Source organism: Amyelois transitella, chromosome 4 (assembly GCF_032362555.1).
Source record: "Amyelois transitella isolate CPQ chromosome 4, ilAmyTran1.1, whole genome shotgun sequence".
Taxonomy (NCBI): Eukaryota; Metazoa; Arthropoda; class Insecta; order Lepidoptera; family Pyralidae; genus Amyelois; species Amyelois transitella.
In genome coordinates, this window is record NC_083507.1 from 2,547,568 (window position 1) to 2,798,186 (window position 250,619).

Consider the following 250,619-nt stretch of genomic DNA (forward strand, 5'->3'; position numbering starts at 1 on the left):
CGAAGGCTCAATCGCTGTTCGACACATTATTTGCCATTTAATATATATTATCTCTTACTTACGAAAAACGTACACACATATAATCACGTCTTTGTCCCTTACGAGATAGACAGAACCAACAGTATTGCCACTTTCAGCTGAATGGCAAAGTTATGGGGTCGGGAGAGAAAATATAGCTTTTTTATTGGCCTTGCCCTTGGTTGACTTTAAAGATCTGGCATCTGGCACACACTATTTTTTTTTTATCTAGTTACCACACTAGAAAAAACTTTACGGCATTTTCACTTACCTACATTTCTACGAAAACACGCAGGTGAAGCCGTGGCTCAAACCTAGTTTATCATCCCAGGCAGACACGGTGACCGTTCGACCGGACGCGGCCGTCGGACGTCGAGCCGTCGATTGCATCCGGTACCGTGTCCGGCTGACATGTGCTGAAGGAAAATTGCATTGATAACATTATCATGAGTTTCAGTTTTTAGAGCAAAATTTGCTCCTACAAACTATTGCCGTGCCGTGTGGTTCCCGGCACCAATACAAAAAAGAATAGGACCACTCCATCTCTTTCCCATGGATGTCGTACAAGGCGACTAAGGGATAGGCTTATAAAATTGCGATCCTTTTTTTAGGCGATGGGCTAGCAACCTATTTGGATCTGAATTCCATCATTAAGCCGAGCAGCTGAATGTGGCCATTCTGTATTTTCGGGACTGTTTGCTCTGTCTACCCCATAAGGGATATAGACGTGACTATATGTATGTATGTATGTAAAAACTATTTGTTCTAACTAATTTCACTAGATTACAACTGAGTCAGTTGTAACTTATATTGTAATATTTTCTTATTGTGAGTTAGTTATACCATTTTTACACACACTTTTTTAACAAAAATATAAATTTATACAAATTATACAAATTGAATTAGCCTCGAAGTAATTCGGAGACTTGTGTTACGAGATACTAACTCAATGATACTATAGTTTATAAACACTTACATAGAGATAAACATCCAAGACCCAGGCCAATCAAAAAAAGTACGTTACACATCATGCCCTGGCCGGGATTCGAACCCGGGACCTACTGAGTCACAGACAAGCACACTACCGCTGCGCCACAGAAACTGCATAAACTTTGTTTCTGATTTCGGTACCTGACCAGATTGGAATTCTTCTTCTTCTTCGTCGTTGCCTTTTCCCACTTTCTACGTGTGGGTCGGCACAGTATGTTAGTATTGGAATTACCAGTAAGTTAATACTTCGTTTTTAAAATACATTTTCATCATGGAAGGTACACACATACACATACATAGGTAAATACATTATTGATACTTACTATAGTCCATTATAAAATTACAATTAAATAAAGAGAAATTAAACGATTTTATGCTTCACGCAAACAAAAGATTTAAAATCAATTTGTAAATCAATTTCTTGCCCATAGACTTTACATTATAACTTAATTCAATTAAACGTAAGTATAAATATTGATGTTATCAATGTCACTGATAACATACATATACAAATAATCACGTTTTTATCCCTTACGGGGTAAGCAGAGCCAACAGTCTCGTTTACGCTAGACAGCAGACACCCTTTTTTTACTGTATTCTATTTCTTTATTACGTTTGTGAGGAATAATCTCAAAAAGTACTGGACCGATTTCGATAATATTTGGCACAGACATAGGCGTAACCTTTAGTATTTCATAGGCTATCTTTGATCTATCGCTTTTAAGTGAGCATGAAAATTGGAACTCCACGAAGCCAAAGTCTCAAAAATTGTAGTCGGAGTATACTCTGGTAAAGTTCAGAAATCTTCTTTATAAAGAATGGTTTTTTTCTAAATTCATTTTGTTATTCATAAAATTCTGTAAAAAATTCCAAGCGATGAAACAAATATCCAATGAAAATTTCAAATCAATTTCATATGCAAAATACCTGCACGTCGATGAATTTGTACGAATTTACCCGAAACTTTGTTATTGGTTCTGTATAATCTCTAAATGCCGAACGATGATTATAACCTAAAAAGAAAACGCTGTTCTGAACTTTAGATTTCATGACGGAGTCAAAGAATAGTGAACGTAGATGGATCACTTCATAGTATAAAGCAAAGTCGCTTCCCGCGTCTGTATGTATGTATGATTAGATCTTTAAAATTATACAACGGATTTTGGATTTTTTTTTAATTGATACAAAGAGTTATTAAAGAGGAAGGTTTATATCTAATTATAAATGTTACCCGCAGTGCCGTGTTGTTCCTGGTACAATGCCGTGTGGTTCCCGGTACCAATAGAAAATAGAACCACTTCATCACTTTCCCATGGATGTCGTAAAAGGCGACTAAGAGATATGCTTACAAACTTGGGATTCTTCTTTTAGGCGACGGGCTAGCAACCTGTCACTTTATATGAATCTCAATTCTATCAGTAAGCCAAACAGCTGAACGTGGCCTATCAGTATTTTCAAGAACGTTGGCTATGTCTACCTCGCAAGGGATATAGAAGTGATTATATGTAAGTATGTATGTAAATGCTACCCGTGTGAAGCCGGGATGCGTCGCTGGTAACACAAAATTCCCTAGTTCTATATTTCACCTCTTTGGAGAGGAGTCAGCATTATAGTTTGTATATACTCGAATTAGGTATTATAAATTTAAAGAGCGTCGTGGTACTCGTGGTGGTCGAATAGGTAAAATTCCCGGCAGAAGATGTATGGGCATAAATGTCACAGGTTCATTTCCACGGCAGTCAGGTTATTTTCGAAAATTCGTTTAGAAGTACATTCGTTTGAATACTACCAAATGCTCGTGAGGAAAAACATCGTAAGGAAACCAGCACATTCAGGCAACTGGATTTGTCACCGTGATCGATCCAATACATTATTAATAATTGCGGAGGTCAAATGGAAGTCGCTTCGTGTAAAAACCTGATTCACCCAATTGAGGATCCATCCATTGACGGCCTCTGTGGCGCAGCGGTAGTGCGCTTGTCTGTGACACCAGGGGTCCCGGGTTCGAATCCCGGCCAGGGCATGATGAGAAACGAACTTTCTCTGATTGGCCTGGGTCTTGGATGTTTATCTATATAAATATTTATTATAAAATATAGTATCGTTGAGTTAGTATCTCGTAACACAAGTCTCGAACTTACTTCGAGGCTAACTCAATCAGAGTAATTTGTCCCGTAGGTATATATCCCGTATATTATGGTCAAAAGCCATACTCCAGGCTCCACTCCAGAGCGGTGAGGATGGAACCGGGAAAGCCATACGAAGAAGATGATATTCTTTTAAAATCATAGTTTATAATAAAAATACTCTCGACTTCCCACCTTGTAGTTATAATCTTTATTTCTATAGTTGCTTGTTATTCTTTGACGTTGCACTCCAGGGGTTGTTGCGGGGTCATTGACCCCCCACCCTCGTCTACGCCCGTCCACGAGACTGTTACACACAATAAAATGAACAAGTTTACGTTGCGAATTGAAATTGTGATTCATTCAATTTGGTACATTGAAACGAAACATACTCAAACGAAAGTTTTGTACAAATATTTAATTATTTCCGTTATTGATTCGATTATTAATTGGATTAGATTTTGCTGAAAATAATAATTTTATCAATATTAGGCAAAGGGTTTCTTTTTAGTATGTACTTCATATTCATACTTCCATATAACAAAGTGCTTTTGACTGACGGTTTGACTGACAGACAACGCTCATCTAAAACTACGAAATAAAGAATCCGTGTATGTGGCCCAAACTAAACTAGAGATTTAAAATTTTGGGTGCAGTTCCCAATATTAAGATAGAATTGAGATTAAGCCAAATAGTTGCACGTGGCCTTCCGGTCTTTCCAAGGCTGTTGGCTCTGTCTACCCTACAAGGGATATAGACGTGATTTTATATATGTATGTAATATCCAATTATTGGTTGGTCTTGGGATCACTTAAAGTTCCCGGAATTCCAGCGGGAAGAAAAATTTGTGGATTTTCTCGCTTTAGGCGGGCGCAGCCGCGGACGTACTTCTAGTAAATTAAAAATCGCAATGAATGTTTGTGTGTCTGGTCTACCCGTTGGACTAATGGAAATTATATATCAGAAATATTAATTTGCCAATTGGCAATTAATATAATTGTTTTAAGTGAATAGAGCCATGAATTGGTGTGATTTTATATAAAGGCAGTTGAATTTCTGGATCACCGTCGTCTACCTGACGTTACTTCTAGTTGTGTCCTGTATGGAGAAGAACCCAGGGTCCGCCTTTGACCCACGATTGTGTAAGCCAGGTTTTTGCTACTAACAAATACAATAACTATAATAATATGTATTAAGCGATGCCCGTCTGACCTCCATTACCTTAGCAACGTACCTAACCTGTATCACATCGTATTTTTAAAGTTGCTAATCTATACTAATATTATTGTAAAGTTGCTAATCTATACTAATATAGTTGAAGAGTTTGTTTGTTTGAACGCGCTAATCTCAGGAACTACTGATTCGAATTGAAGAATCCTTTTTGTATTTAATAGACCATTTATCGAGGAAGGCTATATATGATCATCACGCTGCAACTATTAGGAGCGAAGAAATAATGGAGAATGTGAAAAAAATCGGGGAAAATTAATAATTAATTGAGGGCTTCAATGATGCCCAAAATAACTATTCCACGCGGACGAAGTCGCGGGCACAGCTAGTACATATAATATGACTAGTAAAAGGGCAAAGGTTATTTAGTAACATAGTTTGAACGTGGTGGTTGATTTCATTAAAATAATCTGGCGGCGCACGATGCGTGATATTGCTAAAGGATAATAAAATTACCGCCATCACATATTAAGGCTGTATTAGGAAGGCCTTCGTTAACCAGCTTTGTTAAAAGGAGGTTCTTGGTAGTACATTAACGTTTTAGGAAATTGGAAGGCAAATGTAAATTGTGATAGTTAAGTTGATAATCAATTCTTTTTATTAATGTTTTGGTCTTTTTCTTATTCATTCTAGTTGGTTAGTCTACTAACTAGCTGTTGCACACTACTTCGTTAAAACATTCACACATATACCTTACGTAATAATTAGGTACCAGATTTTTACGAGTAAAATCATACCCATGTTGGTTTCAAACTTGTAATGACCATACTTACCTACATATCCCTTACGGGGTAGACAGGGCCACCAGTTTAGAAAAGGTCACTTTGAGCTCGATGGAATAATGAGGGAATTGAGATCCAGATGGACAGGTTGCTATGCTATAGTTTATAAACCAATCCCTTGACTGACTTTTACAAACTGCCCGCGATCGGGAGAAGCAGCTACCATAGACTGATATTGATGATGAAATACAGAGTATATAAGAAAAAAAACCTCTCATTCAAATGCTTCAATATTTAATTACAATAACAAACAAAAATCAAGCCATAGAGATCCTCTGAAGACACAGTTTGTTTAAGCTTAATTAGTCTAACTAGTATTAAATAACAATAATACTAAAATATAAGTAATGACTGTTGTTTGAACCTAAATAAGTAAGGGTGAGAGTGAGGTCGTGAGTCTTTGACAAACATTTTAATGTAGTTGGGTGTTCGTATACTGCAAAAGTTATTAAACAATGAAAAAATTCATTTTAAAACGCATTAAACGATACCACACAATTACAAACTACGCGTGTTATAAATAATCTAGTGTATATTTGAAAAAAAAAAAAGTTAATTCAATTTCTTTGGTGTGTTCTTTTATTTTCGCAATATATATAGATAACTTTATTTCAAATACTAGTTATTATTGTTGACTTTTATGAATGTAAACCATAAAAGCATTGTATTATATCCATGGACAGTCTGGGGCGTTTATATCTGTCCCACTCTCTATAAAAACGAAGGTCATAGTCAACACAGATACATTTGCGCCTGAATCTATTAAAAAATGAAAGAGCGCATAGACAACTTTGTACAGTCGCCTGCTAAGAAACTTCCTCAATTCATACAAAACAAAACCGTAAGGGGTTTAACTTTTTAAGCAGACTGTAAACATTACAAGCACAGAAAATTGGTCAAGTGTGTTACATTGTCACTAATTATAAAACACATCTAGATTACTTACCCACCGTGGTGTTTGTACAATAACTTCCTAATATTAACAATATAATGAAGATACCAGCAGCCCCTTTAGATTCCAGATGTAATCCAGGATATCTCCCTTGTTATCTAGGAGATAAGGCAGGACATCCCGATCGAGAGCAACCTCCATTAGACGCATGTCGTTGTCCACTAAAACCTTTGCCAAACTGCCGATTGCATTGAGCCTCTGCAAGTAGTAAGTAAGCATACATACATACATACATATGGTCACGTCTATATCCATTGCGGGGTAGACAGAGCCAACAGTCTTGAAACGACTGTATGGCCACGTTCAGCTATTTGGCTTAGTGATAGAATTGAGATTCAAAAAGTGACAGGTTGCTAGCCCATCGCCTAAAAAAGAATCCCAAATTTGTAAGCCTATCCCTTAGTTGCCTTTTACGACATCCATGGGAAAGAGATGGAGTGGTCCTATTCTTTTTTTTTGTATTGGTGCCGGAAACCACACGGCACTTATTTATATTTAAATACGTCACTTACCGGGACAAGTTCCATAAGTTCAGGATCCTGATTCACTGCTCGGTCCACGACTCTGTTGCATTCATAGTCGCCCAAATTATCGCAGACATTATCAACTAGTTCGTTGAGCTGATAACAAAAACAAAAATTGTACGGGTGCAAAATTATAAATGTTATTATACATAAAAACCTTCCTCTTGAATCACTCTACCTGTTACAAAAAACCGCATCAAAATCCGTTGCGTAATTTTAAAGATTTAAGCATACAGACAAACAGACTAAAATAGCGACTTTGTTTTATACTATGTAGTGATGCGAAAGTTTGTGAGCATGTCAGTATGGATGTTTGTTACTCTTTCACGCAAAAACTACTGAACCGATTACGATGAAATTTGGTATGTAGGTAGCTGAAAACTCAGAATTACATTTAGGCTACTTTTTAATTCCGGAGTCCCCGCGGGATTAATTCCACGCGGACGAAGTCGCGGGCAGCCTATTGTTTTAAAATAAACTAACGATCCGCCCCGGCTTCGCGCCGGTATAATTTAAAATAAACCTTACTCAGAAAATCCTTTTCCCAACTCTTTCAAACAGGCACAAACTGAATAATTTTTGGAGGTTAGCGCATACATACAGACAGAGAGAATAGAGGAGCTTTAGGAGATATACAAACACCATGGGACCACTCCATTTCTTACCCATGGATGTCGTAAAAGGCGACTAAGGGATAGGCATATAAACTTGGGATTCTTTTTTAAGCAATCAGCTAGCAACCTGTCACTGTTCGAATCTCAATTACATCATTGGGCCGAATAGCTGAACATGGCTTATCGGTGTTTTCAAGTCTATCGGCTCTGTCTGCCCCGCAAGGGATATAGACGTAACTATATGTATGTATATACTAACAGGAAGCATAACTGCCATGGTAGCATTAGCTACTTGCAGTACTGTTTCGGCCATTGCGTCAGGGTTCTCCAAGATATCCGGCACGAGTGTCTGAAGATACACGTCGTACAAGTTGCTATATAAATTGCTAGAAAAATAAACAAATATGAAATTAAATTTTAGTTTGTAATCAACTTTGTTTTTTTTTTTTCTTTTTTTATAAGTAAGTAGTTTTACTTTTAATTTGGGTTCATTTTTTATTATTATTTATATTAAATCTAAATAAAAATGAAAAGTCAATGCTTTAAAAAAAAAATTAATTTTTAATTATAATTTGTCGTGTGGTTCCCGGCACCAATACAAAAAATAATAGGAGCAGTCCATCTCTTTCCCATGGATGTCGTAAAAGGCGACTAAGGGATAGGCTTACAAACTTTGGATTCTTTTTATGCGACGGGCTAGCAACCTGTCACGTGGCCTGTCAGTTTTTGCAAGACTGTTGGCTCTGTCTACCCCGCAAGGGATATAGACGTGATTTTATGTATGTATGTATGTAATATGAAGTAAGGGAAAGGCTAAAATAATAACTTGGCATAATTTTTTTTTGCCGATGGGCTAGCAACCTTTACTATTTGATTCTCTATTTCATCATAAAGCCATACACCTACAGCTGAGCGTAGCCTTTCAGACTTTTCGAGACTATTGGCTCTGTTTGCCTCGCAAAAGGATATAGACGTAAAAAAAGTGAAGTCGTTCCTTTGATTTAGCTGTTATCTGTAAATCTAGATATAGCCGATCTAAGGTTTTGATATTTGATTTGAAACGAAAACTAAATACAATTAAATCTAATTAAAAAAATATTAAATTATAATTAATACGAGTAGTTAATCTAAAAAAATGTAATATCAACTACTCCGACTCAAAAGTAGAAACCGGCTTTGAGAGATTTTGATTCAAAAGTAATTAACTGAGTGAAAAAAGTGTTTAAAAAAAGAAAAAGACTACTCCGTCTCATTCCCATGGATGTCGTGAAAGGCGACTAGGGAATAGGCTTAACTTGGGATTCTTTTTTTAAGCGATGGGCTAGCAACCTGTCACTATTTTAATCACAATTCTATCATTAAGGCAAACAGCTGAACGTGGCCTTTCAGTCTTTTTCAAGACTGTTGGCTCTGTCTACTCCGCAAGGGATACAGACGTGATTATGTATGTACTAATTAACACTCACTCAGGTAAGCATCGGGCAGTTAAAGCAGTCTGTAAAGTGAATCCGGCCATGAGTAAATAGTGCAAACTCGGGTCCGTAGGCTCAAAACTCTCCTGACAACTAGAACAAGGATATTTCAGTAAATACTTATTGGTGTATGGATATACAGGGTGACATTTAAAACAACTGCATCCTTTTAAACATAGACTATACCCATGTTTCTGAGCTGTTTGAGCCTATTAAGGCATAGGCCGGGGTGATATGACGTATTTAGGATCGTGGATTTTGATACTTTTATTTTTTTTTGTACTTTCTGAAATATGAACCGATATTTTTCTTTTAACGATTTTAAATATCCTTTAGATGAGTACACTTAACAGTTAAATTTATGCAGTTGAATTAAAAGTCACCCTGTATATGGTATGTTAGTATGTGTTTAGGGTTAAGGTGTGAACACATATTCAAACTGACTGACAAGCTTTTATAAAATACAAACAACGCGCCATGGTGCCGGCGGCTGTGGTGCATAGTCTTCTACTAGTATACTAAGTATTATACCAGTATAATGTAGGTACCTTATTAATTGCGAAGAATTCCCATGATCAATAAAGTATCTCCGAAGATATTATTCGTATGTATTTATGCATTTTTTTGTAATGTATGTATGTATTTTTCATTATGCATGTGCAAAGTGCACCACCAACTTAAAGTTTTTCTGTTTGGTCAGCTGGTTGACGGGTAGAGAATACCAAACGGTATTAAGTCCGCCTTTTGTACATTTTTTTTGTGCAATAAAGTTTTAAATAAATTAATAAATGTCTTCCTTATATACAAGGTGTCTAGCAAATTGCGTCAAGTATTGAACGGACGCACTCAATATTTGATTCTAGTTCCAAAGAAAATTAGAAAAAATTGGGGGTTAAAATATTACCTAACTCAGTTCGACTGTTGAGTGGTTATCTAAGAAAAACAAGTAGAGAAGTTTGTGAATCCACGCGGCGGCGCGAATTGTCAAACATCTGGGATTTAAATCACTATTTTGATCATATTTTTCTTTTAAACTAGTGAGTAATTTGTTGATTTACCAGACATCCAGTATATAGATAGATACCATGTACACACACACACACACTTACAGATGCGAATTCAGCAATTCCAACGCATTATTTACAGCTCTCATGTTCTGAGCGTACTCCGTTCTCGGGCGACGGTCATTTCCTATATCCCCAAACACTACAACCAACAGGGCACACAACACAAACGAACGCAACATGTTGCCGCTAACTGAAAAATAAAAACAGACTACAGTATACTATATATACATACACACATGTGCCGTGTGGTTCCCGGCACCAATAAAAAAAAGAATAGGACCACTCCATCTCGTTCCCATGGATGTCGTAAAAGGCGACTAAGGGATAGGCTTATAAACTTGGGATTCTTCTTTTACTGTCACTATTTGAATCTCAATTTTATCATTAAGCCAAGCAGGTGAACGTGGCCTATCAGTCTTTGATTATATGTATATACATACATACATATAGTCACGTCTATAGGTAGAAAGAGCCAACAGTCATGAATAGATTAATAGGCCACGTTCAGCTTTATGGCTTGATGATAGAATTGAGATATAAATAGTGATGGGTTGCCAGCCCATCGCCAAAAGAAGAATCCCAAGTTAACAAGCCTATACCTAAGTCGCCTTGCCGTCGTTTGGTAAAACTGACTACTGGATGTGTGACCATGATTGATTCAATATGGGTTAGGTTCCCCTGTGAATGATGTAGAGGTCAGATTGGAGTCGCTTCGTGTAAAAACCTGATTCACCCAGACCACCCCGGGTTCTTCTCCAGATTGGTGAAAATGCAACCAGGACTAAAGCCAGGAGGAAGAAGAATATAAAATAAATAAATATAAATATATACGGGACAAATTACACAGATTGAGTTAGACTCGAAGTAAGTTCGAGACTTGCGTTACGAGATACTAACTCAACGATACTATATTTTATAATAAATACTTAGATAGATAAACATCCAAGATCCAGACCAATCAGAGAAAGATCGTTTCTCATCATGCCCTGACCGGGATTCGAACCCGGGACACCGGAACTCCGGTGTCACAGACAAGCGTATTACCGCTGCGCCATAAAGATAGACACACACTATATGTATAACTACATTTTAAATGGACTTACCGATCTGATCTGGATAATAAAACAGTCGATAAATGCTTTTATATACTTCTAGCAATCAGATAAATAATTTGTAAATACCAATGGTAAAGTATTTCCATTGTGCATTAATATAACAGAGGCTGAAACTAATGTAATAAAGATGGCGGACTTAATGAATGTATCGAATTGTGTTGGCCTGATAGAGAAAAAGTTCCACTATGTGTTTTTTTGTCAGCTGCTTACCTTCCAATGCAGATTGTACGAAACAATAATAACTTTTGTAAATTGCGAACCGCCTCCAATCGATATCTTCCTTATTTTGCTTTCTATTAAATCTTACATACATACATAAAATCACGCCTCTTTCCCGGAGGGGTAGGCAGAGAGTACCTCTTTCCACTTGATCTCTGCATACTTCTTTCGCTTCATCCACATTCATAACTCTCTTCATGCAAGCTGGGCGGTTTCGGGTACTTTTGACCTGACCCTTCGATTAATCTTAAGTGTTATAAATAATTCTGCATCAAAATTTGTTGAGCGAAACACGAGATAATCGCGGACAAACATACATAGGTACAAATGTTAGTCTATGATTGTTTGTGCTCGATTATCTCGCTTTATGATATGTATGTACATACAATCATACATACAAACATATATACAAACACACATACAAATATTTCTACACTCTCCAGTAAAAAAATATTCATTCCTTTCCAAAAAATATTTTGTCTTCAGAAAGAATTTATTTATCAAGTCCAACTAAGTAACATTTTCCCGAAATTCTCACGGGAAAATTGGAATGGCATGTGAGCATAACCGCTGGCATATGCTAGTTAACTATAATCTGAAATAATCAAAGCCGCATCATCGCATGACCTGTTTTGTCATGCCAAGTTTTCTTTGCCATTGTTAATTGTTGCTAAAGAGATATACCTAATTTTAAGGTGTGACCAATAATGTCCGATATAAATACTATGCGGGTCTCCTCTTTATTTACATTCTGACGAGTAAGTATTACTTATTTAATATTTTTTATACTATTCTTTAACATTGTCATTTCATTGCCGTGTGGTTCCCGGCACCAATACAAAAAAGAATAGGACCACTCCATCTCTTTCTCATGGATGTCGTAAAAGGCGACTAAGGGATAGGCTTACAAACTTGGAGTTCTTTTTTAGGCGATTGGCTAGCAACCTGTCACTATTTGAATCTCAATTCTATTATTAAGCCAAATAACTGAACGTGGCCATTCAGTCTTTTCAAGACTGTTGGCTCTGTCTACCCCGCAGGGGATATAGACGTGACCATATGTATGTATTCTTTAACGTAAACAACATAAGAGACACAAGAGATTTTGTAGGGAGCCAAGGAAGGATCCGCTGTTTGAGACCAGCCCTCCTGTGATTCGGCTCGTATGACGGGTGGTTGGTTAGAGCCTTTTTTTTGTTTTCGAAGGGGAAATCCATTTTACGGACTGCCTAGGGTCTTCACTTAGGAGAGTGTAGAACTCCTTGCATCTAGTGTGTGTGTTTAACGGCCTCTGTGGCGCAGCGGTAGTTCGCTTGTCTGTGTCACCGGAGGTCCCGGGTTCGAATCGGCCAGGGCATGATGAGAAACGAACTTTCTCTGGCTGGCCTGGGTCTTGGATGTTTGTCTATATAAGTATTTATTCTAAAATATAGTATCGTTGTGTTAGTATCTCGTAACACAAGTTTGGAACTTACTTCGAGGCTAACTCAATCAGTGTAATTTGTCCCGTATAAAAAAAAACCTACACACTAAAACCCGTCCGGTTCGCACCGCTTGCCATTTTGAGGATATCATGGGACCACGAATTTCACCACGATGCCCTCTAGGACCCCGGTGTGACATGGTTGGTTAGAGCCTTTGTCACACGAGAATACAACAAAAGCGCCCTTTTCTTGACTTCCTATAAGTTCTTTGTGGTGTTTAGGTATTTATTTATAGTTATGTATTAGGTACTCTCTGTACTAAAAGGGCTGACTATTTTTTTACAACAAGTTACGTTATGCGTGCGTAGCCTAGCTAGTTCTGTCTAAAAGGCTTGTAGGAAGGTAAAAAGGGAAGGAGGATCCAAAAAAAGTCTTTAAATAAGTCCACGAGTCTCTGACTTTGGCGGACTCCAAATTTTGAAAACTTACTTAGATAGAGTGGCAATGATTAATAATGTTTACTTGATAAGGGCATTCCCCGGGTTCCTCTTCAGAGTGGTGAGGATAAAACCGGGACTATAGGCAGCATATATAGAATATACTAGATACGAATCTCTTCTTTACATCTTAACTGATAAGATCTTAATTTATTTTCAGTTGGCAATTAAAATGATGCGTTTTAGTTTGTTGTGCCTTGTGGGGAGTGTGGTGGGAGTCTGGGGGATTGATGATTTGGGGATGCTGAGATCTGTCAACCCGCAAGTGCCTTACAGTATGGCCCTGAGGGTAGTCAGGCAGGCCAACAACAGATTAACTAGTAACCTGTAAGTATTTCTAGTTCAAAGGTACTATATTTAACCAAATTAACATTTGTCCTATACAGATTTTATTGGGTACTTACTATAAAGTAAGTTAAGTCATTATATCGTCACTAGTGGGAAGGCCTAAAAGAACGTACCTTGACCAAATTGAGGACGTCCTGGAGAAAGGTCAGAGGGGTTTGTGCGAGTTGTATTCGATCAAACGCGTCGAGCTAGTAAACGCGAATTTGTATGTGATTTGATCAACGCCATCTAGTGGTTAGCCGATGACACTAATGCAATTCCATACAAATTATGATTGAGTGATTACTTTCTCGACGCTATAGATCGAGTAAAACTCTCACTAATTCCTCAGGTCAAAAGTATAAACCGCCGAGCTTGCATGAAGAGAATTAAATTGAATGAAAACTGATTTAAATTGAAAGTATGCAGGTTTCAGACAATGAAGACAGTGATTTTTTTTAATTCTCTTCCTTTCCTTTTTACGAGTATACGCCGCTTACTTAAAACTCGCAATTATTCCAGTACGCCAATGCCAGTCACCGCTATACATATTGCATTATCTATACTTACTAATATTATAAAGCTGAAGAGTGTGTCTGTTTGAACGCGCTAATCTCAGGAACTACTGGTTCAGGTTCGAATTAAAAAAATATTTTTGTGTTGAATGGACCATTTATCGAGGAAGGCTTTAGGTGCAACATCACACATTAACATCACGCTGCAAGTATTAGGAGCGAAGAAATAATGGAAAATGTGAAAAAAAGGGGGAATATTATTCATCCTTGAGGGCTTCAATGATGCCCAAAAAAACTATTCCACGCGGACGAAGTCGCGGGCACAGCTAGTTAATAAAATATTCACGTTATTTACAGAGTAACCACTCTACCCGCAGTGAGCGACCCTCGGTTCCACTACATGCTGGTTCTTGGAATGGTGGACGCTACAGCACGCCGCCTTCTTGACGCGCAAGAAGACACGTATGTTAAATTTTATATACCTACTGGGTGGCAGCAGTTCTGTGCCGGGTAGCTCTTTACTCCAATCCATACATACATACAATTGCTACACATATACTTACGAAAAAACTGTATGTAACTATATACAAAAATTAGTCTTAAAAATTACAACTTGCAGACTATGACAACAGTTTAGGCATAACCTGAAGTGGATCTATTTCTAAAGTTCCGGTTACCAAAAAAAATACTTCCTATACACCCATCGCCTAAAAAAGAATTCCAAGTTATAAGCAACTTGTCACAATTTGAATCTCAATTCCATCATTGAGCTATAAAACCAGCTGAACGTGAACTTCCACCTATCTTTTCGTGTCTTACTAAATTACTTATAGAATCGTCTACAATATTGTATTTGTACCTATCACCCATCTAAACTTTTCCTATATCTTATGTTCCTTATGATACAACTTATGTACTGATTAATTGATTTTCAGTGATCCCGAGCTTCAATATTTACTTGCTCTTAAAGAAGATTTGCCTGGAGTTTACAGGAACCTGCCTAATGCAAGTGCGGCTTTATCTTCAGAATTGTTAGCAGTTCAGGAAGCCGTGGAACCGGTAAGATATTGTGACAGATTCTTACTAGCTTTTCCGCCCGTGTGAATTATACCTAATATCCTTTCTCCATACTATTTGTATGAAAAAATTTCATGAATTATCTGTCGGTTTGAAATTAAAGTATCTGGTAGTAGGCGAGTAGGTGAGGCGACTTACAAAAGTGATAGTACTTAACCGACAGTGACGTATGGTTCCTGGCACCAATAGGAAAAGAATAGGACCACTGCATCTCTTTCCCATGGATGTCGTAAAAGGCGACTAATGAATAGTCTTATGAACTTGAAATTCTTCTTTTAGGCGACAGGCTAGCAACCTGACACCATTTCTCAATTCTATCATTAAGCCAAACAGTTGAACGTGGCCTATAAGTCTTTTCAAGACTGTTGGCTCTGTCTACCCCGCAAGGGATAAAGACGTGATATGTATGTATGTATGTACTTTACCGAAATGTCGCTTGTCGTTTCAGTTAGTAAACCTTATGGAACCGATCTGCGAAGACTTGGACGAGAAAGACTGCGATATGCTCGTGGAACTACAGGTGGAACGAGCTAATTCTAAGGAATTGGACGTCGCAGTCGATGCCCTGAATGCAGGGCTGGTGTTGTCCAATTTATACCTTAATCTTCACGAGGAACTGACAACTGTCTCCCGCGGACACTCCGGCCTTGGGTACAGTTTGTCAGCAACAGACACACTATCAAATCTTGCGGATAAACTGAGAAATGTTTTGGCTGCCGCAGAACTAAATCCCAATAGTATAATGTACTCGTAACACAATGTAACAATTTTTAATCCTTTGCCATGTATATAGAAAAGATACAATTGCAACGATTGCATGATGATTGAATGATTTTTAATTTGCGTGACCTATTTCAATTCAGGACTCGTTTTAAAACACTGAGTTTTGAACTGAATGGGGTAATTAATGTCAAAAAAATTGTTCGCAGCTATTTATTGACTATTTACCTGGGAATTTAGAGGATACAATATACCTTCCCCAAATAGAGAAGCTCTAACAACAATTTATGCTTTTCTACATGTTTAATCATATCCATTGCTTGGTAAAGGGTTAACTTATCTCAAAATAATATATACTTACCTACCTGAAGATTTGAATAGTTTGTTTTTAGCTTAATGTAGATATTATTGATAAAATGTTTTCAAATAGTTATGTTAAGTTTTGACTGTTGTTGACCTTTATAATTAGCAATTAATTAGAACGGACCTCTTGAAATAAAACTGAGCATCTTTAACTATTATTTTCATCAATGCACCTTTTACTATCCATGTTTACAATAACTTTTGTAATAACAAAAGACAACTGCCTTCAATCAATATCCTCCTTTTTTGAATTCAGTTAATTTCTAAAACCTACTCCTAATTGTAACAAACACTTTCCTAAACCGCATCAAAATCGGTTCAGCGAAACGCGAGATAATTGAAGTGGCCAAACTGAGAACCACCTTTTAGGAGGCGGTAAACATTTACTTTAAAAAAATATATTTATTTATCTTCGCGTTTCACTGTGGATTTATTTAGATAATAATTTAATAAAAATCATTTGAGTATACATACATAAAATCACGCCTCTTTCCCGGAGGGGTAGGCAGAGACTACCTCTTTCCACTTGCCACCAATAGTTTGTCTAACCAATGCAATTTGCCTAGAGTATGTATCAGCCAGTTTCTAGACGGCGCCGGATACAATCGACGGCTCTGCGTCCGGCGGCCGCGTCCGGCGAACGGTAACCGTGTCGGATACCTGGACATTACTGTAAAATTACTTGGAAAACAAGTTATATCAATTTGACGGCCTCTGTGGCGCAGTGGTAGTTCGCTTGTCTATGGCATCAGAGGTCCCGGGTTCGAATCCCGGTCAGGGCATGATGAGAAAATAACTTTTTCTGATTGGCCTGGGTCTTGGATGTTTATCTATATAAGTAATTATTATAAAATACTTATAGTATCGTTGAGTTAGTATCTCGTAACACAAGTCTCGAACTTACTTCGAGGCTAACTCAATCTGTGTAATTTGTCTCGTATATATTTATTTATTTATACTTTTAATTCAACTGCATAAATTTAACTGTTAAGTGTACTCAACTAAAGGATATATAAAAACGTTAATAGAAAAATATCAGATCATATTTCAGAAAGTACCTACGAAAAAAAATAAAAGTATTAAAATCCACGATCCTAAATACGTCATATCACCCCGGCCGGCGGAAAAGCGACGCATAAGATTCAGAGGTCAACGACACAATTCATTCAGCTGAGCGATCTCGATAACTCTGTACTTTACTTGATCTTGATACTAGAAAAATAATTTATTTTTCAGACATTTATTTACATGTTTAGTTTTAATTTCTTTTTGTAGTATTGGTCTTTAATAAAGCGTGTGACGTAGTTTTTGAGGGTTTTTTAAATAAGTCAGGGTACTTAAAAAAATATCGTGCAAAGGGATTTGCACCCGATAGATGTTTTTTTTTGGTGGGTTTTGATTGTATCATGCCAAAATTCTGCACAGCGACTCAATTAAGACTACGAAGTAGTTTATTTTATAGTCTTAGAGGATATTATGAGATATATATGTATCTCTGCTTTATTACTTGCTATCGCTTTGACAAAAGAATGAGAAAAAAATGTAATTCAGTATGTGTGCATGTATAGATAATCAATTTTAAACTTTACTAAATTCACCGCGCATAATTGAAACAAATTGAAATACCTATTTTCTCGAGTCAAGAATTAACGATTTCCAAATCAGATGTTAATCGATTATTAGACGGCAACAAATTATTAGTGTTAGCAATTATTTAGTAAGTACTATATAGCCAAACTTCTTTTAAAAAACGACCATTTCTTAAATACAAATCAATTAGGTATTCTGCTTTTTCCAAAATATTTGGTAAGTTTAAGTATTCATTGAATATCTCTCTTTATATTTACTACGGGCAAAGTTTATAAGGTTGATTTAAAATATCCTTTTTTAAAGGATTTGGCATTTGATCTTGATCGGACAAAAATCACAAAAGAAATTACTTACCTACTTATAATAAAAGCTGTACATGGCATAAGAAACACTTAAAACAGTTGATAAATTGGATTCAATTAGTTCAAAATTTAATTAACTCATCTTATTCAGAATATAATAATTCTTCATTTTAATTTTGAAGATTTTGTTACTAGAGAACGTACTTAGATATCTATATAAAAATTAAAAAGTTAGTAGTTAATAGAAAATAGAAATAAAACAATTGTTTTAAAATTTCCATTCAAAATACAAAAGCAAGTTTCAGGCTCTAAGGCACTTATTTACGTTTGTGATTTTTTACGTTGTTTAAGAGAATGCAGTTTATTACCTACTGCTTCTTCTGCACTGACGATTTGGAAACGGCAGTAAAATTTGTTTAAAAGTGATTTAGTTGACGTCAACCAATGTTGTGAAACTAAAAGATATGACAATTAAGTGATGTTAGAAATGTTACTTGAAAAAAAAAAATTGATTTTGCACCCGAACATTCCAGAAATCATCAGCGACGATGATCAACCTAGTACTAACCCTACTGGTCGCCTGTGCATCATTCACCCTGGCACTTCATCAAATCCACTTCGATACCACCAACGAAGACGCATCCAACCTTAATCTCGATTGGGGTCGCGGATACTTAAAAGGTCATACCCAAGCGAAGCAGTCGTATGTCCAAGACTGGTCAGGAGAAAGGCAAACCGATGATGATAAGGAACTATTGAATGTAGTGCCCTTACCGGGAGCCCCAGCTGCGGCTGATGAGGAACAAGTTGCAAATAGTTTAGATTCGGTTGCGAAGTTAGCAACCGACAAAACACCAACGTTCTTGAATGTTAAACTCAGTTTGTCTTTGTGGGATAACGTTGATAGGATGTTCACAGCTATGCTTCAAAGGTACTTATTTATAATATTTCCATGCTTAACTTGGATACTTGTGTTTCAAATCTTGGATTTTTTTCGAAATATTTTTTATTTTAAAATTTCGTGCTATATATTGTTAATAGTGCCGTGTGGTTCCCGGCACCAATACAAAAAAGAATAGGACCACTCCATCTCTTTCCCATGGATGTCGTAAAAGGCGACTAAGGGATAGGCTTACAAACTTGAGATTCTTTTTTTAGGCGATAGGCTAGCAACTTGTCACTATTCGAATCTCAATTCTATCTTAAAGCCAAATAGCTGAACGTGGCCTATCAGTCCGCTCAGGACTGTTGGCTCTGTCTACCCTGCAAGGGATATAGACGTGATTATATGTATGTATGTATGTATATTGTTAATATCAATAATTTTAATTTGCAGAGCTAGACAAAGCCCGAGGCTTACCCTAAAGGATCGTGGTACGCATTCAGTTGCTGTGATGTCAACCATTGTCAATCTGGCAAACAATCTATTGGAGAGATGCTCGTAAGTTTCCATAAGTTATCACACGCAGGAAACATCCTTACTTCAGTATTTACTTCTTCATGTTTACATACCTATTCGTTCACTGCTGAAATTGCGCCAAGCGCGTAGTGTTAAAAGCAAAGATATGTAGCAGGAGCGATGATTCGGGTTTGACCGCCAGTACAGAAAGATCTTCCGCCAGGCTAGATGTGATGTCCAAGGAACCGCGGCTCCAACGATGTTGTGTCGGAGGTTGTATATATGCTCCAATCCGTGGAAACCGTATTATTGCGATTATCGCCGTCATTGGCTGATAGCATCGCGTGATTGGATGTTGTGACTTGTAACGTAGAAAAGTCGCCATAGATATCAGGAACACTAGATTTTAGTAAGTAGATGAAGAACTATTTTGAAATAATGACATGTCACAATACGCATTGGCAAAAAAACATTTCACTAAATAAACATCCTAGGTGTGTTTTTAGTGGTCCGGCTAAACACTGATTTGACATATACTTATTTATTTACCATCCCACAACATACTTGCGATGATTTTTTGGTATGAATTCTTTGTCGCAGAACCGACCAGCCAGCGTCCGTTGCGCCCATATTGTCGAAGCGTTGCGTTTTCTTTCAATGCGCTAGGTAAGTACGACACCATAATTTTGACCCATATATATGAAAACTTATATGTAAAAACCTTTCTTGCCCAACTTACTACCAGTAGCACCAAACCAAATAAAATTGTACCAAGTACAATTTTATTTGGGAATGCTTCGTGTTTGCCTAACGTAATTCCTAGATTCCTTCTTAGTTCCGTTAGGAAAGGACACTTTTATACCCGTGAACAAAATTATAGATATCTAAGTTTAAACATTGACTGCATACGATATTAAATTCAATGTTTTGTTGCAGGACAAGCCAATACGTCAAGTCATACCGAGATATAGTGTCTTCAAGTCTACTCAGAGCTTATACTGCGCCTTTGGAAGTCGCCAATCGGATAGTGGACTTATTTGACTTACTGAGGAAAAGTACTACGAGCGTAAGTACCTAGATTCTTAACTCTTCTTCCTAATTAGCGTAAAATATAATCCTAATCAAAAAACAAAAGAGTAAATTTGTCAAAAAGTGATTATTCTTGTAGGCAATAGGCCTACTTACCTATCACTCTCTGAATCTTAATCCTATCATTAAGCCAACCAGCTAAATGTGGCTTTAATCTGGTGACTGGGCTCTGACAATACCTACTGAACACGTGACACTTAAATTTTCAAGCGATTTAAAATTTTCTTTTTCAGGTACGCGCATTAGTACGAACCGACCTGCTGCGGTGCAGGTCCACCGATACACGAACACGATCCCCTTGTGGGTCTCTCTGGGGCCGGCTCCAGCAGTCAGTCCACCTCCCTCAACTGGAGAGAGAGAAGAAACTCGTCCAAGCCTTAGGCAGCCTCGCCAGAACCGTTCTTTCCTCTCAATCTTTACAACAGACCATTAGCGATTTCGACGAAGCACACTACTTATTGAACGGACGACAGGACACTAAATTATTCGTGCTTACTGTGAAAACTGCTCGCGTTTTGAGATTGTTGTCAAACAAACGGACTTGCGAGCTGCCGAGTTTGGGGCCGTGGCTACACGAACCCAAGGAGAGTGAGGAACCTCATGATACTGCTGAAGATTCAGGCCATGCGGCATCAAGGAATAGGTACGACACCCTCGCTGGATAAAATGGATTTCACGAGGCTTCCAACGGCGTTATTACTTAGCGGTGTGAACCATCATCTTTCTTAAATTCACTTCCTTATCTCAGTTTAAAACAGTAGTTTCAGTTTGCATTAGTACATAACTCTCTTCCATTTTGCTTTTGTCATTGCCCGTTTGTCATCTCGTGTCAATAAAATGCAAATTATACGTTTTGTTTTTTTGACCTAACACTTTGAATATTACCATAAAAATTCAGTATAAAACTTTACTTACGAGTAAGTAATTAATTTCTACCCTTGCTTAATAGAGATATCAATAAAACACGATAGGTAATTACATCACACAATTTTAATTTAACCTTAAAGTACACCATACATCGTACAAATAACAACTCAGTATTTCCAGTGTTGCCAGATAAAATAAATAAAGCATTTGGATCTTAGTTTTATCTAACTAGATTTTTGTGAGCTATTACTTGAACTAAGTTTGGTTATTCATTATAACATCGATTTTACAGCACACTATCAGTATATTAACAAAAGTGCATTTTAATATATTATATCTCTTTTTATTTTTTAATAAATATTCTATACCTATTAGTTTATGCTATTTAAGGGTCAGTTGCGTTAGTCAATTGTAAATGGAAACAGAAGAATTTAAGCCTAAGAACAGCATTACCCTAGAGAAAAGTATTGTATAAAATTTTGTATTATTATAATTATTTTGCACAATTATAATTTCTAAATGCTTACAACGAAGAATGTTAATTTTATCAATAATTTAATAAAAAATGAATTTCACCAATTCCGATAAGAACTATTTCAAATTACAATGTCCAATAATGCGCCTTAATCGAACAAACTCTGAAATAATTATTAGAATATTTCCAACAAGGCCATACCAAATCTTGGAACATTTTGACATTACACTGAAGCAATTCCCGTAAGAAATTACATGGTTAAATTAAAGAAACCAGTAAAAAGCAAATGACCCTTTTACAATAATGTTTATGCATAATAATTCACGATGCCTCCTATGTTTACATAGATTTTTGTTTCTTAATTTTAAATATACCTAAATATTTTTATGACCCCTTGTCTCAAAGACATTTAATATAGCCTGGATTAAGTTGAAAGACATAGATACACATAAATAGACTGACTAATGAAAAGTATTGTACTGACTTTGTCGAAATTACCAGTTTTTGCTGTAATTGAATAACGGAAACCTTTATTTTTATATGATTGATAATTAATTTGATTGAAGTAGCTTAAGTAAAATAAAAATTTAAAGGGAATTCGAAAATATTATTTAAGACATGACGAGTAGATTATAGACTACCACCAGACAATTTCTAAAATATATGGTGACATTTATGTGTGTGTGTGTGTGTGTGTGTAACTTATTGTATTTCCTAAACGTAAACTAAACTGATTTAACACGGCTTCATTTATGAATATTCGTAGTATCTGACGACAAATTAATTAGGCTAATATACTCGTTGCTTATATACAGCTGGAGAAACAAAACTAACTATTACAAACTATTGCGCTTATATAGTGTGTTTCAGTGAAACGGAATTGCGTAAGCTGATTGGTCGATATCTCTTGACCAATCAAATTACGAGCGCAAAAATGAACGCTGTGACTAGTTTTTCTCAAAACTCTCTATTAAAATGCGCCTTTCCATCATCCACTTTTTCAAATTTAACAATGACAAACTATTTGCTAATAAATTTGCAGTGCGAATAATTGGAAACTTATAGTTATCTGTTATTATTTTACATTTATAAGCATAATTTTATTTATTTAATACTTTAGGAGGTTAGCCGAAACGAATATTGTTAAACAAATCAGTCAAACATAAATTAAAGTAATAACTAAGACTACATTGCACACAGAGTTAATCAACTTTATCAAAATATGTTCAAGATATACCTCATAAATATTTTACTTGTATTAATTAAGATAGTCCTAAAGTAGAGCTGCCATTGTAATAATTGAACTAACACATGAAAATGTACAAGGGAAGCAAGTTATAAATTAAATCATATAACAATCAAATTTAAAGTCCATAGAATATGCCAAATACTCTATCTATACAGACTGAGATGTATCTTTTGCCCAGTAAATAACTAAGTCGTTTGTTTTCGGTCACTTAGTTAATTAGTGTTCAAAATATACCATTTTTTTTTGCAAAGTATTTTATACAAACATATACAATTTATCTTTTGATGTATACTTTAAGAAAAAAAAGTCAAAACTTTGTTTATATGTTACACCTGAGTTATATCTGAGTACAGATGCTTCGCTCTTAAAATATCTGTCAGCAATTTTATATCGCTGTCCCTTACTAAACCTATCACAAGACCGAGACGGAAATACAAAATAACGACAGACATTTCCTTACAATTTTATGCTTAAATATCAATAAATGCAAATCAAATCAACTAAAAGAAATGAAAACTACGTTTTCAATCTTTGGCTTGTCTTCATTTTTATTGTAGTTGAAAAGAGATCAGATCAGATTTTAGATAACGTATTCTCTACTACTGCTCTACTTGCATAATATACATTAATTTATATATTCTAGGATAACAAAACATGATCAAACAACTCCGATTTCCTTGCTTTAAATGATTATTGTACTAAATGACTAATAGACCAAAACCAAGCCAAAACCATTTCACACTCAAAGTATTAGTAAGCAAGCATCATCAAACCGTAATTTTAGAAAACTTATTCTATTCAATAAAAAGCAAGAAAATAGGACAAACAAAAACGTGTATACCTATAAATTACCTATATATTGTATGAATGGTAGAAAAAACTACCAAAATAAATCCGGAACCGCCTTGTGTTACTATAAAACATTTGAGAAAAATAATTTACTTGTTACAAAGAAATAAAACAAATATATTTCTCTCATCTGAGATAATTAACACTAATATTGCTGAAACAGAAAAAAAAGATTAATTAATTGACAAAAAAAAACTAAACTAAACAACATGGTCTGACGGCTGAAAAGTAATTCGTTCAAAATGGAAAATACATCAAAATTAAAGTGCTTTCCAAACGCCAAACAAATTTGTATTAAATATTTTTTATATACATCGTAAACCTATACACAAACATATGTACATGTATTATAAAAATACATACATTGAGTAGGAATAGATTTTACCGAAAATCGCATTCGGTAATAGTGTTTTTTGACCATAGCATTGGTACAGTTTACACTACTAAGTGGCCAATTTCCAATTAAAGAATTGAACCACGGAAATTCAGTCTGCTATGCAAAAAAAAACTCGTATATAAATGAAAATTAAGCCACATGTTAATTTAACGTTATTCATTTTGACAGCTGCTCAGCCAATAACAACACGTACTCTTATTTGATTGGCCGAGGAACTATGGAAAAATAACTATCTTCTCAGAATTACTATGAGACATAAAAATCGATTGCATGATTTATAAATTCAAATCACTTCACAATCTATCAATAATAAATCGCATTCCACTATGAGACCATAAATAAACTTAAATCTTATGGGAGCACGTATAAAGGAACCAATAAATAACTAGAAATAACACCAAGTTATATCATCACCATGGAAATATAACCATCTGGCAAAACCAACTCAAAATATAACTATCAGAATAAAAAATACCGTTTTTCTATCCATCTCAAAACTGGCCAATAAGAAAGAGGCTGAACCTTTTGTTTTCCCTCTATCTTTTTACCCTAGGAAGAGATTGAGGCTAACGGAAGAATTTCAATGTCAATTTTCCCGTCTGAAACGTTTGCGAGTTTTTTTTTCAGCTAGCTATACTTCCATGATTAGCACTGTCTCCACACTAACTTTCACAATTCACTTGTAACGTCTATCTGTACGCCGTTTGCAGGTTTCACGATTCACTTTTAACGTTTATCTGAGCGCCGTGTACAAGTTGAGAACGCTTTTATTCTCTTTGTGCGACGGTGTTTTGGAGAATACGTTCCAAAACCTTAGCGTTTCGTCGCCGGCGCCCGTCACTATCGCCTCGCCATCGGGGGAGAGGGCCAGGTATAGTACTCTGTACGAATGACCTGTTAGTTTTGCCACCTATAACGTAAAAAAAGGTTTCTTAGTAAAATTTGTTTTATCGTTGTTCGACTTACAAGTCGAGTCGAGAAATTTTCTATGCGGATCACAAATAAGTCACCATTCTCTGGAAGTTTATCAAGGTTACTTCTTAGAGGAGTCCAATCATGGTTGATTAACCTTGTTGTCTTACAATAATCACATAGGAGAAGGAAATGTAGTTACAATTTTACAGTGCCGGTTACCACCGAATACATATAGCTCAACATATTAAGATACAAATTAATTAAATAGTAACTATCAATCGCTTTGTTTCATCAGCATTAACATGTAAGTTATTAAATTAGTTATTAGCATTAACATTAGTTTGCTTAACAGCAGTTAGGATTCTGGTACTTACTTGTGTCAGTGAGGGATACTTCCAAACTAAGATCTGATTCTGCGAATATCCGTGCGTGGAAACCAGTTCACTTGAATGTTTAGACCACGCCAAGTTGCACACTTGCGATCCTGAAAAAGAAATAATAATAAATACCATTATTAAAAACAGACAAAAACATAAGAATGCTTGTTTAAGGTTCTACACAGTATATTGGCTCTTGAATACCACACTCCGTGTTGGTGGGGGAGATTACTGACAAGCACAGACAACAACACATCAATGATTTACCACATAAATTTCATTCCTTCCTTAGTTAGTCATACTAATGTTGCTATCGATAAAACAAAGTAGAAATTCTAGCTCTATGTAAATTAAACGCATTCAACTATGTTTAAAATATTTGTAGCAATGCTTGAAGTAAATGTTCATGTGACTCGTTCTTCTCAACATATACCGAGCTTGGTAGGAGGTATATCCTAAGATTTCCTTAAAAAAATTCGGTAAAATCTATCATCGACATACCTGTGTCTACGCATTGCATCGGCTGCGATTCCAGAAGCGAATGCAGCGGTCCGCTGTTACTCCGAGCCTAGCAATCCGTTTGGGTGGGGAAAATACTGATTTGTGTCTTTATGAAAACGAGCCATAGATCCATAATCAATTTTTGCCAATAACCATAGAATCAATCTATCATCTACATACCTGTGTCTACGCATTGCATCAGCTGCGTAGTGAGAATGTTTCAGAAGCGAATGCAGCGGTCCGCTATGCCTCCCCCCGAGGCTAGCAATCCGTGTTGTTGGGGAAAATACTGACTTGTGTCTTTATGAAAACGAGCAATAGATCCACAATCAATATATGACAATAACCAAGGAATCAATCTATCATCTACATACCTGTGTCTACGCATTGCATCTGCTGCGTAGTGAGAATGTTCCAGAAGCGAATGCAGCGGTCCGCTGTGCCTCCCCCCGAGGCTAGCAATCCGTGTTGGTGGGGAGAATTCTGACTAGTGTCTTTATGAAAACTAGCAATAGATCCATCATTAATTTGACAATAACCAAGGAATCAATCTATCATCGACATACCTGTGTCTACGCATTGCATCTGCTGCGTAGTGAGAATGTTCCAGAAGCGAATGCAGCGGTCCGCTGTGCCTCCCCCCGAGGCTAGCAATCCGTGTTGGTGGGGAGAATTCTGACTAGTGTCTTTATGAAAACTAGCAATAGATCCATCATTAATTTGACAATAACCAAGGAATCAATCTATCATCGACATACCTGTGTCTACGCATTGCATCGGCTGCGAAGTGAGAGTGTTCCAGAAGCGAATGCAGCGGTCCGCTGTGCCTCCGCCCGAGGCTAGCAATCCGTGTTGGTGGGGAGACCACGCGATCGCTTTTACTGCGGCAACGTGAGCGGAGTAAGTTTGTACAGGTGACGTCGAGTGCTGGAAACAATTAAGATTATTATATAAAAAACTAGCTTTCGCCAGCGGCACCGCCCGTATAAAAGTTTCCCTGAGTCCTGTACTGTACACTAAATACGTACTTAACATAAAATAAGGAATAAATATGGGAATATATTATTTTATCGCACTAGATAAACTTATCAGTGTGGGGAAACAAATATATATCAAATAATATTATTCCATAAACTCGACATGGGAATGCGGTTTGAATTGGTTGCTTTTTGTGGTTTTTGGTGTAGGGCTTTTCATTATAATTGCAATTTTCGGGAAAAAACGGCATGATTTTGGCAACTAATGGGGCTCGCTTCTTTCAGCGATCCTGATTTCAAATACATACATACATATAATCACGTCTTTATCCCTTACGGGGGCACAGTCTCATAAAGACTGAAAGACCACGTTCTTCTGTATAACTTAATGATGGAATTGAGAAAATAGTGACAGGTTGACCATTTGTCATAAACCAATGCCTACATTTGATGACCAACGAATTTGCGTGCGAAAGTTCATTGGCGCGATGTGTACCCGGCTTAATAGTTTGAGACTTACCATAGACCAGACGAAGAGTTTGTTGTCGTTGCCACCCGAAGCTAGGGATTGGCCATCCGGAGACCACTTAAGACCGCACACCTCTTGTCTATGGCCTTGTAACACGCGGCCCGATTGCTGAGCTGTAAACAATTGATAAATTAATGAAAAAAAAAATAATATCACACATATCACGCCTTACAAGGTAGACAGGGCGTATGGTCACACTTTGAGGACACATTCTATTAGATAGCTTAACGCGGGAACTTCATTTGCTCATATTACGATAGAACATATTATTTTATTAGACTCTAAATAATACATAAGAGATAATTAATTTATAATTATCAAAACAGCCATTCCTAGTAAAGAAGAATAGGTCATTATTCATCAAAAGAGGACAAAATTTGCAAATTGCACATCCGGCCAAGAGGGATGCTACTTCTTTTGATCAACCATCCTATGACCATTTTAAAAGATGCTTAAACTTAACGGTCGCATACCGAGCGTGCTAATTACTACGCTATGGGCTAATCCGATAGCCTCTTCTGAGAACATGAAATTGTAATATTTCTCAAGGAAAACAGGAGTGCCGTGTGGTTCCCGATACCAATCAAAAAAAGAATAGGACCACTCCTTCTCTTTTCCATGGATATCGTAAAAAGCGAGTAAGGGATTGGCATATAGTCTGTATTCTTCTTTTAGGCCATGGGCTAGCAACCTGTCTCTATTCGAATCTAAATTTTATCATCAAGCTAAAAAGCTGAACAGGCCACGTTTAGCTCAGCCTTTCGAATACTACTGGCTTTGTCTACCCCGTAAGGGATATAGACGTGACTTTATGTATGTAGGTATGTCAGACAGAGGATGTGTAATTGGCGGTTTCATTGCCATTAAACATTTCTACATAAGTACTAGCAGAATAAAAAAAAATTACTTACGCGGACATCTCGTATCCCTTTGACGTATGTGTCTGTCCCGCGAGCCGGAACTTAGTATATCGCCGTTCCAGGCCAGAGCGCCCACCCGCGCTATGTGACCTTGGAGCTTCGTCACCTGGTAACAAAATAAAAATTTTACTTAAGGTAACTAGTACTTATGTTATAAATCTAATAAACCAATCTTCTGCGAATTTCGCGTACATAAATTAAGAATGTGGAGAAGGACATAAGGGTGCCTATCAATCATATCGATAAAACTATAGTTGCCGTGAAATTTGCGGATAACCTGTTTTTCTTTTGTAGGATTCAATTCGCGCGGGCGAAGTTGCGCAGGTAAAATCTAGTAATATATAATCCCACTTCAAAATAGATTACGCCGTGGATGGCATAAAATGCATCTAAGGGATAGGCTTATAAATATGGGATGCCTCTTGTAGACGATGGGCTGTTGATCTGTCACTATTTGAATCTCAATTCCATCATAAAAACAAATTTCATATTCTAATGTCCTTAGTTTGTCCAAAGTTCGATTCGTTTTAACAAAGTTCGATTAAAGTCGGTTCAGTTATAATCAAGATGTAACAAACCTTAATTGCGTTATAATTTATTTATATGCGTAATGTATGTTCCTACTTCATATGTAATTTTTATGGGCAATAAAGATTTATTGTATTATAATGTATTAATTAAAATTGGGATAATTGGAATTATTTACACAGATCAAATAACAATTAATTGGAATGACGCACTGGTACCTTTATCATTTATCTTCTAGATGGCAAGTCACTGCATTCGTAATGATAGTGAACATAGGCCTTATAACCTTCGAGCGCAATGTATCTCTGCGGCTGACCTACATTGCACGGCAAACACGTTTAGAATCTAGCAGATACTAAGTTTAACTTGATTTTAGACTTGTATTTTCTTTTTTATATAAATGTATAAAAAAGATATTTTTTTTCAATTTAAACTGGTGAATTGTTATTATTAATTTACGTGGATGATGCGACAGAAGTATGCAGAGAACGTGGCAAGTGACAAGATGTAGTCTCTGCCTACCCATTCGGGAAAAAGAAGTGATTTCATATATGTATGGTATCCAGTTAGTGTGTGTGAGTTTTCACTTGACTATAGGTAACCAAAAACACGTCCAGATAGGTCACTACATACATACATATAATCACGTCTTTATCCCTTGCGGGCCACGATCAGCTTTTTGACTTAATGATAGAATGGAGATTCAAATAGCGACAGGTTGCTAGCCCATCGCATACAAGAAGAATCCCAAGTTTATAAGTCTATCCCTTAAACGCCTTTTACGACATCTATGGGAAAGAGATGGAGTCTGATCCGGTCCTAATCTTTTCCCCTTTTGGTTCCGGGAACCACACGGCATAGGTCACTAGGTTGATAATAAATAAAACCTACCTCTTTGTTGACTGTGACGTCCCACACGCTGATGTGGCCTTTCTGCGTGCCAACAGCCACGTGGTGGCCGCGCTCGCTCCACGCCACAGATGTGACTGTGTTACCTTCCGAAGACAGGTCACAGAGTCGGGTCACCTGAAACGAAACAGGATATGTATGTATGTCATACGTCATAATTCATTAACAATAGATTTTGCAACGACCATGTAAGTTAATACTTCAAGTTTATTACATGTAACAGTACTGCCTTTACGTCGTCAATGTTAAAACATAAGAGAATTAGAGAACCTACTACGATATAAGAGTTTTTTTTAACGGAAAACATTAAGCTATTTATTAATTGGTGTAAACTATAATTACCTGACTAGTACAAGCGCTCCATAAATAAACGCAGCTCCCCAGACCGACACTGAGCACGTTCTGGGCAGACCAGTCCACCAGGTTCAAGTAGAAGTCGTCCTGCAACTCAGGCGCATCCAAAACCTTGAACGGGATGCGGGATATTTTCCTGGTGGCCTTGCGGGGGGAGCGGAGCAGTTTCTGCGATTTGGCGGAGACGGGAGACAGGCTGTATGGCGACGGGTCTATGTTCTCCTGAAACAAAATTGTACATGGTTGAAAAATATAAGTATTGCATAGGAAAAACGGCTAAACTTTCATACATACAATCACGTCTTTATCCCTTACGAGGTAGACAAAGCTAACAGTGTGTCAAAGATTGAAATGCCACGTACAGCAGTATGGTTTAATGATGGAATAGAGATCCAAATAGTGACAGGTTGCTGAAAAGGGTAATCAAAGTTACATATTGAAACGAAGTAATCTTTTTCAAGAGAGAAATTACGGGAGCGAAGTCTGGGCAAAGTGATACATATAAATCAGAACAGAAAGCAATTGATCAACGTATGCCAATCCCATGGAATAAATCATAATTAACACAAACCATATAAGAGCTTGAAAATATGAGTTGTTGTAAAAAAAAGATGCTTAGCACTTAAGCGCGATATGAATGGTGTTAAGAATATAAATGATAATGGAGCCATTATGCTTCCAAATGGTAATAAAACTGAAGAATTCTAAGAGACTAATAAAGAAAATTGCGATGTAGCAAAAACCGCACAAGACAAATTGAATATAATAATTTTAACACCACTCCACTGACCGAACATTCGGCTGATTGCAAATGTTGAGAAAAAACTAAATAAAGCGCATCTCAAAAACTAATCTATGCTAGACAAAGTATTAGTTTGCAAAAAAAGAAGACGCTGCAAAAAGTGGACTTTAATAGAAACACACGTCTAAATAAAGGAACAATAAAGTAAATCACTCACTGAATTGAACATAGAGGTAATTAAAAATTTCAATTTCGCTATTTTATAATGCTACAAAAGACACAGGAAAACATTTGTAACCCCTGAAGCGGAACAGCAAAGTCCTTGGAAGGTTCGAATACCCGAAGCCTTTTGTGCGAAACGTATGTAAAAAAAGTACTGAAAAAACATTACATACATACAGAGTGTACATTTGATCGCGTCTCGATTTGTCAGCGATTTTTTTACTCGAGAGCCTTTCAATTAATCATCAGAACCATTTCTATAGACCGAACTGATTAGTGTTATTGACAACCGATATTAAAACACTTCTAATTGATGGCTGTTGGCTACTGCTAAACAAATTAGACTTATGTCTAAGTATGTATACAGAAGGAATAATGAGAATCGTAAAGGTGTTATAAAAACAACACCGTCTATAATAATCTCTAACAGTTTTATATTTTACAAATCGCGTTCAAAATACGTATCAAAGTAATATTAAAAGATTGCTAAATTATTCAACCGCATTGTGCCACAATATTATCAAAGCAAGCATGCACGAAACGAGTAATAGGCAAACATTTTTGCGAGAATAATTATTTATACAGCATTAAAACGCGCATTTATATTCTTTATCACCGCCTAAAATGACACCATGCTGACAATTTTAATGCGAATTTTCGCACTGAGCAAACACCGGGATGGTTTCTAAGTATGCAAAAAAGAAGTGCACAATTCTCATAAACTTTTGGCAATTTCACGTCCATGAACCCTCTTTTATAGCATTTTTCGAGCAATTTAGACGAAATATATCTTGAGAAGGCAAAGTCAAGGCAAGACAAAGAGTTTCGGGCCCGTCACGTGGGCCGCATTGCCATGTATACAAAATTTTGGTCTGATTGTAATCCTTTTATTGTTAAACGAATGAGATATATTGGTAGTTACTTTTGGGAGGACTAAACCACATTATTGCAGAGGTAAAAAAGTTAATAAAGGATGCATCTTCCGATTCACATACATTTTAAGGCAACTGGGACCAAAATTGGGTTGTAACGCCTACGTCAAAGAAACACATAAGAAACAAGGACATAAACATGAATGTTTAAGTTAAGCGCATTCACAATAAATATCGCTGATAAAGGGAGGATTTACATGTTAAACTACAAGATATCGCATATGGAACCGTTATTTGTACCAATTTGAGCCCGCTGGTAAATTACTATTGTCATCTTAATAATAAAACAATTTCAACATCTGCAAGACCACAAAAAGCTACACATGATTTCTGAGCTAAACAACATGAGACAATATGACAGTACGATAATAAAAAAATCTATCAACAACAAGAACAAAACCTAATCTAGACACAGATCAGACTCTAAAAAAAGATTTATGAATGAAACCGGTAGTACTATACTACCTACTGGCTACTGAAATAAGATCGAGAGTGCACCAGCTTGCATCATGATTAATTCGCAAGTGCCTTTTAAGGATGTATTGACTTAGACCGGCCTCGAAAGCTAAATCATTGTCAGATTCAGTCGTACTAAGTCGTCGTTCATTGTGACTGGTTATGGAGGCAGGTGAACGAACATTGACAGGTGCCAGGTACCAATCCTCAATTGCTTAGGATTTTTTACAGATAAATGATGTCACGCGTCTAGACTTAGGTGCAGTACTAGTATATCACGAAAAGCTACAGAAAGTATTCTTAGTCTAATAAAAGTCATCGGTGATTTCCTAAAGTAACGAAATAAAATAAACATATACTTAATTTAATTTTAAATTAATATGATTTCAGCTTGACAAGAAATAGGTAAGTAACTCTTCTTAGTCAACTAGTTTCAGAGCTTGTAGTAATATAAGTAATATTCATTCACTTTGTTAACACATTTTTAATCTACACTGCATTAAAATCATAAAATATTAAACATATTCTCACAGTAACACACGAAATAAAACTATTACGGAGAACCATAAAACAGTTTTGAGTAATGCATAAATAAAATACATTTGACTTTTGTGCATTACCGATTTTATTTTCATTTTCATCGCGAAGAAATTCCGCTCCTAATGAGGTTCCAAAAAGTCATAAACCATAGAGCGCACAGTTACAACAATTAAAAATCTAATAAACACATTAATTTCTAGTTAATTGCCGTAACATTTGTGAGCACGCGTGGTTTGCTTCAAAAAATTTCATAGTGTGTTAATGCAGTGGTCGTCACATCATAAAGGTGGTACCTTAGTTGACCATCACAATACCGTTAAGCTAACACAAAATAGAGATCATTACGCATATCAATTAAGTGATGCATGACGAAACAACCGGATATTAAGAAGCAATGGACCAAGATTACAAATAAAACATGAACAATTTGGTTTGGCTAATGCCGTTTTGATTACGTGAATTATTATTTTTTTACGCAATAGTAAAATTAGACAATTGTAAGTCACGGCATAACGTAATAAAGAGACGTTTACTTGTTTGCAGACTCATCTACGAGCTAACGACTAGTTTTGATAGAAATAATATTTAACATCCTGTTATTACCATCTTCAAGTGAGAAACATTGAAAATATTCAGCAATCGTTATATTGGACTACACTAAAATACCGTAGCATGACTTCTTCAACACAATGATCATCATAAAAATCATTTTCTTTCTAAACTCCCTTCCGTCATCGAGTTCAGTAATTATCACTTCCGTCGCCGAGTTCAGTACTTAAAATGAATATCGTAATGGACTCTACCGAGACAAGATCCAATTGCCTGCTTCCTCGATGCACAATTGCCTTATTCAATGTGAATAGACAAAAAGCTCAGTACAATAGGTCACAAATTGTATGTAGCAAGTCTAGCTCTAGACTACAAAAGAAGATCTTGAACGCGACTAATAAAAGGCATCCGATAGCGATCCAAGAGAGCTTAATCGAAAAAATAATAAACACGAATCAGACGTAATGCAAGCCATTGAAGAGATTGAAAAGTAAAAGAAAAATTAGTATCTAAATGCAAACCACAATGATGTAAGATGAATAAGCAATCAGAATCCAAGTTTGTTAACCTCGGGAGGCAGACGCATAAAAAGCTAGAATCCAGGCAGTGACTAGATGTAGATAACAGATTGATTGGTACTACGAATGAATGACAGGTCCTATGACCCACGTGGTTTTGAGAAACATGTCACGTTGCGGGCAGTGCAATAAAATTAACGAGTCACTGCAGAAGACCGACTGTAATTCAGTATTACATGCAACGAATATTAAATTTGGCAAACGGAACAGTTGTTATCGGCTGGTAATCCGCATGTAGAAGATGAAAATAAATCAGAAGCAGACGTTGACATGAAATTTACTGCTTTGGCTTCTGAGAACAGAATAGGTACTTGTCGACTAATGGTGTTCGAAGCTAATTCTGTACAATACCTACTATATCTTAAACATAATTGTAAAGTCATGGTCCTTGTAAAGGGTAAATTAAATATTAAAAACTAGGAATGTACTATGCTTTCTAAAACAAGTTTCTTGTGACAAACCATTGTTACATGTACCAGGTTACGATACGAGTTGTAAGTAGAACATTCCCGTAACGGTCATTGATATTAAAGTAGAACACAATTTAATAGTAAACGATATGGCTTATAATAGAGACGCCCTTTCTCCCTTTATTGATAAAGTGTAAGCAATAGGAGAGTCACTATAATCACGTATTGACGAATCTATATTTGTTTCTCTAATCAATTTACTTAACAGTGCAAACAATCGTAAACCTATCGGACCCCGCAAAAAGACTTGCCAAATAGTCTGTGTCAATAAGGTAGAAAAAAATTATGTAGAAGCCTCTTACTAAAGGTAAAGACCGTTTCGTGCCTACGTGTCTGAAAAACACATGTAGTAGTAGCGTACAGAGTTACTAGTTTATTTGTTTTTATTATATTTTGGTCAGGCCTTAAAATCTCATTTTAAATTATTCATATACCTTTCTTATTTCATATTTTTTATACAAATATTTTTACAATTTAAAAAAAAACGCAATTTTTATAAATGTACTGCAAACTCTATAGACCAACACATCAAACGGTGCGAACCTCTTTGCTAACATCCTCGCGCACCGGTAGATGTTGTGTCTGCAAACACGAGTCGGAGTGGACACGAATGGGCACTTGTGACGCTCGGTTCAATGCCTGATGATGGGCAGCCAAGTTTGTGCCCATTAGAATTACTCAACTTATTCATTTACACTTGTTCCTTATTCCAAGAAAATATAACCGGTATTATCCACTGCAACTCACCACTTTTGAGAAATTCCGCTCAAACGGTTTGTTTTGTCTGGATTTTAACATTTATTTTTAAAGGCGACAATACCGAGTGTTAGTCTAACCTAAGAACATACATACATATGTTCACGTCTATATCCCTTGCGGGGTAGACAGAGCCAACAGTCTTGAAAGGACTGAATGGCCACGTTCAGCTATTTGGCTTAATGATAGAATTGAGATTCAAATAGTGACAGGTTGCTAGCTCATCGCCTAAAAAAGAATCCCAAGTTTGTAAGCCTATCCCTTAGTCGCCTTTTACGACATCCATGGGAAAGAGATGGAGTGGTCCTATTCTTTTTTGTATTGGTACCGGGAACCACACGGCTAACTAACCTAAGAATAGTCCATGTATAATGCATAATGACTAAAACTTAAATATCAACACAAAGCAGACACAACTTTGTCATGATACATCGCCCACGTTTGATGAGTCATTGAATTGTAGTTACGATTTACATATTTGGAAATAATTTTGTCCCATATCGGATAACAATTAGAACATCTGCAACGCGATTGCTAATTGTATGTCAATCAACAGACTTTCCATATTGGATAGTGGAAAAAATGTAATTAGATGCCAGACCAGATTGAAGATTAGAATTACCTGACTGATAGATACCGGTAAAAAAAAACGATTTCGTCGGATAATTAACGTGAAATTTATATCTAGATGTCTCAGAAATTAAAAGAGCACCCATACAATGATCCCGAAACGTGACTTTGCAATCCGGGGACAATCTTAGACATGATCTAGATTGTAACACCACGGCAGCTTACCAACGTGTGTCCAAAACAACGACAAAGAAATCGATTTCATGCAGCCAGATAAAAAATAAATGAAAAAAATGCATTCGATCAAAAAAGCCTTAACAAAACTTACGAATCATCCATCCCGGCAATGACCGAAGTCTAGACTAAAATTTATCTATGGTGGTCGAAACATATCTTAAAAAAAAAAAACTAAATAATAACGATTTGATGAGCAAATACAATTCACTAGTAGTATATTTTTTACTACGCATCATCTCGAAGAATTACACTGCAAATGTTTTAGATGCTCTTTTAGTTAGCAACTTAAGATAATTGCGATGTTCAGCAATCTCTATTTGGATGAGGCTAATAGATAATACATTTACTTTTTGCTGAGGAAAAAACAATTAATAAATAACTCAGGTGTTCATCTTAATATAACATTTTAAGACTTTCGTGACCATCTGTAATTCAGATTGATTGCATTGAAGCATAAAACTTTTTCTTGGTATAAAATCATCCAATCCATTACATTTAGCGTGAACTGGGTGTGTAAAGCAATTTTATTTTTTGAAGAAATTTACATAAAAAAACAATTTGGATCACATCTACTTTTTGCATAGTGCAGAATTGCGTCACGGTGAACATATCGTGCGTTCAAAATTTTAATCACGGTCTTGTCTTGAGCGTTTCAGAGATGGAAAAAAGCATAGAGCAGAATCAGGCGTGTAAGACCGATGAACTTTTGAATCGCACGCACCATCCGGATCGCCAGGCGAAAAATTTGTAAATAGCAAGACGTCTAGACTTTTATCTGTTCAAGGACTTAGCGAAAAGGATTAGATGAGTCCGTGACGTTACGATTCGTCGTGCCTGCGCATTGAAAATACGTTTTTTTTTTAAAGTTAGAAACTATATTAAACCAGGCGCGATGGTAGTTACGACAATGACAGATTCAGAGTCTATTATTTAAATCTTAGTCGAAATTAATTTTACTCTATTAAGTAAAAATCAAAACTTACCATACGTATGTATGTCATAAATATATTGAAACAAACGAATAAACATTATATGTGAAAAATTGTTAAAAAAAATGCTTTTAACTTGCCTAAAAAAGAACCAAAAAGCTACCTAAATCGTAAAAAGCAAATTGGATCGACAAAAACAACAGATTTATGTGAAGATACAGTGGAAATGGAATCACATACAAATGCATTTTTTCACAAACGCGGGTAAATTTATTCCATGTATAATGCAAGAAGTTATAAAGTGGGTGCTTACTAGGGTTCTTAATGGAGGAATGGCAATATTGTTGTTTGAAAAATGTTTAATCATCTTATAAAATGTGACATGTTTTATACCGATATATGTTTACATACACAAGGACTGCACCCCCAGCTGCTAAACTTCGAATACCTAGGTTTGCTTTAAGTAAATTTTCCCTCCATCTTCTGTTGTTTTTTGATTCGCAAATCATTACTAGCCAGGTAAACATAAGAACTTTTAAATTCAATTATTGTCGTTCTAATGAACATTGCTTTCGTTAATATATATATATTTAACTACCGTTTACCGGCATATAAAATTTATCTAATGATATCTTTCAATCATTTCTAATCAAACTTCTTTGAAGCGCTACATACTACTCTAACGTCTGGTTTTATTTTTATTTTCTTAAGTTTTTATAGCGCAATGTTTTTTAACAACCTGTTGACGAGGTAAGACGAGCAAATCGGAGCTATCATCACGTCTAATGCACGTAAGAGCTACACTAACATAAAAACATTTATGTAAATTTAAGACTAAAAATATTTTTTGAATTCCAACTTTTTGTCTGTTCATATCTAATGACTATACCCGTAGAGTACAATACACTCTAATTGAATGCTAATATAATGTGAGTTTTAGAAATCCACGTTCAGCAACATGAATTTTTTTATAACGCATTGCAGCTAGTAATTCGTAATTTATATTTACACCATACATATTCAAATTAAGCATCGATATTCAATCGACTGAAAGTGCAAATTTGTAACTAACTCAGTTAAAATGCAAGCAGCAGACAATGCACATACTACCACCATTAACATTCTAACCGTGCACTTAAAAATTCTAACAAAAATAATAATTTTAGGTCGTTGTCACCGTGATGTCAGTCAGACAGACAAATGACTGGCCAAAAGTATCGAGAAAAAAAACAATAGCATTGTAATGTAATGGATCACGAAAAAAATGTTGCAGATGGATAAATATTTAAAATATCTTTACGATTTGCATTTCTAGACGAGATTGTGTACGGGTTAAGAGCGTTTGGTGCATAAATCTTCTTTCTTTTTTCTTCTAATCACTCAAGATTGTTTTACAATCGTAAATATGATCAAATCAGCCTTTCCATGAGTCGCCTTTTACGTTCATTTTCTTTCTGCTTTTTACGTCCATGGGATAAACTTGAACGGTACACACACTTAGTAGTGTACACAACCTCATGCCACTCCCTACGTATACTTAGTTTTAACTTTTCCAATTTTGACACATAAAATAACATCCAATTTTTGGTGTTTTACAAATATTATTTGGTATATAAAATTACTAAACCCTAAGAAATGAATATGTACACTTTAACACCGACTTTACTGATTAACATATCCTCATTGTCGCAGACACACTAACTAAACACGTCGAATGTTAAATTGCTAATTGCCTAACACAACGCCATCATTTCAATTATCCTTAAAGATAAATTTAAATAAATTTGCCAAAAAAAAATTGTTCATTAAAAATCTATCACAAATTCTAAAACCCCTTCCTCATGGCGTTCATCCATCCCCTCTCTGGAAAGCAGTGAGTGCGCCCTTTGACCATGCTACCAGATTGGGTAAGTCAGGTTTTTTATACAAAGCGACTACTCATATCATCTTATCTCGACAACCTTTTTAGGGAAAACCCAACCGAAATTGGAGAATGGTAAAAGCTGCACTAGATGAATGTGCCTATCGCCTTAGTCGCACTGTACGACATCCATGGGAAACAAATGGAGTACTATCACAAAAATCAAATTTCCACGTGTTTCATACACTGGTCTAAACCTTTGAACTGTAATTACAAATGGCAGGAATGACACGAGTGAACGATATTCGATATACATTCGATTCTAATTACAAATCGTGTCAGCATTTCGTGTAACGAGAAACGAGATGCGCAAGCGCATACAAAGGTGTGCCGACAGAGTCGGTGCATTTGTTGATATTTAGTTAGCAATTACCAGAAATCATTTACGTAATTGGTGACAAATTGCGAGATGGGGTTTTGTTTTTTTTTTATATTCAATTCCTACTTAGTGACAGAATAAACTGCAAGAAACTAACATGGCATAACGACCCCACGAAAAAGTGGGGAAAGGTAACGGAGAAGATATTATTACTTTCCAATGGTTTAGGATATGGAACGGATAGAACTTGACACAAAAGAAAGATTTCGGTTAAAATTTGGCACATTTTACAGTCTAAACCTAAAATTTCTTGAAATTCCTATCAGAGCAAAGACACGGGCAAAATATTTATTCATAAATATTGAGAAAAGACAACAGAACAAGGCAAGAGAATTGAAAAGTGTCCATCCCTCTATCGCCTTTGACGAAATCCACGGAAAAGATATACAGTGGTTCTATTCTAAAGTGCCAGAAACCACACGTCGAAGAGAGAAGTTCCTGCAATTAATAAATTAAAAATATTCGATGAACCCTATCACATAAAACATCATCAAAGCAATAAAGACACCACCAAAAACGTTTTGACACGCTCATGCTTGGTGTTAGCGACATAACATACTTGGACATGACTGCCGTTACGCCTCCTCAGCTCGGAATAAAATCAGAAAATAATAAAATTTGCATTTAAAACCCACACTTACATCCCAAGTGCTGTCACAACATTCTTCTGTTCACATTATAACGAAATTTTACTGGGAATGGACCCCAATATTGGCAAATTCAATTTGGGTTCGTAAAAATTATAAGGGTCAAGAAGAGGTCAATGTGCAATTAGGCAAATTTCCGGGTGATTTTTTAAATGCAACTTCACCATTATTTTTTTCATGTTTTTTTTTCTGTGTATATTTGTTTATTTTAATTATATGGTGGATATTTAAGATCGCATTCAAGTTTAAAAATAAAGTAGAAGTACATCCAGTAATCTCCAGAAATAATGTAATCCAACATTAGATCAATTCTCTCAACTACAAACTACTCCATCTATACGAAGTATACGCAATGAAATTGACGGTTTTGATAAAAGTAATGTCATTAAACAACTCCCAAAAAGGCATCACAATAATGATGAGGCCATAAATCCATGGCATCAAAGCCGCACATCACGCTTCCAGAGCCAAATTTATCGACATGTCACAATCCCAACACTGGTACCAATATGGTTTGACGTATTCGTAAATCAAGCCTTTGAATATCGTGCAAAATCCTAATTATCCTTTATTCTCCAATTCTTTTTATTGGCCAGTAAAAAATTGAAAGGAATTAGACACAGGCGAGTCTTCGCCACATTATTGGTAAATCTGACGATATATTCTGCAATTTGTACGAAATGCTAATTAGACATGCATTTTTTATGTGCTGAGAATTGAATCTCGGATAGTCTTTAAGAGTGGTATTTACGCGATATGCAAGGGGTTTATTGGGAGATAATTCGGGGTAAATGAACTGATTTTACTGTCGAATTGAGTCCGTCCATTACGATTGATATGTCGATTGATGGCGTCTTTATTTTTATGAGACATTAATACAGAAGATTTGGAAAAGGTTTCGTGTGTGAACGATATTAATGAAGGGAAATAACCCATTAAGGCTTGAACATGACACAAGATACTGACACCGGTCGGATGACATCGTCTTTATTATACTAGTCTTTGACGTCTCTTACTAAATAATCAGAAATCCTCCTCCTCCTCGGCTGTTCTATGATGAGAAATCGTTTTTGGTTGATGCGGTATGTCCTTATAGTGTGTGTAGTTCTGTTGTGACTTGGTTTTGACTATAGCTTACCTCAGCATTACAATTCGGCGCTCTAAACTTGAAGACCGCAGGCGAATACGCCAGCGCCGCTTTAGCTGCCGAGGCCTGCTGTACTGCCCCAATAGCAGCTCTGTTTCCATCGGCACAATTGGTCGGTGGGGCTCTTAGTTCCTCTATTTGGGCTCCCAAGAGTTCATTCCGGAGAAGGCAAGCGTACGCGAGGTGATCTCGCCCCCCACCTGTCCCGTCTGTACTAGTTCCGTCCCCTCGGGCTTTCTTTGCTGGCTGATTTTCTGTGCCTCGGCGTATTGCTGGAAGAAAAGAGATTTGATTTAGATAAGACACTATTATGGTTCCCATCTTTTTATTGCTCCATCGACTAAGAGAGTAAGCGATTGCATAAAGAGTTAAAACCATGGTCAACGCTGTATAGCTGTAAACTTCACAAGGTTGCGAAAAACTGCGAAAGTACCTATACTTTTAACATTGCTGGACTTGCAAAATCTTAAACCCTGGGCTCCTTCCGAGGAACAGCTCAGGAGAACTGTTAGAAGGTCAATGATTTTGTCTTAGACTTAATTTATTTTCTAGTATTTCAGATCTGAACCTAGTTATAAATATCTAAACTACATTAAATCTCAAATTCTTAAAATCAAATAAAAAAGGGAAAATCAAATCGGAAGAACACAGAAGTCTTGCGCCTACAGAGATATGATTTCCGCTTAATTATATTAATGGGCCGCTACAGCAAATAAGTTCCCTGAATAGCATTTTATGCGCACGCGCCGCTTTATCCAGGCCATGTGTGCGGGCACGTGGCATCGCGGTAGGGTGTCCATCCGAGCTACTTTTATCAAATGAAATGACGAAGCAAATCAGCTGTTTCCTGTCACATTATTTTTAAGCATTTGGAGAATTCATATTTTCTTCAGCTTAAAAATTCATTAAACAATTTATGGACAGCGAAAAATTTTCTAGTTCAGTAAAACATAAGTTACAGATTCAAAATAAATAAAAGAAATACAGAGAAGAATCGAGAAACAAAACACTTGGATCAATAATGTGTTTTATAGTTGGCCAGTAACGTGGAATTACTCATTTTCATTTGTCAAAAAGTACTCACCTTTCACGACACTCAAACAAACCATTACCCGTATCGTACCCACCACGATTGTCATGTAATGTATTAGTGTTCGTCTGTCAACGTATTTTATGTGCATAATTAAATTTATTTTGCACAAAAAGTATCGTATGTATTGTAAAAAATATTTGAATGTCAAAACTTCCCGTAATCGGATATTGGCTCAGCAAATATAACTTCCCTTCAGTCATCGCCTTTAACTGTTATTGTATCTGTTACGTTATGAAGATAAAATGTCTATATGAAAATATAAATATATTTATTTTTAAGTTATGTTCCTCACCAAAAGATATCGTTGTTATTTTCATATCGCAGGAAGAGTGATACTCTAAAGTTCATCTAATCTAATCTGATGCTAATGACCTCACCTTAATGACGTGTAATCGTCACTGTCAAAAAATGAGATCTGTCTGCTACTTGGGAGACATCGCCAAAAATATCCACACCAGAAGGAAAATGATTCAGTGCACAAGAATATTACTGCCGGTGGTAGAGACTAACATCATGTTTTCATTTTTTTTTATTAGTGCATTAATGCCAAGAACTAAAACTGACTATAAAACAACGTGGCTTGAGTGGCATGAAGTGACAGCTCTTATCTCAAAAGTATTACTATTTGAACCGCATCATTTCGAAATTGTATTTACTGCGATTACTAATTATTCTTACTGTGATTGCTATACTTTAGAAAATGGAAAAGAATAATGGGTTCTTATCTTTTATCTAAAGTCTCGAGGACTAGTAATCAGATTACTGATGTACAACAAAAAACATCAGGAGAATACTTATCTATATCCTCCTCGTGTATTTTGTTGTATTTATTATACTTTTCATTGTTTTAAAAGAACTAATTTTGAAGATATTAGAAAAGACGAATTATCCCTCTAGCATTTTTAAACCAGATCAAACTAGCGTGAAATATAAATTTTTGTCTGAGATAATAAATAATTCTGATTTCAAAACAACACCACGATTCATTGCTTATAAATAAAGTCACAGTGAAGGTGGAAACAAAGAAATAAAGGCGTGCATGTAGAATTATTGATTACAGTTTAGACATTAATTGACACGTAGTCTACGATCAACGTAATAGATGAAACGTGAGCATGTGGCCGTTAGTACCTTGTGTTCACTTATTTGCAAATGTTCATATACATAATAATTATGGCGGCTCTTTGAAGAAATAAAAGCTGGTTTTGTTTCTTGTAATAATACTCATATAATTGCACAATCAAAGAGGTCCACAAGGGAAATAGGCCAAAGAAGGTGATCGCACATATAAACTACATCGTACCATTCGCAACCCAAAAGTTTTTACAGAAAACCTTATAAGTGAAAAAGCGACACGCGTACATAAACCATAATTCCAAGCGATATTCTCACAAAATTTAAGAAAAATAATAATAACAATCAAATTCAATAAATTTCAACACACGTGTCTTATCGCACCATTCAGTACAATAGAGTGATTACGTAAACTTCTTATGGGTCGATGCACTTCCGAACCGAACGACCGTAGAATCGGAAATATCCTAATGTGCTCAAAATCACTAAGTGAAGAATTGTACCTTAGTTCACTCACACCATTTCCTTCCTGGGGATCCGTACAAGGCACGACATACACCTCTCTATATTTGGTTGCAGACGTGACAAACCAACGGTCGCAAAGTCGCAATTAATTCAGAACACAGCCGAATTCGTTCTCAGCACGGCAAAAGCGAATACAAGCTGAATTATGAAGAATTAGAGTTCACAATTCAAAATGTAAACGACCTGTTCTAATAGTTAACCGTCTTTTGCAAGGCCTCCACCTACATGGACGCTGCCCACATCCAATACTTCGGCATGAACAGTTGGGAATTAACCTGAATTGATCTCACTATACCCAGCATGAGTAGAGATAATATTAACACACATGACACTAATATGTATAAATATCTAACCACAATAATCCCAAAAGTTAATGACAGAATAAAAACAAGCATATAGGTACAGCAATTACCTACTCTATTTCTTTTAGAAAATGATAAGATAAAAGTAAAATAAACGATAAAGATGATAACTTTTATCAAGGAATTTCACTTAAGGAGTGTCTTGCAATGTTATCTGTGAAAAAGGCATAGCATGCATAAGTCCAAAAACGTTACAAATCAGTCACCATGTTGACTCATAGGGAATGCCATTACAAGAAAAACCGCATTGTTAAGCCTGTTACGTTAAAACAAATCCTCAACAGCTATATTTGGGTTACACAACCTATTGAAAAAATATACCTTAGGTTATTTAACAAACCCCTTGAATAGGGTAAAATTGTTCATGGTCGTACAGATAGTAAAATTTCAGCAGTGGATTGAATAATTTTATTTGTGATTGATACAAGAAAATAAGCCCCCAAGATTAGCATAATAAAGTTTATAAATTTATACATCGTCAGTTTATTATTCCATTTATCCCGGACCAGCAGCAATCAGCATGAAAAGTAGTTAAACCAGTTGGCGATAAAGGGAAAACATCTACTGCCAAGAAACCCTTCACTCGCCTACATTCCAATGCACAGGACGCCTAAATCTGCATTCACAAACCCAAACTATTTATTCAAGGCATTGTTCAAATGCTACCTACTCGTACTTGCAGTGTATAATGTTTAGTACAATATGCAATGGAACAAGTGAACAAATCGATACGCGCAACAGGTGCAGATTAACATCATGTATAAACACGATAAAGTGACCCATATTAGCTTTAGTTACGTGTTCGTGTGGATTTAGAAATCACAATTGCTGAAGAAATTATCCAAGTTAGATAAGCATTTTGATAAAAGTCATTTGCCGATAATTGATTATTTTTTGATTAGACCGTAGGGCCATATTTCTATCAAAAGAACCTAAAAAGAACTGTCTGATAAAGTATATGTGTCGAATGGTCATATCTAAAACACACAACCACAGTGATTCAGTCCTTGTAAAACATTTTAATAGAATCCATAAGGATAACAGTATGTACCTACGGAATAATTCTCAAAAGAGATTTAACGTTTGCGTCATGAAGTCATGATGTGGCATTAGTATGCGTAATTTCAAGTATTTCCACTGAGATATTGTATTTACACAATTGACGATCACAAGTGATTGGTAAATTCCTCTAGCAATGTTATTCTTGCCTAAGGACCCTTGACAAGTGTTAACCTCACAAAGAGCTTAGAGCTAGCTAGCTTAACAAACAATTGCGAAATTTAATTTAAAGGCATATAATATACTAGCTGTTGCCCGCAACTCCGTTTGCGTGTTATTGGAAATACGAATGTTAGGTTATTAAATTTACTCAAATTCACCAAAATAAATTTCAACGAAATTTGGCAATACATTGGATATAATTTGGATTAACAAAAAATACTTTTTATCCAGAAATTCTTACGGCAGCGGAGCCCCAGGGCATTTTCTATATTTCCTATAATTTAGCTGAGCTGTTATGGTTCGATATCAGCTGTTTCAGATTCCAAAATAAATTATAATCTATGTGTTGGCCAGGCATAAGAGCTAAACAACAAAAAAAGTTTAATTCAAATCCGGTCAGCAGTTCCGGAGACTATCATGTACAAAGAAACATACAAACTGACAGAATTTTCAAATTCATGCTCGGTTACTATTACTTCATCGTAATTAAAGATTTTTTGAAAATATACTCAATGTACAGACAATATTTACTGTTGTATTAAACAATATATATTGATTTTAAAAGACTCAATTTTATATTTTGACCAATGTAAAATTATCACATGTACCTAATATTAAAACATGAGATTCACCATTTCAGATTACTGTGTACCATGTTTATGTCTAATAATAAATTGCAATATAAAAATCAAACGCTTAGCTTTTTAATCAAGCAAACTTTTTCATTGTGAGCTTATAAGAGTAGGTACATCAGCTTTAACATCGAACGTCTCATATCTTTGCACCTAGACTTCCTAGACTTTCCAATCCTAAGTCTCTGTCGCAATGGCTGGCCTAACGGTAAACGTGCCATCAAATGCAAAGCCAAACAGAATGCAACAGTAGTGCAACTGCATCGTGCACTCGACGAGTTCTTTAACCTTACACAAGTTATCAACTTCATACACAGAATGGGTACTTTGTTTAATAACTTTCTTTATCATAGTACTAACTTACTGCGTTTCATTCCAGAATGCATTAAAACTTGTACTTGTGTTAATTTTATCTCTCTGACCTGGCAGAGTACAGCTATTGTGTATATTTATAAACGCTTTCATTATTTTATTCTTAAAGTGGAGATCTATATGAAAAATTAAAATTAGTATCACGTAGGCAGTTTAAATGGTGAACATTTATGATTTCTTTCCAAATATTTCATAATCTTTCTATTGGTGAAATAAAATTCTAAACGCCTACGTAAGTAAAATAATTTTGATCATGTTTGGACGTGTTCTCATAATGAGTCAGCATTAAAATAACTTTTGCGTCATGATTTGAGTCTTCTTTTGTCAGGTGCACGCATTCCTATATTTGCATCTATCTATCGCCTTATTAGGTGCAGTTTGTACAAGAAGAAACAAAGTACTTTAAAAATTTATGGTGACACAACAACTTTTTTTTCTGGCCCTTCAAAGATACAACCAATAGAATTAAAATAGCATGATAAGGGCTACAACAAAAAATAATTATCTAAACAGATTTAAAAAAAACTTGCTACTGAGATCACCAATAGGGCTGACCTGAAAACCACAGGCAGAGACCAAAACAATATTAGTTTGTGCAAATATTAAACAACATTAATAGTTGCACAAACTTCCCGGCACCAATACAAAAAAGAATAGGACCACTCCATCTCTTTCCCATGGATGTCGTAAAAGGGGACAAAGGGATAGGCTTACAAACCTGGGATTCATTTTTTAGGCGATGGGCTAGCAACCTGTCACTATTTGAATCTCAATTCTATCATTAAGCCAAATAGCTGAGCGTGGCCTATCAGTCTTTTCAAGACTTGGCTCTGTCTACCCCACAAGGGATATAGACGTGTCGTATGTATTAAACATTAATTACTTTATAACAAAGCAAGATGTTTTAAAACTAATGTACAACGAGTAACATCACGTTCCTATCGCGTAATACCATCAAATTACGTTTCAAACAGTAGCGAGGCCGCGCTTGCGGCGAGTGAAAAACGGAAAATATCTGTGAGAATGAGAACCTCGAAAGGCCGTTGAACCATCATCGCAATTGTTACCTTGCTAATGACGTGATCCACGTCTATTTCGACCACATTTCCACCTACAGTCGTTATTTCTAAAATGCAATTTAGAGATGTTACCAGAATATTTAATTTTATAATTGCCCAAAGAATAATCACGGAGAACATTTAATAATGCAAAATTAATTTGATTTTGAAAGGTGCAAAAGATTTCAATCAGATTTTTTCTGATTCGTTCACGGACATTGTTGTACTCGTATTATAAAATTCCTACATAAACAGTATTTTTCTGGATGAAAAGTATAAGCTTCTCTTGTTCTTTTCAGTACATCTAAAGGCTTTAGGCATGCTTTGGATAACTCGCACGTGAATTCATTCGCACAAATACTCGTTAATACCTACTGCTAAAATTCAATACATAGCGCATACATCAGAGTACAAAGTATTTATTTAATACTAGCGACCCGCCCCGGCTTCGCACGGATGCACAGCCGATACTAAATATATCTCTCTATTAGAACTAACTAAAGGACCGCCCGCAAAGCGGCTAACTAAGTCTTGCTCCCGGCAAAAGTGTCACTTCTGCCTGCAGTCCCGGGCCGTGCAGCAGAAATCGTAATATTTTAATTTCACCACAACTTCAAAACCAAACGTCCAATTTTAATCATTCAAAGACCAAATATTATCTACATAAACTGTACTTATTGATGAAATTATTTATTTTGATAAGGATTAATAGCATGAGTAAAAAAAACGCGTTTAAATGTAGACCAAAAAAAATTCAAGATTTTTAAATAAAAATGTGGTTGTTGTGCCTCACTCGACATAGATAGGTATAGTGCGTCGCGGACTTTTTTGTAGATATTTATAATATCTACAATTAATTAAAACATTTTATGGTTCTATCTTTTGTAGTTTAGGCAGCGTACGCAAAATAAGTAAGTTTTTGGTTGATTTTTTTCAGTTTGTGTCCGAAAAGTCCAAATATATTACGGAACCCTATTTTTTTTTTCAAAATAAAATATAGTCTATGTTACTCGTGGATAATGTAGCTTTCGAATGGTGAAAGAATTTTTAAAATCGGTCCAGTAGTTTTTAAGCCTATTCATTACAACCAAACAAACTTTTCCTCTTTATAATATTAGTGTAGATTATCGAGGGAAATTTTTGCAGAAAAACCAGCGGAGATATTTAATTTCATCACTATATTTTTTACCTTTATGCAATATATTTTATCTATTCAAAATTAAAAATAACTCCCCTCAAAAATCACTGTTATAGCATCTGTTAAAACAAAAATTTATGTCATAATTCAGAAAAAGAGTCATTGGTACATGACCCAAGTCGGATTTGAACCTGTGCCTCCACACACACCGTTCGCAATCAATCCATTCAAACGCTCTAATAAAATAATATGCTTTTGTATAATACAATAATGCTCAAAATGCACATTTTAATGTAAATTATTTTTTTAAATTATAACATACCATTACTTATCCTAAAACCAAATAGTTACAAAGCCATTTGGAAGCGCTTCTTCCCCCTCGTTTACCCTATAAATATTGATTGATCTGTCTGAAAATATTTTTAAAACAAATAAATTATGCCTATGGCATTTTCGGATAATGTAACTTTATTGTGAAAGAATTTTTGAAATCGGTTCAGTAGTTTGACTTTATTCATTACAATCATACAAAAATAGTGTGTATTATCAGTGCATGCTCAGTATTGCAGCCATTACCATTCCCTGAGCTAATCAGTACACGCGAACATCATAAAAACTAAACACTAATACCTTCTAAAATCATATAAATAGCAGAAGTAACGATCGAATAAAAGGAAATCGTGCAGCCACAGCAAATAATGAGCGCAGGTACAAATGAATTCATATCGTCACGGTTTAAGAGATCCAGTAAAATGATGATACCCAGTGCATTGAACCAAAAACGTGGATCATTACTTAACACATAGGTCGTGAGTGAGTCGCTGCTTTTTTCATGCTAAATGCTTTTTGTCCAATTTTTACTTAATACAAATAGATATGGTGTTGACGTTTTTGCCATCCGTTACCAACTGCGACGGTAATGAGTACAAAAATACAACTTTTTTTTTTCAAGTACCTTAATAAGATCCAGTGTGGAAAAAATATTCAAATAAGCTGCATGAGGCCATAATCTAGACACGATCGAGCTCAGACCTGTCAAAGTTCAGCGAGCATTAGCAACATATGATGATGTCAGCCTGGCAATTCCTGTAGACATCTATTGATTACCCAACATTGTATGCCATCGGCCTAAATTCAACACTATGACAACTGATTTATGTTTGGTCTCAGGTGTCAAGAGCGGAGACAATGCAAAAAAAATCTGAAGCACTTAATATAAACTGGAGCTACGAATGTAACTCTTGTGTAGAACATTTATCATTCTACTTCCAATCCTTATTGTATTATCTGCGACAGTATTCTTATTACAGAGAAAATATCAGATCATATTTACATATTCTTGAATGTTATGATCGATGCAGTAGGAACAAAAAAATGTAATGCTGACAATTTTCGAAGAGACAATCATTTGTTTCACGTCATCAAAATCTCAGGAGCTTTATCTAGTTAGAGGACCTTAGGTGATTATTAAGCTGATGTTATAATAGGTTTTTTTCATAGTATGGTAGTTAGGCGAACACTTGACAGGTAGCTACTGCCTGAGGCCTCTCAATGAGGCCACTTTGTTAGCATAAGAGAGTAAACATAACGTTCGCAAGTATTGTTTGCATTAAAAGTAGCACAGCTTCCATATTTCCTAGTGCCAAGTTTCTTGATTTAACCCATAGTCAGTAATAATTATAGAGAGAATTCTTCATTCTTCAAGAAGGTATTTTTAATTTGAAACGAATTGGGTATGATGAAATTTACTGTTTAATATTTTTATCTATTTCTATGTCGCCAGTGTCTTTTTAGTCTCAACTCAACCAATGAGACATGTACTATAATACAGCTACAATGCGCTTTTCCTAAGCACAACGGTTTCTCTGACCTACTTTCATCGAAGTCTATGAAAGTACTTACCTCTTGAAATCTTGAACATGAACAGTTAGGTAGTTTAAGTACGCTAATAAATTGTTTAATATTTTATATTGTGGACACAAAGAAAAATTATAAAGCACATAAAATAATGTAATCCATATCAGAATTATGTGTAGAGCGTCCGAGTACAGATATCTTATAAAAACATCGTCCTAATGCCTAATATAAAATTCCGATTTAAGGTTAGGCAAAACATACAATTTTATAGCTTAAAAATATACAAAATAACAAAAATGATTAATGTTTTACGATATAATAATGTCATATTAGGTAAAATTTTAAGCTGGTTGAAACGTAGAGTGAAGGCTGGTCAAAGTACCATGTCTAGACATGTCAGAAATGCTACAAAAAAAAAAGTTAATGTCCGAATTTGTAAAGGTGCACATAAAACTGATGACATCATACATAGCTTGATTGATGTACAATCGTATGCAGAAAAATTGGCCACTCGATTTGAAAGACATACAATGCGCGATGGAAAAGACATGAGAACAAAAAAATTGACATTAAAAAATATTATACACTCTCAGACATGATTGCAAGTAAAATTATAAAGACCCAACAAGATTGTAAAACATTATTAAGGTTGACACCATATGTGACAAACACATCAAAATTGTTGACTGGGGTCAGTTGGTTTGATATTATAAAATGTGCAAAATAGTGACAAATTTGAATATTTAGCGATTTAATAATTTAATAAAACAGCAGATGACATTATTAATTCGTGTCTTCAAAATTTAATTAACAGAAAGAGGGTAGTTCACAGGTAAAATTCAGATACCAATTATGAAATCAATGTGATTTACCGGATTTAATAGTCCTTCACAGTTGGGTAAAATAATTTTGGTGACATCATTTTCACAGCTGATTTCAAGTTGAAGGCTGGTCAATGTCGTTTGGATACGTAGCTGTACAAACATTTCCAGCACACCCTGGCACGGCCTCTGAGTAGCCAAATAGGTTTGTAAAGGAATGATAATAGGCTATTTGACACTATTGAAAATATGCTACGAATTGTGGTAATCCTGTTAGATAATAATATAACAGAACGTGTTTTACTTTCATTTGTACTAAAATAAGCATATTTTTGGCGATTTATCGTTTAAAAAATACAATAATTTTTAAACACTTTTTGAAAGACCGAAACGCTCTGTGATTGGTTACAACTCCGGTGACGTCACACGCAAGTAAACGTCAACTCCTCCTGTGTAGTTTGTGGGTTATTAATGTTTTATCCCAGATATTGAGCTATTTTTTATTGAAAATGATCTTCACACATAAAAACATTTGAATGCGATAAAATAATCTTTGGATCTCTTCCAGCCAACTGCAACCAATTCTTTCGTCTTATTGGATTCGTTGGAACAAACACAAACACTTTTTGCGGAGTTTTTTATTAAAGTATTTGTACATTGTGGTACTACACACCATTTACAAACAATTTTGTTTGATAAATTGAGAGAAATATAATCAAAAACATCAGTTTGCTTGCGTGTGACGTCACACAGCGTCCGCCATTATTATGAGAGCGTTTTTGGCGCGCTTTTTAAATTTCAACCTTTATAATTCATTTTTTATTATAAATACTGCGTATTTCTCGGAAATATAAATAAAGTGTGTTTATTATGTCATAAAGAATAATTTTTAACCATTTCTAAAAAACAGTCAAATAGCCTATTGACACGTATTTGATTCAACACGTAAAGAATTAACCTAAGAAGAATCTGATGATACTTATAATAGAAAGAGACAAAATGAAAAATTGACCATCAGACTGCAAGAATTTCGTATCGTACTTATTAATTTACCGGAAGATGATAAAGCAGTAAGCCAGAAGACCTGTTCTCTGCAAAATGACGCTTTCCTTTGGATTCATAATCTGTACAAAAGAGTAACACAATAGTTTGTAAGGTCAGAGTACATTCCTTGCGAGACTACAATACAATATAAAATACTACAATATAAAAGATTAATTTACCGCCCAACTAAGTTAAAATACAAATAAATTTCAAAAAAGCAAATATACGTACTCAAAATTTTGCAATAAACATGGAAAAACGGCACTTGCACTTGATGTGACCGAAAGTGTTAATTTGCCAATTGCAAATATGCATTGGCCCACACAATTATTGTTTACACAGCTGCACGTATATATAATCTCGCTTGTGGAAACTGCAATATTGATTTAAAACAAAACCTCCAATTTACACCTGACGATCGCAAAATTTTGATGGTTATCGTAAAAGGCGATTGGTATAATATGGACATTAATATAGTGTGAGCTTCTATGTATGGTAGCGAAGAAAAAAACACGAGTGTCTGCCAGCTGCTCCTATTCGGGTGCAAATTGTAAGAGTCAATCAAAGAAAAATCTAATACAAAAGGTTAGTCGTTTAGGCCATTGGCTAGGAAGTCGTTCTAGTTTCAAATTGCAGGTATAGGTACAGGTTTCTCTTGAGTCGCGAGGGTATTTAATACCTATAAGCTTTTCAATCTTTTCGGTAATCGTTGCACCTATTTATTTATGCATATTGTTTATTTATTGTGATTTTTATGTTTGTTTTTTATAATTATTTTATATCACATTTTGTGTAGGTATAAATATATTTATTTAGTTTGACCCTACTTAAACTTCTCTGTCAGACCAAATGGTTGACTGGTAGATAATACTTATAGCATTAAGTCCCAAAACTAATGCATTGCATATCATAGTAAATATAATTGCAAGTTCTTTATTTCTTGCTTACATAATAATCTTTCGATAACGATAACTTATCAAAAGTCAAGCAATTTGTTCTGGGTGTTAGTAGGACGATCTTATAAAAATATTAATTTACTTTATCATGTTTTGGAATTGCACGGGGTGCAAAGCTATCGCAAATTGCATTCTGGGTTCATGTATGATAAGCTACGGTAGATTTTGCGTCTCAATATTAAAAATTATCAAAAAATAGAGGTCAGACGCCCAATTTAAAAATTATTTTGTAAATAATATTGCAGTCGCCAAGCAATAAAAAAATATTATTACAACTAATTATATCAAATCAAAAACAAGAAGACGAAACGACGCAGCTAACATTTCAAACACCACTTAACTGTGAAAGTTACTCTAAGTTCTGTTCTGGTAAATTATTAATATATATATTTTTTATTTTTATAACGTTCATTAATAAACAATCAACAAAGCGAAATTTTAAGGCTTAGATATGGTTATTATAGTTTCAATGTGGTGAATTATTTTCTTTAGCTAACTGCTTTGTTCAGATAAAAAAAAATAAACGAGTAATTTATCACAAATGGAAGTCCTAATTGCATAATAAAATTAGTAATTCACTCTGATGCCCTATGACCCGACCTGAAACCCATGATTGGCATAATTGAAGGACTATTAACCTAACAGCAGGATATGCTTACGACGTCCGTCTAGAAACTGTCTCTAATGTCTGCACGTAGGAATTGATTTAATAAAAAGTTCGAAATTTTTGAGTTGTATTGGCATTTAATGAATTAAATTAATCAACATATATATACAAATATTTTTTTTAAAAAATAACTATTCATGATTCATCATCTGCATAATTTAAATTTTTAAATTACGTATTACGAATATAAAGATGCTACAATAGCTCGCGATAGCTTCTTTCACCTGGAGCATGACGACCATTGCACTGATTATAATGATCCCAAGTTAAGTAAACATAGTTGGGATAAAGCAGCCACTGAAACTGATTACTAGCAGCACGCGAATCGGCTAGCGATATAAACAATCAGGGTTATATATTCGTCTCGCATGGGTTGACCGCAAGGCACTATACTGGGACCCAAAGAGGGTGATATTTTATTAATGCTCTACACTCGAGGGATTCCGAGCTCTGCTCTGAAAAACTAAAATATGCAATAAATAGGTTAGCAGGAATCCCTAAGTGGAATTGTGTCTAGTGTTGGATTTATATTACAATAAATTACTGAAATTGATTCAAAGTAAGTATCCAGAAAGGGAGTAAACAAAGGTCATGATTGGTTAATTCATAAATTGAATAACAGCCTTTGAGAAATCATGTACATAATACTTAAAATAATAAAAACAATGAACTTTTTTGGATTTTATAAATGCAATTGTTATTTACATATGTACTTACAATCAGCGAAAACATCCTCGTCTTCGTCGTAATAATAAAAATCTTGATCTACAATCTTGCCAAGGGTACCTAAGTATATTGCAAAAATATTAATACTAATATAACGTAAGTACGTAATTAAATTGTAGTAATTAATTCAGTTGTAATTAATCTAAAAGTAGTAAATATTAGATTTTATTTAAAATTAATACCTACTACCTAACTGCTCGAGTCTGTTGCGTGTGACCCGATGCCTATTTCCTATACTACACCTACTTATACTTTATAAATAAGATCCAGGTAACCAACCGTGTCGGAGCCCTTATGAATTGCAAATAGACGCCATTGTTAATACGGACTGTGATTTGGTGCATCAATAATTTTGCTATCAGACCTTAATTACGTGAGAATCTATGAACGCGTGTAGGGCCGTTAACCTTGGAGGCTTGGAAGAAATGATTTCTGTAGCAACCAAAAATTAATTTAATTAGTGTTAATGAGGAGGGACTATGTTCAAAAATTTTATATCTCGACCTAATAGTACCGACAATAATTATTTGAGAGAATGTGTTTCATAATGTTCTAGTAAAGTAACGGGATTTTTATTTCATTAAAAAGTTCGGGTGTTGAAGGCAGACAGAGCAGGGAACGGCTACGGTGTTTTGTGGTTGATGGTCATCACAATAATAGTCAAACAAATTAAAAACATTGTTTTGTTGATTTGTCATTGATTTTACATAAAAGCCATTTTATGTCGCCACCGGGATAACAATGGTCTTCCGATAGTTGAATCAAGAATTAAATTTATCCTTTGCGATAAATAATGAAATTACTTCTATATTTTTTCTGGACAATAAAATAATAAAATGTACATCTAAAATGATTCAATTCGGCAGCACAATACATTATTTAATAGCTAATAAAAATGGCGTAAGGCTTCAAGCCGTAATTACAGCTTCAGAGTAATCACAGAACATCAAGTGTACATAAGTTAAACAGTCTGTTTGTCTTGTGTTCGGTTATTTATATTGTATGCACTAAATTCAAGAACTGTTGGATTTTGATGATACTTTCTTGCTGTGTAGGTACTACTTGGGCATTCAACTGACTAATAGCCTACCTATTATATAATATAATATAAAAGAAAAATGGACTTTTAAAACAACCACTTGACAATTTTCCTGCTGGCCCCATATCTGGATTACAAAACATCAGTGTCTTCTGAACTGCTTGTAATTTATAAAAAAAAAAATATTACTCCCATACATATGGGTTCAATTAAAAAAATCCTTTTGTTGGATTTACCTACTTAAAAAGAAAATTCTACAGGCATCCCTATGGTTTTAATAAATCTGCAGGATGGCCTTAACCTTTTTAAGGATGTGGTTTGAAAGCAGCTAGTACTATGCTTTTTCTCTGTCTATTTAGTGTTTTATAACAGCAATAGGTAGAGCCAAAATTTTCGCCGAATCATTGTCATTACTGTATTATTAGGCAGTAGCAGACAAAAAGATCATATTATTGACTTTTGATTTGTATTGGTACTTATAATAATTTATTTTCGTAGATCCATTTTGTAGAAGCAATTGAGATTTCTTATCTAAAAATGTACTACATGTAAATGTACATAGAGATAATTCAATGTTTTTATCAAAATTAAGAAATAAATATAAATATATACTGGACAAATCACACTGATTGATTTAGCCTCGAAGTAAGTGTGAGACTTATGTTACGAGATACTATTTCAACAATACTTTATTATAAACATCCAAGACCCAGGCCAATCAGAAAAATCTTTTTTCTCATGCCCTGCCCTGGATTCGAACCCAGGACCTCTGATGTCACAGACAAGCATACTACCGCTGCGCCACAGAGGCCGTCAATATTTAGTAGATAATATCATTATTATTGAATAATTACATATAAATTAGGTTTTTAATTTTTTTAAATGTTCTGTATGTAATTATTGGTATCAATTTCCTGGGCTAGTGCTAGGATCTGGTTTTATTTAATAAAACCAGGCTGGCAAATAAATATTCAATTTAAAGAAGTCATTAGATAACAATATGCATGTTATGTATATTGTTAACTGGTATTACTGCATGGCCTAAATGAAGAATTGATAATTTAACCCTTTCCAATGTGCTATGGAGATTATAGACTTTACTGTGTATTATGAACTACATACATACATACATACATACATAAAATCACGCCTCTTTCCCGGAGGGGTAGGCAGAGACTACCTCTTTCCACTTGCCACGATCTCTGCATACTTCTTTCGCTTCGTCCACATTCATAACTCTCTTCATACAAGCTCGGCGGTTTCGGGTACTTTTGACCTGACCCTTTACCAGGACGTCCTTAATTTGATCAAGATACGTTCGTCTAGGTCTTCCCACTCCGACCATTCCCTCCACACTCTCCTTGTATATCTGCTTAGTCAACCTGCTTTCATTCATCCTCTCCACATGACCGAACCATCTTAACATACCCTTTTCTATTCCTGTAACTACATCTTCTTTCACATCACAACATTCCCTTATCACGCTGTTCCTTATCCTGTCACTCAATTTCACACCCATCATACTCCTTAACGCTCTCATTTCCACTGCATTTATTCTGCTTTCATGCTTCTTTTGCCATACCCAACTTTCACTCCCATACATTAATGTCGGGACCAACACGCCCCTGTGCACAGCCAGTCGAGCCTTTTTGGATAGTTTCTGACTGCTCATAAAGGCATGCAAACATTATTATGAACTAACTATGACAAATAATGTCAATATAATTAAGAATACAAATTATGGAAATAATTGAAGAAAATATTATTCTCAGTACTATTACATACTAGGTAAATTAATTTATAATGGTACAATACTTCAAAATAATTTTATCCTTGTACCTACAGCTTGATGTCTAACTGTTGTTATTCTATTATACCTACTAATACAAGCCACGATAATTAGCTAAGTTAATATTACTATAATTTAAAAGTTAACAAATTGAAATTAAATTTTCATGTAAGACAGGTAACTATTATGTATTAATTGAGACTCTATCTTCATCAGTATACCTAAGATTTCATCTTCGGACGATACATAGAATATTAAAATTCTAATTTAAATTATTTTTAAAAATATGTCATTCTTACCCTCATAAGAGAAAACTAATCACTATTTTTATATCAAAAATTAAGAATTAGCTTTTTGAAATGAAAGGAATAAGTAACTCACCTTGATAGCTGGTCTGCCAGTTGTTCCCTAATCTGCAAGGCACAAATCTGTCCATACACTCGGGCTGAACTGACACAGACTGTTTCCTGCTCACAGGACTACAAGTCTGCAGAAGACGATTCCTATACGATTCACTAAACATTTTGAAGGTCTTAGTCCAAACCCTCTCAACACCAAAATCAAGAGGGTATTCAAATAATTATTCTTCAACCCACTAAAGTTCATTTACACATTTCGACTCCTACATACGAAGGTGCACGATATAAGATTTGAAACAATTCCCGAGTGTAGTGCACTCCTCGAAAGCTAATAAGCATTTGGCTGAATTCGTTATAGTTTGTAGACATGGCCCGACGTTATCAGAAGACATGGTTATCTAAGTCCATGTGTTAAAACCTGACACACGGATAAACACATCGACTTAAGAAATAATAAACAACGCAAATACACAAACGGCACAATAATTTTTACAGTACAGTTATTGTAAAACAGAAAAATAAAATTTATAATTGAAATTATTATGTACACAAATTCGTGATGACATTCGACATGACATCAATAAAAATGTTGCCATTATTAAGATAAGTTTGAATTAAAAGCCGTTGGCACTTCCAATTCCAATACAATCTTATTTTCATTTCGAAGATACGACAGCATTGGTCAATTGGTCATACTATTTTCGTCGTAAAAAGGATAAATAGTATTTTGTCTTAACATTGCCGATTATTACGGAAATTAAGAAATCAACGAAAATATTTCGTTTCCATGTGTTGTCACCAAATCTGTTCTAGTATAATTTCGGTTAAAATTTTGGACTGAATATATACATTTATTTCTACTCTTTTAGGGTTTTACTGGAATGGACTGAGCCACTGTTAATGAGTTGTCTGTGCGCTACGCATGTGTATGTCAAGAAAATGGCTTGCTTTGAACATTTATAGGTACCTACATGTACTTATTAATGTTAACGCATACATACATTAATAATCATAGGATGTGAAAGCTTATTAGTATTGAGAATGGCATGCTCTATAAGAAGATAATTTTACGCATAATTGAGAGATGCAATATTTATTATTTATGGCAAAAAAATCATAGACACAAACATACATGAATATAGTCACTTCAATATCCCTTGTGGGGTAGACAGAGCCACCAGTCCTGAAGACTGATAGACCACGTTCAGCTGCACTGAATGGCTTTAAGATAGAATTGAGATTCAAATCTTGACAGGTTGCTAGCCCATCGTCTACAAGAATCCCAAGTTTATTAGCCTATCCCTTAGTCGCCTCTTATGAAATCCGTGCGAAAGAGATGAAGCCACCCTTTTCTAACGTGCTGACATCCACACGGCATATAAATTAAGAAATGAGATTACAGCGGTTTACAGATTTCTTTATACAGGTTATCTTCTTTTTGAATATTGAATAATTGAATAAACATAAGATAAAATCGAGGTTTCTGCAACAGCTCCTTTTCTACTTACTCTAAGAATCTTTAAGAAATTTTGTTCCGTGGGTATATGGCAACATTGAATTGTAAACATGCTTAAATCCTTGTATCAAAAACCAGAAGTTCAAAACCAAACAAAAAAAAAATAAGGAAAAGGTGTTTTTTTTTTTACATAGGTACCTACCTACCCCTCTTTCATGTTTATCGCAATGATTAAAACGCATTTTCCGCGCGCTTTATTTCGCGAATGCGATCTTTGATGAACAAACTAACTAAAGTTAGAGTTCCCGTAACGTGCCTGTCCTACGACACGCGATCAAGATTGTGAATTAAATATTAAAGAGTATCGCATTCACTTTCAAGATATAAATCAATCCAAGTCAAAAATCGATATTTAAGTTTAATCTTCATTTTATGTTGTTTTGGCATTTTATGGCACAAGTGAGATAGTGTGTTGTGGTTGTTGGCTTATACTTCTCAATTTCAACATTGTCTCTTAATTATTTGTGGGGTTTCAAGGTTAAAACTAAGAAATTAGGCATCAGATTGAAATTGATAATATTGATAGTAGCATATTGTAGATAAATAATAAATCATGGAATATCAGCGCAAAAGCAGACACGACGAAACGTCCATAGATGTGCCTATGTATTCAAGATTATTTATTGTTACTGATAAGAGAGCGACAGAAACGCAATTCAGAGAGGCATTCAATAAATTTGGGCACATTGAAGATGTTCATATACCTCGAGATCACAATACTGGAGAATCAAAAGGATTGGTGTATATTAAGTTTTCAAAAGCATCTGAAGCTGCAGCAGCTTTAGAAGAAATGAATTTCAAAAACCTTCCTAACTGTACCCGTCCACTGAAAGTATTGGTTGCTGCTAACCGCTCTGATATTCAAACAAAGGATAATGATGAGAAATATAAAAGAATTTTTATAAATATTCCAAAGGTGATGACTGAAGCTCAGATCAAAGAAGAATTTTCCAAATTTGGTTATGTACAATCTATCCTTATACAAAGAGACAGGGAGAGCGGACAACCGAGAGGTTTTGCATATGTGTCGTTTAATTCCTTCTTGCAAGCAGCAAGAGCTATTGAAGAGTGTGATCCAAGCTATCGGGCAATTTTTGCAACACCAAAAGTGCAAAAACGCGATAGACAAGAAAGTTCCTTTGAATACAAAATGAATTCACTCGCAAATACATCTACAAATTATCATTCATCTGTAATGTCAGCCATGAATGTACAATCTGATGGGTCTACTTGTATAAATTTTATGTGTGCTCCCTTCCTGACAAAGTTTAATCTTGAGAGGTTGTTTGATATTGTTCCTGGGATGGTTGATTTCCAGTACTTTGTAGATTTGATGGGTGATTGTGGTAAAGGTACAGTCACTTACTCTAATCCAATGTCAGCTGCTCATGCTGTTCAAAAATTGAACAAATTTGAGTATCCGCCAGGTGTTAAAATGTTTGTTCGTCGTGACAATTCAAGGTTTGAAGCACATGAGCAAACCTTCAGGAATATTCCTAATGTGGTTAGAGACTTAAAAAAGGCAATCACATCTACTGCCAACTCCGCTGCCCCTGATTTGGCTCAGCTTGCTGAAGCTATTGCAGAAGCTTCTAAATTGATCAAAATGGCTACCAAAGGTGCTTCTGACTTGAATATTCCTGATGGTGACAATCTCAATTATTGCAGTGTTAAGCTCCCTCCCCAAAAACCCTTGGCAGATATTGATAGTCCACTAGCAAAAAGATGTTTCTTGGTTTGCAAGCCGCAGCCACCTCCATTGACAGTGTTGCGAGATGTTTTCTGTCGTTTTGGAGATCTAATCAATGTTTACACACTTCCAAATAAAACTGTGGGATATGCTCGGTATGCTTCAGCACAGGCTGCAGATGAGGCTATAAAGACATTACATGGAGCTGAAATCTGTGGTATTCGTATGAAAGTTTTGGAAGCTGAGGATGAAGCTCCTCCTAAGAGAAGTAGATATAATTAGAAAAAAATATTTGGTCCAACATTACCCCCTAGTTGAAACATACTGACAACATGGTGCATAGAACTATACAAATTCTGAACAGAGTGTAGACAGGACTTAACAGACAATACCAGATGAAACAGTAAAAATGTGTGAAGCAAAAGACTTACTTGTTAGACAAAGATATTATTAATCCCAGGACTAGACTACATATTATATTTCAGAACATAACAAAGAATAAAACTACTGAAGGGCCCTAAAACCAAGACCAACCCGAGAAAGAACACTACAGACACAGACTGATTCTAACAGATGGGATTTTTAATATTGAGTAAAATTACACCACAGAATGGTTCATCCTTAACAATGACAGACAGACAAAAATTTCTTTAGTCCCAATAGTAAATGTTATATGAACTGGACTTCGACGGACTACTGTAAACTACTAAAATACGAAAGTATGTTCTCTTATTTAATTTTAATTGTATATATTGCTTTATTCAAAAGGACATATCTGTCACAATAAAGATGTTTCTTCACCCATGACGTTGTTCTTGCTAGACTAGATCCAACTAAACTTCTCCAATATGTACCTAAGTCTTTGAACATAAAATTATATTGTCATTCTTTAATGTCACCTGTCTTTAAAAACAATCCTAAAGACAAGAAAAATAGTGGTCCTCCTTCAATACAATGCAACCGACACTACATGACGACCTGAGATAATAACAGACAAAAGTTTTCCTAAATAAAACTATCAGAGATTAAGTATAACAAGTAAGTTTTTCGAAATCAAATTTATTGCACACACAGCCTTTTTTCTTATTGATAAATTAATTGACAATATTGTAAAATGGAAACGTATTGACTTTTAACATATGTTACTGCATCAGGTGATTCAAAAATGTATAAAATAGAAATATTTATCTTAAAATGGAAATAAGGCTTCACAATATTGGTGTATTCACTTGGTGTAGGTACTTATCACTTAAGATTACTTAATGAAATCTTTATAAATATTAAGACGATTCTATCATTGCTTGTGAGAGCAATGGCATTAACTGTTCCTTATATAAGGAATGGTTCACACCGTGCGTGATCCTTAATATCTTTTCTGAACATTTGAGCTGCTCCAAAGCTTTCTTCGCATCCATCTTGTATAACAATATTTTTCCATACTTCATATATAATAGTCCTAAAAGAGGATGCCTATCTCCGTAATAAAATCTGTAACAATTAGTAAAGCATGATTAGTGAAAAATAAAAATACATAAATGGTACAATACTGCATTATGGAAAGGGTTGAGAAATGTAGTATGCTAGTTTTACATTCTGTCGCGTAGTAGTGGCCACAAGCGCCCTTGTCAAGAGTTTAAAAACGGGAAGAGAAACATGCTTCTCAGGCATAACAGATATGTGTGTGGAGTGAAAGAGGAAGTGGTGGCCAAAATAAAATGAAATTAACAGGGTATGGTGAGATGGGTTAGACTTGTCGAGAGAATAGATGAAAATAGACTAACAAATAAATTTATAAGGCAGAGCTGAGTGTTAAAGTGGGGCCTCGTCGAATTTTCAAAGACCAAGTTTCGAATGTTTTCAACAAAGCTAGGAGTACCCGTAATTGTCGAATATCCATGAAAATAATAAAGATATTGGAGGTAGCGGGAGAGGTCGATAAGAATTGTAGCAAGTGGATATTCATTATCTCCTTCTCAGGGTTCGTAAATAACCCTATTCCTATTGAAATGATTCTTTTAATTGGGCGTTATTATTCTCCCAATAATTAGATTACCATATTCAAATAGCATGTTTTCTTCTAGTCACCTGAAAACAGGCACGAGTTCCTCTGCGTACACGCACGCCTTCTCCCACAGTTGCACCAGTATGAGCGCGTCGAACGCATGGTCCAGCGTTTGCGCATGCATCACGTTCAAAGGGTGCAGAATGCCGCGTTGGCGCGACAAACAGTATTTGCACACGTCCACGTCTGAACCAGCAAATTAAGGATAATTATTTGAATAAAATAGTAATATCTACAAATGTGATAAAGATGTCTAGTCTACCAAATAGGAAAGGGGTTCCTCCTAGAGTCACTTAGCTCTGGGTTACACCTAGTCTAAAAACTATTATAATAAGGAAGAATTTTAAAAGGATACATGCAACCGACGCTCCTTTCATGCTTTGCAAATGCAGCTCAGTGAATTCCATGGCTTTGACGAACTTTTCTATTTGTTCTTCCGTATACTTCGTTCCACATTCATCACATCGTACACTGTCTATACTGTTCACTCCATTCTCTTTATGATCTTGACCATTTCCGTCACGATCTTCACCGTTTTCGTTACAATCTCGTCCATTCTCATTAAAATCTTGACCATTATCGTAAAGGTCTTTTGCATTTTCATTATGAGTTTGGCCATTGTTTTCGTGATTTCCATTCGCGTGGCCTTTATGTCCATTTTGAATTTCTGTCTTCATAACCAGTTTGCAGTCCTCTTTCCAAGGTATAACTACTGGGTTATCGCACTGTGGATTGAGGCATTTTGCAGCATGCACCATTTTTAGTTGGGTCTCATCTGTGGAATACATTATGAAGATGTTAATTGAAGTCTTTGTAAAATGCATATATGTCTTAGTTGTTTAGTGTATGTATGATCAGTTGTGAAGGTATTTTATGTTTGTGGGTCATTCCTTTAATTTACTTCACATTCATTTGTAAATGGAACTTCTGAGAACATACAAACGATAACTAGACGACTGTATCTATTCAGGCACAGCTTAAAAACCACTGAACAAATAAAGCTGCAAAATGGCATACATTTATGAAATTGCCCAAAGGATATTTTTTGAAATTCTCATGGAACGAAGAAATAAAAACTAGTTTTATTACATAAACGGATCATGCAACAGGATGTGCACAAGATATAAGGCATGCTCAAGTTTATGCATTTGACAATCTACTTAAAGTTTCGTATCAATAACTTGCACATCGAGCATATAAGGCGATGAGGAAAGTAGTGTCAAAGCTTTTTGTCTAACAAAATGCGTTCAAAAATATTTATTTACTTTTGCATCTGAAAAAATTGTTTTGGAGGTTGAGATCGTTATTGAGATGTATTTTCCCCTATTCCTGAACCTAGGACTTCTCCCTGGTGACGAAGGTACAGGGACAAACGGTAGTAGGACGATGTATAGTTTTAAATTTCTTATAATTCAAACTTTCCAAAAATGAGGTTAGATGCATAAATATTCAAAAAAAGAACGCAATGACATTGACAATGGCACATGTGAATCTTGGCATAGAGTTGCGTGTGTTTTAGCACGTCTAAAGCATTTACCCATGCACCTGTCACACTGGCACAGGAAATAATAGTTCTCTAACAGCTCCGTTTGCCGCTCGTACGGTGTCTTCATCAGGTCTATGTATGATATGCGGATCTAGAAAAAAAAAAATACGATTACTCGCAGTTATAAATGAACAATACTAGAATCGAATCTTGAGTCTCCGTGTTTTCATTTATTGAGAGCTGACAAACCATTCGCTAAGCATGTGAAGTTACATACGACATGTAGTTATGTATTTATAATCAGCCACCTTGAAAGTTTTGTGCCAAAATCTGGTAACTGCACAGACTTCTCGTTTTTCATTAAAGAAAACTTGCGTCTACTAAGGATTTATGGAAGTATACTTTTTCTAAATCATAAATAGACATGGCGGTGAATTTTCCGAAAAAAAAAACAGCTAATCGAGATCGCTGTATAATAATATACCTAATGATGGTTAGGAATGAAAAGTTAATTTCTAGTACAATATTCACCTGATTCCAGTCCAAACAAGGCATATCTCTCAGCGCCCTGATGCTGATCGTCTTCCCGTCGAAGGTCGCCACGGCGTTAGGGTCACAGCTGTGGTCCACTATAGAGCACGCCAAGTACACGCCCGTCCCTATCGAGTTCATGTCTATATCCAAGATTGTGAAACTGTTGATCACCATCTGGAATTATAATACTTGATGGATTATTTCTCAATAAGTCAGGCTCAATGAAGTTTTGAATAAAATAAATCAATACGACTGTAGCGGCCGTTTAGCCTCTATGGACAATTTAGATGACCAAAACCGACTGACAGACTTATGAAAAAAAGACAATCGACACCAAGACAAGACGACGATAAGACATCTTGAACAGGCAAAATTCTGTTTTTATTCTGACAAGACCTTAAAGACCCTCGGCCCGTTCAACGACTATCAAACTATTGTGTGAAAGGTCGGCTTCAAAACTCAAAATTAAACTACATTTGGCTGTTTCAAAATTAAAATACATACATATAGCATCATGATAGAATAATGAGATTCAGGTAGGGTGACTGATAATAAGATAAAATTAAAATCAAGGTGAGAACCTTCTTTTTTGAAGTCGCTTAAAAATCACGAGCGTTGAGGTAAACGAAAAAAGCGTCTTCCACAGGGAGGCACAGGTTCAAATTCCTTGCGGCCATACATCAATAACTCTTTCTTAATTATCTACATTAATTAGTTTGAATGATAATGCTCTTACAGCGAGAGAAAACATGAGGAAACCTTTAAATTCAGTAACAAGATGTGTCATCATGGTCCAATATGAGTTAGGTTTAACCGCAAAGGTTGTGGGGAAAGACTGCTATCTTGTCGTGTACAAACCTAACTTATCCATTCCTGAATCACGGTCAAAGGCGCATCCTGGGCTACTCTCGAGCTATTAAGACATTAATAGCTCGAGAGGATATTAAGACAGCTCTTTAGAACGTGTGACGGTGCAAGGAAGAGTGGAAGGTCAACGCTCTAGCTGCCTATCCCCCACAAGATGGACGAACCTCATCAAGTCATCCACGAAGCGTTCCCTTACGGAGTCTACACGTAGTGCCATCAACTGGGAGTAATGAAGAATTATCGCAAAAGCTGCAACCAACCTCACAGATAATCCATGTCCACGACCACTCCGTCAGGAGTGTACGACAACGAAGAAGAAGAGGAAGAGATGAAAACGAGAAGTCGTCTTACCCTTCCGAACAATCCCATCATTTCCACAGTGTTCGGCAATGAGATGTCTTTCAGGAACTCGTGTAGAACGCCACATAGTGACGCGAAATGCTCCATCCTCTTCTTATCAGTCTTCAGATCTGAGTAATCTGTAAAAAATTATTACTCTTGTTTTGAATTAAAAGCGTTCGGATAACCTAAGAACCTAAGAATACTCTCGGCACTTCAGAATAGGACCATTTCTATGGATGTCGTAAAAGGGGACTAAGGGAAAGGCTAATAAACTTGGGATCCTTCTTGTAGGCGATGGGCTAGCATCCTATCACTTTTTGAATCTCAATTCCATTATTTAGCCATACAGCTGAACATGGCCTTTCTGTCTTTCCAAGTCTGCTAGCTTTGTCTACCCCGCAAGGGATATAGATATTCCGGTGTATTATGTAAAAGTATTTCAATGAGAGAAACATACGTGACATGAGGTCTTTCCACATCCTAAACGAGGTTGCAGAGTAGAAGGCCCTGTATGAGTGGCCGTCGCCCCGACTCAGCCTGTTGATAATCTTGGCGAGCATGCGAGCTGCATCAGGTATAACTTTAGGAGACACCCTCTTAAGATTCGCACATTCCCACTGAAAATAAAAGCGAGGACAATTATGAGTTAGTTTATCAAACTATTGAGATTTAAGTTTTGGATATTGAAATAAAATATATACATATAATCACGTGTTTATCCCTTACGCCGTAAGGCTTACGGGGTAGACAGAGCCATAAATATAGGATCAATGATGGAAATGAGATTCGACATGAGTAAGAGATAAATTGGTACTATTCCATAGTGCCGGTAACCACAAGGCACTAAAATTTTAACGTTGAATACAATCGGTATGTAAATAAATGGTTAAGGTTTAGCGTAGTTAGTAAAAGGTAAAGCGTGATGCAGAGGTAAATTAAATCTTCGCAAGGTAACCTGCTCGAGTCAGGTTACCTTGCGAAGATTGCCGTGGTGGTCAGCTGAGTATAGGAGTTGTTTTATGTGAAAACCAGACGAACCCTGGACTCCTCTCAATAAGGGCAAAGGACGTAGACGGGACTGACGCAAGGATGCGGTGATGACAATCTGATGTTTGATACAGCACAGCACAAAAGTTTATTCAACGAACCGTGTTTGTTTGTTTGTGTTTTAAAAACTGAAATGATGTTACTATGTCGTAATTATACGTGTGGCGCCATCTCTACGCCACTCGTCACAACATCAAATCTAACAACTAATGTCAATCATTGCGAAGAAATTGACGCGCTCAGCCAATAGCAGCGAAGAACCCAAATCGCGATTTCAGAGATTTCAAGAATTGGAGCTATATATACAACCTCCGACTCAACATCGTCGGAGCCGCGGTTCCCCAGGCATAACACCTAGCCTGGCGGAAGATCTTCCCTTTGGTGGCGGTCGAGCCGAATCATCGCTCCCGCTACATTGGTGACCCCGACGTGATTGGAAGCAACCTTCTCCATCATCATCAACTCCAATCCTCAGCATCACTCCTCACTCTGCAAGCAGTCTCACAGCAAGCCAGCAACTGGGTATCGCAGCAGGTCCATCGCAGCCAACGCAACGAGCTTCCTGGTCCTGTCTCCACCCGCACTCACTCTCATCGACTTCAGCGACCGACGCATCTACCGCAGCCCACGCCTGGATCTCTTCGACGGCCGCTCTTCTCTCCAGCGTGGCAGCTCTACACGATATCTACCGGCGCCAACAAGTCGATTTCGCTCTCTACTGTCTCGACTCACCGCAGACTACGAGCAACGCAACGGCTCACTCCTGACTCACTAGGACTTCGAGCAACTTCCGACTCACTGGAAGACAACTGGCACTTGCAAGCTACTGAAGCACAGATTGCACAGCAAGATCAAGACTTCAGACCTCCGGTCTTGGGGGGGAGTACTGTGGCGCCATCTCTACGCCACTCGTCACAACATCAAATCTAACAACTAATGTCAATCATTGCGAAGAAATTGACGCGCTCAGCCAATAGCAGCGAAGAACCCAAATCGCGATTCAGAGATTTCAAGAATTGGAGCTATATATACAACCTCCGACTCAACATCGTCGGAGCCGCGGTTCCCCAGGCATAACACCTAGCCTGGCGGAAGATCTTCCCTTTGGTGGCGGTCGAGCCGAATCATCGCTCCCGCTACAATACGTAACAGGTACATTCAACAGCACATCAACCTACCCAAATTTACCGCAAATTCGCCTCTACCACCAGGTCATTGAGTTCCATTTAAAGTAACTCAACATGCCTACTGTACCTACATTATGCTATAGGTAATTTACAGGAAGCCGGGTGTGTAAGCTTATAAAGTAAGATTATCATATGTAAAACGGCAAATATGTATTTATATTTGAAAAATCTAAACGATCGAAGTGCTAAAAGCTGTGTATTCAAAAATAAACTTCAATAAAAATAAAACTAAACAAAAATAAAGAATTAGACCAGTGGAATAGGAAATGGCAGAGAGCCATAGTGTTACGTCTGATAGTAAGTAAAGCTTGGTATACACGTTGCCTTTTAGTAATATTTTATTATTTGTCTTACAGCCGACTTCTTCTATTCATTTTGTATTTATATATTAATTTTATATTAATAAATACCTTTACCAAAAGTCTGTTATCAAATAAAATTCAATCACCTATGATATTTTTTCAAATTATTACTGTCATATTTAATAATTCACTAATCTTGCAGGAATTGCTACGACTTTAATTTTAAGTGTCGTAAGTTTTATTTAAAGTGTCGCAATTAAAGTTTAAGTATTAAGTTAAAATTTTCAATATTATACGTGGGTGCATAATTTAACATTTATGAATGATGACTTCTTCGTAACTCATGTGTACCGACCTTTACAGGTATTTATATACATGCCTGTTTCTCTTCTCGCGCGCACATTGGTTTAGGACTGACAGACAATAAATCTTAAATGCATCTTACAATAAATTTTAAGGCAGGTTGTTAAGGAACTGACATTAAAAACTACCAAATTATTTCACGGTATGTAGGTAAGGCGGCAAGTATGAGGAATATATATATTCTATATATATATATATATATATATATAGAAAGAAGAGTGGCTGCGGGAAATAAAGTAAATGGGGCATTTCATTCCTTTATGAGAAACAGGATGATATCAAAAAATGGCCGATTGGCCGTTCATAATGGAGTGGCCAATCTACACATATGAATGGGAGCGAGAGTTTGTATGGCAGAAACAAAATGTAAGTAGAGTGAACGCAGTTGAAATTAAAGCTTTTAGAAGTATGTGTAGACAAATTAAAGTAGGAATTTTCTATGTAAGATGATGCAGATAGGAAATAAGAGGTATCACATCATCATTCTCAGATTAGTACCAAACCATGGACTATGGCCACAATCCAGCATCCGTAGCATCCTGCGCCCGCGCGTCGCTTTGTTTACCGCGCTAAAAACTATCGATGTTTCGTTTTTTAGTATTACGTGAAATGGGACAGCAATAGTTTTTCATGCATTAAAAACGGCGTCCTGCTCGTGCGTTTCATGCTACAGGGGCTGGATTGGGTAAGTCAGGTTTTTACACAAATCGATTCTACTGGCTTCTGCAATCTTTACAGGGGAAAGATCTAGTATCCACCTTTAAAGAAAGGAAGATCTCAAATTTCAATGAGATTTGCAGTTTATTTTGAGATATTTTTTTCACTTAAAAAAGAGAGTTATATGTTTTGCCAAAAGTACGTCACTGAGATAAACATCAAGTATATTTTAAACTTTGTCAGAGTTAAAGAAAGTAAAATGTGACGTTTTGTTATTTATAGCATAAAACATATTAATAAAATATGGATTTTTCGTTTTTAATCTTGTAATCTTTACAAATCATGGCACACATAAAACCAGATAATTATATTGCAAGTCAATGGATTTAAAAGGAAAATGTTAAAAACTGGACTGAAGTACAGAATTTTAACAGCTAGGGATGCAAATTCTCCAATGGTCATTTACAATAACCTTCATCCTGAAGGTACGGTCTATCATTGTGCCTGATGTCATCAAAATTTAAACAAGAATATAACAATCCCTTCTTTTTGTATGCAAAATAAACTGAAACCTTAATAAAATTTATTTGTTAATTGTTAAATCCTATTGATGTGTACTCAGCATACAAGAGAGGAATCCCAAGACTGTACCTTGTGATCCCCCCAGGCATCCCGTTGGCATGACCTGCCGCAGTAGTGCACGAATTGGCATCCCGAGCACTTGAGCACCTTGCCCCTGAAAGAGGTCACGTTGGCAATGACTTCCATTGTTGTTTTAGTTTCAACATGAAGCTTATGTTGTAAATAATAGTTTTCATATTTTTTTAAACAATTATTTTATATATTTTTATTAAAACATATAAAAAAGTACAAATTTTATTTAATTTTGGAATTATTGAAAATAAATCTTTTCTATTCATAATATAAAAAATAAAGATGACATTTAATATAAAAATTACAAATATGATAAAAAATAACGGCTTTAATATGTAACATGTAAAATAAATCCTCTAATCCTTTTTTCCCCTTTATACGGCCTTTGGCTAAAAAATATTTCTGGATCTGGATTAATCATCTTAGTTTCACTGTTCAAATTTTATGAATAAGGAAATATTAACAAAAATCATATTAAAACACAGGTTAGGTAAGTACTCTGATAAGTTTTGTTTTAGCTACTTTGATAGGATCTTAGATAATATTTTTTCAAATAGTGTTACTAAAATAGAAAATGAAACAATATTTATTTGGAAACAAGAACAAGTACAATTAAATGGCATAGGATAATGATAAAATCTGCAGAAGTTATTTAACTAGGTCACAGATGTTAACGCCTCCACCTCCAGAAGAACATTTACATTAAACTTAGCACCTAAAATGTAATAACAATAAAAAAAAAACAAGATTTAATGTTTACTATATTTTGTGCAAGTATGTTGTGTAGGAGCTTGTATGTGTGAGTGAATAAGAATAAATTAATAAAATACAAATAAGTTTAAAATGACAAAGATTTTTAATGACTTAGATAAGAATCAGAAGTAGAAATTTGATCTCAAATATAAATTTAATGGCAAATTAACAATAACTTAAAAATAGTTACTCACTTTTCTAAACAATTATCACAACGATTTCCTTTTTCCTTGGACGACAAGACAAACGCGAATGGTTGTTCAGTTAATATAAGATCACCAGCTTTTATTGCAGAATCGGTATTCCTATACTTATTCTTCATATTGCTTTTGGTTGAGGTAGAATGTTACTTACAATTATATTATTTGTTCCGTAATCTATTATTGCTTTGTACCGGCGTATTCGAAAGTGAATGTTGAAGGAATGTAATGTTTAATATAGCTCGGTTACTGGCTGAAAATATTATTTGGCTCCGCTACCTGCTGCTCCAAAATTAACTATACTAATATCAGTGGTTACATTATTTTTAGTGAAGGCGTTATTTAATAACTTGGTTGCTAACGCTCTATAGTAAGATTTTTTAATCAAAAGATCTGGGCAAATCCACATTAATTTCAATTTCGGCTACCAATTATGAATGGAAAACAAACAAAATAAATAATATTTCGCTAGAAGAATAATTATGGATTTCTTTCAATTCAAACAATGCAAGAACAAAAATGTCCAAACGATCTATTTAGCCGATGTGACGTAAAGTTGACTTTGATAAATTGTCAGTTTGATAAAAGATTATTTTATTGTGCCATGTAAACACTCTGCATTTGGCAGTTTACATACACATCTAGATAAAGAAGAATTCGACATGTACATACATACATACATAAACTCACGCCTCTTTCCCGGAGGGGTAGGCAGAGACTACCTCTTTCCACTTGCCACGATCCCTGCATACTTCCTTTGCTTCCTCCACATTCATAACTCTCTTCATGCAAGCTCGGCGGTTTCGGGCACTTTTGACCTGACCCTTCACCAGGACGTCCTTAATTTGATCAAGATATGTTCGTCTAGGTCTTCCCACCCCGACCTTTCCCTCCACACTCTCCTTGTATATCTGCTTAGTCAACCTGTTTTCATTCATCCTCTCCACATGACCGAACCATCTCAACATACCCTTTTCTATTCCTGTAACTACATCTTCTTTCACATCACAACATTCCCTTATCACGCTGTTCCTTATCCGGTCACTCAATTTCACACCCAACATACTCCTTAACGCTCTCATTTCCACTGCATTTATTCTGCTTTCGTGCTTCTTTTGCCATACCCAACTTTCACTCCCATACATTAATGTCGGGACCAACACGCCCCTGTGCACAGCCAGTCGAGCCTTTTTGGATAGTTTCTGACTGCTCATAAAGGCATGCAAAGCTCCATTCACCATGTTCCCCGCGGATGTAATAATTCGACATGTCTGTATAAAAAACTTAAAAAAATGTCACTGTCAGTTAAAAAAAAAAGTGTCAAACAGAAAAAAAGAAACATGAATTCGCCGAAGTGTGGTGGTTCTTTCTTCTCAGATAGTTTTTCGAGTTTCGAGTAGTCGTGGGATTTGAGATACATAAGAGTAAACATAAATTACTTGGTAAATTTAAATCGAATTAAAATGTCTATTATAATACCAACTAAAGCTGCCCTTGCCTTGAAAAATGCTCAAAGTAATTTCCAGTTTGTAAAATTCGAATCGCACAAACCAAAAAAGAAAGACTTAGATGCTAAAATAACAGATTCAAAAAATGAGGATAATCAATTCTCGAAAAAGGATGTAGATCTTAAAAAAATTCGCCATGAAGTTGTTAAGTTTGGAATGTCTGGATTTGATGCCACCAAGAAAGAGGAAGCCAAAATTGCATTGGCAGTGAGTCTAGGTTAGTACTTTAGGGCTCTTTTGTTATTTTCCGTTTGTTAATTTTAGGAAACCGAATTCTTCAAGCTGTGCTGTGCTTCTAGAGACATAAGAATTTCCAAGTGTTTTTATCATGTCTATTTCTGAACAATTGTGTTTGTGCTTAGCATTAGTCATTAATTATTACTCCGATCACATTGTTTTTAATTTTAATTCTACCTTTCCAGGTGCCAAACCACCCAAAAGAGAGTATCTCAATTACAAAGATTTGATGAAAAAGAGGAAAGAAGAAAAACAAAAAGCACAGGAGCAGAAGCAGCAGATGATGTCTAAAAGTGTTTTACAGGGTGTGACTAAGAAGAAAAATAAAATAAACAAAAACAATGATGTAGGACACTTCCTCAGTAGCTATGGAAAGGTAAGAATACAATACTTTAAAACCTTACAGGGTGGAGACAGAGCCAACAACCTCAAAAAGAATGAACGGCCATTCAGTTATGGCTTCTTGATGAACCCTTGAGGATTGAGATTCAAATAGTAGGTTGCTAGTCCATCGATAAAAAGAAGGATCTAAGGTTGTTAGCTTTTCCCTTGAAGACTTTTACAATCTTCATTGGAAGGCAAGCTTTTGTTTTGTCATGTTTTTCTTTGCTGCAAGACCATAATGAAAGCTTACACTAGATAAATGTGTTCCTTTTAAAATTAGTTCTACTTACAAAGTTTAAAAGTAATTTGGGAATGTATATCTAACAACTAATACTACTCATGCAAAGTTTGGGCATTCTTTGATTGGTTTTCAGTATGTTCATCTGAGTTATAAGTAAATTTTATTTGTTTCTTATTTCAGGTCCAAAAGAAGGATTTGATGAAGAATGACAACAGCAATCCTAAAAAGAGTAAAAAGAAGAAGAAGTTAATATAAGCGATTCTTTAGTTTTAGGTAATAAATATTTTATTTAATTTTATATATCTTTTATTCATTCTGATTTTATAACTATTTCTGTCTCTAATTAATCATTATGAATGCAAAACTGATTTATATGTAATACTTGTGACCCGCCCTGGCCTCGCATAAGTACTGCTTTCCTCAGGCAACATTTCAAATAGGAATCCGTCCATAACTTCTTGAGATTAGCAAATACATATAAACAGAACATGAAAAAGTTTGAGTGCTATGTCGTGGACATCAGAATCATTGTCCTTGCGCGAAATCGGTTGCGCCATCACTTCTGGGGAAGGGTTTCAGGTTTCAGGGTTTCACCTGTGGTCATGATCCTGGATTAGGTAAGTCAGACTTTTACTTGACTGTCTGACCCCCGTTACCTTCCCAGGGGAACCCATTCCACTCATCCCAGAGGATTCAATATTAATTACACCATGCTTATACAAAATACTCATTGCTAACTAACCTGCTATCTAGAAGAACCAGACAAAGAGATCTTGTCAATTCAGTGTCGTATTTAGATAAACTAAGTTTATTTCCGTTTTTTCAAAGCTATGGATGATAAAGTAGATGAATTAAAAAGAAAAACATTAAAAGGTACCCTTGCTATTGAATTTGTTGGGTCTACTGAAACAATGGATGACTGTACATTAATGGAAATTTTGCACTCTGTAGTAGAAGTAAGAAAGAAAGAAGTGAATAGCATCCTTATGGAATTGAAAAAGTCTGCCATTGCTTTCGTCGAAAAGAATTATAAGAATAAAACCCGTCGTTGAAGGTTGAGAAGAAAAGTCACATAGTTCTATGTTACCTTCTTGTTATTATTTTAGTACAAATGTATTTATAATAAGTAAAAATAAACAATTTATTAATGAACTTACTTCTATGATTTGGAGCCTATTTAAATAAAACAATTGATTATTGTTAAATATTTTATAATTGAAAAATAACTTTACATAGCTCGTTATATTTACACCAGTATAACTATAGTACATTAATATTATGCAGGCAAATTATTTTTTTAAAATAAATTAACATTTTTAAAATATAACATAGTTTACATCATTTATTACAATAAAAACTTAAACATAGGGTTCGAAATATTTAATAGCTGTCAACATCGGCTTTTCGTTGATTTTGTTCGTTGTAACTGGATTTTTTACTCTCATCTTGATATCTTTAGGTTTTAACACATTCTTGTGGTTAGCACTGGGTGGCCTAGGCGGCCTGATACCATTTTTACTTGGCGTAAATATAGACTTAGTACTAAGACCAGATGTCTCAAGGAAGAAGTCGAAAGGGCCTTTAGTCTTATTCACATTATTTTCGGAATTATTATTCAAAATCATTCTGGGCTCGCACTTCACTGTGTTATACGACCCACTGTTGCTTCCAGAGGAGTTGCTGGACTCTATGTCAGAATTTCTCACAGATTCAGTCTCTAAATTCTCTATGTTTGAAAGGAGATCAGGTTTATTTGATAGTTTTAAGTTTTTTGCTGACGCTTTGTTTAAGGCACTTTCTGGTTCAAGAAAATTCTCATTATTTCCATTGTCATTGTTGATAACAGTTTTCTGTTGATCATTTTTATCAGGTACATTGGTGCGTAAGTGTTCTGTTACTACGTCATCAGAACCATCGCTACTTCCGGAGCTGATCCGATACTCCTCAGCAACGATGCTGGTGAGTTCGTCGTCTATTTTGAATTCTTCAAAATTTTGTGACAAATCAAACTTATCCATATCATCGAAATACTCAGCTTTATTCAACTCAGCATTTGGAGTTTGTGTCTTTTCCGACCCATGATTGAACTGATGGTCGAGATCAGTCAAGTTGATTTGCTTATTGCCACTTTTGCCTCCTTTATTTATTTCTGATAGGATGGAAGACACTGTATTTCCCATTTGGATTGAAGCACGAGGGTCCAATTTCGGTTGCAGAGAGTGAATATTGAAGTTTGTCAAGTAACTGTCTGTAGTATGCTGAAATAGTTGTTCTTGATTAGGTTTATCATCTTCATCTGGTATGATGATTTCAGTGACTTGAGGAAGTTTTGGAATGTCCTTGTCACTGATCTTGTTTTGAATTCGTGGCAAGGATACAACCTTAGCCACACTATTCTTTTGACTTACTGCATGGATTGGGTATTGTTCATTATGAATCTCTACCGTTGGCTGTGTGAGTAGCAACTCTCTTTTACCATTACTGACTACTGGAACATTTATCTCTGAAATGGAGCAGTAGTCTGGTTCTACATTATTAACAGTTGCTACTTGTCCCACTTTTCTCAACTTAACATCTGCAACCCGTTGATTAGCCGCAACGGCTTCAGAGTCTAATGATTCTCTCGATGGTTTGACAGTGTTTTCAGCTTTCCATTTTGCTGATAGATTCTTTGGTTTCGGGGGCAGTGCAGGAGGAGTTCGTGGCACTTTTCTTTTGTTGAATATTTTCATAGAGCCGAGATCATTATCAGTTCTCTCTATGCTATTTCGATTCTCTATGTTTGCCGCTAAGTTTTTAACTATAGAGCCTCTGATCTTAGGAATGCTCGGTATATCATTTGGTGATATTTGTCGAGTAGATGGCACAGGTTTCAATTCATCACTTTTTGTAATTATTGGTTCATACTCATTGCTGTAAATACTTTGTATTTCATACTGAAAGCCTTGGGCTGTGTTCGGTACTTCATAGCTATGTTCCGACGCTGTCTCCAAGCTGAATTTGACAATTTTGTTTACTCTCTTTTCAGAACGAGGTAAAGTATGGCTGTTACCATTAGATCTCACTTTATCATCGTACGTGATGCTATTTAGAGTTGAAAACTGGACTCGTTTAGTTGATGTCTTAGGACTTGGCGTTTCGCTAGACTTCGAATTGTCATTACTGCTGTCGTCCAAAGAATTTTGTAATAGTATTTGATTAACACATTCTAGAACTGGATTATTTTTATATATTTCGTTTGAAGGTGTGTCATCAGCATCGCTGGTGCTTGCATACCAGTTTTCATTAATTTCATTTATACTTGGTTTGTGCAATCCTGTCTGATTGTTATTATTTCTGTCATCAAAGTCTGTGTTGAATCTACTACTAGAACTATTTTTCAATATATTATTGCAAAGCACTTCATTTTTTGCCGATACACTGTGTATGTGCCTCTTATTTATGTTGAAGTCTGAGTCCAAAAGATTATCAGTCGATTTAGATTTTGAGGTGTTTAGTATTCCTATGTGGCAGTCCATATCTTGTTCAGGATCACTGACATTACAGTACCAAGGTTTCTCATTGCTTTCTTCGTTTAAAACATTGTTGAGAAACTGTTGCCTATTAGCTTTTATTTCATCTGAAGCTTGTCTTTTGATTCCATGTAATTTTTCGATTTTGGTTGAGTAAGTCTTTTCTGAGTCACTAACAGAATTATGGTCATCAGTTTTGACAGCTTCTCCAATAATTTGATCAATTTTTTCTGACGCTCTTCTTATGTATTGAGCGATTTGATTTGCTGTCATCTCATTATCATCATTGTTCACTTGATAACTCATCCCCACGCATTCTTCAGCGCTGCTGCTATGATTAGCTTGGATTGTGCTTTTCTGTGCACTATTCTTTCTTCCTGAATATTTCCTGGATCTCCGGAAAACATCGCGTCTGCTGAAGGCTTGTTTGTTTTTGACGAAAGTACCTTTGCTGCAGACACTGATATTATTTCCTTCTTCGCTTGAACTAGTATTTCCATAAACGATTTCATGTTTAGGCAACTGGAAACTTTTACTAAGCCTAGTATTTTTTTGGAAAACCGGTGGTGAATTTCTTTCGCGATAACTGTTACTCCTTACAAATGTGTTCTGGAACCTGGAGTCAGTGCTTTCCAAGCTCTGAAATTCCGGGTCAGTCTCAATGTTGGTTTGTTCGCTAGTGAAGCCGAGTAACTGTTGACAATTGCTGCAGTAAGACTTTCTTGCTTTCAGTTTACTTATTTCTTCTTGTTGGGTTTTGATAATTTTTTCTTTTTGCTTTAAAGCAACATGTATCTGCCTCTGCTCACGCGTAAGTCGTGATTCCAGTAGGACTAGTGAGCGTAAAACTAGAGCAAGCTGGTCTTGTCTAAGTCGCCGTTCTTGAACTGCTTGCTTATCTCGTGCTGCGAGGGCCTGCCCTGCTTCCACGAGCTGGTGTCTTTGCTTCAGAACGGATTCAGACTGCTGCTGCAGCGCACTCCTCACAGCGTCAAGTTCCCGTCGTAACTCCATCGCCTCAGAACTGCTATCCATCTGTAAAAAAAGAAAATGAACACATAAATAACACAAGGATTAATGACTTCTATTCCTGGGAGTAATTAATGTCAATAGAGACCATTTGAGACGTCATTAAGTATAAGATGCGAGATAGGGTACTTGAAATGTCAAGTACGATTGATACACGACTTTGAATGCTCCAAGATATTAGATGTCGCGAATAGACAGCCGACGACGATGAATAACTGAACTTGTTTGATGAAGTACAAAGAGTAAACATCAATATCTATTGGCTTCGTGACTCCGTATCATGTAAGGTCATTGGTCAAAAAGTGTATCATTCCAAAGTTATCGACAGCGGAACTGATAATTGTTTGAAGGGTATTGTAATAAATAAATTTGCAAAAAGCTAAAGTAATTATACTGAGACAACATTCTACCACTGCACCAATAGAAATTCAAGAATAATTCGAAGTTTATTAGCCTTCAAATGAAAACATGGTATTTTTTTCAAAAGGCAATATTGACATTACATTATATATATATATAATGTCAATATTGAGGCATCGCTACTTTATACAGCACAGATAAAGAATTATTACATTGTGAAATCTTTGGAATAACGTCTTATCCGAATTCTTCATTACTATTTAAGCAACAATTACTTAGGCACTTATAATTCAAGATCTTATCAAAAATCTTACATCCACGTTTTGTATGACTATCGAGTAATTAATTTTATTGATTAGTTAAAACAAAACAATCGTGTTTATTAAAATAACGTTGTGCAGAACATTAATGCAATATATTTCGTTACGGCTATTTAATAATAACTTTCCACTTGGTAATGCAAGTTATTTTTAGAGCCGATTAAAATCAAAAACTTCTTTAGCCGGACTTAACCCATTGTTCGGTATCACAGAAATGACAGAAATATGAATATCATTTTTCAGTTAATATTCTCCTTGACTCTGTTCGCATAAAGGTCGTGTTTTTTATCATATTAATTTGTTATTAAATTGGTATTTTCTTGATCTTACTAATTTATTTTCCACATTTAGAAAGGCTTACCTAAATTAAAAACAAGTAAGTATTATTGTTTTTCTTAAAAATAAGTAAGCAACTCATTATACCAATTTGAACCTAGGTTTAAGATGAAGCCACACTTAGGGCTAGCTTAATCGGTATGACTCGTGCGCACCTATTTTTATTATCGTTCAACTTAAAAGTTTTAATGTCTTATCAAGTGAAAAATATACATCAAATATAAAATACCTACCAATAAGCCACATGCCAACGGTGACAAGATATAATCCGCCTACACGTTATTTAAAATCGAAAGCAGGCTTTGCACGTGGGCAGCCACCGACATTTTACAAGTGGACTGGACTTTCGCTTTCAGGAATTCGACACTAGAATCACGAAATTTATAATTAGTGGGCCATACGTCTTTATCCCCTACGGGGAAGACAGAGCAAATGGTCTCGAAAAGCGTTCAACAGGATGGCTTTAAGATCGAGAGAATCGAGATTCAGATAGCGACAGGTCAGGTTGCTTTAAAGTCCCTTGTTTGTCTTAATCTGCACAATGTTGACAATGAGTAATAACGACCATAATATACATATAATAACTCTTAATTTATCAAATATATATTAAATATAATTATTTCTTATGTTTGAACCGAATAAAATCAAAAAGTACATGACCTATTTTGGAAATTGAAAAGGAAATACGTTACGAGCCTGAAAAACACTACTGTTTCCGTAAAATTTCCATAAAACAAAAAAGTGCGCGGAAGAAGCCGCGCGCAAATGCTAGTCTAGATTAAGTACCGTTTCTCGTTACCAAGATTAATATCAATCGCAAAAACTTGTGCTAGAGATTTATTCTATAACTTAATTTCTCTATGATTATTTATAGCACCATAGATAAAACCAGGTTTCCACATATCGGAATCAATAATGTCTTTACTAACACTTATAAGATGGCAAGTTTCTAAAAAAGTATCTTTATAGGCCCACTTTTATGACGTACTAGCTTTTACCCGCCGCTTCGCCCGCGCGAATTCAGCACCACTCAGGTACAAAAGTAATAAGAATAATAATAAATATATACGGAACAAATTACACTGATTTAGTTAGCCTCGAAGTAAGTTCGAGACTTGTGTTACGAGATACTAACTCAACGATACTATAGATAAAGATTTTATTATAAAATATATAGATAAAGATATTTTATAATAAATATGTACTTTAAATTTTTATTGAGATGATACCCTATATCCTTCGACTCTTAATTGTATATTCACACGATTTCAAGAAGATTTATTCACGCGTGATGGCATATAAATGAACTTTCACATTTACTTATAACATTAATTGGAATTCTACTTTAGGTAAGTGTACCTAACGTACTACCTGCACCAAACCAACGAGCTAAGGTACATGAAAATGTGGCGGGAGCGAGGATCGCCACCAAAGGGATGTCAAACAAGAACCTCTTAGATGTTTGTCTTCCACCAGGCTAGGTGTTATGCCTGGGGATCCGCGGCTCTTACGATGTAATGTCGGATGTTGTATAAATGCTTCAATCCGTGAAATCATTCCTTGTGCGACTTAGACTTTTCGCTGTTTTGACTGATAGCGTCGCGTGATTTTGTTTTCCCCCCGTTTTTTTTCGCATTTTCCATTACTTCTTCGCTCCTACGAGTAATAGTTGCAGCGTGATGTTATATAGCCTAAAGCCTTCCTCGATAAATTGTCTATTCAACACAAAAATAGTTTTTCAATTCGAACTAGTACTTCCTGAGATTAGCGCGTTCAAACAAACAAATAAACTCTTCAGCTTTATAATATTAGTATAGATATAACAAAGTAAGTACTTTTCATTACGAAATTTCTACGGGCGCGAAGGCATTAGGTAAGTGGTGTTATTTAAAGCTCGATTTGTCGGTAAAATAAAATGCAACCCTGATGTCATAAAAATGCTTTTTTTACGAATTTGTAGAGGAAAAATATTCTTCTCTAAAGTGTGAACGATTACAATGCTAATAGTCACAGTAAATTAATGCTTATATAAGAACTTTTTTATTTGTACCGCCTCGAAGGATCTGAGGGTCCGACAATGGCTGGACAGTGTAAAGGCACTTATAGAAATTTCTCTTTTATTTTTTTTATGGACATGTTATCTGATTTACGGGGTTCTTACATGCATTTCTTATCTTTTGATTGTCGTGGTTGTTCATTACGTTAATAAATTCTTTATTTCTACAGAAATAAGTATGAAAATTATATTAGGTTTGATTTCTTTGTGTTAAATAAGAGGCCCAAAACTCCTAAACCTAAAACGAAAACTTTGCGATAGGTTTCCTTGGTGGGTAATTTCGGCATATCTTCACTTATTTCCCGACTATTCTATTGACTTGTCCCATGGAAGAATAATCGAGACTATTTCGACAGTGTCATGCCATCATGGGACAGTTCAATGGACTAACTACGTGGACCTTATTTAATGGGACTACTAAATTATTTATAAATACCTATATGTAGAACAATTTATGGAACATAGGTATGGGAACCAGCTAAATTTCAGCATACCGTAATATGCGAAGTGTCAACTGTACAGTAAGTAAACATGCATGATAAAAATATATCTCGGGAGCGATGCTTCGGGTTAGACCGTCACAAAGGGAAGATCTTCCGTCAGACTAGGTGTTATGCCGGGGAAACCGCCGCTCCTACAATGTTGATTCGGAAGTTGCTTCAATCCGTGAAGTCTTTGTAATCACGATTTTGCATGTGTTGTGATAGGCTTAGTGGCGCGTGACATTTGACATGTCGCTGTAGACTCTACGCTGCTGGTGATTGAGCCCGCCGTGTTTTGACTGGCTGTTGTGACTTGTGGAGTATAGGTGTCGCCACAAATACATTTCGCATATTCATTTTTTACGGCCATTCTCTAAGATGCTCTAGAGAGTTACATTTGAAAGGACTTCAACTTGTTTAGTTAATAAAAATACAAAAAAAGGACAATGCAAATAAACATGTCCTTTTTGCGATCATAAACTTCATCATTGTGACATGATTTGTAACGTCCGAGAAAAAAAGGTAGGTACTGTTACGTGCGCGTTTAATACCTGTATTATCTATACATATAATTAATATGTAGAAGGGTCAATTCTGTACATTGAAAATATTGAAAAAATAAATAGCAGGGGGTGTTACTGGATCGATACCAAACACAAATTGGATCGATCGATCGATACCAACAGAGTTACTCAAAATGGAGAAATAAACCCTCCACGCGCAGACCGACATCCGCGCGGTCGGAGTCGCGAGGGGAAGCTAGTTTATAAATAATGTCATTAACTTCAATCGGATATTTCTTTTGCATTTATAGGAATTATAAGAACACAATGCAATAAAATTATGGAAATCAGCGTCTGTATTGTTATAAGTCAATATAAATATGAATCCATCCAGTAGGTAAGTTCGCGACCAACTCTATTATTATTGAACGGATTTAGAATCGTTAAACTTTCAGCAATGAATTCCTTGCATACTTATAAGATGTTAATGTATGCTCGTCCAAGCCTAGGCTATAAATGTACTATCGGACAAACTAAAACCTTACTTTAAACTGGCAATTTGTCGTAGATAATTGTAATCTACTACAATGAGCGTCAGGTGCTCGTGATGCACATAAAAGGCACAGGTTCAAATCCCACCTTGGCCATGTAACAATGACTATTTTTTAGGCGTTGGGCTAGCAACCTGTCACTATTTGAATCTCAATTCTATCATTGAGCCAAATAGCTGAATGTGGCCATTCAGTCTTTTCAAGACTGTTGCCTCTGTCTACCGTAAGTACTGTATGTATGTAGGTACCTATGTACCGATGTTGCAACGGCACATTCAGGCTAGGTACTGAATGTGTAACCATGATCCAACCAATACGAGTTAGGTTCCCCTGCAAAGGTTGCGGAGGTCAGATGGGAGTCATCATGTAAAAACCTGACTCTTCCAATCCGGGATCGATGGTCAAAGGCAGAAGCGCCTCCCATCAGACGAGATTTTATAACCAATCTTTGTTTCCAAGACGAATTTGTGAACTTTGAAAACTTTGAAACTTTGTGTATTCGAGGATATATTTAACAGTAGTTCTAGTCAGCTCACGCTAAATAATTATGTCATTGCATCGCTCACCGCCTAGCACGGCGCCTAGTCCCAACATTAATAAACTGCCGGAATGCTACGGATCGGACTCCGCGCTTAATATCTCATACCTAGACAATGAGACTAATGAGACTTCTACAAACGTAACAAAGCGTTTTAAGCGTAAAATTGGTGAACTAGGTCACAAATCTGAAAGCTCAATGACTGAAATCAAGGAGATGTTTATGACAATCCAGCAACAAAATCAAGTTCTCATATTAAAAAATGATGAGCTCCAAAGATCTGTTAATACTTTATCGGACAGACACGATGCAATAATAACCAAGGTCGAGGCTCTTGAAAAAAATAATACGATTCAAGCTAAACGTATTGAACTTTTAGAAAATAAAATTGAGGCTTTGGAAAAGAAGTCTATTTCAACTACAATTGAACTTCGAAATATTCCGAAACAAAACAAGGAGTGTGAAAATAGACAGGCTTATATTCAATATGTTTCTGAAGTGGCCAAAGCCGTTGGAGTAGATACGAGATTAGATAATGCTCAAATCAGAGATGCTTACCGGGCCAGATCGGATGCTATAATAGTGGACTTCGTTACCACCACGACCAAAGACTTACTCATATCGGGGGTCAAGAAATTCCACAAACTTAACAGCCAAAATAAAAAGCCACATCTAAATACTCTGCATGTTGGCCTTCCAGGGCCGGCGCGCCCGATTTATGTTGCTGAAATGCTCTCTAATAAAAACAAAAAGCTGGCTTTCCTTGCCCGATGTCTAGTCAAAGAGCATAAAATTCACTCTACTTGGTCGTCGTATGGCAGAATTTTTGTCAGGAGACATGAAGGTCAAGATCCAATCAAAATCACAGATGAAGAGGACTTCAAACTATTTGGACCATGACTAGTCATGCCATTATCACGTAATTATTTAGTAATTCGGCTTGTCTATCTCTTGTTTCATTATTACTATATTTTCTTTATTAGCGTATTAGCTAGTTGTAAAACCGTAGAAACATTCACCCACACTTATTCACACACAAACAAATCAAATCAACATAAAGCACATAAAGTTTCGTCTGTCGCTTGTTTTCTATCAAAATTCATACATATTCCAGTTACTTTTTACTCCAAAATCACTTCACTGTTTCCCAAATATTCCATACATTGCTATAAAATCAAGATAACCACTGAGAATATACTGACGATGTACTTGTTTGTCACAGTCTATCTACAGAAAACATGGACTGGAACTTGAGTTCCAGTCTCGACTCTCTGTCTGTGGCAGAGAGTTTCACATGTGATATAGAAAATTTAAATTCTAAATTAAATATAAACAAGTACAATCTCAAAGTTATATCTCAGAATATTAGAAGCATCTCGTTCAACTGGAGTAGTTTTATAACCCTATTGACTCGTTCTCAAATAGACTGGGACCTAATTGTCCTAACTGAGTGCTTTTTACCGTCGACAAACATTATTCCTACCTTAGAAAACTACAATTTTATCACGTCTGATCCATTATCTCATCTAACCAAAAATGAAGGTGTAGTTATTTATTACAAAAAATCGCTCAAAATACAAACTGAACAAATAATGATCTTAGAAGCTAATAGTACATTAATACGAATAAATGAAGATACATGTCTAATTGGTATTTACCGTCCTCCCCATCACCTTAATGCTACTAAATTTATCAATTCCCTCGAACTCCAACTTAAAAAACTCTCACGTTACAAAAACATTATTATAATTGGCGACATTAATCTAAGTATTTGTCCGTCTAAATTCGATACCAGAGCAAATGACTACCTAAACATGCTAGCATCTAATTCTATCCTGCCAGGACATTCCCTACCCACGCGAAACAATAAAACTTGCTTAGATCATATAATGATTAAAACAAAATGTCTTCCCCAATGCTGTGTTATCGATTCATCAATTACTGACCATGATTCCATAGTCCTTAATATTAATCTTAAGACAGAAATCCCCCGTGCACCTGTCAGAACCTTTAAGTTTTGTGACTATGAAGGTTTGGACAGAACCATCAGTGATTTTGATTTTTCCCCTATTTATCAGATGACAGATGCTAATGATGCTGCTGATTTTCTCATTAAATCCCTTCAAACAGCTATTAACTCTAATGAAATGATTAAAAAAATACCGGTTAGGAAACGAATCTCCAAACCGTGGATCACCAAAGGATTACTCAAATGTATGAGAAACAGGGACAATTTACATAAAAAGCATAAGAGGGATCCCGAAAATGTAATATTAGAGTGTACCTATAAAAGATACAGAAACTTTTGCAATATAATCTTAAAGAAGGCCAAGAGAGCGTATGATAATAGTCTTATAACGGAAGCAGGCAAATCACATAAAAAATTATGGAATGTAATAACACAGCTAACTCAATCTAAAAACAAAACTGACCATTCACCCAATCTACTAAGCTACCATGCACCCAAAGATAGTATCAATCACATCAACTCTTATTTTGCCAGTGTGGGAAGTGACCTCGCTCGTAAGATTATACCCATAACAACACGTAATACTAAATTTAAGCACAGAGACCCCCCACCTAACTCATTTGTTATACTACCAACTAACGAAGAAGAGATTATATCAGCAATAATGGCTTTAAAAACCGATGCAGCTCCCGGTGTAGATAACATTCCTAGCCTTTTGCTGAAGAGATATGTGAACATTCTCACAACTCCGATCACATTCCTATGCAATCTAATTTTCCAGACGGGTGTCTTTCCCCGTGCTCTAAAGATTGCTCTAGTTAAACCGATTTATAAAAGTGGTGACAAGAACAGTGTTGACAACTTCAGACCTATATCTTTATTACCGGCACTATCCAAAATTGTAGAACGTCTCATTAATAATCGCTTAGTTAATTTTCTTGAAAACAGCAAAATCCTCGCTCCATCCCAGTTTGGTTTTCGAAGAGGTAAATCAACAGATGATGCTGTCTATAGCTTGACTGACACTATTGTACGCAATCTTGACTTAGGTATTAAAAATATCGGCATATTTTTAGATTTTAAAAAAGCTTTCGACACAGTTTCGGTCCCCCTTCTCATTCAAAAATTACAAGCGGTAGGAGTAAGAGGATTGCCGCTGTCACTTCTGACTGACTATCTTCAGGATAGACTCCAACAAGCTAAAATTGGAAACCTGATTAGCGACCAACTTCCCGTAACACATGGTGTGCCACAGGGTAGCATATTGGGTCCCACGCTATTCCTTGTCTATATTAACGACCTCTGCCAGCTACAAGTTCCAAACTGTACAATCTTTGCTTTTGCCGATGACACCGCACTTGTCGTTAATGGTAAAACGTGGGACGAAGCGTATTGCAATGCCCAAACTGCCTTCAATATGGTCACTGGCTGGGTAAGCACAAACATGCTAACATTGAATTTGAGTAAAACGAAACATATGTTCTTCGCTTTAAATAAAACTCAATGGCCTAAAACCGGTTTTATTACTGCCCATACGTGCAATAATATTTCGCCTCAATGCTCATGCCTGAAGTTAGATCGTGTTGATACTATTAAATACTTAGGTGTAGAAATTGACACTGCCCTAACCTTCAAAACTCATATACAATCATTAACGACAAGACTACGCAAGCTCATCTATATTTTCAGATACTTAAGAACTTTAGCTGATCGTAAAATTCTTAAAATGGTTTATCAGGCACTGTGTCAATCTCTAATCGGATATTGCATTACTTCATGGGGCGGGGCTGCAAAAACGCATCTCATTGAGGTGGAACGGGCTCAACGTGCGATACTTAAAGTAGGAGCTTCCCTTCCTTTTCGTCATCCAACATTCGAACTGTATCAACAGTGGGAAGTCCTTACGGTGAGACAGATCTTTGTCTTTTCGACTATTCGTAAAATGCACACTCAGTGTAGATATAATCCGAGTCTTTCTGCTAACAAACGAAGAAAGACTACCGTCTGTAACCTTGAACACTTCAATACTAGATTTGCGCTTAAGTTCTTTTGCTTCCTTGGCGCCTTCCTCTACAATAAAGCCAACAATATTCTTATTATATACCCAATGTCTAGATATCTTTGCAAGAAGGCTCTTTTTAAGTGGTTACTATCTCTTGACTACGATTCTACTGAACGTCTCATACAAATTACTTCATAACCTCCTACCTCATCATTACACACTACAGAACAACATTTTACACAAACAAGAACACTTACATATCACATACAATCACCCACTACGGTTTTACTCATAAGCTTAGATAAGTATTTTTATGTTTTGTCATTATGTATAAAGTTTTTCTCTTTTTCTTTAATTTTTCTACTATCGGCGTCAAATTGATGTACAAGATCATTTAAATCATAGGGAGGAGTGAGCCTGGTGACCTGTAATACAGGAGGTCTTACCTACCTATCTCAGGCACCAGTTCTCTCCACACTTATTGATATTACTACTCGCATTACTTGTACCCCATCGATTAAGTATGAAATGAAACTCTGTAAATTAGTATTAAGTGGAGAGAATAATAAACGATTTATTTATTATATTATTATTATTATCAGACCTCCGTAACCTTTGCCGGTAAACCTAATCCGTATTAGCTCCATGGTTACATATCCAGTTACCGGAATGTGCAGGTTTCCTCGCGATATTTTTCTTAACAGGCATTTCAAAACTGAAATTATTATTTGGCCTTAATAACAAATACGTATAAACTATTGGTACCAATTGATTACCAGAGCGATAAGAAAGCAACCGGTACTAAAGCCAGGAGGAAGAGAATTCTACTACACTGTGTATGTATACAGTTACAAGAGTGATGACTGTCTTTGTCATTGTTTACCTGCCGGCACTACCTGTGCGATGCAGGGACATTTAACTAGCTGTAACGGTCACGAGATGAAGATTAAAACTTCAATTATCATGTTAAAGATCATTGAAAATGATTCACAGCTGATGTAACTGCTTTTTTAACAAAATATGATGTCAGTTACCTGTTTTCATTGTAAATTGGTAACCTTTATTAACAAAAAAATAATATATATGCCGTGTGGTTTCCGGCACTTTTGAATAGGAACCCCTCCATTTATTTCCCATGGAAGTCGTAAAAGGCGATTAAGCGAAAGGCTTTTAGACTTGTGATTATTTTTATAGGCGATGGGCTAGCAACCGGTCCCTACTTATTCGAATCTCAATTCCATCATGAAGCCATACAGTTGAGCGTGTCTTTTCAGTCTTTTCAAAACTGTTGGCTCTGTCCACCTCGCAAGGGATATAGAGGTGATAATATGTATGTATATTTATATGTCAGAGTATTTTAAATTGATAGTTCGCGCGAGCATCCATGATCTATCGAACTGATCTTCCCAGGTTTATAAGCCTTTCCCTTGATTGGTTTTTACGATATTTACATGAAATGAAATATATCTTGACATGAAAGCTTGCACTGATAAATGCGTTTTTTATAATGAACGTAATATTGTATTACCTTTTGATACGTATTTATATTTTTTCAAGGCAGATATTGTTTCCTGATTTTACAGACTTATGACGTATGAACAATAAAAAAAGAAAGTACCATGAAAATAGGAACCTTCCTTGAAATGTGACAATAGTTAATTTCCGTGCGCTAACAAATGTCTGTGTCAAACTTGTTAACAACAAAGGTAAAATTATGTGAAACTGAACGCAATTTGAAGAAACATGCAAGTTTTCCTTTAGAATTACGTTGTTCACTCTAGTTTTGGGGGTATTTTGGGAAACAATGACAGCGAAAGTGTTCCGTTTTACGTGGGAATACCCCGTGCGTACTACAATAGTAATTGTAATGTAATTAACTCATAATTTGGAGGGACCAATACGCCTACTTGATTTACTTATTTTTACGCAATAATTAATTAAAATGGCCAGTTTGAGTGAGTAAGTCAATTAATTATAAATTATAGGTGAATGTGTGTGATTATATTGTTAAAAGTAAGTTATAATTTATCTGTTCCGTATTGAAGCTGAAGCCAACACAAGTACCTACAAGTACAAACAAAATATGTGAAGAGGTTTTATTTTACACTTTGTCATATTGCAAAATATTGAACAAGTATTATTGCATTATTTGTTGTAATTCTAATTGATTACAAATCAAGTAGTACATCACAACCTTTAGATCTAAATAGACAATATTGCAAGAGAAAATTCAATGAAATTTTAATGAAGGTACAAAAATCGTTATGTATTAGGTAGGTCTCAAATATTTAAGACTTAGACTTGAAAGAAAATTCGGTGATACCTAATACTCTCTTCTTAAAATACCTTTATTTAAAAATAATAATTTCGAACCTTTTTAAATTTTGAATATTCAAAACGTTGTTCTTCGTTCGTTAAGCTCGTCGTATATGTCATCCTTCTAAATTTGAATCACATTAACACAACACTCGGAAATAAATCGTTCGATCGTTCGATTAAATCGATCGATTATTCGAATCTGCCAACCGGACATTCGGCTGCCGAATCGGTTGGCCTCGGTTAAGGCCGGCCGCATACTGCCTTGTTTCCATCGTAAGATCAACCACAAGGTGTCGTTAGCATGTTGAGTCATATGTTTGTGTGGTCACGGTCGCATTGTCTGATCGAGCGTACACTTTCGATAATGTGTTCGATTACAGGAAAAAATGTGACAGATACCATAACATCAATTCTTTCATTAATTATTTTACACCAACAAACTATTTTAGAATTTTTTGTGTAAAGATAGAAAATTATTAAATATACGTCTATACATGTTTCCGCCAAAGAACATTTGCTCCAGGGAATTAATCTAGCATGACCAACTTATACTTCTACAGCACGCAATGTGAATCCGATAAGAAGAGGCCAAAGATGTCTCTTCTCACCTTCTGAATTTCATGTCGTGCCCGGCTAACTGCAGTAGAAAAGACCCAAGTGGCCTAGTGTCTATGTCTATATACACTAGGCCAGTTGGGTCTTTTCACACACACAAAAAAAAAAAAAATTTAAATGTCACAATAAAATTTAAATTTGGATCATTGACACGAAGAAGAATTATTAATAGTCCGAATACCGATTAGTAACGTTACTTTAAAATTTTAAATAAGATATAACAAGTAATGTACCAATACATAAGTAGGTCCTACTAAGTACAATTTTTCCCATTGCAAAGCTAATATAGATATTGATCTTGTATAATAAGTTTGATATCACTTTGAGCAAGATAGTTAAGAATCTGGACGTGAGCTTCAAGATAAAAACAGGATCAAGTGCATAAAAACAGTGATTCCCATACAAGATTAAGTGGTATGGCTTTATAAGAAAGCTGGATTCTTGATCAACCAGACTGTCTTGTCATATTTAGTAACTGTATGTGTATTTTAAAGTTACAACTAGAAAAACATTTTTTTTAACAGCGATTAACATTTTTGGAGCTGAAGAGATGTCTTTTAAGTACGGGGGTATAAAGGGCCTTTTATTGGAAGTGAAAAAGCCTATTGATGAGTCACGATTTTCACTACATAAAAAGTGCCTAACACTGGTTTTAATTTGGTTACAAATAACAGCATACTTAGAATCAATTATTTTTTTACCAAGAATTAGAAAAGTAATAATTCTTACATCTAATTAATAACGCGTTTTGATTTTATTAACAGAATATAATAATTAAATTCCGTGCGCGCTTTCCTGAAATTATTCAACAATTTGTCTTGACTGTCAACAGTGCCAACACAGTTCAATACTGGACACGTTATGAAAGAAAATAAGTTCATCATTCAATTTCACAGACTAGTATTGAAAGTGATTGTCAGCGTGTTGTCAAATATGACAAGCAATGGATGCTGTACCATATTTTAGTATGTTTGCTTTCATATAGTGTAGATTTTATCATTCATTCATTCATATAGTCACGTCTATATCCCTTACGGGTTAGACAGAGCCAATAGTCTTGCATTCATTCATATAGTCAAGTCTATATCCCTTGCGGGGTAGACAGAGCCAAAAGTCTTGAAGGGACTGATAGGCCGCGTTCAGCTGTTTGGCTTTATGATAGAATTGACAGGTTGCTAGCCCATCGTCTAGAATAAGAATCCCAAGTTTATAAGATTATCCCTTAGTCGCTTAGTTCATTTTATAAAATTGAATATGTACCCTTAAATACATCACGTCTGCCTCTCGACGGGATATACAGTGCCAAAAGTCACATCACATCACAAGACTCGAAGGTTACGTTTAGGTACTAGTTGAGATATGACCCTATCTAACTGAAATTCAGCGATAGTGGTTTTAAGCCAATATAAAGAAGCATCCCTATTTTATAAGCCTTTGCCTTTGAGCCCTTAAGACTTTAACAATCTGCGCGGGAGGAGATGCCACTGGCACACATTATGTTATTTCCTGCCGAGGAGAAATAATTTTGTGAGACTCATTTTATTCACCATTTTTTGCTTAGCTGTTATTAGTCACGGTCATGGCCTATTATATTGGAATTTTAATAAATTTTCTCAATTACAAAGGTATTTAAACCCTTCCTTAAAGCCATTTATATAGAAAACGTATTTATTAACCACAGAATTTTTTTTTCGTCCATGATTTAGATTTTAAGATATCTATATTCGTAAATTGACGTCCGATTAAAATGCTGCAGTGTAGTTTGTTCAGCCGCTTCTTCTACACATGCGCTTTGGAAGCAGTAGTAGTTATAGATTTAAGTGATGTGACGTCAATAGGTATCCAATTTAGAAAATAAGTCTATTCTATTCTAATTAAATAGATACTACTGAGATAGGTGCTTACAGAGGCATACATTACGTAACTAGTTTCTTTGTCGGTATGATATCTTAAATTGAATTATGAATGGGAGGATTTGCAAATTGTTTTTTTTTACTTCAACCTTTCGTATTAGATTTACCTACTAAAAATAGTAAATTCCAAACTAAACTAAAAAAAAAAAAAAACTCAAACACGGAGTGTAGGTACTGCGACATTATAATGAGATGTGTAAGAAGAGATAGTGACAAGATAAGAAAAGGAAAATGGGAATAGGAGGTTGGTTCATGTAGATTTTTTTCTCTTGATTAGCTTACACGAAGAGTATAATAAAAATGTAGATAAAGCGAAAGAAGTATGCAGGAATCCTTACAAGAGGACAGATGTCTCTGCGTAGGAAAGGAGGCGTGCCTTAATTATTTTATTTTTTATATAATAAGTTGAATTTCGAACGCTTTCCTTACATATAATAAAGAAAGCATGCAACCTTGACGCTGCTTTCGCGGCTCCCACTGACCGGTTTCCCGCTAAGGTATTGCGGCGCGGCGCGTGCTATGGCTACTTTGTGGCGCATTCCTTGCAATTTATTGATTTTATGTTCATATGGGAATTTGATACAGTAAATAGTTGATAATAGTGAAGTTGCCGCTGGACATTTGTATGACAAAGCAAATGAATCCAGTTTTAAAAAAGGGTGAATCGGAATTGTTTAAAAAAAATTATATAGAACTCACAAGACAAAACATAAAAACAAAAAAAAAGCGTTTTATTTTTTCAGCAAGCCTGTTTTGCTCATTCCATTTTGTTGGAGTTGTGGAATTTTTCAATTAGTAGCATACAATTTCAAATTTCAGAACTGTCTGCCAAGCCCGGCTAGCTCAGTCGGTAGAGCATGAGACTCTTAATCTCAGGGTCGTGGGTTCGAGCCCCACGTTGGGCGCAAATTATTTTTTCATTTATTTCTTTTTTTTTACTTAAGATTTCGTCTATGTATATTTAATAGAGCATTTTTGAAAAAGTTCACTCCACATTGCAATTTATTTGCAACTTTTTGTTTTTATAAGTTTTTGCGAGTAAAAAGATATTGTCGCTTACCATACTCCTAGCCTACCCGTCCGGGAAAGAAGCATAATTTTATGTAAATAATGTAGACATACATGTCCAAAATTGGTGCCATAGTGAAAAGTTTTGAAAGCGCATTCACCAACTTGGAAAGACGAAGAAAGGAAAAGTGGTTAATTCATAAATACCAGCAAACCAATAGTTAACTGGCCCAGATCTCGGAAACCAACCACTTTCTCACACGAAATTCGAGCAAAAAAAAAATTAATAATAATGATGAATCACCGCGCGTTAACAAGGAAAGTGCTATGTAAATATAAATGATATTGTCCCAAATTAATATTCGATATTAATGATGACATCTGCAAAACTTTCGTTATTAAAAATCATTATAATTTGTTTTTTTTTTGACATAGATTGTTATATTGAACAATTATTAATCATTTAGATTTCCTAATATAAGACTAACTTTATATACTTCTTAAATGCATACATATCTTATACATATGATCGCGTCTCTCTCTTACGGGGTAAACATATCCAATAAACTAAAAAAGACTGAAAGGCAAAAATAATGCAATTTTCTCAGCAGGACATCAACAAGATGATTTTAATCTGTCCAATTGCTTTACTTTTGTGAAATGGATCCATTTTTACGTCATTCAAACCTTTGTTATCCAATCATAAAAAATGTTCGGTCATTTTTATATGGTCTTTAGTGTTCCATTGCGTAACATTTGGTAACATTTTAATAATTTTGATTATTTTTTTAATCACTCATCCGTGTCATGATTACTTATATCTAACTAAAAAATATGTCACCGCTCACCTGTTTGCAAATTTTAATGTTCGTGGCGACTTCTGTAACTAGATATACTCTGCGCATTTACCTAATGATCTACAAATATGTTGATTCGGTTTTAATTATTTATTTATGTATTTTTTTGTTGATGATTACTTAATCTGTCTTTAATAATATTTAGTTAAGTATTTTTTGATGTGCAGTTATTTTGTTCAAGGTCTAAAAATATGCGTAGGTAGGTACTAAGAATAAGAATAAAAGCTGGTCGTTAATAACCAAGAACAAAAAAAAAAAGAAACGAAAATTCTATATATAAAACACTACGTTACGTTTAAACGTGGAATGTTGATGTTTGCGAACGTTCTTCATCCGTCGCGTGGCAACAATTGATTTTTTTTCTAACCCCTTAGCAAGAAGGTAACCCTTAAATGATTGAGTTCCCACGGATCACTGGCCACGCGTGCTGTGGTGACCTTTTTCTTTTTTTGCTGAGACAGCCTGTTTTAATTAAAATTCCTCAACCAACGGCGCCGGAACACTGGTTTTAACAGAAATAGGATATCCATACATTTAATGGCGTTGTCCGTTGTAAACCCTATACATGTATATTTTTATGATGTTATGTAAGACACGCTAAAACATTTGACTAGATTTTGAAGTTTTAATTTTAAAATTGTATGTTATTTAAGTTTCAGTACGTACAATAACTCAATTTAATCTTCACATTTCGGGACTTCTACCATTAATATACCTTCTAGTGGTATTAATTTTGTTCTATTAATTACCTACTTATCAAAATGCTTTGTGCTCATCTCCGAAACGGCTGAAGTCATACAAAGTACTTAGTTTTTATTTATCCTAGTTTCGCGCGAAATTCACAGGCAACGGTTAGTTATAAAATTGTCTAGAAGGCTTCCAAGCTGTTGACCGCGACAACTTCTAATTAGATAAGACAAATGTTGAATGTGGAACTTGTACCTGTCTCAGCTGCATTCCGGGAAAGTTTTCTTTTTTTCTAGTATTTTTTTTTATATAATTGTAATGATTTTTCATGCCAGTTCCCGGCAAAAGAAAGAATGAATGAAACTTGACTCGAGCCAAGGATATAAAAATATTTAATGCTGGAGTATTATTATAAATACTAATGTTATAATATTATGTATTTAAAAAGAGTTTTTAAGATCTTAAAAGAAACATTTAGTTTTAGTTATCAACAAAAAATAAATGTTTTTTATTAAGATAGTAAGGGACGTCCCAATGAGTAATCCAAAGATACTTATGATGGGAATGAACTGCTTTAGATCATGTATCCATAGCCCTAAATTAACTAAGGTATTCATTGAAATTTCGTGTTTACGAATGAACATGGAAGTGTGTTACCCGTATTAGCCGTACGGTTTTAAGAACAATAGGATAAGACAACTTTATAAAAAAGGACCAACAGCCGTAAATGAAAATGTGGAACAAAGTACATAACCTTATTTTAAATTTTGTTGGAATAATTTTCGCAACTTGGAATGGACACGTGAACGGTACTTATGATGTGAACATAAGAATTATAAATGGTCGTGACTGTACTTACGCAGAGTACAACAGTTTTGCGCAAACGGTAGCACGCAACGCTACTTTCGTTGCAAAACCGCTGACTCCATCTGATGCTATTTTTTCCCTAAATATCTGTCAGAAAAATTCACTTTTCGCATCCATGATCCACGCCTTCGTTCCTGTAATACCCTCCTTTTACAGATTCCTGACTACCATTCTCAAACCTACGGTAAGTCCTTTTCCGTGTTGGCTGCTCGCCTTTGGAATAAACTGCCCCTTCTTATAAAATTGTCCCCTTCTTCTAATTCCTTCAAAAATAAGCTTAATAAATTCTTTCTCGAGTCTTGAATTGGTTTTGAAGTTAATTTAGAATATATACATGTTTATATATTTTCTTTATTTATTTATTTGTATTTTACGTATATAATTGTTGTGTCTTAAGGATAATTCTAGTAAAAGAACTGTTGTTCACCCTTGCCTCAATTTTGTTTATGATCCTCTTACTGTCAGGTTGGCTGGAAGAGATCCCACTTAGGGATAAGCCCGCCTTTGTACTGTACTGTTTTTATTTGTAATGTACTCCTTTAGTGAACAATAAAGCATTTACTTACTTACTTACTTTGATAAGGAATATTGTATCAGAAAGTACTAGACATTTACATAGCCTGATCCGAGATAGGCATATCGTTAGAACATCGTCGGAAACAATATTATCATGTTGTTTAACATAATAGCCGTTGTGATTATAAACTGTGGTATTATTTACGCAGTTTTCTCAAGAACATAAATTTCGCATTATGCACTTTTATTCTTTCTAAATTAGTATCTACTTTTAGGCTCTTTGGTCAAGGAAAAGGCTCGTTCAAGCGTTTCTAATGTAAATAAATTGGTATTTATGCTAAATCGACCTGTTGACAAGAATGAGGTCCCCACTTTCATTGCATCCATCTATCAAGACACAAATGTGCATTCCTTAATGGCGCCGTATATACCTTGCTATTTGTGTTGCTAATCGAATTAACATGTGTTAATTCATACATACATACATATGGTCACGTCTATATCCCTTGCGGGGTAGACAGAGCCAACAGTCTTGAAAAGACTGAATGGCCACCCCAGCCAACACATAAGCCAGATAATAGCGAAAATATACCACAATAAGCAGTGTCAAGCTTTATTAATTATGTATTACAACTGATGTTATGGCTTAATTAAGAGAGTTCTTAAATTAAAATAATGTTGTAAGCTTACTAAATTCTGCATAAAGTTCGCGGTATTTTTTCAAGCTGAATAATAATCAAGAGTAGTATCTGCTAAACAAGCGATATTCAAATAAAAGTAATTGAAACAGCTATTATCTGCACATTAGCTGAAATTTTTGCATTGACCTGTATAACATTTTAAAGAAAAGCAGTTAAACAGCAAAACGCTGAATATTAGACGAAATACTTTCTTTAAGCTGTTTAGTGTACGAAATGGTACTAATTTATTCAGATGCTGAATAATTTAGATATTTTCTTCTTTTTACAGCTAACTTCTGCAAAATTGAAAATAAACTCCTTGTTTTACCAAACTTATAGCGCTATAAGCATACAATTGTCTTTATGTTAAACTTAAAACAATATCAGTTACAAATGTGGGTATCTTAAGCAGCAAATAACTGATTAGTTGAAGATATCGTATGTTATATCCAGATATTTCACCATTTTGTGACAAAATCAACAATATGCCACCTCAGAAAAATAATAACAAAAGAGTAAATGATTCATGGAAAAAAAAAGAGAACGGGAGGAACAAGAAGAAAATGTTCACGAGAGTATGTAAAGATAAAAAATAGTATCTGTACAGTAATAGAAAAGAGTTTAACATCTGATACAAATGGGCCCGGGCCAAGTGCGACCGACACAGTTGAAGAGGGTTCTGTACACGATGATTATGCATCACCATCAGGATTAGTGATTCAAACACATAGACTGGGTCCAACTTTAGGTGCAGATAACGACAATACATACATATGTGTGAAAGATATTAAAAAAGAGATTTAAATGGAAATATAATTAGGTGCTCTTGGGTGTATTTTGTAACAAGCGCGAAACTTTTGGTTGCATCTACCTACAATTTTAGTTGGTAATATAAACAATTGTCTAACTAAATATTACGCAATGCGTCATTCATAGTAGTACTATAAATACTATAAATACCTACATTAGTATAGGTCCCATCACCCTCAAATATTCATGGATTTATTTTCTATAAAAAAGCACCCTAAAAAGCTGAATAAAAGTATACTGTTTTATGTAATTTAAGACCTTTTGCTGATAAATATATAATTATTGTACTTTAAACCAAATAATTTCTGGATATGTAGTAGTATGTGAACTATTATGCAAAAATAAGCAAAATAATCACTGATATAAACACTTTAATTCAAATTGGCCTTCCGCCATTAACTAACGTTCGACATAAACCTATTTTTATAAATCCTCAACATTTATCTTATGAAACACTTTGTTTAGTGAGTAGGAAACATTATCAGTTATACAAAATTTGATTCTCATTACTTGCTGGGACTGAAATTTTATAAAAAGTAAAGATCATTTCATTTAAATATTATTTCACATTTGTTTACCTTTTAAAATATAGCTTTATCTTGAGGCGCTCAAATATGTATAATGATCATGTTGATAATTCACAGTAAAGTGCCATGCGTTTATATAATTCACCTTAAACTTACTTAAAATGTATGAAATCATTTACGCTATTTTATATCGGCGACCATTTACAATATTTTGAACTAAGCGACACAAATTTATCCCGTCACAATAAAAAATACTTTTTACTTGAATAATTTCTTTGTAAAACTACTCCAAAGATCGGAATTTCGTATATCATTTGAATATCTGAACTCACAAATTAACAACTGCATAAAAGATGTATAATTTCTGGACTAAAGAAAAATCAGAATTTATGCAGAAGATATTCAGTGTGTCGTACATTTATTCAGCTGCTATGTGGCTATTAATCAACTGTTAACCAAATTGAAGCAAGATATTTTGTGCCCAAATTGCTTGAATATCACCTGTATAAGCGCTTACACAGAAGTTATACAAATACTTTATCCAGCTTAAAGTTAAAAGATTGCTTTTACGCAAAATTTATACAGCTATACTGTGTTGGCTGGGACGTTCAGCTATTTGACTTAATGATAGAATGGAGATTCGAATAGTGATAGGTTGCTAGCCCATCGCCTAAAAAAGAATCCCAAGTTTGTAAGCCTCTCCCTTAGTCGCATTTTACGACATCCATGGGAAAGAGATGGAGTGGTCCTATTCTTTTTTGTATTGGTGCCGGGAACCACACGGCACGGATCGAATTAACAGTCTATGTATTTATATGAATAGGTACGTCCTTTATTTGTTTATTTAAAATATTTTTTTAAACAGCTATATACATGGATTTGATGCCATATGAAATTTTAAAGTCAATAAAACCAATCAGATATTAGTATTGGGAAGTGCAATCATTTTATGCAATTTATTGCACAAATCAATAGGAGGTCTTAGTCCAGCAGTGGACTTTTCTAGGCTGTTAAGGTAAGTAAGATATCTTACCTTTATTGGGGTATAGTACACATTCAGCTGCCTTAGGTGCAATTTCCTTACGATGTTTACCCTCACAGTAAGATCATTAGTTACACATTAATCTAATTTGAAAGGAAAGTTTGTAAAGTGTAATTTGTTATTCTTTCAGACAAAAACAACTGAACGGATTTTCATGAAACTTTGTTGTATCCAATACCTATGTATATACAGCTAAGATATTTGAATAAAATAATTTATAAAGATATAAGACGGACAAAGGCGCGGGCAGCTATTGGTTCTATTAATACACCTTATGAATGCACAGCTTATAGAAACGGCAACGTAATCCCTTGACATTGTAACGTGGGTGGCCGCAATTAATTCACTGAGTTTATGCTAGCTTATTTTAATAAATTTAAGTCACTATGGTACCTATATTCTCAGAAATAACATTAATATATTTAAAATATCGGAGTATAATTACATGTACTTGAATTAATTGTAGCAATATGTTAACAATTAAGCGGGAAGTTTGAAAGAGACGTAAAATATATGATTCGGTAACTAATTTAGTCAAATGAAATACATAGATAAGTAGAATAAATAGGTATCCCCTAAAGCCATTCCTAAGTCGCCTATTACGACATCCATGTTGAACATATGGAGTGGTCCTATTCTAAAATGCCAGGAACCACACGGCACTTATATACGGCAGATATAAAATTATTGCATAACGTTATAAATTAATATGTATAAGATGGCAGCTCTTATTGATATGAGATTTTTACAACAATATACAATGGTAAATCTGTTAATAAGTACCTAGGTACTAAAACCCCTATACTTACGTCTATTATTAGACACAGACATATTTATAGACTCAAGCGAATGTCGACAAAACCCCCATTCATTTATCATTTAGTTTCTCTAACCTAGTTCTTCCCGATTTTCTATGAACACTGTCTTTATAGTCATAATTCATTGTTAATGTAAGTACTTACTTACTCATGACTTAGTCATTTGCAAGAGAAAATAGAATTAATAGTATGCATAAATAGGTAAGTAATATTAGATGTCTTGGTACGTTTAGTCAAGTCTTTTTAAATCTCTTTTATGCTAACGAATACAAAAAGAACTAAGTAGGTACTTACTAAGTTACCTTTACATGTAAAATTTGTTAAAAAAATCTGGCAAATATTTGCATTTCGCGCTCCAGTGCGGAGCTGCATTATTTTATTTTTTTCTGTTACATTTTTGCGGCCGTGGATACTGTACTTATAGGTACGCATAACGGCCAATGTTTTCCTAAAAACCTCCGTCATAAAACTTTTTTTCTTTGCATATGTTAATATTTGACTAAGTTATTGTAATTCAAATTACGAATGATTTGAAAGTTGTCTCTAAACTATTTTTAGTTTAGGTTATTGTTCCACTGTATTTATTATCTATACCGTTAAGTTGAGGTTAAGTTCGAATTTTCACTTCGGCTAAATAATGAGGTTAATTAGTTGCCGTCTTCGATTTGTGCATACGTTTTCTATTGTACTGTATCTCATGTCCAAATTCTTAGCTTTGTTACCATATGGTCGTATGAACATTCACCTGACACTATTTTAATATGTAGGTATTTTTTACTATTGTAATAATTATACGTATGCAAATGCGTCAACATTTACGTCACATATTCCTAGTTTAGCATTGTTTTGGCGGAAAATATTTGTTTTCTGTTAATAAAATAAATGAGAAACATTACCGAATTTAGTAATTTAATATTACAGATAAAAGTTAAAACGCCAAGGCTTATTTTTACCCGACTGTGTTACTGAGTTGAAGTTTAGTATCCTATACGTTAGGAAAGATACGGATAAGTCATCATGATTATCTTAAGAGACGAAAGAGTCCAATGTTTGACATAGACCTTAAAAATCTCACTCTTGACCTATATGGCGTGGCGCCTTACTTTATGTATTATAATTAGTGTCAATTCTCGTATTGTAAATACTAGTTATATCGACAAAGCATTTTTAAGGACTTCTTCAGTACAAGTAAGACACAAACGGAAATCAGAAAGTTTGTCTTGTCACGCTTATCAACAAGGATTAAGTATTATATAATATCCTGTACTAAGTTAAGTACACTTAATACTTAAACAGTACACTTAAAACTGCTTGATAGATAACAGATTTCAGACACTTAAGAAGATTAACAAAATGAAAGATGTACCTACGCGCCAACTTAGGCATACTTTCTGATTACCAGATAAGCAAAATTGCCTGTTAACTCTAAAAATTGCTCTTTTCTATAAAAAAACTAAGTGCGTGTTTAAATTTCTATAGAGGAGGCAAAATTCGCTCCCATTACCAGTAATTATAATTTCCCTATGAATAAAAAAAAAGAACCGTATCAAGCGAAACCACGTATTACGAACTGTGTAACCTAAAAACCTGTAACCACGACGCATTCGAATTGAAATTCAATTATGGAACATGCGTTCACGACTTGAAAACACGCATGAAAGGGTAACTAATGAATCACATTTCTTACGCCGCTAAAGGTTTAGCCCCACACATCAGGCCGGTTGCCGGATTGTGAGTAGCCCGGAGCAAAAAAATATCGTTGCTACATTTACAGTAAGAAAAGATATTTTTTAACTCCACATGAAATACGTTCCGGACCGGCCCTGACCTTTATTCAGACGACGCGGTGGTAATAAAAAGTATAATACATACATATGTACATAAAATCACGCCTTTTTCTACTACGTCTTCCCATTTGCCACGATCTCTGCATACTTCCTTCGCTTGATCCACATTCATAACTCTCTTCATGCAAGCTCGGCTTCGGGTACTGTTTCGGGTACTGACCAGACCCTTTCCCAGTATAATATAACCTAAAAACCCGTTACCACGCCACGTTCGAATTTAAATTCAAATAAAGAACACACATTCACGACTTGCCAGCACGCATGAGGGATCTAACAGAACAGATAGTACATTTCCTTACACCACCGGATGCATCGGACTATGCAAATGTGACGGTGCAACGTACGCACACGGTAAGCCACGATGAATGCGGGTTAACGCTTGCCGATTCTGCAATTTGTTGTTCTGTAATTGAATACTTTGTAAATGCCGAAAGATTTACTTTGAAAAGGGAAGTACCTACCCTATTTTCAATAAAAAAAAATTCACTTACTTTGTTATTATAATTTTACATTAATAAATATGTAGGTAAATTATAATGGCGTTCGACCCCTTTGCGCCCTATGAAAGAGTGAAGAGCTCAGGTACCTATATATTTTAATTGAAATTCATCAAATAATTTCAATCGATTGCTCTATTAGGCAGAATAGGAACTAAGGAGTTTTGAACTAAGGTTACAATATATTTTTAGAGAACTTCTTATGAAAAGTTATAACAAGCTATGATTTTTCCAAAAAAGTACGGTCTCTTTATTATGTCATTAAAATTTATTGGTCAAATGGACGCCATTGTAGTAAAGCTAACTTTACATACTAAATTTCTCTTGGCCTGGTCTAGACTTACGCCAGTGATGTTAGATAAGAACATGTTAGCTCTTAACAATGTCAGCTGAGGTCGTGTGATGAAAGTAGCGATAAGACTTGACAAACACTGCACAATACCTCTAATTAATTTAATTAGTCATGACAGATGTTAATCTGGTAGAGCAGGTACCTTACCTTGTTTGTATTAGATAATGTATAGTTACTTAAACATAATTTGTCACTTTCTCAAATAGACGAGCGGGAAATCGACGTTGCTTTGCAGATAAAATTGGATCGGTGTGTGATTTAGCAGAAAAGAACCACTTCTATATAATCTATCCCTGGACGTCCAGAGTAAGAGACAGAGAATTTTTTTCTTAGGCTTATAGACATGAAAACCAATAAACTTTGTTTTTGTGTTGTTCTGCCTTTGGGTTGCAGAATTTACATTATCTGTGTAAAAACCAGGGCTTTCAATTAACTTTTAAAATTAGACCCCAGTCCCTGATGCACTAGTTACCATAGTAGGTATATACGGCATAGGTAGTTAGTGAACTCTGGGATTGGAAGAAACACCGCTATGCATTCAACACAATCAAGTGATGATTTAACTCTTTAGCTAAGTCTAAGCTATATCACTATTGATTTTGCTTCTAGCACATCACTACAAGAAAAAAGTAAAAAATAACATTGTACCCCTTACTTTTTTCGTATCGTAAATACCATTTAATACTGCTAATTAAATTTAAGACAAAAACGAACATGCGTAACACGATATGACTATTCAAGAAAATGCTCCATGGGAACGTGATACAATGAGAGAAATCAGAGTTCAGATATTTTTCTGCGAAATTTCGACGTGCCTTATGACTTAGCTACTTGTTTTGACATAACAGATCTGCTAGAAAAGAATCGTGCATTCGCTCACGATCTGAACAAGGACGATCACGCGACGATGATGGTATGTTATTACCGAGCTGAAAAGCTTATTAAAATAATGGCAAGATGCCTGGATGCATTAGATTACAATGGAATGCCAACATTCCAGTTTCGTGAGCAGGTGCGAAGGAATCTTACGACGCTTTGGGGAAATTAGACTCGCATGCTTCGAGATATTGGAAATATTGCGTTATTGGGCGCAGTTAATGAGGTGGTTGAGCAAGAAGTTTTAATATCTTTAATTATAATGTAATTGAATTGATGAAAGAATAAATGAAATCCTCTGTTAAACAAGAGGACTTCAACAAATAAACTAATACGACCGATTCCAGCATCTTAAGTTAATTTTAAATAGTAGTAAATGTACATATACACCATATATTCTTTTTATCTTATGTAAGAAAATAATTTACAGACTAAAATACAGTCAACGGCAGAGAAACCTGACTTCCCTACGGTTTTGGTTTGCATGAATGGGAGTCATGTTTCATTTCTTTTGACCTTAGGTACACCCTTGAATAAACGGTAGTTTATTTTAATAATATTGCTTTCTTTATACAGTCTCCGTATGAATTCAGTCATTATTCTGTTCTGTAATTGTTCTACCTTCCGAGTATTGTAGTTTAACAATCTTAAAATATAGTATTTGCTTATACGGTTAGTTTCATACATCATTCTCTGTGTTTTACCAAATATAACTTTTTCAACGTAGAGTATCATTTTTCTGTTACCTCTTTATCTACAACATTATCGCAATCGATAAGATTAGATATTCAATAACAAATCAATATCAGGCGCTTCTTTGTTCAAGTAGCCGGATATAAAACAATGTGGATAGCCCACAAAGAGGAGGCCTAACCGCAAACGAAATCGTATCAGATTACTATGAAATAAAAGGAGCGTAAATATACACTCCGATAAACAAGCGGAACGAATCTCAGGTCGGTGTGACGAAAGTCATTATATTTAAATTTGATTTAAAACCAAACGAGCATATGTTAGACCCTTCAACATCACAAGTCAAAAAACTAGTTGTTGAAATTGTATAAAATGGTGGAATGAAATGTGACACCTGCAGTAAAAGTGGTTCGACAAATGATTTATTAATTTACGCGTTGTTGAACAAAAATGAGTAAAACTATCAGCGAAATTGATTGATGATGCAACAGTAGCTGCGGAAGGTAGAAATTATTATCTAAATGATCAAAGCGTAGATACGCTATTGACAAACTGAAATTTTCAATAGTGTAGGTAGGTAAATCATTAACTTTCATCTAATATTTGTCTGGTAAAAGTTCATTAGGAGAACAATACATTGTGACATGGTTCGGTTGATGATTGAACGCCTACGTTGAGTGATGGGGAAAGTGATTGTCAGTTGTGAGATAATCGAATTTTGGACACTGTTATGTACTGTAACTTAATCAGGAAATCAGCACAGGGTACGCAATAATACAACATCTAAAACTTACTTGAGTTGAGTAAAAGTATTCAGCTATGTTCGATAAATTTCACTCTATTCTTGTATCCTGTCTGTCAAATATTATCCCTACAAATATCATAAATGCGAAAGTTTGTTAGGAACTATGGGTGTATGTTTGTGTGTATACTCTTTGACGTAAAATCTACTGGAAGAATTTAAATCAAATTCGGTACACGGGTAGAATACAAGCTGTAAAAAATAAAATAATAAGTAGGTACTTTATTCCGAAATTCTCACCCACGGAGCACAGGTAGTTTTGACATTTATATTATATTTTGTATGACTCATTGTAACACAGTAAAAGTGTGTAAAAACGTTAATTATGCTGTTGAAAGAGTGTTTACGATGTTTTCTGCTGCCTCGTTCAACATTGCATGTCCAGTTACGATAAATCTTAACTTTAGTAGGAAATATTAAACCACCACACGCATGGAAAACGCATCGAAAACTGTATTGGCCGGATTTCCTTTATTTTACGATATGGGAAATTTTGCGCTTATCATGGTTAAAACTGTGCCGGCCACGAACAATAAGAATGGCTTAATTTTCTGCATTTCTCAAGTTCTGCATTTGACAAGCGATAAACGGGTTAGACAGATGAGTTAAGACCCTATATCCATTAAGATGAGAGCATGACGCCATCAAGGATGGTTCTCATTACGGCACTGGAGCGATGGCACAACAACACGCAACAACAATAACAATTGACCAATCGAATGAGGACACTCTAACCATTAATCACGGACTTATTATAAGTCTTACTGTCGTTCAACTTAAACTTCTTACAAGCCAGAAGGTCTTGCGCATCCAAGGTTCTAATAAAATAATGATAGTATAATTGTACGAGTTTATTTTGATGTGATTGTTTTATGACGCAATTTAGAGTTACAAAAATAAACCAAAGAATTCGTCGTCAGCACATTTGACTTGTTTATTTGGTAATGTGCTGTGTTGTGAAAAATTGCGAGGCTTAAATTGATAACTCCTTATACATCGGTGGTGAAAAATATAAATATGCAAGATGTTGCAAAATACCGCTGGACCCAGTGTGGAGCCTTGCGGAACCAATGGCAGATGACATGTTACTTTCTCTCAAGCCGAACTCTCCAACCCGGACGTACTACAGCTTTTTGCATTGTTTTTGTTAATGCGATATTATTATTATCATCGAACGAAATTGAAAGTTAAATGTACTATACCTGTAACAGCAGATTGGTCAGTTGTTTGGGTGTGAAGGTTACGTTATCTTACTCGCCGCTTTCGCTTTTTTGTTCCCTATGATTGCACTTCGGGCTTTAGATTAATGATTGCGGGCAGGCATGTCGTTTATTTTTTAGAAATTCAATGCACTTTCAAAATGGTTTGAAATGAACTTTAAACTATATTGTCCAATGCCTATATTATTATCATCCAGTGTCAGCTCCCAATGATGTTTTACTATGTACGTTCAATGACTTCGACGAAAATCCTTTCGAAACTCTAACAATTGTTTACAATTCATACATTCTATTATATAGGAATGTAAGGTAAATAAAGCTTACCCTTTCTACATGTGGCTGCAGTGCCGGAGCGTCCACCACGTCGGTGTAGATACATAAAGTCGACTTTCGCGACAAAGAGTCGCTGGCGAGGCTGCTGGAGCTGGAACCTGACGAAAACTTCATCGTGGTGCCTCATTCAGACATCAAACCCGATCACCTCAGGTAACATCCAAGTGCACTTCCCTGTGGTGTACCCGGCACATCACACAAGTGCAGTCTTCGATTGATAGGCCAAATTTAAGGTGAAACGCTTCGGTCAGTGACAGAGCAAAGTCAGCTGCGAACCCCAAGGTTTTTTCCGTTGATGCAACCGGAATTAACAATCTGGTAAGCCTGAAACAAAACGACGATAAATAAATTGATGTTTTTGATAAGGAAAAGTGATCAGGGTCAATGATAATGAAATGCGATTGCAACAATGGACTTTGCACATATTTTGGAATAATGTATACAGTAGTATTTAAAAGTAATACTTTGCAACTCCCTAGTTGCAATTTCAGTTCACTTATTAACACGAAGATAAGAAAGAAGAAGAGACAGATTCATTTTAATAGATACTATAAAGAGGTTATCGATACTGTGTTATGTTGCCTGAGTCTACTTTAAAAGCAGGAAACGTTCAAATGTTTGATAAAGGCTAAGCATGTAGTTTCAAAACGGTCGCTATTTGCATTGATCTACTTTGATCTTGATTTTTTAACACAAGGACTTCGTAACGTTGATAAAGTGATTGATACAGATGCAGATAAATTTGAATTCATTAGTGGAGATCGTGCGATATCTGAATGTATTGTGTTGGACGATTATGGAGTGTGATTAGGACGTTTGAGAAGCGAAATGAATATAACATTGTGTATTGTTCTTGATATTTTGTGTGCAAGACTTGCTTCTAGTAAGTATGGCTTCTTCATTGCAGAGGTTTTAAATTTCAGCTATCCTTGTGTCGAAATAAGTAAGACTTACTATAAAGTATTTTATTTAATAGTCTATTTTATTATATGACGATAAGAGTATTTAAAATCTTACATTATAAAATTAATGGCATTAATGAAACTCTGCGTCATATAAAATTCATGGCTCATTATTTTTACTTTTTTGAACTTTGTTAATGATTTGTGTAGAGTATCTCTACTACAAAACCAACATGTTTATCATTATTATTATCGCAATGAAAGTTAATTTTGTTCAAATATAGAACCTGACTTAATTATTTTTGGAAGTATATTAACAATTTGAAATTAAAAAGGAAAAGCAATCTACCGAAATACATATGTAGATATCATCACGTTTTTAACCCTAACGGGGTAGCTTACTCTCGCAAATACTGAAAGGCTTCAGCTGCTGTACGGCTTAATGATGGAATTGAGATTCAAATAGGGACAGGAAGAATCCTAAGTTTATTAGCCTATCCCTGCCATAATATTGATAACAGAATAATACAATTATCTAACAAGTTTTCAGCAATAAAAGCTTAGTTGGATTAAATTATACTGAAGTCACGAACACCGACATATATCATACGTTTTGACACTTCCTCTAGGTTTATGGTACGGTAAAAGGTACCTACAATTCACTCACGTGCGCCCTAAATTGCAGCTTAAAATACGGTTGTTTCGTATTATGACTCCAGCAAACACCATGAAACGAATTCGCCAAATGGGACAAGTCACATTAATTGAGCTAGTCCTTAAGTTAGTTTAAGACTTGTGTTAAGGAAATTAGTTCAATGATACCTTATTTCATAATGCATCTCGTAGATTTAGGCTTATCAGAAAACGTTAATTTTTCACCATTCAATGATCGGAGATTGAACTTGGGACCTCTTTCAGATGTAGGGATACCACTGCACCAGCCAGGGTAAAATGAGAGTATATTTCAATCTTCATCACCATCTATGTAAATAGTATCGTTGAGTTAGTATCCCATAACACAAGTCTTGAACTTACTTTATAGCTATCTCAATGTGTGTGATTTTATCCCGTCTGTATTAATTTATTTTATTTCATTAAGTGTGTTCTCCGTTATACCCTTAGGTGTCGCCTTATAACCAGAACTCCACTAACTACAAAGCCTGATTGACTAGGCTGTCTCAATTAACTCACAAGGTTAGAAGCCAAGCCAAGAAAATTTCTTACATTGAAACCCACATACGGTTGTTTCGTATTTAAAAAGTAACTTAAGCAAACACCATGAAATAGATACCAAATAAAAGCTAATTTCAAACTTATTTCATTGTGTTTAAGATTCAATTGTTGTAAAAAAAAAAACAATTTCAGATAAGAGTATTACGTAATAGCTACCGTGCGAAGACCATGTTTAGGGTTGTCATATCGCCATACCTAATAGTCGGACTGATTAGCTAAAACTGCCTAATTTTTAAGTAAAAAGACTGGACTCGGACTTCAGAATTTTACTTTTTACGAAGCTTTTTTTTAATAACCATGGCAGGGGCGAAATATCTTTGGAGCTCGTCGGTTCGTTCGTAATATAAAAAGTTTAACAAAAACTAGACAGGCACCGTAAATATTGGCCGGACTATAGATAAAAAGCTCAACTACGTCCGGTTTTATTCGGACCCCTGGCAACCCTAAATGTTACCTAACACTTCGGCACAAAAACTTCATTGTTATGTATGGATAATACTATCACTTGACAAGTGACGAGTGTTAAATCAGTTAAAACCATCTCTAATCGTGGTTGATACGATTTTGATTGATTACTTTTTAGAAAATAGGTATTAGAAAACTCTTCTTAGCAATGCCATTGACTTATTGTTATCCAACGTGTTTGATACGTTCTCGAATCTTCTGTGCTTATGTCGCGAAAATTTAAAGGGATTGAACTTATACCTGCTTTAAATGGGGTCTTATAGAGGTATTAATACATAATATCGTTGTAATTTTCAAAATAATTGTAAAAAATATGATTGAAAATTTCGTTTACTAAACTCTAATATTATTCAAAGTCGATAATACTAGTAACTGAACACAGTCAAAGCAGTGGTGCAAATGAAAATTAAGTAACTAACTTACAAATTGTATAAGTTAGTTACATACAGCCAGATGTTCCTTAATATGGAAAGTATTTAAGAACCAAGGCTTCTGAAATTAGCTTGCATTTACCTAATGCAGAGACAAAAGGCAACTATTGCTAACATTTAACAACTGCTATTTTAGCCAGAGATAGATAAGTATGCGACATAATTATACTATGTCGTAACCACTAAAATTGCACATTTAAGGTGAATTGTACCTCAGATTTAGTAAACAATCTCTTTGAAGTTTTACATTTACTGAAGGTGCCGTTGAGGTTATTAAAATTTTGCAAATGAGGCTTTTTTGTATTTCAGATTTCTCTTGAGGTTTGTCTAATGTTGTATTTATTATTACTGCACTTACATTAAGAGGGACAATGTTAGCAAATAGAAACTTTTTGCGTTTTTAAATAAATTTAAACTTTGAAGGGCAAAAAGTTACTTAAGTTTAAAATTTATATAGTTCTTAACAAATATTAGTTAAAAAGATATTAAATCGAATATGTGTTTATTTCTTACAATTATGCCTTTGGACAAAGGAAAGCGTGTGCAACATACAACAAAGGAACAACACGGCATGGGAAAACCAACTGCTTTTCGTAACTGGCGATAACAATAAAGTACTTCGCTGTAGGGCTCACAATAGCTAATAAGGTCGACGATTCGACAAATCCATAGTAAAATTATGAACGTGAAAGTATGTCTGTCTATTCCACAGTTAAAGATCTGGACCGAGTTTTGTGCAATTCGAAAAAGAGATAGTTAAATGCCAGTGGTCATGCAAAAGACTATATTTTTCGTGTACGAAGTTGTAACGATAATCAAAGAGTGTTTACTCTTTGATTATACGACAGACATTATACATAAACCTGGTGAATCAGAAAATTATGTGACTTGAGATGAAACAAATTAAATGAAAATTGAAATTTATTCCCAAATGGATATACAACCTCAAAACGTAAAGTTAAATAAAACACATAAGATAGATTAAGATAAAACATATAAAAAACCCACACTCCACATGTTTTATAGCTGTGGTTGCGAAGCCACAAATCAAGATGTAGACGCTAAACCCAATTCACTTCCACACCATTTCACTACACCGAAACCAACCACAATGCTAATACTTCCAACCAGACACGCACTTATATCAGTTGATTATTCTTTAAACACTTGTTAATATTCCTCTTTCTATCAGGAAATCGGTGGCATGCAATCGTTTGACTGTATGATTATAGAAGAAACAGAAAATACAGTATTCGAACGATTGATGATCTTAAATATCTACAAAGTTAATCTTCTTGAAATTTCGCGTATACACAAAAAAGTTTCTAGAGGACATGGGGTCCTTTCATCCCTGTAAAAAACTATAGTTCCAGAAGGATTTACAAAATTCTGTATTCTTTTGTAGGGGCGCTTAATTCGCGCGGGTGAAGCTAAGCGAGTAAGAGTTAGTTTAACAAAAAAGAAAGAGACAATACAGTGTAGGCAATTAAGACGTCAAATAACTACATAACTAAACCTCAATTCGGTCATTGTAGAAACCGACGTATCGGGGTTGCATGTTCTAAATACCGAGTGCACTACCGTAAATAAAACACAATATGCAGATGATGAACACGTGTATTTCCTTAGCACGAAGCCGAAGGACTGCCTAGCTGACCATCTGACCGTTACACGCAATCGGCTGTGACAGCACGCACCTAACTAATAACAATCGACATGCGAAGACATAAAATCAAAAAGTGTTCAATAACGGTCCTTCATGTCATAAATTTGCTAATCTGAACTGGGAAATTGATGATTGTTATATGTGTTGCATGTGTATATAGGTCATCATTGGAAAGGTTTTAGATTAATGTAAGGTACAGTACAGTGCATAGGTATCATGTCTTCATTCCTTACGGACTTGACCGAGATATTAGATTTAGTCTTGTGAAAGGCTTGAAGTTTAGTTGTATGACTTTGTGATAGAATGTAGATTCAGTAAATTGTTGCTGATTGCTGACGCATCGCTCAAAAGAATCCCAAAATAAACCTTAGCCTTGATTGAATTTTATAATTTGTATGAGAAGAGTAGTTAGCACACACTGTACTTCAGATCTAGGTAAGAACTAAGTGATATACAAGTGTGCAGTTTACACTGTAGGCAAACATTAGCTAATGGTAACTAAAAATAAAACCACGTCATCAGCCGATAAGACCTGCATATGACTTAAGAAAAGAAGCCATAAAACGAGCGTTATATAAATGCAAGAATTTCTTATGGAATTTAAAAACATTAAGTGAGAAACCATATAAATCCTGGTAGTTAACATTCCTTCAAAACTGGCGATCTGATGTTTTTTATTGAAGACCCTTACTAACTTTATATTATTACTAGATTTTGTGCGGGGCTTTGCCCCCATGGAAATTTCCAAATTAAAAAGCTTGTGTTATTCCTAAAGGTCTATTCTACAGTACCACATTACATCAAAATCGGTTCACTCCTATTTGAGTTTATTTTTCACAAACATACAAAAATATATTTTTTCATCTTTATTATTTGTGAAATTGCAGTTTAAAATGTTCTTAATTTTTTCATGTTATAGCTGCACGACCTCCATTTGTCATCCTCGGAGGCCTTACCTTAGTTATGTATTTATTGGAGAAAATGAAAAGATGTATGATATGCTTGCGTTATTTATCTGGAGTTTAGAACCACCAGAAATCCCCCTTTTTGCACCCTCTGTCATTAAGCTTCGGAGCCTGGGGCCTGCAATTGCTAATTACATTACTCAGTATATTACTATCTGGTTGTTTAAGGTTGCATTTAAAGTCAGTTATCCTTTCCTTTATTTTGATAAGATATACAGTTTGTCAACGTGAGTGAGATTATATTTCAACAAGTTTACTTAGATTTGTTCTTATGCGTAGGTAAGCATCTAACTTTGCAACACCTTGTTCTAATACCAGATCTCACTAATTTGTTTCTTCTAAATTGAAGCTCATTTTCTGGTTAACTTAATTCAAGTTATTTCCTCTTCAACTTATCTCAATGAGCTTTACTTTTTATTTATTTTTTATAATAACTATCCAACGGACCGTGTCGTAGCGCCGTTCCGTCTACGTGATATTTTGTGGAGCCAGAGGGAGGTTCAATGACCAAGCTCTGAGGTCAGGTGTGAGGTAAAAAATCAGCAGCAATTTCCGCGATATCTAATTTTGGGTCGTAAACATTAATTGCGCTTATTATACCGGCTTTTCGTACAGAGGCGTTGACTTCTTCGTTTTGTTATTTACGATGGCGGAAGATGTTATTAATGGAGTTATTGGTCACAAGATGTGTGGTCAGTTCGTGTTCTTCGCAAGGAATTGCGAAAACAAAAATGATTTCTGCAACATTTTTGAACCAATTTATGAATTAAGTTTCTGACTAAAATTTAAATGTCTATGACTACTTCTTGTTTCATTAGCATTTATATATGTTGATCAACGTTCAGAGGAAGCATTACGCAGTATGCTATTAAAAAAGTAAAAATAAGAAATTACACCAAGTAATCGTATAGAGCTTGACGAGAAATTCAGAACCTGTTCATTCTCCGTGGGAGATTGTGGTTGAACTTTTTTTCCATGACGAAACCGAGCATTCCATGCGATGGTCATATTTCGGAGCTGTTAATTGGTGATATCTCTGATCTGTTGAATAAGTGACAGAATCATTACGTGATCTTGTAATTGCAGCTAGATTCAAGATCCGCCTCGCTTGATTATATCCGTTAATTCCGACTGTGCGGTAAAAAAATATCAACATCGTTTTAAATTGCGTGAGCTGAAACTACACTATAAAATTGAGAGATTATTCGAAAATAATCTGTTCTTATTCCACAAATAGATACTAATTGTTCTTGCAGGCATGTTTGGTACCTCGTTGTATGAGAGGCTGGGAGCCGTTTAGCTTCTATAAAGTTCAGTGTTTTCTTCAGTTATGTCCCAAATAAGATTGACTTTTTAACTCTTTCTTCTTACTGTTCAAGCAGTCGTCGAAAAATAGTATAAACACTTCATGAATTGAATCTGCACTTTGATTTGAACTTAAAACATGCAATTTTATATACTGAATACTTGTAAAAATATCAAAGTCTTATTTTAATAACAACTTAAAAAGAATTCCAAGTGAACTCAAAAAATTTCTTTTAATTATTTTTTAAGTGGCTAGTTGCAACCTTTGTTAAAGAAGTAAAAGGTTGATACCAATTTTCATTTTAAATTATACTAAACACAAAATTTAAAACTATAAAACTTGATATACACTATTCTATGAAATCATCAATGTTCCGATGTAAGTTGGAATTTGCTAACAAAAACAATTTATTTACTCGAGGAGCCCAAGGTTTACTAGAAGCCGCGCCTGTTATCGGCAACATCTGGCCTCTTATCAATTCTAGAGCACTTGGAACGTTGGAAACAGTTGTAATGGCTTTGCCAGACCCGCATAAGGCTGCGCACTACACGCCTTTTTTTTAACTACCCGTGTGGCCATTTATAACTTGTGATATTTGTGAAACAGTTAATAAAAAAAAGGTAACACAGCTGGAGCTACGCGAAGATTTTGCACTTCGAGATAATGTGGACCATTTTTGGGTGATACGTTAAATGGTTAGCACAAGAATGTGTGTTATAACTCATGGTGAATGAATGGGTCATAAATCACCAAATAAATGATAATATTTTTGTAATAAAATAAAAAGAAGCTAATAAAAAGAAAACTGCATAAAATGAGAAGACGAATAACAATGATGAGGAAATGGACTATATTGCAAGACAGACAAGCAATCTTGAAATGAACAAGGAATTACATGATGCATTGTACCAACTTAATGCCATTTCACGACGTCTACATTACATATTGAAGCCATCAAATGCCTAGGTCACGTTGCACACGCCGGTACAATAACAGCACATTCTTTTTTTTATATTTGGTTGTTTAATTAATGTTAAATCATATCCATTTTATGGAGTGTTGGGCAAAAACTGCATGTTCCCATTTGTCACGATCTCTTCTTACTTCTTTTCTTTCATCCACATTCATAATTTATAAGTTAGCAATAAAGTCCAATGCTGAATGGAAACAATATGAATACTGTAAAACTTTGTCTTTCATAGAAAATTTGTAGCATTATATTTTAAGTGTTTTTATGTGTCTATTTAATAGGGTTATTAATTTTCTGTAGTTTTAAATTTAGGGTCTATTTATACATTTTTTTTACTTAGCTTTACTGATACAAAAAGTAAGAAGATATAGTATCCGTTGTTTTTCTTTCAGTATCTATCTGTCTTAGAGGTCAAAATGTGTGACTGTTTTATAGCAAAGTAAAACACGCAGTTACCCTTGAATGTGTCCTGTACCAGGTGGCTGTCAAAATGTTCGTTGTCCATTAGATTTCGTACCACCTTGAGGATAAATGGGCTGGTCACGATTTTGGTACCTTATAGAGATAAATCTTGTTAATATTTCACTGCCTGATTAAGTCTAACCTTTATTGCTTTGAATTGAATCATTAGATGGTGATTTTGGTTCACTTGTGCCTTCTTTCGGTTATATAATAGGTAATGTTTGATTTTTTTCTACAGTTCTTGAAGGAGTTTATTACTTTTATGTGTAATATTGATGTTGTACTAGCAGAGATCATGGCAAGTGGAAAGAGGTAGTCTCTGCCTGCCCCTCCGGGAAAGAAGCGTGATTTTATGTATGTATGTATGTATGTAAAAACAAATAATTGTTTTTAAATTTTATTCAAGTGTTCAAAAAATTTAAATGGGCAACAACCATAAAGTCTTAAGTTATTCTTTAAATATTAATGACGTCATTTCACACCTAAACATTTGTGTAAAATTACACAAAAACTCAGTGGCGTTCACAATACTTATCTCGCTGTGATAAGGATTTTATTATCTGCATTTATATCAAACAATAACGTGATAAGAGGCAATATTTCTTTACAGAATCTAGTAGTTTATCTAGAAGTTGCATTTGATTTATGTATATTTTTGAGTAAAGGTTGGGCATAAGTCGAGAGGGAAATAAAAGTGCTACTATTGATTTAATTACACAATAGTTTTTTTACATTTAAATTCCAGAAAGAACACATTGTTGTATTGGTGTTTGTATCACAAATATACGTCTTCAATAGTAAGTCGTCGGAGCCAAAAGTCAAACTCTTGGACAACAAATAGGTAGCTGGGTACCTATTTAGTTATATAGAAATCCTTACAAAAATATCAAATAAATCAGCTTAGTATAATTAATATTTTTATCACACACTGTGTCGTTTTTTTTAACCAAAATTATGATTTATTGCTTTGCAAATTGTGCATTTAACGGTTGGCTTGATATTTGGGAATCCAGCAAAAAAAAAAGTAAACCAACAAGTCGCCTGCCTACCTGTGCGAGACATTCCAAACATATTTGTATGGAATTTTTTGCTCGAAATTTCATTCAATTGTATAGAAGTTCAATTGGTAATAATAATAAAAATGTGCATTTTTCATCGGTAAGATGTTTTTAGTTTTATCTCACGCCATAAGTTCATTAGAAAAAGGTTATCCTTGAGTGAATCATGCATGTGGTATATTGAGGACAACTTCTTAATTTCAACCTTATAACACGCTTTTGAATCAAATTCCTGTGACATACAGACGGGCGGACAAAAAGATTTGGAGCCCCAAGAAGAAGAAGAAGAAGAAGAAGATTGCGTTTAGTTTCAAAAAATTGTGACAAGTTTAAGGATGCAATTTCTGCCCAGAGATTTTTTAGTTCGTGGAATATTTAGGTGTGTAAAGATTTTTCTACAATTTAATTGAACAACCTTCCTCAGTAAGTAAAATAACTAGATGACAAGGTTATAAAAACAACTACTTAATTAGACAATCTGATGATACAATTTGTTTTTTCGCCAAAATTTCTTAATTTTATGTTAATTTTTTAACGTTATCTACTTAATTTTTATTGCCGTTGGTCTGGTGACACAGAAAGGAGGTTATGTTAACATCATATAGGTATACGAGGTTAATATTAATGGTCTTAACATAATTAAGTTAGTAAAAAATGAGGATTTTCTAGACTATTTGCAATGTCGACATCAGTACACTTATGTTTTTAATGCCATTATCATATAAGTAAATGGTGTTAATTTTCTAATAAAAGTGTGGTCTTAGGAATTTTTGAATTGAACCGTTTGGCATAAACCTAAGTAGATTGACTTTTTTGCAAACACGACACAAAGTAAAACATTTTGGGAGTTTGACTCATAACACCTAAACAGTTTGAACAGATTTTAAATATATTTCAATTTTTCGATGTTAAAAAATTACTAGTGAAGACATGATTTTTATTATGTTTGTAGAGTAAATAAAACTTAATTTTCTAACCTTTTTTACAAAGCCCATAAAGCGGCGTACAGTCTGACATCGAGTCTTTGTTTCATTTTTTTAGAGTGGCGCTAAACAAAGTCTAAAAACTTTATTGGACAAAGCTCTTGCCTTCGAGTAAATTCCCCGGCTAATGGCGTTCTTATGGCTTCTCCTTGAAGTATTTTATGTCGCTATAGATGCTTAATTTGACATGGACCAAGTGAACAGAAGAAAATATCGTTCAATAAATTTGTCAAAAGATTTTTTTAATATTTTCAAACACAGGTGATGCTGATTTATTTTACGAGATCTATAAGAAATTAAGAAGACTTAATAAGACAGAAGTCAGTAAACATAGGATCTCGTTGTGATAAGTAAAACAAAGAAATTAATAACTAACAATACTGGGTTGCTTAGAACAAAGGAATGAGAAGAAAATGTCAACGATAAACACGATAAAATTAAAATTAATTACACACGGTTTACCACACACTTTACTACTGAGACAAATCAGGGATGTTAGTGAAAGGTCAGATTAAGAGTACCACAAACCGACAAGCATGAAGAGAGTGATGAATGTGGATGAAGCGAAAGAAGTACTAAGTATGCTGGGATGGCAAGGGGAAGAATGATGGAGGATGGTGTCGGCCTGCCTTTGTAGAAAAGAGGCGTGATTATACCAAGATAATACGTGTGTATGATGATAAAGTCTTGTTTTAACATTACATATGTATATATAATCACGCTTCTATCCTTTATGGGTCTTTATCCTTTGAGTTAAGCAAAGACTGAAAGGCCACGATCAGATTTGACAATATTAGAAACCTAAATTTAAAATCTGTACAACTATCTCATGTAAGATCTTGTAATTTTTTAGCTTGTCGCACCAGAAATGTGGTTTTAACACGGCGAGATAAAACCGTCGATGCCACATCAAAGATATAGGATACCGCGTTTTCTTCAAAGGAAACTAGTTGCTTGACACGTGCACATATCAGTTTCAATCGATGCAGTTAACTTGGATATCCTACAACTGTATCACTCTTATAACGATAGGATTAAAGTCTAAAGTTGTTAATAACTTGCGAGGCGGAACCATGGACTAGTTTGGACTGGTTTTCAGTTACCCAGGTGTCGCAGTATAAATAAATGTAGGTACTTATAAAGACAAAGCTGCGGCATAGTATATGACGGAGTTGGATCTATGACTAAGACTGTGGACCTTCGGGGCGATACATGACCTCTTGAGAAGGTTTGATACAGTCGAAAGAATTTTGTAGTTCAAAATATAACTTTGCAAATTTTAGGGCGACACTCCGGGTACCAGGCTTATGCATAGATGAGAGAGGAGATAATTTCTATAAGAATATTTTTACAAACTCTAGTACGAAATAGTTGGTAGAACAATATTTTCGAGAAAATGTATCACTTCATAAACTGATTGAGTCAACACGAAGGCGAGAATTTAGGCCCAATCCATTTAGTATTGAAGCTGAGAGAATCTAATCATGAAATCAAATATGTATTTTCTATCATTGTTCATCAGAGTGTTTATAACCATTATATATTATCACGCCGATGTGTACTATGGGAAGCAAAGATGAAAAAGAACAGCCTAATTTTATTAATGTCTTTACTACATGTTTTAATTTGTGCGATTCCCACACCGTTATTAAATAATAGGACAGTTATCTAATCTAAATTGTATAACTCTTTGTGAAGTCTCGTTCATTTTTAACTGAGAGATCGGATCAAGGTGAATGCTTTGACTTGCAATTCATGGGGATTTTAGCTTGGGAATATTATATCTGCTTTCGAGGCTGCTTGGTTCGATGTTTAAGATTTACTGGGATTCCCTTCCCATGTCTGTGTTCCCGGACATTTGATTCTTGGGGCTCCAAAACAAGATTGAGACTTGGTCATTACATCAGCTTACGTGGCTTTAAACCTTATGTTGCTTGCTATTAGGCAGATTGGGGTCAAACGCACAATTCTTTTTGTGAACAAATAAAACTTTTGACGCGGGGGTATGAGTCGTCAAAGTCAAAATGATTCTCTATGTGTGTCACAAATAAATTAAAGAGAAATTCTTTCAGTGGATTCGGCTTTGTTTGGTTCATTGGACAAAGGCCAAAACCAACCAACGACATGTCTTCATGACTATAAGATTACCAAAAAATAATAATACTCGTAACTGAGATTTCTTGAATTCTTAAGTGTTATCGCTAAAGCAGATAATCCAAAGATAATCTTACATGAAAAATTTAGTAAAAGTAATAAAATCATCGAAATGAAGAGAAGAAGACTTAAATTACTAAGTACCTATCCACCAGAGTTATACCATCTTAATAACTTTATGACGTTTAGTTTATGGAACCGTAAAGGCTGCCAATAGAATGGAATGTTAAGAGTGTGCTTATTTGGGCTCTAAACAAAACCATTATTGTAGCTTATAAAGTAAGCCGGATATCCATACATGAGAAAACGGGTCATGCATTCGTGGCTCGTAATCTAAAAACAAGGAATGTACAGAACACCACCCGTCTACAATTTGTTGGTTATTAGTGGCATTTGGAAAATCCTTACCGCGTATCTTCTTCCATAACTCGATAATTTAGGAATTTTTAAGACAATACTAAAATATAAATTATTTAAACCTCTAAACCAGATTTTTTAAAATCAGGTTTAGAGGTCAAATGAATGCACATTTTAAATAAAAAATCGTAATGCTTGTGAAGAAGAGAGCATATTTTGTATAACGTATCTACAGTGAGTATTAAAGCCACTTGCGAAATATAAGAGGGATTTATTAAAAGGAGAGCGGTCAACGTATACAATATATATTAGTTGCTCTTTACACCATTAATCATTTTTTCCTAATACCCACAGTATATATAATACAGTAGTTATACTCATTCGTATAAGTACCCGCTAAAGTATTAAAGTAAAAGGAAAGAATAAAAAAAAAGGTTGTTTAAATACTTATCTATAACAAGACAAGGTCACAGTCTGTCATCATGTATTTTTTTCTAAAAAAGCTTTCATACAAATCCGTTAAGTAGCTTTTGTGTGAAAAAGAAAGAAAAGTCCATAATTATTGAGATCGAATATTAAATACTTGAGGTTGTGTCAGTTCTGTACTTTCCTTAATTGTGTCACAAGCTAACCAAGCCACCATTATCAATTCAGTGTGCATTTACTGTCGCCTGAGCCCATAGACTTAAGCCTATGGTGCACAATGCACTTTCTGAGGCCATAGAGAATATCCTCGAATAACGAGCTGCGATTCCTGAAATACCACTCGACGTAAAAGGGGACGTAAATTGTGTCCATTTTTGTCAACATATGGTCAGAATAGGAAAGGGGTTAAATGAAAAATTAAATCAAGATCTTTAAATATTTCCTTAATAATATTTCTTTTTCTATTTTTTCTATTTGGTTGACTAAGCAGATATACAAGGAGAGTGTGGAGGGAAAGGTCGGAGTGGGAAGACCTAGACGAACGTATCTTGATCAAATTAAGGACGTCCTGGTAAAGGGTCAGGACAAAAGTACCCGAAACCGCCGTGCTTGTATGAAGAGAGTTATGAATGTGGATGAAGCGAAGGAAGTATGCAGAGATCGTGGCAAGTGGAAAGAGGTAGTCTCTGCCTACCCCTCCGGGAAAGAGGCGTGATTTTATGTATGTATGTAAGTATGTATATTTCTTTTTATAAAACCATCTACCATATATTTCCATCCAACGTGGTCTTAAGAGGCTTTTCGATACTAATATCTCTGTCACAATCGTAAGGGATGAAGACATGATATTGTCAATATGTATGTTATTTTTTGTATGTAAATGTTTACAACATACTGTTGTTATTTGTATACCATATTTCAGCTTGATATATTTTGTTATATGCTCTATTTTATTCATTTAGTTCTAATGAATTGACCTAGTGAATCTAGTTATAATAAAAACATGACTGTTGTTCACTTGTGTGTGATGATTTTAATCTTAAAATTTCGCATTCCTTCTACGATCTTTAGTTATTTTACCCCTAGCTTGTATACATAAAAAAAATATGGCACGTGTTTGTAATTATAATACGCAATTAAAACATAAATTGTTATTCATTAATTGCTCTCATTGTTACGTCAATGTGTTTTGTAAAGCAAAAAGTCGTGACGTCATAGTTGACTTTGGTGCCAATTTAGCTGCATTGTAATTACTACATACGTACATATAACACGTCCTTATCCCTTACGGGGTAGATAGAGCCCATAGTCTTAATCTCAAAGACTTCAAGCCCCTTTCTGTTAGATGGCTTAATGATAGAATCGAGATTCAGATAGTGCCAGGTTTATAGCCTATCACTTCAAAGATGAATTACAAGTTTAGAAGCCTTTCCTTTGATTGTATTTTACGATTAATATTACTTTTATTTGCCTATTGGTCAATTACCTACTATTACGTCTGCGCAACACAGAATACGATACGATATAAGTACGTACGTAACTTCTTGTACATATTCTTGAAAATTTGGTAACGTTATTACAACGCAAGTAGATCGATATAATTGTGAGCATTGATATAATTACAGATTGTACAAATTAAAAAACCTGTTTGTCCTTGGGCTTCTTTTTACACTCTTTAAACGGTTAGGGAACCTATTTTACGCCAATACATATGGTGAAAGTTTAAAACAAGTGGCACTTTAAATTTAAGTTGACATTTCCATGTGTGATAATGAAAAAAAAAAACAGATAGTAAAGTCAGTCAAAGTAAAGGCATAAATTTTAGATCCTACCTTTCATATGATGGGCTTGCAACCTGTCACCATATCAAAATCTCGATTCCATCGTCTAGATAACTTGGTCTTCGAGTATTATTACTGTCTGAATATCATTGTAATTATATGGTCTTCTACGGTCTGTCCTGACATTGCCTTTATCAATCAGTGCCAGTTTAACCGTTACCCTCAAGCTTAGCTCCGAGGCAAATTGGATCAGCGCTCCAGTTGCGTCCAAGGCCTCCTTTATCAGCTTATTGGCATTTTGACGTAAGCCGAAGCCAACACGATGCAGGTATGGCAAGGGAAATAGAACAATTATGAAATTTTGCCGTACTAATTTGAATTTAGATGAACTTTTCAAATAAATGAAAATTAATGCGCTTGTTTTGGCTCGTGTAAAAATATCTTCTTACGTTAGCTAGTGGACACGGGTCTCTGTAGAAAAATACAATGAATCCTATCGACAATACACTCATGGGCGATATGACCTACATTACTTAGACGTTGTAAAAACGAAGCGAATAAAATGTAAGGAACAATTTTTAGAATATGTCTGATGAAGCTTCGATAATCATAAGAAGGTTCTAGCTATTATCAAAATTGTTTAACACATAGCTCAGAGTTTCTCTGTCTAACCATCAGAAGTTTTTGTTAAGTTTCGCCTAATGGTAACCATTAGTGATTTCCTGTAGTCTGTTACGTTCTGGTAGGTATCTTCCACATTTCTGCAGAGTCAGTGGCTTCCTTATAATTTTCCTATTGAATAATCGCTTCTGATTAGTCTTAACATGCTATTACATTAGGCTTTATTGATAGTGAACAGTTAGATTTGAAATATCATGTACATATTATGCGTATGTTTAATATTTACATCATAAAAGAACTAAATTCGAACAAAATAAGTAACAAGTTGTTACGACTTGAAAGGATTTACAGAAATTTACGGAGACATTTTGTATTTTCGATTCTCATAAATATTGATGTTGACTATTTGAATGCGCTAATCTCAATCTGAAATTTTTTTTTGCGTTGAATAGACCATTTATCAAGGAAGGCTTAAGGCTATATAACATCACTATTAGGAGCGAAGAAATAATGGATAATGTGGAAAAACGAGGGAAATAATTCATCCTTGAGGGCTTTAATGATGCCCAAAATAACTATTCCACGCGGACGAAATCGCGGGCACAGCTTGTATATTATAATGGTAGAGGCGTCAATTTAAATAAAAACAGTACATATCTTAATGAGATTGTTGCACAAGAACAAGATCGTGATCGATTGCTCTTTGAATGGGTGTTTAGGTGTACAGCCATGCACGTGTCGACGGATTCCTATGTCGAAACATTTTGACATGGTGCGCTGACAGCCAGTGTACTTAAAAATTCCTATCGTGATATCGCTTTCATTGTCACGATTAAATATGAGTCATCTTTTGTTTTTGGTCAAAATTATGTCATAATTACTGTATGTCGTGATCTTAACTCGTGTGGTTTGAAACATTAAGTTCTAAGGCATTCGGCAGAAAAATTTGACCACTTCCAACATTTCATTTCTTCCTTTAAGCTTAGGGGGCAATTTTTACACAAGACTTCAATAACTGTTTTAGCATAATATTGAAAACTTATAAAAAAGGAAAATCCCATAGACATTAACAAAAATTTTTTAGAGCTTGTAACATGTATTTACACATAGGTTTTTCATGGTGGACTCTAAGCTTAGAAACCAGCTGTCTAAAAATCGAAGTTTAACTTAATTACAATGCAGTAAGCCACAATGTTGGCGAGGACATACCCGTAAGTGTTATTTGCGTCGCCACATAACGGTGCCGAACAAGTAACCATTGAATCGTTGAAAGTATTGAAACTTCAGCTGAATAAATAGAGGCAACACATATAACCAAAACCGGAATTTCACGATTCCTTGTTGAAACAAAAATATACGTACTAAGCGATATCAACATAAATACGTAAGTTCCAAAGATCCATTATTATCTGCCTAACCCATAAAAAACGCATAGAATGCTATAAACAATCGGAATCAAAGGTCGAAGAAAGAACTACAAGATATAAATATTTATTTGTAACGTGATCGATGTATAATTACAAAGGTCGTTTTATTGTTTAATTGGCAAAAACTTAATGTTTGATATGTTTACGCGTTATATTGAAAATGGTGTCCAAAGGTCGGAGAAAAAGCCACTTAAGCAGTAATGAATGAAACAAACAAGAATTGGAAATACAAGACTGTGAGTAAGTATTCTACATTTTAATTAAGTATGACATTACTAGTACGATCGACGCAGTTTCAATTTGAGACTTATGTCCAGTGAGATACAAAACAATTTCCATTAAAGTAAATTGATACGTACTCATAAAACCGGATGCTTTAAATGAAAGGGCGTTATTAGAGCCATTAGAGATGAATGTTAACTGACAAGTTAATACATAATTTGGTGAAAAAAATCACACCTGAAAATGTTTCGAAGAGCACACAATACAATAGATAAGATAATATTCTATACACATACACACATAATAGGCTGGTTGACTGTTTTTAAGTTGGTCCTAAATAGTTTATTTTATACGTATCTATTTGTTATTAAGGCCAAAAAATTATTTCATTTTTGAAATATCTATAAAGGAAAATATCGTGAGGAAACCTGCACATTCAGGCAACTGGATGTGTAACTATGGATCTAACACGGATTAAATTCCACACCCCATTCAAGATTCATGGTCAAAGGCATACCTACCCCGGGCTCCTCTCGAAAGAGGTAAGGATGCAACTGGAACTAAAGCCAAAAGAGTTTTTCTTCAATATTGCATTTTGCGTTGAACCTATTTACATTTCGAAGTGTGAAGATCTTTCAAAAAGAAAAGACCTTTCAGTACTATTTTAACCGACTCATGATCTTTTAAAATAAATATACGTTTTGGAAATATCACTGAACAACTGAGCAGTTTTAGAAGTAAAGGACGGTAAGGTGAGACTGGTCTAGAGATAACAGAGATAAGCATTTTATTAAAAGAAAATGTGATAATTTTTTATTTAACAAATATTTTGATTTCTGTTAATATATTTTTTTAATTAAAATACTCAATTTAGGTCATTATTGCCCAGATAATATTTTTTGTAATAAGGTGGAATCTCGATAACTCGAATGTCAAAAGAAATGTTAAAAATTTCGAGTTATCGACTTATCAAGAATTTCGAGACACAAAGGATTCAATTGCTAACATTTCGACTTAGAAAGGCGCTTAGAAATAATATTTTTCCTTAGTTTTATATTTATTACAAACAATAGATTAGAAGATCATTCCTGCACATTCCTTTTGGATTTAATCTGGGCGTTCGGGCGATTCCAAGTAAGGAGTCATTATATTTTACCAACTTCGTCTATTTTTGAAGTATAGTATAAATATGTACCATTAACACCTCGCAGGGAAATAACGATTTTGTTCGAGTAACAAAGTCTAAATAATTCAAGATATTTTTGATTTAGGGGTTCAGCAGAAGGGAATAGCAATTTTTTCGACTTACTGAGTATAAAGACTTAACGAGGTTCGAGTAATAGAGATTCTACAGTATTATGTTCGATGGGTTGACCTTCCGAAATAAAAAAGTCACATGTTATTGAACTTGTCAACATCTGAAAAATAAACATTCCAAGCCGCTGAAACCAGCAGCCATAACTAATGAAATCTACATAAAAATCGACTTAGTAGGTATATCTACATAACAAAGAAACATGAAGAATTTGCCTCAATTTAAATGATTGACAACTTGTGTAAGAGTTATTTAGTTGTGTTTCGATAAATTCCTATCTTTATGGTATTTCGTACAGAATAAACATGATGTCAGTCAGATATCTTGACCGTCACGATTTCTGATTATCAAAATGAAGTAGAACTAATCGTAAAAGATTATTCGTTTGATTGCAAAATATTTTCCAAAACCTGCCTGGTCTATATGGTATTTGCCATTGAAACTGTTTAGTTAACGAAAAGGATGAAACATGTCTTTCCGACTGATTGTTCCAAAGCTAGTCTGACCACTTTTTATAATATTCGCAGTACATATTAACGCGTCCAACGTTCATCGGTGATTATCATTATCTTAAAGATCCTTGCCGTGTGAGTTATCTTATTTTGCTACAGATGACTCTTTCTGCAAGTTTCCTATAACAATGTTTATAGACCTCACAATAATAGAGGTCAATGATATTAAGTTGAAAACCACTTGAATCTTTATGGCGTACTGGAAGTAGTACTTCAAACCCACTTGTCTGCACTTTCAACATCTTCACAATATTCCACCGCAAACAGTTGCGGCCTCTTTCGTGGAGAAAGTACATATAGCCTTGGCAAATCATTACAATAGTAGCATACTACAAAATCGCGCATCATAAAAGTCGTTATCAGCGAAGCACCTGCGGAGGTAGACATTCTATAGTGAAAAGTCTGCGGCAGCGTCACGCACTGGAGAAAGTGTACTACAAAGCGTACCTGCGACTGGTCCCCAATTGGGTTGCGACCTCGAATATCAACGGCCAGGGGTCTTCTTTTTTCGTACGAAACCGTCCCGAACCGGTCGATGCCGTCTCGGACACGTCGAAGACCGATTAATTCGATGAAGCCGCATAAATTTAAGTGCCCTATGCTTAGAACTCGAATCTCCAATACCGTTGGCAGCCATCGAACGGACTGCGGCACTCCTGCCATAATTTACTTCTTGTCTTATCTCGAACCGAATTAACTAGTAAGCCATTATCGAGATAAATTCCGCAAGTATACCTGCATTTACTTGTTGTTTTGTAATTAAGTCAACGGTTCTTATTAAAAACTAAAAATTGTTGAGTAAATTCAAAAGAGGATTAAAGACATCTTAATAAAAATACCTAATTGGAAATTCTTAAGAATGACGGTTAAAAACTACCCTTGAATATTTGTCGACATACAATTGTATGCACTATTACGGTATGGTAAAGTTAATAACGGTCTGGCTATGTTCTGACTTGTGTTCCTTCTTTAGTAGAAGCGTAGTCTTTGCGAGCCGGGACGTTTGGTTTCTCCGGGTGACCAAACAGGATTCCTTTGATATTCATTGGAGTCAGAATGTGTATGTATTTGCTTTATTGTCCAGCAACTAGTAACCGACTCAAAGGTTCGCCTCATTGCTATAAGGCATTTGTAAGGGTTTATTATGTTCTTTGAAGATTATACTTAAGAATATCCTTCATTTCAAGCATTAATAAAATCAGTGATTTGTATCGTAACGTAAATTCTGTTAAATTTCTTCCAAACTTCTGAATAGAAACATTCAGAAAAATTCTTTTGCATAAACATACCTATTTGGCAGAAGGTATCTGTCTACTTCTTATATATAAAATTCTCGTGTCACAATGTTCGTTCCCGTACTCCTCCGAAACGGCTTGATCGATTCTCAATGAATTTTGTAAGCATATTGAGAAGGTCTAAGAATCAGCCAACATCTATTTTTCATACCCCTTAGTGATAAGGGTTGTTGAACCTTAACATTTTTTTTAAACTAGAAATTACTAAACAATAGTACAGATATTGATACAGATTTTGGTCTTCCAAAGAAATAATTTCTAATGTCAGAATTCAATCTGATATCTAAAATCGTTCTTATCGCGTATAGAATACACTTTCGAATTTTTTATTTTATAGCTATAAATCACTATAATTTTATGGTGATGACTGCTCCGGTCAGATTTTAACTTTCTTCAACAATGAAAATTAGGAATCTATAGAAAGAAAGTTACTAAAGAGAAATTATTATTTACATAATAAAACACGGAACGTATAACGGAAATTATGTGATCACAATAATAAAAGTGACATCATCAAAGAAAACTTCCAGTTCACTGATGATCATGTTTAAAATTATGTCAATAAACATGATAATGAATGCAAAGAACCAATTACTTTTTATCATAATCAATTTGATAATGTTTTATGTAAAGATATCGACAATTGCAATTTAAGAAAATCCGACAATAGGTAGGTACATAATGCAAAAAATTAAGGAATTTTAATGCGGGATCAATGGGCAGGAAACCTGATGTGTCATTTGTTCCTTACCTGCATCCTTTAATAGACGATGTTTTTTATAATCCAAAAAGTGTTATTGGAATGCAACTCTTATGAGACTGAAAACTTTTCAATGCGACCACCACCTTTATGGGATATAATAAAACTTAACATGTTACTACCTAGTAGGAGTAAAATAGTGCTGTACTCAATCGTTCACCAAATCCCTCGGGAACGGTTCACATTAAACAGCAATTAGATTATTTCTGAACTGTAACAGATCATCAATGGGTAGGTTGGTATTTATAAACAAATAGAAGTTCGATCGGTCCATATCTCGAAAATTTACATTAAATGTTCGGAACTTTTTTTATTTCAAAATGAAATTATGTGTCGCATTGAAACTGCATATTACAAAATTTTATTTGGAGCATAAAAATTAAGCAGGCATAAAATGTTACATACGAATCTTACCTTGAATATTTCGGCAATCCTCGTAAATATTAAAGCTGACTTTTACGAAGTAAAATTTAAGTTAGAGCACAACACAGTTTGATTAAAGATATTACAAGTTCATAGTCAATGGTTAATCCCAATAAACAATACTTGATAAGAATCAAAAAGGCTTTACGAAAAAAAAACATAAGTTCAACAATCTCAGCGGAATGCATGCATTTCGAGTCGGCGAAGTCACGAATGGATAAGTTTGAAACACACAAAGTTCGTTTGGTTATATCAATAAGTTTACCACTTTATAGTTTTTGATATATTGAACAATTAAATTCACTTTCTTGTCACATAGTTGATGGAAGTTAGAACTTCTTTCGTTTATCTGTCACTTGCCGCGGAGCGCCACCAACCACAAGTCTGAACGCCACCACTGGTGAATCCAATATGGCGGTAACGGAACGAACGGAATTGAATCTACAAGTGGTTCAGTGAATGACCAAAACACGAGAACCAGTGAATGATGGATCATTCATTCGTTTATCAACAACGCGCGTAGCAACACTATCGTAGGGTTACACTTTACCAGTATATTTAGGTAGTACTTTCTATTGCAATTTAGTAAGTACTTGTGTACGATGGATGGATGGAAATATAATAATTATGTTCCAAATCATATTTTATTCAAAAAAATCTGTTATAACAACATCAAAATTGTTTTGATTGTGAACAATAAAATTATTTGCAAAATTTAATTCAATTAAAATATATATTTTAGATAACGAGTATACTAACAATACACATAATTACACATCTTTAGTTATGGCGACTAGTAAACCATACTTATAGCTTTAGATAAAAATATGTAAGTACGTACCTATTAAATGAAAAATAACTATGAATATGGAAAAATCTAAAGGCATCCAACATTTGAATTTACATTTTATAGAAGCTCATCATGCAAGCTTGGAGGAGCCAAAGGATCATTAGAATAGAAGTCATCACATTCGTAACGAACTGTGTTGTTTCGATAATAAAACACTAAATGCTGACCAAATCCAATAGGCCTAGGGTTTCTCTGATAATCGTCGTAGATGACGACTACGGTAATATCGACCCATCCGTTACCACGCCGTACCCAATTATTAATACTGTCTTCAGACCTTCTCCAATCCGATAGTCGTATTTCTGGGACACCTACGACTATACCCCTGTTCAGGGATCGTGGTTGAGGTGCAAAATTATATACTTCGCTAGGACCCCCGTTCTGATATGCAATCAAATGCCCATTCTCATCGTTATTGTTATCAGGGCGATTTGTGTGTCTTCCCATTCTGTTTATGTTAGCCACAGCTGTGTCTGGAATACTGTTTGACTCTCCTCTAGGTGGGATACGGTTGAGAACATCAGGAGTGACACGAGCTGAAATCATTAGAGGGAGAATAGGATCGTTCGGAGATGAAGGGTTGAGATATGCGTACCGATAAACATCATCATTTGGCCGCCTTTCTGATACCAAACGACCTACAGAACCCAGAGCAATCAGGGCACTAGCGTAAACTAATATTTGTCCCGGAGTTCGGCTGTCGAAAGTACTAAACATAGGTGGAGTCTGTCTTCGCTTCCTACTTATTATGTTCATTATGCTTCTGCATGTTGTCCGTTTCTGGTCGAAAGAGTCCCGTATCTTTTTCATCTGACTGCTAATATATTGGCCTATTTCATCTACTCTTAGTGGCGAACAAAAATGATCGTGCTTGGCTAAATCGTAACACCAGTAATATGAGCGACCATCATGTTTCTCACATGTACCGATACACTCATTGCCTAGGTGAGTGTAAGATTGGATATATTCCCATTCTTTGGTGTCGCAATAGTCGTTACTCTTTCCCCAATAGTTGTCACAAGTGTAGCCTGAGTAGCCTGAGTTCCAAGTACAAGGCGTTTTGCACGGTCCATTCTCCAGTGTGAAAGCTTTCTTGACCAAGCGTCTTCTGTGCTGGTTCGGGCTGCAATAATCTAACTTATTGTTACTATCTACTATGCAAGCATACTCATTTGTATATTTAGTGCAATTGCTTAAACATGTTTCATGACCACTGGTAAATGCTGTATACTCAGGAAATGGATATTCACATTTGATTGTTACTAAACACAACGCGATCAGCAGTAACTTTAATGAGAGAGCCATGATTGGCGTCGAATAAAATTATGCGAATGACACTGAAGTTGTACTCATCTTATATATAACTGTTATTGAAAGTAGGCACCTATTAATTTATAATTTTAATGTTACTGTCACATAGGTCAATACGAATAATGTGATCATTTATCTACATAATATAAAAAATGAAGTGTATACTTAATAAGTTTGGACAATTTGCAGAAATAAGAATATATTTTCGTTTCTTACTTTCCTTGTTGAAGATTTTCTCTCTCATCTCTACATGTTCCTTTTCGCACTCTCCATATCAATGCTTGGGAGCTCTCAGGGTTGTTTAATGTTGTCCAATCAAATAAGTTCAACTTAAATAGCGATGAAGAGAGTTGTGACTGTGGATGAAGCAAAAGGAGTATGCAGGGATCTTGAAAAATGGCAAGATGTACTCTACCTACTCGTTCGTGATAGAGGCGTGATTTTATGTATGAATAGGTAAAAGGCATAGGTCCGAATGTAACTAGTGAAAAGTCTAAATTTAGTCATTGCCAGTAACATTGATTGCGCTAAAGTAATAATAAATGTTATCTGTCGTATGAACTTGGCTTTATTAGTGATAATAAGTATGGTTCTCAGAAAATTGGATTGGAAGATTTTGTATAATTCTAGCTCCTGTCCGTTGGATTTGCTCTTGGTTTTTTCCGTTCCAAAAGATAAGAAAAGAATAAGACAAAACAATGTCACAATGTTAACCCTGTGATTTTACCAATTTGTCTGATATGAAATATTATGCACTGTTGCCTATAACTGCGTTCGAAAATTGTAACTTGTTTCCGAGATATCCCCATTTATTTGTTACAGAAATTGTATCTATTTTTTATACTGTGTCATTTGTCCCGTATACATTTATTCCATTTATTTTTATTAAAAATTTTTATGACCTACATTTGTTTATATTTTCCTGATCAAGCTGGTAGAGGGTGTGAAAGTACGGTGGGCTCAGGAGATAGCCGTGCCAACTCGCCTTGATTGGTGAATGGGAGGTGGCCCAGGTATGCCGGTAAGGCTAAAAGGGCAGGTCTATAAATCCATCATTAGGCCTGTCCTGTTGTATGGCAGCGAGACGTGGCCTGTGCTGCAGCGGCACAAGCAAAACCTGCGTATCACGGAAATAAACATGCTGCGTTGGATGTGTGGAGTATCACAAAAGATCATGGCTGGACGTCGCAAAAGATGACATGCGATCCAATGAAATCCGAGGACGAAGAAAGCCGAATCAATCGGAAAGAAAAAAGTCGGAAGGAAGGCAGACCCCAAGCCCCGTAAACTTCTGTGGGGGGTCCAACCGAGAACACGCAGAGATGAGAGAGAGAGAAGTAGCCCAGATATCTCCTGGCACCGTGTGAGTTCATACGAAGTCAATATCATACCTCTTTCGCGGAGGTATTCTCGACACTACATCTTACCACATAACAAGTTCATTGGTTTAGTATCCTTAACCAATGGGCTTGCGGGGCTCTTGGACATTTTGGTCCTCCTCGATTTGATTGTTATGTAATATGTTATTCAACAAAAAGGTTGAAATAATCCTACGTACCTTACCGTACCTTGACACCGTCGCCCAAGTATGTCATACACTTCATAACAACCAATTTGTCAAATCGCTACATTCAAGTAAGAACAAAAGGTTAACTCATTAAAATCTTATCCAAATTATGAGTTGATATTAACACTCGAATTACATTACAAACCCTTTTCGGCATAGCGGGTCAGGATGGCGTTGGATTTAGTCAGTATAGCGCAACCACATTATATACCTGGGTAAGTATGCTTGGTCAGTCGTCATCAATCTTTGTGTCATCACCACAGGTATAGAATATTTACCTACATCATCATCCTGATCTGTCTGTTGAAGAGCACGGGTAAGAGATTGGGTAAGTCAGATTTAACACGAAGCTACTTCCGTCATACTTCCGCAACCTTTGCAAATATCGGATCTTGTTAAAGCACTTCTTGAATGTAGCTGTTCCTATTGCCTTTGATAGGATTTGAACCTTAATTCACCTTAACGATTCGACACCCATCATAAAAAGAATATAACCATCAATATAGGTCTGGTAGAAAATTTTCCCTTTTTACAGTTTGCAGAAGAATCATTGGGTCTTTGGGGCCTAATTTTAGTTACCTTCGCCAAGTAGGTTTGGCTATAACTACTACTTTTCTGTCAGTCAGTGAGCTACTACTTGGACGGAAGAGATTTTATATATTTTTGATTCTCATGTAAGATCCTGTCTTACATTACTTATAAAGATGAATCTACCAAGAAGTTTTAATGTTCTTAAATACATACATACATACATAAAATCACGCCTCTTTCCCGGAGGGGTAGGCAGAGACTACCTCTTTCCACTTGCCACGATCTCTGCATATTTCCTTCGCTTCATCCACATTCATAACTCTCTTCATGCAAGCTCGGCGGTTTCGGGTACTTTTGACCTGACCCTTTACCAGGACGAACGTATCTTGATCAAATTAAGGATAATTTGATCAAGATACGTTCGTCTAGGTCTTCCCACTCCGACCTTTCCCTCCACACTCTCCTTGTTCTTAAATTTAAGTATAAAATTATATTATTCAGATATACCGGCCATTGTCCAGAATACAAATACCGCATCGGCGACACATATGGCTCAACGACGCACAAGATCCTGTTGGACCCTAGCGTGCAACATTCGGAGCGACTGGTGCTGTCCGATAGGACTGCTGATGACTTCCAGGTAATGATAAAAAACTATATAAATATGTAGATCTTTTTTCAAACTTCTTTTTATTTGTGCCGTGTGGTTCCCGGCACCAATACAAAAAACAATTGAGGCATACCCCGGGCTCCTCTCCATAGTGGTGAGGATGCAACCGGGATTAAAGCCAGGAGGAAGAAGATGTATCTTTAGCTAAAGATCGTCAGGTGTGGAAAGGAAGAACAAGGAAGGCCGACCCTGAGTAAGGTCTTGAGGAAGAAGCAGCTTTACGAATAACTACTGAAATGATGGCCAAACCACGTTTTATCTTATTTATTTAAAATTTCTTGCACTAATTACAAATTTACTAAAGGCGGCAGTGCCGTGTAGTTCCCGGCACCAATAGATACAAAAAGAATAGGACCACTCCATCTCTTTCCCATGGATGTCATAAAAGGCGACTAAAGGATAGGCTTACAAACTTGGGATTCATTTTTAGGCGATGGGTAAGCAACCTGTTACTATTTGAATCTCAATTCTACCATTAAGCTAAAAAGCTGAATTTGGCCAATCAGTCTTTTCAAGACTATTGGTTCTGTCTATCCCGCAAGGGATATAGACGTGACTATATGTATGTATTTATGTATGTACAAAAGGCGGACTTATTGCCGTTTGACATTCTATACCAGTCTTCCAGCTGAACAAACAGAAAAACTTTTAGCGGGTGGTGCGACAAAGTGCACATGCATATTTAAAGCTAAGTACTACATACAAAATACATACATATATTACAAGCAGTATACAATTAAGTATTGTCAACACGTAAGTGATCCTAATTTGTTACTTTATATATGTATTTCTTTTATATTTAGTTCATATGTTCATATGTTTTTCTTTTTATATCTTGTAAGCAAGATACACACTAAATATAAAAGAAATACATATATAAAGTAACAAATTAGGATCACTTACGTGTTGACACTCGCACGATCGCATTTGACGACGCCCAACTAATGAACCAACGACCTTATTCTTGCTTGTTGCAAGTAGAAAACGGATGCAGCTCGATTAAAAATTATTCCGATGGAAATTATCGAGTAAGATCTTTCTCCATCAATGGACTTTGTGCAACACAAAGATGGTTCTATCTCTTGTGACCAGTGAAAGAAGAAATCACTTTTTGTTCCAGATATTCCGACCGCCACAAACTGACATCGACGTGGTGAACGCAAGATTCAGAAATGGGGATCCAGTGTATAAACATCCCATGATGCCAGGGTATGAGGGTAAGTACCACTATTTATAAAATATATACATACATATGGTCACGTTTATATCCCTTGCGGGGCAGACAGAGCCACCAGTCTTGAAAAGACTGAATGGCCACGTTCAGCTATTTGGCTTAATGATAGAATTGAGGTTCAAATAGTGACAGGTTGCTAGCCCATCGCCTAAAAAAGAATCACAAGTTTGTAAGCCTATCCCTTAGTCACCTTTTACGACATTCATGGAAAAGAAATGGAGTGGTCCTATTCTTTTTTTGTATTGGTCCCGTGTACCACACGGCACAATATAAATAAAAATAATAAATATAAAATATATGGTGTTTTGAACGATCGTAGGTACTTATTAACAATAAAAAAAGCGTTTACATTAAGCGTTTTCCCAGTATTGGTGGAAGTACATTACATTAATAAAGTATCATACAAAGTTATGTTCAACAATTAATTCTTAAAATGAAGTTTAGCACTTTTGTGTAAAAGATATTAACGCATACTCGCTCTCTTACCTTTGTTCGGTGTAACATATTATTTCTCCTTCTACTATTTTCACTGAAAATCTTGTGCTTAATCTATAAAGGTTGCGGAGCTGAGTAGTAGTCGCTTCGTGTAAAAACCTGACTCATCCAATTCAGGATCATGTTCAAAGGCGCACCACGGTCTCCTCTCTAGGGAGGTGAGGATGTTACCTTGTCTTAAATCTATTTTCACGTAACATAATATATAATCACGTCTATTACCCCGCGGGGCAGACAGAGCCAACTGTCATTAAAAGACCGAAAGGTCACGCTCAGCTGCTCGGCCTAATGATAAATCTGTTTCTTAGATTATAGTAAAGGTATTAGAAGAATGGTGCCCGACAGTGCCGTGTGGTTCCCGGCACCAATAAAAAAAAGAATAGGACCACTCCATCTCGTTCCCATGGATGTCGTAAAAGGCGACTAAGGGAAAGGCTTATAAACTTGAGATTCTCCTTTTAGGCGATAGGCTAGCAACCTGTCACTATGTGAATCTCAATTCCATCATAAAGCCAAACAGCTGAACGTGGCCTATCAGTCTTTTCAAGACTGTTGGCTCTGTCTACCCCGCAAGGGATATAGACGTGATTATATGTATGTATTAGAAGAAAATTTAGGTAGTTGTTCTAGGTTATAAATACGTACAAAAATATTTGTCGTATACCTACTACGATTTAGGATGGAATCGGTTAGTTGAATAAGAAAATCTAGACAAAGGCCGCCCCAGTGGTTCAGTCAGTGAGTCAGGCACCAGTTCGACCTGAGCCGGTTTGTCTGAGGTATGCCTCAGTTTCCTGGGAATGTTCGATTTGAAATGAGTACACTGTACCTACACATGCGTAGGTAAACATATCGAATGTCTCCATTGGAGTAGCGGCATTTTGTAAATCAATGATTCATTGTTGATTATTATTGAACTTTCTGACCAAAAAGGGGTGTTTAGAAGTTTAACGTGTCATGTTTTTCTGTCTATATGTGACCTATGTTAAATGTTGTTAATTTTTTTAATAAGTTGGTGATGCGAGCGTATGCGATGTTATCCATGTCTTTTTTCTAAGTAAGATATCTATGTAAGTAGAATAATCTGAGTACTAACCGATGCTCATCGTAAATGTTGTTGCATATCATTGACTAGCTGTGCCCGCGACTTCGTCGGCGTGGAATAGTTAATTTTGACATCATTGAAGCATTTTCACATTTTCCATTATTTCTTCGCTCCTAAAAGTTGCAGCGTGATGTTATAAGCTAGCCACTGTTAGCCTATAGCCTTCCTCCATAAATGGTCTAGTATTCAACGCAAAAAGAATTTTCAATTCGAACCAGTACTTCCTGAGATTAGCGCTTTTAAACAAACAAACTCTTCAGCTTTATAAGTATAGATTATACCGCCTTTACAATTCAATAAATTATAGAAATTGCACATGGAGCTTAACTTTTTAATAATATCTACCTTAATCTTCACACGGCAATATAACATTCAACATGTTGGTCGTGTTAATTGAATATTAAAGGGAAATGTCGGTACAATGCGGAAACAATATTCTAGAGAGTTCTTTACGAGACTAGTCCAGACGACTCGGATATATCTTGGTTATAGAGTTACCATAGTACTTTTATATAGAGTGTGTTTTGGTGCGCTTGGTCAGTATCGAATTAATCCGTCAATAGCATGAATTGAAGTGATCTTTTAACTTCTTAAGAATTATACCTGGCAAATCATCTCTTTAGGTTCAGAAGTTTAGGCTGTTGATACGTTATCTTTTAGTCAGTCCCTCCATTATTAAGTAACTCAGGATTTGTATGCAAATAAGAGATTTTATTATTTTCTCTTAGATTATTGCGTCTTCTCAAGTGTATCCTTAGATATTATGAGTGTTATGACCGATATTCACTTCTCGACACATAATTCCATTTTGCTCTTCAGTATTTTTTAAATCATCATCATGTATGTAATAAATTTAGAAAGTCCCTTCTATCTAAGTCCATTGGACGCGGTATGGTTTAATTTTTAGGTCAGAAATAGATTAGGATTTGAAAAAACCTATTTTATAAATGTTAACTGACCCTGATATAACGGTCCAGGTAAAAAACTACGTACCTTTATGACCTTTATCTCAGATTTTAGATATTAGAACGCCGTCGACGGCAGAAGTTTTGCCTTAAAACTTAGTACCTAAGTACCTATACATATTTTGGGTAAAATATGTTTGTATGTTTTCCCGTTAATAGCTTTTCTCGGAAACCGCTAGGAGTTTTTTAAAATATTAATTGCACTGTAGAATGTTCTCGAGTACCTACGATTACGTTCATAATAAAGCTATTAGCCGAGAGTAAATAATTTCTGGCCCTTATGTTGGCGCCAGGTTTGGATAAGTGGGCGTAGGTAAATTTCATTTTATAATAGAAACGTACAATTAATTACAAATGGGTATAATTAACAATAGTTTACAATAATTATGTATGTAACTTGAGAATGTATAACAAAACTTTTAACCCGAGTCCCGAGAGTTACATTAAGTACTTATTAACCAATATTTCCTTCGTGTTCACTATCTTCGAGTTTCATCCAGCTTTAGTGATATTTAAGTACCTACTGAGTGCGACTACCAGCTGCCTACCAGATGTGATTTTATATTTATGTAACCAGGATTTCTACCTCGACTAAACGCTCAGTTCGGCCAGCGATACACAGTGGCGGCGACCGAAGCCCTATCGGAATTCCAGAGGCTACAACTTAACCAGAGAGCAGCTAGAAACCAACTGGAAAGGGTGGTAGACCTTCAGGCTGGCAAAGGTCAGCCTTGGGACCTCGTCGATAGATTTGTAAGTGCTATTAATAAAACCATGATGGAAGTATTCGTGTATGATGAAGATGAGGAGAAAGCAAGAAAGAAAGTGGATGAATGAAGAGAGAAGAGCTTGAAATGTGAAAGAAGAATTGAATGAGAAGAAAATGATGATAGATGTTAAAGTTAATGTGGTTGAACGGGAAAAAGGATGGTTATTTAATGGAAAATGCACGACATCAACATTAGAGATGCATGCAGTGTTTTACAGTCAAAGAGTATAGAGCCAAAAAGTACCTTACTAAAAATAATGAAATATGACTCTTCTCCACAACTATACAGCAGTAAACATACATACGATTGACCTGTTAGTTAGAGAGAGTTTCTATGTTGAGAGAAACTTTGCCTGAACCAGATTATTGAGAGGATTATGGAAAAAGCTACAAATTACGATCAAACTTCTACCACTCTCACCGCATTCTTAAATGTTCTTTGCATAGTCGGCTACAGCGGAGTTCAAGCTGCCCTTGGTTGTGGTGAGGCCAGAATGTGCCGGAATCCTGAGGGATCTACCTATGGATGAGCCCAAGCTATCGCCAGCAACACATTCCGTCAGTCCCTACTTCATGGAAGACGCCAACCCGGATAAATTTATAAAGAAAGGTGATAAGTTTCTCCACAGCTTTACTGTCAGGATGTGGTTACCAGGGCCTCCGCGTTTCTACACACTCTCCACATTGTCTGGTCTCTAACTTTGTCAATTGATTCAAAAGGAATATTTACCTACCATAACTAGAGAGAATTCCTACAAAGCAAACAAATTAAAAAAAACAACCTTGAGTAGGTAGTTACTTAGGTATAACGCCGCCAGAAGTAAACCTTTTTGGTTCCTTATCTTTTTTATAATAGTTTTGAGATAGTTTTGTCACTATTTTGTCAGGTCATGGCAAAGTGTCATCTTCGTTGTACTTTTGTATAATATTTTAATGCATTTGTAGGAACATAGTTTTCTTTGATTCCCATGTCGTATGGAAAAATACACGCCTCATTTGTAAGAAATCAGATATGGGGGTATAATCCTTCTCAATCCGTTCGTAAGTTGATAAATATTTATTTAATAGGTTTATAATCGAAAGCCCAACCAAACGGTATATAACTAGAAAGGTAATGACCAGACGAAGTTCCCTTGGCTTAGCTCGCCAACATAGGTCCGTATTTAGGTATAGGCATTCTTCTGGACCGATATTTTGTGCACAATATTCATCTTTGTGATCCACAGGTTTCGCTGGTCATGTGCCCTATGGCTTCCAGCGGTTTGGTGAATCATCTAAGAAGCTTACAAACTCTGCGCTGTGTGACTTCTCGTCTAATTACCGAAGAAGACAGAGCACTGAATGGGCGCCAGTTAACGTAGTCAAGTAAGTACCTAGTGGCAAGAGTGGCTTCAGTCACAGTTAAGTTTAAGATCAATCAATAACCTAATTTCAAGAATAAAAGTCGTGCCATATGAACGTTATCATTCATTACCATCGTAGCAAGGGTGCTCAGTCTGAGTGAATACGTGCAAAAACATACTTACCTTCCCTCCTTACAGTCGCGTTATTAAAATATATTTTACCATTTAATGTAGTATGTGTTTATATATTTATCGCGGCTAAAAATATTAGAAAAAGGTAGAATTAGTCATTGTCAAAAAGTAAACGTAAGTGTCAGTGTTGAACTGTTGATTTTGTCAATCAATATACGCTACACAATTTCCTGAGTCGTATTGCATTTTTTAAAATAAAATATAAAAAAAATCTAAATAATGACGAAAAAGAAGCCGCTACCAAACTTGTCCAAGGAGGAGAAGATGGTGATAGTGATATCCGAGATCATTCAAGAGTTGTTGACTGCTCATCGCATTGGCAAGGATGTTAACCTCAACAAAATGAAGACGAGGATTTCATCAAAATATGGGATGAGCACGTCTCCTAGGCTCGTGGATATCATCGCGGCTGTCCCTTCAGATGCCAAAAGTATCTTGTTGCCGAAATTGAAAGCGAAACCTATTCGTACAGCTTCGGGTATTGCAGTAGTCGCGGTTATGTGCAAACCACACAGATGTCCGCATATAAACTTCACTGGAAACATCTGTGTCTATTGCCCTGGTGGACCGGATTCCGATTTTGAATATTCAACCCAGAGTTATACAGGCTATGAGCCAACATCTATGAGGGCTATTCGCGCGCGCTATAATCCGTATCTTCAAACCCGTCATAGAGTTGAACAGCTGAAGCAATTGGGACACAGTGTGGATAAAGTTGAGTTCATCGTGATGGGAGGCACGTTTATGAGCCTACCTGAAGATTATAGAGATTATTTTATAAGGTAATTTTTTCACATTCTTAATATAAAACACTAACTATTCTTATTTTACTGTTTATATCTCTGTATGTACTAATCATCTACATGTCATTTTTTAATTTGCAGGAATCTACACGATGCACTCTCAGGTCACACGTCAAGCTGTGTTGCAGAGGCAGTGAAATATTCTGAGAGAGCCAAGACCAAGTGTATTGGTATCACAATCGAGACTCGACCTGACTACTGCCTTCAGAGGCATATGAGTGACATGCTTAATTACGGATGCACCAGGTAAAGTTTGAGTTGGTAAATAAGCAGAATACAAAAATCAAATGTTTGTGACTTTTAAGGACCTCTTGCACAGTTTTGAAAATGATTTTTGTTTATAATAGTTACTGGTTGAAGCAATAAACATAATTCATTGTAGATTCATAAACAGTTAATGTAAAAATGATAAAAATCTGCTTTATGAAATACTTTAATATTACATTTCAGATTAGAAATTGGAGTGCAGTCTGTATATGAGGATATTGCAAGGGACACAAACAGAGGTCACACAGTCAAAGCTGTTTGTGAGAACTTCAATTTAGCTAAGGATGCTGGCTATAAGGTATAACAATAGAAATAGTAGTGTTTAAATAATCTCTGATCCCATTGATTGATCAAAGCAAATTGATCCTTTTTTGGTAGCAATTTGGTCTCAAATCTAGTAAAGAATTACTTAGTAGTTTTTTTGTGTGTTGCCTCACAGAAAACAGATTTGGATCGATCATGTTTATATTTGTCTGTTTACAGTTGCCTGAATGTGCAGGTTTCCTCATTCTGTTTTCCTTTACTGTAAGAACATCCATTAGTATTCAGAAGTGTAAAAACTTTTCTTTCCAATCCAGGATCCATGGTCAAAGGCATACCCCAGGCACTCTCTCCTGGATGCAACCAGGACTAAAGCCAAGAGGAAAAAGGATACAATACTCACCCCTTTTCACAGATGCAAGATTTAGTTTTAACAGTTTTTTATAACATAATTTTATACTTTTAATTTCCAGATAGTTGCACACATGATGCCTGATCTTCCTAATGTGGATTTTGAGAGAGATGTGGAACAGTTTATAGAGTTCTTTGAGAACCCCGCTTTTCGGGCAGATGGTCTTAAAATATACCCAACTTTGGTGATCAGAGGCACAGGCCTTTATGAGCTGTGGAAGACGGGAAGGTACAGGAGTTACCCACCATCAACCTTGGTTGATTTGATTGCGAAAGTGTTGGCCTTGGTGCCACCGTGGACTAGGGTTTACAGGTAATTATATTGAATTGAAGAATTTTTTTTTTGTTGTTTTTCACTAAGAATTCTGGAATATAGGCTGGTGGCAACTTATGGACAGATATTAGAGAGCATGAAGAGAGTTATGAATGTGGATGAAGCGAAGGAAGTATGCAGAGATCGTGGCAAGTGGATAGAGGTAGTCTCTGCCTACCCCTCCGGGAAAGAGGCGTGATTTTATGTATGTATGTCCTATACCTATCAAAAAGAAATATGATTTCATCATTATGTTTTTCACAACCACTACAGTAAATTTCAATTTTTCAGAGTACAAAGGGACATTCCCATGCCTCTAGTTTCGTCTGGGGTGGAACATGGCAACCTTAGGGAGTTAGCGTTAGCTCGCATGGCAGACCTGGGCACGGACTGCAGGGACGTCAGAACTAGGGAAGTTGGCATACAAGAGATACACAACAGGGTGCGCCCTTATGAGGTGGGTGTAATTTTTTTTTTTTTAATTTTTTTTTATTTGTCTTTTTACAGCTCAAAATTCAATTCTATTCAAAAATAAATTCTTTATTTTTCTCCAAAATCTATAAAAACATTAACTGCTTTAAGCTATAAGATGTTTTTAGGATAACTTTTTACTTTTTTGTCAAAATTATCTAAACTCAAGGTGTAAGAGGACCTATTGTATTGTTTTGAGTTAAATTGTTACCTATGCTGATTTCGAAGTGGAGAATAAATTAGTAAACTAAAATACCATATAGAATAGAGACAAACTGTATATATAATTATATGATCAAAGACAAAAAAAAAAATTGTTAAAGAAGTAAATTCCTGAAAATTTATATTTTTGATACCTCTTTCAGGTAGAACTGATAAGACGCGATTATGTCGCTAACGGAGGTTGGGAGACGTTCCTATCCTACGAAGATCCTGACCAGGACATTCTGGTGGGTTTGCTCAGACTGAGGAAGTGTGCCGAGGACACTTACAGGCCGGAGTTGAAACCCGGGCCCGATGCAAACTTCAAACAGTGCAGCATAGTGCGGGAGCTCCACGTGTACGGATCTGTTGTGCCTGTGAGTACACACATACATACATACATATGGTCACGTCTATATCCCTTGCGGGGTAGACAGAGCCAACAGTCTTGAAAAGACTGATAGGCCACGTTCAGCTATTTGGCATAACAATAGAATTACTAGCCCATCGTCTAAAAAAGAATCCCAAGTTTGTAAGCCTATCCCTTAGTCGCCTTTTACGACATCCATGGGAATGAGATGGAGTGGTTATTATGCCGTGTGGTCGGCCTCTTTACCTCTTTCCCATGGATGTCGTAAAAGGCGATTAAAGGATAGGCTTTATAAACTTGGGATTCCTCTTGTAGGTGATGGGCTAGCAGCCTGTCACTATTTGAATCTCAATTCCATCATGAAGCCATACAGCTTAATGTTGTTTTTCAGTTTTTTCGAGACTGTTGGTTCTGTCTACCCCGCAAGGGATATAGTCATTATATGAATGTATGTATAAAGATTTCTAGATTTCATACATATATTAATTGGTTTAATGTTTCAGGTGAACGCCCGTGATCCCACAAAATTCCAACACCAAGGCTTCGGCATGTTGCTAATGGAGGAAGCGGAGAGGATTGCTCGCGAGGAACACGGGTCAGACAAGATGGCGGTCATATCCGGTGTCGGCACTAGGAATTATTACGCCAAGATCGGTTACCATCTTGAGGGACCTTATATGGTCAAAATGCTGATCTGAGATTTTGTAAATAAATGTGTATATTGTGTGTTGAGTGTGTTTTTTTTTTGGTCATTTTCAGAGGTTTTGGCAGTGACATGAATAAAATTACAGAGTTTGGGTAAGATAAATTTATGTTTAGTATACACTCGAGTTGACAGATGACGGGGTCATCGGATTGATCACAAGACTATTGTCCTAACTTCTCTTTCATTTATGTCTTTGAGTAACCTCTGAGATAGAAAGAGATGGAGGACATACATTCATATAATCACGGCTATATCCCTTGCGGGGTAGACAGTCTTGAAAATGCTGATAGAAAGATGAGGGACAACATATCATTATGCTCATAAAGTTCGTAAATAACTCTGCTTGAAAGTTTGGAAATATTGCTTTATTGTAAACTGAACAAGAATATAATTGAGCATGTCTCGTGAAGGTTTCTTGAATGTATCATTCATTGCAAGGTTTCCGTCTATCCCACTAGTCCCATTCGCTTTTGCCTTGGTAGAATTATAAATAAATAAAAAAAATATCAACTTTCTTTTGGCAAAGCAAAGCAAATAAAAAGGTCACGTCCACGGATCCTAGTTTATTCCTCATTTTAAACTCCACCTATCCCCTCATTCCAGACCCGACCCGCCGCTGTCTATCAACCCCACGGAGCTGTATCACAAGCACGTCGGAATGCTGCCTAACTACGCGGGACACGTGCCAGGCGCCATGTTCAGGTGGAATATGTTTACTTAAGTATAATCTTCTCAATGGCTGCAAATCTATACTAATATTATAAAGCTGAAGAGTTTCGTTTGTTTGAACGCGGAACTCTCAGGAACTACTTTTTTTGCGTTGAATATACCATATATCGAGGAAGGCTTTGGGATATATAACATCACGCTGCAACTATATGGGCAAAGAAATAATGAAATATGTGAAAAAAACGGGGAAAATTATTCATCCTTGAGGGCTTCAATGATGCCCAAAATAAATATTCCACGCGGACGAAGTCGCGGGCACAGCTAGTCTTCTATATTATTTTTAAAAGGAGATGCAGATTGTTTGTTGATTTTAAATGACACTATTCTTCATATTTCACTTCTGAAGATCTATTCAATCTATGTGCCTCATATGAAGGGATAGTTAAAGTTTTGTAAATTCCTCGTTTTAAACAAACATACTGTATCTTTGTGAAGATTTGCCGTAAAAACCACTAGTGCCATAGAGATATCTCAGTAAAATTTGGAATAAAATGTGTTGTCTAACGGTTGATCCCAAATTAACATTGATTAAGAAAAAAGGGTGGGAAATTTTGTTTTAGGTACACCTAGGGTGTACCTAAAACAAAATTTTCTCCTTTATATTATCCAAGTAGGTACAGTCAACTGTATGAAATTACTCAAATTCACCGCAAATTGGCCTATTACATACATACATACATATAATCTCTAAATAGACATGGCCAACAGTCTTGAAAATACTGAAAGGCCACGTTCAGCTGCATGGCATATTTTTTATGGCGTCGAGAGAAAGATTAGTGACAAGTTGCTAGCCCATTGCTTAAAAGAATTCAAAGTTTACAAGCCGATCCCTTAGCCGCCTTTAAGACTTTCATGGGAAAAAGATGGAGTGGTCCTATTATTTTTTCTGTTGGTGCCGGGAACCACACGGCACTTAACACGGCATCTATATACCCTGCACAGATCTATATCTGTGCAGGGTAATTTGACGTGCGGTTGACCGTGCTTAGATATTTTTATTGTTGTTAGTTGATAATTTTCTACACATTACCAACAACAATATCAATATCCTACATTCCAAAACTAAAGCCAAATTTCTATATTAAAATTATGAATTGTATTGTTTAGATTCGGTAAAACTTACGGGAACGACACACGGGACGCCAAACGATGGCTGCGTGGAGACTTCGCCTAAAATTGGGATCCCTACAATCAATTATCAACCCAATCACATCGGCATAAGGGTCGAAATCCAGAGTGTTATTATTTTGAATAAGAAATTATACATCATGCTGAATTTTACAATTATACGCGTTTTCAAATTGTAAAATGTTTTATTTTGATATTACGTCCATAAAAAAAAAAACAAAAATATATTCATATAATAATATTTAAGTTGTTAACTTAATCAACATTTATGATAGTAAAATTAATTAATTTATTTACAAATGTGAGCGCTTTTGCCATTCTTGAAGTAGTGTGCCAGTCAAGGCTAAGTTTTCGTCTTTCTGAAAAAAGATAAAATAATTGTCATGATCTTTCTGGCGTCAGTCCCGGTTGCCTTTTCTGGAAATAAGCGCAGGGTACTTTATGCTTCAAGTAGAAACTTTGTTTGTGCGATTTATAATTTTCGCTTCTATTGGCTGAAGGCATAGCATATTATATCAATGGAAATACATGGCTATGATTGGCTCATGGCATGTGACGTAGATATCGTCACAAGGTCATTTGAAACTTAATGTTTACTTTGTAAAAATAATAGCTCACCTTAATAAAGCAGAACCTGGCATAATTCTCTCCAAAATGTTTGTGCTCCTTAGAGTAGAATGCTGAGAGTGGAATGGTAACTATGCTGGCTTCTTTGGCGAATTTCTTCGTGAATTTGTAATCTTTGTACTTGTCGGGCTCGGTGCTCAAGTCCATTTTGTTTGCTAAAATAAAATATATTTTCTCAATGGAATGATTCAAAGGCTATGTTTAGATGAATGGCTTAGTGATGGAATCAGATTCAGAGATTGTGACAGGCCACTATTTCACCCAAAAGAAACGTCTATTCCAAGATGTCGCCACTGAAAGATTCTCAAGTTATAAGCCTTTAATTTATACAATCAGCACGGAATCTGACAAATATGAAAGCATAAATGTGCTTATATTTTATTAGTCCTATTTTACGCGACATCTACAGGAAATACTTATGTAGTAATTATATTTTGTGGTATTCTACACACTTAAGAAGTTCATAATTTACTAGTGACTTGGGAATGTCTGCGCTCTTGAGTATCACCTTCAGGAATAGGCGCGTCTATCTAGTGCAGCTTATAACGTTTATCCAATACTAGCGACCCGCCCCGGCTTCGCACGGGTGCAAAATAATAAATGTTATTATACATAAAAAACTTCCTCTTGAATCACTCTACCTGTTACAAAAAACCGCATGAAAATCCGTTGAGTAATTTTAAAGATTTAAGCATACAGCGTAGTGATGAGTTAGTTTAACCTTCAAAGGGTGCAAAGGTCAGATGGAATCGACATAAAAACTCACCTAACTTCGTGTAATCCGCCATAATGAAGTACCCGCCGTCAGGTAGCGTGGTAATGAACCCGTTATCCTTCAGTATCCTGTTCAGCACATCACGTTTGGACACCAACTCCTTGGATATGGAGGACATGTAGCAATCCGGCGTGTTCCATCTGGAGAGTTCGAACTCTATGGCGCGCGCGATCGCTTCCTGTTATGAACAGACCATACGTCACGTTCTTATCCCTTATGGGGTAGACAGAGGCAATATCCTCGAAAATAATGAAGGCCACGATCAGCTGGATGGCTTAGTAGTGGGATGGAGATTGTCAGCGCTGTCGATATCAGGAAGGCCCAGACTATTAATAGTTTCAAAAATCTCGTTAGGTCTCCTTATCTTTCTACTCTATCCTAAGTATATGTTATTATTATGTATTTATCTGTATTTATGCGTATTTGTATGTATTTATATGTATTATATATAGATATATATCCTGTATGTATTTTATTATGTTCAAACATTTATTTATCTTGCTCTGCGCCAACGCCGATCTCCTGTTTGGTTCCCTTCCACCCAAAGGTTGACTGGAAGAGATTGCTTTAGCGATAAGTCCGCCTTTGTACCATCTATATCTGCTTTGTGTTGTTTTGTATGTTTTACTCTTATTGCAATAAAGAGTTTTATCTATCTATCTACCTTAACTATTTTATTTTGGAGTGTTACCTGAATTGGCGTACAATGTGTATACACGCAGTTCTGATGCACAATTTGAAGGTTTTTAAGCAAATTGGCCGGGCCGTACGCCCATCCGACCTTCCAGCCGGTTACTGAGAACATTTTCCCGGCTGAACCGATTGTGATGGTGCGCTCCCACATGCCGGGTAACGTTGCTGGAAAATAACATTTAAAAAATGTGACAAACAGCAAAGAATTACAATCAATGCTATATTCTATTGAGGAAAATTATCGTGAGGAAACAAGCACATCTAAACAACCGAATGTGTCACCATGATACGAGCTGGATTTTGTTCCAGTTGTATCCTTCCAGGGAGGAGTCCAGGATTCACCTTGGACCATGGTCTTGGAGAAGGTCATTAAGCAGTCTTCTTGTCTGACTTTTATGACCTGTTAACGGGAGAATAACTGTCGGTAGAAAATTGTTTAAACACAAGGTTAACGCGTCATACATACATATAATCACATCTATATCCTATGCGGGGTAGATAGAGTTCAGCTGTATGAAAGTGTAATAATAAGAGTATATAATCAAGACTACTGAAAACAATTACGAACAAGCCAAGTGCGGAGCGGGAGGACTCTTAGCACATAGAAATATATAAACTTTATATGTATGTTTAAATCCTTACCTATCCGTACATGTTTCAATGGCTCAAAAACCATCCACTCGTACACTTCATCGGAGACACACAGCACATTGTACTTCTTGCACAGGTCTGCTATCTTCTCCAACTCCTGCCTGGTGAACACCTTCCCCAGGGGATTGTGGGGCGTGTTCAGGATGAACATCTTCGTGCGATCACTGAATAGGGACTCTAACTCTTTCTCGTCCAAAATCCAGTCTGATGACGTCATGTTGTCATGAACTTTTTTCTGGAATTATTTGTTTGCCGTTAGAACATCGGTGGTCAAGGTTAAAATTCGAAAGCGTATCTGTTTCCAATATAATATTCAAAACTTTCATAATCCGAAACCATATTATGTATAAGGACTCGCTTCGATCCCACTGCTGCCACCAAATAATGTTTTCAGAGATACGTGGGTATATAAGTTTTATTTTTAAATGCAAACTATGTTAAGTGCATCTTGACTGACCTCTCCCCAGGATATCCCTGATTTAATCAAGTATAGATATTTCACAATTCATACATCTTTTTATGCAAGCTTGTTTATTGAGGGTACTTACAGGTTTCAAAGGAATGAACTTTGCAACACCACCGGCGCATTGTATCATGGGATCGTAACAGTCGTAGAAAGGCTCAATTACGATCACCTCGTCTCCATGGTCCACATGACCTGGAAGATATATAGCTTAACATACGAGTAGGTGTTTATCGGAAAATTTCCTGACACTTCAACTACAGTTAAACAATAATCACGAAAAAAAATTACGATATCAATCCGAAGTCTATTATCGCAGCATAGTAAGCATGTCTGTCACTTTTCATTCAAAAGATTATATTACATCCGTGGCAAGCTGCGGCCTACTGCGCTGTGGTGTTGGCTGTGACCCCCAGAGCATGGGCAAAAATTTGTATTTTATTTTCACAGATTCAGTTAAACAAGCAGTGTGAATACCTACCTAAAATAGTTGCAAACAGTGCCTCATATGCTCCAACAGTGACCAGGATTTCATTCATAGGGTCAATCTCTTTACCAACCAAAGGGGAATAGAGTTTGGACAGGCTCTGTACCAGTCTTGGATGTCCCTAAAAAAACACCAGCTAAATTAAAGCAACATATTATTATGTAGTGCAGAAGCAAAAATCTGTATGAACCATGGAAAGTGAAAAGCTATAGTCTTTCTTAACCCCATGGGAAGCCTGATAAATATGTATGTATGTGTGAGAAGGTAGATAAAGGGAAAGGGCGCACAACCATTTATTGCAAACTTCCATGCTAGACTGGTAGCAAATAAAAATTAAGTGTATGCCAGCTGTTACTCTTTTTGTGCAGACTGTTAAAGTCTAAAGGAAAAAGCATGTAACGTTTTTAGACCTTTTACATTACGTCATATATGTATGTGTATCGTAATTATAAGCTCTTTTTATCCTATAAAGCTGGGCCTCTTGATTGTAAACTTAAAAAACAATTTATAGTGATGCTTTAATGAAAAGTAGTGAAATATTTTAGCTTGGAATAGGTTTAAATCAAGTATTAGTGACCATGGCTTTTATTTTACTTTAAATAAATTCGAAATTTCCCACCATCGAATGTGTTTTGGAAAGCTCAATAAATAAGATAGATAAACTATTGCACAATAAAAGTAAAACATACAAAAGATACAGAGATGGTACAAAGGCAGACTTATCACTAATGCAATCTCTTCCAGTCAACCTTTGGGTGGAAGAAAACCAAACAGGAGATACCTTTCTAATTGGAAATATTTCTTCCCTCTGGACTTTGCTACGTAAGATAGCTTAAATTCAAGCAAAACCTTCTGCTAGTTATATTCTAGAGATGGAATAATCAACAAAGCAACGAGACAACTAGAATACATATCTGTTTTATGATAACATGAGGGTTATCATTACAGTCTGAAGGTTTGGCCTCCATAGTAATTCTATGCTGATAAATATGTACATGGCAAATAAGCATATCAGTACACAAGAAATGTTCTGAAATATTTAAAATGCTTCAAACATGAGTTATAAACAACCCCTGAAGCATGGCAAGGGTGACACCATTTTTATCACGTGAAAAACTATCGCTGACCTGTTCCACATCATAATTAAAACTGAAATAGCTATAGTATTTCGCGCGATAAAACAGCCTCGCTTGTGCCATGCTATAGGAGCTGTAGAGCATTACTATATTTTTACCCAAGATCATAATATTTCGTAAAGGTTGCTTTAGTGGAGATGCTCTAGCTCTCTCCTTATTCCTGTCATTAAGCCCACTTACATCCTCACCTCTCAGATAAGTCCAGGGTGCACCATTTCACCATGAATCTGGACACTTTGCTCCTTTTTGTCACCAGACCAACATTGAAGTTTGCACTAGATGAATAATGTTATTTCCTTAATCCCTTTTTAACATCCACAAAAAAAAATGTCATGTTTGTATAAGTGCTGGGATCCACATGTTACAATTCATTTAATTAACATACCTATTTAATACTTACAAATCCCCTAGTATATTGATGCATTAAAGGATTTTCTGAATCAGTGGCTTCCATTAAGGCTTTTGGGACATGACTCGGTGCATGGAAGTCTGGCAAACCTTGTCCTAGATTGAGTTTAGGCTTAATATCAGCTACCAGTTGGATGTATTCAACCCTGGAAATTATTTTATCTAATATAATTTTTTTAAGGTATATTAATTCTTGAAGGTGCAGATTTTTTTTTTAGAAATTGTATTGTTTTATATGGATGAATATTAAAATTAATAAATACCTGACAAATACCTAAGAGTTTTCATTTGATAATTAAACATTTATTCCGAAATATGGAGCCACAAAAATATAATCAATGTAAACAAAGTCATGGACTGAAACTAATTACATAATAAGTTAAAAGAATGCTAACCAAACACTTTTCTCGCCGGTCCCGTAGCGGGCAGGTAGACGAAATTTGTCACTCATATTTGTATGCACCTTGGTCGTTGAAAACTCCTTTATATTTATTTGAGTCACAGCAATCTTCCTCACTTCTAAAACACCAAGCAACACCCGTCTCCCGCTAAACATGTTATCATAAAAATATTTTAATGAAGAACTGACAGAAGTAAAACAATAACAATTTAAATGTCAACTAGCTTATCTGATTTGTGCGTTGAGTTTGGAAATAATACGTCACCTGATTTATTCTTATAATCGTTATTACGTCAGCCTTTTAATTACTTTGCATTCCTGATAATGAGTTTAGGTAAATAAATAAATTATGTCTTCTTCACGTTATAAAACAATAATAAAAAAATGTAAATAACAAACTTTTAGCTATTTTGCTTGAATGACAAACTATCAGCTGTCAGTGTCACTTGCTAGTATTTTAATTTACTAGCACTGACGCACTTCAGCATAGTTCATGCGGCCAAAACCTACTCATTTTAAAAAATGAAAAGTATGTACCCAGCAATTAAAAGCAATTAGAATATACAAACGGCTTCCTCGACAATAACTACATCTGTTTCTTCCTCCTGGCTTTAGTCCTTGTTGCATCCTCGCCACTCTGGAGAGGAGCCCGTGGTTTGCCTTTTGACCATGGATCTTGGATTGGTTTAGTCAGGTTTTACCATTAGGATAAATAAGTAAACAATAAAAAAAATCGGTTGGACAATCTATTTTACTTTCATATCTTCTTAATTAAATATTAAACATTACAGTACTAGGAAATATTTTACTCACAATAAGAACGTTTTCAAATAAAGAAAGAAAAATCTACTGAAATAACTGTCATTGCAACTTCTAAATTTGTAAGTATCGAGGATCATAAAAAAACTCTTCTGACAGGACCTTTCTTCGTCAACCTAGGAATCAGATGCTGTACGAGTTTAACTTTTTCTTTTAACTTTTTATGTAGTTATTAAAATACAGTAAGTAGGTACCTATCGTCGTAATCTAACGTCGTTTCCACTCTTGAAGCAACTTTTCAGCTAAGGCTAGATTTTCATCTTTCTGTAAATAAAAAAAAAATGTCATGTATGTAAGTGATGTCAATTATTATCTTTTATCTAAATGTACATGTTCTATTCACAAAATAGATTTAACTATTGCCCTAACTACTTACTTATTTACATAGGTAAAACTCTAATGTTTTTTTTAGGAACACTTATGATTCTTAGAAGCTCACCTTTATAAAGCAAAATCGAGCGTAATTTTCTCCGAGGTTTTTATGCTCCTTAGAATAGAAAGCCGACATTGGAATGGCGAGAATGCCAGCTTCCTTTGCAAATTTCTTCGTGAATCTATAATCTTTGAATTCGTCTTTTTCAGTGCTCAGATCTAATTTGTTTCCTGTAATTATATTAATGTAGGTAAATTCTAAAATTAACCGTACTAAACTACATAAGGAATATATTACTTATTTATAGATGGATGTAGGTATGCATAGTTTGGACATAGTGGATATTTTTGGAGACTTGCTGATAAGACGATGCATATATTTTGTAGATTCACCTTAAAAGGTTGCGGAGGACAGGCGCGAGTCGCTTCGTGTAAAAACCTAAATTACCCAATTCAGTATCAAGGACCAATTCAGTAGCAAATAGTAGGTAATAAACTCCGCCTGTGACCTTGATAGGGTACTAACCCTGTCAAGGTCACAGGCGGATGCCATCAGAATTAACGCCAGGATCATAAAGATTTAGATAGATAGGTACCTACTCTAATAACCTATAATCAGAAGTAGCGTTCATCCTCAGGAAAGAAGCAATTAGGGCAAACTTCAAGAGAAGTACTTAATCAAGATTCGACTGCTTATATACTTAGTTGTTCTGTAGTTATGAAAGTTCTCACCTAATTTAGTCCAGTCAGCCAGTATGAAGTATCCTCCATCAGGGGGTGTGGTTATAAACCCGTTATCCTTCAGTATCCGGTTCAGCATGTCCCGCTTCGACGTCAGTTCCTTAGCTATCGAGAACATGTAGCACTCTGGAGTTTTCCATCTGGCCATTTCGAATTCTAAGGAGCGGGCGATTGCTTCCTGTGAATATACTGGCATTGTAGTTACTTGTAACTTTCCTTGGAAAGTGGCGTAGGTGAGACGTGAGATGCTTCGTTCAGAAACCTGACTAACTTAATCCCGGGACCTAGTCATGGGTGAACCACGTTCCTATCCAGAGAGGTCGCAACTAAAATTTACGCCAGAAGTATGATGATGTCAGTTTCAGGAACTTAGAAGAAGTTTCTTGAAACAATTGTGTTTTAAGAAACTTCTTCTAAGTTCTTCTCTTTCATTGGAAAGAGAAGGGATAGCATAAAGAAGTTGGAGAACAGGTAGCGAAACATTACTCTGGGAACATTAAAAAGATTTGGTCACATTGACAACCTCATTGTTGGGATTGTTTAAAGAATGTGTATCGATAAACGTGTCATACCTGAACGGGAGTACAGTGAGTATATATACAATTTTGGTGAACGACTTGTAAGTTCCGAAGCAGGTTGGCCGGGCCGTACGCCCAGCCGACCTTCCAGCCGGTGACGGAGAACGTTTTTCCGGCTGAGCCGATTGTGATGGTGCGCTCCCACATGTCTGGTAATGTTGCTGTAAAATAAGCGGCAGTATTATTTGTAAGAAAATAGGAAGGTCATATTTTGTGGAAACTGGTAAGTAAAGGAAAAAAGGCCGAGTAAGTACATATTATCGCTGCTGCAGTCTGCAGGACTTAGTACAGACAGAAAGGTTTAAGAAATGCCGGTTTGATGTGAACAAGTTATGCTAATTGATGGTCTCAATAACCATGGAGAAGAAAGTTGCTTTGAAAGCAAACAAAATATGTCCTAATCAGTTGATCACAGGGTTAAGTTTTAGATCACAGAACCACACAAAAACAAACATTATTTGTGTGGTTATTTGGCGTAACTTTTAGGCTGTGGTAAGTGTGGCGTTCATTTACAGGATTCTAGACAAAGGAAAAAACGGGTTATAGTTTCAGAATGTCCAGAAGTCATAAAAGCTTATCAGCTTTTCATTCACATTTTGTCCTGTCTTACCTATGCGAATATGCTGAAATGGTTCAAACACCATCCACTCATACACTTCGTCCGACAAACACAGCACGTTGTACTTCTTGCACAGGTCTGCTATCTTCTCCAACTCCTGCCTGGTGAATACCTTCCCCAGGGGATTGTGAGGCGTGTTCAGGATGAACATCTTCGTGCGATCACTGAATAGGGACTCCAACTCTTTGTAGTCCAACACCCAATCTGCTGCCGTCATGTCCTCGTGTATTTTATTCTGGAAGAATTTTTGTAGTCCCTATTAGTTTTTGTAACTAGATTAACGATGTTATACAAGGATACCGATAGGCCACGTTCAGCAGTTTAGCTTTAGGATAGAATTGAGATTCAAATAGTGACAGGTTGCTAGCCCATCGCCTGAAATAAGAATCCCAAATAAGCCTTTGGTCCCCTTAGTCGCCTCTTACGACTTAGAAGAGGAAAAAAAGACTACAATACTAGGCAAATACGTGACGATTGCAAATAAATATTTTTTATTTTATGATATTCTACAGAGAAACACAAACAGAAACCAATTGTTCTTGTGCGGTTACTAAAAGAAAATCAACTCTGTTGTGCTTACCGGTTTCAAAGCAATGAACTTTGGGACGCCACCGGCACATTTGATCATAGCTTCGTAGCAGTCGAAGAATGGTTCAATGACAATTACCTCGTCTCCATCTTCCACGTGGCCTGAAATTGTAGACGGTAAATTTATTTTTTTTACACAAATTTTTTTGTACCGAGACATGATGGTTTACTTTTACGCCGTTCTTTTTAGAGAGTCAATAGTAGGTCTTCTATATTATTATGGAGATTACGCCAACCCGTGCTGGAAAAAAAAGTAGAAGAATAGTAAGAGACAATAAAACGACTTAATTACCCAAGGCAGCAGACAGGAAGTGGACCGTTAAATCTTTGCAAAACTTTTAATCGATTTTAACTTTGACCTTGCGAGGTCGCAATTGGTACTAACGTAGGGTGAATGATGTCTTTAATGGGCACTGAGTTTTGAAGCTAACTGCTGCGGTGCGACCGGGAAAGCGCGACATGAGAAAGAGAAAGCATAGACATACAAATCTGACTCCATTATTTCATTCCTTTCCATAGACATTTACCTAAAATGGCCGAATAAAGGGCACCGTATGCCCCAGCAGTCACCAATATTTCATTCATAGGGTCTATTTGCCTGCCGATCAATGGGGAATACAGTTTGGATAAGTTTTGTACCAGTCTTGGATGACCCTGAAAGAGATTATAATATTAAATTAAAGCAGAGTTTTTCACGAAAATTGATATGCGTGCACGATTAGGTATGTTTTATTTTCTCTCTTTTTCTATCTCAAGGTCTATTGAGATGGAAAGGAAGGCACAACTGGTTGTACTTTGCTTCTCTCCAGAAAGGTGAGGGTGTAACCAGGATTAGTGCCAGGATCAAGAAGACCAGTTTAATGTTTGAAGTATACTTACAAATCCTCTGGTATACTGATTTAGTAGAGGGTCATCCGAAGTGGTGACTTCTGCTAAAGCCTTCGGGACATGGCTCGGGGCAGGGAAGTCTGGAAACCCTTGCCCAAGGTTCAGCTTTGGCTTTACTTCTGCTACCAGTTGGATGTATTCAACCCTGAAAATTGATGGCTTTGATCAAAATAATTACATTACTTTCAAAAATAATTTGTGTATGATTTGATTCTGATCACGTCTATATACCTTGCGGAGTAGATAGGGCCAACAGTTTTGAACAGACTGAAAGGCACCTGTTGTACATTATACGTGGATAAAATTTAAATAAATAAATTAAGGCCACTTAAAGCTGTTTGGATTAAGGGGTATACCTATACGTGACTATATGTATGTTTGTATGTTAGGCTGTATGGCTTCATGACGGAAGCCCATCGTCTACAAGAAGAATCTCAAAGAATAAACGCCTTTCCCTTAGTCGCCTTTTACGACATCCATGGAAAATATATGGGAGTTCTATCCTACAGCGCCGGAAACCACAGGGCACAATGATTTAATTATAATTTTATGGTTGGCTATCAAAATTTAGTTAAAAAAACTTTCCGCGGTCTACGTTCCTAACTCATATACCTACCGTGTGAATAAAAATCAATGAAACTTTTCTATAACCTTAATACTCGATACCATAGGAATCAAATAATTTCTTGTTACTATATACCTACTTCTAATTATGCATATGATTATTATACTACCTACATTTTCAATGGTGGCTTTTAAAACAAAACCTTGATCAAATAGGGGACGTCCTCGAAAAAGGTCAGGTCAAAATCACGCGAAACCTATTTGCCTATCCATCTGGAAAAGGAATGATTTTATGTATGTTTCTTATAGAGATTTAATACAGACGAAGTAGCGAGCAACAGCTAATTTAATATATTATCGTTATTTGTTATTATCCCTATAAGTTGCCATTTTCTATCATTCATCTAAGTAAAATAAGCTTGTTATAAAAAAGAACCACTTCCGATCAATATCCTCCTTTTTTTAGTTGGTTAAATTTCTTAAACCTTATCCTAAGTGTACCTAACAAAGACATTCGCCCCGAAACGCGAGATAATCGCGGACAAACATACATATGATACAAGTTAATCTGAGAACAACCTTTTTTTAACGGCGGCGAAAGAGTAGGTTTAATTAAGTAGGTAGTAACTAGGTAGGTACTTTGTTATTGATAAGATAACATTTATCTTAACATTATGAATGCATAATAATTTTGTATTAACCACGACTAAATAGACTGTAGCTAATTAACCTACTTACTGTATTAATTACTATTAGGTACTGTTTCTAGTGTATTGTATTATGTTTTTTTTATACTCGTATGCGACAAAAAAATTTACAAACAGACTTACTTACCTCAGTACTACAAAATTAAGAACAAGTGGCACAAAGTCTTCGGAATTCTCAATTAACATTTTAATAGACAGGCTTGAAGTATGTATAGTTGTACTTTAGGCATCTTACTGTTTCAATTATTCAAAAATTAATAATTTTACTTACCTACTTAGGTACTACGAAATTCTATACTTAAAAAGGATGAAAAACAAAATAAGATAATAAACAAGAATTTTTACTATAAATAGGTAAATTATGTATGTTAATATTATAATTATAAAAAACTGAAACTCAAAAGTTTCATAGTGTTGAACATGAAACCTTCTTTTTCGAAAGTCGGTTAAAAACTTTAATTTCCACTTACCACACACTTTTCTCACCGGTTCCATAGCGCGGTGGCAGCCTAAATTTATCACTCATGCTTCGCACAGTTGTTGGAAATGCTTTTGTATGTCTCTGTTTCAAGGTAACTTCTGTAAAACCAAACAGCAAGCGTCTCCCTCTAGACATTATTCAAAAGAAAAATAAAAAAAACAAAAACAAGACAACGCGTAACTATACTTAGATAACAGTATTTATGTCATAGGCCAAATAATCTTGATAAAAAAAAGTAAAACATGACGGGGTTGTCACTTGGTCATATAATCGGATACATTACCAAGATAAAATGGCTTGATCTCATCGGCTGTCGGCAAATGACAGACGCGACTTATTTATTCGAGGTCTGATGCTTCTGTCGTCGTTATCATTACAACCGACTTAATTGCAAATAGATTTTAATATCAAACTGACAATACTTACAACCTATTGTTAACTCGGTTCTTTAAATATGATCTTTAACTTTCTCAAAATAAGAATCATAAATACTTAATTAATGCATTCAACTCGTTAGAACTTCAAGCGTGTGTTGCGTTCAGATATTTTTAATACAAAAACTAAAATAAAATTCATACTCTTGCATTTTTGTATGTCCTTTTTATTTACATAATCGTGTAATTTTGGTGGAATTCTATTATATTTTTCTTACCTACATGTAATAAGAAACAATAGAATAGCATCAAAATACCTATTAAAATATATACAAACATTTTATGTAAGTATAGAAAATATAGTAAATTGTATCCGAACACAATATCGGAAGAAAATATATCTCAAACAAATAAATAAATACTACCGTTTGTTTACACATAAACATAATAACTTGCTTATACCTACGCGTAGGCTTAAATACATATAAGCTGTATACGTAATCGAAAAAATAAATAATGCCTTAAAACTTTGCTTAATCTCTTTTAATTTGCAAAATTCCTTACTATTTTTCGAAAGAAAACCTTTACTTTTATTAATGCAATTACGCTGCGATAAGTTTTAGCCATCTTGCTAAAGTTGTTTATTTATTTACCTATCATTTTAAATAATATAGTCCAGTTTGTTTCATGTCCTTTCATTAACAAATTTAAAAAGTTATCCAAGTCTGTAGATAAACAGGTTTATTGACCAAATGATGATTTAACTTTGGTTTATGAAGTCTGTATCGGTTTTGTTTGACAAACAATATTCAACATTCCGACACCCCTTTGAATTTTTTTGTGGCAGTTGTTAGTACTTATGTCAAAGCCAGTCATGTACGCCTTTTAGTAACATATATAGCTATTACATAGTTTAAGTCTGATAATGCTTATTTTCCAGCTGAACGTGGCACTTCAGTATTTTCGAGGCTATTGGCCCTGTCTACAGCAAAGCATAGGTTTGACCCTAGAAATTGACACTTCCAAGGTGCGCAAATAACAATTTTTCATATAAAAATCACGCAGCGTAATATTACTATGTAAGGTTAAAATAACGTTTATTTATTTATAACTTTGATTAAAATTCATGTGTTTATATTATTCATCTGATAAAAAAAAATCTACATTTATTTATTGTTTTTGTACATTAGGTATTATCAGCAACATGCTTCGGTAAATGCTGACAGAAACTCATCAGCAACACGCTTCATAATAAATTTAAATTTAAATTATAGCGCAAATAGAACTACCTTATTATATTGTACTGATGTGGAATCTCATTAATATCAGGACAACATTAAATTTGCTTTCGCCAGAAATAATTGAAGGCTTTTGTGATTGTGGCACAATGAGGCATAAATTTCCATACCGTTGATTCTGTTGGTAAAATATGGTTTTTCATTCAGTCGATCCCCTACTTATGGACTACGAAGACTGAATATTAAAATAACTCGTATAACATAATATAGTGTCTTCGATTGCAATTTTGGTATTCAAAGTTAGTATATCCGCTATACAATGTTAGTATATTGTGAGATGGTTTGGCATAGTCTTAACGACTCGCTGTCTGCCTAAATAAAAAAATGTCTTAGGATATATCTTCCTCTTGATTTTTAGTACTTTTAACGTCCTTGTGTTACCTCCAATTGAAAATTAATCATTTCACAAATATGATCCATTGCAACGACGTCCTGGCAAAGGGTCAGGTCAAGAGTACCCGAAACCGCCGAGCTTGCATGAAGAGTATGCAGTATGCAGAGATCGTAGCAAGTGGAAAAATTTAGTCTCTGCCTACCCCTCCGAGAAAGAGGCGTGATTTTATGTATGTATGTATGATCCATTGCCCAATTTTTCATTATCCGTAAATAATATGTCCTCATCTAACCAGGTTGTCTTGCAAAGACTGCAAAGGTCAGACGGGGAAAGCGCTGTGTAAAAACCTGATTTCTCTGTCTAGAATCCTGGTTACAGGCGACTGGGTTCCACTACACAGAGAAAACGTGAGGTGGAGAAGTACACCATTATTTTGTGTCGCTTCGAGGAGTTCGATCACAGGTGTTTACATATTTTATTTATTACTAGCTTTCCGCCCGCGGCTTCGCTCACGTGTAATTCGGTTATATATAGCGTTTTTTAATGATCTCGACAGGGCTTTTTCTTCCACAGGCTGAAATCTTGTTACAACTGGAATTAAATATAGCCTGTGTTACTCAGGGATGATGTAGCTTTCTAATGGTGAATGTTTGAAATCGATTCAGTAGTTTCGGAGTTTATCGATTACATGTGTAAACAAACAAACATATAAAAAAATAGATTGTTCCTCTTTATAATATTAGTATACATACAAATCTATATAGAAAAAGTAAAGCGAGACAAAATCATCGTCTCAAAAGAAAAAAAAAACAGGATTTATAGGACGAAGAGGCCTTACAGGATTTCCTTCTGTTTAAGTATTTGCGTCTGATAGTCAAATATTTGAATCCCATGTGAATGAGCTGATGATGGAAGGTACAACTCCTCAACGGTTAGGAGTTGAAAGAAAATTCTTACGAAGTTATACGTACATGTGAGGCTATTAGGTTGACCTGATAATAAAAAGTAAATCTCATTAACGTTAAGAATTTAGGTGAAAATGGATGCGGACAAATTTCGTCTCTTCACTTGTTTCCTTTTAGCTGTTTGTATGGGTAGTGTTAACACAAAATAGGGATTTAAAGGCGTGATGTTATTAATGTTATGCATGTATGTACATAATTATGTATGTTATTATGTATGTTAAAGAGACGACTGAAAGTTGTCATACAAAGTCTTTTTTTTTAAGGATGGGAAATCATCAAATGACCTCTCCCGCTCTGGGTGGAACGGAAGGGAGTGTCAGACTTTTACTGACTAAAACCCACCTCGTTCCTTCAGTTGCCCTTTGCGTTCCGGGGCCACGGTATCTCGTTAGAACTTTCCCGCAGCCCCGGCTCAGTTTATCCGGTTTCCCCCCCTTGGGGGTTGATATTTCAAAAATCCCTTCTTAGTGCTCACTTATGTTACTAAAGGAACCTCTGTTCAAAATCTCAGACTCCTATACCGAGCGGTTTCGGCTGTGCGTTAATAAATCAGTCACCCAATCGCACCCCCTAAATCACGATTGGAGGGAAATTTTGAAAAAACTTATAATGTCAAACATATTTACTTGCCTATGTACGTGTTCATGCCAAGTTTCAAGTTTATAAACCCAAGGAATAAGATTTTTCATAGAAACGTTTTTACCCCTTTTCCCCCCCTTGGGGGTTGAATTTCCAAAAATCCTTTCTTAGTGCTCCCCTACATATCCCAAGGAACCTACATTCCAAATTTCAGCTGTCTACGACCAGTAGTTTCGACTGTGCGTTGTCTGTCAGTCAGTCACTCAGTAACGGAAGAGTTTTATATATATAATATAGATTTTCAATATAATTTTTTTATTTTGTGGTAGGAGCCATCAGTGTATTTATAGGCAAGCATTGAAAAGCCTCTATTCCTTCCGATCCGCCGCACTCAGCTAACTTTTAACTTAAACAAAACTTATTTTAAGCGGAATTTGAAGTTTACAGCAGTTCAGTAAGCATAACAGGTCGATCAACTTATGAGAAATAGAACAAAATACATATAGGTACAAATCCCATTGAAAATTTTGTACCTAAGTAGTTGCCTTACGCAAAAAAGAAATTAAGATTGGCAATATTGCACGTGGCGCAACACACACTTGGCCATTTTTTCAACAGCTTAAAGTGCGTAATAATGACAGAGAAAGAGATAGATATACCTATAATATTATAGTCCTTGTCAGATTCACCGAAAATCCCCTGGGTTTCGAATGTGAACCAATCAGATAAATTGAACGCCTGTATTGGCTTGTATGTTTAGACTTTGATCAATTTCATTATTAAAACATCCACCGCAACATATGCATAAGGTACATATATAGTACCTAATATCCAAAGAAATTAATATGATAAGACAATTGCTACTCTTTCAATTCTTATTTCTATCAGTTAAATGTAGTGTTTTTGCATTAGAGGCCTTAAAAGCTGGGCTTTGTAGACCCCGCGGTCTTTATAGAATTAAGTGAAAATTGATATTAAATTGACTTCGGATTCTTCTTGTAGGCGATAGGCTCATTTTTTAAAATCTCAATTCCATCATTCAGCCATATAGCTGAAAAAAGGCATATCTTTCTATTTTTTCAAGACTGTTGGCTCTGTCTACTCCGCAATATGTAGACGCGTGATTATAAGTATGTATGTACATACATACATACATAAAATAACGTCTATATCCATTCCGAAGAAGACAGAGCCAACAGTTTTCAAAAGTCTGATAGGCCACGTTCAGCTGTTTGGCTTAATGACATACATAGTATGTATGTCATAGTTCTTAATAGGACCACTTCTTGTTTTCTTTTATTATAATATGATTTCAATTTCGTATTAATTCGGGGAAGTCTAAGCGAAAGGTCAGGTTATTCTCTGTTACGACTAGATTCTTGGTGTTATATATAACAGGTACATAAAGACTTTTAGTATAATTTATAAGTTAGCACTCCAGAAATTAAATATTCATACTTACAGACCACTCTAAAAGTGTTCACTCTCGCATTTTTCACTGAATATTTAAAGCCTCGCTTAACTAAGGAGACTGTTGTGGCGATTAATGAATTAGTCGACTTTTCAAGTCGCTTGATTTAAAAACCTTTCTATTGTATAATAAAATTTTGATGAATTAAATCAAATGCCTTAGGAACTATAAAGCGCATACATTAGCAAAGATTAAGATTATGTTAATATGGTACTTAGCTAAACAAATAGCTGGTTAGAAGAAAAAAGGAAAATAAAAATTTGCTCAATCGGTAACTCTTTAATTTCTTCCCACCCTAGAGATTGCTTTAGCGATAAGTCCGCCTTTGTACCTCATAACCCGTGTTTTTGTTCTGTATTTTCTTTTTCTTATATACTTATCTCTTGATATGGGTAAAATTCAACTTGCAAGATTTGATTACTAAAACTCATTGGAGTGGGTGAAACTATGTATTGATATTGACGATTCTAAATGCTTATACCCCCCCAGTCTCATCTTCCATTACATGAACTTCGATATTCGGCTAGGGGCACAATATATAGACCATATTTTAATGTTCCTTGCTTTATTGGCTACCAAACATAGATGTATTATAAAACAACATCTCAAACTTGATCCATACTACCAAACTAAGAAATATGTGTCAGGAAACCCTTTCCGCTTTTAGTCATATGAATCTTCAATTCGTGGCTATTTGTGTGAAAACTCAGTTTGTGTGAAAACTCCATTTATATGGATGACACGTTCGACGCGGCGTCCCCAATTCGAAGGTCGGCCAGTGAATGGAAATTGATGTTTAAACTAGCTGTGTCCGCGGTTTTGCTTGCCATCTGAATTTGGCTTACCTTTAGATATGTAAACATAGAGGTAAAAAGTACTGGTACTTGTTGAAAACTCTTTCTCCTGGCATTAGTCTCGGTTACAACCTCTCTAGAGAGGAGCCCGGGGTGCGCTTTTGATCATGATCCCGGATTGGGTAAGTCAGGTTATTATTTTTTACACGAATCAATTCTCATTTTACCCCCGCAACCTATGCAGGTGAACTGATTGGATCATGGTTACTACGGATAAACAATCATCCTGGATAGGCAAAGCCTTTTTATACAATGAATTAATACCTACCCTTAGTCGCTTTCTGCAACATCCATTATGATGAAAATATTTCTTGAGCATTGTAAAAAAAATTAAAAACATAAAAATGCTTTGGAAATTTTTAAGAAATTAACGAACTTTAAATTTTACTCTCGTTTTCCTTTTCATTATTTATTAAAGTCACTTATTCAATATTTAACACAGACTCAATATGAAATATCTATTAAAAAGTACCTTTGAACAAGTACCTACTAACACAAGCACAGCGCGAAATAATCAAATTGACATGTGCATTTTGTACATACTTAAATGAAATTGATATTTTAAACACACTCCTCAATTATAGAAAGCCCAAAATGAAATAAAAAAAATACACTAACATATACAATAACTTTCATCATATGGCATTAAGTAAGGCCGGGGCTCCGCCCGCGTAAAGTCTTTATTTGTTTATCAGAAAGATTGTTTTTTTACATCTTCTTATTTAAATCACTGCCCGATTTAAATAAGAAGATGTAAAAAAACAACGTTAACTTTCACATTTATAACATCAGTATGAATAACGTGTACGCGTAGCTCCGCTAATTCTAACCAATATACCTTTAACCGTCCAAATTGTCAGCAAAAAACTAACATAAGTTAACCTTATATCACACACATATCTGAAGGTAAATAAAGTTAGAGACAATATAGACATTTCTATCTTCAGTACTTGTAAGCCATAGAGTACGTTTCCCCTTCTATAAATATTTATGGAACTTTACAAGATATTATGAGCGACGGAACCTGAGGGCGGAACTCACAAGGGCTGCGAAAGTTCTGACAGATATGAGTTCTGTCTCAAGGGACATTCTTATGAACTCCTTAAAGGTTCTCTGAGTTGGAGAAAAACTTGCGAATTCTTATTTATATTCAGGTGAAGGACAATAACGTAAAGTATAGAAGCTTATAATAGAGTGTTCTGATTTTTCCTCTGATTAGGTTATAATATTTACTGAATAAGAATCGGTCGAGAATATGTTGTAATTATTGAAATCGGAAAAGATCCAATACATTATTTCAATATCTATACATACTCACTTAAGTGACAGGTTGCTAGCCCAATGCCTTATAGAAAAAGTTTATAATCTCTTTCTTTGATTGACTTTTACAGTCTTCTATTTATTTTATTTATTTTATTTATTTATTAAGGTACACATACAGACAGATTACAGAATTGCATTATTATCCTTAGGAAATGTATATATAATGAACAAGTAAAATGTCCAACTTTAGTGTACACAGCATGATCATGTAAAATGAGTCATTAACAGAACATGAATTCAAACAACAAGACATTAAAACAAAAACAACGAAGTAGCTCAGAAAGTTATCAGTTATTCGTGAGAATAATAACAGCTCCTTCACTACCAGCTCAGTAGGTATGGAAGCTTCAATAAATGTAGGAATTTTGGGGCGAATTGGTTATTTTCTAATTTTTATACATACTTACTGAAGTAGGTACATACATTGCCAGGCACGTGCAAATGTGAAATATCTGAAAAGTACCTACACTACTTCTTTCGCTTCATCCGCATTCATGTCTCAACTTGCAAGTTCTTTTATGGCATCCATTTTCTTCCTTAATTTATTATTATTCATAGGTTGGTGAATAAATGTAATAATATAGTTATTAAGTAGGTAGACTATAGGACAAATCATACAGACTGTGTCAGCCTCGAGACTTGTGTTACGAGACACTAACTCAATGATACTATATTTCATAATAAAACCTTCTAAAGATAAATATACAAAACCCAGTTTAAATAGAAAAAGTTCGTTTCTCATCATGCCCTGGCAGGGATTCGAACCCGGGACCTACTGTATCACAGAGAATCTTACTACCGCTACGTCTCAAAGTCCGTCAAATTATTTGATGCTATTAGCTCGTATGAGTTGTTACCGAGTATTACCTACTTGTATGAGAAGCAGGTGCGGCAACTAATCAATTCCGTTATTTTGCGCTTTGTTACCCCTGAACAGTTTTACAGCTGAAAGTGTATTTTGGGAGACAAACGCTAGTATAAATATTTGAATTAATTAAGTCTAGTTAGATTTAAAATTATGATTCTAAGTAGGTAACTTTATGTATAAGTTAGTATGTCTACTAATACATACCCTAATAAATGTTTGCAACATCCAAAAGGGTAAATATGAAGATCTGGTATAAAAATTTAAGACCTTGTTGTACCTACTCATTTTAGGCAAATAAAAATTTGAATTTGAAAAAAATAAATATAGTATTAGTTTAAATATCTGATACTACTCTTAAAAGGTGAAACTTATTAAGCAGACAAAGTATTTTTTTAATCAGCGGGCCACTAACTTATGTTTATACTCGATTCGATGGATATCTGTTGATTTGATTTGTATAAAGAATGCATTAAAAATGGAAAAAAGCTTGTCCCTGATAAAAGAATACCCTGGTTCAAATCGATAAAACATTAATGATGATTGACATTAAGAGGGAGATGTGACAGGTTGTTATCCCATCGCTTAAAAGAAAAATTCCAAGTTTATAAGCCTTTGTTGATTGACCTTGGTCTAGAAACGGAGAGAAGATATAACATATGTCATGACATGTTCTTAATTGACTTTGCGAAAGACTAATACAATTAGGATTCTTCTTGTTGGCGATGTGCTACCAACCTGTCACTATTTGAATCCAATTCCATCATCAAACAGTACGGCTAAACATATGGCCTTTCAGTATTTCGAGACTGTTGGCTCTGTCTAACCTGCAACGGATAAAGACGCGATTATATGTACCTATAACTAGAGGCCGCCCGCGTCTTCGTCCGCATGGAAACCTTATCAATCCCGCGGGAACTCCATGATAAAAAGTAGCAAAAAAAATTCAAAAATTCAAAATTTTTTATTCATTATTATAGGATATTATTATATCGCTTAATAATTGTCGTATGGTTTAACAACTTGGTTGACGTCAAATAAATTACTTAAAAACTAAGTTTACTGCCGCTTCCAAGGCGTCAGTGCAGAAGAAGCGGTAACAAACTGCACTGCAGCATTTTATCCTTTATGTTATTCTGGGTCTTCAGCTACCTACATACCAAATTTTATCGTAATCGGTTCAGTAGTTTTTGCGTGAAAGAGTAACAAACCTCCATACTGACATACCCACAAACTTTCGCATTTATAATATTAGTAGGATGTATGACTGTATAATTCGTGTGTATATATACGCGCACGTTTGACAGCAGCGCAATTACCCCGGTAATGTGGTCACGCAGACCGCAATGACCGTTGAATCAGCGGTCAGTGCAGATGACAATCCAGCTTATATCCTTGGCAAATGATTTCCAACATACATAGGGTTACATTTACAACATAAAATTCAGAACAATATGTTGGATGATAATTTATGTAAAGGAATTACAATTCTATCAATAAGCCTTAGTATAGTTAAACGTGGCTTTGCAGTCTTTTCGAGACAGCTAACTCTATCTACCCCAAATAAGGGATAAAGAATGATTAAATGTATGTAGGTTGGCGGAAGGTTGGAGGTTGGCGCAAGGGAAAGATGACTCTGCCTATCCCTCCGTCATCACTCTCCTGACGTTCTTCATGTTCACATGGCAAAAGTTCGCAAAAACTAAAGTCAACTAAGTAAAGATAATGATATATCCGTACCTGCAAGTTTAATTAATTATAATAAGAAAATGTTTGAGAAACATCTTGGGTTCCCTCACACCTGGATCTCCATAAAGTTCCCAATTTATTGACGCCTGAAATTATCCGCTGAAATTAAACCTTGTAATTCTGGGACTATGGTTACAGAAAGAAAGACATACCTACCTACTTACATTCATTCATTCATACATATAATCACGTCTATATCCCTTGCGGGGAAGACAGAGCCAATTGTCTAGAAAGACTGATAGGCCACGTTCAGCTGATAGGCCCAAAGAAACCTATTGACAAACATTGCATTACTGTGTTAATCTGCTTGCAATGTATTTAATCTAATCTGAGTAAAGTCAAAGTTGGTACCTAATGTAGACTTATCTGTCTATGAATTACGGCTGCAGAATAAACCACGTATTTTTCATGAAGCAGGATATATCTTCTCATATCACTTATCTGAAGACTGAGCCGTAATTCAGAGGCGTTTTAATTTGCGGGCCACTCAGCAAACTCAACATTCAGCCAGATAAAATGAATTTCCACTTTTGTCCCTGTGATCTTCACGGTTTAAATAAGGTGCGAATTACAAGGATTTTTCCGCTGTGGATGATTGTTAGTTACTTTTTCTTATGAAAGAGTGCACCGACTGATTACAATTGACAACGTTCAACCCACTGGATCTAGAATTTGAATGTTTGACATGACTATGTTCTTTAGGGGTGCAATTTGGGAAAAGGGCTTCCCAAATTCAGGCTGGGTCCTGAATTTGGGAATTGCCCTATTGCCAAATTATCGCAGAGGCAAGCTCAGTTCAAACCACGTAGGTATACTCGTAGAATTTGAAATTTGGCATCTTTGTTTTCTGAAGGCACACTGAGTTCTGAATTTGGGATATTTTTTCCAAATTATCGCAGAGACAAAAAGGAATTTACTTTTTACGCCGTTGGGAGCTTATCACGGCTTTTCCTCGGAAAGGTTGGTAGAGACTACAATTTCCTGTTTGCCATGAGCCCTGATTTTTTTTTAGATTAATACATCATGGCAGTCGTCACTCTTCTAGCAAGTTCGTTATTTTAGCCCAAAATTGACGCAAGGAGTAGACTGAGACTTAGTTTTTACACTTGACAAATTCTGTTGAAGAAATAAACTTTTTATTATTTTATGATGCCTGCAGACATTATTGCCTCATCATTTTTCTAAATGAAAATTTATTTTACATCAACTTTTATGAAGATTTGATACTGATGTTTGCGACTCATGCACGTTACTTCTATATCACGTCAACTACCCGCTCAATCAATACGCTTCCATTACGTCAAATCCATCTACAACGCCCAAGAGTATTATGACCCAATTTTTTAGGCTCTATTTCTGAAATTGTGCCCATTTCGTTTTTACACAGCCATTATCAGAACCCTGGGGACATGCTCTTTTGTGATTGCCAAATCAAATTAACGAATGCGATATTGGATAAAAGGCTCGGCGCGCTTTGATTTTTTCATGAGCTTTGCTACTAGAAGGAGTGTTCTTTAAAAACAAACACAGCAAACATGTATTTGAAATATGATTTAGTGAAATTACTGACTGAATAGGTACGAAATAAAAGTGTTTAAAAACCAGTAACGTCTTCAAATTCAATAATTCAGTCGACCTATATTTATTATGTCATATTGAGAAACTGACTGACAGACATATTTTTTTACTACTTCTATTAACACGCGAACCTACAAGATTTTCAGTTTTTCAAGGGTGAAGGTGTGGACACAATGAAAAGTATATTAAAATATAAAAGAAAGATTTAAATTTTCAAGTTTCTGAGAAGGGCCATGAAAATAAAATCTGAGCAGCGACTGTTACCAATTACTTCGCATTAAAATATCGTGTTACGAACGAATAATGGCGGTAAAATTGCCCAAGACACAAGAGTCTTTGTAATTGGCGAAATTGTGGCCTAATGGAGGACGGTCTGTGTAATATTAGCTCATATTTAAGAAAACAATTTCCTAAAGCTGATACATTATATAATGGAAAGCTTCTGTAATGTGTAATTATTATAAATAGACTTGTTGACTTGTCGTGCCTTGTAGTTCTGGGCATTTTTGAATAGGATCACTCAGTCTCTCTTTTCTTTTATAAATACCTAAATATAAACGGGACCAAATCACACAGATTGAGCTAGTACCAAAGTAAATTCATCTTTTACGACATCCATCCAGTGCAATTACTATTTTCCAATACGAGTTAGGTCTTGCACGAAAGGTCATGGAGTCCTTTCGTGTAATTATAGTTGTATTTCTACCATTTACAAATCATCAAGATTTTAACTGAATCTCTGTCTACCATATAAGGTTAGTCATTATTATTAAATAACAAAAAGGGGTCACAAAATAAGCAAAAATACATCAAAAAATATTTACTATATTTAAAAACCTTATGCTATAAATATTGTCAATTTATTGAAGAAAATTAATTCAGATTCCTAATCAAACGGAGTTCTGTTATCAAAAGCCAATATAAATGGTGCTTAAAAATAAATGATTTTGGTTGGTTAAAAACATGTGATAGCAAACATGAAACTGGGGTCTTACTCTGAAACACCCTTCGAAGTAACGTAACGACATTTCGATTGAAAATTTGTATCGGGAACTCGAAATTGCCAAAGTTAAAATGGTTTTAGGCTACTGCCTGGAATTATAAGTGCATTGACGTTGTAGTGATTTATTTGGTTTCTGATAAACATGATTTTGTAGGTACTATGTTTATAAGAAGTTGTGGCCGTACATATTGTATTATATATATTATTACACGCGAATTTCAACGCCACCTAGGTACATAAAAGAATACTAAGCAGATTTTCACAAATGCCACGGGAATTATATTTTTTTTTACTAGGATGAGAAGTACCCCATGACCTTCTCCAGTCTTTTAATTAAATACACGCAAAATTTCAACATGGTTGGTACATTTGATTACTCTGAAGACACAACAAACAAACTTACTATCGCATTTGTTGGAAAAATTCATCATCTTATTCATCACAGTTTCAATGGATAATAATTTTCGATTCATTTGAGTATTTATTCTAGAAATAAGTACTTTACAATTATGAGTACAAACTAGTTACATGACTAAATATAGTTCTAAATAAACTTAATGAAGTATAATACTTCTACACTTATGAGCCCCGTTGATGTGACATGTTTAGATGTTGATTTTTGTAAGAATTTTTCTCAGCCTCAAAGAAATGTGTTGGAAAATACATGAATAACTTGAAAGAAAATATACTAGTCGCTTATTTTTTATAGTTAGAATGTTAAGTGTATTATTAGTTTTTAAGAATCAATAACTATAAGCTGAAGGAAAAGTTATTCTGCTCCATAATAACACAATATTACATTCGGTAATGAATGTTTAGACGAAATTGTAGAAAAAGAAAATATTTTCTTGTTATAAATACATTTCAACCTACTGAGCTGATAACACAATAAAAAACCCCTTGGTTCCTGCTTTACAGTTAAAAGGAATTAAAATAACAAATATCATTCAGAATTGTATCCATTTTCACATATAAACATACCACGATATCAATAGGGAGCTTAGAAACAATTCACATGGTGGGAAGGGGGTTTTGACTGACCAATCAGAAAGGAATAGTTTCCCAAGAATGTGAAAGTTAAAAGAAAGATCTAGAACATTCTAGAATACATGATAAGTTAGTTTCTAGGCCGTGGACGCCCAGGCTGAGCTTCTTGGTAGTCCTGTGCTTGCGCCGGTCGCTTTGACTGGTTTGGTGCCTGAAATTACAAGAAAGTAATCTTTATTTCCAATAAATTATTATTTATTTAATACTCAGTTTCGACCGAGGTTTACTCTCCTGAGATTTTCTTAAAATACTTTAATAAGGTGTTAGAGTTTTGTATAAACGTTTCAACATCGGTATCGGCACACAAAAAGTATTATTACCGCTCGCTTATTTTCCCAGGTTCAAATCATACCGCGGCCATGTACCAAACCAAATGAAAAAAAATCAGATAAATCTAAATAAGTGTGCTTGTTTTAACCGAGGCTCGTACGGCAACGTAAAAGATCGTAAGGAAACCGACACATTCAGGCAACTGGCAACCATGATCCATAATCCATGCTGGGCTAGACCCCATGCAAGATTGCAGAGGTCAGGCGTTATTACACTATATATATGACATACATACATATGGTCACGTCTATATCCCTTGCGGGGTAGACAGAGCCAACAGTCTTGAAAAGACTGAATGGCCACGTTCAGCTATTTGGCTTAATGATATAATTGAGGTTCAAATAGTGACAGGTTGCTAGCCCATCGCCTAAAAAAGAATCCCAAGTTTGTAAGCCTATCCCTTTATATAAGATACTTCATGTTAAAGCCCAACCTGCCCTTAAAAGGTATATATAAGGCGGTGAATAAGGGCTTCTGTCCAGAAAACGCATCCGGGACTAACGCCAGGGGGTGATGCTAAGTTGTTTGTGCCAAATTACATAAAACCTCAAAACATCAACACGCCAGAGGTTTTAGGAAAAAACGTGATAGCAATAAGTAAGAGCGAGAAAGAAATATTGAAATTCCTGTCACGGACATGCCACATTTTAGAGCTAATCCTAGTGCAAGTGTCTTTGTACCAAGTTACTAATCTTATAAAGAGAATATAGGACAATAAAACCCACAAGAAATTTGTGATATTCATGAAATGTGTAAAATTATGGAGAGTGGTATTAATAATATCCTATGAAAATATACAAAGATAAATGCTTAATTTACCTTTGTACATTTACATAGGTCATTTGCAACATACCTAGCGGTCTCTGGAAGCCAAGATAAAACATAGCTTTTGTGTTTATCAATTCGTGATTAATTATAAAAGTAAATAAGATTGTGAATCAGTATTTTTGTTATATGTATTTTTTGTAAACGTACGTCTTTTTGCTTCCCGATACATGATGACCCCTGGTCGAAGACCTTGTGGGTAACGAACCTTAAAACAGAGTATTGTAAAGTATAAAAAAATCTATTGACTTAAAACGAAATTCTCCTCGGAACTGTAATGAAACATTTATAGTTAGGGCCAAAACATGTACTTTGAGTCCCACTTGATCAATCCACAAAGCTAACTATCATAAGATCTATACAATAAAACGCTTTTTAGGAAATAGTCAGTTTATCATTATGAATTGCTTCATATTGGTTTTCATTTTCCAAGCTTCGCTCAGGTAGAATGTTTTAGTAAAAAGCAGGCTATGATTTATTATCAAAAGTGTAATCTGTCTCTGTTCTACAAAATCTTAGTTTATGGATTTATTCGTGAACAAAAACCAATATTTACTCTTTATACTAACTACTTAAACATAAATCTTACCGGTCTATTCTCCTCTTCTTCCGGTGGGGGTGGCGTGGTGGTAGGGATGTCACAGTCCTCAGTGGGAGGCACCACACACCTCAGGGACCTCCTGTCGAACACCAACATGGCGGGGCACCTCTGCAGGCGAGGGTACCCGCCCTGACATTGCCAGTAACGGTTGCAGGACTTGCCGAGTGGAACATTGCCGTTGGGGTCTTCATTGCACAGCGCTGCAAAAGTAATAATATAGACTTCAATATGCGACTAGTGGGATAGACAGAATTTGAGTAGGTTTTAGGTTAGGATGGGTTACCATCATAATTTGTATGTACGTTTAAAATGTTATTCCACTTATACGACACTCTTAGATTATTACATAGAAATTTATATTTCTTAACAAGATTTTATCTTTATAATTTAATCTTTTTCCTTTCCTATACTAATGAACGAGCGATTTTTATGTATATTATACTCGAAAAAAATCGATCCAGCTGGGTCACGCTTCCGGGAAAATTAGTTTAAATGATATTTTCACCCAATATCTTCTCATGGTATTTTAGTTGACAAGTACGTTGTTCATTGGGTAAGATCATTTTTAAATAAAATTTATTGGTAATTTCAAGCCAAACTGTTTTTAACAAAAAAAAAGAAAACAAGCGTGTCACCAGAATTTAGGTACTTTGAGTATTTAATTTGAGTGAAATTCTTAAAATAGATTTTTACTTCATTGCAAAATGGGTAATAAAGTGATGAAATGTAATATGAGCGGTATGTAGAATGGCAATAACCCTTTAATACTTACTCAGACAAATAAAAGCCTACGGTAACGTGATGCGGAATTTTTACGTCATTTCCCAATTTGAGACAGCTTTGTTATTAGGGGGAATTACCGGGATAAAGCTGTCTTTGTAAACGTATTTTCAGTTTTTACGCAAGAATAAAAATGGACTACCTTATTTTATATAACAAAAAAAGATTCAAGAATAAAGGTTCTTATATGTATGTGATGAGCAATCAGTCACTATTTGAATCTCAATTTCTTCCTTTGTTTTTCCGATGCTTGGTCTCTATTTACTTTATAGATATGTTATTATTACTAGCGCAAAATTTTTATATTAAGTCACTGTCAAAATCTGAAGATGACTTCATTGGGAAAAAGCCAAATTACTTAACATTAAAATACAAACTAGCTCTCATAATACAATCGCATACAATTGGTCATTGAAGCTTCTCAAAGTCTGTTCGGAATCTATAATGACTAGGGAGTCTTCGACGAATTCCACAACTTCGCGCCGGAGTATCTTGATAAACTATTCAATATAGTTTAATGTTGTGACTAGTTTCTAAGTGAATCTGATGAGTAATCTAAAGCCTTTCATGCTGTGGTTGGCCTAAAGATTTTGTTAGCACAAATGGAAACAACTGAGTAAGCAGGTCTGAAAGATAAAGTAAAGAAACTAGGCGTGGGCGTTGCTGAAATTGGATGTAACTTTGAGCACGCTACTCACAAGAGGAGGAATCTTAATATTAAATTGATTTATTTTCAAGCCAAAGTAGGCATTATTTGATTTTGCGTGCACCACCTTAGGCCTTATATTGTCTGGTGGTAACAGACAGATTGAGATTAAACGCACACAAAAAAAAAAAGCTTACGGGAATGAAAAAGTAAACGAGATTATTGATATTAAGCGGACAGAGAATGTGGGCATATTAGACAAAGGTATATAAACCTTATCATTACCGAACGATTACCGAACTGCTAGTCGTGAAAATATCTTTCATGGAGCGATGAAAGGAAATAAGAGAGGATTCCAACACAATTGGGAAAAAGAATGAAATAATTCGCATAACTTCTCGGGCGCGTACTAAATCTTGCAAAGGGATAAAAATAATTATCTACTTATAAAAGTATGCTAATCTTTCAAAAATTAAGTCTTCTTCTTTTCTACCTGACGTAAGTTCCTATTACATTCAATGTCACCTCTCTGATGTGGAGAGGAGCAAAGGTTGCGCCTTTGACCATGATGAGGATTGGGTAAGTCAAGATTTACACAAAGCGACTCCAGTCTAACCCCCGCAAAGTCTAAACCACTAAACGTAAACGTCCGCTACGTATCGCTATAAGAGTTCTCTGGCAACCTTTAGAAGTAAGCAACAAGTAAATAAAATTATAACAAATTCTAATTATTACCCTTAATGAACATTGAATACTACTACTCTTTCTTTAACATACCTGTTCAAACATAACTAATATTCAAATATTTAAAACAACGAATTAAGCCATTATAAGAACATCGCAAAGCAATTAACTGCATTACATAAGAGAATTATTTGGGTCGATACTTTTATGGACGATTTTTACATTCGTGTAAGAATCGTGTACGTAAGAATACATGTTTATCAAGTTGCCAAATACAGTAACATGTTATTGCAAAAATGTAGTGACCCGTAGTTAAGCATCGATGTTACACTGTATGGTAGTTAAGGTACATACATACATACAATCACGTCGATATCCCTCGCGATTAAGGTTTTAATTCGTTTTCAATTTTAATTATGATGTTATAAATCACTTCTTTATAAATGAAAGTAATTTAATTATAAGTCTCGTTCTGCGGTCAATTAGTTACCTTTTCCACTAAACATAGTACATGTGATGGATTAATTATGTGCAGACCTATCACAGCCCATAAAATCAATAAATTTACAAGTTCTTTAGAGAATAAAATTTGCGCAGTAACTTACACGGGCAGCGATCCTAATGGTCATTATAATAAGTTATTTACTACCATTTCAGACGCGTACTCTAAAACATTTATACAAAAGAAACGGAAATGCAATAATAACTTTAAATTCAATGAATGGGCTACTGTTGGCATCTACAAAAGTAGAAAGACTTTGTACGATTTATATGCCCAAAAACAGTATCGATTTGAAAGGGGCTTCGTAGACCATGTTAGGAATTATTCAAAAATTTTCAAAAAAGTATGTCTACATGCAAAATCTTTGTTCATTAAAAACAAAATAAGTAATGCTCCTAACAAAACAAAGAAAACCTGGAGTGTTATAAACAAGGAAACTGGTAGAAGTAATTTTAAAGAAAATATTAATGAAATTAAATTTAATGATAGGAAAATTACCTCTACAACAGAAATAGTAAATTTATTTGAACATTTTTTTACAAATATACCGTTGGAATTAACTTCTAATATTGACTCATGCCCTAATGAAGCTGAAATACTACTTAAAAATAATGTCAGCATTTGCAGTTCCAAATTTAAATTCTTAAATATTGACCCTACTGACATTATTAATACCTTTAAAGAACTTAATCTGAAAAAGTCTGAGGATTATTGGGGTATGTCGGCTGTTGTGATATGTCATATTATAAATATTATAGCTGGGGACTTAGCATATATATTCAATAATTGTGTTGACCAAGGGATATTTCCAAATTTAATGAAGTATAGTAAACTAATTCCATTATTCAAGAAAGGTGAAAAATCAGATCCTGGTAATTATAGACCAATCTCAATTTTACCAATTTTGAGCAAGGTGTTCGAGAGAATCATGCTTAATCAAATGCAGCGTTACTTTAAGTCTAATAAATTATTTCATAGTCAGCAATACGGCTTTACTGAGGGGAAATGTACAACAGATGCAGGTGTGGCTCTTGTCACTCATATTCTCAATGCATGGGAAGACTCACAGGATGCCATCGGAGTGTTTTGCGATCTGACCAAAGCATTTGATTGCGTAGATCATAGAACTCTTCTGCTCAAGCTCGCTCATTACGGGTTCGATACTGCTGCCGTTGAACTAATTAAATCATATCTTAGTGATAGATTACAGACGGTAGATTTAAATAATACAAAATCGAAAGGAGCGACGGTAAAAATTGGGGTACCGCAAGGTTCCATTTTGGGACCTTTTCTCTTTCTGATATATATCAACGACCTGCCTTGCATGATTGAGAAACAGACTGGCATCGTGTTGTTTGCAGATGATACGTCACTAATTTTTAAAATGAACCGCCGTAGCGAAATCTGTGATGATGTGAATAGCACTTTAGCCGCCATCTCTAACTGGTTTACAATCAACAACTTACTGTTAAATGCAAATAAGACCCAATGCATTAAGTTTACACTTCCTAATGTGCGGCAGGCAAATGTGGATATTAGTATAAGTAGTAAAAGATTAGATTTTGTTGATAGTACTACTTTCTTAGGAATAACATTAGATTCAAATTTGAAATGGCATGCTCACATTTTAAAACTTTCTAAAAGGCTTAGTTCTGCAGCATACGCTATTCGTCGTATTAGGCATTTGACGGATGTGGCAACTGCTAAGCTAGTATATTTTAGTTATTTTCATAGTTTAATGTCATATGGTCTACTGCTTTGGGGATCAGCAGCAGACATACAAACTATTTTCATTTTACAAAAAAGGGCAATTCGATATATCTACGGTCTTAAACAAAGAGATTTTTTCAAAAATCTAAATATTTTAACTTTGCCCTCCCAATACATATTCGATAACATCATGCATGTTAGGAAAAACTTAGACTCTTTCAAAAAAGTAGGTGAATGTACTAGTAGATCACTGCGGAACAATTACAAGTTGTCGATCCCAGCACATCGGCTGGCTAAGGTAGGGAAATCATTTCTGATTAATTGTATAAGATTTTATAATAAATTACCAAAAAGTGTTCTTGAAATGAATGATAGAAAATTCAAACAGTATATTAAAGTTGAGCTTTGTAGGAAAGCCTATTACAGCACGGATGATTATATTAATGATAAACATGTGTGGCCCGAGCTGGACATAATGGCCTCTTAAATGCGTGTGTATTTTTGACATGATCTTGACATAATTTGTACAGTATGTACATATTTTATTTTATATTTATTTTATTTGACGAAATATTCATATTGACATAATCAGTTCTACATTCATACATGTTTTTTAATGTAGACAATGTGCATTCGTCCACGATTTAGATTTAAGAGATCTATATTTGTAAATTGACGTCCTATGAAAATGCTGCAGTGTAGTTTGTTCCGCCGCTTCTTCTACACATGCGCTTTGGAAGCGGTAGTAGTTATAATTAGATTTAAGTTATGTGACGTCAATAAGTGATACCTTGTATCCAATTTTGAAAATAAATCTATTCTATTCTGTTCGGTATAAATATAAATTAAAAAATGTCTGTAAGTACCTACTTAAATTAATTATTAAAGGAACGAACTGTTTAATGTAAGGAAGGTATTAACGCAGATACTATTTACTGACAGAATTCAGCAATTTAGGTAGGCTTTATAAGATTTCTACATTAATAGGTATTTTGTTATTAATGAGAATTAGACAAACATATAGTCATTCAAGACTATTCGATTATCTTTTGTTTATAGTTGTTGACATATGAATGAATGCCCTAAATCGATTAAATACAATAATTTCGATTTCATCTGTCAACGGCTTAACGTTGTAACCGACCAGTATCAATTAAGAGTTACATAAAAGAACAACGATTAACGAACCTATTATGCTATTATACGCTTTATTGCGTTCAACAGTTAGGGTGAAAGTTGCGTGATGATTGATGAGTGAAACGCTTGCCATTCATGATCGATTATTGAACGAAAATTGTTCGCGAATGAATGAGGACGTCATTAGTGTAATGATCTTGATAATGAAGTTAAAGTGTATTGGCCATTGTATAGTTAATCGTGGTAAGGTAAGTACATACCAACATGTAATGTGTTATGACTCTTAAGTTAGGTATCGATTGTCGGTTGCTTTATTGGCATTAATATAATCTTGTTTGGTGTTTGACGTAACGGCACGTCGATTTCGTGAGTCCCGAAATTGTATATTTTTATAAAATATGTATGTAATTATTACGTGAAACAGAAACGTAAACATATGTATATACATATAATCACATCTTCATTACGTGCCGGCTTATCCAACCAAGAGTCTAGAAAAGACTGATAGGCCACGATCAGCTGTTAGGATTAATGATAGTATTGGGACCCAAATAGTGGTAGCGGTTGCCAGCCCAAAGCCTAAAATAACCCCAACTTTATAAGCCTTATCCCTTAGTCGCCTTTAATGACATCCAAAGAAAAGGGACGGAGTTGGAGTGGTCATATTTTCTATTGGTGCCGGGAACCACACGGCACCTGACTGACTTACCATTCCGAGATCGGGTCTTTGGGCAACCCACGGGCTCCACACAATAGCGAGGAATACGCAACCAAGACAAAAATCAGGAGATTAAAGACTATGGACACTTTGTGCAATGAAGACAAGTTTCAAGACCTGTCACTATTTGAATCTCAATTCTATCACTAAGCCAAACAGCTGAGCGTGGCCTATCGGTCTTTTCAAGACTGGTGGCCCTGTCTACCCCGCTAGGGACATAGACGTGATCATATGTATGTATGTAAGACAAGTTTGACTCACGATGCTTCTGACACCCGTCAACATTTTCCGGCCAGTCGCAGGAGTGTGCGTTCTCATTGTACAGCAGGCCTCCGATGCACAGCTGTTCGGTGGCGGTTCCATTCCAGCATGTCCAGTATCTGGTGCAGGAGGTCTCGTGGCCGAAGATGCCGTACAGCCAATCACAATGCTCCGTTCCGATTGGCGGATCTGCAATGGTGGAAAATGCAAATTGATTGGTTGAAGTGGATTGGAAAATAAACGTGTTGGTGGTAGTTTCTTGTCGGAGAGTTCGCAAGAATGTGCTGATTATGAATTGTGACCTTATATCTTCCCCGTAAAGGCTGAAGATTTATTTGGTTTGAAGTCGACTTTAGTGGTAACAACTAACGCTGTTGTAATTATAAGCATTATGAAATGATAACTTCCAGAACCTTTGTTATAATATCACAGGACCCAAAACCTTATTTTACTAAATTCGTTAATTCCTTTCAATATTTTCTTCAACAAAATAATAATATATGGGAACTGGCGGTTACGCAGTTATATATAACGCCATTGTTTTCTTAGTATATATACTAAGAAAGGCGTTAATTCCCTAATGAGATATATAAGAAAAGGGTTAAACAGATCGAAACGGGAACCTCATTTCTATAGGAATGGAAAAAAAAGTGCCGTGTGGTTCCAGGCACCAATACAAAAAAGAATAGGACCACTCCATCTCTTTCCCATGGATGTCGTAAAAGGCGACTAAAGGATAGGCTTATTTATTTATTTATTTATTTATTTACGCCAAAAATACAACGGTAGTAGTACACCTCTTACAGTATTTGGCAAGGAATTCTTATAAGTATAACAAAATAAAATAAAACCTTGACAGTCTTCACAACTAAAAGGACAAATAATAAGTACCTATACTATGGGTATGAAACAAAGAAGTAACTTACAGAAACAAACAAGTTGAAGTAGTTTCACCTTTCTCACAAAATAACAAAAAATTTCTTATAATCATATTCCATCCATCCACATAAATATCACAATCAGGATGTTGATTTAAGAATGCGTTAAGGCTCGTGAGCATGCGACAGAGAGGGGATTGCGCATGCGATATGGTGCGCGTGGTCGGAGGTGCAAACAAACGTTGCGGCTGACTTGCCCGCTGCAGTAATCGTCGATTTGGTACAGATAGACGATTAATTAAGTTATGGAGCTGAATGTCGTTAAAATAACCTCGTATTATTTTTAAGGATATGATTAATTGACCTAGATCTCTACGTACTTTTAATGAATTCAAGCCTAAAATACCTAGAAGAAATAATGTGGGATATAAAAAATGGATAGTATCCATGCAAACGTTTATAAAAGTAACGCAGGAAAGCCTTCTGAACTTTTTCAATCATAAGTGTGTAGTAGTCTTCATGTGGATTCCATACACAGCTACTTGACTCAAGCTTACTACGTACAAGTGCAAAATACAAAAGTTTTATTGCATGTGGATTTTGTAAATCTCTCGAATTTCTTAAAACAAATCCAAGACGCCTGAAACTTTCTTTAACCAAAGATGAAATATGGTTGTGAAAAGTTAATTTGGTGTCAAATGTTACACCAAGGTCTTATAAAATTGCGATCCTTTTTTTAGGCGATGGGCTAGCAACCTGTCACTATTCTGATCTCAATTCCATCATTAAGCCGAGGAGCTGAACGTGGCCATTCAGTCTTTTCGGGACTATTGGCTCTGTCTACCCCGTAAGGGATATATACGTGACTAAATGTATGTATGTGGAAAAAAAAATATATACTCACTTATTTGCACTTTAGGATATTCACAATAGTTAGACCGCCACGGATAGTCGCAGCCTTCTGTGACTCCACGATGCTTCCCGGCGAAGACCAATCCGTTGGGGCAGTCGTATTGTATTGACTGGCCGTTGTCGCACTCCCAGTATTTGTCGCAGTACTTGTCGTCAGCGACAACACGCGACTTTGTCTTGCACGGGTCTTCGACTTGCGCGCTGGACGTTAGAGCCAATATAGTCAGGAGTACTGTTGACAAAAAGAAAAAAAATGTGTAAAACAAAAAAGTTTCTAAATTAAATTCATGGATAAAAAGCGTGGTCGTTTAATTTTCTCGTTATGTACCTATAGTCTCGGAAGTCAAAATAAATATCATTTGTAAGGCATTACATAGAGCTAATTTATATTCTTAAAAGATTTGCTTTCGAAAATTCTTATTGTTTTTCTTAAAATGACAAAAGGAAAAATGTAATGTACCTAAGTATTACAGTTGTTATTTTATAATAAAACCAATTAGAATTTTTATATTTTATGTCCTTAAAAGCGAAAGGAAATCTTTTTTGAAACGTTCATTTGAAGTTTCAGTACTTTCGCAAAAGTCAGATGAAAGGTCCCGAAGTTCTGTAATTTGGGAACTCGAAAGTTTTACAAAGAATCCTAAATGAAAGACAATACATAAGCAGGTTTATATATTTAATGTCAGGTAAGAACTTGGGATTATTCTTTAGGGCGATGTACTAGCAACCTGTTACTATTTAAATCTCAATTTCATTGTTTTAAGCTGCATATGGCTTTTCAGTCTTATAAATTCTGTTTGTTCTGTCTACCCCGTATGAAATAAAGTCGCAATTATGTATGATTACATAATTGAAATGGGCCATTCTATTTCTTTCCCATGGATGTCGTAAAAGGCGACTAAGGGATAGGCTTATTTACTTGGGATTCTCCATTTAGGCGATGAGCTAGCAACCTATCACTATTTGAATCTTAATTCTATCATGAAGCCAAACAGCTGAACGTGGCTTATCAGTCTTTCAAGACTGTTGACTCTGTCTACCCCACTTAGTTCCACCTAGTTCTGAATGATGCGCTTTGTCTGTTCCGTTACACAGTAACTACTAGAATACCACACGGCTAACTTCAAGACTTATTATATCTAAAGGAAACAGTGTATTGCAGTCAAAAGTGTCTCCATTAATGAAATGTCACGGATCATTTAATTTTATGAACAGTTCGTGACGGGGAATAAACTGACAAATATTTCGCTGGCCATTAAACGTATCGGTAACGTGGAGGTAAACAACAGGAGTCGACATAGTATATGTATATACCGTGGCAAAAATCTAAGATGGGTATTACGTGTGTTCGGATATTGATATTGTTCCTTGTTGTTAGTGTAGTTTAATTTTTTGTTGTTATTTTATTCTAATCATCAATACTATTTTTGAGTGGGTCGGTCACAATAAAAACACCAGATTTTCAGAACTTTATAGGCGTGTCTTGTCTGGTCGTCGTCTTCTCGTCAAATTGATACTTAGTCCTTTTTTTTACTAATATATCAGTCAGTTTTATATGTCTAAATGTCAAGTCTGAGAGTATGTCTGTCAGGAGGTTGAACGGCCGCAACAGTAGTTAGATAAGTCATACAATGAACGTGAGGACTGTAAAAAATGTGTAAAAGATGGCTGCTTTCGATTTATACAGCACTGAAATACACCTATTAAAAGTCTGTACAGAATCCTGATACCTTGACTTGTCATGTATTTTGAAAATGTACATTCGCCTGTAAAGAAACTTGATATACTTTATATATAAACCGAAACCATAGAGCGGTCAAGTCCCTGCAGGCTACGGCACACGAGTACAAAAATGAATTTTAATAAAATATTTTAGAAAGGCAACCCGGCAGTGCGACGTCAATTTGTCTGCTCTTTGCACTATGACGTCAACGACGATCGGTTCCCAGACAGCCACAGAAACGCAGTACCAATATCTGCGCAGACGACAGTTATTGTTCTTAAGGCACTAAAGAGGAGAACAACCTCAATTTAACGTTTTAATTTCGAGGAATACTTTTGTTTTCAACAAGCGACAGAGTTATTTTATTAACAGTGTTTGATCTTATTTCTTATTATTTTATTTTCTTAAAGTATACTGAGTTTTGTGTAACCACAATTAGTTCCTACATATACATATTACTTTAGGTATAACTTGATTTTGCTTCGAGTCTGCTTCCTATTTCTGAAATGACTAAGAATGTTCCTATTTACAATTAAAATTTTAGCGAAAGTGGTTCATGAAAATGATAGTTTACAATTTTGCAATTTGTTATTGCATATTATTTAGTATTATTTGTTATTGAATATTATTTAGTGTTATTCTGTGTGAAAAATAAAAACAATAAAGGCGAGAAGTGAAGGGAACTGGGAGCCTACGTCAAAGTCAAAAGTTATAAGAGGAAGCCAAATTACAAATGAGGGTAGTTCAGGAAACTGAAGGGTTTGACCTTTTACATTTCAATATTGGTCCGTTGATGAATTGAATAATAAAAGCACTTGGTTTTTGTGGCTTATGCTTTTGGTAAAAGTTAAGTTTTAGGATTGCTTGTTTTAAAGTTAAGAGTTGAAAAGATACCTAGTGAGCGTAAGTATGTATGTATCTACAATAAATACTCTCCACTCCATCTCGTCCCCATGGATGTCGTAAAAGGCGACTAAGGGATAGACTTATAAATTTGGGATTCTTCATTTAGGCGATGGGCTAGCAACCACTCACTATTTGAATCTCAATTCTATCATATAGCCAAAGAGCTGAACGTGGCCTATCGAGTCTTTTCAAGACTGTTGGCTCTGTCTACCCCGCAAGGGATAAAAACGTGATTATATGTATGTATGTATGTGCAATATATAACTACTTATCGCTGAATGCGTTTTATTGAAAAAATGTGTTCGTTAATGTTTATAAAACAATTGAAGTTGTTTTCCTAGTGTTATTCTATTAAACACAATTATTGCTACAATAGGAAGAACTTTCACCGACTGACATAACTTGTGTAACATTAATTAAAAAGAATAGTTTTAAGACACACGGTCAGTTTGACTAACGTTGTAGAACGAATTGTTTTTATAGCTGTAATTTTATAGCATTTGTGTAACAGATAGCCTTAGAAATTGTGTTTTATTTTTTTTTTAATTGCAACCAATTTAGGTTTATTGGTTAAAGAACCAATTTGAGAGTTCTTAATTATCTATACTAATATTATAAAGTTGAAGAGATTGTTTGTTTGAACGCGCTTATCTCAACAACTTTGGTTCGAATTAAAAAGTTCTTTTTGTGTTGAATTTGGGCATCATGGAAGCCCTCAAGGATGAATAATTTTCCCCGATTTTTTTCACATTCTCCATTATTTCTTGATGCCTAAAATAATTTTTTCCATGATGCCCAAAATAACTTTACCACGCGAACGAAACGCGGGCGCAGCTAGTACCTTTATAAAAGCTTTCAAATTCAGCTATTTAAAATTGATAAGTATTTAATATTGATACATATGCGTATTAAATGCGTGTAAATTTTCAGTTACTCAATGTATAAAGAGACCATTATTTCTACAATAACTGAAAAATTCACATAAAACTTCTACTCTCTTTTCTTTTTACATTAGTGATAAGTCCGCCTTTGTACCATCTCTGTCTCTTGTGCTGTTTTGTATGTTATACTCTTAGGGTGCAATAAAGATCTATAATAATTATCTATCTGTCTATCCCTACGTTTAAAAAAATTGTGTATATTATATTATAATTATTATTTTAATATATTAACTTGGCGTAAAAAAAAATTACTGTACAAATAGTAAATGTTCTAGATATTTGTGCTTGCCTGTACTTTCAATGTCACAAGTTGACCTGCGCTTGCGCAACTGGGAAGCGCTTTCGCCGCTGACATAATGCTCGCAATAGACAATGCAATGTTTGGACACGGCAATTTGTTAAGCAAATGTTAGCCATTGTTTGTTAAAAGTGTCACGCCTCGTTAAGGCGGTTTTTGAGGTGTCGATTTTTTGTTTTAGCGACACGTTTATTGTATTTTTTTTGTTTTGTACGGCGTTTTATTAAAATTATATAGGTATATATATTAAAATCGCATCAAAATCCGATTTAAAAATACAGTTTCGGACACAGGCCGATGCGTATAGCTAAGTACTTTGTTTACAAGATTTAACTCTTTGATTCATTCTCTAAGTAACCTATCTATTGCAATCTTAGTAACAGTACCGCCAGTTTTTTTTTTAACAAAATTTGATTGTTAGTCACCCAACTAATATTATTTATTAATGCAACAGTTAGTTTATATGTTTTTTTGTTGCTTTTCTTCTTGAATTATTACGTAGGTATATCTATATGTGAAATTCAGAGAAGAGTTTTCTTAGCATCCCGGTAAAAATAATAGTTCCTGTGGAATTTGCGAAAAACCTGTAGGTATTGTTTTGTAGATAGCGCTAAATTAGCGCGTGATGGTGGCGCTGAAAACGTGCGGGTGACGCTGCGGGTAAAAGCTGCTTCTTCATAAAGACTTTCTTATCTGAAAACTACGTTATTATTACTTTATGCTGAATTTCAGTGGAATTAAGTAAATAAGTTTAAGAAAGTATAACTCCAAATATTCACTGTTTAATGAGGGAACCAAAGATAATGGGGATATAAAAAATATGCCTATGTCACTGTTTTGTCTGCCTTTGCGCCAAATCCCAAGAAAATCTGTCCAGTAGTTTCGAGTTTAATTTTCATATAAAAATAATAAAAATATCTTCTCCTGATAATGATAGGTAGTATTAAGATTAAGACAATAGGTACGTCACTTGTTCAAATAGTCCGAAACTTTTGGAGTGAGTTTTGCCTCAACAATATTTATATCTCTGAGTACTAAATACTTTAATAGGACTGACGACAGAAACACTCATTTTCGCATTAACAATCTAAGTATGGATTATATCTACTTTAACTTTCATAGAAAATGCGGACTTTGTAAGATTTAATGTGGGGTGGAGAACGTTTCCAATAAGTGGTGTATTATGTCTCGGGATAATGGTCCTCTTGGAATGAGGTGATTATACTCTTGTCACAGAATATATAGGGTACAGATATGTGTACAACATGTCACTATCTTTTACCACCCAACATACGTACATACATATAATCACGTCTATATCCCTTGCGGGGTAGACCGAGCCAACAGTCTGTCTACCCCGCAAGGTTTTCATCGCGCAAAAAACTATTGCTTTCTTATTATTATTCACGTTGTAATAAAAAGGGAAGCAGCGAAAGTTTGTCGCACGATTAAAACGCGTTAAAGAGTTATGAATGTGGATGAAGCGAAGGAAGTATGCAGAGATCGTGGCAAGTGGAAAGATGATGAAGTCTTTGCCTACCCCTCAGGGAAAAAGGCGTGATTTTTTGTATGTAATTGTTAAAAGTTTGCAATAATTGTCTATCAAATACAAATAAGTATACTTTGAGAGCTACCCATCTCCATATTATCTTGTTTGCATCTTAAAGAGGGAAGAAATTCCGACGCGTTTTATCTAAGAGCCCTAGGGAATTTTTCAGGTGCACGTTTCGGGTATAAATAAAAATCTGATCCATATTAAATTGATTTAGAAGGTTATATTTAGTTTCCTGTTAACGGAGGTCAGCTGGTTGTAACTTCGTGGAATACATACATATAATTCTTTATCCTTTACGGGGTAGACAGAGCCAACAGTCTTAAACTGAAAGGCCACGTTCAACTATATGGCTTTGACAGAATTGAGATTAAAATGACGGGTTGCTAGCCAACTGCTTCGCTTTCCATGCAGATTGTTAAAGACGATCAAGGGCTAATAAACTTGGGATTCTTTGTGGGATTTTCCAGAAAAAAAATTTAAAAGACTTTCTTGAGGAACGTAAGATAATTATTTATAAGGAATATACATAATATAATCACAGGGTAAGTTATTACGTTATGGAAAAATAACTATATCCTTAGTCCTCTTTTTGGGCGCATCCGAATAAATAACCCCTTGCATCTTTTTGGCCTTAGGAAAGTTCAAAAAAACATTAACAGACAAATATTGAAAAGTCGTGAGGGAAAGCATCGAGATTGTTTATACGAGATTTTAGTCGTTTCCACGAATATGACATTCCATTAGGATGAAGATCAAGATTTTGTTTTGGTCGTGACTTATGATGGAGTCGAGAGTGTAAATATTTTACTAGCTGTCCCGGCAAACGTTGTTTTGCCATATTAAATCATTATTAAGTAATTTCTAGTTAAAAACATTTGTTAACGGTGGACAACCCTTATCACTAAGGGGTATAAAAATAGATGTTGGCCGATTCTCAGACCTGCACAATATGCTCACAAAATTTCATAAAAATTGTTCAAGCCGTTTTGGAGGAGTACGGGAACGAACATTTTCACGAACACGAGAATCACTATCACTACATAGTATAAAACAAAGTCGCCCATTTTGTCTGTAGTCCCTTCGTATGCATAAAACTTTAAAACTACGCAACGGATTTTGATGCGGTTTTCACTAATAGAAAGAGTATTTTCTCCGACAGGTTTTTATATATAATTGAAATACATTGAAACTATATTAGCTGAGTTATAGCGATTTATGTCCAAGAAGTCAGAAAAAAAATCTAATTGAAGATTGCATTTGTGCGTGCGCCGCTTATACCGTTGGATACAAGTAAGAACAATGTATAGCAAAAACATTGGTCTTTATTAGTTCTACAAAAAAGTCCGCGATGACATATATCCAGCTTTTTTATTTAAGTCACAAAAACTACTTTTCTGTATTAAAAAAACATTTAATTCGTTGGGTGATGTTTAACTGGTGATATAACCAATAATACATATATCCTTATCAAAATAAGTAAGTTCATCATCACGAGCATTTAATTTAGATTATTTTTGCAGTTTACAGTGTGTTATTTAGACATATAGTTTAGGAGATATCACGATATTAGTATTGCGGCACGGTACGGGCCGGCCGCGGCGGCGGGGGCAGCGTCCCTATAAAAAAAAATCTGTACATTACTTAAATATTTTTTCCAAAAACTGATAGGGGGGGCGATCAAAGAAGAGTCACAGAAACCAAAAAACATTTTAATATTTTAAACGCGGTTAAGGGAAAGAGAAGTTATTGTGAATTGAAAATTAGTATCCAATATATGTTGGTGCGTTGACTGTATTTGTCGAAGTAGCGGGATACACGCAAACGAAGTTGCGCGGGTCAGCTAGTTTTATATATAAGATAAAAAGTTAGCATACTGAAGTTTTACAACAATGAAACGAAAGTAAAATAAATAATATACATACAAACAGTCCTGTCTCTATTGCGGGGTACGGAGAGACAATGGTATTGAAAAGACTGAAGGGCCACGCTTTCTGATGACTTGAGATTCAAATAGTGAGAGGTTACTAGCCTTAGTCGCCCATTACGACATCCATTGGAAATATATGGAGAGGTTCTATTCTGAAGTACCGGAAAACACACAGCATATAAATCAATTTGTTTATTTTGTTATTTACACAATAGAATAATAATTTATAAGTCATTAAGCTAAATAAAAATGTGAAGGTGCTATATCTAAAAGTTCCAATATGATAGCAATAAATAACATGAGCGTTTATAAGTCATTTTTGCACATAATCTCTTAGGAAGAACGTGACAGACAACGTACTTCCTAACTTTCTAATGCAAGTGAACTCTTGTAAACATGGGCATGCATAAACCGATAAGTAATTATAATAGCCTTTGCCCGCGAACGTATGCTTAGAACCCTGAATTCCTACTAAGCCGATAAAGTTTTCTTCATTTGTAGGCAAAAAATTTTTGATAAAAGATTTATAGACGATTATGAAACTTTGTACAAGTTATGATTTGAAGAAGCCTGAAAATTTACCAAAAAGAAAAGATCGCATGAATCTCTAGTGCTATCTCTTGATCAACTCGTACGGATTTTGGAATTTGGTTTTAAGTTGCTTCCCCACCAATATGGGAAAAAATTGTAAACGAGACATTCTTTCAACTATTCTTTTCTAGAAAAACAGTGTGTTTTTCTAGAAAAGTAATTTCTATTCATACTCAAAAGTATTTTAAAAAGGACAAACGGGAGTTAATAAAAGCACATTCATTTCAAAGAAACTTTTATAAGAACTGATTTATGCAAATATGTGCAGTGCAGTTTTCAGAATTAAACGAATGCAAACCTTCTGATGGGATTTCTTTTGATGAGATGAGTTATAACTCTTTTTTTTTTAAAAGAACATGTTCTTTTTTTAAATGAGAAGCAAATAAAATCCCTAAAGCAAAACTTACCTACAGTTCCATCAAAAACGCCAATCAACTTAATGAATGTTTTGAGTCACTTGTGACTATTGGCTGTGTCTACTCCGTAAGAAAAACGCAATGAGAATGTGAACTTTCTACTCGTATTTAATACGAGCGTTGTATTCGAGTTTTTCCTACCACGACTGCGGAAAATAGGTGAACTCAAATGTTTTCTTATTCCGCGATGGTACCCTAAAAACTGTCTATTGTCTCTTGAGACGAGTTCATCTTTTGTCTGCTTTCTTGCGCCTTTGTCTGCAGGAAATGTGCAAGCGAAGCAAGCGCAAAACTTTTAATTGTGAGACGGCGGAACTGTATTTTTACCAGGAGAAAGATCTGTGTAATTAAATGGAGATACTAAAGAGATAATACTATTGTCTGAGCTAAACTAAATTTGAATTACTCGTAACCATTGTTAATTGTTTTAACTTGCCGTAATTAAATAAATAAAATAAAATAAAATCATTTATTTCAGGTGTTAGTAACAGAGTGTCTTACAAACTATGTTAGTATTAAATCGCTACATAATGACATTGGTAAAAGTCACAGAAATCGGAGTCTAAATACTCGTATATAAGAAAAGACCAGACTTTGACCAAAGTTTTGTGGAACGCCACGGGTAATCTTTGAATTCATTCAAAGGATTTTCAAATCGGATGATTAATACCGGCGATATGTTGATCCCAAATAAAAAAAGTACGGCCGTATTGATAACCTGCTCTTTTTTAAGTCAGTTAAAAAAAGACACTAATTGACTATTAAATCAACGCACAGCCCAAATCGCTTGGTCTTGAAATTTGCAATAAGCATTTCCCAAAATTCCCGCCAAGAAAAAAGGCGTTCTCTTGTAATTCTAACATATCCCGATTTCTATAGTCAAAATATATACTAAGTCAGTTCGAGACTTGTATTATGGGATACTAACTCAACGATAACATATTATATTACTGATATCATAATTATTTTTGCCCGGGATTTGCCCATGACCATCATCCAGCGCAAGGTAAGCTAATAAGGTCAGGTTATTATTTATAATATCTTTGTTACATTTAAGAATATCATTGTAATCATCACTTTTAGGATCATTAACCTCATTCAATCGATCACATTTCAGCAAGGTGAGGCCTACGCAGCAATTAATTAGGCATTCACTCGCCAAGGTCGTGGGATCTGTTCCCCACTCACATTAGTACAATAGTACATAAAACTACTGGGTTTACATGTTTTGCAATTGTAGGTACCTACTTGGCATCAAAATATCTAGTTAGTATTGTTAATGTACCATTTGTCAATCATACGAGTAAACTGTGTTTTTAAATTTATTATTAGTGAATTCGGAATTTAAATACCTATACACTATACAGGGTGTTTGGTGAATCGTGTTGTATTTTGAAAGGAAAGGAAAAACACGATGTCTAGGATCCTCGCGGGCGCCGCGAATTCTAACCAAGACAGACGTCGAAACCTCCTCTTTTTAAACTCGGTTAACACTTCACATCTTCCGCTTGCACTACCGCTGCATACTCTTTCGCTTCATCTAGCATATTTCCATTCGATTGTACCATAAAATTCTGAATAATGTCATTAATATTTCTATGATGTTGTCTAACAGGCTATGCATTATCGTTTTTATACGTACGTAATATAGAATTCATTATAAGTACTTACGTTACGTAGGTATTGAAATACAATCTAGATATTTAGGTTTGTAATTACCGGTTTGCTTCCTTGATCGACCTTGCCGCTGTGCTGTTTAGATTGCAGGATCTATCACAACTAACTTATCGATTCAAGAACTACCTGAATACTAGATGCTCATTCAAAGTAGGAAGATAAATAGACAGATAGAATACCCTTTATTGCATATAAAATCATTACAACATCCCATGGATGTCGTAAAAATACGACTAAGGGATAGGCTTATAAACTTGGGATACTTCTTTCAGGCGATGGGCTAGAAAAATATATATATTGGGCATTTTTCTCTATAGACATTTCCATAGTTTGACGTTTTGCTACATAGGCGGTTAGCTTATAAGGCTGATTGCTCATTACACGTTTCGTTTTGTTTAACGTTTCTTAGACTTTTGACCAGGACGGTTCAAATGCATTGTTTTTGTCATACCTATGTATTCGTTAATTTTCGTTAAACAATCACAAAGTCTGTAATTATGATTCATATTCTAATTACATTATTTTCACGAAGAAAAGAAACTGCGTAGCATGCAAATCAACACGGCATTGTACTTAATGGAAAACGTCTTCAAATTTTAACAGCGTCATTAGGTACGGCCCGAAATTGCCTTTTGTCATAGCGTGACGATGTTAAAAGCAGTTTTTTCCTTGCATTAACTTGATTAAACCTATATTGGAAATTAATAACGTATACGTTCAAAATACGGAAAATTGTATTAACATACTGTGGGGCAGTAGCTTCTCTTCCCAGCAGATGGTAAAAGTAAATCAAGAACAAGGCTAATCAACTTGGGATTCTTCTTTTAGGGGATGGGCTAGCAACCTGTCATTATTTGAAACTCGATTCCATTATGAATGTGCTCTTTCAATCCTTGCAAGATAGTTGCTCTCTTTACCTCGTAAGGGATAAAGATGTGTATATGAACCGTTTATATATTAACCGTTATCGCATTCATTATTTATAGGTAGTTATTCGCATCATTTCATTCTTAAAGAGATTGATAAAAGTGGATGAAGAAGGGACGATATCAAGTAATTAGCCAAGGCTATGGTGCAATTGAAATACTTCATTGTAAAAAAATGTAGGTACGCTATATATAGGTACTTTTTAATTGCTTTTCGTCTGAAAGTCAGTCGGACAATTTCTTTTTATAACTTTCAGACGAGTTATAACTAAGGGAAAAGAAAGCAGCTTTGTCATTTATAATTACGTTTTGAGATAAATGAACTTCCATAATTCTAATCAAAACGGAAAGATCAAAAAGTTTTTCTATCAAAACTCAAATATTTGTTTGACGTTTAGGTGTAGAGAATATAGAATATAGAGAATTGTAACTTGATACGGTGTACTAATAATAAATCCCGGCCAGGGCATGATGATAAACGAAATTTTCTTATTTGCCTGGGTACATAAGTATTTATTGAAAAATATACATTTATAAACAAGACGACGACTAAGGGATAGGCTTACAAACTTGGGATTCCTTTTTAGGCGATGGGCTAGCAACCTATCACTTTTTGAATCTCAATGAGATCATTAAGCCAAATAGCTGAACGTGGCCATTCAGTCTTTTCAAGACAGTTGGCTCTGTCTACCCCGCAAGGGATATAGACGTGACCATATGTATGTTTGTATGTATAAACAAGAAAATAGTCTCCACTGAAAAATATTATTTACTAACTGTTAAAAAAATACCGCCTAAATATTTAAATGAAAAACTGAAATACCTACACGTATGATTTACATACTTCCGTATAATTTTTATTTATTTTCGTTTTGTGGTTGTTGTTCGTTTTCCATTTCGCTAGCTTTGCAACTCAGATTTGTTTTCGACCCTTTTCAAAGGGCAGAGGTAGGTAAATATAATTGATGTTATAATTTGATGCTGAACGTGGCGGGTAACTTTGTTGATATTTTCAGGTCAAGGGCCTACCATGAAAATTAAGGTACAGTTAACGGCAGAGTAATTTTACAATTTTTTAATTGTATAAACAGTGGGTCATGTCTTTTTGTTGTTGACCTATAAATTCGCTTTGCGATTAAACATCAGACTGCTTTGCTAATTGACTGACTTATACCGATCTGGTAATTTTCAAGGCACAACGTGTTTTATTAATACTTTTGTTCTTACATACATACATATAATCACGTCTATATCCCTTGCGGGGTAGACAGAGCTAACAGTCTTAAACAGATGGGTATGCCACGTTCAGCTGTTTGGCTTAATGACAGAATTGAGATTCAAATAGTGACAGGTTTCTAGCCCATCATTCTTACGTGGTCTAGGGGTGCACTAAGTGTTCAAATAGTGACAGGTTTCTAGCCCATCATTCTTACGTGGTCTAGGGGTGCACTAAGAGATGGTTTCCCAAAATTCCCGTGGGAACGTACAACTAACGGGATTTTTCGTTTAACGCGAGTGGACCTGCAGGCGTTTTCTAGTGTATACTAATTTATATATACGTTTATAATTATCTCAGGTATTCTTTAACTAAGCGAGATTATATGAACGACGCCATTTTTACGGTCATTAACCCCAAATTAGGCTTTCACTGGGACACTAATTACTTTAGTCGCATTCACATGCGTGAAAGTGTTAGGCATTACGTTTGTATGTACAGTCAACAGCGGAGGAAACCTCTCTATGTTAGTAATTTGTATGATCCATATTATTAAATATATGATAGGGTTCTCTTTACACCACGTTGTATATTTCTTAAATAGAGATACTAAAAGAGTTATTTAAAAAAATTTAAATTGAAGTTGATTTAAAACACGGGTCATATTTCTTTGCTGATGACTGTACTAATTGTCCTTGCCAGCCGCTCCGCTCCCGAAATTAAGGTAATTTTTATTGCTAGATATTTAAATCTGGCCTTTTAGTATTTTCGAGACTATTGGCTCTGTCTACTCCGTGCAAGATAAAGACGTAATAGAATTCAAACAGACTGATTTTTACAGTAGTGAGTTTCCATTTTCCCAAGCCGACTTGATAAATAAATATAAAATATAAATATAAATATATACGGGACAAATTACACTGATTGAGTTAGCCTCGAAGTAAGTTCGAAACTTGTGTTACGAGATACCAACTCAACGATACTATATTTTATAATATAATACTTATATAGATAAACATCCAAGACCCAGGACAATCAGAAAAAGTTCTTTTCTCATCATGCCCTGATTTGATCATTGAAGTCAGCCGATCGTAAAAGCTTTTCTTAATCTTTTCACTACTTTCACTAACATTGTTTCAGCAAACTCTTGTTTTCTAAAGGCATTCAGAGAAATGCATTTGGGAATGCACTACGATAAAGGAGATTTTTGTCTATATTGAGACAGCCGGCAGCCTTCCAACTCCTGAGTGACATACTCGTATCAGCGCACACCTTTGGCCGCTGGAGCTAGTGGCGTACTCGATGTAAACAATTAAGGTTGCCAAGTCATCAAACCTAATAGCCGGACAGACCAGCCAGGCCGGACATCCTAACATTATAGAGGATTTTGTCAAAACACTTGTATATAAAATTAAGCTTGTACATAAAAAATATATGTAGGTATGTATGTAGAAATAAAGAATAAACAAAAATAGAACAACTACATAACGGAGGCGATGATTTAATTTCAGGAACTCACCAGCCAAACTCGTCCAATGCCTGTCAGCCATGTTGAATTTGTTAACTGAAACAAGAGAAACGGAATTAGTTATTGAAAACTGTCGGCGGGAGACTGTTAACTGTTAGAACCAGTGTTCGAAAATTGAATTAAAAAACACACGAAGATCTGATTGGTGCAAATAGAGCATAGAGATTTATTTAGAATACACAGTCCTATTCTAAAATGCTATGTGGTTCCAGGCATGCAACCATGGATGTCGTAAAAAGCGACTAAATTAGAAATCCAAGGGAAAGAAAAAAGGGAGGGAGTTGTTCTATTCCAAAGTGCCAGGAACCACACGGTATCTTAACTTATCTTATCTTTATTTGCATAAAAAAGTATTACATGAAATGTAAATTCGTTGACAAACTATCGAAAACTACAATTTGTACTAGAAGATAATAGCGTGTTAAGTATGAAGATCTCACGCGATTATTGTATCAGATCTAAACTGAGTCTATGGAAAAATGGGTTTCGTAAGATAATCATAAAATAGTGAGGATACAGATAAAAATCTTAATGTGCTCAGTGCTCAATCTGATAAAAAAGACTTTCTTATTTGTGGTCAAAAAGTTTATCCCCGCATACTTCTATCGCTTCATCCATACATATAATAAAATAGTAATTGACCGATGTTTGTACTTGAAAGATATTGCCAAAATATTGAAAAAACGTTTGTAAGCCTATCCCTTAGTCGCCTTTTACGACATCCATGGGAAAGAGATGGAGTGGTCCTATTATTTTTTGCATTGGCGTCGGGAACCACACGGCACCTAAGATCTGCACATTACTTTTTTAGATTTTATAGAAACACGGATGAGAGTATGCAATTAGTGCACATGATGTAATGTCGAGACGAGTTCTGATTACTGGTCTCGGCTTATAAGTAGTTCTTCTGATTAATTCCTTGAAGCGAGTGTGCGTAATGCCATTAATTTTTTTTTCAAACATTTCCATTGGTAAATACCTGCCTGTGGCAATTAAATGCCTATCTCATTAAATTATTATTTCAGATAAAAATAAGTTCAATTATTTCAGTGGAAAGAGTGAGAATTAGAGCGGATATTCAGGTTTTCTTTCATTGAAAGAGTATCTTGAATGATTTCAAATCAAACAAAAATACTTAGACAAAAAAAAATAATTATAATTTATCCTTAGGGGGCCTAATTAGAGCAGAGATAGTGGTTGTCAGCCCATCGTCAAATATAACAATTTCGTGTTTTAAACCCCTTTTGCATTGATTGTTTTATCCAACTTTAGCAGAAAGAGATGAAGCTGATTGGTATACACTTTGTCTTTAACTCACTGCCAGTATAGCGAAACTTAATACCTTCTGGACAAGAGAGGCATTTGAGTAGCACTTGTATGGGGTAAAAAGAGACAACAGTCTCGGAAAGACTGAAAGGGTCATTTAGCTGTATGGGTTAATGATGGAATTGTGATTGAATACTGGCAGGTAATGGATTTATTTATCAAAATATTACAAAATATTCACAACAGCTTGGTCAACATCAAGGTAATACAAACTGGCAGGTTGCTTGTCTATTGCCTAAAAGAAAATTCCAATTTTGAATTATTGACTTATAAATTCCAATTTTGAATTATTGACTTATACAATCACGGGAAGAGAAGCAGTTTGCACACACTATGCTATTTTTCGCTTCCAGACCAGCAAGCGAAATCTTTATTAATTAATCTGATAATTAAGCAAGCAGTTTATTTCTTATTGAAAGTCGTTGATAAATAATGTAATAATTATGTGTATAAATGTATGTATGTAAGAGCGACTGCCAACGGATGCTAGATACGATTATATTACACAAGTTGTCCGTCCATGTATGATATAACACGAACCAATCTCGCCATATCTGTGATATCTTTTCAATTACGATGGGTGTCTTCTTAGTAATTAATTAATCGGGCGGTAGCGTGGAATATTGTGTTTCCTTTTAAGGCGCTACATTCAGATTACATGTACCTCGATGCGGGCGAGAGGCTCACCCCGCGCGGGGCTCACCCCCGACCACGCTTACCCCGCTAGATCGCCGCTGCACCGTAGCCGCTGGCGCGTGACCTCACGTAACCCGAATAAAGTTTGCGAATGCAATGGAGTCCGCATCAGAATATTTTATTGTTTTTGATACAATAAAATAATTTTACAAAAAAACATACATATATTAAATTACATTATAAGCAATGATATAGTTGCGGATGTATGCAAAAATTTTGTATAAAATGAATAAGTTTGTAATGGTTTTAAAAAAACTACTCGTAATTACTTATTCGATTTCGTTCAATCAAAGGTAATTTACATAGTAATGTATATCATATATTTTTAGGGTTCCGTAGCCAAATGGCTACGGAACCTATGGTTTTCTATATATGGTTTTCTATCTTGGGTTGTCGTTGATGTCGGCGTCGGAATAATGCCATGACTATCTAAGTCCATAATATCAACTGTCGACTCCACACCATCCGCACTTCTCTGTTCGGACATTGTCAACGACGATATCGGAGACAATTTATTTTTCCTAAAAATTAATAACAATCAAATAATGGGATAATGACTGTGATCGTGCCAAATGAAGAAAGCGAAGAAAAATAAACTCTGCGACGTCTTGCTGAGGAGATACCCTGAATAATACAGTTACCTAGGAGTAAGTACCTATAGAAAAAGACAGAACAATCATCCAGTAAAAAGTACTGTTTCCGTAGGCAAAGACCAGGGCAACAACTAGTGACAGTATAACCGACGGCGGCGGAGCTGTTGTTTGTTGTTGTTTTATCTATCTATCTACCTACTGCCGCCCCGCCACAAGCCGGTATCAAATGAAATATTTTTCACCTTCAGTGTTTGCGGAGAAAATCTCATAGGCATCTATATGTCTATCTATTAGTAAGTGTAATTAGTACCCACCATCTTAATTGTCCCATATGGGAAGCTCTTTCAAGGTTTTTTTTTAACATGCTAACATTTAACATGCTATCATGACGTAAAATTATACACCTATTTACACTAAACGAAACAAAAAAACTGTATTAAAAACTAACCTAAACTATCTATAATAGGTATATTTTAGAAAGTACCAAAAAAAAAAAGTATCAAAATCCACGATCCTAAATACCTACGTAATATCACCCCGTCCGGCGGAAAAGCGACGCGTAAGATTCAGAGATCAACGACACAATTCAATAAGCTGAGCTGACAATTATGTACAGAAATAAATTCAAACAAAATGAATGTGGGAAATTAAATACTTCGCAGAATATTTTTCAACGACGCTCGGAGCGATTGGCACAGGTCCTGCGTCGGAGAATGTGATCCGCGGAGTGAAGGCACGCTTACAAAGGATAGCGCTTTATCCCACCCGGTCGTGTAGGAATGAGACAGAGATAAAGTGTCAACACTCTACTGTCCAGTACTATTGTCGCAACAATTTTAATTCCTGTTTTCATCTATTTAGTTTAATTACGTCTAAACAAAACATCCAATCGAAATTTCATCTTCCAGAAGTTATTATTTTTTAATGATCTTCAATTTGGTACAAAATTCAAATTTTAAATCCTTATAGTTTGAGATAAATAATCGAAATCTAGACTTGTGTTCCTGAATTTTTTTGATCGAGGATTTTTGTTCCAATCGTGTTTTCATCTTCCACAAATATAATTGAATATATTTACTTTCATATCCAAAAATATTGAAACGATGCAAGTTATATTTTATGAGAAAAAACCAAGTGAAAATGACCCAAAATCTATGATGTATCGCCTTAAGCAAAAAGAAAAGTGTTAAGATATGTTTTGTTTTGAAAAACATATCTATACATAAAAAAAATGTTATTTTGGGTAATTCGATACAATTTTAGTTAGTTGAAAGTGCTTTATTTTAAGCAAAATCTGCTTGTGCCAGGTGACACATCCTTACAAAACTTTCCTAGTAGTAGTAGGAAGTGGCATTTATTTGATTTTTCATTTATCAACTTCTCCAATTATTCGGTTTGTACCGGGTGCGATGATTCGGGCTCGACCGCCACTAAGGGAATTATTCATTAAAAGCACAATAGCAACTATATTTGTTATCTTTTTGCTGTTTTTTTGGAGGTTAACTGAAACATGATAACTTTTTCACTTTACCTAACCTAAGTGCACCTGTTGTTAGTAGTTTTATGTCTTAGGGTTTTAAAATAACCTTTTGGAAAATTCTTATATTAACTCTATGAAACTCTTCGTTTCAGAGCTCAGCGTATTACGGATATTATCATAACATTATTATGCGAACTTTTAGGCGGTTACTATGCAAAGTAATAAAGCAACCACGTTTAAGGGCAGGCCATACCGCCAGCGAGCGAGCGACGCCAGCGCACAGATTCAACTCTTTTTACTAATTAGATAAGCTTTTTATTTATATGAGAAATTTGACCGAAGATTAATTACAGCTCGATAGATTCGATATCAAGCCATTACTTCTATTATTCCTCTAAAACTACTAGCAAAGCGAAGCCCTACCTCTATTGTTTTTATCGGCGAGAATTATTATTACTTATATATTTTACTTAGATTAGATAGTCTTTAAACACAAGGTTTCCAACACGCCCTTGGCGGATTTGTCAGGACTTTCATTAACTAAGTTTAGTGTACTAGCTTTTGAAATTCCCACGGGAGCGAAGGCGGTGCTTCGCTTCAATTTCCGGAAAGGCCTATGTTATTTATAAAGGTCTAGGTATTCTAATTTTGTACCATTTAATAAAAATCGGTTCATTAGATTTTGAGTTTATTCGTTACAATCATACAAAAATGAAAATCTTTTCTCTTTATTGTTAGTGTGGATAGAGCCCCAAATTTACTCTGTCGCCGTGTGAACCACATCGCTTACCTTATTTCATTAGCCTCACCTCGCTTCGCTTGATCGCTGGCGATGTGGCCCGCCCTTAATAAAGGGGAAACTCGGCCGTGAAAACAGGCGACCAGGTAAAATTAATTTTACATACAAAAACAAGGAGCCGCCTTTGTTTTGAAAACCCGGAAATTTTCAGGAGCCCTCTCTAAGCGGTCCTGTTATTTGTTTCAAGGCAATAAAAAAATCAAATGTTTTTCCCTTATCAAATCAAAAATTTAATGATTCTTTCATTATTGCTTATACGGAAAATGTTTATCAAATATATGTTTTTTGTCTTTATTACTTTACAAGCCTAAAGTAAACAAATTTATTATATATATATATATATAGAAAATATGGATAAATATATTTTGTGAAAATGTTTTAAATACCTAAGTAACGTTGTTTATTTTTATTTTATTTTATTTTTCTTACGTATGTAACTTTTAACAAAACTTTGAAATGTATTTAACTGCATTAAAACACAACAAACCTTTGTGGTTTTAACCTAATGCATTATGTGTACCATTGTAATTGTTGTTTATTTTGTAATGATAATAAATAAATAAATAAAATTGAGATTATGAAATGGTAACAGATGTAAAACTATCGCTATTTCGCTTTTTATTATGACACTCACGGCATAATAAAAAGCGAATGCTGCTTACTGCTGTCCTACTTAAAGATGGAGTGGGACTGACTTATGTTATAGCGGACCTCTCTAAGAAGAACCTCATCTCATGGGTCTACTGGAAGAGATTTCTTTTGAAATAAGTAGCACCTTTGTACTAGAATTACTGTAATAAATGCTTCTGTATATAATTTTGTGTACATAAATAAATAAATAAGAACTTAGGACGGCCAACTATCACATAGTGGGAATGGGAAGGTCATGTAATTTATGATTTCATTATGAGTCATCATCTATTTCTAATTAGTAGGTTTATCTTATGGGCGTTATTGTTATAAAGCTAAACATTCGCCTTGTAACAAATAACTTTCTTGTATGTCACTAATGTAGATAGTTATTTACATACCACATACATACATACATATCATCACGGCCATATCCCTTGCGAGGTAGACAGAGCCAACAGAGCCAACAGTCTTGAAAAGACTGATAGGCCACGTTCAGCTAATGAAAGAGTTGAGATTTAAATACAGACAGATTGCTAGCTAGACCATTGCCTAAAAGAAGAATCCCTTAGTCACCTTTTACAAAGTCAATGGGAACGAGATGGAGTTTTCCAATCTTTTTTTATTGGTGCCGGGAACCACACGGCACAATAATTTAAGGTAGTAAAATATTTTTTTGTACCTAAACACCAATATATCTGAAATGTCAGGAGCGTTGATGATTTATTTGAAACAAAATATGACAATAGAAGTTAAAATACTGCATGCCGGTTATACGAGCCTAATTATTGGTAGAATGCTCTTGCGTTTGCTCTCTAACAGTACACCCTTTTATACATACATATGGTCACGTCTATATCCCTTGCGGGGTAGACAGAGCCAACAGTCTTGAAAAGACTGAATGCCCACGGTTAGCTATTTGGCTCAATGATAGAATTGAGATTCAAATAGTGACAAGTTGCTAGGCCATCGCCTAAAAAAGAATCCCAAGTTTGTAAGCCTATCCCTAAGTCGCCTTTTACGAAATCAATGGAAAAGAGATGGAGTGCTCGTATTCTTTTTTGTATTGGTGCCGGGAACCACACGGCAAACTTTTTATATCACCCTTCAAAATATCTTTAATCACCCCTCGCGTAGTCACGGTCATCGGCGAATGTTCGCCTTAATTTGTCATCCTGAAGACATCCGGGCAGTAAAAACCTGACCTGACTCTATCCAAAACCTGTTTTACTTAATTCAGGATCGGTGTCACAGTCGCTCGGATTGTTCCCTTATATTTCTACAATCAGCGTTGGAATGTTATTGTTCTTTATCAGCCCAGCATGGAATAGAATCACGCGTAGGTAATAACAATAAAACGTAATTGGGGAACCGTTAATATTCGGGACAGGATGCGGCGGGTCATAGTCGCGCTTATTCGGGATAACTGATATGTGGCTTTGATTAAAAATTCATGTCACATACTTTATTTTATTTTATTTCAATTTATTTGGAAGACAAACAACCGTTTACAAAAAATAGCACCACATACTCGTATGAATGAAAAAAAAAATGGTCAATTATAGGTCCTTACAGATACAAAACACTTATACAATAAAAAAAAGTAACATCAATCTCCTAATATTTCCACACAAAGGTTTTCTGCTTAACCCAATGGTAGACTATTAGATAATGCTTTTAGCATTGTGTCCGCTTATTGTACTTTACAAATTATAATTCTTACAATAAAGAATAAATAAATAAAAATAATTATAAACCTAAAAGTGATTTTTTTTTGTGTTTATTTTTCTCTCTTTCACGTCAAAATCACTGGACCAATTGCCATGAATTTTTTCATTCATATAGTGTGGAGTACGGAAAACGAAAAAGGTTTGTTGTACTTTTAACGCGGCCGTAGCCGTGGGCAAAAGCTAGTTACCTATAAGAACTAGATCTATTCGTGACCTAAGATTCGCCTATGACCGGTTCCGGTATTAGGGGAAGTCAATGGATCTTTATGAGGTAAGTAAGTAACTCAACAAACATACATAAAGTCACAGCTATATTGCTTACGGGTTGACATTCAGCTGTTTGGCATAATGATAGAATAATAAATAGATAACGGGCTAGACAGAGCCAAGAGTCTCAAAAAGACTAAAAGGCCTAAACGTTTAGCTATAGGATGGAATTGAGATTTAAACAGTGACAGGATGTAAGTTTATTATTTGGGATTCTTCTTTTGGGCTAGCTTTTTCCTTGATTTCAACAACGTAAAAACTAAACTAATAAACATTTTTCATTGATAATAACTTCAACAAGTCCAATTTTAATATCAAGAGAGTAATATGAACTACGGGAATCGTATTTTACGCTCGAATGCCTGTTTACAGCCGGACCTCGACCCCGGGGGAAATCTGCGGGGTACTATATTTGCAGTGTGTCTGTCTGTCCAGTAACTAGCTACTCAGAAAGTCTGGCATATTCCTTCATTGCACACTATGTAAAGTTTTGCTTTTTACAATTTATGCACTAATAGGCCAAAAAATTCTCAAATAATAAATATTAACCGAAAAAAGCCTCGAAGTAAGTTCGAAATTTGTGTTACGACATACTAACTCAATGGTAGTACAATAAATATTTATAAAGATAAACATCCAAGACCCAGGCCAATTAGAAAAAGTTCGTTTCTCATCATGCCCTAGCCGGGATTCGAATCCGGGATCACAAATACCGCGAACCGAAAGGGCAGCGTAGCGAGATGGACCAACGGCAACCTGGAGTAGTGGATGGAACCAACCTGATGGAGTGGTCCTAATCTTTTTGTCTATTGGTACCGGGAACCACACGATATGATGATTATACAATTTCATGAATTTATATCGACACACTATGGTTATAAGTACAATGACAAGCAAGGGAAAGAAAAGAAAAATACCGTTTACTAATATTGGATAATTTTGTTGCCAACATATATGTATGTATTTGTAATGAATGCGCTGCATTTTTGGACCAGGTTTTCGGCCAGTTCATTGTATATTTTAGGATTTCGTAACTTAATGAAAAAAACCGGAAAACAATTCCATTTTATTCACAGACTAGTAAGTTTTTATAATGTTAAGTAAGGTGTATTCAAAAAACCGCTATAAAATTGAACAATATGATTTTGAAAAATAAATCTAAATCTTTTGTCTACAGTGTCCATTTTTGTATGTCCAAATGTAAGGCAAAAATAGTCAAAGTAAAAATATTACTAAGTAAAAATGATAAGCGATTCACTGCGATTTGTATATGTAAAAACTGATCAAAAATCAGCGCACGATTCATTCATCCAAATTCTAGCCGGTGTCCGTGGTGACCTCTGTCGGTTGTCAATTATGTAATGACGGACAGACACCATTCGTTATTGTAAATGCTATATTGTTTTACCTAGTAATTTTATATATATATATATATTGTTTTTAATGGTCTTTCTTTCTCCCGATGTTAGTCCCAGTCCCAGCTAATGCATCCTCATCTCTCTGGAGAGAAGCCCAGAGACTTGACCTTTCTCCAGGATAGGGTAAGTCAGGTTTTTGCACAAAGCGACCCCCATCTTGATACAAGAGTATAAAAGTCTTAAAAGCCAGAGCAAAGACCAGCATTTTGATACAAGAGTATAAAAGTCTTAAAAAAAATCCTGACACCACCCTGTGCACTTATTCTAAATACTCCTTTTACTTTCAGTCATCTCCCACATCAAAGGAGAGTTATCGTATTATCGGGTTATCGGGATAATTCACAGCTAACAAACAACACAACTTAGAACAAAAGCGCCAAATCTTACGTAACCCTTGACCAAATATCTAGTAGATTACACAAAGGAAATGACACATTCCCACGTTGAGGTTGCATGAGTAATGAAAACCATTATTATAATCATTGCAATACCATCGCCATCATAATCCATTTATGTCTATTGCAGAATCTGTAAGAATAGATGTTTATAAGTTACTAGCTTTTACACGCAGATTCGGCCGCGCGAATTTAGCGCCATCTATCATTTTTCTTTTTCTAAATATTCTAATAAAAAAGCGACGAAATTAGCACCAGCTACAAGAAGAAACGAATTAAACGCCAACTACAAAAAGCGACGAATTAAGTGCCACCTACGGCTACAACAAGAAAACAGATCGATCTATATATTCTTAATGTATGTTACAAAAACAACTAAAACCAAAAATGAACATTTTAAGATGATAAACCTTGCACGCAATCCATTCGCTAATCGCTCTTCTAATTATTTTACTAATGACAAATACTTTTGCGTGTTACTCAGGGAATTTGTAGTTGAATGTACTCCTGCGCACTGTTACAATATTCGTGCACATAGCTCACAGCCACCTTTTAAATCTATATACATATATATAAAATCTTTCGTTATTAAATGACTAACTGACTGACAGACAACGCACAACCCAAAAGGATGGGTCAAAAGATTTGAAATATGGCATATTGTAAGTTTCTTGTGTGGTTTAGGCGTTATAATATGAGAGGATGGAATAGAAATTAACGGATTTTTATATGTACGCTAGTTCCATACATATATACAACTGAACGAACCTTCGTGTCTAAGACGTATCATAAAAGTGATATAATTTTCTATTTGGCCCACTGTACATCGAATTGCATATGAGAATAAGTCGGCGATCTATACACCCCGTATGCATAAGAAGTTTACATAATGGACCCTGTTTAGGTCAGGTTTTTCTGCGCACGATTGTACACATTGGGTAATGTGTTAATTTAGCATATTTATTTGGTGTTTATAAAGGAGCAAAACCAGTATTGCTCGATCAGTAGAAAACAGAATTAGAACATAGCTTTGTGGATTCGATAAAATATAATGGAACTCCTTTTTTTGTGAGAATTAAAGTACTTACAAATATTTGCAAAAACTGGTGAAAAAATTTTAAATAGATTAAGCTAACTCCAGTATACGATTGAGGGTTATGTCATGGCCTTCCTGGACCATGTCTCAAGTGATAGTAGGTGGGGGCTGGAGGCAAAATATCTAAAAAAATAGATAGCTAGACTAGCGGACAATATTAATGATACAGTTAGGACTTAAATTTTAAATGCCCAAAAATGTTCGTTAAATATTTTATTATCTACTGTAAGTACTTACATATATTATACATTTTCCTAAATGCCAGTCCCGGGGTCAGACTTCGAGTATTTACGAAGGATTAAACCCGTAATCGATTGGAAGCGGCCAGTAACCCTTTTCCGACCTTTAAAATACTGTGGTACCTTAGAGAGACAATCTCAATAAATTCAAAGGCGTGTTTGTTTATATACGACGCGGTTTCAAACGCACGAAACGAATACAGGTCAGTAAAAACATTTAGAATTAACACAACGAATTGTCAACGTATAAATATTATGATTTCCGAAATTTAACTTAGGTACATTGTACCTAAGTAATAATTTTATTTTAAAAGTTTAATATAAAGTCAAACGATATTTTTCTTGCTGAAACAAGTTTCAAGTTTGTTATTCTCTGATGTCATTAAACCCAAATAATGTTTTCAATTCTAACGAAGTAGACACTGATATACTCACACAACACGAACGGCTTAATGATGAAACCGAGACTCAGAAAATAGTTGCTAGCACAATACCTTAAATATATGTTTATATTTCTATATATTCTTCTATGTATAATTAATATCCAAATATTAAATATAAGCATTTCCCTCTTCTTTTACATATAACGTGGGAAGAAAAGCAGCTGATGAAATACACTATGTATTTTCATCGCTATTATATAAAATGTTCCCTTACAATTTATTCATTTTATTTCAGCATTCCGAATCAATCGTTTTGTTTGTAAGCTTAAACGTCGTCTCTGGAGTTATTTTTTTTAAGATGTCAATAACCTGCTCTTAAGGATTTTTGTGTGTAAAGTGAGTTATAGCGAGTGTCTTGTTTGACCAGGCAGGTTTATCTTTTTTATTCCAAATCAAGTATATTTATAGGTACCTTTTAAATTTATGCAAAGTGATCGTGTTTTAAGAATTCCGCCAATCTCTGGGTGAACAACCCTACCTCGATAAGGATAAAAAGCTAAAATTAAGATTTTAAGTTTTTTTAACTAACATACTAATGGGAAGATAATTAGTTTATATGTGAATTTATAACACGCTGGGGCTACATTATCCAAAGAAGACGCATAATCATTAAGCCACGACCACTCTGTTAAGAGTGAACGATTGAGGAGGAGGACTATTACACGCAGCATACGTGACATATAGTAAAATAGGGTTTAATTTTTTTCCATAAATGCACTCGAATGGAAATAGTTACACTTTTTTGACAAATTCTGGAAAGAGAGAAAATTTCCTACTGTATTGTATTTAAGCGTGTCTTTCGTCTGTGTCGTAAGACTTAACTCTATTTTCACTCGGTTGTCTCTGAATATCCTTCGGAAAAACGGTGGGTATATGTACACTAGCTTTATAGCCCGTGACTTGTGGGAATTCGCAAAATTTCGCAAAATTATTTTCACTACCAGTGGGTAAGCGCAGATAATAAATAATATCAAAGTGTATGTAGGTAAGTAGATACTCCAAAATTTTTTTCATCTTTATTTTTAAAACCCATGACCAGAACAGAAACAGCATGATTTTTTAAAATCACTTGCTACATTAAATAAACCAATGAGATGAAAAAGAAAATTTCCGTCGGTCTTTAAGTAACGTCGGTTCATTTCACATTTATTTCAATATTCTCGACGGAGTTACGAACTGAAAATAACCAATGTTCTCTTTTGTGTCCAGGATATTTCCAATAAGGTATTTAAGTACAAAAAAGTATGATGATAGAATATTAATGTATAAATAAGATTAATATTAAGACAAGATGCTTCTTATTTATCTTGTCTTTATATCCGTACATCTTCGCTTGTGACCGAACTTGGTATTCCACTTTCACTATCTATGTGCCCACAGACGTATGACATAATGCATGCAGAAGTTGTTGCACAGAAGCCTTTTACGACCAACAAACTGTTAACCGTCTAAAAATAAGTCATAACGGTCCAACACATAGGAACGGACCGCTCCAGTAAATTCTACAAGGATCCACAGACATCAACTTTTAACAAGTTATTAATCGAAGTCAAATCATTATCCAAAATTCCGAGAACCTAAACATTTTCGGCCACCACCAAAAAAAGTAAGACAAAAAAAACTCACAAAATAAGTCCTGTCACGGTAACTGGCAACACACACAATATTCAAAAAAATATCACGTTTAAAAAAGGAAGCGGCGGGCTCGATTCACGGTGCACGACTGCGGAATAGTCGCTCGCGCAAGTGAATGTGATCGTCACTTACCACTCTTGTTTTGCCAGTGCTGGCTACATAAAGAGCGCACCTTGCATGGTTATTGCCAATGAATTAATATATCTCTTCAAAATGGAAGTGTTGCTTTATTTGTCATAGGTGTGTCCATTGAACTTTGCCGTCTATTGTATGCGCCAATTGTCAAAGAAGTCCGCGACGGATCATTCATTTTTATGAAGCGCTTTTGTTTTTAAACTTCACGAATAAAGCATGGTGCTGAATATTTTTCCATATAAAATCCTAGGTTTTTGTTCTCGTCTGCGAAACAGGAAAATACAGCTGGTTTAATCATATGGTTGTGTTCTGGGATTTTATCAGAACAAAAAGTTTATTGGAATATTTATTTTTACCTTTTCTTCAATTTGTAATTTTAATATAAGCTCCGAACAGTATATGAAAACTAAGTCCAGTAATTAATGAAAAAATCTTTAAAGAAAGAAATTATTAAATTACATCATTAGATTTTTTATTAATTAGTAGTGCCCTTATACAAAGTTCCTTCTCAGTCTAAGTTCTAGTTGTATTTTTTCTTGATCTACATAAATGTACAAATAATTTAAAAAGTGACAGCTAATATACGAAGCCGTAGACAAAATATTGTTTCAAAATACACTTTAATGAGTTTATGGTATTTTTTATAAAAAGAATATACAGTAATTCAAAACTAATACCTCTTTTTTTAATCACTCATAATATTGACGTGAGACAAAAAATCAACTTTGCTTATTATTTCTTTACCTACACCCCAGCATTAAAGGAATATTTTTGGATGTAATCTCTAGGAAATCCCCAATTCCATATAATATTCTCGTTTAAGGCGTTTTAATTTAGACAAAGCCCGACCTACTCCCTCGGGGGATATAGATAGGCCAAATTTGAAGGTGTCTGAGCAGATTGAGCCAATTATGTACACACATCGCCTTTAGAAATACAAATAAGATATTTTGACTTAAATGAAAAAGAAATCTTATTAAATGATTTCGATTTAGACTCGAAAAAAAAATAATTTTTGAAAGATATAAATGAATCTTCTTCTTAGTTTTTCTAAATATTGTGGTTATATTAAAAATAAAATTAAATACGTAAAATTGTTACTCTTTCTATAATAAGCTGCTATACAAAATATTGAACTATGTACATCTGATCGAGAAGATATATTATTAGACCCTAAAATTAATTAGATAATATACTGATTATTATTTCTGTAGTCTAATACTTTTCGATTTGACCAACTGTTTGTTGAATCTATTTTTATGTTTTTGTACTCCTAGTGTTGTATGCCTATATCACAGATATACATATTATATTTATAGGACTAATTGAAGCCGCGGCCACATACGATGTCAAGGGTAGACCCGTGCTGCATGACTTAGGCTTTCAAGATAGATTGAGACACGTTATATCGACCTGAATAATTAATGATAAGGTGTTCCCATTTTGTTGTTCTTTTTTTTTAAATAAATAAATAAATATATACTAAATATAACTTATAGTAGTAGCTAGTAACAATATCTCTAATTATTGTACTTACAACAACATTTACTTTCTAAGTCTCGAGCCTACGCACGAACGCACCCCCGGCTCCTCTCCAGATACGTGATGATGTAAACTTCTTTTAGGCGACAGGCTAGCAACCTATCACTATTTGAATCTCAATTCTATCATTAAGCTAAACAGCTGAACGTGGCCTGTCAGTCTTTTTAAGACTGTTGGCTCTGTCTACCCCGCAAGGGATATGGACGTGATTATATGTGTATGTGTAAACAGGACACACGGCAGGAGGAAGAGTAGAAGGGTGAAAACAAGTAAGCTCTGCTGGAGTCAAAAGCTTAAAAATGCATATTGAAAATAAACCATGAAGAAAGATGGTTCATGGAATTATCAATTAACTTGTTTTCCACTTACTGATATGAATAAAGATAAGACTTGAACATCTTTAAGTTTCGAGGTCGACGAGTAGGTACATACAGCTTCTGGTTTTAAAAACCTCGGATATAAAAGTAAAAGTATGTTTTTAACCGATTACGGAAATACGAGAGGTGTTGATGTTAAGGATGCTAAAAAAGTGTGAAGTACAGATTCAAATCCTACGGTGGCCATGACTAGAAAAATCTTGATTTTTCGAATCAAGGAGTAGTCATAGGTGCACCACTAACGTACTCGCCTTTAATACGTAATTACAGACGTATTTTACGTACTTAATTCTATTATTATGTCTATCATTGAATTAATTATATCTAGCCCTAAAAGGACTTTCAAATTTTACAGCATGAGACACAACTAAACAACTTTAACTAATTCAAATACTAAACAAGGAGACTTCATTTGTAGTACAATGACGAACACCCAGACTTACTTCAACTCTCGTAATAACTTTTGCAATATCATTAAAGATTTCAAATCCTGACAGCTATTAGTACCCCAGAGCCCTAGGGGAAATTTTACGAGGCAAAGGTATGGAAATTACAAAGTTTTGGAGCGGTAGAATTCTCCGACATTTGTTCAGTATGCTTGTTACTGATAACAATGGCGATTGAAAATGATAAAAGATTGAAAATATGTAGAATTAGATTTACTCTAAAATAATTGTGTCAGATCAATTTGAATTAGGAAGTGTAAAAATAACAGAATCTATTTTTCATCTGAATAAATAAAACAGGAGACTGACTGACTACTTCACTTACATATCAACCGCATAGCCCAAATCACTGATAAGAATTTGAAATTTGGCAGTAGGTATGTATGTATGTATGTATTATGTGTCTAGGGGTGCATCCACGAAAAAGAAAATAAACGGTATTTTTGTTTTACGTGGGCGGATTTACAGGCGTAAGTACTCTTATTTTACTTTTTATAACCAAAAAAAATCATTATATTTCAAATCTGTGCCAGTTTTCTTTTAAACGTCTGATTGGTTAAGTAATGGAATAAAGTTTGTGACAGGTTGCTAATCCATCGTCTGAAGACATAGTAAATCTTATTTTCTCAAACTAAAAGGGCACATATTTTGTCTATTTTATGAGATATTCTTGTAAGGTGATTTTTCTACAGTCGTTATTTAAATAAGATTGTAGACACAATGAGACGATGCAAAGATATGCCACATCTATTGTTTTTGCTTACATAAGGAGTTATATAATTTTGAGAAACTTTTGTTCTTGGTGTTATCATATCGCAATGACTATGGAGTTGGATATTTGTTGAAGGTTCCTTATAAATGGGAAAAGATAATGACAATGTTTTTTATAATAATGTGTTTTAAAACAGATCCATATTTATCTTATAATATAAAAGATTCAGTGGGCACATGATAATAAAAAACTTGCCAAAGAAATTCATACATTCGTCAAATCACTAGGAAACTTTGTGCGTGTGGTTCCCGGCACCAATAGGTAAAAGAATAGGGCCACTACATCACATTCCCATGGATGTCGTAAAAAGCCAATTAAGGGATAGGCTTATAAACTTGGGATTCTTTTTTTAGGAAACAGGCTAGCAACCTGTCACTTTTTGAATCTAAATTCTATCATTAAGCATTAAGTGATTTGAAATATACATACATACATATAATCACGTCTATATCCCTAGCGGGGTGGGCAGAGCCACCAGTCTTGAAAAGACTGATAGGCCATGCTTAGCTGTTTGGCTAAGTGATAGAATTGTGTCCCGTTTCACGTCATGATAAATAGAGCAACTTAAGATTCATTTATTAATAAGCAATCAAAAAAATGCAACTGATACAGGAACCAATACACAAAAATTTTATCTCTAAATATTGTTTATCTTTCCTTAAAAAAATATTGCTTTATTTTTAAAAGTATTCTTCTCTTTGGCCAAAATTACAGTTTATAAAATTTTTGTCAAACCTAACAGCTAATAGAGTATCTTAATTATTATTAGCACTAGATTTTAAAGTGAACCCTCTCTTGTGCAAATGACACTCTGCTTGACCTGAAAGTTGAGCGACGGTAATGTTTTCAATAATTTGAATTTCATTAGAATTTGCATTTACACATAGAAAATGTAAAAATGGGATATTCAAAATGTAAAAAAGGGATTTTTGAAAAAACATCAAAGAAAGGCAGCAATTGTTAATTAATATCTAAGTCGCATCAGGAGCGTTGGTGGTCAAATGTTTAAGGTCCCCAAATAAAATGATAGAATGATAGAATTTAGACTAAAATAGAGACAGATTGCTACCCCATCGCATAAAAAAAAAGTCCCAAATTTATAAGCCTATTCCTTAGTCGCCTTTTACTAAATCCATGGGAAAGAGATGGAGTGGTCCTATTTTTTTTTTATTGATGCCGCGAACTAAAGAGAAATAATCAATAAACTGCAAACTAAGGCAACTGAAAACATCATTAATAAATATAATATATCGATGGCTCCTACGTATACTATCGTAATCCACAAAATAGCCATTTTCGTTTTATTAGTATTTCCGAAATATTTTATTATAAACTATCTAATTCACAAACAAAAAAAATTCTATCATTTAAAATTAAAAAGTTTTCACACGTATATAATAGTATGTTGCCGTTTCCTGCATAGTATACCGTCGTAATGTCTTATACGATCTGCTACGAGGAAGGCAGGAGCGGAGTTGGCAATCGTAACGATTACTTGCGGTTTGGTACGCTGCAAAGAAGCGCGATATTTTCGTACAGCGCGTCTGCAGATTTCACACATAATACAATAACTAAATTGATGTATGTTAAGAATACGTACTAAGTATAGGATGGATTATTCAAAACAACACGCTTGAGGTCGAAAATTATGCGATATTGCATTAAAATCGACAACGGCAAGAAATGACACTGTTGTTTCTGAATCAATTTCTTACACCTAAGATTTGGCGTTGCTCAATAATAATGTAGAAGAAACTGGATGAGTACTGAGTAAGTATACTGACAAGAAATTTGTAATATTCAAGTATTTGCTTATTTTTTGCCAATAGTTAAAACTTAAACTATAGTAAATATAACACACGATTGTTTACGTTATTCATTTGCATTGAACAAGTATCGTAAGTATCATTTACTATTATTTACATTGTCATCAAAACTTTTTTTTTATCGTATGCAATACATACGATTTTTTACGTGGTTAATATTGAAATATTTATTATAGCATTTACACTTACTACAATTTACATTGTTTAATTATATTTTTTTATTGATAGTAATGTTTAGTTAAGATTGTTTACGTCTTAGATGCAAAAAAAATATGTATCTTATGTATCATTTTATTTAAAAAAACGGCCATTAATAAATCTTACGGAATTAATCACTTGCTATTTCAAATTTTTTTATACTCATCATTATCAGAAGAAGCAGATTTATAAGAAATTGACACACTTTCTAAAATGAATATGATGCCGGTATTTTGATGCAATTGTTACAACTAATATTTTAAATCTACTATAATATTGACATATGTAAATATCACAATAGTAGATTTTATCAGTTATTATATTTTCAGGAAACATTTTAAGCAACTTACCTGAATCTATAATTGAGTACTTAACGATTTTTTCACCAAAGTCTTCAAACACACAGTACCCGTCTTGCCCTGAATGTACAACTAACAATGTAGAATAAATAGGCATGATTTTTGCCCGTACTTTATTGGTGATCAAACTATTCGACATCCTTAGCAAACACGCCGTTAACATATTTTAGTGATGTTACACCTACTCCCGAAATAAAAAAGGTAACTAAACAGACAAGGACCATTAGAAACAGTACAGTTATTAGAAGACAGTATAAGAATGAATGGATATATGCAAAAAGAAAAATAAAAAAAATCTTGGTAAGGTGTACGTGACTCGTGAAGGTATACAAAATCCGAAAAAAGAAATAAAATCACCGTGTAAATGTCGATTAAAATGTTTCAAAAATATATCAACTGACCAAAGAAAAGCCAGTTTTGCTTTGGCTTTCTGGAAATTTGGTAATCATCATAAACGATGGATTTATGTATATAATCTAGTAAACCAAAATCTTAAGCGAAGAGTTTATATTGATACCCAAAAATACAATATATGGTATATAAGTATTGATTGGGGTAATCAATACTTATATACCAGGTACTTATATTCCCGAGTCAGATAGTACAGATGAAATTACATTATAGTTTGCAAAACAGTTGCTACTGATAACCGAGGCAAGCATTAAAATTATCCATGTAAATATCTGCTAATGCCAGGAAAAGCGTATGTGACCATATCAAATGCTTCCAACCTGCAGAATCCCATTATACTCGAAAAGATAATTTTAAATTGTATTTAGATAGTGACATAAACTTATGCTCTTTGCGCGGTCTTAAGTTGGTTGTCCGATTTCATATTTAAAGAAGTAATGGCAGGGGCAGTCGAATCTAGGTTTTGGTTAGCTAGCGCCACAGGGTAAACCGGAATAGAATAGATTATGCAGCTTACATGTTAACAACGTGTAATGATTGTTTTTTTTATTTGGATTTTTTTGGAAAAATATATATATAACAAGAAGGAGACAGTGTTTATGCATTGATTAAAGGAACTGCCAATAATACCTAAATATATCTATACACCTTTGGAATGGTTTGCATAAGTGCGATGGGCTAAGCAAGATGGAAAACCTTATAATGTTGTTGAGATGGATCATACCAAGTTATTGAATAATAAATCAACTTTGAGCTTAAAAAATTGGTCTGAAAATATTAACAGTGAAGTAGTGCAATGGATAAACATAAAAGAAATAAAGGTTTTTTCTTCTGAGCCTAATTAACTTCTCTATAAATATAATTTAGATGAATCCCAATACATGACCAAATACAAGACGACGACTCCAAGATAGTACCCATATTCCTCCACTTTATGATAATGTGCTCCCCATATCTTTGGCTAAAAATGACCTAATAAGTCTTTGCAATAGTTCAATCATTCCAGCAGTTCAACATAACTTTAACTAAGGGATAGGCTTAAATACTTAGGATTCCTATTTTAGGTGATGGGCTAGCAACCTGTCTCTATTTGAATCTCAATTCTATCATTAAGCCAAGCAGTACAAAAAAGAATAGGACTACTCCATCTCTTTCCTATGGATGTCGTAAAAGGCGACTAAGGGATAGGCTTACAAACTTGAGATTCTTTTTCTTTTAGGCGATGGGCTAGCAACCTGTTACTATTTGAATCTCAATCCTATCATTAAGCTAAATAGCTAAACGTGGCCATTCAGTCTTTTCAAGAATGTTGGTTTTGTCTGCCCCGCAAGGGATATAGACGTGACCATATGTATGTATGTAAGCCAAGCGGTTGACCGTGGCCTCTTTTGATAACTGTTGGCTCTGTCTTCCCCGCAAGAGTATATTCCCGCATAAACGTGATTATATATCGTATAATAATATATTATCTCTATATTGTGCACATTGTTTGCATTAAAAACACACAAATCATAAAGAAATATTATTTTACTTTATCAAGATAATTAATTCTAGTTGTTATTTTTTTAATTCTTGAGAAAATGTTTATTTTATGTGCAATTATTATGTTCTAAAAGTATGAAAATAAAATAATCTCTGATTCTTTGATTATGATGAAAAATTACAAAAATATTAATTGGTGTAATAATTTATTATGCACAAAATTAAAACCTTACACTCAACTGCCTATTATTATAATGAAATTTATGTTTTAAATAAGTTTTAAATATAATATCCCAACATACGTGCATAAACAAAAATCTTATATTCCCGTAAAAAGCAGTAAGTAACTCATACCACATTTTTTGTTGACAAATATACAAAGTAAATACTCGTAAAGGAAAGATACGATTTTTTGATCGACAAATTATACGAAGTAAATAATTGTATAGATAATATACGATTTAAAAAAAAATTTCGCTTCAACGTAAAGTATCCTAACAACAATATCTCAGAAACTATAACATATTTATAAAAGAATGTTATTATATTCATATACACTATACTTCAAGTAATTGTAGAAAAAAAATCATGTGTCTAGCTTAAAATTTACAGGAACTACACACTCTAGCACGTTCAATCGCTTCTCCTGTAAAGTTACATTTTAAGACATACGATAGTATACTTGGGAGCCATCGATATACGTGTTACGAGATACTAACTCCTCGATACTATATTTTATAATAAATACTTATATAGATAAACATCCAAGACCCCGGCCAATCAAAAAAGTTTGTTTCTCATCATGCCCTGGCCGGGATTCGAACCCGGGACCTCCGGTGTCACAGACAAGCGTACTACCGCTGCGTCATTAATATTTCGGGTACTCTTGGCCTGACCTTCCTTCAAGACGTCCTTGATTTGATCAAGGTACGTTCATTCGCCTCGTCGTCCTATACTAACGTTCCCAAAGTAAAATATCTTAAGCAGTTTTCAAGTTTGAAGCGATCAACTCAAACTGCTATCGAAAATCCTGCAGTCATTTTGTATAGAATACTAGCTATGCCCGCAACTTCGTTCGCGTGGAATAGTTATTTTGGGCATCATTGAAGTCCTCAAGGATGAATAATTTTCCCCGTTTTTTTCACATTTTTCATTAGTTCTTCGCTCCTGAAAGTTGCAGCGGGATGTTATATAGCCTAAAGCCTTCCTCGATAAATGGTCTATTCAAAACAAAAATAATTTTTCAATTCAAACCAGTAGTTCATGAGATTAGCGCGTTCAAACAAACAAGCAAACAAACAAACTCTTCAGCTTTATAATATTAGTAAAGATTTCTTCAGCTTTATAATATTAAAAGATTTAGTCCAGCATTCGAGTATAATTCAAGTCATCAGATCCGGACTACACGACAGAGCTCTACGAAGAGATAGGTTCTCATAAAACCAATATCCTCAATATAACCGCGGAAACATGAATTGGTTGAACAAGTACAAGTTATATAACAAAAAGTCACGGCCGAGTTTCTTAGACAGACATCGTGAGAGTATGAAATCTGTTCGTGGAATCTTCGAGTAAACCTCTTTCTACAGGGAACTTATAAGTCTTACTTAACAGCCGTTATAAGTGCCTATCTTGTGATTTGTTCTACATACGACATAATAATTTATGAAGTTACCAATAATAATTTTACTAATAAAGAAGTTGGCAACGTTTTCTCAACATCTCATCTTTATTCTCGTTTACATACATACAATTACGTCTTTATCCCTAACAGGTTAGACAGAGCCAACAGTCTTGAAAAGCGTGCAAGGTCACGTGCACGGAATTGAGATTCAAATATACAAGCTAGTACAAAATGTAATCCCTGTAGTTAGATATGCAATTGTATTTTACTGGGAATGATTCCAGTCTAAATTTTCCACCTGGAAATTCTAGACTGGATTGCAACACGAACTTTATGGGCTAACAGTAAAATAATATGAGTAGTAAATTTGATGTTCGCATAAATTCCGAGAATATGTCACGTACAGCATGCGTGTTTTATAATCAACCATTTTTACTTGTAATATATTATGTTTAATAGATTTTGTCATCTTTTCAATTTCCATAGGGAGGGAAGACTTGTATTATTACCGTTAAGGATACAATAAAATTGAAGGTAGCTGGAATTAGACAACTTTCAAATTGCCCTCGTTTCGGAAACCGTCCAGCAAGGTCCGTACCTTCCTTTCTAAAGCGAGATGGTCTCATCGCAAGGTCAACTGTCCACATAGTCACAAGGTGCAGGAAGAAGCGACAATTTGTGATATTTTACAAATATATTTTATATTTTAGTAAGTACAATACATACCGTGCCGTGTGGAACCCAGCACCAATAAAAAAAAAGAAGAGGACCACTCCATCTCTTTCCCATGGATGTCGTAAAAGGCAACTAAGGGATAGGCTTATAAAACTGCGATCCTTTTTTTAGGCGATGGGCTAGCTACCTGTCACTGTTTGGATCTCAATTCCATCATTAAGTCGAGCAGCTGAACGTGGCCATTCAGTCTTTTAAAGACTGTTGGCTCTGTCTACCCCGCAAGGGATATAGACGTGACCATATGTATGTATGTTCAATACATACAAACATATAGCCACGTCTTTATCCCTAGTGGGGTAGAGAGAGCCAAAAATTTTGAAAAGGCCACGTTCAGCTGATAAGATTCAAATAGTGACAGGTTACTAGCCCGTCACTTGCAAGAGGAATCCCAAATTTATAAGCCTATCCCTTAGTCGCATTTGTCACTCAAGTTAAGGAAACCACAAGGCACTTATGTGAACGGCATTTAAGTAAATGTTGACTTACCCAATCCAAGACCATGGTTAAAGGCACACCAAGCGCCCAGCTCCTCTCCAAAGAAGAGGAATATTAAGTGTTCATTACCCAGGTATTCGTAAAAATGTGTATTTAAAACTCTTGTCATTGTAACTTCAAAAATACATAGCTGAATGCTCCATAAGGAATACATTTACCTGTTTGTTTATTGATCTCATATCATAGATTGAAAATAATAAAAAAATAACAATTGTAAACCCCCACAAATTTTATAACATAACATAATATGAAAAAACGTCTATATCCCTTGGGGGGTAGACAGAACAACAGACACCGAAACACTGACAGGTCACGTTCAGTTGTTTGGCTTAATGATAGACTTGAGATTCAAATAGTGGTAGGTTGCTAGCCCACCATGTAAAAGAGGAATCCGAAGTAGGTATATAAGCCATCCCTTAGTCGCCTTTTACGACATCCATGACAAAGAGATGGAGTGGTCTTATTTTTTTTTCTATTGGTGCCGGGAACCACATGGCACAAATAACAATTCACTAAAAGTGATTTAGAAACTTAATAAATAGGTTGGAAAACTCCATTCGCATTATCTTTAAAAGATAATGGGAGGTTTATCAAAATCAAAATTACAAATCATGCGGTTTCCTTAGCACAGCATGATACTAAAATTATTTGAAATTAGGTAAATACTTTATTTAGGTCTTCTGATAACAATATAACAAATATCCATTTATCCCCCGAATGAGTTGGGTCCTTTCTAAAGCGAGATAGACGCATGAAAAGGTCGCAACTGAATACGCTCGGCTTACGGAAGCTGGTGAAAATCACGTGCGACAGCGGGTTTATATTTGTGTTAAGACTCCAACACATTAATTCAGAGCAGCGCAGTTTGAAGGCGGGTATGCACTAAGTTGTAATATAAGAAACTGTTCGAACTCGTCACATCAAAATAAACCGCTCGAAATTTTTTGCGCCGCAGTGTGACGACTTAAAAGAGTTTCTTGTATTACAGATTTTTACACTGCGCTACTTCTGAAGTTCTGACCTGCTTTTGGTGTGCTAGGGCCTTTACTCTTTATGGTTCTATTCTTGGGCGACCAACTGATAAACTCAAACTAAGTATGTAATCAATTCTGGGATATTCTTACGAAGACATTAATATTGAACATTTTATTAGATTTTTTGAGATGAGCAAATTTTTCCTAAGCTTCTAGCAACTTAGCCCTTTTTTATTTATATTATTTTCTTCGTCACAGAAATATAAAAAAAATAATAATTGTGCTCCCGCTTTCTCCTTTGATTCGACCCACACCCCTTGCCATTCTCGAATTCGGCCCGACCACGCAGCCTGGGAGTTTCCCACCATCATCGCCTGGTCCATTGTCACGGCACCTTGGCCGAGATCCACTGGTCCATCGATCTACCTGGCGGATATCCGACTGGGAAGCTGACATTTATACTGCTAAATGTGAAAGCTCAGAGCATTCTGTATTTGGCGTGGTGTAAATGACGTTTAAAATTTGTAAGGTAATATGTTTGTTAGACTGATTATCATTTTTACCAATCGAGATCCACTGGACCATAGAACTATCTGGCAGAAATTTGACTGGAAAGCTGACATTTATACTGCTAAATGTGAAAGCTCAGAGCATTCTGTATTTGGCGTGGTGTAAATGACGTTTAAAATTTGTAAGGTAATATGTTTGTTAGACTGATTATCATTTTTACCAATCGAGATCCACTGGACCATAGAACTATCTGGCAGAAATCGGACTTGAAAGTTGACATTTATACTGCTAAGTTTGAAAGCTCGGGGAATTTTGTACCTGCCTACCCCTTAAGAGCTATAGACGTTTTATGTGTGTGTGTGTGTGATAAGTTTCTTTAACAGCATTGAAAGATAAAGGAAGCATGTATGCAATAGTGCCGTGTGGTTCCCGGCACCAATAGAACCTGGCTAGTAACCTGGTCAATATTTGAATCTAAATTCCCAACTGACTATGGCCTTTGACTTTTTCTGACACTATTAGCTCTGTCTTTCCCAAAAGGGATAATATTACAATATCATAAGATAATATCTCTATGTATGTATTAAGTATTTTTTTGTGTTTTCATTGAAACATTGTTTTGAATATATTTGTATGGCAGAATAGTGCAGCATTTTTAAGGGTAATATATTTTATTTTACTCGTATAAAAAAATTGATGTTTCTAATGAAACACATTACATTGTCAAACAAACGTACATATGTTACTCCAGAATTTAACCTCATATTCCCACAAATAATTAATGGTTTCCCTGAACTTTCCACTTAGGTTTGCAAGTGACATGATAATCTTCATTGCAAAGGTTCTCATTATAGCACTTCACTCACGTTCGATAGTCAACCCTGTCGGGTTATAATAAAGCGCAAATTAGCTTGAATAAAACATGTGGGTAGTCTAATAGAAATATTATGTAAAGGTACCTACATAACAACAGTGGGGAATTACGGAACGTCAACGTTTATTCTCGTATTTTATGAAAGGTGGTTACTAGGGACAAAAATCTCATACACTTTTATGTAGGTTACCACATAATTATTATACAAGGATCAAGGAGAACAAAATGGAAATATAACTTAAACATACATACATACATATGGTCACGTCCATATCCCATGCGGGGTAGACAGAGCCAACAATCTTGAAGACTAAATGGCCACGTCCAGCTATTTGGCTTAATGATAGAATTGAGATTCAAATAGTGACAGGTTACTAGCCCATCGGCTAAAAGAAGAATCCCAAGTTTATAAGCCTATCCCTTAGTTGTCTTTTACGGCATCCATGGGAAAGAGATGGAGTGGTCCTATTCTTTTTTGTATTGGTGCCGGCAACCACACGGCACTATATAACTTAAACATTTGGTGAAGATCGGATAACGAGTAATGTGGCGTTTAGGTGATAAATCGCAGGTTACAGGGATGAGATGATTTAAAGATCCATATGATAACTACATCAACCTATATTAGGACTATTTTAACAAATTTAAAGAGGGCGTGGGTTAAGCTATAGCATATTCATCTATGCCTTTTCCTTTTTTTCCCACTCTCCTTGTTTAGTCAACCTGCTTAAATCAAAGTAAAATTTGGCAACCATCAAGCATTATTTTTTTCTATTGCTGTCACTATATTGCAAAATTCCCTTAAAACGCTGTTTCTTATCCTGTCACTCAATCACAAACCGTTCTAATTTACACAGACTCTATTCTGCTTTTAATCAAGCTACCTGGGTTATACCACACCAAAAGTTCACTTCCATACATTAGTAGTGTGACTAACACCTCTGTAAGCACTTCTAATTTTTACTTACTAATTAGGTATTCTTATTTTTCTATTTTCATAGAAATAGTGTACGGTACAGAAAAGCTGATTATAACTTTGTGTTTCAAAGGAGCCAAATAGTTTCTAATTAATATCAATGTTTCCCAAACTTGCTTCATATTTAAATCATTCATTCATTACCTATTCTCAGATAGTAAATTCGGTTAGTTTGAGGGACAATCTATTTTCATTCTGTTTGATCATGACTTGTATAAACTTTGTTACAGCACAGAATTATTTATAGTAACTAACTAACGTGAGTAGTTATAACTTAATATATTTCGTGTTAATAACTTTAGCCCCAATTTGCTCAATTAGAGTATGTGAGAAAGGTTTCCTATCCAAATATTTCGTGGTAATATACGGAGACTAAGGTTATGTCTGGATTCTATCAATAAATATAAAACGCTTGAGTTATTGAGCAGATGCTTTTAATAGTGTTATCAAAGTGTAATTTGGTACGTATTATCTAGTATGTAATGGGAAGTGTAGTTTTACTTAAAGGGAATTTTAAATATCTCCACAAACGTTAAAAACACTAGTAATTTACAAGTTTTGTTCATAATTTTTACATAAATCGGGGCTATCATATTGGGGAAATACAACTCAAGACTTTAGATACGCGTAAGGTAACTATTAAGTATTATATTCAGAAGAAAAAAACATATCTTAACACAAAATCTGATGCCTCATCAAAAGCTACAAAATCGTTAACAAAAACAGCTCAAGCTCATGGTAGCTAGGTAGGTACAGGTACAGCTACAGGTACAGCTAGGTACAGGTAATTACCTGTAAAAATGTTCCGTCGTTTAACATTTTAATAAAGAAGAGTCATTTTTAAAGGTAAGGGTGCGTGGACCAGCCCTTTTGGGGGCGGAAAGGGAAGGGAGCTGAAAAGGATGCCTTTTGTGAACGACCTTTGTAAGTACACTTTGTGAAAGCAGAGTCTATACAGGTATGTCAACACAGAATGTTATGTAGGATAAGATAGGGATTATTGTTGATGTACTGATTTGCTGCAGTGTAGTTTGTTCCGCCGCTTCTTCTACACATGCGCTTTGGAACCGGTAGTAGTTATAATTAGATTTATGTGATGTAACGTCAATTAGTGATATCTTGTATCCTATTTTGAAAATAAATCTATTCTATTCTACTAGGTTTTGTCCGCAGTATCGCCTTTGGGTATTGTTCCTTTCCTACTAATCCACATCCACACCATTCATACAGAAAATAAAAGATTTGTATTTTTGCTTGTTTGTAACGAATAAACTCAATAACAAGTAGACCGATTTTTACGAAATTTGGCACAGATATATATACCCTACTACTTTTTTCATGGAATTTCCTACGGGAGCAAAGCCTTGCGCAAAAGCTAGCCGTTAGTATTTCTTTTACGACATCTAGGAGAAGAGATGAATTATTTATTATGTCTCAAAAATCATTAGGTAATGTAACCAATTTAAGTCATTTGATGATAATTATACAAAAAGCCCACATAAATTTGTTACCACTTCTGCTCTGACGCTTTGGAAGTGGTACTAAACTTAGTTTTACCTAAATAATTTATTCGACGTCAACCAATGTTGTGAAACCAAAAGATACGACAATTATTTAGTGATGTTCCCATTGATAATATTGAATTTTAAATTTGATTTGGGTTTTGTAATTTAATTCTACAAAGTGCCGGTGCCGTGTAGTGCCCGGCACTAATAGAAAAAAGAACTACATCTCTTTCCCATGGATGTCGTAAAAGGCAACTGAGGGATAAGTTTATAAACTTGGGATTCTTCTTTTAGGCAATGGTATTCTATCGTTAAGCTGAACGTCGCCTATTGGTCTTTTAGAGACTGTTTGCTCTGTCTACCCCGCATGGGATGTAGACGTGATTATATGTTTCTATGTATTCTACCAAGAATAGAGTTTGATAAGTACAGATAAGTATCTATGATGGGACTTCCTCTGATGCTTGATGGACAAGGAAACACATTAGAAGCCAAGATAATTGTATCATCTGTCATCATCAGTCACTTTGTCCACGTTCATTAATGGCTTTGAGGTTTTTTTATACTTTTTGCTATATGGTGGAATCATGTGACCCGTTTGGAAACGTCACCCAAGAAAGGATGTACCTATGTTAAATCCTGTTTATAAATTACATATAGATACCTAAAACCCTTAAAATACCTAAGTTTTTTATAAATTCGTTTTATGGTTTATTAGTGGGATAGATAAGGCTTTTTTTTGGTGTGACATTGCAATTTAAAATTGTTATTGTAAGACTACTTAACACTACTTAATAGTTATTTTTAGGGTTTAGTATTTATTTATGTTTACACGTTTAGGGGTAAAAACTTTAATTAGCCTAGCCGTTAGACGCCTTTTACGACATCCACGGGAAAGAGATTGAGTGGTCCTCTTACAACTTGTAAAACTAGTACTAATTAAGATATTTATTCTTATTTTTTTTTATTTTCTCATCTTTCTTACCTTTTACTAAAATGCCTTCTTGTAATTGCAAAGGCATCTAGACTTTACCAAAAATAACAACATAACGACGGTGGCCCTCCCAAATAGACAATAAACCTTTCAAAGACATCTTTCGCCCTTACCTTCAGTGACTCTTATTTTAATTCACTAAACTTGGACTTTATTTCAGCGATCTCAAGGTCTTGTTTTCTATAACCATTCGGTGGAAACTTGTTGAACACTTATTAGAACCCATTTGCGCTTATGTGCTCTATTATGCCTTGGAACGTTGTTTATTTTGCGAGGCGTAAATGTAAGTATTTAATGAAGGTGGCTGGTGATATTTCTTCAAAAAATAAGTACTATAATAAGTTCTCTTCAAATAAGTAATGAGTGTATTGTACATCGCAGAGCAAATAAGTTCTGCTCCTTTAGTTTTTTTTCTATAAATGACTATGTCTGTTTACAAGCGAAACCATAGACAAAAGCTTACATAATTTAAAATCAGAAGTGTTTGTTCGTTATACATTAAAATGTCATCGTTTCGCGGTTTTACTTACGTCAAGATAAGAGTACCTATCTATATACATTTAATATTTAACTTTTAAGGGGACTGGACTTATATTGGATCTCTTCACATATTTCTGGACTTGCGCTGAACCTTCGTTTTTACATAAACTTCTATGTAATTTCTGATGATCATGTACATCTTCGTGCCAATTTTAAAAAATCGATCTATACTTTTTTGGGTGTTTTCATTGATTCTGCCTAATTCTAGGCATGAACAATTAAATAAACTTCCTTTCACATTGACTATAAATATTAGTTAACGTTGCCATTTACACTAAGCGTATATAGTTATATACCTGCTTTCGTTATCTTCTCAATAAAAACAAACCACCCGTCACATAACAAAATTTCCTCATTACGCTGTTCCGTATTCAACCACTCGATTTTATCGCTCAGCGTCCAAAAGTTTTTATTTTCGCCGCAATGCTTCAAAATTATTTTTCCCTCAAAATTTCACTTTGTTTAAAAAATAAACCTTAATTCCTACAATAGGAATCCTTGAAAGAATTTGCATATTGTCAAGCCGATTTTGCAAAATCTGATTGAAAGTTACTTTTAAAATATAGTCTCTTGGAAATTTCGGGCTTTTGTGAATAATTTAATTATAAGACGAAATTATTTTTATTGACTAAAGATATTCATAAATAATAGATCTAGGGATTTCAATAAAACTAGTTTAATATTTGATTAATCCAATAGGTTTTGTGATGAGGCTTCAGTCACGTGGGCATTTCCAAATTTTCGTGGAAGTGAGAAAGAAATTTGGTTAAAATTAACCGTATGTGTGTATGAAATCATGAAAATTGGTCATGGCAAAATTTAATAACGCCAAACGCACTTGTCCATTTAATAAAGAGATTTTATACAATAGAGAGATTGAAGATTCTTCGTTTTCCTGGTTACATCCTCACCACTCTGAAGAGAAATCCGGGGTGTGCCTTTTGACTATGAGCCTGTATTGGGTAAGTAGTTACACGAAGGGACTCCCGTCTGACCTCCGCAACCTATCCAGGGGAACCGAAATCTAACCCGTATCACAGTAAAGACTGCACTAGATGACGTACCTATTCAATTGATACGACATTCATGGGAAAAATATGGACAACATAAGAGGATATGGAGATCAGAAATGTTATGATCAGAAATTTAGTTAGCATTAAGGGTAGGGATTAAAGGGTGAAAATGCCTATTATGCGACAGTCCGCACACAGTTTCAATTTATGAGCGCCTGTGATTAATTGAAAGCAATTCTACACTACTGCGGTATTAATTTGATACCAATCGCACTGCACTCCACATACCTATTCGATTTGCTTTTAATCAGATATTCATGATCAAAACTCTGTATTATATGTATTAGTTTGTAAAAATAAAATCACTAAAACAAATTTAATTATATTTTAAAGTACCCGCGCTTGGAAGTACAGCGACAAAACAGTAACATTATTCATTATTTTAATCTTAATTATATAAATAAGTCGTACAAATGAACGTGGCCATTCAGCCTTCACGAAATTTCTGGCTTTGTCTACACCGTAAGGTATTAAGACGTGATTATATTTATGTGGACGAAGCGAAAGAAGTATGCAGAGATCGTGGCAAGTGGAAAGAGGTAGTCTCTGCCTACCCCTCCGGGAAAGAGGCGTGATTTTATGTATGTATGTATGTATATTTATATATCACTTTTTATTCGGGTCGCTATTCGTTTAACCACCGACACTCGTCTAAATCTTCCAATATAAATATTTTAATTATGATTTATAATCTTTCTTAATTAACTCACACAAATAAAGAACCACAAATTTATTTCCCCAAACTTCTGTATTTATTTATAACACAGGTAGGGTTAAATTTGAAATTGTTTGAACATACAAAATGGATTCAACTCACTCATTGAGCTTTGAAACAAACTTGTTATACTATGGGCGAAATTTTCCTAACAAAGTTTTAAATCGAATTGACGAGGCTTAAGGATATGTTTTGGGTGATATCATATGCATATACATATGTGATATGCAGGCATATCTTAAAAATGCCGAGAATAACTGGAACCAGTCCACTACTTATTATTAGATATTAAGATTTTTTATTTAAATTAGCTTCTTAAATGAAACTCTTACATTTTTAAATTTCGTTGTGCAAATGCTTGTTTCACTCCTCAGCTCAAATTCTAGGTCATTCACCAGAAGCCTAGGCAGATTAATTAATTAATTAATGAAACCGAGCTTCAAATTATGAAACTAATTATTTCTCGTTAAGTTTTGCGGGTATCCTCTTGAGATCTGTTTATTATTACTTAGCCTTGTACTATCGGTGAGATTTCAAGATTCTCACATACCTACATATAATAACGTATTTATCCCTTGAGACAGGGTAGACAGAGCCAACGGCCTCGAAAGACTGAAAGCCACGTTTAGAACTAAAGCTTAATGATGAATTAAAATTCAATTAGTGACAGGTTGCTAGTCCATCGCTTACACAAAATATCCTTTTGTTATTAGCCTTTCCCCTAGTCGCGTTTTTGCGATATCCATGGGAAAGTTATAATCTTTCCACTTGCCACGATCTTTGCATACTTTTTTCGTTTCATCCACATTCATAAATCTCTTCATGCACTCAATTTAGACAAGAGTATTCTAAACCTGACCTTTCGGATCAGATAGTGCTGTGTGGTTCCTGTCACCAATAGAAAAAAGAATGGGACCACTCCATTACTTTTCTATAGATTTCATAAAAGGCGACTAAGGAAATGACTTATAAACTTAGTTGGGCTTCTTTTGGGTGATGGGCTAGCAACTTGTGACTATTTGAATCTCTATTGTAGCATTAAGCCAAACAGCTGAAAGTGGCCTATCATCCATTCCAAGTCTGTTGGCTCTGTCCACCCCGCAAGGGATATAGATGTGATTATGAATATATGTCTATGTATGTATGTAAGAAGTGTGTGTATGTATGTATGTGTGTATATACATATGTAGGCCTGTGCAAATTCTATAATGCCTAACATATTCTGTAAAATGACCCCTTCCAAACCATTCGCTTGATGTGCCGGATTCACCACAAACAGACAATAAATCTCAGGTGGGCGGTCACACCATCATAAATAAAAACTGCCTGAACTGCGGGCCTTAGGGTCGCTTCATATAACACGCCCGCAAGAATTTCGAACTCCGTAATGTTGCGTTTCTATGTCGGTCTATGGTCTATCAGTGTTATAAAAATGTGTGTTTGTTTATTACACTTATATTAATTACATCATAATTACAAATGAGTGCAATTTACATACGAGCGTAACCGGGGGTGGACGATAGAAAATAACAAAAGCGAACTTAAAAATCACTTTAGTACTTACAATTATAACTAGCGAGTTGCCCCGGCTTCGCCCGAGTAGTATTTGCAGGAATAAACCTTCCTCGGAAAACCCTCATGCCAACATTTCAAACAGGAACAAAATCCGTCCACAACTTTCCGAGATTAGCTAATACATACAGACAGAGAAAAAATGAGGACTTTACTTCATAATATAACTAACGACCAGCTCCGGCTTCGCACAGGTAGAATTTATACATATAAACCTTCCTCCTGAATCACTCTCATGTATATAAAAAAAATCAGCATCAAAATCCGTTGTGTAGTTTTGAAGATATAAGCATACATTCAGACGCGGGAAGCGGGAAGCGACTTTGCTTTATACTATGTAGTTATAGTGATAGTGATATGTAGTGATAGTGATATGTAGTGAGAGTGATATGTAGTAACAGTGATATGTAGTGACAGTGATATGTAGTGACAGTGATATGTAGTAACAGTGATATGTAGTGATAGTGATATATAGTTACAGTGATATGTAGTAACAGTGATATGTAGTGATAGTGAAAAAAGCCGATGTCGAAAATAAAGCCGAGTAAGTAGGTATATGTAACTGGACCTCAACGATACCTACATTACAAGTTACTGATGCTTTTGGGTCATTTGGTCCAAGCTGGACATGAAGATTGATGGCGTTGTATTGTGGTTCGAAATCCATGTGTGAAAAGATTAAAACTCACAGAAAAGCCCTATAAAAATCTGTGTACGTATGTATCCAATTATATTTTCACCCTTACAATAGTGCATATAATAACGTCTTTATCCCTTACGGGGTAGACAGAACCAATATTATTGAAAAGACTGGAATGCCACGTTCATTCTACTTGGATATTAATAAAAAGTTAGAGAAAAAGCATTGTTGCTTTATTGTATTTTTTGTGTTACCTAATTTTTTAATTCAACGTGTACTTGTATTTTTATGTATAAGCTTTCTATGTTTCATTGAAAGCAATTTTATAGTAAGTTACTATTATTTGGCTGTTATTTTTCTAATTCTTAATTGGTACTCGTAGCATAGTTGTAAGTCGTCCGCAATAGGTAGGTAAGGAATAATTCATATTTGTAATTCAAATTAGGGCAAAAAATGTTCAACGTTGGTACCAGTGAAGAAACAGAGTAAATTTTTTTTATTACTACAAACGTCAAAGAAGTTTGAAAATCACGCAGCAAAAGTTTCAGTTGCCAAACAATATAATTAATCACTTTTTTGACGTCAAAAATCAGTACAAAAACATTAAACATATCTAATACAAACAAAGCGCCTTGTAAAAGCCACGATTCGTTATCATCAAGCGCTTTCATACAATACAACTCTATATACTTGTTGAATGGCGCGCAAACTTTCAGCTTTCATACTGGCTTCAGTTTCAGCCCGTCGTCCGCCAAGCGCGGGAGCGAAGTGTGCGCGCGTATTTCCCAAGCGTTCCGAGTTTAAAAATTAAAAAATAAAAATAAACTTATATTTTCTTTATTGTGGTGAAAGTGTCCGAAATGAAGCTGGATGGTTTTTGAGGTTTTTTTTTAAGTAACAAATTGTCTGTGGTCGAGTGGAAATTTTTCGAAATTATGATTGTGATTTGTATGCACGTAGTGGCATAAGCAATATTGTGGTGGCATATCGATTGCATCACCGCTGTTTTCTGATAAAAAGTAAAGGTAAGTTATTTATATAAAAGCTATTGTAATTAATAAATGTGCCCTTAAATCGTTTTCATTACATTATTGCGATTTCTCTCACTTTTACTTGTTTCTTAAATTGTAACTCAAAAGATATTACAGCGTAAATATTATCAGCCAAATCCAAAAAAAAAAGAAACAAATATAAATACTATTTGAATTATTTATAAACGTGTAAATATTTTTAAATTTAGTATACCTTATTCAAAAGTTATAATATTGCCTACAGTGTTTTATTAAATTTTAGGAAGATATTGTTTACAGAGGTTTCTTTTTAAATAGTAGCAAACATTATTTCAGAGATTTAAGATTAACTTAGTTGGCTGTGATAATCTACTAATTCTTACTAATATTATAAATGTGAAATTTTGTAACGATGTCAACACATCCTTACAAAAATTTGTTGTTTTCGTACTCTTTCATGCAAAAACTGCTCAACATATTTTCATGAAACTCAGCAGTAATATAGTTTGCAGTAATTGAAATAAGCAACTTATTTCATATTAGTTACCGCGACTTCATTCGCCTTTAATTTTAACTAGCTATGTAGTACGTAAGTTAAAATTTAAGGCGAACAAATCGCGGTCAACAGCCAGTCAAAGAAAAAGTTCATAAAAATTGGGATCTATACAGTCATACTCCCATGTAAGGTCAACTAATCCCAATATAACCCGGTTTGGAGTGGTGTACTGAATAAATAATAGTCCCCTACAGCCAAACCACTAAATATTTCATCCGACTTCGTGTATATCGATGGCGTAGATATGGTTTCTAAAAAGCGTGACGTTTGCCGTATTATGGATGGTTTATTATGGATCGATTAACAGCGTGAAAGTAGTCAAATGGTGAGCGACAAAAAAATAGGAAGTGACTAAAAACTAGTTTTGGAAAATAATGTTAAGTATGTAGGTACTTAGGTATTGTAATGCGTGACGACTCAATAATAATTGTTGAAAAACGAAATTGATAATTCTGTTAATAAAAAGACATAAATTATTTACTATTCTCAAAAACAGAAAATTGCAAATCTTAAAAAAATTGGTAATAATCTTTTTTTTTTTTACAAATGCCTTATACCCGACTGTGCGGTTAATAAATATGTTTAAAATATATATATATATATTAGGTACAGGACAGATCACGCATATTGAGCTAGACCCAAATTAAGTCCGAGACTTGTTTTATGGGATACTAACTCAACGATATTATATTTTCTATTATTGTCATGGCAATATAAAGGGCAATATAATTGTTGATTCAAGTACTAAAACGGTGTTATGAGGTAAATATTTGGATCATACATCGAGCCTTAAGACCTTAAATATCCTAACTACTGTTTTCCTATCGCGACTATGTCGAAGCAAAGAAAAATAAAGATAAAGATATTGGATCTGTATGTATTCCAGTAAAAACAGGCGCACTAAGAGATATTTCTGCTTAATCCTTTTTTTTTCGAATCCAATATTTCATCGGGAATGCATACGCGAGACTGTAACTGGATTTTTGCAATGCCTTTCCGGCAAAAAGGTTTAACTCGTATCCGAAATGTAAGCAAGCTTATTTGGTTCCATATGTTATTATGAAATACTTTTTTACTCTCTTTATAATTCCTGGAATGAATACTTAAAACAAGCAATGGAGTGGTTGTATTCTGAAGTGTCGTGTGGTTTCCTGGAATGGAGTGGTTTGTGGTGGTGGTACAAAAAGGGGCTCAAAGATAGGCTTATAAACTTAGGATTCCTCTTATAGGCGATGGGCTAGCGATTTGTCTTATTTGAATTATTTATAAACGTGCGCGTTTAATATCTGTATTATTTTTAAAGTTTGTCTAAATTGTATGTAATTGTATGTATTAAAGGTTAATATATATCTATTAAATGTATTTCTATGTTATATTATCTATATTATCTCCACTAAATTGTAAATTTAAATTTAAAGGTTTGGTACTTACCTACGTGTATATTATAATTTGATAGGCAACGATTATGCTTTTTACATCACTGTACCGTACCTATTGTAACCATATTCAAGGAATAAATGATTATGATTTTGATCACGCCTATTAAATTCACAGCTGTTGACGCGATGCTTAAACTCTGCCATCATTTAAAAGAATTAAACCGGTTGATAGAAAGTTGTTTAAAACAGTTAGAGTAAGAATGGTCTCAAAAAAATTTTGTTTGTGGAAACATCTAAAAAAATAATACTTACAATCTGTGCAATATGGTGCAGATTTTGAAATAGAGTTGATGTAAATAACTTCTATAATAATACTTTTTAACAACAATCATAAATTTACAAATTACCTAATAAATTAAACACGGTTCAATATCCAAATACAATGTCACATGCATTCGGCCATGACTTCTCTTGTAACGCGGAAATAATAAATTAACCTTTCGAAAAACGGCCTGTAATGAGCATGGAATTTAAGGATTAATTGCCTTTTACCTGTTTTTAATTTACAGTAAAAAACACATCGAAGGTCCGTAAACAGATTCTGCAGATGGCTGTTAATGGTAGTAATTTATAATTAAATAAAACGAGAATTATTCTAAAAAGAAAAGTTACAATTAAGTAAGTTTAATTTCATGCTACTGTTTAAGTGATTCCTCTTATTTTCTTTACATCATAATATATCGTAAATAGCAAAATCAATTTTTTTGTTTCTGGAAAATATCAAGAAAATAAAAATAAATCATAAAGCAACTTACCATCAAGAACAAAAATTACTTGATATTAGATATTTTTATTAGCCCTACTAAAAATTATATTTTCTGATTCCTCCAAGCCCACCCAAAATTTAGCTTTAGTCCCGCTTGCGTCATCACCTCTCTGGAGAGGAGCACGGGGTATGCCTTTTACCATGGATCCTGGATGGGTGAGTCCGGTTTTTACACGAAGCGAGTCCCATGTTACCTCCGCAACCTTTGCAGGTAAACTTAATCCGTATTGGATCCATAGTTATACATCCAGTTGCCTGAATGTGCAGGTTTCCTAGCGATGTTTCTCTCACCGTTGGAGCTTCGGTTAGTATTCAAACTAATGTACAAAAAAAATACTTATTTTTAAAATTACTACTTCTACTATTTAAAACTTATAAAAAAGAGTCATTGGTACTTGGCCGAGGTGGGAGGTAATTTATAAATTTCTCATATCGAACTGAATTTAACATATGCGCCTTGAACTGGCAAGCAATTCTGGAGTCGCATACCCCGTCGATGCTCTCACTACTCACGTAATTAGGTAAATCTGGAGTACTTGACTCTTACTGACCTCAACACTTGTCTGCAAATTACAGAGACTAAATTAGATTTAATTACAGAGAGAAAATTTACAAAGATATACCTACATCTATGTAATTTTTTTTTTGTAGATATACATCTTTGTAAATTTTTTTTGTAGGTGTAGGATTTATCTTATACAGTACAGTTAAATGTCGAAATAATGGAATCGAGATTCAGAAAATAGCAAGTTCATATAGCCTTTAAATAGGATGTGCCCCGGAAGCACGGCACGCGCTACGCCGTTTTTATCGCGCTAAAAACTATCGCTGTTTCGCTTTTTAGTATGACGTGAAACGGGACAGCCGTTGTTTTTCGACAGGCTGAGGTATAAGACTTTATTTTGATTGACTTTTAAAAACTTTGCCGTTAGTGAAGCAGCTGCTATTCACTATATTTTTGACGTTACCTGTTACCTATTACATTATTAGTATAAATAATAGTGTTATTAAATAATTTTACGCAATTGCAATATATATACATATAAAGGTAATTCAATTTTATGTTGATCCCTACATCTTTCTTTATGAAACGCCGTCAAAAACAGGGGAGCCGCCATTTTCCTTGTAACCAAATTTTCTTATATTATTATATAGGTACCAGCTGACAGAAGCGTGGGCGGATGCCGACCATATTTATACGGTAGTTCTTTCGTATCGGTAGGGTGAAAGTTATTTTTAGAAAATCTAAAAGAATGTATAGTACATCTGAACGTGGTCTTTCAGTCTTTTCGTGACTGCTGGCTATGTTTACCCCGTAAGGAATAGAGACGTGATTATATATATGTAAAACTATGTGCGAAAGATAAACAATACTCTTACAGGAAGGCTGGATTCTGCACAATTACACATCTTATGAAAACTCTTTTGTGTAAATACTGTATGTGTAATTATGATCTAAGTTAGGTAAGGTCTGAGAATTTTATATTAGTATAATATACATAATATATTTTGTATAAAATCATTCATATTTTGACTTAAGAATCCATGTCTCATTTAGGTAACTATAACATTTATATAAGCGTTACTACAGGTAACTGTATGGAATTCCCTCCTTGCATCTCTCTTCCCCGATACATATAACTTGGGGATTTTCAAGGCAAGAGTGATCAGGCACTATTTGAGCCAGCGTGCACCACCTTAGGCCTCATCTTATTTACCACTAGGCAAATTGAGGTGAAGAGCAATCAAATGTATTATAAAAAAGGCGCTTTTGATAAAATAATTATCTGAACTGCAAACAGAGTTTGGCAGAATCAGGTCTTAGTCAACCGTTGGGTTTAATAGCAAATCAAAACAAAGAGTATTTATACAGATATTCCTACTTAAGTATAAAAGAATCTGTTTGTAACGGACAATAGTGTCTACAAATTTTGTTGTGTCTTTTTGCTCTTTATCCTTTTTCTAAATTTCATGTTTGGCTCACACATTGTTAAGACTGACTGAGAAGGGTTCATCCCGGAAATGAGAGCCCTTTCGAATGTCTTAAAAAAGGGAGATGTCAGAAGTACCCGTCTACGTTGAATATGCATGAAAAGAGTAATGAGTGTGAAGGAAGCGGGAGAGGTCTGTAAGGATCGTAGCTAGTGGAAATACATACATACATCTCTGCCTACCCCAATGGGAGACAGGCGTGATGGTATGTATGTAAGTAAGTGCCCTTCTCATAACATTTTAAATAACGGCAGTACATTATCGAAACGCAGACGCGGACAATAACTACTTAGTAAATAAATATGATCACACCTCTTTGCCAGAGAGATAGTGACATGTTATCATGAATTTGAATGAAACCATTGTCATACATACTAAACTACTTTGTTATATTTATTATACTTTCAGTTTCAATCTATTTGTCACTATCCACAACAAAACAAATAAGATATGACACACTAACCGACATACTTACCTACATGGGAATGATCCGAAAGCGTTTCTTTTGAAGTGCGGATCCCCAACGACCCAAAGAACCTCAAAATTTCAACGAGAAAGCCGTAACACCCATTTTTGTTTGTTACCAAATAGATTGTATTGACCTAAGGCAATCCTTTCTCACCGGGAGATTTAATTTTGTACCCTTTGTCCGTCTGTCGAATTCCAAGAAACTCCAATATTTACACGTTCAGATTTACACGAAATAGTTCGTACACGTTCAGATTTACACGAAATAGTTCGCTGGGACACGCGCCAGTGGTTTCGGGATCCGAAAAGTGATTCATCCTTAAAAACATGCTGCGAGATGAGTTAAATCCTTTGTGAGAACAACGAGTTTATTTGCTAGACTAATAAACTAGTTATTTTTTAACCACTTAAACCACATATACTAATTCCTGGTTATATTTTTATTGTATGGAGAGTACTCACCACCTTTAGACCGTGATTCTGGATGTAAACATAACCGAAAACTTACACAAAGCAATTCCATTTGGCCTCCACATCCTTTAAGAGAAAGCTTATTCATTCATATTGGATCATGGTTTCACATCCAGTTGCCTCAATAATATTTTCTCACTATGTTTTCCTTTGCCCTGAGTGCAGTGTTACGTACATTCAAAAAAAAGAATGGGATGAAGAAAACTTGGGATTTATGTTTGATTTAAAAAAAAAACAATCATGAGTTTATCTGTGAAAATCCCTACTAATATTTTAAATGTAGAAACTCTGTCTGTCTATTACGCTTTCACGCCTGAATCACTGAATCGATTTTGATGTAATTTGGTATAGAGGTAGAGTTGGCACTGAGGAAAAACATGGGCTGTTTGTTTGTAAACAAACCTAACTGACTGGTAGTTGGCCCAGCTTGAAAGTTGTATCCTGTTCGTAAAGTGTACCTACAAATTTTGAAGTGTTTGTTTGTTTGTTCGCTTTCACGCTTTAACCGATCTTCATGAAATTGGCACTCACAATTTTATGAGTTCTGAAAAGGGTATCAGGGTAGATTAATCATGCAAATGAGTATTGTTTTTGAGGGATTTACAATAAACGACAATATGCCCGGAGCTTTGCTCTCGTGGGAATTTCGGATTAAAAGGACAAAAAACAATACATTATTACAAGTACAAAGTTTCGTACATATTTTTAATATTAGTAGGAGTCCAATACGATCACGTTTCTCCGCCGGCGAGATAGGCAGATACATCTTTTCATTATATTATATGAAATGATTGTTATACATACGCCTCTCAGTCTTTTCGAGACTATTGGCTCTGTCTTCCCCGTAAGGGATAAATCCGTGATAATATGTGTGTAAGTTATACATAGTACAATTCTTCTGTCGTTAGCCAATAAAGTAGATGTTAAAGGTCAATGATCAAGGCGATCTTGACTGCTTCAACGTCCTGCCAGCCTTGTCCTGACTATTAGCCTCGTGTAAATGGCCCTTTATTCTCTCAGATATCTCTGTCCCATTGTCTCACATCAATGCATTGTATTACTTAGCTAACAATGAACAGTGCAACCTGTGATACCTTCCGACGCCTGCATTGAACAAAGATCTAGATTCCTGATCAACTTTAGCCAATGGCTTTTCAAATGTATATGTAGATCACTTTCGTTAGCAACTCGCTCGTTACCAAACAGCTAAATGTGGCCTATCAGTCTTTACGAGTCTGTCGGCTCTGTCTACCCCGCAAGGGATATAGACGTGATTATATGTATGTTTGTATTTTTTAGCACACACTAGTCCACATTCAGTCTGTTTTATCTTAAGATACCATTTTGCAAGTATAATAGACAAAGCACTGATTAATATAAGCTATGGTCATTATACTTGCAAATTAGGATTATCTTCCAAATATACAATCGGAATAATTTTAGATTACCATGATAATATTTTTTTTTTCTCCTGTATGAAATTTATTTTTAACATTCATTTTGTTTATGACTATACTATTGCTATCATCCATTATGCACGTATATTTAATAGTAAACAATAAGTTATATATACAATAAGTTATATATATAAATAGTTAATACAGAAATAAACTAATCGTTCAATGTCACCTTCAATGTGAAACCGATCTTTCTGATTATTTTTTTTGTTAACTAATTCGAACTTGGAGTAGGTACCTATTCTGTAATTATTCATTTCATGTCGGTGACAAATTTGTCTATGATTTCAAATGACATCAGAAAAAATTAATTAAGAAATATATCAATACTTTTAAATATACATTATTTAAATATAAGTATATTATTATATCTTAGAGTGTTTAATATGTATACCATATTGATTTAATTTTTAACCACCCAAATTACAATCTCAGTTTGGTTAAGGTTCGACTAGTGGAGAAGCCTTATGGAATTAAGTCCACCAATTGTACATTATTTTAGGTGCAATAAAGTTTAAATAAATAATTAATAATCTATGTCAGCTAGACTTTAGCGGCTTTTTGAAAGTATCGATCGATCTGCAACTCTTTTCGCTCTTGTGGGGATTTTCAGAATTTTTCAATGCTTTCATACATAACCATTCATTGAAAGTAGATTTTTAGATTATAATTGGATATTAATCGTAGATGTTTAGATTATGATGGATGAAAGATTATACACATTCAAAGATTGATAGATAAGGCTTCAAGAGAGAAAAATATTTTAAGATTGATATTATTATGTAGGTTTACATTTCAAATTTCTATTATGGCAAAATTAAATTTGAATGTTAGCACACCATAACATCTCCATGCACTTAAAAAGGTTTGACATGCTATGGTAATTTTGTGTGCCCCTGAGTCTATATCATTAATTTCACTTTTGAACCCATAAACTAACTTGACCCTCGGAATTAAATTATCGACCCAAACAAAATGGTGAGGCGGGGGGAGACATTTAATACCCAATTTGGGTAACGAGTTTTGACTGAATAATGATTTTCTTCACAATTTCAGATATCACCTTACAAGTCAGAAATTTCATTACTTTATCTGACTGCTTCTAAGGAAATCCGAAAAAAGATTTTTGTCTCGCTGACCTAAATCGGAACTGTTACATTTTTAAGGTTAATATAAATTTAAAATCCTCTCACGTTTCAATTTTCATTTAGTACTGAAGAATCGGAACGAAGTTATTACCAAAACGTGGGCTAGGTAGGCGGTAGCCTTTGATATCGAAATAAATGGGTAAGTCAAGTGAAAATACATTTTTCATTCATTCTTTTCGATACCTACGCGTTCGGAATTTTAATATCGTTGAGATCAATAACTTTTGGATGTCCGAGTATTTAAATATACTTACATACATACATACATATGGTCACGTCTATATCTCTTGTGGGGTAGACAGAGCCAACAGTCTTGAAAAGACTGATCGGTCACGCTCAGCTATTTGGCTTAATGATAGAATTGAGATCCAAAAAGTGACAGGTTGCTAGCCAATCGCTTAAAAAAGAACCCCAAGTTTGTAAGCCTATCCCTTAGTCGCTTTTTACGACATCCATAGGAAAGAGATGAAGTGGTCCTATTATTTTTTGTATTGGTGCCGGGAACCACACGGCATTAAATAGGTATACTTACTTGGTACAAACCTTCTTTCAAACTTTTAAAAGCATCCATGCTGGTCTGATAGCGAAAAATAAAAATAAATTTTACCATCTATCGGCTCTATCTACTCCGTAAGCCATAAAGCCGTCACACATTGAAGCTTTGGACGAATTAACATGTCTACCTAAATACCGCTTTCACGAGCATAAACGTAACATGTCATCGGTGCGTACCTATCTATAGTTTCTGACTAATCAAGATTTCTGAGTATAGTACGTCAATAACAAAGGAATACCTTTACAAGTTGCTTCACTAATTGGCCTTCAAGCCTTGTGACTATTGGCTCTGACTACCTGTAATGGGACGTGATATGAGTGTGTGCTGATAGAACTATCCCACTAAAAACGATTTCATTGTAAAAATGTTGCAAACACATATAGTAAAGATATATATGATCTAGTTTAAACCTTATGTAAAAGTGGTAAGATCTGATTTATAACCTAGATTCTTAATCTTTGAGCCCTAACTTTGGATCTTGTGCCTTACTCGTGATTCACACGCCTCTATTTTTTACATCCATATCGTATGAATATTTTAAAAGTTTGTAACTTATCTTTTTAAATTTTCTGTTTAGTTTTATCAAACACGTCCAACCGGGACTATATATATTATATATGTATAGTCACGTTTTGCGGGGTAGACAGAGTCTACAGTCTTGAAAAGACTGAAAGGCCACGTTCAGCTGTATGGCTTTAGTGACAGAATAGTAATTCAAATAGTGACAGGTTGCTTGCAGATCGCCTACAAGAATAATCCCAAGTTAATTAGACTTTTCCTAGTCGTCTTTTACGACATCCACGGGAAGATATGAAGTGATCCTATTCTAAAGAGACGGGAACCACACGAAGCTAACAGTAGGAAGAAGAAGAAGAGATGACCTGGGCTCTCTAATTGGACCAGAAAATCTCTTATGTAATAATGGAGAAATGCCTTTACAAAAACCAAGGAGTTAATGGTTCTGACCTGATTGTAGGTCAGGTGTCATACATTAGTGCCGACCTGATCTAGATTGCATAAGATTTATAGCTTTTTAAAGTGCTTTTATGGGAAAGTGTACATATTTTTAACGAATGGGGAAATGTCACGAGAAGTACGTATGAGTTGGGTCTCTATTCCAACTCATGTTAAGTTTATATTTTCATGTAGGTATGTACTATGTGCAAGGTTTTGAATAAATTTTAATTGATTTTAACGTTTGTACGTAGTTAATTATTCCGATTTTTTTTATTCTACTATGTCAAGCGATACGTCAAAATTTACTACTAACTAAATCGATGAGAGATAGGTTTATAAACTTGGGATTTCAAACGCCTTCTTTAAAGCGATGAGCTAGCGACTGTATTTGAATCTTAATTATTTCCGTCTTTGCGAGACTGTTGGCTCTGTCTAACCTGTAAGGGATAAAGACGTGATAATGTATGTATCAGTTTAATTTGAAAGTAGCTTCATACCTTATACATATTTAAAAAAAGCTGAGGATAAAAATGTTGAAGGTAATGTATTTGACTTTTTCCAACAGGTTTATATCGAAAAACAATATGTAAGGTTGGTTATTAAGAAGGAAAAATAACTTGCGCACACCGTCTGTTATAATGTTATTTTCAAAAGCGGACTAAGCACGTAGAATGGAAATTCCTTGCGCATTTGAAGCTTTCCGAGTTTTATTAAAGTAAAATTATTCTTACCCAACTTTTCCCCGATACCGGAATATTTGTATTTCCCAGCTGTCACCTTTATCGAGTCTTTGTTATCTGTAATCTTAATTAATTTGAATAAAAATAACCATCCAATGAGATTTGTTTTAGCGTTTGCTGTTAAAAATAACCGACGCTTTATTTTATAATATTTTCCACTGCTACACAGAAAAAACCTGTACTTTCTGTATTTCTTCTTTATTCAAAATCAGTATGCATAGGTATTTTATTCTTCTTATTTTCTTAACGGCTTTGACCTATTGAAGTCTAAAAATAATTTTTATTTGCGCACAAATATTCAATTTTGTTTACGGATTTGGATAAAAATAGATTGCCTTTACTCAAAAGATTTTCAAATCCTTTAACAGTCAAATGACATTTGGCTATATTTTTAGATTTAAATAATACAAACGTAAAATCACGCCTCTTGTAAACAATTTACTATAAAAATGCATTACTGAAGTATTTCAACACTTTAAATACTTGCAATTATAGTAAATAAATTATACCTTTTTAATACAATTTGCAGTATAATAATGCACAAAATACTCGTTTTCCGTGGTTAAAAATGTAATAACAATCAGGCAGCCGAGGCGAACTGTAATTTTGTATAATTTACTGTTCAAGGCATATCATTTTTGCAGCTGGTAACAGAAATAGATATAATGATTGAACACTTATGGGTGATACTTTGGTTTTGAAAGCATACATTACTGATACTTAGTTACGATATGATGCGATATAATACGTCAACTTGACGTCATAGTGTCATCATCATATTATACCTGGAATTAGTCCCAGTTGCAAACTAATTTCTGAAGCCCCGTTTAGTCTATAACGTTTAATTTAAAATTAATAACGTAATAATATTTTTCTATTAACAATAATATTGATATAACTTGAAAGGGAAGCCTCTCACAAGAATTATTCACATTTTAATTGAAATGGAAAGTTTACACGTGTTTTTCTTACCACACGCAAATAAATATTATAAAATACTTAATTAAAATGGGAATCCATTAACGAACATATAAATTATTCGAGTTTCCGTTGTCGTGTTTATTTAACCTTTTACACAATAAACAATTTTTAAGACTGCATGGCTTATCATTTTTCCATTGGATAATATTGTTTTTTTTGTGTAAGTATGTTTTTTTCTTTTAGCGAGAATAGAGTTTTTATTTAGGTAATAAATAATGTCTTTCGGTATATAATGATTATTAGCGAACGACATTTTAGCAGCAATTATTTTGAAAAGGTCTGCAATTATTTTCCCCAAGCTACCATAGTGACGGACCAATTAAATAAATCAAAAACTCTGTTTGTCCAGTTTTATAATCACCTCAACCAAAATAATCAAAGATCTAATTTAATTGTAATGATCCATCGTGTAAAGCAATCCCTAGTTTATATACGCCAAATCAGATTAATTAATATAATCATAAATTTAGTAAGTGTTACAATAAGTGCCGTGTGGTTCCCGGCACCAATACAAAAAAGAAGGCGACTAAGGGATAGGCTTACAAACTTGGAATTCTTTTTTTAGGCGATGGGCTAGCAACCTGTCACTATTTGAATCTCAATTCTATCATTAAGCCAAATAGCTGAACTTCGCCATTCAGTGTTTTCAAGACTGTCGGCTCTGTCTACCCCGCAAGGGATATAGACGTGACCATATGTATGTATCATAAAATATTAAATGTTCATGTTCTCATACGGTCTAGTTCAATAGCTAGGAATATTCACAAGTGCCAATAATACAATGACTGCTATCGCTAGCTTCCTGACGTCCAAGAATGGCGACGCCTTTGTTCTGATACTCAGATAGGGATCAATGGGGATTAGCTCGCAATGTTCGCATTGCTTTGATACTTATAAAAGACTATACATACAAACATATATAATATAAAATCACGCACCATTTAAAAGTTAGAGACAATAACTTTCCATTTACCAGGATCCTTCTTTCGCTTCATCTACATTCACAACTCTCTTTATGCAGTCTGTATTAGTGTACTGATCTTTCGTCAGAACGTCGCCATTTTGACCAAGATAAGTTCGTTCGTTTTAACCTTCCCTAAAAAGTAACTGACTATACTGTGACTGGAATTCTCTATTGGAATCACAGAAAAACGTTTTTTTTTTAAATATATTTAGATCTACAGAAAGACAAATATTTAACACTTTTTTATCCCAAACAGGGTAGAGCTTTGTTAACATTGATTGACTCCTCTCTTATATCTGCGTGTTTTGGTTGCAACCTCCACAGATATGTTTCGGGGCCCGGTCCGCCTTCCGACTTCCTTTGTCCACATTTACTATGAAGTGATAAGGTCTTGTGACTGTATAACCCATGTTTAATATTAGAATTGAGATTCAAAGATATAATAGTAACAGATAGCTTATTTCAAAGAAGAATTCCAAATTTAAAACTAAGCTTTTCCATTAATTGAGTTTTCCAATCTGACCAACGACCAATCTGACTGAAAAGAGCTGCCCCCGTAACATGGCTCTCGCGACGCGGTTTTTACCGCGCGAAAAACTATCGCTGTCCCGTTTCACGTATAAATAAAAAGCGAAACAGCGATAGTTTTTCGCACCATTAAAACGTCGTGGCGCGCGCCATAGTACGGGGGCTGGTGCACATTGGTTTTTTATTCGCTAACATATGATTTATTAGCAGATAGATTTTATATTTTGTTTTGAAATCTACAGACATCGTTACAAATAGACGAAATAAACAAAAACCAAGTAATGAAGCGAAGCCGGCTCTTGGAAGCACCGTGAATATTTAAGACCACTTAGTAGCCTTAATGAGAGAAATGAATACCTTTTCACCAATTGACAAAATACCCAAAAATAAAAGCGAGTTACAAGAAAATAAAAATACAATATCTTGGATTGTTTGCCTCTGTCTGTCTCATCTCTAGCATCTTTCAATTTCCAATAATTACTATGAAATCCCCTATTTTCTTTGTCTGTATGTATGCGCTAATCTCGGAAAGTTGTGGACGGATATTGTTTCTGTTTGAAATGTTGGAAAGAGGGTTTTCCATTGAAGGTTTATAAGTATAAGCATATGTTGCTTTTCTTAAAAAGCTTAGCTAATTCTCTGCTTATTGGATACTCTGTATGTATGACAAGTAGCTGAATTATCTTTCGGCTACTCAGATAATACTTATATGATAGGTATATATGAAATACATATCTATATTTTAGAGCAAATGTCTATTCTTTTGAGACTTTTTATGATGAACCGCCAGCATAATACGAATATTGAGAAGGCACATGTCATATCTTCTTCCTCGTTGTATATTTTTCGTTAACCTCAAAGGTAGACTGAAAGGGAAGATACCTTATCATAGTTTGTGAATTGTTTCACCTCTGATCTGATTTCTTTTATATTGGTTACTCGACGATCTTAGCTGTTCACTATTATGCTGAAATTGGTATTTTATTCTCAGTTCAACAGTCCCAAATGGACTGGAAGGGCAGGTACTAACTACCCCGTAAGGGATAAAAACGTGATGTTAGTACGTAAAATTATTGCGTTGTCGTATCCATAATAATGTTACGTCAGCGCATAAACGTTAGAAAACATTTCACGAGCTCTCCGATTTTCTCAATTTCCTCGTGCGGCAACATTGATTCAGAAAGATAAACGATAAAAATAAAAGATAACATTGGTACGCCAGCCCAGCTTGTACACGAGTGACGATGGATTTTGTCTGCATTATAACTACTTACATATTATATCCTATCCTGTTCTTATGATGCATTGTATAGTTTTGATATTATTATTGCGGTACATATTTTTTATTTAAAACTTTATTGAGCCTCAAAGATACAATAGGTGGATTTAATGCTATTAGCATTCTCTACAGTCTTCCTTAAGAAAATAGCAAACAGATAAATTCATAATTCATCCGATGTCAATTGAAGAGTAAAAAAAATACACAAATATTTTATTCATTGCCGCGTGGTTCCCGGCACCAATAGAAAAAGAATAGGACCACTTCATCTCTTCCAACGGATGTCGAAAAAGGCGACTAAGGAATAGGCTTATAAACTTTCTAGATGCAAACGTAGTTGGTATTTCATCTAAGGAAAGGTCATTTTGACTTATAAAACTCACGCCAATGAAATCGTGAGCCAAAGAATAATTTAGTTGACCTTCTGTACCGATTTGCAATCAATTGATTTCTTTGTGTATTTTACTTTACTAATTTCAGTTAAACTAATGGTAAAAATATTTACATTTGAATGAAAGTAATGGAAATACTTAGGTTTCAAGTTATTTTCGTTCGCACTGCACATTCTCTTCCTCAGAAATTTAAAAATCTGATACTTACCTGCCAGTTATTTTCGGAGTTTCGTTTTGATGAGACAGTTGACTGCTGCTAGTCGGAAACTCGGAAAGCAATAACAATTTAATCTTTAGTCAGTCAAATAACTTGCCAACGCAGAGTCAAGGCGATCAACCCAGGCAGTCGGGACATCAACATAGACTTTGTTCTAAAAAACAATTCGCATTAACAAATTATTTTTAAAACTGGAAGATGTTCCATTTTTATTCGATTTCGATTTGTCAGTGTTTTTGTTCTAATCGATTTATCAAGCAAAAACCTCTGAGCAGATTGGAAAGTTCAAACAAAGGAACGGCTTTAAAACTTAAGATTAAACCTCTCATTCAGTTCATCATTGAGCCATTTTGACTTGACCGTAGTCTTATTACTATTGTATGTTCCTATATATTTTTATTTAAATATTACGATGCCCAACAGAGTTCATATTCATACATATCAATTACAGTCATTGTTCATAAGTTACGATGTTATGCATTAAAGGTTTTGCATTGAATTGACTCCATCTAGTCTACATGACTCGTAATATGAAAACGACAGATAGATTATTCGATATTGTGTATTTATATCTAAGACACGTTCTTCATTTTTAACCCATCACAGACCGGTAGAATTGCCCACGAATTCGGCGCTCAAATGATCATCGCATTGTGTCGTAATTGGTTTTACAATAAAATTTATTATCACATTCTGGAGGTACTGTCTACACTACAGTACCTATAGCAAACTACACAAATTCACTGCAAATTCACCTCTAATACCACGTAATATAAGCGAATCCAATTAATAATAATAAATTTTTACATCCAGATTTATAAAGGTGTTGGGTGAATAAAATTGTTATATAGTAATACTGTGATTTCGCTCGTGTTATTATTGACTATGTTTTTTATGAAACTTGGTACAAATATAGTTTAAATCATGGAAAATGACATAGGTAATTTAGGTAGGTACCTTACAATAATTCATATTGGGCAGGCGATATCTACTATTTGATATACCTATTTGAATAATGAATACTACTAATGATATGATATGTATTTATAGACATACATACGCCACGCTTGTCCCCAAGTTTAGCATAACAATGTAGACAATCTACATAATATTACACCTTTGCTTTCCTGTAGATTCCACGATGCGGTCATTTGGAAGGCTCAGTTGAGTGAATTCTGACGGCTGTTACAGAGTTTGGTGATACGACCTAAATGATGGGTGTTATAGGTATTTAGTATAAGATAAGCGCATAAAAGTCTAATAAAAAAACAGCTTGGTTAAAAATTTCACTCTTTCGCCTATTCTCTTATGCGTTTTACGTATCAATATAGAGATAAAACATTTTTTATTCTTTCTCTTAAAATATGCCTATGTTACTTCTGAAAGTCTTCTCTCTATATCAATTTGTATTTAAATCAATCCATTAGTTTTTTAGTGTATATTTGTCTCACTCAAAGATACGAAAGAAATATCACAAAATAAAAATCTTTTATTAGTTTATAAAACAAAATGACCGCAATAAATAAAAAAAATGCAATAAAAATTATGCATACGTGTGCGAAAACACGCTCAACTTGCCATATTTTGTATTGCCATTGTGAAAAATACACGGATATTTTATGCGAGAAAAACCTCGTTTCATAGAAATTTATGAGCCGCGGTAGTGCACATTTATTTCTATTTGTAAAAGTTAGCAACTCGCAGTTAATGAAACTAACTAGTTTATACGAATTTCACCTAGTTTAGTCGTTTTTGCTTGTAACTTATTAAGGTCCAGTGGAAAAAAATGCCTAGGTTGTAGAAGTCAATCAAAGAAAAGTCGTAGTATATTTTAGGACTATTGATTCTGTTAATTGGTATCTACTTATCTCAAAAACGTTAACCAATACTGCATAACAGCTTTATAACCTCTCACTTGTTTCACATCAATATCAGATAATAACTTCAACGATAATCTTAACTTCACACTTTTACACAATAAACTATTGAATTAGGGAATGAAAAAAGGGGTCCTATTTTAAATTTCTGCAATTCATCAAGTTATTTAAAATAATGCTTTCTGTTTCACAACTGTGCAAAGAACTGTATGCGATGCAAAATGACGACGACATATTTACTAATTTATAGTTTATGCAGGTTAATTACAATAAATGGTCTCAATGCTTAAAGAACTTGACTCAACCTTCTTATAGTTGCAAATATTTATTGTTTATATATTACAAGCTTTTTGTGTACTATATTTTATCTTGTTAAATATATTTATTACACATACATAGTAATAAATATATTTAACAAGATAAAAGATGTGTTATTTTCTAATCATTATAAACGACACTCTTCTGTTGACGAAGATGACGGCTCATAGTTTTCAAAGTGCCATAAATTATGATAAGTGTCAGTACAGTTACAGGCAGAATGCCAGAGAATGCACTTATAATAATTCAGTTCTATACATCTTCACTCAGTTGTGTTTCTGTAATAAAAACGTCATGAAATTCGGTAAAGTTTTAAAATGAAAGAACTTATTTATATTATTGATGATACTTACAACATACGTACGTTATCAGTAATATAATATTTAATTTAATTTTTATCTTTATATTTTCTCTACAAAATTATTCTTAGCTAGGACAATTCTTACGTTTCTACATATGAATAGTCAAAACAAAAAAAAATGTCACTCAAAAGACAAAAATAGTGCGTGGAGAACTGGTGCCCGTGATAGGTGTCAAAAAAACTTGAATTTCGGCTAAAATTCTTAGTCTTCTCTTTGTTCATTCATTTTAGTTAACAAGTCATTATTTTTTAGTTAATCGTACATGTTTCTGTAAATATATATCATATTCACTACTACTAAAACAGTTTTAGTAAGAATGAGCTGTACCTTCAAGAAGTTCTGTATGTTCCAAATTCATATTAAGGAAATAATGACAAAAATGCGATGATACCTACTTACAGAAATTATGAAACTGTCGCATCGCAGATGATAAATTTATCATCAAATAAAAAAAGGATTTTAAAACCTCTACTAATCACTATTAACATTACAAAAGTTTGCAAGAATGGAAATCTACTGGACGGATTACATAGGTAGAATATTACCTGGAATAACGTAATAAGTACTACTATCCCAAAATTCCCACGGGAGCAAAGCCTCAGGGCGCATTAGTAACAAAAAAAAGTATGATTAAAATAATTTGAGCAAAATAATTAAAGATAAACTTTATAATCACGGATGTACACGGACCTGAATCGCGAGTGAAATTTGCACTTGGCTGGTTTCCATTTTGTAGCTACTTTTGTAAATCCAACATTTATTTAGGCAAAGCAGTTTTACCCTCTTGTTGGGCACGAGTTAATCTGCTTTAATTTAGGATAAAACGATGCTATTTAAAATAAAGTGTAATATCAGGAGTTGAATAATATTTCATCAACGACTTGCAAACAATAGTAGTATAATTGCATACAATAAGTTCACGCCTTTTCCTCCGTAAGCAGAGACTAACATTTTTTCTATAGACCACGATCCATATGCGTCTTTGTTTTATGTAGATTTTCATGAATGCTGGTCAATTTAGGGTACACTTGACCATTCAATGCCTGTTAAATCAAGTTTCAAATTGACCTTTCCCTCCATACATTAACTCTCGCCTGCTTTCATTCATTCTCTTTACATAAAACTATTCAAGCATTTTCCTTCACTAATAAATGGACGAGAAAAATTAATTACGAGTGACATAAAAGGTCTATCATACAAGTATAATGCTTGCCTACATCTTGTACAACATATATAAGATGCAACCCTGACATTTAATTTCATCGATTTTATCCAGAAGCTAAGAAACACATTTACCATAGAGTAAGCATATAGGCAGTAAATAAATTTTCTGAGGTGTTATATTTTGTATATGTACTTTCAATGCTAAGTAATATTATAAATGCGAAAGTAAGTTTGTTTGTTGTCTCATCACACGTTATCTACTGACCCTATCTTCTTGACATTTTGCGTAGTATAATTTAGAGTCTGATGAAAGACATAGGGTATTTTGCAGCCTGGTAAAAACGATATTTCCCCTGGAATTTGCAAAAAACCTGCACTCAAATTTTTCACTTTTTGTCTTCATTGTGATAACACAAAAGCAATTACTTTAACATATTGTCTTCGTAAGGTTTGACAACATATACTTACCTTGCAATTTCAATTTAATTCTACGCTCTTCCGTTTTCAAGCCAATGTATGTAAATTATGTGAGAAGGCACTTCATTTTCATGAAAACAATCTCGTAGGTATTTTAAGATGCTTGGTGACTTGAATATAATGTTATAGCTTCCGAGAATAAAGGAAAAAGAAACTCATATAATGTCTGTTATTTGTCTGTTCTTGTGAGGATGTTACACATATTTTGACCGAATAAAAAACTCTTTTCAATAACCTAAGATAAGACGAAAGGATTAAATAAAAGGCCACAGATGGCTCAGAGGATTCTGCTTCTAACTGTACCTACATTAGATTGAATGCTAACCGAGGCCATACATCGATCGAGATACGTTCTGCCTTACAATGACAGAGGTCATCCCGGAGTAATTTCTCGGAGGACCCTGAAACCAGACAAACACTAGTCCCTGCCACTTTTAGTACGCAATGTATAAACCACATAGACCTCTATTTACGTGGACGGAGCTGCTAGCAAAAACTTATATTTATATAAACAGGAGGTTCAAATATTTTAGTATAACTACGAACACTGCCTTGTGGTTCCCGGCACCAATTAAAAAGAATAGGACCACTCCGTCTCATTCCCATGCATGTCGTAAAAGGCGATTAAGGGATATGCTCATAAACTTGGGATTCTTCTTTAAGGCGATGGGCCAACGACCTGACACTGTTTGAATCTCAATTCTATCATAAAGTCAAAGAGCTGAAAGTTGTCTATCAGTCTGTTTAAAACTGTTAACTCTATCCACCCCGCAAGGGATATAGACGTGATTATAGATAGATAGATAGATAAAACTCTTTACCATATGAGTAAAACATACAAAACAACACAAAGCAGACATATATGGTACAAAGGTGGACTTATCGCTAAAGCAATCTCTTCCAGTCAACCTTTGGGTGGAAGGAAATCAAACAGGAGATTGGCGTTGGCGCAGAGCAAGAAAAATAAATGTTTGAACATAATAAAATACATACATAATATATATCTATATATAATACATACAAATACGCATAAATACATAAAAATAACATATACTTAGGATAGAGTAGAAAGATAATGAGACCTAACGAGATTTTTGAAACTATTAATAGTCTGGGCTTTCCTGATATCGACAGGGAGAGCATTCCATAGACGGACAGCTTGTACAGTAAAAGAGTGGGAGTAAAAATTGGTGTTGGATGTCGGTACTCTTAGTCGTAGAGTAAACGTGCTACGCAGACTGCGTGTGGCGCCTTGGGCATCGCTATAAAAATTGAAGCGCTCCTTTAAATAAGATGGAGAAAACGGATCAAATAAGACCGAATATTTATATGTATGTATGTAACTACGAGAAAACACCGGGTTTAAGTAACCCGCTCGGGTTTGCAGTCAGCGGCAGTAAACAAAATACGAGTAATGCGTAATAATGAGGGTCTCCATACTTTTTGCGTAGTTGGAATGGCTCCAAATTCTTCAGGCCGTGTAATATACTGAGTGCTCATTGCTGTAAAGAACACTGTCGATCGCCTAACTGAGACACTGGAAATCTGGGATAAACAAACTACTTACAAAATACGTAGATAATATGAGTTATTGAATATTCTATGAGGTGTTTTTCATTTGTACGTTATTAATAACGACCTGCCTAGACTTCACACATGTAAACGGAGCTTGTTATGTTGAATTATCTTTGTATGTTCTTATCAAAATATATCTAAATACACTATTTGTTTGCCAGGAAAAACAAGATAATGTATAGCGTTTATGTGAATTAACGGGGCTTTGTATCTAAAATGTATTACGTTAAAGGACAACATTTTTTTCCCCTATCGAATTCTTATCTTAGTCCCTAGCGTGACTTAGATTAGACGTGATTTTGCGAAAGAGACCTATTGCGCATGCGCCGAAGGTCTGACCCCGAGCCCGCCTATACCGCAATCCTGGAGTGGGTATGACAAGCCACTGAAATGTACATACATACATATGGTCACGTCTCATATCCCTTGCGGGGTAGACAGAGCCAACAGGCTTGAAAAGACTGTATGGCCACGTTCAGCTATTTGGCTTAGTGATAGAATTGAGATTCAAATAGTGACAGGTTGCTAGCCCATCGCCTAAAAAGAATCCCAAGTTTGTAAGCCTATCTCTTAGTCGCCTTTTACGACATCCATGGGAAAGAGATGGAGTGGTCCTATTCCACTGAAATGTCTATAAAATAAAAGAATATCACATTAAACTTGTAAGCCCCTTTTTGGGTCAGAGGTTAGGAATAGCTGATACAAGAAATCCCCATTAATATTCATAAAGTAACTCTGTAACGGTGGAAAGAGTTGCGAATTCAATTGTTCTTTTATTCGCCTTGTATTTTCAATGATGGGCCGTAACTTTGTACAAG

At 35.0% G+C, this 250,619-nt stretch overlaps 13 protein-coding genes and 1 non-coding gene across 20 annotated transcripts; 7 read left to right on the plus strand and 7 right to left on the minus strand.

Moving 5' to 3' along the window:
* Nucleotides 1–13,037: 13,037 nt before the first annotated feature.
* LOC132904392 (uncharacterized) lies at nt 13,038–16,031 on the plus strand. Its single transcript, XM_060954700.1, has 5 exons — nt 13,038–13,091; nt 13,191–13,357; nt 14,230–14,334; nt 14,808–14,931; nt 15,398–16,031. Exons 1-5 carry the CDS (start codon nt 13,038–13,040, stop codon nt 15,701–15,703), a joined length of 756 nt encoding a protein of 251 aa, XP_060810683.1. The 3' UTR covers nt 15,704–16,031.
* Nucleotides 16,032–18,472: 2,441 nt separating this feature from the next.
* LOC132904393 (uncharacterized) lies at nt 18,473–19,369 on the plus strand. Its single transcript, XM_060954701.1, has 2 exons — nt 18,473–18,855; nt 19,261–19,369. Exons 1-2 carry the CDS (start codon nt 18,473–18,475, stop codon nt 19,367–19,369), a joined length of 492 nt encoding a protein of 163 aa, XP_060810684.1.
* Nucleotides 19,370–21,384: 2,015 nt separating this feature from the next.
* LOC106129408 (fizzy-related protein homolog) lies at nt 21,385–58,645 on the minus strand. The gene is made up of 9 exons (XM_060954295.1): nt 58,090–58,645; nt 41,326–41,606; nt 30,248–30,481; nt 29,888–30,022; nt 28,460–28,574; nt 27,540–27,661; nt 26,801–26,969; nt 25,539–25,648; nt 21,385–25,159 (listed from the first exon to the last, which is right to left on the minus strand). The coding sequence occupies exons 1-9, from the start codon at nt 58,229–58,231 to the stop codon at nt 24,983–24,985; spliced, it is 1,485 nt and encodes a 494-aa protein (XP_060810278.1). The 5' UTR covers nt 58,232–58,645; the 3' UTR covers nt 21,385–24,982.
* A 1,079-nt stretch (nt 58,646–59,724) lies between these two features.
* LOC106129429 (RNA-binding protein 45-like) lies at nt 59,725–62,746 on the plus strand. Its single transcript, XM_013327986.2, has one exon. It carries the CDS (start codon nt 60,137–60,139, stop codon nt 61,553–61,555), a length of 1,419 nt encoding a protein of 472 aa, XP_013183440.1. The 5' UTR covers nt 59,725–60,136; the 3' UTR covers nt 61,556–62,746.
* Nucleotides 62,317–72,241, minus strand: LOC106129428 (histone-lysine N-methyltransferase SMYD3). The gene is made up of 9 exons (XM_013327985.2): nt 71,722–72,241; nt 70,772–70,856; nt 67,022–67,181; nt 66,574–66,701; nt 65,353–65,529; nt 64,873–64,972; nt 63,691–64,110; nt 63,359–63,521; nt 62,317–62,761 (listed from the first exon to the last, which is right to left on the minus strand). The coding sequence occupies exons 1-9, from the start codon at nt 71,847–71,849 to the stop codon at nt 62,554–62,556; spliced, it is 1,569 nt and encodes a 522-aa protein (XP_013183439.1). The 5' UTR covers nt 71,850–72,241; the 3' UTR covers nt 62,317–62,553.
* Nucleotides 72,242–73,063: 822 nt separating this feature from the next.
* LOC106129355 (uncharacterized protein C1orf131 homolog) lies at nt 73,064–74,393 on the plus strand. The gene is made up of 3 exons (XM_013327889.2): nt 73,064–73,452; nt 73,658–73,848; nt 74,278–74,393. Exons 1-3 carry the CDS (start codon nt 73,191–73,193, stop codon nt 74,350–74,352), a joined length of 528 nt encoding a protein of 175 aa, XP_013183343.1. The 5' UTR covers nt 73,064–73,190; the 3' UTR covers nt 74,353–74,393.
* Nucleotides 74,394–75,291: 898 nt separating this feature from the next.
* Nucleotides 75,292–129,264, minus strand: LOC106129383 (hybrid signal transduction histidine kinase A). 2 transcript variants are annotated; one of them, XM_013327925.2, is made up of 3 exons: nt 128,760–129,264; nt 107,026–107,358; nt 75,292–78,644 (listed from the first exon to the last, which is right to left on the minus strand). In XM_013327925.2, the coding sequence occupies exons 2-3, from the start codon at nt 107,146–107,148 to the stop codon at nt 75,456–75,458; spliced, it is 3,312 nt and encodes a 1,103-aa protein (XP_013183379.1). In that variant the 5' UTR covers nt 107,149–107,358; nt 128,760–129,264; the 3' UTR covers nt 75,292–75,455. The 2 variants fall into 2 exon arrangements, with proteins under 2 accessions (XP_013183379.1, XP_013183380.1); XM_013327926.2 differs by lacking the exons at nt 107,026–107,358; nt 128,760–129,264 and adding an exon at nt 90,129–90,250.
* Trnak-cuu (transfer RNA lysine (anticodon CUU)) lies at nt 93,435–93,507 on the plus strand. The gene has a single exon. It is a non-coding gene; the product is annotated as a tRNA-Lys (tRNA).
* A 129-nt stretch (nt 129,265–129,393) lies between the features above and the next one.
* LOC106129384 (uncharacterized) lies at nt 129,394–130,961 on the minus strand. Its single transcript, XM_013327927.2, has one exon. The coding sequence runs from the start codon at nt 130,921–130,923 to the stop codon at nt 129,676–129,678; it is 1,248 nt and encodes a 415-aa protein (XP_013183381.1). The 5' UTR covers nt 130,924–130,961; the 3' UTR covers nt 129,394–129,675.
* A 1,703-nt stretch (nt 130,962–132,664) lies between these two features.
* Nucleotides 132,665–145,616, plus strand: LOC106129426 (CIMIP2 protein GA14893). Its single transcript, XM_013327984.2, has 8 exons — nt 132,665–132,711; nt 133,529–133,667; nt 134,818–134,914; nt 138,074–138,249; nt 138,713–138,875; nt 139,492–139,630; nt 144,207–144,305; nt 145,440–145,616. Exons 1-8 carry the CDS (start codon nt 132,665–132,667, stop codon nt 145,504–145,506), a joined length of 927 nt encoding a protein of 308 aa, XP_013183438.1. The 3' UTR covers nt 145,507–145,616.
* LOC106129424 (elongator complex protein 3) lies at nt 139,925–143,626 on the plus strand. Its single transcript, XM_013327981.2, has 7 exons — nt 139,925–140,582; nt 140,685–140,849; nt 141,054–141,168; nt 141,605–141,855; nt 142,147–142,312; nt 142,692–142,904; nt 143,401–143,626. Exons 1-7 carry the CDS (start codon nt 140,020–140,022, stop codon nt 143,593–143,595), a joined length of 1,668 nt encoding a protein of 555 aa, XP_013183435.1. The 5' UTR covers nt 139,925–140,019; the 3' UTR covers nt 143,596–143,626.
* Nucleotides 145,617–145,626: 10 nt separating the features above from the next.
* Nucleotides 145,627–151,525, minus strand: LOC106129425 (kynurenine aminotransferase). 3 transcript variants are annotated; one of them, XM_013327983.2, is made up of 10 exons: nt 151,366–151,525; nt 151,096–151,248; nt 150,693–150,846; nt 149,151–149,277; nt 148,755–148,864; nt 148,198–148,441; nt 147,554–147,720; nt 146,854–147,040; nt 146,079–146,242; nt 145,627–145,819 (listed from the first exon to the last, which is right to left on the minus strand). In XM_013327983.2, exons 2-10 carry the CDS (start codon nt 151,149–151,151, stop codon nt 145,754–145,756), a joined length of 1,275 nt encoding a protein of 424 aa, XP_013183437.1. In that variant the 5' UTR covers nt 151,152–151,248; nt 151,366–151,525; the 3' UTR covers nt 145,627–145,753. The 3 variants fall into 3 exon arrangements, with proteins under 3 accessions (XP_013183437.1, XP_013183436.1, XP_060810269.1); XM_013327982.2 differs by lacking the exon at nt 151,366–151,525 and having other exon boundaries at nt 151,096–151,356; XM_060954286.1 differs by lacking the exons at nt 151,096–151,248; nt 151,366–151,525 and having other exon boundaries at nt 150,678–150,811.
* Nucleotides 151,526–151,833: 308 nt separating this feature from the next.
* LOC106129329 (kynurenine aminotransferase) lies at nt 151,834–157,846 on the minus strand. 3 transcript variants are annotated; one of them, XM_013327856.2, is made up of 10 exons: nt 157,741–157,846; nt 157,447–157,555; nt 155,697–155,850; nt 155,345–155,471; nt 154,810–154,919; nt 154,221–154,464; nt 153,605–153,771; nt 153,024–153,210; nt 152,359–152,522; nt 151,834–152,183 (listed from the first exon to the last, which is right to left on the minus strand). In XM_013327856.2, exons 2-10 carry the CDS (start codon nt 157,500–157,502, stop codon nt 152,127–152,129), a joined length of 1,266 nt encoding a protein of 421 aa, XP_013183310.1. In that variant the 5' UTR covers nt 157,503–157,555; nt 157,741–157,846; the 3' UTR covers nt 151,834–152,126. The 3 variants fall into 3 exon arrangements, with proteins under 3 accessions (XP_013183310.1, XP_013183311.1, XP_060810549.1); XM_013327857.2 differs by having other exon boundaries at nt 157,447–157,584; nt 157,741–157,845; XM_060954566.1 differs by having other exon boundaries at nt 157,644–157,794.
* An 11,806-nt stretch (nt 157,847–169,652) lies between these two features.
* On the minus strand, nt 169,653–207,485 carry LOC106129331 (protein obstructor-E). 2 transcript variants are annotated; one of them, XM_060954603.1, is made up of 7 exons: nt 207,324–207,485; nt 194,577–194,621; nt 180,874–181,113; nt 179,092–179,280; nt 172,642–172,853; nt 172,203–172,260; nt 169,653–171,048 (listed from the first exon to the last, which is right to left on the minus strand). In XM_060954603.1, exons 2-7 carry the CDS (start codon nt 194,605–194,607, stop codon nt 170,975–170,977), a joined length of 804 nt encoding a protein of 267 aa, XP_060810586.1. In that variant the 5' UTR covers nt 194,608–194,621; nt 207,324–207,485; the 3' UTR covers nt 169,653–170,974. The 2 variants fall into 2 exon arrangements, with proteins under 2 accessions (XP_060810586.1, XP_013183315.2); XM_013327861.2 differs by lacking the exon at nt 172,203–172,260 and having other exon boundaries at nt 207,324–207,480.
* Between the last annotated feature and the right edge of the window lie 43,134 nt (nt 207,486–250,619).

Excerpts from the sequence above, each read along its gene's own strand:
- LOC106129428 (XM_013327985.2), bottom strand. The coding sequence starts at position 71,849 with ATGAAGAATAAGTATAGGAATACCGATTCTGCAATAAAAGCTGGTGAT. Across the intron at positions 65,530-66,573 it reads TGATGGGATTGTTCGGAAGG|ATGGTGATCAACAGTTTCAC; the intron begins GTAAGACGACTT and ends TTATAATTCCAG. Across the intron at positions 62,762-63,358 it reads GAACTCGTGCCTGTTTTCAG|ATTTTATTACGGAGATAGGC; the intron begins GTGACTAGAAGA and ends TAATTGTTACAG.
- LOC106129426 (XM_013327984.2), top strand. The coding sequence starts at position 132,665 with ATGGCGTTGGATTTAGTCAGTATAGCGCAACCACATTATATACCTGG. Across the intron at positions 134,915-138,073 it reads CATGATGCCAGGGTATGAGG|GATTTCTACCTCGACTAAAC; the intron begins GTAAGTACCACT and ends TTATGTAACCAG. Across the intron at positions 139,631-144,206 it reads GCGCCAGTTAACGTAGTCAA|ACCCGACCCGCCGCTGTCTA; the intron begins GTAAGTACCTAG and ends CCCTCATTCCAG.
- LOC106129429 (XM_013327986.2), top strand. The coding sequence starts at position 60,137 with ATGGAATATCAGCGCAAAAGCAGACACGACGAAACGTCCATAGATGTG.
- LOC106129425 (XM_013327982.2), bottom strand. The coding sequence starts at position 151,256 with ATGTTTAGCGGGAGACGGGTGTTGCTTGGTGTTTTAGAAGTGAGGAAG. Across the intron at positions 148,442-148,754 it reads AGTTCATTCCTTTGAAACCT|AAAAAAGTTCATGACAACAT; the intron begins GTAAGTACCCTC and ends AAATAATTCCAG. Across the intron at positions 147,041-147,553 it reads CACATTGTACGCCAATTCAG|GAAGCGATCGCGCGCGCCAT; the intron begins GTAACACTCCAA and ends TGTTCATAACAG.
- LOC106129329 (XM_013327856.2), bottom strand. The coding sequence starts at position 157,502 with ATGAGTGATAAATTTAGGCTGCCACCGCGCTATGGAACCGGTGAGAAA. Across the intron at positions 153,772-154,220 it reads ATTTCAGCATATTCGCATAG|CAACATTACCAGACATGTGG; the intron begins GTAAGACAGGAC and ends CTTATTTTACAG. Across the intron at positions 152,523-153,023 it reads GGCTGACTGGACTAAATTAG|GAAACAAATTAGATCTGAGC; the intron begins GTGAGAACTTTC and ends ATATAATTACAG.
- LOC106129384 (XM_013327927.2), bottom strand. The coding sequence starts at position 130,923 with ATGGCTCTCTCATTAAAGTTACTGCTGATCGCGTTGTGTTTAGTAACA.
- LOC106129408 (XM_060954295.1), bottom strand. The coding sequence starts at position 58,231 with ATGTTTAGTGAATCGTATAGGAATCGTCTTCTGCAGACTTGTAGTCCT. Across the intron at positions 30,023-30,247 it reads GGAGCGCTTGTACTAGTCAG|GTGACCCGACTCTGTGACCT; the intron begins GTAATTATAGTT and ends GTTTCGTTTCAG. Across the intron at positions 25,649-26,800 it reads GATGCAATGCGTAGACACAG|GATCGCAAGTGTGCAACTTG; the intron begins GTATGTCGATGA and ends TTTCTTTTTCAG.
- LOC106129355 (XM_013327889.2), top strand. The coding sequence starts at position 73,191 with ATGTCTATTATAATACCAACTAAAGCTGCCCTTGCCTTGAAAAATGCT. Across the intron at positions 73,453-73,657 it reads TGCATTGGCAGTGAGTCTAG|GTGCCAAACCACCCAAAAGA; the intron begins GTTAGTACTTTA and ends CTACCTTTCCAG. Across the intron at positions 73,849-74,277 it reads TCCTCAGTAGCTATGGAAAG|GTCCAAAAGAAGGATTTGAT; the intron begins GTAAGAATACAA and ends TTCTTATTTCAG.
- LOC106129383 (XM_013327925.2), bottom strand. The coding sequence starts at position 107,148 with ATGAAGTTTTCGTCAGGTTCCAGCTCCAGCAGCCTCGCCAGCGACTCT. Across the intron at positions 78,645-107,025 it reads TGCAGCCACATGTAGAAAGG|ATGGATAGCAGTTCTGAGGC; the intron begins GTAAGCTTTATT and ends CTTTTTTTACAG.
- LOC106129424 (XM_013327981.2), top strand. The coding sequence starts at position 140,020 with ATGACGAAAAAGAAGCCGCTACCAAACTTGTCCAAGGAGGAGAAGATG. Across the intron at positions 140,583-140,684 it reads TATAGAGATTATTTTATAAG|GAATCTACACGATGCACTCT; the intron begins GTAATTTTTTCA and ends TTTAATTTGCAG. Across the intron at positions 140,850-141,053 it reads CTTAATTACGGATGCACCAG|ATTAGAAATTGGAGTGCAGT; the intron begins GTAAAGTTTGAG and ends ATTACATTTCAG.
- LOC132904393 (XM_060954701.1), top strand. The coding sequence starts at position 18,473 with ATGATCAACCTAGTACTAACCCTACTGGTCGCCTGTGCATCATTCACC. Across the intron at positions 18,856-19,260 it reads TTCACAGCTATGCTTCAAAG|AGCTAGACAAAGCCCGAGGC; the intron begins GTACTTATTTAT and ends TTTAATTTGCAG.
- LOC106129331 (XM_060954603.1), bottom strand. The coding sequence starts at position 194,607 with ATGGCTGACAGGCATTGGACGAGTTTGGCTG. Across the intron at positions 172,854-179,091 it reads TGACGGGTGTCAGAAGCATC|CGCTGTGCAATGAAGACCCC; the intron begins GTGAGTCAAACT and ends TTACTTTTGCAG. Across the intron at positions 172,261-172,641 it reads AAGAAGAGGAGAATAGACCG|GTTCGTTACCCACAAGGTCT; the intron begins GTAAGATTTATG and ends CTCTGTTTTAAG.
- LOC132904392 (XM_060954700.1), top strand. The coding sequence starts at position 13,038 with ATGATTAATAATGTTTACTTGATAAGGGCATTCCCCGGGTTCCTCTTC. Across the intron at positions 13,092-13,190 it reads CCGGGTTCCTCTTCAGAGTG|TTGGCAATTAAAATGATGCG; the intron begins GTGAGGATAAAA and ends ATTTATTTTCAG. Across the intron at positions 14,932-15,397 it reads TTCAGGAAGCCGTGGAACCG|TTAGTAAACCTTATGGAACC; the intron begins GTAAGATATTGT and ends TTGTCGTTTCAG.